Genomic DNA, 288,358 nt, shown 5'->3' with positions numbered 1-288,358 from the left:
GAATTGAACTTGTGACATCATCTTCCCTGTTCACCTGTTCTGATTAGATCTGGGTGTCGCTATATAACCTGGCTTCTCTGTTAGATGCTTGCCGGTCAACAATGTTATCAGAAGCCTCTCTGTGCTTGTTCCTGCTCCCAGACATCTACTAGATAAGTTGGACATTCGTCCATGTTTTGTTTTTGTATTTTGGTTCCAGTTCACAGCTGCAGTTTCGTTACTGTGTCTGGAAAGCTCTTGTTGATCAGGAATTGCCACTCTGGTATTATGAGTTAATGCCAGAGTCCTAAAGTAATTTCTGGATGTGTTTTGTTAGGGTTTTCTACTGACCATGAAAGTATGCTTTCTGTCTTCTGCTATCTAGAAAGCGGACCTCAAATTTGCTAAAACTATTTTCCTGCTGCGTTTGTTGTTTCATCTCATATCACCGCCAATATATGTGGGGGGCTTCTGTCTCCTTTTGGGCATTTCTCTAGAGGTGAGTCAGGTCTTATATTTCCCTCTGCTAGCATTATTTAGTTCTCCGGCCGGCGCTGGGCATATAGGGATAAAAAGTAGGACATGCTACCTGGCTACTTCTAGATGATGCGGTAGGTTTAGTTCATGGTCAGTACAGTTACATCTTCCAAGAGCTTGTTCCTATAGAGGCTTATGCTAGTTCTCTGGCCATGGAGATCATGACAGTTTGACCGGCCCACTAAAGGGTTAAAATCCTTGGCTGAGAAAGGAGAGAAATAAGAAGTCTGCTGAGAGTTTTTTTTTTTTTTTTTTCTCTGTGCTCTTAATTGGATCACTTGCCAGTCTGTCTATGCTGCAGTCTTTCTTTTTTTTCTCTCTCCTTATAATCTTTGAATGGCTTTGTGTTCACCTGTTAATAATGGATCTTCAGAGTGTAACTGCAGGTTTGAATAATCTCACCACGAAAGTACAAAATTTGCAAGATTTTATTATTCATGCTCCGGTATCTGAGCCGAGAATTCCTTTGCCGGAATTCTTCTCAGGGAATAGATCTAGCTTTCAGAATTTTAGAAATAATTGTAAGCTATTTTTGTCCCTGAAATCTCGTTCTGCTGGAGACTCTGCACAGCAGGTTGGGATTGTGATTTCCTTGCTCCGCGGCGACCCTCAAGACTGGGCTTTTGCATTGGCACCAGGGGATCCTGCGTTGCGCAATGTGGATGCGTTTTTTTTGGCCTTGGGCTTGCTGTATGAGGAACCTCATTTGGAACTTCAGGCAGAAAAAACTTTGATGTCCCTATCGCAGGGGCAAGATGAAGCTGAAATTTACTGCCAAAGATTCCGTAAATGGTCTGTGCTTACTCAGTGGAATGAGTGTGCCTTGGCGGCTACTTTCAGAGAGGGTCTCTCTGATGCCATTAAGGATGTTATGGTGGGGTTCCCTGTGCCTGCGGGTCTGAATGAGTCCATGACAATGGCCATTCAGATCGATAGGCGTCTGCGGGAGCACAAACCTGTGCACCATCTGGCGGTGTCCACTGAGAAGACGCCAGAAAGCATGCAGTGTGATAGAATTCTGTCCAGAAGCGAGCGGCAGAATTTTAGACGGAAAAATGGGTTGTGTTTCTATTGTGGGGATTCTACTCATGTTATATCAGCATGCTCTAAGCGTACTAAAAAGCTTGATAAATCCGTTCCCATTGGCACTTTACAGTCTAAATTTATTTTGTCTGTGACCCTGATTTGCTCTTTGTCATCTATTACTACTGACGCCTATATCGACTCTGGCGCCGCTTTGAGTCTTATGGATTGGTCCTTTGCCAATCGCTGTGGGTATGATTTAGAGCCTTTGGAAACTCTTATTCCTCTGAAGGGGATTGACTTCACCCCATTGGCTAATAATAAACCACAATACTGGACACAAGTGACTATGTGTATTAATCCGGATCACCAGGAGACTATTCGTTTTCTAGTGCTGTATAATCTACATGAGGATTTGGTGCTGGGATTGCCATGGCTGCAGTCTCACAACCCAGTCCTTGACTGGAGAGCTATGTCTGTGTTGAGCTGGGGATGTAAGGGGACTCATGGGGACGTACCTTTGGTGTCCATTTCATCATCTATTCCCTCTGAAATCCCTGAGTTCCTGTCTGATTATCGTGACGTCTTTGAAGAACCCAAGCTGGGTTCACTACCTCCGCACCGTGAGTGCGATTGTGCTATAGATTTAATTCCGGGTAGTAAATACCCAAAGGGTCGTTTATTTAATCTGTCTGTGCCTGAACATACTGCTATGCGAGAATATATAAAGGAGTCCTTGGAAAAGGGACATATTCGTCCATCGTCATCTCCCTTAGGAGCCGGTTTTTTCTTTGTGTCAAAAAAAGACGGCTCTTTGAGACCATGTATTGATTATCGGCTTTTGAATAAAATCACGGTTAAATATCAATACCCATTGCCGTTGCTGACTGATTTTTTTGCTCGCATAAAGGGGGCCAAGTGGTTCTCTAAGATTGATCTCCGTGGGGCGTATAATTTGGTGCGGATCAGGCAGGGGGATGAGTGGAAAACCGCATTTAATACGCCCGAGGGCCACTTTGAGTATTTGGTGATGCCTTTTGGTCTTTCTAATGCCCCTTCAGTCTTCCAGTCCTTTATGCATGATATTTTCCGCGATTTTTTGGATAAATTTATGATAGTGTATCTGGATGATATTCTGATTTTTTCGGATGACTGGGACTCTCATGTCCGGCAAGTTAAGAGGGTTTTTCAGGTTTTGCGGTCTAATTCTTTGTGTGTGAAGGGTTCTAAGTGTGTTTTTGGGGTACAGAGGATTTCCTTTTTGGGATATATTTTTTCCCCCTCTTCCATTGAAATGGATCCTGTCAAGGTTCAAGCTATTTGTGATTGGACGCAGCCCTCTTCTCTTAAAAGTCTTCAGAAATTTTTGGGCTTTGCCAACTTTTATCGTCGATTTATTTCTGGTTTTTCGGATGTCGTTAAGCCATTGACCGATTTGACTAGACAGGGTGCTGATGTTGCTAATTGGTCCCCTGATGCTGTGGAGGCCTTTCAGGAGCTTAAGCGCCGTTTTTCTTCTGCCCCTGTGTTGCGTCAGCCTGATGTGACTCTTCCTTTTCAGGTTGAGGTCGACGCTTCTGAGATCGGAGCTGGGGCAGTGTTGTCGCAGAAAAGTTCTGACTGCGCCGTGATGAGGCCTTGTGCCTTCTTTTCCCGTAAATTTTCGCCCGCTGAGCGGAATTATGATGTTGGGAATCGGGAGCTTTTGGCCATGAAGTGGGCGTTTGAGGAGTGGCGCCATTGGCTCGAGGGGGCCAGACATCAGGTGGTGGTATTGACTGACCACAAAAATTTGATTTATCTTGAGACCGCCAGGCGCCTGAATCCTAGACAGGCGCGCTGGTCATTATTTTTTTCTCGGTTTAATTTTGTGGTATCGTACCTACCAGGTTCTAAGAATGTTAAGGCGGATGCCCTTTCTAGGAGTTTTGAGCCTGATTCACCTGGCAACTCTGACCCCACAGGTATTCTTAAGGAGGGAGTTATCTTGTCAGCTGTTTCTCCAGACCTGCGGCGGGCCTTGCAGGAGTTTCAGGCGGATAGACCGGATCGTTGTCCGCCTGATAGGCTGTTTGTTCCTGATGATTGGACCAGTAAAGTCATCTCTGAGGTGCATTCTTCTGCGTTGGCAGGTCATCCTGGAATTTTTGGTACCAGGGATTTGGTGGCAAGATCCTTCTGGTGGCCTTCCCTGTCACGAGATGTGCGAGGCTTTGTGCAGTCTTGTGACGTTTGTGCTCGGGCCAAGCCTTGTTGTTCTCGGGCTAGTGGATTATTGTTGCCCTTGCCTATTCCTAAGAGGCCTTGGACACACATCTCGATGGATTTTATTTCAGATCTGCCTGTTTCTCAGAAGATGTCTGTCATCTGGGTGGTGTGTGACCGTTTTTCTAAGATGGTTCATTTGGTTCCCCTGCCCAAATTGCCTTCTTCTTCCGAGTTGGTGCCCCTGTTTTTTCAAAATGTTGTTCGTTTGCATGGTATTCCTGAGAATATCGTTTCTGACAGAGGAACCCAATTTGTGTCTAGATTTTGGCGGGCATTTTGTGCTAGGATGGGCATAGATTTGTCTTTTTCGTCTGCTTTTCACCCTCAGACTAATGGCCAGACCGAGCGGACTAATCAGACCCTGGAGACATATCTGAGGTGTTTTGCGTCTGCTGACCAGGATGATTGGGTTGCTTTTTTGCCATTGGCGGAGTTCGCCCTCAATAATCGGGCCAGCTCTGCCACCTTGGTTTCCCCGTTTTTCTGTAATTCGGGGTTCCATCCTCGATTTTCCTCCGGTCAGATGGAATCCTCGGATTGTCCTGGAGTGGATGCGGTGGTGGAGAGATTGCATCATATCTGGGGGCAGGTGATGGACAATTTAAAGTTGTCCCAGGAGAAGACTCAGCTTTTTGCCAACCGTCACCGTCGTGTTGGTCCTCGGCTTTGTGTTGGAGATTTGGTGTGGTTGTCTTCTCGTTTTGTCCCTATGAGGGTCTCATCTCCTAAGTTTAAGCCTCGGTTCATCGGTCCGTATAAAATATTGGAGATTCTTAACCCTGTTTCCTTCCGTTTGGACCTCCCTGCATCCTTTTCTATTCATAACGTTTTTCATCGGTCGTTATTGCGCAGGTATGAGGCACCGGTTGTGCCTTCCGTTGAGCCTCCTGCTCCGGTGTTGGTTGAGGGTGAGTTGGAGTACGTTGTGGAAAAAATCCTAGACTCCCGTGTTTCCAGACGGAGACTCCAGTATCTGGTCAAGTGGAAGGGATACGGCCAGGAGGATAATTCTTGGGTCACTGCATCTGATGTTCATGCCTCTGATCTGGTTCGTGCCTTTCATAGGGCCCATCCTGATCGCCCTGGTGGTTCTGGTGAGGGTTCGGTGCCCCCTCCTTGAGGGGGGGGTACTGTTGTGAATTTGGATTCTGGGCTCCCCCGGTGGCTACTGGTGGAATTGAACTTGTGACATCATCTTCCCTGTTCACCTGTTCTGATTAGATCTGGGTGTCGCTATATAACCTGGCTTCTTTGTTAGATGCTTGCCGGTCAACAATGTTATCAGAAGCCTCTCTGTGCTTGTTCCTGCTCCCAGACATCTACTAGATAAGTTGGACATTCGTCCATGTTTTGTTTTTGTATTTTGGTTCCAGTTCACAGCTGCAGTTTCGTTACTGTGTCTGGAAAGCTCTTGTTGATCAGGAATTGCCACTCTGGTATTATGAGTTAATGCCAGAGTCCTAAAGTAATTTCTGGATGTGTTTTGTTAGGGTTTTCTACTGACCATGAAAGTATGCTTTCTGTCTTCTGCTATCTAGAAAGCGGACCTCAAATTTGCTAAAACTATTTTCCTGCTGCGTTTGTTGTTTCATCTCATATCACCGCCAATATATGTGGGGGGCTTCTGTCTCCTTTTGGGCATTTCTCTAGAGGTGAGTCAGGTCTTATATTTCCCTCTGCTAGCATTATTTAGTTCTCCGGCCGGCGCTGGGCATATAGGGATAAAAAGTAGGACATGCTACCTGGCTACTTCTAGATGATGCGGTAGGTTTAGTTCATGGTCAGTACAGTTACATCTTCCAAGAGCTTGTTCCTATAGAGGCTTATGCTAGTTCTCTGGCCATGGAGATCATGACAGCTACAGCCACACAGCAAATTGTGCGCAGCCATGTCCGCTGTACTGTGACGCGGCCGGCAGCAGACACAGCCGCATAACAGCGCACACGTCTGCGCTGGGTCTGGGAGCTATGCTTGGCTGTCACCTTGACGGCTGCGCAGCTACTGCTCCCTTCATGTTCTCTATACTTCCAGGTTAGGTGTTGGGCATGTGCGATGGCGTCCTCATGCACACGCCGACATGTCCCAAATGCTAGAAGCAGAGAGGCACTGCAGGGGAGCGACTGGTGAGGTAAGTATGAAGAACTTTTTTGTTTTCTTTATAAAATAAATTTAATGGTGGGTAACTGCAAGTTATGAAGTGGGGGGTGTAAGGAGGCTGCACATGATGGAATTTGGGGGTTAAAGGAGACTGCACATGATGGAGTGACGGGGTAACTGGGGCTGCACATGATGAAGGGGGAGTGGGGCTGCACATGATAGTTTAGTGGATAAAGGAGACTTCACATGATGAAATGGGGAGAGTGGGGCTGTACATGATGGAATGGGGCAGCACATGATGATGCGGGGGTAAGGGGGATTGCGCATGATGAAGGGGGAGTGGGGCTGCACATGAAGTGGGGGTAAGGGGGACTGCACATGATGAAGTGGGGGGTAAGGGGGACTGCACATGATGAATTGGGGGTTAAAGGGGACTGCACATGATGAAGTGGGGGTAAGGTGATCTGCACATGAAGTGGGGGGTAATGGGGACTGCACATGATAAAGTGGAGTGTAAGATGGACTGCACATGAAGTGGGGGGTAAAGGTGACTGCACATGATGAAGTAGGGGGTAAGGGTGACTGCACATGATGAAGTGGGGGGTATGGGGACTGCACATGATGAAGTGGGAGAAGGGGACTGCAGGACTGCTCATGATGAAGTGTGTCTGATGTGGGACTGCTCATGATGAAATGGAAGGGGGATAGGGGGCTGCAAATGATGAAGGGGCACTGCAGATGAAGTGAGGGGGTGATAGGGGACTGCAATGAATGAAGTAAGGGGACTTCAAATTAAAGTGGGGGGACTGCAAAATTATAAATTCAGTGTGAGGGACAGGGGACAGCAATTTATTTGAAGGTGGGGAGAGCAAATGATCAATTGAAGAGGGGGTGGGGAGAGCAAATGATGATCTAGGGGAAGAACAAATAATGAATTTTAAGGGTGGGGGAGTAAATGATGTATTGAATGTGGTGTAGAGCAGTTGATAATGAATAGAGGGTGAGAGAGAAAGACATGACAATGAATTGGGGCGGGAGGGGCATGTAAATATAATGAATCGGGGTTAGGGTTAGAGTGGTAGGTACATAGTGGGGGGCCCGTTGAGGATGAAGTGACTGGTAATGAATTGGGGGAAAGAGTACAGGTGCTAATTAATTTATATATTAAATGGGGAAAGTGGCTATTTATAGTTAGTGGGTGCACAGTGGTGGATTATAATTTATATTTGGAATGGTCAGTTAATAATAATAATTATAATAATTTTATTTCTATAGTGCCAACACTTTACATTTTAGAGGGGACTTGTACAGACAATGGACATTAAGCATAGCAATAAACACATAGATCAACAGATACCAAAAGGAATGAGGGCCCTGCTCGCAAGCTTACAATCTATGAGGTTGCATAATAACCAATTATATATTGTTTGTGGGTGCACCTCTGTATTCCGATGTCTAGTGTACACCATGTTCCAAATTATTATGCAAATTGGATTTAAGTGTCATAAAGATTTAATTGTTTTGTTTTTCAAATAAACTCGTGGATGGTATTGTGTCTCAGGGCTCAATGGATCACTGAAATCAATCTTAAACACATGTGATCATTAGTTTTCCAGGTGATTCTAATTAAAGGAAAACTACTTAAAAATGATGTTCCACATTATTAAGCAGACCACAGGTTTCAAGCAAAATGGGAAATAAAAAGGATCTCTCTGCTGCTGAAAAGCATTAAATAGTGCAATGCCTTGGTCAAAGTATGAAAACATTAGATATTTCACGAAAACTTAAGAGTGATCATCATACTGTGAAGAGATTTGTGACTGAAACAGAGCACAGACAGAGTTCATGCAGATAAAGGCATAATGAGGAAGGTTTTTTGCCAGACAAATTCATTGGATAAAGAGAGCAGCTGCCAAAATACCATTACAAAGCAGCAAACAGTTATTTGAAGCTGCTGGTGCCTCTGGAGTCCCTCGAACCTCAAGGTGTAGGATTCTTCAAAGGCTTGCTGTGGTGCATAAACCTACTATTCGGCCACCCCTAAACAGTGTTCACAAGCAGAAACGGTTGCAGTGGGCCCAGACACACATGAAGACTGATTTCCAAACAGTCTTGTTTACTGATGAGTGTCGAGCAACCCTGGGTGGTCCAGATGGATGGAGTAGTGGATGGTTGGTGGATGGCCACCATGTCCCAACAAGGCTGCAACGTCAGCAAGGAGATGGATGTGTGATGTTTTGGGCTGGAATCGTGGGGAAACAGCTGAAAGGGCCCTTTAAGGTACCTGAAGGTGTGAAAATGATCTCTGCAAAGTATATAGAATTTCTGACTGACAACTTTCTTCCATAGTATAAAAAGCAGAAACGTGCCTTCAGGAGCAGAAGCATCTTCATGCATGACAATGCACCATTTCGTGCTGCAAAGAAAACCACTGGGTCATTGGCTGCTATGGGCATAAAAGGAGATAAACTCATGGTGTGGCCACCATCTTCCCCTGACCTCAACCCTATAGAGAACCTTTGGAGGATCATCAAGCAAAAGATCTATGAGGGTGGGAGGCCGTTCACATCAAAATAGCAGCTCTGGGAGGCGATTCTGACTTCATGCAAAGAAATACAAGCAGAAACTCTCCAAAAATTCACAAGTTCAATGGAGGCGAGAATTGTGAAGGTGATAACAAAGAAGGATTCCTATGGTAACATGTGACTTGGCCTGTTAGGATGTTTTGGAGTTAAATATCTTTTTTGTTCAGTGAATGTGACCTCCTAATGCTGTAAATTCCACAAATGAGCATTTTCAGTTCTTTAAAACAGATCAAATATTTAGAAATTCTACTGGGCCTAATAACATGGAACAGTGCATTGTGGGGTTTTATTCATTTTGGAGATTATACTGTTATCATTGGGAGGTTTCGCCAATAAAATTTGATGTATACTCTATCGGGTGATGACTTTTATTAGACTGACTGTCATTTGCACCGACCATTTAGGAAAATCCGAGAAAAATATAATTTGCATAATAATTTGGAACATGGTGTAGAAGAAAGGGAAAAAGTGGGGAATGTGGTCTGGAAGCCGTGCTCTAGGTAACTGTGTTATTTTATGCAGAGATGAGTCCTGGCTGGAAGAAATGATGGCAGTCTGTGCTGGATGAAAATGAAAAGCAAAGATGAAGGACTTCAGCTAGAGACATCACTAGTGAGTCAGTGTATTACCTGTACACTGACACTATACACTGTATACAATATACAAAGCTCCTGTGTATAATGTCACTGGCAGTGGTGATCACTGTATTACCTGTACACTGACACCTTATACAGATCTCCTGTGTATAATGTCACCAGTGATCACTGTAGTATCTTTACACTGACCGTAAATACAGAGTTCCTGTATACAATGGCACTTAGTGTTGTGCTTTTTTAAAATTAATGATCAGTATTGTAGTATATTAGTAGTAAAAGTTGTACGCTCCCTGACAGAAGTAATGTCGCTTATCCATGTTATGTAAATAAAAGCTTATAACCTGATGTTAAATTCATCCATTGGTTGTATAAATTATTCTTTTGAAAGCTGAAACCTTCCAAAATGTGGTTTAGGTTAAGAAAATAAATTGACATCAATGCAGAAATATTGATCAGTTAATGGACACAGAATGGTCAGATTTTAGCAAGACAAAAGTTTTGTCGCCTGGTCATGTAACGACCGTTATGCCGGTCGCTGCTCGAGAACAGAATACGGCGCTGCTATGAATGACTCAGGGCACAATATGATATTAAACCAACTTTTCTTTATAACTATTGCAAAAAATGACAGAATTTCTCTCCCAACACAATATGGGCCACAACAGCCACAACTCACAGAATACAAGTTATACAGCCTGAGAGACCCCAAGTGCCAGCTTCACAGACAGGAATCAGACTACCCCACAACTGTACCACTCCCTCCCTTATCTGTAACGGGCCTACACGGGGTTATACTGTGCCTGTGACACGTGGTCCTCTCAGGAATACAATCTTACACCCGCCTCCCCCTAATTTACAATAAATCACGGGTACCCGGTTTTTCCCAACATATATATATATATATCTCACAGTATATACTCAGTGTATACGCAGTGTACTGTCTTATTATTGAGTGCTCAGAGTGTACTCTTTCACAATATATGCTTCAGCGGTAAATAACTGAATTTGTTACAGATGTCCAGCAGCGGATTAAATAGGTATTTGAGCCACCAAATCTTCTGATGCAGATCCAGATAAAGTTCACAAATAATTCCAGGAATATCCCACAGCCAGAATCGTGAAGCGCAGGAATCCACACAGTGTCTATTAGTTGTCAGGCAATTCTTCATACAAGAGTGTCCTTAAATAGGCTGTGATTCCTATCTAGCTATCCCTAGCTAACTACACAGTCGGTGACCGGTCACACTTCTGTTTACTCACAAAAATAGCTTTCTTGAAATCACACAGTCCCAAACAGGAATGCCTCAAGATCTGGATTCCCCACTCTCCATCACCGCGCTGCTTCTTCTCAAACGCCCAGAAACTCTCTCTGAGGTAACTGTCCTGTTTCCAGAATCTTCTTGTCTTTTACTTCTGGGTGACCTCTGGTGGCTGAACCAAATTACTGCAACAACATTGTAATTATCCTGTCTATTACTCAAGGGTGACCTCTGGTGGCTGAACACAGTTACTGTATCAACACTGTTTATGATTTAAAAAAAAAACCCATCACCATTTTACACTCCACCCCACTTTCAATTTGGCGTCCCGACAAATGGCTTCTCACAACTCACACGCAACACATACTCATCAGGATTATATCGTATCGGAGGAATTCCGGCTGTGCTCCTCTCTGACCTCCGTAAGCCAGTACCTGTCGGGTTCAACGAAACATTTGTCGTATCTGGTGGAACAGTAACATCAGTGGGCATATCAGGAGTTTGCACTGTCGGACTCTGCATTTCTGAGAGGTCGCCATCACAGTCATCCCAACAGTAACACTCAACATTGCTCGGTTGCACCATCATTGGATCAGATGACTCAGGGGAACAGACAGGTGCGTCGGATATACACCGCTTTAACCAATTCCGATGCATCGTGCGACGAGGTCCGATACACCCCTCAGGGACCACAGTGTACACACTTCCTCCTGGGAACACCCTTTCCACTACTGTGTAAGGCGTATCCTCCCACCTGTCACTCAACTTCCCTTCTGGACGTGTAACCCGCACTAGCACCTTGTCACCCACCTGGAACTCATCCCCGTGCACTGGTTTTCGATCTCGGTGTGGATGATCCCGTACACGTTCTTTCACTATCTGATGGATCTCTCGCAGTTTTCTTCGGTGGTCCTGGACCCACTCACTGGCTGTACGATACTGCGGCTCATCCGGTACTGTCAGACTCAGCTCTCCAATTTCTCGTCCTGGCCGGCCGAACATCATCGCATAAGGCGTGAACCCTGTAGTGTTATGGACTCTGTTATTATAAGCCCACATAAGTTCAGGGAGAAACTCAGGCCATCGCCCCTTTTGCCTTTGTTCCAGCGTTCTCAGCATCTGGAGCAGCGTTCGGTTGAATCTCTCACAAGCTCCATTTCCCTGCGGGTGATAGGGCGTCGTCCGTGATTGCTGAATCCCATAGACCTGCAGCAACTCAGTCATGAGCTGACCCTGAAAACAGGTACCTTGGTCTGAATGCACTCTTTGGGGGCAGCCATACACCGGCATGAAATGTTTACAGATCGCCTCTGCTGCGGACTTAGCAGTTTGATCTTTAGTGGGAATGGCCACAGCAAATTTTGTGAAATGATCGGTCATGACCAGGCATGAGTGATGACCGCTGCTGGAGTACCCAATGGACAGATAATCCACCATTAATACTTCCAGCGGGGCAGACGTCACGATTGTCTGAACTGGAGCTCTCTGTTCTGGAGACTTATTCAATTCACAGGGTCGGCACTTAGCACACACCTCTCTCACGACTTCTTCCAAGCCAGGTGTGTACACAAATCGATGCAACCATCTATACGTCTTTTCAGGTCCAAAATGTGCACCCTGCGTATGAGCCTCTCGGGCAATGTCTGGAGCCATTGAGGCTGGGATCACCACCTGCCAACGGTACCCCAGCTCTGCCGCTATATAGATCCAGCGATACAGTACCCCTTCCGTTATGGCCAATCGATCCCACTGCCGTAGCAGTTTCTGCCCCTCTGCACCCAGCCGAGCTCTCACCCTTCTGTCGGGCCAGGACTTTTGACTCAGCCACTGCTTTACTCGTGACAGCTCGGAGTCTGCATCCTGTAAATCGGCCCACTCCTGACGAGTCTTTCCCAGCAAAGTGGCGACCTGTGTCGCCACCCCACTTAACCGTGCCACATCCACAAACACAGGTAATCGTCTCAGGTCAGGAATCTCGGTATCCTCAAGGTCTTCATCCACAACATGCCGGGGAGTACCACAAGTCACTCGTGACAGTGCATCGGCATTGGAGTTCTCTTTACCAGAACGGAACCGAATCCGGTAATTAAACTTGGACATCCGTGCTACCCACCTCTGCTCTAGGGCTCCGAGCCTGGCATTCTCTAGGTGTGCCAGCGGGTTATTGTCAGTCATCACAAAAATCTCAGAGCCAGCAAGGTACTCTGCAAATTTCTCAGTCATAGCCCACACCAAGGCCAACATCTCCAACTTAAATGAGCTATAATTATCTGGGTTTCGCTCGGTGTCTCGTAGAGACCGACTGGCATATGCAATAACCCGTTCACGCCCCTCCTGCTCTTGGGCTAACACAGCTCCCAGGCCATGGAGGCTCCCGTCAGTGTACAGAATGAAAGGTCGGTCAAAACGTGCATACGCCAACAAAGGTGCCTGCACAAGGGCATCCCGGATCTGATCGAATGCCTGTTGTTGTCGATCTGTCCATTGGATGGGTTGGTTCTTGGGCCCTCGCGCCGTCCCTCTCAACAGCTCATTCAGTGGCTCAGCCACTTTAGCAAAGTCTTTTACAAATCGGCGATAGTATCCGGCTAGACCGAGAAATGCCTGTACTTCTCTCCGGGTCTTGGGTCTGGGCCACCCTTGAATGGCCTCAATTTTACTCGGTGCTGGTTGCACACCCTCAGCCGACACTACATGCCCCAGGTACTCAATCTGCGTCCGGAACAGTTGACATTTTTTTGGCTTGATCTTAAGTCCATTGTCTCTCAGTCGGTGCAACACTTGTCGCAGCTTTTTCAGGTGATCATCGAATGAATTTCCGAATACGATTACATCATCCAGATAGATCAACACAGATTCAAAATTGTAGTCACCCAAGCAATACTCCATCAATCGCTGAAATGTTCCTGGGGCATTACCCAGTCCAAAGGGCATCCGATTAAACTCGAACAGACCCATCGGCAAGATGAATGCTGTCTTCTGCCGATCTCGAGCCGCCACGGGCACCTGCCAGTAGCCACTGGCTAAATCAAGCGTAGAGAAATACTTCGCCTTCCCTAGTGCGGACAAGGATTCCTCGATTCTTGGTAATGGATAAGAATCACGTACAGTATGTGCATTCAGCTTGCGGTAATCAACACAAAACCGTATGGACCCATCCTTCTTCCGTACCAACACGACTGGTGCGGCCCAAGGACTCTGACTCTGGCGGATCACCCCATTGTCTAGCATTTGCGCTATCATCCGCTTAACCTCTTGATAGAGGTTCGGCGGGATCTGACGATATCTCTCTCGAATCGGAGGGGTATCTCCTGTGGGTATTTCGTGTTCCACTGCCTTTGTGCAACCAAAGTCTTCATCATCCCTGGAGAAAGCAGCCTGATATTCCCACAGTGTATCCTCCAGCCTGCGCGCCTGCTCAAATGTTAACTGGGACTCATCCACCCCCATAATCTCCATGATCTTCCTGCCATTCCACGCAGGTGTGGGGGACTCTTCGGTTGTCATCTGCATTGACAGAGTCCAGGCAGTCCTGTGGTCTGCTCTTAGTGTAAACTGACTTTTGGGAATGACTCTCTCGCCGCACACATATACATCAGCCAGCTTGGTGCCTGCCGCCAGAGTCATCTCATGATCTTGCAGATTCAAGCACCTTATCGGTACACTTCCATATCGTACAACGGCCACTGTTCGGGCTACCATTAGACTATTAGTGTCTTCTGACCGACTGGTCGGTTCCAGAATCACCTCCACACCATTCAGTTTTCTGTGTGTCCCTACCGGCATCAATACAAGCTTCTCTTGACCCGGACCGATCACAACAGCAGACCCGCGTGGGACATACACCGCTCCCACTGCTCTTCCTTCTGCCGAACTCTTCTGAATGCCGCATGAACGGACCACCTGCTGTAGGACTCTCTGAGTGACTTTGTGGGGCGTCACCCGCTTCCAATAACGCGGACCATCACGTTCAAACAGAAGGGAATCCAGCTCTCTCAGGATGTTCATTCCCAGAACCACCGGAAGGTTTGGTCTCGCCTGCGTCGTCACGAGCACCACTCCCTTGGTCCCCAACTCCTGACCACACAGCTGTACCTTCATCCACGCAATGCCCGCCACTGGGATTTCCTCATTATTGGCAGCCTTTAGTTTTAATAAATGTCCCGACTCCGGTTTGACAGTCCCTTCGAAGTGCTCCTTAAAAAACTTCATTGGCATCGTAGTCACCTCCGACCCGGTATCCACCAGACATGCCACCTTCTTGCCTGCAAACTGCACCTCCAAAGTTGGACTGTCCTCAATCAGATCCTCAGAACAGACATTGGGCACTGATTTTCGTTCCTGCCCCGCCGTATGCCCAACTACAGCGAGGGCCTCTCTTTTACTGATGATGAAGCTTCATCTGCCAGCTTCCTCTGGCAGTCTCGCTGCAAATGACCAAATTCCCTGCATCGCCAGCATTGCACCGGTCTTCTTGCCAAACCTCTGGATGGCCAGGGTCTTATAGCAGTCGACATTTCCCTTGAGGCATAGGGTAACCGCCCATACAATGGAATAGAGGGGTTAGGCGGTGCCGGGTACATCGGAGGTGTTTCCCGAACCTGCATCTGCTGCATCTGCTCTGCCAGGCTTTCCACGGTTTTCTGTAAAGCTGCCAGCTGTGTCTGGATGGGATCTGGCCCCGGCCCTTGTGTATCAGCCACTTGCAGGTTACTCCTCTGCAGAACGGGCTTTACTTCTAAGGTCCGTGCTACTGCTTCTTCCTGAATTTCAGCATATGTAATACCAGGAATACTTCGAGCTTTCAGCAACAATTCACTCCTTAGTGTCTCACTTTGGATCCCCTCAATGAACTGATCCCGAAGAATGCTGTCAACCTCGGCCTCAGTACCCACAGTCACAGTTGACTTCCTTTTAACCTCCTGATGCAGCTCCTCCAATGCTATAGCATACTGGATCAGACTTTCTCCGTCTCTCTGGGTCCGAGCGAAAAACTGTACTCGCAGTTGCCCTGCCGCTGCCACGTGATCAAATGCATTTTTCAATATCCGAATGATGTCATCAACTGTTCTTCGCTTATCCTCGGATTTCAACAAGACAACTTTGCGGGCATCCCCCTCCAAAGCATTCAACGCGACTTCTGGCTGCAGTCGGGGGCTAACACCGAGCAAGGCAATGGCATTCTTTAACCTGCCTTCCCAATCACTGAGCAGCAGATTGTATCCATCAAATTTGGCCAGATGATTAAGCAGCGCTCCCGTGGCAGAGCAACCCACTAATCGATCTCTAACAGAAACAATGGGGAAAGGGGGGTGAATAACTACAGCAGGAGCGACAGCGCCTTCTGTTCCATCAGTAACATCCATAGCGAGCACCGTATCCTGCCGACTACGCCAAAATGTAACGACCGTTATGCCGGTCGCTGCTCGAGAACAGAATACGGCGCTGCTATGAATGACTCAGGGCACAATATGATATTAAACCAACTTTTCTTTATAACTATTGCAAAAAATGACAGAATTTCTCTCCCAACACAATATGGGCCACAACAGCCACAACTCACAGAATACAAGTTATACAGCCTGAGAGACCCCAAGTGCCAGCTTCACAGACAGGAATCAGACTACCCCACAACTGTACCACTCCCTCCCTTATCTGTAACGGGCCTACACGGGGTTATACTGTGCCTGTGACACGTGGTCCTCTCAGGAATACAATCTTACACCCGCCTCCCCCTAATTTACAATAAATCACGGGTACCCGGTTTTTCCCAACATATATATATATATATCTCACAGTATATACTCAGTGTATACGCAGTGTACTGTCTTATTATTGAGTGCTCAGAGTGTACTCTTTCACAATATATGCTTCAGCGGTAAATAACTGAATTTGTTACAGATGTCCAGCAGCGGATTAAATAGGTATTTGAGCCACCAAATCTTCTGATGCAGATCCAGATAAAGTTCACAAATAATTCCAGGAATATCCCACAGCCAGAATCGTGAAGCGCAGGAATCCACACAGTGTCTATTAGTTGTCAGGCAATTCTTCATACAAGAGTGTCCTTAAATAGGCTGTGATTCCTATCTAGCTATCCCTAGCTAACTACACAGTCGGTGACCGGTCACACTTCTCTGTTTACTCACAAAAATAGCTTTCTTGAAATCACACAGTCCCAAACAGGAATGCCTCAAGATCTGGATTCCCCACTCTCCATCACCGCGCTGCTTCTTCTCAAACGCCCAGAAACTCTCTCTGAGGTAACTGTCCTGTTTCCAGAATCTTCTTGTCTTTTACTTCTGGGTGACCTCTGGTGGCTGAACCAAATTACTGCAACAACATTGTAATTATCCTGTCTATTACTCAAGGGTGACCTCTGGTGGCTGAACACAGTTACTGTATCAACACTGTTTATGATTTAAAAAAAAAACCCATCACCATTTTACACTCATATAATGCACCCAATCCTAGTTTACATCCTTACCTGTGCTCAGTAAATGATCGGTTATTTAGTGTGTGTGTGTATAAAAAGAAACCCAGCACCCCAGACCTTCACTTGAACTGCAACTTGAGCTCTTGACAACATGCCAAAAATCCACCCTGCGATCAAAGCCTGGATTATCAAGAGGCTGAAGACCAGATCCACTGCAGAGGTGGCGGGCACCTTTAATGTCTGAAAAAGAGGTAACTGGCCGACAGCACAGCAGATGAGCGGATGCACGTCCTAGTTCCACTGGACCCCCATGGAAAATGTACATACCACATAAGAAATGAAGGACAGCATCCAATCCAGGTGAAAGTGTTCAAAAACGATTTCCTTTATTTGCCAAAATGCAACGTTTCAACCCACATGGGTCTTTATCAAGCTTGATAAAGACCCATGTGGGTTGAAACGTTGCATTTTGGCAAATAAAGGAAATCGTTTTTGAACACTTTCACCTGGATTGGATGCTGTCCTTAATTTCTTATGGGGCACCTTTAATGTGTCGCAGCATCAAGTACAAAGAATTAAAAAAAAGATTTGAAGAGACTGGAGATGTGTTGACTAGCCCTGGTCCGGCAGACCCCGCAAGACAACTGCTCAGGAGGAATGTTTGTTGGTTAGAAAATCCAAAGCAAGCCCCTCTTCCACAGCAGTAGAGCTCCAACAGGTCTGGTCGCCTCAAGTCCCTGTGTCAACTAGTAAAAGTTAAATTCACCACACGTGACATGCCGATCGTTAGCAAGGCGCGGGAGCGCCGCTTGTCATAACAGACACTGCAGGTCCACACTACTGGACAGGATCTTCCATAGGCGGACATTTAGATTACAATAGAGCTTATATTGCACCGCTGGGACTTTCCGCCTTCTCTGTATATCACTATTTTAGCTGGAACAAGCGATTACGTGACAAAGGCTCTGGTTGAGCCGAAACGTTGTATATAAAAAATCACAGATGCTGTAATATTCTGTTACGCTCCCAGTTTATGTATAATAAATTTATACCAGACTTTGCATAAGAAACCTAGAGAGAGTGCAGTGAATTTAACTTTTACTGTTATTCTGGGCCATTGGTCCGTTACACCAGCACCTCGCCATATTAAGGCTGAGTGCACACCTAAACCTTTACCTGTGTCAACTAGAACAGTTTGTAGGATTCTGTCTCAAAATGGCCTCCATGGTCGAATCAGTGCCAAGAAGCCAGCACTAAACAAAAGGCAAATAAAAAACCGTGTGGCATTTGCAAACTCCCACAGCCTGCTAAATAGATGGACCTGGAAAAGTGGCAGAAGGTGGATTTCTCTTCAGTAGAATTACACCACAGCTGCCACAAACACTGCAGGAGACTTACTGGAGCCAGTATGGATCCAAAATACACCCAGAAGACAGTTAAATTTGGTGGTTGAAAGATCATGGTCTGGGGTTACATTCAGTATGGGGGTGTGCGAAACATTTGCAAGGTGGAAGGCAATATCAATAGCCTAAAATATCAAGAAGTATTAGCTTCCTCTTATATTCCAAATCATAAAAGGGGACACATTCTGCAGCAGGATGGTGCTCCATCTCATACATCCATCTCTACAACAAAGTCCCTCCAGGCAAAAAAGACCAAGGTGCTCAAGGACTGGCCAGCCCAGTCACCAGACATGAACATCATTGAGCATGTTTGGGGAAGGATGAAAGAGGAAGCTTGGAAGACAAAGCCAAAGAATCTAGATGAGCACCACAACTTCATTCACCAATGTCATGCAACATATATTTGTATTTTAAGTTAATTATTTGTCTGTGGGCAACAAAAATTTTGTCTTGCCAAAATCTGACCATTCTGTGTCCACTAACTGATCAATATTTCTGCTTTGATAGCAATTTATTTTCTTAACCTAAATCACATTTTGGAGGGTTCCAGCTTTCAAAAGAATAACTTATACAACCAATGGATGAATTTAACATCAGGTTATAAGCTTTTATTTACATAACATGGAAAAGAGACATAACTTCTGTCAGGGAGTATATGGTGGCATCATTGGTCTTTGTATAGAATGTAGTTTCATGTAAAGGTAATGGTGATATTATAATGTTATGTATTCTCTGTGTAGTGGTGATAGTACTAGGCACTGTGTAGCTGTATTGTTGTGTGTATGTTTGTAAGTAAGCTCCGTTATGGCACCATATCTAAGCAGTAAGCTTGGTTCTGGTACTCTATCAATGTAGTAATCCAGATTATGGTACTGTATGTATGTCGTAATCTCAGTTCTGCTCCAGTTTCTATGTAGCAGACTTGGTTCCATGTAGTAGACTTATTAAGCTCGGTTCTGCTCCCTTATCTCTGTAGTAAGCTCGGTTCTGCTCCCATATCTCTGTAGTAAGCTCGGTTCTGCTCCCTTATCTCTGTAGTATGCTAGGTTCTGCTCCCATATCTCTGTAGTAAGTTTGGTTCTGCTCCCATATCTCTGTAGTAAGGTCGATTCTGTTCCCATATCTCTGCAATAAGCTCGGCTCTGCTCCCATATCTCTGTAGTAAGCTCGGTTCTGTTCCCATATCTCTGTAGTAAGCTCGTTTCTACTTCCTTATCTCTGTAGTAAGCTCGTTTCTGCTCCCATATCTCTGTAGTAAGCTCGGTTCTGTTCCCCTATCTCTGTAGCAAGCTTGGTTCTGCTCCCTTATCTCTGTAGTAAGCTCGTTTCTGCTGCCATATCTCTGTAGTAAGCCCCGTTCTGCTCCCATATCTCTGCAGTAAGCTTGGTTCTGCTCCCATATCCTTGCTGTTAGCTCGGTTCTGCTCCCATATCTCTGTAGTAAGCTCGGTTCTGCTCCCATATCTTTGCAGTAAGCTCGGTTTGGCTCCCATATCTCTGAATCTAGTAAGTTCGGTTCTGCTCCCATATCTCTATAATAGGCTCTGTTCTGCTCCCATATCTCTGTAGTAAGCTCCGTTCTGTTCCCATATCTGTGTACCAGCCTGTTTTTAAAGCCTGTTCTCTCTGCTACTTTAATGCAGTGGCCAGATATAAGCAGGGAAAAGGAGGGCCACCGCAACTCGAGGGCCACTGCCTTGTGATTGCCCCCCAGGCTGAAAATTGCCAGCCAGCCCCTGCCTCCATGGATCGCAGGACTCTGCTGTGCTGGTTGCCATGGTAAGCGTGTGTATGAGGTGTATGGAGCGGAGCCGGGCGTGTATGAGGTGTATGGAGCGGAGCCGGGCGTGTATGAGGTGTATGGAGCGGAGCCGGGCGTGTTTGAGGTGTATGGAGCAGAGCCGTGTGTGTATGAGGTGTACGGAGCGGAGCCGGGCATGTATGAGGTGTATGGAGCGGAGCCGTGTGTATATGAGGTGTATGGAGCGGACCCGTGTGTGTATGAGGTGTATGGAGCGGAGCTGGGCATATATGAGGTGTATGGAGCGGAGCCGGGCATGTATGAGGTGTATGGAATGGAGCCGGGCGTGTATGAGGTGTATGGAGCAGAGCCGTGTGTGTATGAGGTGTATGGAGCGGAGCCATGTGTATATGAGGTGTATGGAGCGGAGACGCGTGTGTATGAGGTGTACGGAGTGGAGCCAGGCGTGTATGAGGCGTATGGAGCAGAGTTGTGTGTGTATGAGGTGTACAGAGCGGAGCCTGGTGTGTATGAGGTGTACGGAGCGGAGCCGGGTATGTATGAGCTGTATGGAGCAGAGCCATGTGTGTATGAGGTGTACGGAGTGGAGCTGAATGTGTAGGAGGTGTACGGAGCGGAGCCGTGTGTATATCAAGTGTATGGAGCGGAGCCGCGCGTGTATGAGGTGTACGGAGCGGAGCCGGGTAGGTATGAGGTGTATGGAGCGGAGCCGTGTGTGTCTGAGGTGTACGGAGCAGAGCCTGGTGTGTATGAGGTGTACGGAGCGGAGCCGGGTATGTATGAGGTGTATGGAGCAGAGCCATGTGTGTATGAGGTGTACGGAGCGGAGCCGTGTATGTATGAGGTGTATGGAGCGGAGCCGTATGTGTATGAGGTGTACAGAGCGGAGCCGTGTGTGTATGAGGTGTACGGAGTGGAGCCGTGTGTATATGAGGTGTATGGAGCGGAGCCGTGTGTGTATGAAGTGTACGGAGCGGAGCCGGGTATGTATGAGGTGTATGGAGCGGAGCCGTGTGTGTATGAGGTGTACGGAGCAGAGCCTGGTGTGTATGAGGTGTATGGAGCAGAGCCATGTGTGTATGAGGTGTACGGAGCAGAGCCGCATGTGTATGAGGTGTACGGAGTGGAGCCGTGTGTGTATGAGGTGTACGGAGTGGAGCCGTGTGTGTATGAGGTGTACGGAGCGGAGCCGGGTATGTATGAGGTGTACGGAGCAGAGCCTGGTGTGTATGAGGTGTACGGAGCAGAGCCTGGTGTGTATGAGGTGTATGGAGCAGAGCCTGGTGTGTATGAGGTGTATGGAGCAGAGCCGCATGTGTATAAGGTGTACGGAGTGGAGCCGTGTGTGTATGAGGTGTACGGAGCGGAGCCGGGTGTATATGAGGTGTATGGAGCGGAGCTGTGTGTGTATGAGGTGTATGGAGCGGAGCCGCGTGTGTATGAGGTGTATGGAGCGGAGCTGAATGTGTACGAGGTGTATGGAGCGGAGCCGTGTTTGTATGAGGTGTATGGAGCGGAGCCTTGTGTGTTTGAGGTGTATGGAGCGGAGCCGTGTGTGTATGAGGTGTACGGAGCGGAGCCGCATGTGTATGAGGTGTACGGAGTGGAGCTGGGTGTGTATGAGGTGTATGGAGCGGAACCGAGTGTATATGAGGTGTATGGAGCGGAGCCGCCTGTGTATGAGGTGTATGGAGAGGAGCCTGGTGTGTATGAGGTGTATGGAGCAGAGACTGAGGTGTATGGAGCAGAGCCGCATGTGTATAAGGTGTACGGAGTGGAGCCTTGTGTGTATGAGGTGTATGGAGTGGAGCTGTGTGTGTATGAGGTGTATGGAGAGGAGCCGCGTGTGTATGATGTGTACAGAGCGGAGCCATGTGTGTATGAGGTGTACGGAGCAGAGCCGGGTGTGTATGAGGTGTATGGAGCGGAGCCGTGTGTGTATGAGGTGTACGGAGGGGAGCCAGGTGTGTATGAGGTGTACGGAGCAGAGCCGGGTGTGTACGAGGTGTACGGAGCGGAGCTGGGCGTGTATGAGGTGTATGGAGCGGAGCCGTGTGTATGAGGTGTATGGAGCGGATCCGCGTGTGCATGAGGTGTACGGAGCGGAGCCGCGTGTGTATAAGGTGTACGGAGCGGAGCTGGGTGTGTATGAGGTGTACAGAGTGGAACCGCGTGTGTATGAGGTGTACGGAGTGGAGCTGAATGTGTACGAGGTGTATGGAGCGGAGCCGTGTGTGTATGAGGTGTATGGAGCGGAGCCGCGTGTGTTTGAGGTGTACAGAGAGGAGCCGTGTGTGTATGAGGTGTACGGAGCAGAGCCGAGTGTGTATGACGTGTATGGAGAGGAGCCATGTGTGTATGAGGTGTATGGAGCGGAGCCACGTGTGTATGAGGTGTACGTGGCGGAGCCGCAGGTGTATGAGGTGTACGGAGTGGAGCCGCGTGTGTATGAGGTGTACGGAGCGGAGCCTGGTGTGTTTGAGGTGTATGGAGCGGAACCGTGTGTGTATGATGTGTACGGAGCGGAGCCGTGTGTGTATGAGGTGTACGGAGCAGAGCCGGGTGTGCATGAGGTGTATGGAGCGGAGCCGTGTGTGTATGAGGTGTACAGAGGGGAGCCAGGTGTGTATGAGGTGTATGGAGTGGAGCCGTGTGTGTATGAGGTGTACGGAGCGGAGCTGGGCGTGTATGAGGTGTATGGAGCGGAGCCGTGTGTATGAGGTGTATGGAACGGATCCGCGTGTGCATGAGGTTTACGGAGCGGAGCCGCGTGTCTATAAGGTGTACGGAGCGGAGCTGGGTGTGTATGAGGTTTACAGAGTGGAACCGCGTGTGTATGAGGTGTACGGAGCGGAGCTGAATGTGTACGAGGTGTATGGAGCGGAGCCGTGTGTGTATGAGGTGTATGGAGCGGAGCCGCGTGTGTTTGAGGTGTACAGAGCGGAGCCGTGTGTGTATGAGGTGTACGGAGCGGAGCCGAGTGTGTATGAGGTGTATGGAGCGGAGCCATGTGTGTATGAGGTGTACGGAGCGGAGCCGCAGGTGTATGAGGTGTACGGAGTGGAGCCGCGTGTATATGAGGTGTACGGAGCGGAGCCTGGTGTGTTTGAGGTGTACGGAGCGGAGCCTGGTGTGTTTGAGGTGTATGGAGCGGAGCCAGGTGTGTTTGAGGTGTACGGAGCGGAGCCTGGTGTGTTTGAGGTGTATGGAGCGGAACCGTGTGTGTATGAGGTGTACGGAGAGGAGCCGTGTGTATATGAGGTGTACGGAGTGGAGCCGTGTGTGTATGAGGTGTACAGAGCGGAGCTGGGTGTGTATGAGGTGTACGGAGTGGAGCCGCGTGTGTATGAGGTATGCGGAGCGGAGCCGGGTGTGTGTGAGGTGTATGGAGCAGAGCCGTGTGTGTATGAGGTGTGTTGTAATTTGCTTTTTGCTCCCTCTAGTGGTTACTAGTTTTTTGACTCTGGTTTTTCTGTCATTCCTTTTATCCGCACCTGGGTCGTTAGTTAGGGGTGTTGCTATATAAGCTCCCTGGACCTTCAGTTCTATGCCTGGCAACGTAGTTATCAGAGCTAGTCTGCTGTGCTCTTGTCTACTGATCCTGGTTCCAGTTATATCAGCTAAGGGCCCCTTCACACTGTGCAATCAAAGTCTGAACGAGCGTTCGATTTGTGACGTTTATCCGTCCTCGTTCCGAGGTTGCAAAGTGTGACATGGCGTTACGATCTGCGACGCAGCCCAGCATCGTACGATGTGAAAGAAAGAGCAGAACTTTCTTTCGTCGTAAATGTCTCGCTGTGGCGGTCGAAATCGTAGTATGTGACGGCGGTCATACGAGCTCGTAATGCGACTACGTGGGTTGGGCTTCCGCATACCTGTCTCCTGATTGGGCGTGACGTTTTAGCATGCCCATGCTGGTAATACGTCACGCTCGGAGTCGTAGGACTATGGCGGTGTGAAGGGTAGCGTACGATTGCGACGCGTGACGTTCACATCGCAACTACGTCAGAAAAAGCGTTAACATCGTAGAGTGTGACCGCTGGCTACGAGCTCGTACTGCGATGTCGAATATGACGCAAATGCGTCGTAATCGTAGCAGAATCGACCAGTGTGAAGGGGCCCTAAGTCTGCCTTTTGCTTTTTGCTATTTGTTTTGGTTTTGTATTTTTGTCCAGCTTGTTCCAAATCTATATCCTGACCTTTGCTGGAAGCTCTAGGGGGGCTGGTGTTCTCCCCCCGGACCGTTAGACGGTTCGGGGGTTCTTGAATTTCCAGTGTGGATTTTAATAGGGTTTTCTGTTGACCATATAAGTTACCTTTCTTTATTCTGCTATCAGTAAGCGGGCCTCTCTGTGCTAAACCTGGTTCATTTCTGTGTTTGTCATTTCCTCTTACCTCACCGTCATTATTTGTGGGGGGCTTCTATCCAGCTTTGGGGTCCCCTTCTCTGGAGGCAAGAAAGGTCTTTGTTTTCCTCTACTAGGGGTAGCTAGATTCTCCGGCTGGCGCGTGTCATCTAGAATCAACGTAGGAATGATCCCCGGCTACTTCTAGTGTTGGCGTTAGGAGTAGATATATGGTCAACCCAGTTACCACTGCCCTATGAGCTGGATTTTTGTATTCTGCAGACTTCCACGTTCCTCTGAGACCCTCGCCATTGGGGTCATAACAGTTTGCCAGGCCAGTATTAAATGTTTAATGCATTGCAGAAGAGGGATTATAAGAAAGAAGATTCTGAGTTTTTTTTTTTTTCTCCTTCCCCTTTACCTCAGAGTGGCTATGCTTGCTGCAGACATGAATGTCCAGACCTTGATTACAAGTGTGGACCAGCTGGCTACTCGTGTGCAGGGCATACAAGACTATGTTATCAGAAATCCTAGGTCAGAACCTAAAATACCGATTCCTGAACTGTTTTCCGGAGACAGGTTTAAGTTTAGGAATTTCAGGAATAATTGTAAATTGTTTTTGTCCCTGAGACCCTGTTCATCTGGAGATTCTGCTCAGCAAGTAAAAATTGTTATTTCGTTCTTACGGGGCGACCCTCAGGATTGGGCTTTTTCGCTGGCGCCAGGAGATCCGGCATTGGCTGATCTTGATGCGTTTTTTCTGGCGCTCGGTTTACTTTATGAGGAACCCAATCTTGAGATTCAGGCAGAAAAGGCCTTGCTGGCTATGTCTCAGGGGCAGGACGAGGCTGAAGTGTATTGCCAAAAATTTCGGAAATGGTCCGTGCTGACACATTGGAACGAGTGTGCACTGGCCGCTAATTTTAGAAATGGCCTTTCTGAAGCCATTAAGAATGTTATGGTGGGTTTTCCCATTCCCACAGGTCTGAATGATACTATGGCACTGGCTATTCAAATTGACCGGCGGTTGCGGGAGCGCAAAACCGCAAATTCCCTCATGGTGTTGTCTGAACAGACACCTAATTCGGTGCAATGTGATAGAAAAACCGCAAATTCCCTCATGGTGTTGTCTGAACAGACACCTGATTTAATGCAATGTGATAGAATCCTGACTAGAAATGAGCGGAAAATTCATAGACGCCGGAATGGCTTGTGCTACTACTGTGGTGATTCTACACATGTTATCTCAGCATGCTCTAAACGTATAGCTAAGGTTGTTAGTCCTGTCACCGTTGGTAATTTGCAACCTAAATTTATTCTGTCTGTAACTTTGATTTGCTCACTGTCATCTTATCCTGTCATGGCGTTTGTAGATTCAGGTGCTGCCCTGAGTCTCATGGATCTCTCATTTGCTAAGCGCTGTGGTTTTACTCTTGAACCATTAGAAAATCCTATTCCTCTTAGGGGTATTGATGCTACACCATTGGCAGCAAATAAACCGCAGTATTGGACACAGGTTACCATGTGCATGACTCCTGAACACCGCGAGGTGATACGTTTCCTGGTTTTACATAAAATGCATGATTTGGTTGTTTTAGGGCTGCCATGGTTACAGACCCATAATCCAGTCCTGGACTGGAAGGCTATGTCAGTCTCAAGTTGGGGCTGTCGTGGTATTCATGGGGATTCCCTGCCTGTGTCTATTGCTTCCTCTACGCCTTCGGAAGTTCCGGAGTATTTGTCTGATTATCAGGATGTCTTCAGTGAGTCTGAGTCCAGTGCACTGCCTCCTCATAGGGACTGTGACTGTGCTATAGATTTGATCCCAGGCAGTAAATTTCCTAAGGGAAGACTGTTTAATCTGTCGATACCTGAACATACCGCTATGCGTTCATATATCAAGGAGTCTCTGGAGAAAGGACATATTCGTCCGTCTTCTTCCCCTCTTGGTGCGGGATTCTTTTTTGTGGCAAAAAAGGACGGATCTTTGAGACCTTGTATTGATTATCGGCTTTTAAATAAGATCACTGTCAAGTTTCAGTATCCTTTACCGCTGTTGTCTGACTTGTTTGCCCGGATTAAGGGTGCCAAGTGGTTCACCAAGATAGACCTTCGTGGTGCGTACAACCTTGTGCGCATTAGGCAGGGTGATGAATGGAAAACCGCATTCAATACGCCCGAAGGTCATTTTGAGTACTTGGTGATGCCTTTTGGGCTCTCCAATGCGCCTTCAGTTTTTCAGTCCTTTATGCATGACATTTTCCGGAAGTATCTGGATAAATTTTTGATTGTTTATCTGGATGATATTTTGGTTTTTTCTGATAATTGGGATTCGCATGTGGAGCAGGTCAGGTTGGTCTTTAAAATTTTGCGTGAAAATTCTTTGTTTGTCAAGGGCTCAAAGTGTCTCTTTGGTGTACAGAAGGTTCCCTTTTTGGGGTTCATTTTTTCCCCTTCTGCTGTGGAGATGGACCCAGTCAAGGTCCGAGCTATTCTTGATTGGACTCAGCCCTCGTCAGTTAAGAGTCTTCAGAAGTTCTTGGGCTTCGCTAACTTCTACCGTCGTTTTATCGCTAATTTTTCTAGCATTGTGAAACCTTTGACGGATATGACCAAGAAGGGCTCCGATGTAGCTAACTGGGCTCCTGCTGCCGTGGAGGCTTTCCAGGAGTTGAAACGCCGGTTTACTTCGGCGCCTGTTTTCTGCCAGCCCGATGTCTCACTTCCCTTTCAGGTTGAGGTGGATGCTTCGGAGATTGGGGCAGGGGCCGTTTTGTCGCAGAGAGGCCCTGGTTGCTCTGTTATGAAACCTTGTGCCTTTTTCTCTAGGAAGTTTTCGCCTGCCGAGCGAAATTATGATGTGGGCAATCGGGAGTTGTTGGCCATGAAATGGGCATTTGAGGAGTGGCGTCATTGGCTCGAGGGTGCTAAGCATCGTGTGGTGGTCTTGACTGATCACAAAAATCTGATGTATCTCGAGTCTGCTAAACGCCTTAATCCGAGACAGGCCCGCTGGTCATTGTTTTTCTCCCGCTTTGATTTTGTTGTCTCGTATTTACCAGGTTCAAAGAATGTGAAGGCCGATGCTCTTTCTAGGAGCTTTGTGCCTGATGCTCCTGGAGTCGCTGATCCTGTTGGTATTCTTAAAGATGGAGTTATCTTGTCAGCTATTTCTCCGGATCTGCGACGTGTGTTGCAGAGATTTCAGGCTGATAGGCCTGAGTCTTGTCCACCTGACAGACTGTTTGTCCCGGATAAGTGGACCAGCAGAGTCATTTCCGAGGTTCATTCCTCGGTGTTGGCAGGTCACCCGGGAATTTTTGGCACCAGAGATCTGGTGGCCAGGTCCTTTTGGTGGCCTTCCTTGTCAAGGGATGTGCGGTCATTTGTGCAGTCCTGTGGGACTTGTGCTCGAGCTAAGCCTTGCTGTTCTCGTGCCAGCGGTTTGCTCTTGCCCTTGCCTGTCCCGAAGAGACCTTGGACACATATCTCCATGGATTTCATTTCTGATCTTCCGCTATCTCAGGGCATGTCCGTTATCTGGGTGATATGTGATCGCTTTTCCAAGATGGTCCATTTGGTTCCTTTGCCTAAGCTGCCTTCCTCTTCCGATCTGGTTCCTGTGTTTTTTCAGAACGTGGTTCGTTTGCACGGCATCCCTGAGAATATTGTGTCAGACAGAGGATCCCAGTTCGTTTCCAGGTTCTGGCGATCCTTTTGTAGTAGGATGGGCATTGATTTGTCGTTTTCGTCTGCTTTCCATCCTCAGACTAATGGACAGACGGAGCGAACTAATCAGACTTTGGAGGCTTATTTGAGGTGTTTTGTCTCTGCTGATCAGGACGATTGGGTGACATTCTTGCCGTTGGCTGAGTTTGCCCTTAATAATCGGGCTAGTTCCGCCACCTTGGTTTCGCCTTTTTTCTGCAACTCTGGTTTCCATCCTCGTTTTTCTTCGGGTCATGTGGAGCCTTCTGACTGTCCTGGGGTGGATTCTGTGGTGGATAGGTTGCAGCAGATCTGGAATCATGTGGTGGACAACTTGAAGTTGTCACAGGAGAAGGCTCAGCGCTTTGCCAACCGCCGCCGCGGTGTGGGTCCCCGACTACGCGTTGGGGATTTGGTATGGCTTTCTTCCCGCTTTGTTCCTATGAAGGTCTCCTCTCCTAAATTTAAACCTCGTTTTATTGGGCCTTACAAGATATTGGAAATCCTTAATCCTGTATCTTTTCGTCTGGATCTTCCTGTGTCGTTTGCTATTCACAATGTATTTCATAGGTCCTTGTTGCGGCGGTACATTGTGCCTGTAGTTCCTTCTGCTGAGCCTCCTGCTCCGGTGTTGGTTGAGGGCGAGTTGGAGTACGTGGTGGAGAAGATCTTGGATTCTCGCCTCTCCAGGCGGAGGCTTCAGTACCTGGTCAAGTGGAAGGGCTATGGTCAGGAGGATAATTCCTGGGTGGTCGCCTCTGATGTTCATGCGGCCGATTTAGTTCGTGCCTTTCATGCCGCTCATCCTGATCGCCCTGGTGGTCGTGGTGAGGGTTCGGTGACCCCTCACTAAGGGGGGGGTACTGTTGTAATTTGCTTTTTGCTCCCTCTAGTGGTTACTAGTTTTTTGACTCTGGTTTTTCTGTCATTCCTTTTATCCGCACCTGGGTCGTTAGTTAGGGGTGTTGCTATATAAGCTCCCTGGACCTTCAGTTCTTTGCCTGGCAACGTAGTTATCAGAGCTAGTCTGCTGTGCTCTTGTCTACTGATCCTGGTTCCAGTTATATCAGCTAAGTCTGCCTTTTGCTTTTTGCTATTTGTTTTGGTTTTGTATTTTTGTCCAGCTTGTTCCAAATCTATATCCTGACCTTTGCTGGAAGCTCTAGGGGGGCTGGTGTTCTCCCCCCGGACCGTTAGACGGTTCGGGGGTTCTTGAATTTCCAGTGTGGATTTTGATAGGGTTTTTGTTGACCATATAAGTTACCTTTCTTTATTCTGCTATTAGTAAGCGGGCCTCTCTGTGCTAAACCTGGTTCATTTCTGTGTTTGTCATTTCCTCTTACCTCACCGTCATTATTTGTGGGGGGCTTCTATCCAGCTTTGGGGTCCCCTTCTCTGGAGGCAAGAAAGGTCTTTGTTTTCCTCTACTAGGGGTAGCTAGATTCTCCGGCTGGCGCGTGTCATCTAGAATCAACGTAGGAATGATCCCCGGCTACTTCTAGTGTTGGCGTTAGGAGTAGATATATGGTCAACCCAGTTACCACTGCCCTATGAGCTGGATTTTTGTATTCTGCAGACTTCCACGTTCCTCTGAGACCCTCGCCATTGGGGTCATAACAGAGGTGTATGGAGCGGAGCCATGTGTGTATGAGGTGTAAGGAGCGGAGCCGCGTGTGTATGAGGTGTACGGAGCGGAGCCGCGTGTGTATGAGGTGTGCGGAGCAGAGCCGCGTGTGTATGAGGTGTACGGAGCGGAGCCGTGTGTGTATGAGGTGTACGGAGCGGAGCCGGGTGTGTATGAGGTGTACGGAGTGGAGCCGCATGTGTATGAGGTGTACGGAGCGGAGCCGTGTGTGTATGAGGTGTACGGAGCAGAGCCGGGTGTTTATGAGGTGTACGGTGCGGAGCCGGGTGTTTATGAGGTGTACGGAGCAGAGCCGGGTGTGTATGAGGTGTACGGAGCGGAGCCGTGTGCGTATGAGGTGTATGGAGCGGAGCTGCATGTGTATGAGGTGTGCGAGGTGTTTGGAGCAGAGCAGCGTGTGTAGGAGTAACTATGTGTGGCCATTATACAGTATGGAGCATCATGTGAGGCCATTATACAGTATGGAGCATCATGTGTGACCATTATACAGTAAGGAACATCATGTGTGGCCATTATACAGTATGGAGCATCATGTGAGGCCATTATACAGTATGGAGCATCATGTGTGACCATTATACAGTATGGAGCACTGTGTGGCCATTATACAGTATGGAGCATCATGTGTGACCATTATACAGTATGGAGCATCATGTGTGACCATTATACAGTATGGAGCACTGTGTGGCCATTATACAGTATGGAGCATCATGTGTGGCCATTATTCAGTATGGAGCACTGTGTGGCCATTATACAGTAAGGAATATCATGTGTGGCCATTATACAGTATGGAGCACTGTGTGGCCATTATACAGTATGGAGCATCATGTGTGACCATTATACAGTATGGAGCATCATGTGTGCCCATTATACAGTATAGAGCACTGTGTGGCCATTATACAGTATGGAGCATCATGTGTTGCCATTATACAGTATGGAGCATCATGTGTGGCCATTAAACAGTATGGAGCATCATGTGTGGCCATTATACAGTATGGAGCATCATGTGTGACCATTATACAGTATGGAGCATCATGTGTGACCATTATACAGTATGGAGCACTGTGTGGCCATTATACAGTATGGAGCATCATGTGTGGCCATTATTCAGTATGGAGCACTGTGTGGCCATTACAGGTCCTTCTCAAAAAATTAGCATATAGTGTTAAATTTCATTATTTACCATAATGTAATGATTACAATTAAACTTTCATATATTATAGATTCATTATCCACCAACTGAAATTTGTCAGGTCTTTTATTGTTTTAATACTGATGATTTTGGCCTACAGCTCCTGATAACCCAAAAAACCTGTCTCAATAAATTAGCATATTTCAACCGTCCAATCAAATAAAAGTGTTTCTTAATAACAAACAAAAAAACCATCAAATAATAATGTTCATTTATGCACTCAATACTTGGTCGGGAATCCTTTGGCAGAAATGACTGCTTCAATGCGGCGTGGCATGGAGGCAATCAGCCTGTGACACTGCTGAGATGTTATGGAGGCCCAGGATGCTTCAATAGCGGCCTTAAGCTCATCCAGAGTGTTGGGTCTTGCGTCTCTCAACTTTCTCTTCACAATATCCCACAGATTCTCTATGGGGTTCAGGTCAGGAGAGTTGGCAGGCCAATTGAGCACAGTAATACCATGGTCAGTAAACCATTTACCAGAGGTTTTGGCACTGTGAGCAGGTGCCAGGAAGCATGAAGTGCTCCAAAATCTCCTGATAGCTAGCTGCATTGACCCTGCCCTTGATGAAACACAGTGGACCAACACCAGCAGCTGACATGGCACCCCACACCATCACTGACTGGGTACTTGACACTGGACTTCAGGCATTTTGGCATTTCCTTCTCCCCAGTCTTCCTCCAGACTCTGGCACCTTGATTTCCGAATGACATGCAAAATTTGCTTTCATCAGAAAAAAGTACTTGGGACCACTTAGCAACAGTCCAGTGCTGCTTCTCTGTAGCCCAGGTCAGGCGCTTCTGCCGCTGTTTATGGTTCAAAAGTGGCTTTACCTGGGGAATGCGGCACCTGTAGCCCATTTCCTGCACACGCCTGTGCACGGTGGCTCTGGATGTTTCCACACCAGACTCAGTCCACTGCTTCCTCAGGTTCCCCAAGGTCTGGAATCGGTCCTTCTCCACAATCTTCCTCAGGGTCCGGTCACCTCTTCTCGTTGTACAGCGTTTTCTGCCACATTGTTTCCTTCCAACAGACTTACCATTGAGGTGCCTTGATACAGCACTCTGGGAACAGCCTATTTGTTGAGAAATTTCTTTCTGGGTCTTACCCTCTTGCTTGAGGGTGTCAATGATGGCCTTCTTGACATCTGTCAGGTCGCTAGTCTTACCCATGATGGGGGTTTTGAGTAATGAACCAGGCAGGGAGTTTTTAAAAGCCTCAGGTATCTTTAGCATGTGTTTAGAGTTAATTAGTTGATTCAGAAGATTAGGGTAATAGGTCGTTTAGAGAACCTTTTCTTGATATGCTAATTTATTGAGACAGGTTTTTTGGGTTATCAGGAGTTGTATGCCAAAATCATCAGTATTAAAACAATAAAAGACCTGACAAATTTCAGTTGGTGGATAATGAATCTATAATATATGAAAGTTTAATTGTAATCATTACATTATTGTCATGATCTCCATGGCCAGAGAACTAGCATAAGCCTCAATAGGAACAAGCTCTTGGAAGATGTAACTGTACTGACCATGAACTAAACCTACCGCATCATCTAGAAGTAGCCAGGTAGCATGTCCTACTTTTTATCCCTATATGCCCAGCGCCGGCCGGAGAACTAAATAATGCTAGCAGAGGGAAATATAAGACCTGACTCACCTCTAGAGAAATGCCCAAAAAGGAGACAGAAGCCCCCCACATATATTGGCGGTGATATGAGATGAAACAACAAACGCAGCAGGAAAATAGTTTTAGCAAATTTGAGGTCCGCTTTCTAGATAGCAGAAGACAGAAAGCATACTTTCATGGTCAGTAGAAAACCCTAACAAAACACATCCAGAAATTACTTTAGGACTCTGGCATTAACTCATAATACCAGAGTGGCAATTCCTGATCAACAAGAGCTTTCCAGACACAGTAACGAAACTGCAGCTGTGAACTGGAACCAAAATACAAAAACAAAACATGGACGAATGTCCAACTTATCTAGTAGATGTCTGGGAGCAGGAACAAGCACAGAGAGGCTTCTGATAACATTGTTGACCGGCAAGCATCTAACAGAGAAGCCAGGTTATATAGCGACACCCAGATCTAATCAGAACAGGTGAACAGGGAAGATGATGTCACAAGTTCAATTCCACCAGTAGCCACCGGGGGAGCCCAGAATCCAAATTCACAACAGTACCCCCCCCTCAAGGAGGGGGCACCGAACCCTCACCAGAACCACCAGGGCGATCAGGATGGGCCCTATGAAAGGCACGAACCAGATCAGAGGCATGAACATCAGATGCAGTGACCCAAGAATTATCCTCCTGGCCGTATCCCTTCCACTTGACCAGATACTGGAGTCTCCGTCTGGAAACACGGGAGTCTAGGATTTTTTCCACAACGTACTCCAACTCACCCTCAACCAACACCGGAGCAGGAGGCTCAACGGAAGGCACAACCGGTGCCTCATACCTGCGCAATAACGACCGATGAAAAACGTTATGAATAGAAAAGGATGCAGGGAGGTCCAAACGGAAGGAAACAGGGTTAAGAATCTCCAATATTTTATACGGACCGATGAACCGAGGCTTAAACTTAGGAGATGAGACCCTCATAGGGACAAAACGAGAAGACAACCACACCAAATCTCCAACACAAAGCCGAGGACCAACACGACGGTGACGGTTGGCAAAAAGCTGAGTCTTCTCCTGGGACAACTTTAAATTGTCCATCACCTGCCCCCAGATATGATGCAATCTCTCCACCACCGCATCCACTCCAGGACAATCCGAGGATTCCATCTGACCGGAGGAAAATCGAGGGTGGAACCCCGAATTACAGAAAAACGGGGACACCAAAGTGGCAGAGCTGGCCCGATTATTGAGGGCGAACTCCGCCAATGGCAAAAAAGCAACCCAATCATCCTGGTCAGCAGACACAAAACACCTCAGATATGTCTCCAGGGTCTGATTAGTCCGCTCGGTCTGGCCATTAGTCTGAGGGTGAAAAGCAGACGAAAAAGACAAATCTATGCCCATCCTAGCACAGAATGCCCGCCAAAATCTAGACACAAATTGGGTTCCTCTGTCAGAAACGATATTCTCAGGAATACCATGCAAACGAACAACATTTTGAAAAAACAGGGGCACCAACTCGGAAGAAGAAGGCAATTTGGGCAGGGGAACCAAATGGACCATCTTAGAAAAACGGTCACACACCACCCAGATGACAGACATCTTCTGAGAAACAGGCAGATCTGAAATAAAATCCATCGAGATGTGTGTCCAAGGCCTCTTAGGAATAGGCAAGGGCAACAATAATCCACTAGCCCGAGAACAACAAGGCTTGGCCCGAGCACAAACGTCACAAGACTGCACAAAGCCTCGCACATCTCGTGACAGGGAAGGCCACCAGAAGGATCTTGCCACCAAATCCCTGGTACCAAAAATTCCAGGATGACCTGCCAATGCAGAAGAATGTACCTCAGAGATGACTCTACTGGTCCAATCATCAGGAACAAACAACCTATCAGGCGGACAACGATCCGGTCTATCCGCCTGAAACTCCTGCAAGGCCCGCCGCAGGTCTGGAGAAACGGCTGACAAGATAACTCCCTCCTTAAGAATACCTGTGGGGTCAGAGTTGCCGGGTGAATCAGGCTCAAAACTCCTAGAAAGGGCATCCGCCTTAACATTCTTAGAACCCGGTAGGTACGATACCACAAAATTAAACCGAGAGAAAAATAATGACCAGCGCGCCTGTCTAGGATTCAGGCGCCTGGCGGTCTCAAGATAGATCAAATTTTTGTGGTCAGTCAATACCACCACCTGATGTCTGGCCCCCTCGAGCCAATGGCGCCACTCCTCAAACGCCCACTTCATGGCCAAAAGCTCCCGATTCCCAACATCATAATTCCGCTCAGCGGGCGAAAATTTACGGGAAAAGAAGGCACAAGGCCTCATCACGGCGCAGTCAGAACTTTTCTGCGACAACACTGCCCCAGCCCCGATCTCAGAAGCGTCGACCTCAACCTGAAAAGGAAGAGTCACATCAGGCTGACGCAACACAGGGGCAGAAGAAAAACGGCGCTTAAGCTCCTGAAAGGCCTCCACAGCATCAGGGGACCAATTAGCAACATCAGCACCCTGTCTAGTCAAATCGGTCAATGGCTTAACGACATCCGAAAAACCAGAAATAAATCGACGATAAAAGTTGGCAAAGCCCAAAAATTTCTGAAGACTTTTAAGAGAAGAGGGCTGCGTCCAATCACAAATAGCTTGAACCTTGACAGGATCCATCTCAATGGAAGAGGGAGAAAAAATATATCCCAAAAAGGAAATTCTCTGAACCCCAAAAACGCACTTAGAACCCTTGACACACAGAGAATTAGACCGCAAAACCTGAAAAACCCTCTTAACTTGCCGGACATGAGAGTCCCAATCATCCGAAAAAATCAGAATATCATCCAGATACACTATCATAAATTTATCCAAAAAATCGCGGAAAATATCATGCATAAAGGACTGGAAGACTGAAGGGGCATTAGAAAGACCAAAAGGCATCACCAAATACTCAAAGTGGCCCTCGGGCGTATTAAATGCGGTTTTCCACTCATCCCCCTGCCTGATCCGCACCAAATTATACGCCCCACGGAGATCAATCTTAGAGAACCACTTGGCCCCCTTTATGCGAGCAAACAAATCAGTCAGCAACGGCAATGGGTATTGATATTTAACCGTGATTTTATTCAAAAGCCGATAATCAATACATGGTCTCAAAGAGCCGTCTTTTTTTGACACAAAGAAAAAACCGGCTCCTAAGGGAGATGACGATGGACGAATATGTCCCTTTTCCAAGGACTCCTTTATATATTCTCGCATAGCAGTATGTTCAGGCACAGACAGATTAAATAAACGACCCTTTGGGTATTTACTACCCGGAATTAAATCTATAGCACAATCGCACTCACGGTGCGGAGGTAACGAACCAAGCTTGGGTTCTTCAAAGACGTCACGATAATCAGACAGGAACTCAGGGATTTCAGAGGGAATAGATGATGAAATGGACACCAAAGGTACGTCCCCATGAGCCCCCTTACATCCCCAGCTCAACACAGACATAGCTCTCCAGTCAAGGACTGGGTTGTGAGACTGCAGCCATGGCAATCCTAGCACCAAATCATCATGTAGATTATACAGCACCAGAAAGCGAATAATCTCCTGGTGATCCGGATTAATACGCATAGTTACTTGTGTCCAGTATTGTGGTTTATTATTAGCCAATGGGGTGGAGTCAATCCCCTTCAGAGGAATAGGAGTCTCCAAAGGCTCTAAATCATACCCACAGCGATTGGCAAAGGACCAATCCATAAGACTCAAAGCGGCGCCAGAGTCGACATAGGCGTCCGTGGTAATAGATGACAAAGAGCAAATCAGGGTCACAGACAAAATAAATTTAGACTGTAAAGTGCCAATGGGAACGGATTTATCAAGCTTTTTAGTACGCTTAGAGCATGCTGATATAACATGAGTAGAATCCCCACAATAGAAACACAACCCATTTTTCCGTCTAAAATTCTGCCGCTCGCTTCTGGACAGAATTCTATCACACTGCATGTTTTCTGGCGTCTTCTCAGTGGACACCGCCAGATGGTGCACTGGTTTGCGCTCCCGCAGACGCCTATCGATCTGAATGGCCATTGTCATGGACTCATTCAGACTTGCAGGCACAGGGAACCCCACCATAACATCCTTAATGGCATCAGAAAGACCCTCTCTGAAAGTAGCCGCCAAGGCACACTCATTCCACTGAGTAAGCACAGACCATTTACGGAATCTTTGGCAGTAAATTTCAGCTTCATCTTGCCCCTGCGATAGGGACATCAAAGTTTTTTCTGCCTGAAGTTCCAAATGAGGTTCCTCATAAAGCAAGCCCAAGGCCAGAAAAAACGCATCCACATTGCGCAACGCAGGATCCCCTGGTGCCAATGCAAAAGCCCAGTCTTGAGGGTCGCCGCGGAGCAAGGAAATCACAATCCCAACCTGCTGTGCAGGGTCTCCGGCAGAGCGAGATTTCAGGGACAAAAATAACTTACAATTATTTCTAAAATTCTGAAAGCTAGATCTATTCCCTGAGAAGAATTCCGGCAAAGGAATTCTCGGCTCTGATACCGGAGCATGAACAACAAAATCTTGCAAACTTTGTACTTTCGTGGCGAGATTATTCAAACCTGCAGTTACACTCTGTAGATCCATTATAGACAGGTGAACATAGAGCCATTCAAAGATTAGAAGGAGAGAGAAAAAAAAGAAAGACTGCAGCATAGACAGACTGGCAAGTGATCCAATTAAGAGCACACTAACTACTAGAGAAAAAAAAAAAAAAAAAAAAAAATTTTCAGCAGACTTCTTATTTCTCTCCTTTCTCAGCCAAGGATTTTAACCCTTTAGTGGGCCGGTCAAACTGTCATGATCTCCATGGCCAGAGAACTAGCATAAGCCTCAATAGGAACAAGCTCTTGGAAGATGTAACTGTACTGACCATGAACTAAACCTACCGCATCATCTAGAAGTAGCCAGGTAGCATGTCCTACTTTTTATCCCTATATGCCCAGCGCCGGCCGGAGAACTAAATAATGCTAGCAGAGGGAAATATAAGACCTGACTCACCTCTAGAGAAATGCCCAAAAAGGAGACAGAGGCCCCCCACATATATTGGCGGTGATATGAGATGAAACAACAAACGCAGCAGGAAAATAGTTTTAGCAAATTTGAGGTCCGCTTTCTAGATAGCAGAAGACAGAAAGCATACTTTCATGGTCAGTAGAAAACCCTAACAAAACACATCCAGAAATTACTTTAGGACTCTGGCATTAACTCATAATACCAGAGTGGCAATTCCTGATCAACAAGAGCTTTCCAGACACAGTAACGAAACTGCAGCTGTGAACTGGAACCAAAATACAAAAACAAAACATGGACGAATGTCCAACTTATCTAGTAGATGTCTGGGAGCAGGAACAAGCACAGAGAGGCTTCTGATAACATTGTTGACCGGCAAGCATCTAACAGAGAAGCCAGGTTATATAGCGACACCCAGATCTAATCAGAACAGGTGAACAGGGAAGATGATGTCACAAGTTCAATTCCACCAGTAGCCACCGGGGGAGCCCAGAATCCAAATTCACAACACATTATGGTAAATAATGAAATTTTACACTATATGCTAATTTTTTGAGAAGGACCTGTATACAGTAAGGAACATCATGTGTTGCCATTATACAGTATGGAGCACTGTGTGGCCATTATACAGTATGGAGCACTGTGTGGTCATTATACATTATGGAACATCATGTGTGGCCATTATACAGTATGGAGCACTGTGTGGCCATTATGCAGTATGGAGCATCATGTGGGGCTCATTATACTGTATGGAGCAATATATGGGGCTCATTATACTGTATAGAGCAATATATGGGGCATGTTATTCTGTATGGGGCGCTGTGCGGTACCCACAATGCTGTATGGAGCAATATATGGGGCAAATTATACTGTATGGAGCAATATATGGGGCTCATTATTCTGTAAGGAGCACTGTGGTGCCCAGAATACTGTATGGAGGACTATACTGTCTGATTTATGACCTATTGTAGAATGTACAATAGTTATCACTCATGTATGGGGGGACTGTATATGAGATGGGAGCCCTATAGTGGGGCTGTACTGTATACAGGTCCTTCTCAAAAAATTAGCATATAGTGTTAAATTTCATTATTTACCATAATGTAATGATTACAATTAAACTTTCATATATTATAGATTCATTATCCACCAACTGAAATTTGTCAGGTCTTTTATTGTTTTAATACTGATGATTTTGGCCTACAACTCCTGATAACCCAAAAAACCTGTCTCAATAAATTAGCATATCAAGAAAAGGTTCTCTAAACGACCTATTACCCTAATCTTCTGAATCAACTAATTAACTCTAAACACATGCAAAAGATACCTGAGGCTTTTAAAAACTCCCTGCCTGGTTCATTACTCAAAACCCCCATCATGGGTAAGACTAGCGACCTGACAGATGTCAAGAAGGCCATCATTGACACCCTCAAGCAAGAGGGTAAGACCCAGAAAGAAATTTCTCAACAAATAGGCTGTTCCCAGAGTGCTGTATCAAGGCACCTCAATGGTAAGTCTGTTGGAAGGAAACAATGTGGCAGAAAACGCTGTACAACGAGAAGAGGTGACCGGACCCTGAGGAAGATTGTGGAGAAGGACCGATTCCAGACCTTGGGGAACCTGAGGAAGCAGTGGACTGAGTCTGGTGTGGAAACATCCAGAGCCACCGTGCACAGGCGTGTGCAGGAAATGGGCTACAGGTGCCGCATTCCCCAGGTAAAGCCACTTTTGAACCATAAACAGCGGCAGAAGCGCCTGACCTGGGCTACAGAGAAGCAGCACTGGACTGTTGCTAAGTGGTCCCAATTACTTTTTTCTGATGAAAGCAAATTTTGCATGTCATTCGGAAATCAAGGTGCCAGAGTCTGGAGGAAGACTGGGGAGAAGGAAATGCCAAAATGCCTGAAGTCCAGTGTCAAGTACCCACAGTCAGTGATGGTGTGGGGTGCCATGTCAGCTGCTGGTGTTGGTCCACTGTGTTTCATCAAGGGCAGGGTCAATGCAGCTAGCTATCAGGAGATTTTGGAGCACTTCATGCTTCCATCGGCTGAAATGCTTTATGGAGATGAAGATTTCATTTTTCAGCACGACCTGGCACCTGCTCACAGTGCCAAAACCACTGGTAAATGGTTTACTGACCATGGTATTACTGTGCTCAATTGGCCTGCCAACTCTCCTGACCTGAACCCCATAGAGAATCTGTGGGATATTGTGAAGAGAAAGTTGAGAGACGCAAGACCCAACACTCTGGATGAGCTTAAGGCCGCTATTGAAGCATCCTGGGCCTCCATAACATCTCAGCAGTGTCACAGGCTGATTGCCTCCATGCCACGCCGCATTGAAGCAGTCATTTCTGCCAAAGGATTCCCGACCAAGTATTGAGTGCATAACTGAACATTATTATTTGATGGTTTTTTTGTTTGTTATTAAAAAACACTTTTATTTGATTGGACGGGTGAAATATGCTAATTTATTGAGACAGGTTTTTTGGGTTATCAGGAGTTGTAGGCCAAAATCATCAGTATTAAAACAATAAAAGACCTGACAAATTTCAGTTGGTGGATAATGAATCTATAATATATGAAAGTTTAATTGTAATCATTACATTATGGTAAATAATGAAATTTAACACTATATGCTAATTTTTTGAGAAGGACCTGTATGTGTTTGGAGGGGCGCAGTTTTGAAGTTCGCCTCAGGCAGCAGTGTGGATAGGTTCACCCCTGGGTGCACAAGTCCTTGGAGATCCATGACTTGTTCATTTTGATGAAAGTTGGGTGGTCTACACTTTGAGTGGACAGTCGACTGTGCTTATCCATCAGGACACCACCACCAGCGCTGAAGACACGTTCTGAGAGAACACTTGGCTGCCGGGCATGATAAAACCTCCAAGGTGTGACAGGCAACCTTAAGCCAATGTTCCAATTTGAAGACCAAAATGCAAAAGGGTCCAAACCCTCCCAATGGCATTGATATTAAAGGGAACCTGTCACCCCCAAAACTGAAGATGAGCTAAGCCCACTGGCACCAGGGGCTTATCTCCAGCATTCTGTAATGCATTCTGTAATGCTGTAGATAAGCCCCCGATGTATCCTGAAAGATGAGATGGTGGCAGCATCATGCTATGGGGGTGTTTTTCAGCTGTAGGGACAGGACGACTGGTTGTCATTGAAGGAAACATGAATGTGGCCAAGTACAGAGATATCCTGGATGAAAACCTCTTCCAGAGTGCTCCGGACCTCAGACTTAGCCGAAGGTTCACCTTCCAACAAGACAATGACCCTAAGCACACAGCTAAAATAACAAAGGAGCAGCTTCAGGACAACTCTGTGACCATTCCTGACCGGCCCAGCCAGAGCCCTGACCTAAACCTAATGGAGCATCTCTGGAGAGACCTGAAAATGGCGTCCACCAGCGTTCACCATCCAGCCTGACGGAACTGGGGAGGATCTGCAAGGAAGAATGGCCGAGGATCCCCAAATCCAGGGGGGGAAACTTGTTGTATCATTCCCAAGAAGACTCATGGCTGTACTAGCTCAAAAGGGGCTTCTACTCAATACTTTTTTTTTTTTTTAATATTTATTTTATTTTCAAACAATAACACATAACAACAAAAACATACATTATTTCCATTACAAATTATAATAATAATATATAAAAAAAAAAAAATTCCAACAGCTGTGTTAGGGCAAATAGTATTTACTCACAGTCCAGGTTTGCCAAATCTTTGCTACTTTTTTTCTCCTAATGCGAGACTGAGACATTAATTCATATTTACAGTTCACATTCAGCTTTTCGGTCAGCTCTTTTAGGGTTGGAGGAAAGGTCTCCTTCCATTTTCTAGCCAACAGTATCCGAGCCGCTATCAATATATGTGATATCAACCCTCTAATTTGTTTAGGAAATATTTCCAAACCGATGTGTAAAATCGCCATTGAGGGTGTAATATGTGCCATTACCCCCGTAATCTCCATAATCAGCTTCAACACACTGCCCCAAAAGGATAGAAGCCTCGGGCACGAGTACCAGATATGTCTCTGGTTGCCTACTAGTCCACATCCTCGCCAACACAAATGGGAGGATTGCGGATTAAATTTTGCAATTCTCTCTGGGCATAGATACCATCTCATTTGAGTTTTCTTTAATTGTTCCACGTGATTTATACACGATGACACTCTCTTAACCTCCTTTATACTATTTCCCCATAGTTTTAATTCTAATACCTCCCCTAACTCTAGTTCCCATTTTTGCATATAAGGCAGTTTAATCTCTTCCACTGGATTAATAAAAGCTCTATAAAACACTGATATTCCTTTTATAATTGGACCTGATGTTACTATGAGTTTTCCCATCTTTCCCTCTCCCGTAGTACCAGAATGTCTCGCTATTGCAATTTTATTTAGAAAATTCCTAATTTGTAAATACTGATAAAAATATTTTCTTATTCCAGTATGTTTATTGGCCAATTGATCAAAAGGGATAACTCCAGTGATTTCCATTATGTCTGCTAACGTTTGTATACCTGCCCCTCGCCAATGTTGGAGGTTTAAATAAGGAATATGGGGCTCAATTGCATATATTGATAATGTTTCACATGGAATCCCCAGCAACGAGGGCAATAACAGTCTCCATAACCTAATTGCCGCCTGCATTGTTGGCAATAAGGGGGAGGTGGGTCCAGTTTGAATTAACTCTGTCTCTAGCGCCAGACGCGTGGAGCCCCGTCTAGAATAACATTTTTCTATCTGCATCCATCTGTGGTTTCCAGTCATCTGCCACCATTCTTTTAACCCCACTAATATTGAAGCTCTATGATATGCCATTAAATCCGGGAATCCCATCCCCCCGCTTCTACTCAATACTGAGCAAAGGGGCTGAAGACTTATGACCATGGGAGATTTCAGATTTTCTTTGTTAATAAATTTGCAAAACTTTCTACATTTCTGGGGGGGTTTCAGTCAAGATGGGGTGCAGAGTGTTAGGTGCCGGAATTCTTCCTCTGCACAGGATAGATCCCAGGCCTTATCTTCGCCCGCAGTACACGCTGCTCAGCAAAGACGTCAGTCTCAGCATCTTGCTCAGACTCGGGCTGTGCGCATTGTTACTGCTGCCTCTCCAGGTTAAGCTATGGTAACTAATAATAGACAGCAGCGAGTAGTTATTCCTCTGTCTAAGTCCAGGATTCGCTTTACTGAGCATGCTCGTGAGGTGGTGACCTCTCATTGGTGGTTGGTTGTGAGCTGCTCAGGTCCTGTGCTGGCTTCGGATTGGCCCGCGAGCAAGGTCCTGTCTGATTTATAGACTGTGCCAAAGGATCTCTACGGTAGTGTGGACTTGTTTGTGTGTGCTCAGGGCAGACGTATAGCCTTTAGAATTCCGGCACGTCCAGAGAGGAGTTTGTGTGAGTGCATACGCTGTGACTTTGTCCACTACCTGTTTCCTTGCCCGTGAGACGGTTGCGTACACCTGTGATGTAACAGGGGATTTCACGTAGCGTCATTTTCACTAGCGTGGCATCTAGCTGCACCATACTGTCCAGGGACAGCTGTATTTCTGTCTCTACCCCTCTGTGAAGCTAACAGAGCTGGGTAATTACTTTCTATTCACACAGGGTGACTTTTAACCCCATGTGTTTTCAAGATTGCTTGCCGCACGCTTCTGGCTGCAATGAAACAAAGAGTGAAACATGTAAGGCTACTTTCACACTTCCATCTTTATAAAGACGTTGCAATGCGTCGTTCTGTGGAAAAAACGCATCCTGCAAAATTGCCCACAGGATGCGTTTTTTGCACATAGACTTGTATTATCGACGCATCACAACGTATGGACACACGTTCCATACGTTGTGCGACGGATGCGTAGGTAATTGGTTGGTGGACCAACTTTTTTTGTGCGACTTGTCCGCCATTTTCGACCGCGCATGCGTGGCCGAAACTCCGCCCCCTCCTCCCCGGAACTCATAAAGGGCAGTGGATGCGTTGTAAGACTGCATCCACTGCCCACGTTGTGCATAATTGTGCACAACGTCCGTCGGGCCGACGGTTTGTGACGGCCCCATACCGACGGATGTCTGAAAGTAGCCTAAAGGGGTCTGAATACTTTCCGTACCTGCTATATATATATATATATATGTATATATATATTGTAATGCTGTGGTAGCACCGTACGCAGTGAAGAGGCAGTGACCCACAAAGTTCAAACACAAAAGTCTCTTTAATGTGTTACTTCACACATATAGGTGCACAGCAGTTTATAGTACCCAACATCAAAGTTCAACACACACAGTAACATCTCGTCTCAGTGCCCGTTTCATAGCACTACACATCCTATGGCTTTTAGATTGCAGTCCCTAAACACGCCGGACCTCTCCTTGTCTAGTATCCGTGGGGTGACCGCACACCATATTACAGTCTCCAAATACAGCTTCACATGTTGCACACACTACACATGCCAGTCCTCCTCTGACTAGTTTCCGTAGGTGTCCTGCACCAGTGTATCACAGATTCTTTACTCACACAGCTGTACACAGCCCAGGATATCCTCCAGATAGCAGCTGGGCACCATATCCACCTGTTTGCAATCGTTACACATGCCAGTCCTCTTTCAGGCACAGGACATCCACCTCCGGTTCACCTCCGGGCTCAGGACTGTCCACATCCAAGACCAGTTACCATGGACAACTTGCATCGCTGTATACGCTGCGGGTGCCAGACTATTCAGCTGCCATAGCTGCTGGCTCCGCTGGCCTGTGCTGGTTCACACACACAGCCAGCTTTCTGCAGGCATTCTGTGCTGCACAACAGCACACACCAGACTGACACTGACATTGCACCTGACCCCTGACACACCCATACCCCTTACTGCAGGGTTCTTAAACAAACCTGTGGCCTTCAGCCACATGGAAAACTGTTGTGAATTCTGCTCTTGGGCTCCCTCCGGTGGTTGTAAGTAGTAGCGCTGCTGTCTCTGAATCGCAGCATTTGTCAGGTGTGTTCACTTTTTGCAATTCTGACTGGGCTATTTAGTCTGGCTTCACCCTTTAGTCAGTGCCAGTTGTCCATTGTTCCTGGAGGATTCACATATCTGCCTGGTCTCTCCTGCTTTGCAGTTAATTTCAACAAAGATAAGTTCTGGCCTTGATTTTTTGCTGTCCACATGCTGTGGCCTTATTGTTCAGTTCTTTTCCATGTTTTTGTCTTTTCCAGCTTGGTCTGTATAAGGATTTGTTTATCCAAGCTGGTATCTCTGGAGATGCAGATATACCCTCCATATCTTTAGTTAGATGTGGAGATTTTGTATTTTCTGTGGTGGATATTTTCTAGTGTTTTAATACTGACCGCATAGTACTCTGTCATATCCTTTCTATTTAGCTAGAAGTGGCCTCCTTTGCTAAATTCTGATTTCAGTCTGTGTATGTTTTTTCCCTCTCCTCTCACAGTCAATATTTGTGGGGGGCTGTCTATCCTTTGGGGATTTTCTCTGAGGCAAGATAGTTTTCCCTTTTCTATCTCTAGGGGTAATTAGTCCTCCGGCTGTGTCGAGATGTCTAGGGAGCGCTAGGTACATTCCACGGCTACTTCTAGTTGCGGTGTTAAGTTCAGGGTCTGCGGTCAGTACAGGTACCACCTTCTCCAGAGTACGTCTCATGCTGCTCTTAGGCCACCAGATCATAACAGTACAACTGGCCAACAATGAGTTAATCGCATCTCAGAAGAAGGGAAGGAAATTGCTGAGCCATTTTTTTTTCTGTAGTCTGTTGTGTTTTTTGTTTTTTTTCTTCCCTCTTTACCTCTGGGTGGCTCAGGAGTTCGGCGCTGGTATGGATGTTCAGGGATTGGCTTCTCGTGTGCATCAACTTGCTGCTAGAGTACAGGGTATTTCCGATTATATCATTCAGACTCCGGTTTTAGAGCCTAGAATTCCAACTCCTGATTTGTTTTTTGGGGACAGGTCCAAATTTCTGAGCTTTAAAAATAACTGTAAACTGTTTTTTGCTCTGAAACCCCGTTCCTCTGGTGATCCCATCCAGCAGGTTAAAATTGTTATATCTCTGCTGCATGGTGACCCCCAGGATTGGGCATTTGCCCTGGAACCTGGGAATCCGGCGTTGCTTAATGTAGACACCTTTTTTCAGGCGCTTGGGTTATTGTATGACGAACCTTATTCAGTGGATCATGCTGAGAAGACCTTGTTGGCCCTGTCTCAGGGTCAAGAAGCGGCAGAATCATATTGCCAGAAGTTTAGAAAATGGTCTGTACTGACTAAATGGAATGAAAATGCCTTGGCGGCAATCTTCAGAAAGGGTCTTTCTGAATCCGTTAAGGATGTTATGGTGGGGTTCCCCACGCCTGCTGGTCTGAGTGATTCTACGTCTCTGGCCATTCAGATTGATCGGCGCTTGCGCGAGCGCAGAGTTGTGCACACTATGGCATTGTCTTCCGAGCGGAGTCCTGAGCCTATGCAGTGTGATAGGATTGTGTCTAGAGCTGAATGACAAGGATTCAGACGTCAGAATAGGTTGTGTTTTTACTGCGGCGATTCTGCTCATGTTATTTCTGATTGCCCTAAGCGTACCAAGAGAATCGCTAGTTCTGTTACCATCAGTACTGTACAACCTAAATTTCTGTTATCTGTGACCCTGATCTGCTCATTATCGTCATTTTCTGTCATGGCATTTGTGGATTCAGGCGCCGCTCTAAACTTAATGGACTTAGAATTTGCCAGACGTTGTGGTTTCCCCTTGCAGCCATTGCAGAGTCCTATTCCTTTGAGGGGCATTGATGCTACACCATTGGCTAAAAATAAACCTCAGTTTTGGACACAGCTGACCATGTGCATGGCGCCAGCCCATCAGGAAGATTGTCGTTTTCTGGTGTTGCATAATTTGCATGATGCTATTGTGCTGGGTTTCCCATGGTTATAGGTGCATAATCCGGTATTAGATTGGAAATTATGTCTGTGACTAGTTGGGGTTGTCAGGGGGTTCATTGTTGTGAACTCTGTTTTTGGGCTCCCTCTTGTGGTTCTTTGGGTCATTCTGCAGGTCTGAGGCTGATCAGCTGTCTCGTTATCTGTTAGCTGGTTCCTATTTAGTTCACCTGGACTCTCAGTTGTTGCCTGCTGTCAATGTCTTCAGTGCTATTTTGGAGCTCTCCTGCAGTCCTTCGTTATCAGTCTCTTCAAGAAAAGCTAAGTTTTGCTTGGTTCATTTTTTGACCATCAGTGGTCATATGTTTCTTGGTTTATTTATGTTTCTTGTCCAGCTTGCTAAATATGTGATTTCCTTGCTTGCTGGTAGCTCTAGGGGGCTGAGTTTCTCCCCTCACACCGTTAGTTGGTGTGAGGGTTCTTGTATTCTCAGCGTGGATATTTTGCATAGGGTTTTTTAATGACCGCACAGTTCCCTATCTGTCTTCTGCTTTCTAGTATTAGCGGGCCTCATTTGCTGAATCTGTTTTCATTTCTACGTTTGTGTTTTCCCCTTACCTCACCGTTATTATTTGTTGGGGGCTTCCTATATCTTTGGGGTGATTTCTCTTGAGACAAGTGAGGTCTTACTTTCCCTCCAGGAGTAGATAGTTTCTCAGGCTGCGTCGAGATGTCCAGGATTTTAGGCACGTTCACCGGCTGCCTTTAGTGTGTTGGTTAGGATCAGGTTTGCGGTCAGTCCAGTTACCACCTCCCTAGAGCTCGTGTCTATCTTCATATACTTAGCTAGTCCGTTTTGTGATCCTCAGCCACTAGGATCATAACAGTACAGCAGGCCATAAAGTGTTTAGTGCATCGCAGAAGTGGGATAAGAGAAGCCCTGAGTACAATTTTTTTTTTTTTCCTCTCTATCTTTGCTGCAGTCTGTCCAGCTTCTCTCATCCCCTTAATCTCTGGGTGGTTTTGTGTTCAGCTGCAGACATGGATATTCAGAGTCTGACTTCTAGTGTGGATCATCTTGCTGCAAGGGTGCAAAGCATTCAGGATTTTGTTGTTCATAGCCCTATGTCAGAGCCAAAAATACCTATTCCTGAGTTGTTTTCTGAAGATAGATCTAGATTTCTGAATTTTAAGAATAATTGTAAATTATTTCTATCTTTGAGACCTCGTTCCTCTGGTGATTCCGCTCAGCAAGTTAAAATTGTTATCTCCTTGTTACGTGGCGACCCTCAAGATTGGGCTTTCTCTCTGGTGCCAGGAGATCCTGCATTGCTGAATGTGGATGCGTTTTTTCTGGCGCTTGGACTGCTTTATGAGGAACCTAATCTTGAGAACCAGGCAGAAAAGGCCTTGCTGGCTCTTTCTCAGGGCCAGGATGAAGCTGAGGTGTATTGTCAAAAATTTCGGAAATGGTCGGTGCTTACTCAATGGAATGAGTGTGCTCTGGCTGCAAATTTCAGAGAAGGTCTTTCTGAAGCCATTAAGAATGTTATGGTGGGGTTCCCCACGCCTGCAAGTCTGAATGACTCAATGGCTTTGGCCATTCAGATTGATCGGCGTTTGCGGGAGCACAAATCTGCGCACCATCTGGCGGTGTTTTCTGAACAGAGACCTGAGTCTATGCAATGTGACCGAGTTCTGACCAGAATTGAGCGGCAAAATCATAGACGTCAAAATGGGTTGTGCTTTTACTGTGGTGATTCAACTCATGTTATCTCAGCATGCTCTAAGCGCGTTAAAAAAATCGCTAAACCTGTCACCATTGGTACTATGCAGCCTAAATTCATTTTGTCTGTTACTTTAATTTGTTCTTTGTCGTCCTACTCGGTTATGGCTTTTGTGGATTCAGGTGCTGCCCTGAATCTGATGGATTTGTCATTTGCCTGGCGCTGTGGTTTTGTCCTGGAGCCTTTGGAGTTCCCTATTCCACTGAGGGGAATTGATGCTACACCATTGGCTGAGAATAAGCCTCAATATTGGACTCAAGTGACCATGTGCATGACTCCTGTGCATCAGGAGGTGATTCGCTTTCTTGTGCTGCATAATTTGCATGATGTTGTCGTGTTGGGTCTGCCATGGCTGCAGGCCCATAATCCAGTTCTGGATTGGAAAGCTATGTCTGTGTCAAGTTGGGGTTGCCAGGGGATTCATGGCGATGCTCCTTTGGTATCAATTGCTTCTTCCACTCCTTCTGAGGTCCCTGAGTTTTTGTCGGACTACTAGGATGTATTTGATGAGCCCAGATCCGGTGCCCTGCCTCCTCACAGGGATTGTGATTGTGCTATAAATTTGATTCCTGGTAGTAAGTTCCCTAAGGGACGACTTTTTAATTTGTCTGTACCAGAACATGCCGCAATGCGGAGCTATATAAAGGAGTCTTTGGACAAGGGACATATTCGCACGTCCTCCTCCCCTCTTGGCTCAGGATTCTTTTTTGTGGCCAAGAAGGATGGGTCTCTGAGACCTTGTATAGATTATCGTCTTCTAAATAAAATCACAGTCAAATTTCAGTATCCTTTGCCATTGTTGTCTGATCTGTTTGCTCGGATTAAGGGGTCCAGTTGGTTCACCAAGATAGATCTTGGATTCTCGTATTTCTAGATGGAGGCTTCAGTATTTGGTTAAGTGGAAGGGCTATGGTCAGGAGGATAATTCCTGGGTTGTCGCCTCTGATGTTCATGCGGCCGATTTGGTTCATGCCTTCCATGTGGCTCATCCTGATCGCCCTGGGGGTTTTGATGAGGGTTCGGTGACCCCTCCTCAAGGGGGGGGTACTGTTGTGAACTGTGTTTTTGGGCGCCCTCTTGTGGTCACAACTGGTACTGTGTGAGTGCTGTCTTTGGGCTCCCTCTGGTGGTTCTTTGGGTCATTCTGCAGGTCTGAGGCTGATCAGCTGTCTCATTATCTGTTAGCTGGTTCCTATTTAGTTCACCTGGACTCTCAGTTGTTGCCTGCTGTCAATGTTTTCAGTGCTATTTTGGAGCTCTCCTGCAGTCCTTCGTTATCAGTCTCTTCAAGAGAAGCTAAGTTTTGCTTGGTTCATTTTTTGACCATCAGTGGTCATATGTTTCTTGGTTTATTTATGTTTCTTGTCCAGCTTGCTAAATATGTGATTTCCTTGCTTGCTGGTAGCTCTAGGGGGCTGAGTTTCTCCCCTCACACCGTTAGTTGGTGTGAGGGTTCTTGTATTCTCAGCGTGGATATTTTGCATAGGGTTTTTTACTGACCGCACAGTTCCCTATCTGTCTTCTGCTTTCTAGTATTAGCGGGCCTCATTTGCTGAATCTGTTTTCATTTCTACGTTTGTGTTTTCCCCTTACCTCACCGTTATTATTTGTTGGGGGCTTCCTATATCTTTGGGGTGATTTCTCTTGAGACAAGTGAGGTCTTACTTTCCCTCCAGGAGTAGATAGTTTCTCAGGCTGCGTCGAGATGTCCAGGATTTTAGGCACGTTCACCGGCTGCCTTTAGTGTGTTGGTTAGGATCAGGTTTGCAGTCAGTCCAGTTACCACCTCCCTAGAGCTCGTGTCTATGTTCATATACTTAGCTAGTCCGTTTTGTGATCCTCAGCCACTAGGATCATAACAGTTCATGGTGACGTTCCTTTGATGTCAATTGCCTCCTCCCCCTCTTCTGAAATTCCTGAGTTTTTGTCAGATTTCCAGGATGTATTCAATGAGCCCAAGTCCATTTCCCTTCCACCGCATAGGGACTGTGATTGTGCTATTGACTTGATTCCAGGCTGTAAGTTCCCTAAGGGCCGACTTTTCAACCTGTCTGTGCCAGAACATACCGCCATGCAGAGCTATGTTAAGGAGTCCTTGGAGAAGGGGCATATTTGGCCATCTTCTTCACCATTGGGAGCAGGTTTTTTTTTTGTTGCCAAAAAAGATGGCTCCTTGAGACCCTGTATTGATTATCGCCTCTTGAATAAGATCACGGTCAAATTCCAATAACCTTTGCCTTTGCTTTCTGATCTGTTTGCTAGGATTAAGGGGGCTAGTTGGTTTACTAAGATTGACCTTCGAGGGGCATATAATCTTGTTCGTATTAAGCAGGGTGATGAATGGAAAACTGCATTTAATACGCCCGAAGGCCATTTTGAATACCTTGTGATGCCATTCGGACTCTCTAATGCTCCATCTGTGTTTCAGTCCTTCATGCATGATATATTTCGGAATTATCTTGATAAATTCATGATTGTATATTTGGATGATATTTTGATTTTTTCAGATGATTGGGAGTCTCATGTGAAACAAGTCAGGATGGTATTTCAGATCCTTCGTGATAATGCCTTGTTTGTGAAGGGGTCTAAGTGCCTCTTTGGAGTGCAGAAGATTTCTTTTTTGGGCTTCATTTTTTCTCCCTCATCTATAGAAATGGATCCTGTTAAGGTCCAAGCCATTCATGATTGGATCCAGCCCACATCCGTGAAGAGCCTTCAGAAATTTTTGGGCTTTGCTAATTTTTATCGCCGTTTCATTGCCAACTTCTCCAGTGTGGTTAAACCCCTGACCGATTTGACGAAGAAAGGCGCTGATGTGACGAATTGGTCCTCTGCGGCTGTTTCTGCCTTTCAGGAGCTTAAACGCCGATTTACTTCTGCCCCTGTGTTGCGTCAGCTGGATGTTTCTCTTCCTTTTCAGGTTGAGGTTGACGCTTCTGAGATTGGGGCAGGGGCCGTTTTGTCTCAGAGGAATTCTGATGGTTCCTTGATGAAACCGTGTGCCTTCTTTTCTCGAACGTTTTCGCCTGCGGAACGCAATTATGATGTCGGCAATCGTGAGTTGTTGGCTATGAAGTGGGCATTTGAGGAGTGGCGACATTGGCTTGAGGGGGCCAAGCACCGTATTGTGGTCTTGACCGATCATAAGAATCTGATTTATCTCGAGTTTGCCAAACGGCTGAATCCTAGACAGGACCGATGGTCCTGGTTTTTCTCCTGTTTTGATTTTGTGGTCTCGTATCTTCCGGGTTCTAAGAATGGTAAGGCTGATGCCCTCTCTAGGAGCTTTTTGCCTGATTCCCCTGGGGTCCTTGAGCCGGTCGGTATTCTGAAGGAAGGGGTGATTCTTTCTGCCATCTCTCCTGATTTATGACGGTTCTTCAGGAATTTCAGGCTGATAAACCTGACCGTTGTCCAGTGGGGAAATTGTTTGTTCCTGACAGATGGACTAGTAAAGTGATTTCGGAGGTTCATTGTTCTGTGTTAGCTGGTCAACCTGGGATTTTTGGTACCAGAGATTTGGTTGGTAGGTCCTTTTGGTGGCCTTCTTTGTCACGGGATGTGCGTTCTTTTGTGCAGTCCTGTGAGACTTGTGCGCGGGCCAAGCCTTGCTGTTCCCGCGCTAGTGGGTTGCTTTTGCCTTTGCCGGTCCCTGAGAGGCCTTGGACGCATATTTTTATGGATTTTATTTCGGATCTTCCGGTTTCCCAGAGGATGTCAGTTATCTGGGTGGTTTGTGACCGGTTTTCTAAGATGGTTCATTTGGTACCTTTGCCTAAGTTGCCTTCCTCTTCTGATTTGGTTCCGTTGTTTTTTCAGCATGTGGTTCGTTTGCATGGCATTCCGGAGAATATTGTGTCCGATAGAGGTTCCTGTTCCTATTCTGACCAGTTCAGCAAAGATAAGTCCTTGCTTTGTTCTTTTGCTTTCCACTTGTTGTGGACTTAATCGTTCAGCACATTCTATGTTTTTTCTAGTCCATCTTGTCAGTATGGATTTATTCAGTTAAGCTGGAAGCTCCGGAAAGCAGATTTACCCTCCGCACCTTTAGTCAGGTGTGGAGATTTTTGTAAACTCTGTGGTGGATTTTTCTAGTTTTTAATACTGACCGCACAGTATTCTGTCCTGTTCTATCTATCTAGCTAGATTGGCCTCCTTTGCTACATCCTAGTTTCATTCTGTGTATGTCATTTCCCTCTCCACTCACAGTCAATATTTGTGTGGGGCTGTCTGTCCTTTGGGAATTTTCTCTGAGGCAAGATAGCTTTCCTGTTTCTATCTTTAGGGGTAGTTAGTCCTCCGGCTGTGACGAGGTGTCTAGGGAGTGACAGGAACATCCCACGGCTACTTCTAGTGTTGTGTTAAGCTCAGGAACTGCGGTCAGTACAGGTACCACCTCCTCCAGAGCACGTCCCATGTTGCTCCTAAACCACCAGTTCATAACAGTACAACTGTCCAGAAATGAATTAAATGCATCTCAAAAGAAGGGAAAAAGAAAAATTCTGAGCCATTTGTTTTTTCTGCAGTCTGTTTTGTCTCTTTTTTCCTCTTAATCTCTGGGTGGTTCAGGATTTTGGCGCTGGCATGGATGTTCAGGGTTTGTTTTCTCTGTGGATCAACTTGCTGCAAGAGTACAGAGTATCCAAAATTATGTTGTCCAGACTCCGGCTTTAGAGCCTAAAATTCCTACTCCTGATTTGTTTTTTGGGGACAGATCCAAGTTTTTGAACTTTAAAAATAACTGCAAATTGTTTTTTGCTTTGAAACCCCGTTCCTCTGGTGATCCCATTCAGCAGGTTAAAATTGTCATCTCTCTGTTGCGTGGTGACCCTCAGGACTGGGCATTCTCCCTTGAATCAGGGGATCCGGCATTGCTTAATGTAGACGCATTTTTTCAAGCGCTCGGATTATTGTATGACGAACCTAATTCTGTGGATCATGCAGAAAAAACCTTGTTGGCCCTATGTCAGGGTCAGGAAGCGGCAGAATTATACTGCCAGAAATTTAGAAAATGGTCTGTGCTCACTAAATGGAATGAGGATGCTCTGGCAGCAATTTTCAGAAAGGGTCTTTCTGAAGCCCTTAAAGATGTTATGGTGGGGTTCCCCACGCCTGCTGGTTTGAGCGAATCTATGTCTCTAGCCATTCAGATTGATCGGCAGTTGAGTTGTGCACCATATGGCAGTGTCCTCTGAGCGGAGTCCTGAGCCTATGCAATGTGATAGGATTTTGACTAGAGCAGAACGGCAGGGATTCAGACGTCAGAATGGGCTGTGTTTTTACTGTGGTGATTCTGCTCATGCTATTTCTGATTGCCCTAAGCGTACTAAGAGGGTCGCTAGGTCTGTTACCATCAGTACTGTACAGCCTAAATTTCTCTTATCTGTGACCCTGATTTGCTCATTATCGTCCTTTTCTGTCATGGCATTTGTGGATTCAGGCGCTGCCCTGAACTTAATGGACTTGGAATTCGCCAGGCGCTGTGGTTTTTCCTTGCAGCCTTTGCAGAGCCCTATTCCTTTGAGGGGGATTGATGCTACACCGTTGGCCAAGAATAAACCTCAGTATTGGACTCAGCTGACCATGTGCATGGCTCCAGCACATCAGGAAGATTGCCGTTTTCTGGTGTTGCATAACTTGCATGATGTTGTTGTACTGGGTTTTCCATGGTTACAGGAACATAATCCGGTGCTGGATTGGAAATCTATGTCTGTGACTAGTTGGGGTTATCAAGGGGTACATTGTGACGTTCCTTTGATGTCAATTTCCTCTTCCCCCTCTTCTAAAGTCCCTGAGTTTTTGTCGGATTTCCAAGATGTATTTGATGAGCCCAAGTCCAGTTCCCTTCCTCCACATAGGGACTGTGATTGTGCTATTAACTTGATTCCTGGCTGTAAGTTCCCTAAGGGCCGACTTTCAATCTGTCTGTGCCAGAGCATGCCGCCATGCGGAGTTATGTCAAGGAGTCTTTGGAGAAGGGGCATATTCAGCCGTCTTCGTCACCATTGGGAGCGGGATTCTTTTTTGTTGCCAAGAAGGATGGCTCCTTGAGACCCTGTATTGATTATTGCCTTCTTAATAAGATCACGGTCAAATTCCAATACCCTTTACCTTTGCTTTCTGATTTGTTTGCTCGGATTAAGGGGGCTAGTTGGTTTACTAAGATTGACCTTCGAGGGGCATATAATCTTGTTCGTATTAAACAGGGTGACGAATGGAAAACTGCATTTAATACGCCCGAAGGCCATTTTGAATATTTTGTGATGCCTTTCGGGCTTTCTAATGCTCCTTCTGTATTTCAGTCCTTCATGCATGATATTTTCTGCAATTATCTTGATAAATTCATGATTGTGTATTTGGATGATATTTTGATTTTTTCCGATGATTGGGAGTCTCATGTGAAGCAGGTCAGGATGGTATTCCAGATCCTTCGTGATAATGCTTTATTTGTGAAGGGGTCTAAGTGCCTATTTGGAGTTCAGAAGGTCTCTTTTTTGGGTTTTATTTTTTCTCCCTCGGAATTCTGATGGTTCTTTGATGAAACCGTGTGCTTTTTTTTCCAGAAAGTTTTCGCCTGCGGAGCGCAATTATGACGTTGGCAATTGGGAGTTGTTGGCTATGAAGTGGGCATTTGAGGAGTGGCGACATTGGCTTGAGGGAGCCAAGCACCGCGTTGTGGTCTTGACCGATCATAAGAATCTGATTTACCTCGAGTCGGCCAAGCGGCTGAACCCTAGACAGGCTCGATGGTCCCTGTTTTTCTCCCGTTTTGATTTTGTGGTCTCGTATCTTCCGGGATCTAAGAATGTTAAGGCTGATGCCCTCTCTAGGAGTTTTTTGCCTGATTCTCCTGGAGTCCTTGAGCCGGTTGGCATTCTTAAAGAAGGGGTGATTCTTTCTGCCATCTCCCCTGATTTGCGGCGGGTGCTTCAGGAATTTCAGGCTGATAAACCTGACCACTGTGCAGTGGGGAAGCTGTTTGTTCCTGATAGATGGACTAGTAAGGTAATTTCTGAGGTTCATTGTTCAGTGTTGGCTGGTCAACCTGGGATTTTTGGTACCAGAGATTTGGTTGCTAGGTCCTTTTGGTGGCCTTCCTTGTCGCGGGATGTGCGTTCTTTTGTGCTTGTCGCGGGATGTGCGTTCTTTTGTGCAGTCCTGTGGGACTTGTGCGCGGGCCAAGCCTTGCTGTTCCCGCGCTATTGGGTTGCTTTTGCCTTTGCCGGTCCCTGAGAGGCCCTGGACGCATATTTCCATGGATTTTATTTCGGATCTTCCTGTTTCCCAGAAGATGTCTGTTATCTGGGTGGTTTGTGACCGGTTCTCTAAAATGGTCCATTTGGTACCTTTGCCTAAATTGCCTTCCTTCTCTGATTTGGTTCCATTGTTTTTTCAGCATGTGGTTCGTTTGCATGGCATTCCGGAGAATATTGTGTCTGACAGAGGTTCCCAGTTTGTTTCTAGGTTTTGGCGGGCCTTTTGTGCTAGGATGGGCATTGATTTGTCTTTTTCTTCGGCGTTCCATCCTCAGACAAATGGCCAAACTGATATGATAACAGCTTTATTTAATACAAGATAATAAACAGAAAAAACACAGGACAGATGACAGGGAACACACCATGGCGGTGGCACCACAGGATACAGCAGGCAAAACTAATTACAAAAGCATCACAATGAGCCTAACTAATGTGCACCCAAACCTAATAAACATACATGTGTAACAATATGTTTGGGCAAATGCCAGTAGTAAGGGACACCAATACAGAATGGCTTCAGAAAGATGCGACAGAATGACAATGAAAAGAATATTACCTGCGGGACCGTGATGCCACCCACCCCAACGCCGCGTTTCGGCCTCGTGCCTTCTTCCGGGGGTGACCCGGAAGGGGTAGGGAGGTGGCTTGTCAGTTGATGCTGAGAGCAGGTCCTGAGAAGCCTCCTGCACTGCCTGTCAGATCGCTGATCTGATACAGTGCTCTGCAAAGTGTCAGATCAGCAATCTGACTTTATACAGTGATGTCCACCCTGGGACAATGTAAAAAAAAGTAAATTTAACATGTGTAAAAAAAAAAATTTTTAAATTCCTAAATAAAGAAAAATAAATAAATATTTTTCCAAAAAATACATTTGTTTATGTTAATAAAAAAAACAGTAAAACATAGTTAGTATCGCCACATCCGTAATGAATTGACCTATAAAACTGTCCCGCTAGTTAACCCCTTCAGTGATCATCGTCAAAAAATAAATTAATAAAAAACTAGGCAAAAAACAACGCTTTATCATTCCGCTGAACAAAAAGTGGAATAACACGCGATCAAAAAGACGGATATAAATAACCATGGTACCGCTGAAAACGTCATCTTGTCGCGCAAAAAACGAGCCACAATACAGCGTCATCAGTGAAAAAATAAAAAAGTTATAGCCCTCAGAATAAAGCGATGCAAAAATAATTATTTTTTATATAAAATAGTTTTTATTGTATAAAAGCACCAAAACATAAAAAATTATATAAATGAGGTATCGCTGTAATCGTACTGACCTGAAGAATAAAAATGCTTTATCCATTTTACCACACGCAGAATGGTATAAATGCCCCCCCCCCCAAAAAAAAAGAAATTCATGAATTGCTGGCTTTGTTCATTCTGTCTCCCAAAAATCATAATAAAAAGCGATCAAAAAATGTCATGTACCCAAAATTGATACCAATAAAAACGTCAACTCGTCCCGCAAAAAACAAGACCTGACATGACTCTGTGGGCCAAAATATGGAAAAATTATAGCTCTCAAAATGTGGTGGTGCAAAAACTATTTTTTGCAATAAGAAGTGTCTTTTAGTGTGAGACAGCTGCCAAACAAAAAACCTGCTAAAAAAACCCACTATAAATAGTAAATCAAACCCCCTTTTATCACCCTCTTAGTTAAAAAATAACAAAATGAAAAAAATGTATTTATTTCCATTTTCCCATTAGGGTTATAATAATAATAATAATAATAATTTTATTTATATAGCGCCAACATATTCCGCAGCGCTTTACAACTTATAGAGGGGACTTATACAGACAATAGACATTACAGCATAACAGAAATCACAGTTCAAAACAGATACCAGTAGGAATGAGGGCCCTGCTCGCAAGCTTACAATCTATGAGGAAAAGGGGAGACACGAGAGGTGGATGGTAACAATTGCTTTAGTTATTTGGACCAGCCATAGTGTAAGGCTCGGGTGTTCATGTAAAGCTGCATGAACCAGTTAACTGCCTAAGTATGTAACAGTACAGACACAGAGGCTATTAACTGCATAAAGTGTATGAGAACATGATGGAGGAACGTGATTATGTTTTTTTTTTTTTTTTTTTATTAATAGGCCACACAGGGATAATTAGGTTAATGCGTTGAGGCGGTAGGCCAATCTGAACAAATGAGTTTTTAGTGCACGCTTAAAACTGTGGGGATTGGGGATTAATTGTATTAACCTGGGTAGTGCATTCCAAAGAATCGGCGCCGCACGTGTAAAGTCTTGGAGACGGGAGTGGGAGGTTCTGATTATTGAGGATGCTAACCTGAGGTCATTAGCAGAGCGGAGGGCACGGGTAGGTTGGTAGACTGAGACCAGAGAGGAGATGTAGGGTGGTGCTGAGCCATGGAGTGCTTTGTGGATGAGGGTAGTAGTTTTGTACTGGATTCTGGAGTGGATGGGTAGCCAGTGTAATGACTGGCACAAGGTAGAGGCATCGGTGTAACGGTTGGCGAGGAATATGATCCTGGCAGCAGCATTCAGGACAGATTGGAGCGGGGAGAGTCTGGTAAAAGGTAGGCCAATTAGTAGAGAGTTACAATAGTCCAGACGAGAATGAATAAGTGAGACAGTAAGAGTTTTTGCAGAGTCGAAAGTAAGAAAAGGGCGAATTCTGGAAATGTTTTTGAGATGCAGATAAGAAGAGCGAGCCAGTGATCGGATGTGGGGGGTGAATGAAAGCTCAGAATCAAGGATGACTCCAAGGCAGCGGGCATGTTGCTTTGGAGTAATGGTGGAACCGCACACAGAGATGGGTTAAGGCTAATGTTAGGGTTGGGGCTAAAGTTAGGGTTAGGGTTGGGGCTAAAGATAGGGTTAGGGTTGGGGCTAAAGTTAGTGTTAGGGTTGGACTAGAGATGGTGTTAGGGTATGGATTATGTTTACAGTTTGGATTAGTGTTGGATTAGGGTTAGGGCTTTGTCAGGGTTAGGGGTGTGGTTATGGTTATGGTTCAGATTAGGGTTATGGGTGTGGTGAAATATGTGTATATGTGTATATACATATATATATGTGTGTGCAGTGACCTATGTATAGGTATTGTGTGACAAGTAACATCTGTCCTGAAGGCTGCATGTCTCACCCAGGTGTTAATATGTATTTTCCTGAAACAAGCAGACTTCTGTCTCCAAATCTCACCAGGGGGTCTAGCTAGGACCAAGAAGAAAGGGTAACACTTGACACCTCCTAGCTTTTGGAAGAGAGATGTCAATTACGGCCTGATAGTATCTCTGTGAGAATGTTTACACAAAGGATCTCAAGAGAAAATAATATATTCATTGGTAGCACGGCCGTGGTCCAATCAAAAACAAGCAATTATGATATTAACCTGAGGGGCTGGTCTAGAAATTTGACCTCCAGACCAAAGCTATAAATTAGACCTGTACACCTAGAATCGTGTTCACATGTGGGCAGCCTGAGAAGCTGATGTGTTCCACCAACTCCATATTCATCCCTCCTCAGGGAGCAGAAAGCAGACTACCAGTTAGATAACTTCTGTAAGTTTCTCCTGTTATTTTATACTGTTTTGCCTAAGTTGTATGTCTTTTTATTATCATATTTTTTACCTTTTCTTACTGTAAGCACTGAACCTTTTGTATTAAAGTATAAACTTTAACAAGTTGAACCTTGAATGTTCTAACGAATCCATAGCCTAAGGTGTGTGAGCCTTATGAGTGGTAGACATTATTATTATTAATATTTCCGGGACTCATCAACCGTGTGTTCGATGAGTGGTGGCAGCGTGTATGAGCGGGTGTGTGGCCTGGGTCGGTGTGTGATTTATGCTCCCATTATAGCATAGGACAGAGGTTGAATGCTGGACTGAAAGTGGGGAGATAGATTAACCCTTGCAGGCACCACCCCAAGTCATGTGCTGAGAGGGGATACGTGATGAATTAGTGACACCACGGAGTGGGGATCCGTGACATGGGGTTAGGGGTGTGGTTAGGGTTGGGACTAGGGTTAGGGGCATGTTTGGATTAGGGGTGTGGTTAGGGTTATGGTTAGGGTTGGGATTAGGGTTATTGGTGTGTTCGGGTTAGGGTTGGAGTTAGAATTCGGGGGTTTCCACTGTTTAGGGGCTCTCCAAACACTACATGGTGTCCGATCTGAATTGCAGCCAATTCTGCCCTGAAAAAGTAAAACAGTGCTCCTTCCCTTCCAAGCTCTGCTGTGCGCCCAAACAGTAGTTTTCTCCTACATATGGCATATCAGCGTACTCAGGACAAATTGCACAACAATTTTTGGGGTCCCATTGCTCCTGTTACCCTTGGAAAAATAAAAATTGGTGACAAAAATATCATTTTTGTGAAAAAAATATGATTATTTATTTTTACGGCTCTACGTTAAAAACTTCTATGAAGCACTTGGTGGGTCAAAGTGCTCACACACATCTAGATAAGTTCCTTAGGGGGTCTAGTTTCCAAAATGGTGTCACTTGTGGGGGGTTTCCACTGTTTAGGCACACGGGGGCTCTCCAAACGCAACATGGCGTCCCAACTCAATTCCAGCCAATTTTGTATTTAAAATCAAATGGCACTCCTTCTCTTCCGAGCTCTACCATCCGCCCAAACAGTGGTTTACCCCCACATATGGGGTATCGACGTACTCAGGAGAAATTGTACAACAATTTTTGTGGTCCAATTTCTCCTGTTCCCCTTGGTAAAATAAAACAAATTGGATCTGAATAAATTTTTGTGAAAAAAAGTTTAATGTTCATTTTTTTAAACATTCCAAGAATTTCTGTGAAGCACCTGAAGGGTTAATAAACTTCTTGAATGTGGTTTTGAGCACCTTGAGGGGTGCAGTTTTTAGAATGGTGTCACACTTGGGTATTTTCCATCATATAGACCCCTCAAAATGACTTCAAATGAGATGTGGTCCCTAAAAAAATGGTGTTGTAAAAATGAGAAATTGCTGGTCAACTTTTAACCCTTATAACTCCCTAACAAAAAAAAATGTTGGTTCCACAATTGTGCTGATGTAAAGTAGACATGTGGGAAATGTTACTTATTAAGTATTTTGCGTGACATATCTCTGTGTGTTTTAAGGGCATGAAAATACAAAGTTGGAAAATTGCGAAACTTTCAAAATTTTCGCCAAATTTCCATTTTTTTCCCAAATAAACGCAAGTAATATCAAAGAAATGTTACCACTATCATGAAGTACAATATGTCACGAGAAAACAATGTCAGAATCACCCGGATCTGTTGAAGCGTTCCAGAGTTATAACCTCATAAAGGGACAGTGGTCAGAATTGTAGAAATTGGCCTGGTCATTAACGCGCAAACCACCCTTGGGGGTAAAGGGTGAAATAACCAAAATTAAAAAATCAGAAAAAAGTCTAATGAATCTAAGATATAAAGTGATAAATGCTCATAAAGTGTTCAGTGCCCTAAATAATGCAAGAATAAATATAGTAAAAGGTTGTATGGAAACAGTCATGCAAATAAGAAGGGAAGGAAGAAACTGCCATAATACACAGACCACGCTCTCCCTGTGTTTGCCCTATGCGTGTTTCGCCTGTGCTTTAACAAGGGGACATGTTAGTATCGCAGGGTAGATTGTGTGTCGCCGGGACCATGGATGTTAACTACACACGTCAAATCCCAGTAGATGGTGGAGCTTGTCCCACTGGTCGCTCCTGTGCTGAGATGATGGCACTGCTGGACATCTGCTGACATGGATGAGGAGTAACATGATGAGTCTCATCTGCTGCACTAGTTTTCCTTGGCCGAGCATGGCGTCTCCGGTTCTCATTGTTGACAATTTCTTTTTATCCTAAATACTGAGCGTTGCACACAGATATTTATTCGTCATATCATACCATCAGGGAGGCGCCACAATTCACATGACTACAGGTGCATCTCACAAAATCAGAATATCTTCAAAAAGTGAATTTATTTCAGTTCTTCAATACAAAAAGTGAATCTCATCTATTCTATAGAGTCATTACACACAGAGTGATCTATTTCACATGTTTATTTCTGTTAATGTTGATGATTATGGCTTACAGCCAATGAAAACCCACAAGTCATTATCTCAGTAAATTAGAATACTTTATAACGCCAGCTTGAAGAATGATTGTAAAATCTGAAATGTTCCCTACTGAAATGTATGATCAGTAAATGCACTTAATACTTGGTCGGGGCTCCTTGTGCATCAATTACTGCATCAATGCGGCGTGGCATGGAGGCGATCAGCCTGTGGCGCTGCTGAGGGGTTATGGAAGCCCAGGTTGCTTTGATAACAGCCTTCAGCTTGTCTGCATTGTTGGGTCTGGTGTCTCATCTTCCTCTTGACAATAAACCATAGATTCTCTATGGGGTAAAGGTCAGACGAGTTTGCTGCCAATCAAGCACAGTGATACTCATGATCATCACCGATCCTCCTATCTATCCATTAGACGACTAGGTGTTGATCTGGGGAGGCTTCAGCAAGGCTGGAATTGGGCAGGTTAATCTTTGTGAAGGACGTATGAATCAAGCCGCATACAAGGTTATCCTGGAAAAACAGTGGATTTCTTCTGCTCAGGCAATGTTCCCCAACTCTGAGGACTGGTTTTTCCAGCAGCACAATGCATCATGCCACACAGCTAGGGCAATGAAGGTGTGGATGAAGGACCACCACATCAAACCCCTGTCATGGCCGCCCAATCTCCAGACCTGACCCCCATTGGAAACCTCTGGAATGTAATGAAGAGGATGATAGATAGTCACAAGCCATCAAACACAGAAGAACGGCTGACATTGTTGTACCAGGAGCAGTGTGAGAGACTGGTGGAAAGTTGCCAAGACGCAGGAAAGCTGGGATTAACAATCATGGTTATTCCACCAAAAATTGATTTCTGATCTCTTCCTGAGATAAAACATTAGTATTGTTGTTTCTAAATGATTATGAACTTGTTTTTTTTGCTTTGTTTGAGGTCTGCAAGCAATGCTTTTTAGTTATTTTGACCATTTCTCATTTTCAGAAAATAAATACAAAATGTATTGCTCAGAATTTGGGAGACCTGTTGTCAGTAGTTTATAGAATAAAAGAACAATTTACATTTTACTCAAAAATATACCTATAAAGAGAAAAATCAGGCAAACTGAACATTTTGCAGTGGTCTCTTCATTTTTGCCAGAGCTGTATGTGTATGTGTGTACTGTGTGGGCTGCATTATACTATTTATGTGTGGGGGCTGTATTATACTGTGAGTGGGGGGATGCAATATACTCTGAGTGCAGTGCTGCATTATACTATGGGTGTGGGGGCTGCATTGTACGGTGAGTGGGGGGGCTGCATTATACTGTGTTGGTGAGCTGCACTGTACTGTGTGGGGCGCTGCACTATACTGTATGTGTGTTGGGGACTGCATTATACTCTGTATGGGGGGCTGCATTATACTGGGAGTGGGGCGCTGCATTATACTGTGTGTGGGGGGCTGTATTATACTCTGTATGGGGGGCTGCATTATACTCTGTATGGGGGGCTGCATTATACTTTGTGTGGGAGGGCTGCACTATACTGTGTGGTTGGCTGCATTATATTGTGCATGGAGGGCTGCATTATACTGTGAGTGGGGGCTGCATTATATTGTGGGTGGGCGGCTGCATTCTATGTGTGGGGGCTGCACTATACTGTGAGTGGGGGTCTGCATAATACTGTGTATGGGGGGCTGCATTATACTTTGTGGGGGACTGCACTATATTGTGTATTAAACATAATGATCCAAAGGGCAGTTATTAAACTGCATACTGAATCAAAGAAGTGTCAACTCTTTGAATAAAATGTTATAACTTTATTAATATACACAGCACATAAAATCAGACACATACTTAAAACAATCTCTCATTAACTTAAAATACATATTATGGCAGATAGGCGTAGGATAAATCTAATGGCTAACAGAAACACCTGCGGTAATATATGTATTACTATTGTTAAGTAGCCTGGTGCACACAGAGGCTAAGTCTCATACCAAAATTGGGTGTGGCACCTATAGGAAAGTGCTTAGTTCCCTTTATTTAATGATTGCAGTACTACATATAATGCGAATATTATTCTCAACAAAGTGTTACAGATACAGAGAAAAACTGTTGCGACGTAGTATATGGGCAAAAAAACTACCAATATAAAAACCCAAAATTTATAAATAAATAGGTGAAATGCCCAATATACACGTCCAAAAAGGCAAAAGCACCAAAATCAGCCTTTAGATCTCACACTAAAGTAGTTCAGTGATAATAATCAACATAAGCTGCATCAAAAACAGTGCGCAGCACACAGTGAAGCTGACCTTAATTCAATATGTTCGCCTACTCATATAATAAATCTCATACAGGCAATAGCTCACTGAACACAGGTGTGTTACACAGTTTGGATAACAGGGAACAAGACTTTAATAATACATATTACCTCAAATGTGGTGTCTCCTGCAGCCAGCCACATGTGGCACGCCAGTCTCTGCACTAACCCCTACGCACGTTTCGCAATAGCTTCTTCTAGAAGCTTCTAGATTTATCCTACGCCTATCTGCCATAATATCTATTTTAAGTTGATGAGGCATTGTTTTTATTATGTGTGTCTGATTTTATGTGTTGTGTATATTAATAAAGTTATAACATTTTATTCAAAGAGTTGACACTTCTTTGATTCAGTATGCAGTTTAATAACTGCCCTTTGGATCATTATGTTTAATATTTGAATGGAGTGTTGCCCACCTCTGAGCTTACGGCGATGGGCCTGGGTTATATGCTTACATACTATATTGTGTATGCAGGGGGCTGCATTATACTGTGTGTAGAGGGACTGCACTGTACTGGGTGTGGGGGGCTGCACTATACTCTGAGAGGGCTGCATTATACTCCAAAGAGGCTGCACTATACAGTGAGGGGGGCTGCACTATACTCTGATGGGAGCTGCAGTATACTCTGAAGGGGCTGCATTATACTGTGTGCATGTGGGGCTGCAGTAAACTCTATGAGGGGGGCTGCAGTATTCTCGATGAGGGAGGATGCAGTATACTCTATGAGGGGGGCTGCAGTATACTCTATGAGGGGTGCTGCAGTTTACTCTATGAAGGGGGCTGCAGTATACTCTGAGGGGGGCTGCATTATACTCTATCAAGGACCATGGGGAGTGCATTGTACTGTAGAGGGGACTATCTTTCCCCATCATTCTTCCTCAGCCATGTAAAGAATCTCAGGAACAAGAGTTGAACATCTTCAGTATTGTCGGTTATGCTATTGTAATGGCCTGAACTCAGCACATGTAAATGCAACTGTCATGTTTCTGTGTGATGTGGAATATGTGAGCATTTGGACCCCACTTTAAACTTTTGTCCAGGGCCCCACTTTGTCTAAAACCAGCCCTGTATATATGTCACCCATCCTGATAAATATGTCTCCCATCCTGGTAAATATGTCTCCCATTCTGGGCCCCTTTATAATATATATGTTCCCCATCCTGATATACACGTCTCCCATCCTGGGCCCCTTTCTGGTATGTGTTCCCTCGCTCTGCATGAAAATTTTTTTTTACTCTGTTTACCTCCCTTTGCTTCCTTCACAAGTGGCGTCCTCTTCATCGTCCTCTTCAGGGCCCATGCGGGAGGCGGTCCAGCAGAACCCCAGCTTCTGCTTCAGCTGGATCTGCATCCAAGCACACACATTCAGCTAAATCATATTGCAGTGCACGGACTCTCCGGCTCCCTGCACTGCAATACATGCCGCTGGCTAATCAGAGGCCGGCGGCTGACATCGGCATGCCTGCTTTGACAACACATAACGACACTGCCATGAGACACCAATGCCTGGCACACCAACGTCGTTACACCCCTGAATGGCTCATTTTTACTTAAATTGTACCAAATAGCCAATAGGTTTGAGGGGAATTTTAGAGAACTTTATAGGTAATTCACACGTCTGAGGAAATGAACCCATATTTGGATGACACTGAATGAATTCCCTGAACTCTCTTCTGAAACTCAATTGCTTCTAGTAAATGACATTTGTTTGAATGAAACCAGTGATGTCGTAATGTCATTGTCAAGCAGGAAAGCACCGGGGCGGGGCGGGACGGGACACCTATAGCGATATGTCAGAGACATATGGACAAAGTAGCTCCAATTCTATTTTTCTGAAGCACTGTAGAGGGGTTCCCTGCCCCATCCTTCTACGACGCCACCAAAGTGGTGATCCCTAAACCTGACAATCCAGCTGAGGAATGCCGCTCCTATCGCCCTATACCCAGGATTAAAAAATACTCACAAAAATTATAGCACATAGATTAAAAGCAGTAATTTCATACTTTATCAATTAAGATCAAACTGGCTTTACGCCGGCGAGATCAACCTCATCCATGATAAGAAGGGTTCAGGTTCTGACCCAAATGGGTCATAAATGTAAGGAGCCGTGGATTGTTGCATCAAAAGCCTTTGACTCCATGGAATGGGAATTTTTACATCCTGTGATTTGGAAATATTGATAAGTTCTGCAGCTGGATTAAAATACTAGAGTATATAGTAAACCTTGCGCCGATATTCTTGTGAATGGAATCTTATAAGGATATTTTATTTGGAAGACGTACCAGACAAAGATGTCCTTTATGTCCATTGTGCTTCGCCGTCTCGAAAGAGCCCATCGCTCTTAAAATTAGACAGAATATTCCAGTTGAGGGAATCACAAAAATCTCTGGAATGGATAAAGTTGGATTATATGCAGACAACTAGGTTCATTTCTTATCCACCGTAGCGTGATCCTTTGACAGACCAAATAGTCTAATCAATGATTACGTAGAATTTTCAGGGCTCACCATAAATTGGAGTAAGTCAATACACCTAGTAGATAGTATACCTGGCTCACACGCCTTCGGACTAGTTAACAAATGTAAATATTTTAGGATTATAATTAACAAAAACCCAATTGTGGATCTGAAAGTTAATGTATGCCATCTATGTACTATCCTGAAGAAGAAGTTTGAGAGCTGGTCCCAGCTTCCCCTCTCTATAGCTGGAAGAAGCAATCTTCTTAAAATGCTAATTCTCCCAAAATGTATCTATAGATTGGAACAATCCTCCATTAAAACTCACAAAATATTTTTTAAGAGACTGCACAGCTCGATGGCAGCACTTACATAGGGTCCCTTGAGACTTAACCTTAGTATTGGAACACTGCAGAGACCTAAGAACCAAGGTGACCAAGCAGTAAACCACCTATACCTAGAATGTCGGACTGGCCAGGCAGAGGAGAATTCTCCGGTGGCTTTGTCTTCTCCTATAGGGGCATCCATAGCAGCATATCTTTGCAATTTCGGCAGGTGCAATGACGTCACTCTGGGGTCATTATAATATGCTTGTGTAGGAGAAATCAATGTGGAGGTATCAAATTGTATTTGGAGGTGGGTGGCTTGGGCGGCATTATAAGCAGAGAGATGAAGATTAACATGTTGTAACTGGTGGCAAAACCGTAAGATGCAGGGCCTGACGAAAATTATCACTGGTCCAAAAAACCCTTCAAGAATAATATATTAGTTTTGTGTATACGAAAGGTGGGCCATCAAAATCAAGTCCTCTGGTGGGCTCAATGTTCCCAGTCCGATGCTGCCTACAGTGACTGAAGAACAATGAAATGACGCTCTAGAAGCTCACACCGTGGTATCGCCAGCTGCAAATAATGAGCTAATACAACTATAGATCTTTCCCCAATCTCACCTCACCCCACATACATTATATGGGTTTGGTAGATTGACTTCAGATTGGTGGCACAGGCGGTGTGGGGAACTGGGCGCCAACTTCTGGCATCTTGTATGAAATTGTACCATGGTAATAAGGTATTGGAAGGAAGTGATTGTTACTGTAGCACAGATAATTGGGGCTCTGATTCATTGTACTTGGAATTGTGGATGAGGAAATACGGCCCTACTATGACAAAATACTAAATGTCAAAAAGTCCGGCACTCTTGTAATATGCATAATAGTTTATTCACGTTTAGCAATCCCTTATTTCATGTGTAACGTTTCAGTCTTACATCTAGACCTTCATCAGACGGATTGCCATAGAGTATGGAAAAACCAAGTGAAGAGCAAGGTAATAGGACATTTCCTTGTGGAAAACGCTTTCCAGTCACTGAATCAAGGAACATTTTAGGAACATTGAAACTCTCCTCCACGGACTGGGCACCATATAATTGGTCAAAAAAAAGAATTAAAATAAAAAATAGTCCTATACTCACCTTCGATGTCTTCCCGCCTCTCCGCTGCATGCTGCCGCTTCGGTTTCTATAGCTGGTGTGCGGTGAAGGACCTGCGATGACGTCACGGTTTTGTGATTGGTCGAGACCGGTCATGTGACCGCTCACGTGACCGCGACGTCATGGAAGGTCCTGAACCACACCAGCATCTATAGGAACGGACGCCTGCAGGTGAGTATAACCATTTTTTTTATTTTTTTTATTATTTTTAAACATTCTATCTTTTACTATTGATGCTGCATAGGCTGCATCTATAGTAAAAAGTTGGTCACACTTGTCAAACAGTATGTTTGACAAGTGTGACCAACCTGTCAGTCAGTTTTCCAAGCGATGCTACAGATCGCTTGGAAAACTTTAGCATTCTGCAAGCTAATTACGCTTGCAGAATGCTAAAAAAAGTGAAAAAAACGGAAAAAAAAAACGCAAAAAAAAATGCGGATTTCTTGCAGAAAATTTCCGGTTTTCTTCAGGAAATTTCTGCAAGAAATACAGACGTGTGCACATACCCTTACTGTTGATGAAGACACAGCAAATACATAGTCTTTTCTGTAGTAACATATGAAGGCAGAACCTGGATGATAAAGAAACAAGACAAAAGAAGAATCGATGCCTTCAAAATGTGGTGCGGGATAAGAATGTTATCAATACCATAAATCACAAGAAGAGCAAACAAATCAACTTTGGAACAATTGAAACCAGACATGTCACACGAAGGAAGGAAGGAAGGATCATAAAGCTATGACTTCCCCACTGAGACGCTGAGTCACTTCTCATTGCAAGGCCAGGAGACGGGATAGTTGAGGTGTCCAAGGTCAAAAGCCAGGAGTGTACGTCATAAACAGGAGGAACTTCAAAAAGCTGACCGTCACATCCAAACATAGACTAAAAATCTCTCTCTCTGTGGAGGGGTAGTGGTCCTGCTGTGATTAAAAACACCTGTGGCTAAATGGAGGAGTGCTCAGTCAGAAGGACACAAACTTTAAAAATCTGACCGTCACATCCAAACACAGACTAAGTGTGAACAGGTGCTGAACCTAGAGTCACCAACTCGTATACAGTCAAATAAATAAGGCAGCACACCGTAGCGCCAAAACCTGCAAACATAAAAATTGAACTGCATTACTGCACTAGAAATATGAAAAAATGAGAAAATTTAGCGCAAAAATAGGCCAATCTATGTGTACCTTGTAGCCACGATAAGGCATTTCTCGTATACCAGGTCCTAACAATGCCTGTCCTCTCTGAGAATATAGTCTTCAACTGAATGGGAACCTAAAGGGAGTCCTCTCTTTGACTACAAATCTCTCTGTCTATGCACCCTATGTAGGCTGCACAAGATCGATCTTCCTACAGAGCGTTCATCCATCAAGTCGCCATGGGTCCAGACCGAGCTGAAGGCCATTAGATAATAAATAAATTAATAAATGACAAAATATTTCTTTATGAGACTGTGATCCTTGCCAGGAAGGCAATAACACTAAGATGGATAGGGGAGGGAGATCACCCACTATCAATCAATAGAAATAGTTGGTGAATGACATAACACCATATGAATATATAGTATATAAGAACAGAGGGGGTCCTCAAAAATATCATAAAATCTGGGGGGAAATGGTGCAATTCACATCTAACACACGTATCTCCCAATTCTCGGACTTCCTCACTCTTGCGCTACTTGCTCTGATGTCACCCAGGTTATGGATTAAGAAGAGTGTGCTCCTGATTAATCTGATGTATACTTTGCCCTCTTATGCAATCTCATAATTTTGATGCTTCAGACGAGTGCAATGTTTTATATGTTAATGTTTTACTGTATCTAGTGTTGAATGTATGTTGTAACATCTGCATCATTGTCCTAAAATAAACATTTACAGAAGTCTGTAACACAATCCGGCTTTATATATTTCATTGCTGTATGTCTATGACATTTATTATAAAGAATTCTTCAATAAAATGAATTAAAAAAAACCTCTATGTGAACATACCCTTAGGGATTCTGCTATAAGATCTACATAAAAAATGCTTCATGTCTGCTTCGAACAAGCTTCCCGGTCATTTAGGTCTTCCACACGTTTTCACTAGTGATGGGCGAACATGCTCGGCACCACTCGGTACTCGATCAAGCATCCTGGTGCTCCAGTCATTCAGTACTTGATCAAATATCCAGGTACTTGGTCGCCATACTCGATTCCCCGCCCTGCATGTTTTGCAGCTGATTTTCGATCACTAAACATGCGGGATTGCCTGCCAATCACGATAACGTCGTACCATGTTGGCTACTGGCATTACTGTGATTGGCTGGTCGCATAGCATCATCGGGTCTATATATGACTTGGTGACGCCAGTTTCAGTGCATTGTACCCGGAAATTGTGTAGGGAGAGTTTCTGCTGCAGAAGGGATGGTGTGTTATAGCATTCCTGTACCTGCTACATTAAACTAACAGTCCTTTTCAGGACTAATTCATATATATTCTATTCTATAATACTGCTCTTAGCTGCAATTCATGTAGGGTTAGCTGCTGGAGTAGGAATAGTGTATTAGTGGCATCTATTCAGAGATTATTGCCCTACAGTCCCTGCTGCTGCAACTTAAAACCAACAGTCCTTATCAGGGTTACATGTATTCTATTACCTAATTAAAAATAAAAAGAAGAAACCATGTACTGAATACCCTTTTTTGAGGTGGGAAGGAGTTCATGAGAATATACCAGAAAAAAAGGAACATTTTAATTGGCTTTATGTTCCGCTGCTATCATCCAGTGGAGTTGAGAAGTCTGTGCCTATCTGGGCCTTGTTCACTTTGATAAGAGTCAGCCTATCAGCATTTTCAGTTGGCCAACGGAGTCGCCAATCAGGTATTATGCCCACAGCAGCACTAAAAACCCGCTCTGACAAAACGCTAGTGGAGGGGCAGGCCAACACCTCCAAGGCGTAGAGAGCCAGTTCATGCCACATGTCCAGCTTGGATACCCAATAATTGCATGGCAAAAATGGAATCACGGAGGATGCTAGTACTGTCAGCTAGGTATTCCTTCACCATCTTCATTCATTTTTTCCCTGCTTGTCGGACTTCCCCGCAAATGACCTGGGCACTGGGAAGGTCTAATGAAACTGTCCCAGACTTTTCATGGTGTTCCCCTGCTTCTGTTGGACCTGGTGTGTGTCTCCCTCATCTCTCCTCCTCAGTTGCCCAAGGAACTATGAGCTCTGCTGCCAGCACTGTCAGATCGGAATTTTTGTAGTAATTGTTTGACTAGGGTCTTCTGGTATTGTACCATTTTACTTGCCCTCTCCACCGTAGGAAGGAGAGATGGAAAGTTCTCCTTGTAGTGTGCGTTGAGAAGGATGAACAACCAGTAATCATTGTTCACTAATATGTATACAATGTAAGGATCATGGAAAAGGGAATGTGCGACATTCCCAACATGCAAGACTTCCCTGTTCCCACCAAGAAGATGACTCTCCATCTCCTCCTCCTCCTTCCTTTCCTCCTCTTCTTCAGCTTATCCATGCTAAACAGACAAGACGCGTGGGACAGCTCCTATCATTATAGTTGGGACATCCCCGGGCACTATCAGAAGGTAACGATAGAGTCCAGTGAACCCGCTTACACTGTTTGAAGATACGGAGCAAAGGAAGCATCCATGCCTTGGATGTGAATGATTGCAAAGAAAGAAAAATTTTGCTGCATGAGAATCCCAAAACTCTTCTTTATTGGTGTGAATAGAAAACACACCAGTCGGTGAATCAAAATGCCATGGTGGTAGATAACACAACTAGTTTCAGGTAGCGAAACCCTTAATCATGTTACCAGCAATGGAATTTTAATTCACCTAGTGGGGTGTTTACTATTCACACCAATTAAGAAGAGTTTGGGGATTTTCGTGGAGCTGGATTTTTCTTTCTTTACTATCAGGAGGTGATCATGTTTGTCAGGGAACACCAGCTGGAGGGACTCAAGCCCGACTTGAGGAAAGAAACCAAAGACCATCCATAAGCTTATCATAGCCAAGGACTTAAGAAAATCTATTCCAGGGCTCCCTGCGGCCACAGCTGAGACTTTGTGGAAAAATGTGGCTTCTAGCAGGTTAGCCAACGGGCTGTTTAGGTCTGGCACCTTATGAACTGTGTTAAGGATGCTTTGTAGCTAGCCAGAACATGCCTAGTCATGAAGTGGGAGAAGATGTCCATCCAGGACTACAGCACGCTGGTCAACAGCCTGTTCAGGGACTATAACATCATGGATGAACCAGATGTCGATGAAGAAGAAAACCAATATCCTTCTTCTTCCTCTTCTTCCCTCAATATGTACAATGTGCAGTTTCTACCTCCATCTACATCTGGTTCACATCCAAAACTTTCTCTTTAATTATGAGCAGCGAGCATTTGAGTAGACACAGAAGTGGGAAGGCTTTGCTGATTATGGTGTCATCGCCACTCACCATCTTGGTAGATTCCTAATGTAGACCCTCACAGATGTCAGACATCGATGCCCACTTGTCTGTTGTTATGTGTGGAGTCTGACCGGAATACCGACGGGCATATTGTAACTGGTATACAACTACTGTCCTCCACTGTTCACAAAGCCTTGACAACATTTACAATAGTCGAGTTCCAGTTCCAGAAAGTACTGCTGCAGCACTGCCAGACCGGTGGCAGCCGTAGCCAACTTGCGGAAATCAGCACACACGCAGCGTATCTCCATCTCTGACAAATCTGGGTAGGTTTTAAGACACCACTGAACCACTAGGTTAAGCGCGTGGGCCAGGCGTGATATGTGTAGGAGGTTGCCAAGCTTCAGAGCCGCCACCAGGTTAAGGCCACTATCACACACAACCATGCCTGGTTGTAGACTCAGCAGCGAGAGCCACATATCTCTCTGCTCTGCTAAACGTTTCCACAACACTGCGGCGGTGTGCGGTTTGTCACCTATACAAATTAGTTTCAGCAAAGCCTGTTGCTGCTTTGCTGAGGCAGTGCTGCAGATCTTCCAGCTTGCGACTAATATGGACAATGTGCTCTGAGATGAGTGCAGGAAAGCCTGATAGAACTAGGACCCGCAATCCTCGGCATCGGTAGCATGTCTCAGGTCCAGGTCTCCACAAGGTTCACCCAGTGTGCCATCATGGAAATGTAGCATCCCTGGACAAAAACACTTGTCAACGTGTCGGCTGTTAAATAGACCTTCCCAGTAACTGCTTTGGTCAAGGAACTAGTGATGGTATGGGACATGTGCTGGCGTAAGGCAGGGACGGCACACCGGGAAAAAAAGTGGCGACTGGAGATCCAGTACTGGGGAACGGCTGCTGCCATTAGGTTGCAGAAAACTTTAGTGTCCACAAGCCTACATGGCAATATTTCCGGGGCAAGCAGTCTGGAAAATAATTTAGTATGACGGCTGCTTGACAACCCTCCAAAATGTGTGAGTGAAAATTGTTGAGTGAGCACCGCCTGATGGCCCCCCAAAATTCATGACTGAGGGGCGCTTGATGGCCCTCAAAAAATTTAGAGTGAAGGCCGAATGATAATCCTTTTGGTACGGTTTGGGAGAAGGACAAGAAAAATAATAAACCATGAACCTTTTTTGGGGTGGGAAGGGGTGCATGGGAATACACCAGAAAAAAAAGAAACATTTGATTTGCCTTTATGTTCCTCTTATGTCATCCGGTGGGCTGAGAAGTCTGTGCCATTGCTCTTTTTGAGAAGTTATACTGTCAGCGTTTTCGGGGTGTATTGCCGTGCCTCCTACTCATTTTTGGCAGCCCTTGCACATAGTGCATAGACTTTACCAGTGTAGGCGTCCCACTGCTTCCAAAGGGGAAGAAAATGTATTCTGGGGCCATCCTCTATGTGTACCCCTGGGTGTCTGCAGCGCCTCCTTTCAGTTTTTGATTTTCCTTGCACTTACTGCATAGGCTGCACCAGTCTAGGAGTCCCATCCTTACCAATGGGAAAACATTTCAGAAATCTCATGCACACCATTCCTTATAAAATGTTTTCTGGCTGAAATGAAAAAACTGCAACACTTTTTTAAGAAGCAGCACTTCAATTCTTTTAGCGTTTTTGCCGCATTTTTTCACCCTTGACAGCAATGAGAAAGTGCAAAACTACAGAAAAAATGCGATATGTGAGCATAGACTAAGGGCGCTGTTTTCCTGTAAAATCCATTTTAGCTTTGGTTTTGTGGGTTTTATTGTCAGTCCATAAAAGTGGAGTTATAATCTGACAACGTTGTTCCCCGCAGTGAGTCAGAGATGCGTCCGGGGGTCTTCCCCAAGCTGTTCCCATGCCATTTCAGTGATTTCCCTGCCCCCCAGACCTCCTTAGAGGGTCCGCTGGAAAAATGCTCAAGTTTTGCACTGACTTCCATTATAGTCGAGCGCTCCGACATTTTAGTGTTCGCTCATCGCTAGTTTTCACCCCGTGTTCGAAAAAAGTTTCAACTCAATCCTGCGCTGCGCTTTCTAATTTCTTTTAACATTACATATTTGACAAAAATTTACAAACGTTACTTATCACCTCTTCTAAAATGAACTTGGAATATTTGTGGAAACTTTTATATTTATGGATCTTATATACTATATATATATATATATATATATATTATAAAAATAATAAAGATATCAATATATTGTAGACAGCCTTGGATCTTCTGAAGACCCCCGCGCCCGCCATCACAAGCCTCCTGAGAACATCGGCCCCTGGCTCCTCAGAACATATGGCGATTTCTGCTATGTGTGCTACTGCTTATAGCAATGTAGGGATCAGATGATCGCAGCTTCAAGTCCCCCAAAGAGACTATTAACTACAGCGAAACAGGAAAAGAAAAAGTTTAAAAATGTGAAAAAAAAACCCCTGAAAAGTTCAAATCATCGCCCTTTTGTCCTAGTGAAATTAAAAAAAGTCAAAAACTAATAATAAATGCACATATTTGACATTGCTGTGTTCAGAATTGTCCGAGCTATCAATATATAAAGTAAATTAATCAGATTGGTAAATTAATTAATCGGTAATTTGAAAAATATTCAAAATGATAGAATGATGGTTTTTTTATCCACCGCAACATTGCAATAAAAAGAGGCGATAAAAACATTGTATCTACCCCAAAATGGTCTCAGTGACAACATCCGCTCAGGGCACAAAGAATAATCCCTCCCCGGCCCCAGATCCTCAAAAATGAAAAAACACTACGGGTCTCAGAAAATGTCCAATTTTTTTAACCATTTAAATAAAAAAAATCTCCACACGTTTGGTATCTGCGCAGTCGTGCTGAGCTGGGGAATCATATTGCTGAGAGACTTCTACCATATAGTTAACACGGTAACTAACAAACCCAAAAAACTATTGTGGAATTGCACTTTTTTTGTTTCTGCAATTTCAACACACTTGGATTTTTTTTTCCCATTTTCCTCTGCACCTCATGGTAGAATGAATGGTGTCATTCAAAAGTGCAACTCGTCCCGCAAAAAAAAATCCTGATATGCTATGAACAATCAAAAGGGGAAAAAAAAAAAAAAAAAAGAAAAGTGGCCATGGAGTGAAGGGGTTAATATATTTAACTGTGGTATATTAGTTTGCTGTTTGATGACCTTCACACTGATACATTGTAACAAGCGTAGCCGCAGAGATTCATTGTCAAATTCTCGATGCTTAAAGTCACACAACTAACAATCAAACTTTTTCCTCCTACTTGGCAACAACTGAAAGCGTTGACAGATCGTATCTAGGCAATGGGCAGCGCACGCACCTTAGGGGAATTTTAGTTTATTCACACAGGCACCAAGGAAATAGAATAAATAAACACAACCTTCCGATAAAAGAAAGCAAAAGTCAGAGGCATCAGTGTCCTCCAGGCGCCCGGCTCCCGAGGATCGCACTCCTGCACCTGCTGCCTCTTATCTCCGCTCTTACCTGTGAGTATAACAGAGAACGTATAACGAGCACTTCGTCTGCATCGCATCAATACAATAGAAGAATGAGTAACTAATCAAAATGATTTATTTCTCTGAGGAAATGAAAATTGTTTCTTGAAATTGTTGTGTGATATTTGAAACTTAAATAAATCAGTAAAGCAGGAACAAAAATCTCAGAAAATAATCATTAATAATAATAATAATAATTTTATTTCTATATCACCAATAAATTCATCAGCAATGTAAAGTAAGCGAGGACTTGTACAGACAATAGCAATACAAAGTAACACATAGTTCACCAGCCTCAGGAGGAGTGAGGGTCTTGTTGCTCACCAATTGTAATCTATAAGGAAGTAGGGGGCACAAGAAGCAGAACGTGCTGTTATGTACTGTGCAGCTAGAGGCTATGATATAAAGCTACATGACCGGTCATCAGCCAGGATCTGTCCAACTGCAGTTATCAGGTGCTAATGTGTGCATGGAACAAGAGCGACCAGAGAGTGCATTCCAGAACACTAGCGAAGCACGAGAGAAGTCTTAAAGACGGAGGTGTGAAGTTTAAGTTTTGGAGGACGCTAGTTTTACATCACTTGCAGAATGGAAAGGATTGGTAAGGTGATGGAGGTGAGGAGAAGATGGAAGGTGGTGCAGATCTGTGGAGAGCTTTGTGGGGGAGAGAGACAAGTTTGTATTGTTTTCTGTAGCAGATGGGTAACCAGTAGTGGTGCGTGACCTAGCAACCAGGCAACCCTCCACATGTACTTATGCTGGCTAACAGATGTAAATCATTCAGCTGCGGCAAGAAAAACTAAATCTCCGAGCACTAAAAAATACTCGGAGGACACCCGAGCTTGCTCGGGAAATCTCGAGTAACCAGTATATTCGCCCATCACTAGTAACCAGTGCAACTGTAAGGGAGTGATCAACAGAAGATGAACCCAGTCAACATCTCACAGCACTTGCAAGTAAATTCAGCCACCTTCTGGTTGGACTGAACAGGCAGGAACTGAAGGACAGAGAGTGTGCTTCCTCGAGGGAAAAGTTGGAAGGGGACGCTGGGTCAGGTGACAGCTGGGTCACAGTTGCTAATGGTAAAAAGCTGGGATGGTGAAGCAGGGAGACAGTTGGCACCAAAATGTTAAAGGAAGAGGATGCGTAAAAAGCAGAGTGAGCTCGTGGCCACAACTGCAGTAGAAGTACCTGATAGTGATCTGATCCGAGAGGAGGCCTGACTTTCTAGATCAAGCACTGAAGATCAAACACCAAAGGACAAGCACCACAGACCAGACTTTACAGGTCAAGCACCAAAGATCAAACACCGAAGGCCAAGCACTGGAGACCAGACTTCACAGGTCAAGCACTGAAGATCAAACCCTGAAGGTCAAGCATCAAAGACCATACTTCATAGGTCAAGTACCTAAGATTGAACACACGAAGGCCAAGCACAGCAGAGCAGACTTCATGGTCAAGCCCTGAAGATCAAACACCGATGGCCAAGCATCGCAGACCACAGGTCAAGCACCGAAGATCAAACACCGAAGGCCAAGCACTGCAGACCAGACTTTACAGATCAAACACTGAAGGCCAAGCACTACAGACCAGATGTCACAGGTCAAGCACCAAAGATCAAACACCAAAGTCCAAGCTCTGCAGACCACACTTCACAGGTCAAGCACCGAAGATCAAACATCAAAGGTCAAGCACCACAGATGAGACTTCTCAGGTCAAGCATCGAAGCTCGAAAATCAAAGGTCAAGCACCATGAACCAGATTTCACAGGTCAAGCAACAAAGATCAAACACTGAAGGATAAGCACAGCACCAGATGTCTCAGGTCAAGCATCGAAGATCAATCACTGATGGATAAGCACAGCAGACCAGACTTCTTAGGTCAAGCATCGAAGACTAGATGCTGATTACCAAATTAAGGGGAGCGCATGTCATCTTTGACAGAAGTTTCAAGTGAATCAGGCTGTTGCTTCCTGTGCAGATGTACGGTACTAATTGAGGAAAGTTGTTAACTCGAATTGGACTTGTGATTGGATTGTATCATAGCCCCGGTCGGCCCTGGATGATGATATTTGAAATCATCTATTTGTATATTGAATTGTTTCTATAAGGGGAAGTGGTGACCAGTTGGGCTGACACTGAGGATTCCCTGCCAGAGAGACTGGGATTATGCAACATTAGGTATTACCTGTTAATTAGTATCTTAAGTGGTTGAAGCCAGAAATATTGCCTGTAAACTTTGTATATTGCTGTGTATTGATCCGCATGTTGATAGTCATCTGCACTGCTTCCTGTTCATCTCTTATTTCTGCTCTTTATTTTCTTGTAAAATAAATTCCCGTCGTGAGTCATCACTGAGTCACCTTTACTGCGCTGTTAAATTCTCGGATCTTGTTTACACCATGACTGATAGAAGGTGGAGGTGCCAACCCCTAGGTGAAGCGGCTGGACCGAAATACGACCCTGGCTGCCGCATTCAGCACGGATTAGAGAGGAGATAGTTTGAGTAGAGGGAGACCCATCAGTAGAGAGTTACAATAGTCCAGACGAGAATTAATAAGAGAAACAGCTTTTGCAGGGTTAAATGTTAAAAACCGTTGAATTCTAGAGATGATTTTTAGATGCAGATAACATGAGTCATTGATCGGATATAGGGAATAAAGGAAAGTTCTGTGTCACATAACTCCCAGTCATAGCGCTGCAGTGGAGTAATGGTAGACTCACCCATGAAAATTGCAATATCGAGTATACGTAAGATAGTAGAGTGAGGAAACTCGAGAAGCAAGGCCGACATCACCACCCGGTACACCCAAGCAAGTACCAGGGCCCTGGTCAAACTGGGGGCCCACTTGCCGTTGGGAACACCAGCACGCTATGGGGCTGTGAGTGAGGGGATGCTCGGTGCCAGTGCTGGGACTGCCCCCATAACTCTCAAATACTCACCTGTCCTCATTCCTCACTGCTCTGGTCTCTTCAGAGTCTTCTGACTCTCTGTGACGTCTCAGGGCAGAGGGTGTGATGACGTCACTACAGCGCCTTCTCTGTGCCAAGCAGTCCAGAGTGCCAGGAGAGTGCAGCAGCAAGAAATGAGAGGAGATTAATATATGTAGTTTTTAATGCATGGAACAATATATGGGACGATTATATGCTGTATGGAGCAATATATGGGGCTATTATATTGTAAGGAGCATTATATTTGGTCCATTTACTGTATGGAGCAATATATGGGGTCCATAATACTATGTGTAGCAATATATGGGGCCATTAATACTGTATGGAGGACTATGTGGTGCCCATAATACTGTATGGAGGATTAAATGATGCCCATAATACTGTATGGAGAACTATATGGTGCCCATAATACTGTATGGAGTACAATGTGGTGCCCATAATACTGTATGGAGGATTATGTGGTGCCTATAATTCTGTTTGGAGGACTATGCAGTGGACATAATACTGTATGGAGGAATGTATGGTGCCCAAAATATTGTATGGAGGAATATGAGGTACCCAAAATACTGCATTAAAGACTATGTGGTGCCTATAATTCTGTATGGAGGACTATGTGGTGCCCAGAATACTGAATGGAGGAATATGCGGTGCCCATTATACTGTATGGAGGACTATATGGGGCCCATAATGCTGTATGCAGGACTATGTGATGCCTATAACACTGTATAGAGGACTATGTGGTGCCTACAATACTGTATGGAGGACTATGCGGTGCCCATAATACTAAATGGAGGACTATGTGGAGCACATAATACTGAATGGAGGACTAAGTGATGCCCATAATACTGTATGGAGAACTATGTGATGCCCATAATACTGTATGGAGGACAATGTGGTGCCCATAATACTGTATGGAGGATTATGTGGTGCCTATAATTCTGTATGGAGGACTATGCAGTGGACATAATACTGCATGGAGGAAAATATGGTGCCCAAAATATTGTATGGAGGAATATGAGGTGCCTAAAACACTGCATTAAAGACTATGTGGTGCCTATAATACTGTATAGAGCATTATGCGATGCCCATAATACTGAATGGAGGACTATGTGGTGCCTATAATACTGTATGGAGGACTATGCGGTGCCCATAATACTGTATGGAGGACAATGTGGTGCCCATAATACTGTATGGAGGACTATGCAGTGCCCATAATACTGCATGGAGGATTATGTGGTGCCTATAATTCTGTATGCAGGACTATTCAATGGCCATAATACTGTATGGAGGAATATATGGTGCCCAAAATATTGTATGGAGGAATATGAGGTGCCAAAAATACTGCATTAAAGACTATGTGGTGCCTATAATTCTGTATGGAGGACTATGTGGTGCCCAGAATACTGAATGGAGGAATATGTGGTGCCCATAATACTGTATGGAAAACTATGTGGTGCCCATAATACTGTATGGAGGATTATTTGGTGCCTATAATTCTGTATTGAGGACTATGCAGTGGACATAATTCTGTATGGAGGAATGTATGGTGCCCAAAATATTGTATGGAGGAATATGAGGTGCCTAAAACACTGCATTAAAGACTATGTGGTGCCTATAATTCTGTGTGCAGGACTATGTGATGCCCAGAATACTGAATGGAGGAATATGTGGTGCCCATAATACTGTATGGAGGACTATGTGGTGCCTATAATACTGTATAGAGGACTATGTGGTGCCCATAATACTGAATGGAGGACTATGCGGTGCCTATAATACTGTATGGAGGACTATGTGGTGCCTATAATACTGTATGGAGGACTATGCGGTGCCCATAATACAGAATGGAGGACTAAGTGATGCCCATAATACTGTATGGAAAACTATGTGGTGCCCATAATACTGTATGGAGGATTATTTGGTGCTTATAATTCTGTATGGAGGACTATGCAGTGGACATAATACTGTATGGAGGAATGTATGGTGCCCAAAATATTGTATGGAGGAATATGAGGTGCCTAAAACACTGCATTAAAGACTATGTGGTGCCTATACTTCTGTGTGCAGGACTATGTGGTGCCCATAATACTGTATGGAGGACTATGTGGTGCCTATAATACTGTATAGGGGATTATTTGGTGCCCATAATACTGAATGGAGGACTATGTGGTGCCTATAATACTGTATGGAGGACTATGCAGTGCCCATAATACAGAATGGAGGAATATGTGATGCCTATAATACTGTATGGAAGACTATGCGGTGCCTATAATATTGAATGGAGGAATATGTGGTGCCTATAGTACTGTATTGAGGAATATGCGGTGCACATAATACTGTATGGAGGACTAGGTGGTGCCCATAATACTGTATGGAGGACTATGTGGTGCCTATAATACTGTATAGAGGACTATGTGGTGCCCATAATACTGAACGGAGGACTATGCGGTGCCTATAATACTGCATGGAGGACTATGTGATGCCTATAATAATGTATGGAGGACTATGTGGTGCCCTAATACTGAATGGAGGACTATGTGGTGCACATGTGGGGTTCCCCCCATTTTTGACAACCAGCCAGGCTAAAGCAGACACCTGGAGGCTGGTATTCTCAGGCTGATAGTTGCCCCCCAGCCTAAAAATTGCAGCCTGCAGACACCCCATAAAAGGCGCATCTGTTAGGTGCACTAATTCTGAGGCTTTGCCTGGCTCTTCCCACTTGCCCTGTAGCGGTGGCAAGTGGAGTTAATATTTGTGGGGTTGATGTCAGCCTTGTATTGTCCGGTGACATCAAGCCCACGGTTAGCAATGGAGAGGCATCTATAAGACACCTATCCGTTACTAATCCTATAGCTATATTAGCCCTAAAGGAGGCCTATAACGAAAGAGGGGGCTCAATTATAAATATTCAAATAGATAACCGAAAAAAGAGATGGACCCCACAGTTGTACTTATAAAATATATGTATAACTTTAATACAAATTTTAATCATAAGAATTAGTATAATACAGATGTAAACAATATTAAAATACAAAGGTGAGCGACACCTAAGTGCGACGTCAGAGCAGGTTGGTGATATACAAAAGTCTATATAATGGAAGTGAGAAAAGGTATACAGGTAGTGACTATATGTGTGTACAGTATTACAGTATAGTTAGACAATGAATTTATCCTGTATAGTAATAGAAAGTGGAACATAAACTGCAGAGTGCTGAAATAATGCAGTGGTCCAACCAGACCTACTAAAGATAATAATAGTGATAGACAGTCCTAGAACACATTAATAAGGGGTAGTCGCCTCCAATACTGTGAGGTAGTAATATACATACAGGAAAGAATCAATATACGGCTCAGGCTAACAATATACATAACCTAGGTAAACCAAAAGTGCTAAGTGGTGCCTATAATTCTGTTTGGAGGACTATGCAGTGGACATAATACTGTATGGAGGAATGTATGGTGCCCAAAATATTGTATGGAGGAATATAAGGTACCCAAAATACTGCATTAAAGACTATGTGGTGCCTATAATTCTGTATGGAGGACTATGTAGTGCCCAGAATACTGAATGGAGGAATATGCGGTGCCCATAATACTGTATGGAGGACTATATGGTGCCCATAATGCTGTATGCAGGACTATGTGATGCCTATAATACTGTATAGAGGACTATGTGGTGCCTATAATACTAAATGGAGGACTATGTGGTGCACATAATACTGAATGGAGGACTAAGTGATGCCCATAATACTGTATGCAGAACTATGTGATGCCCATTATACTGTATGGAGGACAATGTGGTGCCCATAATACTGTATGGAGGATTATGTGGTGCCTATAATTCTGTATGGAGGACTATGCAGTGGACATAATACTGCATGGAGAAAAATATGGTGCCCAAAATATTGTATGGAGGAATATGAGGTGCCTAAAACACTGCATTAAAGACTATGTGGTGCCTATAATACTGTATAGAGCATTATGCGATGCCCATAATACTGAATGGAGGACTATGTGGTGCCTATAATACTGTATGGAGGACTATGCGGTGCCCATAATACTGTATGGAGGACAATATGGTGCCCATAATACTGTATTGAGGACTATGCAGTGCCCATAATACTGCATGGAGGATTATGTGGTGCCTATAATTCTGTATGCAGGACTATTCAATGGCCATAATACTGTATGGAGGAATATATGGTGCCCAAAATATTGTATGGAGGAATATGAGGTGCCTAAAACCCTGCATTAAAGACTATGTGGTGCCTATAATTCTGTGTGCAGGACTATGTGATGCCCAGAATACTGAATGGAGGAATATGTGGTGCCCATAATACTGTATGGAGGACTATGTGGTGCCTATAATACTGTATAGAGGACTATGTGGTGCCCATAATACTGAATGGAGGACTATGCGGTGCCTATAATACTGTATGGAGGACTATGTGGTGCCTATAATACTGTATGGAGGACTATGCGGTGCCCATAATACAGAATGGAGGACTAAGTGATGCCCATAATACTGTATGGAAAACTATGTGGTGCCCATAATACTGTATGGAGGATTATTTGGTGCCTATAATTCTGTATGGAGGACTATGCAGTGGACATAATACTGTATGGAGGAATGTATGGTGCCCATAATATTGTATGGAGGAATATGAGATGCCTAAAACACTGCATTAAAGACTATGTGGTGCCTATAATTCTGTGTGCAGGACTATGTGGTGCCCATAATACTGTATGGAGGACTATGTGGTGCCTATATCACTGTATAGGGGATTATTCGGTGCCCATAATACTGAATGGAGGACTATGTGATGCCTATAATACTGTATGGAAGACTATGCGGTGCCTATAATATTGAATGGAGGAATATGTGGTGCCTATAGTACTGTATTGAGGAATATGCGGTGCACATAATACTGTATGGAGGACTAGGTGGTGCCCATAATACTGTATGGAGGACTATGTGGTGCCTATAATACTGTATAGAGGACTATGTGGTGCCCATAATACTGAATGGAGGACTATGCAGTGCCTATAATACTGCATGGAGGACTATGTGATGCCTATAATAATGTATGGAGGACTATGTGGTGCCCTAATACTGAATGGAGGACTATGTGGTGCACATGTGGGGTTCCCCCCATTTTTGACAACCAGCCAGGCTAAAGCAGACACCTGGAGGCTGGTATTCTCAGGCTGATAGTTGCCCCCCAGCCTAAAAATTGCAGCCTGCAGACACCCCATAAAAGGCGCATCTGTTAGGTGCACTAATTCTGAGGCTTTGCCCGACTCTTCCCACTTGCCCTGTAGCGGTGGCAAGTGGAGTTAATATTTGTGGGGTTGATGTCAGCCTTGTATTGTCTAGTGACATCAAGCCCACGGTTAGCAATGGAGAGGCAGCTATAAGACACCTATCCGTTACTAATCCTATAGCTATATTAGCCCTAAAGGAGGCCTATAACGAAAGAGGGGGCTCAATTATAAATATTCAAATAGATAACCGAAAAAAGAGATGGACCCCACAGTTCTACTTTAAAAATATATGTATAACTTTAATACAAATTTTAATCATAAGAATTAGTATAATACAGATGTAAACAATATTAAAATACAAAGGTGAGCGACACGTAAGTGCCACGTCAGAGCAGGTTGGTGATATACAAAAGTCTATATAATGGAAGTGAGAAAAGGTATACAGTAGTAGTGACTATATGTGTGTATAGTATTACAGTATAGTTAGACAATGAATTTATCCTGTACAGTAATAGAAAGTGGAACATAAACTGCAGAGTGCTGAAATAATGCAGTGGTCCAACCAGACCTACTAAAGATAATAATAGTGATAGACAGTCCTAGAACACATTAATAAGGGGTAGTCGCCTCCAATACTGTGAGGTAGTAATATACATACAGGAAAGAATCAATATACGGCTCAGGCTAACAATATACATAACCTAGGTAAACCAAAAGTGCTAAGGTATAGGTAGACAAAGGAAACTAACCTGCAACAGGCGTGGGAGAGGCAGTGCAGAGCGAACCCCCATCACCTCCGTACTGTGCAGCCACGGCTCACCGCAATCAGGCAGTGGTAAAATGGATAAGCCTTGGAGATCGCAGTCATACAGCTGAGGAGTTGTGGACAGGTATCCAGGCTGAGTTTGATCAATGGCGGTCTCCGCTGAACCTGCATCCAGGGAAGACCGTGTCCAACAACGGTGCGAACCTTGTGGCGGCCCTACGGCGAGACAAGCTCACACACGTGCCTTGTATGGCAGACGTCCTCAACCGGGTGGTACAGTGTTTTCTCGGCCACTACCCTGGTCTGGGTGAGCTGCTCCAGAAAGCACTGAAAATGTGTGCTCACTTTCTGTTTTCGCACCCCTCAGGTTATCGGCTTGCATCCATACAGAGGTCTTTGTCCATGCCAGTTATCAGGTTGATATGCGATGTGCCGACACGGTGGAATTCCACTCTCCACATGTTGCAGCAACTGTGGCAGCAACAACGAGTCCTGACGCAGTATGTCATGTCGTATAGCCTGGGCCAACGCAGTATGGAGGTGGTGCATATCACATTTACAGAGTTGGCACAGAATAAGGACCTCTGCACCCTTCTGCATGGTTTTGAAATATCTACCAAGATGGTTAGCGCCGTGTATCACTGTGTATGGAGCGCCCCCAGATGCAGGGCCGTGGGGTACTCGGTACCGGGCCTCTCTGGCTCAGTTCTGGGGTTGTCACGGTGGCTAGACCCGGTCCGTGACCCTGCTAAGGGGCATCCAATGAAAGGTGTGATGATGGTGTGTGGTGCAGGTCGCGATGAATAACGAGGACACAGGGTTGCAGTCTCTTTACCTTTTTACTGAAGGTTTCGGGATCCTCAATCCAGAGCACTGCTAACGGGGCTGGCTGAGACCGGCCGGTCCGAAGGCACATCCAGAGTTCCCTTTGCAGGTGGAAATGCTCACCTTCTAGCGCCTGTGTGTTGTAGTACCTCCCTGCTTAGCACCACGGGATAGTCCTCACAACTGTTGTGTCTGTTTCTGATGTTCTCTCTCTCCGTCCCCCAGATGATATGGCTAGGACGCACCCGTATGACGGGGTAGGCCTGGAGTTATTCTGGGACCCTAGAGATGCCCCTCTCCCACAATTGCCTCTGTTGTCTTCGTTAGGTGATTTAGGTGAGACAGCCACCCCATAGTTCACTGTCCTGCCGCTGTTTGAAGTAATACGTGGAGTCTCTTACTTCCTCGGTGCTCCGGCCACCGGCTACGCGCCTCAGAAGGATGTTGCCACGGTCTTAAGGGCACGACTCCTTCTGGTTCTATCTTCTCTGCCTTTGATCTCGCTTCTTTTCACTTCTCCGCAATATACTCCGCTTTCGTGTTCTTTCTTAGGAGTCTGCCGCTGTAACACTCAAGCACGGCTCCGTAACATTCGGTCTGTCCTAGGCCGCTGTCAGGATCCCACCCCTGACAGGTCCTCTCTCAAGCTCTCCCTAGCTACTTTCTCCCTGACTTCCTGTCCAACCCCCAGTTTTACCAGAGTGTGAGGAGAGGCCTAATAGATAGAACCACCCCCCCTGGTGGCCAGAGTGTGGAGTGTAGTGTGTGTCTGTGATACCTAGTCAGGTGAACTCCTTTAGTGCAATCAGACGTAACATCGCTCCCCTTAGTAGCAGAGCGACATCACTGCAACGACCAGGACTCTGGGGCGCTGCACTTCCCCCGGTTAAATCCAGTACTCCCGGACTGGGAAAAGAAGAACAACATTACATGTTATTAGAAAACACACAAAATTTTGAAACATTATAAACAGATAAATACTATGAACAAGTAAATATATAACAGTGCTTCCCTTTATCGGAGGTGAGGACGCTTGAACGTTGCAAAAGTTTGGTCATGCACAGTTCATGACTCCCAGTTCAGTAGGTGCAACCTTAAACAGCAGGGACCCCGGGTAAACAAAGGGGTCCCCGTAAAAGTTTTGGAGCAGTTCACTGTCCATCACTCCATTGTCCATTTTTAAACCTGTAACAAAGAAGCTTACAAAAACATTTTCACCCAAATAGCAGCTATGGTTAGTATCTCCAAGTTTTGTAGCGAAGTGGAGTTTGATTCTTGGTGCTACGTGTAGACCTCCGCAGTGCATGGGTGGCTATTGACCTAACAGGGCCCGCTAGGCTGGCTACCACTGGTGTAGTGCACTGTCTCCTAGCTACACTTCTAGTGAGTCTGGGTAGCACTGGCAGGCTGGAGTTCTCAGGACTGCTGCTGCGACCGATGGGCATGGCAGATTCACCGATAGCAGAGGGAGGACTGACCGGTTCAACGGCTGGCATGGCATCCTCCAGTGGGGTCCACTGCGGTTGCGGGTCCGGATGACCTGGCTCCACATTTAGTTCTGGTGGTGTCAGTTGACGAAACGTTAGGATAGGTACCACAATGGCCTGGTTGATTTGAGTCCAAGACTGGGGAAAATCACCAAGAACAGTATGTATCATCTTCTCCTCTTCCATGGGCGGAGACGGCCCGGGGTCTGTTTCCCCATCTCTCAGCTTATCAGGGCATATCTTAAGATGGTCTCTGGATATTGCCGTTGAGGTTTCCCCTCCATCCTTGCTGATGAGACAGACCTTGGTATTGTCGAAATCAGATGGCAGGATGGTATATGGTTCCGCTTCCCATTTGTCATCAAGCTTGTGTAGTCTCCGCTTTCGCTTGAGTACCTGCTCCCCGGGTGACAAGGGAGTCGCAGGAGCATGCTGGTTGTAATCCCTTTCTTGTTTTTGTCGGGCTTGGGCGAGACTTCTTTCCACACATTCTTGTACTTTGCGGTACCTCTGCTGCCTCTCGATATCCCAGTCCGCATCTGGCGAGATATCTTCGGGGGTCAGGACTCCCATGTCCAGATCAACAGGTAACTTGCTAGACCTCCCTCGCATCAGGTATGCTGGGGTGCAGTTGGTGGAATTCACAGGAATGTGGTTGTACATATCCACCAAGTCGGGTAACTTTGTGGGCCACAAGTTCCGTTCCTCCACAGGTAAGGTCTTCAGTAAGTCGATCACCACCTGGTTCATCTTCTCACACATCCCGTTGGTTTGTGGATGATATGGCGTGGTTCTGATCTTCTTACATCCATACAGATTGCAGAACTCCTGGAACACTTCCGCTTCAAATGCTGGCCCCTGATCGGTCAGTACCTTCTCTGGGTACCCATGAGGTCGACAGAAGTACTGCTGGAAGGTTTTGGCGTCCGTTCTAGCCGTTAGATCTTTGACCGGCACGACCACCAGGAATCGGGAGTAGTGGTCCACGATGGTGAGAGCATAGGTATTGCCTGACCGACTAGGTGTTAGCTTCACGTGATCCAGCGCGACCAGCTCGAGCGGCCGTTTGGTGATGATGGGCTGCAAGGGAGCCAGCTGGCTGTCACGATCCTTCCGGCGTAGGCTGCATGGACCACACTCTCGGCACCACTTCTCGATGGCTTTCTTCATACCTACCCAGTAGAACCTCCCTCGGAGCAGCCTCTCCAGCTTCCTCCATCCGAAGTGTACAGTCCCATCGTGGTACGCTCCCAGGACCATTGGCACATCTTGTCTTGGGACCACAATCTGCCATACCAATTCGTGGGTGCGTGGGTCAACGCTCCTCCGGCACAGCTTGCCATCGTGAATAAACAGTCTGCCCCTCTCCTTCCACAACTGTAACGCCTCCGGTGGATCCTCCGGGCCGGGATGCGAACCTGCCTGCGTCAGGAGTTCTTTCACTCGATGGACCGCATGGTCGCCATCCTGGTTCTCTGCCCACCCATGGTGGGGCTGGGGATTCAACGGGGCGCCTTGTTTACTCCTGCGCCTGGCCTCTACCTGATGGGAACACTGGGTGGCCTTGGGGCGATGGAAAGTGGGCAGCTCTACCTCTTCAAATGCTTCTGCATCTTCCTCCGTATCGCGCAAATGAGGCATTCGGGACAATGCATCGGCATTTGCATTCTTGTGCCCCGCCCGGTACTTGATGGTGAAGTCGTAATTGGATAACCGGGCCATCCACCGCTGCTCCAAGGCGCCAAGTTTTGCTGTGTCCAAGTGCGTTAGCGGATTATTTTCCATGAAGACGGTGAACTTTGCTGAGGCCAGGTAATGCTTGAACCTCTCCGTCATGGCCCAAACGACAGCAAGAAACTCCAGCTTGAAGGAACTATAGTTGTCAGGGTTCCTTTCGGTGGGGCGAAGTTTCCTGCTGGCGTAAGCAATTACCCTTTCCTTGCCCTTCTGGACCTGGGACAGCACAGCTCCCAACCCCACGTTGCTGGCATCCGTAAACAATACAAACGGTTGGTCATATTCAGGGTAAGCCAGTACCTCTTCTCCCGTCAGCGCCGATTTTAAGCAGGTGAACGATCCTTCCAGCCCTTCGTTCCAATCAAATGGGGTATTCTTACCCTTGGATTTCTTGGATTGGCCCACCAACAGGTCTTGCAACGGCGCGGCCTTCTTGGTGAAGTCCTTGATGAACCTCCGGTAGTAGCCCACCAACCCGAGGAATTGCCAGACTTCATAGAGGTTACTGGGCTTCGGCCAGTCCTTAATCACCGTGACTGTTGTGAATTATGCTCTTGGGTTCCCTCCGGTGGTTGTTGGTAGTAATGCAGTTGTCCCTGGGTTGCAATCCTGGGCAGGTGTCCCTGCTGATTGCAGCTCTGACTGGGATATTTAGGTGTGCAGGATTCATTAGCCCTTGCCAGTTGTCCATTGTTCTTGGAGGTTTTGCATCTCTGTCTGGTTCCTCCAGCCCTGCTGCCAAATCAGCAAAGATAAGTGTCTGGTTTTGTTTTTGTAGCACACATGCTGTGTGCTTTACAATTCAGTACTATTCAATGTTTTTTCTTGTCCAGCTTAGACTGTGTTTGGATATTTCAGTCTAGTTGGATTCTCAGGAGATGCAGATATACATTCCATGTCTTTAGTTAGATGGTGGTATTTTTGTATTATCTGCTGTGGATATTTTTAGGGTTTTAATACTGACCGCTTAGTATTCTGTCCTATCCTTTCCTATTTAGCTAGCGTGGCCTCTTTTGCTAAATCCTGATTTCTGCCTGCGTATGTCTTTCCTTCAATACTCACAGTCAATATTTGTGCGGGCTGCCTATCCTTTGGGGTTCTGCTCTGAGGCAAGATAGAATTCCCATTTCCATCTATAGGGGTATTTAGTCCTCCGGCTGTGTCGAGGTGTCTAGGATGTGTTAGGTACACCCCACGGCTACTTCTAGTTGCGGTGACAGTTTAGGGTTTGCGGTCAGTACAGGTTCCACCTACTCCTGAGAAAGTCTCATGCGGCTCCAAGGTCACCGGATCATAACACGTGACCTTGTCGGGGTCCGGGGCCACGCCTTCGGCACTCACCACATGGTCCAGGTACTGCACTTTGGGTTTTAGTAGGTGGCATTTGGACGGTTTTACCTTTAAGCCAAAGTTGGACAGAGCTTCAAACACCTCGGCCAGGTGCTTCAAATGGTCTTCATAGGTCTTAGAGAAGACAATAACATCGTCCAGATAGAGCAGTACGGATTCAAAGTTCTTGTGTCCCAGACAGCACTCCATCATCCTCTGAAACGTCCCCGGGGCGTTACACAATCCGACAGGCATGTAGTTGAACTCCCAAAGACCCATCGGCGTCGTGAAGGCCGTCTTCTCCTTGTCCGCCTCTGCCACGGGAACCTGCCAGTACCCACTGGTGAGATCAAAGGTGGAGAAGTAATTAGCAGACTTTAAAGCAGCCAAGGACTCCTCTGTCCTGAGCAGGGGCTATGCATCCTTATGTGTAATGCGATTTAGTTGCCTATAATCCACACACATCCTCATGGTGCCATCTTTCTTCCTAACGAGGACTAGTGGAGCTGCCCAGGGGCTACAACTGTCTCTCACCACCACAGCCTCCTTCATCTCTCGTAGCATGTCCTTGGCACACTGATAATGAGCTGGGGGTACAGGACGGTATCTCTCTATGATGGGTGGGTGATCTCCCGTGGGGATATGATGCTGAATCCCTTTTACATGCCCAAAATCTAGGGGGTGTTTGCTGAATACCCGCTCATATTCATGAACCACCCTGTAAGCCCCCTGGGTTTGGTGAGATGGGGTAGAATCAGTGCCCACATGTAATTCCCGACACCAATCTTTAATTTGCCCTGCAGAGCCATTGTCCTCTGCCGGGCCGGATGGAACCAAGGGCCCACGTGCCTGTATCACGCTATTAATAAACAGTAAACAGCTTGGCAAGCGTGGCATATTTGGTTAGGTGGACTTCTTCCTCCCCACAGTTAAGAACACGCACTGGCACCCTCCCCTTACGGACATCAACCACCCCTCTGGCTGTCAGGAGGGTAGGCCTATTATCTGAATACACAGGTTCTACCAGGGCCTGATAGTCTTTACCCCTGAGGCCTATGGCTGCCCGACACCACATCAACATTTCACTCCTGGGGGGTATCGCAATGGGGTTTGAATCACTCACTGTGACCCGGCCAATCTCACCACCAGTCAACTCCACTTGCTGTCTCTGCATTAGAGCTCTGATTTCTTTCTGCAAGGCACGTTGTTCACTGTAACCCGCTGTTTCGGCGACCTGCTGCAACAAGACAATAACTTCTGCAAGACAATTTTCTATGACATTAGCACCGATGGTCATCAGGGGGTTACATTCACGTCGGTCAATATCAACAATAACAATCCCCTGGGCCTTCAATTCTACCCGCCCCACCTTAATGGTGACCACCTCTTTATACCCCACTTGAGGCAGTGGCTGACCATTACTAGCTATTATGGAAAAATCATCATCAGGGACACGGGTAATGTCGGTGTCCTCCCAATAACGTCTATAAAGGATGTAAGGCATAGTCGTCACCTGGGAACCCGTGTCCAGCAAAGCGTTCATGGGGATACCGTCAATCACGATGGGGAGAACTGAGCGCCCTCCGATGTACTTGGCTCTCCAATTCTGCGGGCCTGATCGTCCAACTCCTGGGGGTTGGCCCTTTGCCCCAGGGGTTGCTCGTTTAAAGGACAGTACCTTGCAAGATGGCCCACCTGGTGGTAGCGGCGGCAGATAGGTCATCCATCCCGTTGAAAGCGATCGTCGTCTCTGCCTCTGGTCGACGGAATCCTCCGCTGTCGCGGCCAGGGGACATCCTCCGGTCCGGAGGCTAGCTGGATCTTCTCCTTGTGGGCCTCCTGGAGGGACTGGATGGTCCAGGCTAGGGCAGCAACGCTCTTGGTCAGCTCTTGCATCTGGAGGCGTAGTCCCGCAGGGGAGTCGTCCTCCAGGATCTGGGCATCGGCCTCAGCGGAGACGGGTGCTTCCGGCGCCACCTCCTGGTGGTACGTGAGGGCTTGACGCCTGGGAAGTACAGCACGGCTGGGCTGTCGCTCTGGTAGTGCTTGGATGGTTTTATCTTTAAATTGCGCAAAAGTCAGGTTGGGATTCTGCATGGCTAGGAAGTGTAGCTGGGCCCTTTGGTGACTGCACAGGAGCCCTTCGATAAACCGCTCTTTTAGGAGTTTATCTTCATCTTGCATACCTGTTGTGAAATTGGATTTTGGGCTCCCCCGGTGGCCACTGGTGGAATTGAACTGGTGTGCATCATCCTCTCTGTTCACCTGTTTCCATCAGAATGTGGGAGTCGCTATTTAGCCTTGCTCCTCTGTCACTTCCATGCCGGTCAACATTGTAATCAGAAGCCTTTCTGTGCATGTTCCTGCTGCTAGACAACTCCCAGCTAAGTTGGACTTTTGTCCTTGTTTGTTTTTGCATTTTGTTCCAGTTCACAGCTGTAGTTTCGTTTCTGTGTCTGGAAAGCTCTTGTGATCTGAAATTGCCACTCTGATGTTATGAGTTAATACTAGAGTCTTAAAGTAATTTCAGGATGGTATTTTGGTAGGGTTTTCAGCTGACCATGAAAGTGCCCTTTCTGTCTTCCTGCTATCTAGTAAGCGGACCTCAATTTTGCTAAACCTATTTTCATACTACGTTTGTCATTTCATCTAAAATCACCGCCAATATTTGTGGGGGCCTCTGTCTGCCTTTCGGGGAAATTTCTCTAGAGGTGAGCCAGGACTACATTTTCCTCTGCCAGGATTAGTTAGTCCTCCGGCCGGCGCTGGGCGTCTAGGGATAAAACGCAGGCTACGCTACCCGGCTACTGTTAGTTGTGCGGCAGGTTTAGTTCATGGTCAGTTTAGTTTCCATCCTTCCAAGAGCTAGTTCTTATGTTTGCTGGGCTATGTTCTCTTGCCATTGAGAACCATAACAGTTTGACCGGCCACAAAGGGTTAAATTAATTGACAGAGAAAGGAGAGAAAAGAGAAGTCTGCTGAAGATTTTTTTTTTTTTTTTTTTCTCCAGTTCTGAGTGTGCTTGTAATTGAATCTCTTGCAAGTCTGCCTATATTGCAGCCTTTCTCTCTCTCTCTCCTTCTAATCCTGGAATGGCTCTGTGTTCACCTGTTTAAAATGGATATTCAGAGTTTAGCTGCAGGTTTGAATAATCTCACCACGAAAGTTCAAAATTTACAAGATTTTGTTGTTCATGTTCCTATATCTGAACCTAGAATTCCTTTGCCTGAATTTTTCTCGGGGAATAGATCTTGCTTTCAAAATTTCAAAAATAATTGCAAGTTGTTTTTGTCCCTGAAATCTCGCTCTGCTGGAGATCCTGCTCAGCAGGTCAGGATTGTGATTTCCTTGCTCCGGGGCGACCCTCAGGATTGGGCTTTTGCATTGGCTCCAGGGGATCCTGCGTTGCTCAATGTGGATGCGTTTTTTCTGGCCTTGGGGTTGCTTTATGAGGAACCTCAGTTAGAACTTCAGGCGGAAAAGGCCTTGATGTCCCTATCTCAGGGGCAAGACGAAGCTGAAATATACTGCCAGAAATTCCGTAAATGGGCTGTGCTTACTCAGTGGAATGAGTGCGCCCTGGCGGCGAATTTCAGAGAGGGTCTCTCTGATGCCATTAAGGATGTTATGGTGGGGTTCCCTGTGCCTGCGGGTCTGAATGAGTCCATGACAATGGCTATCCAGATCGATAGGCGTTTGCGGGAGCGCAAACCTGTGCACCATTTGGCGGTGTCTACTGAGAAGACGCCAGAGAATATGCAATGTGATAGAATTCTGTCCAGAAGTGAACGGCAGAATTTTAGACTAAAAAATGGGTTGTGCTTCTATTGCGGTGATTCAACTCATGTTATATCAGCATGCTCTAAGCGTACTAAGAAGCTTGATAAGTCTGTTTCAATTGGCACTTTACAGTCTAAGTTTATTCTATCTGTGACCCTGATTTGTTCTTTATCATCTATTACCGCGGATGCCTATGTCGACTCTGGCGCCGCTTTGAGTCTTATGGATTGGTCCTTTGCCAAACGCTGTGGGTATGATTTGGAGCCTTTTGAAACTCCTATACCCCTGAAGGGGATTGACTCCACCCCATTGGCTAGCAATAAACCACAATACTGGACACAAGTAACTATGCGGATTAATCCGGATCACCAGGAGATTATTCGCTTTCTTGTGCTGTATAACCTACATGATGTGTTGGTGCTTGGATTGCCATGGCTGCAATCTCATAACCCAGTCCTTGACTGGAAAGCTATGTCTGTGTTAAGCTGGGGATGTAAGGGGACGCATGGGGACGTACCTGTGGTTTCCATTTCATCATCTATTCCCTCTGAGATTCCTGAATTCTTGACTGAATATCGTGACGTTTTTGAAGAACCTAAGCTTGGTTCATTACCTCCGCACCGGGAGTGCGATTGTGCCATAGATTTGATTCCGGGTAGTAAATACCCTAAGGGTCGTTTATTTAATCTGTCTGTGCCTGAACATGCTGCTATGCGAGAATATATAAAGGAGTCCTTGGAAAAGGGACATATTCGTCCTTCGTCATCTCCCTTAGGAGCCGGTTTTTTCTTTGTGGCTAAGAAAGATGGCTCTTTGAGGCCGTGCATTGATTATCGGCTTTTGAATAAAATCACGGTTAAATATCAATATCCGTTGCCACTGCTGACTGATTTGTTTGCTCGCATAAAGGGGGCCAAGTGGTTCTCTAAGATAGATCTCCGTGGGGCGTATAATTTGGTGCAAATTAAGCAGGGGGATGAGTGGAAAACCGCATTTAATACGCCCGAGGGCCACTTTGAGTATTTGGTGATGCCTTTTGGTCTTTCAAATGCCCCTTCAGTCTTTCAGTCCTTTATGCATGACATTTTCCGTGATTATTTGGATAAATTTATGATTGTGTATCTGGATGATATTTTGATTTTTTCGGATGACTGGGACTCTCATGTCCAGCAGGTCAGGAGGGTTTTTCAGGTTTTGCGGTCTAATTCCTTGTGTGTGAAGGGTTCTAAGTGCGTTTTTGGGGTTCAAAAGATTTCCTTTTTGGGATATATTTTTTCCCCCTCTTCCATCGAGATGGATCCTGTCAAGGTTCAGGCTATTTGTGATTGGACGCAACCCTCTTCTCTTAAGAGTCTTCAGAAATTTTTGGGCTTTGCTAACTTTTATCGTCGATTTATTGCTGGTTTTTCTGATGTTGTTAAACCATTGACTGATTTGACTAAGAAGGGTGCTGATGTTGCTGATTGGTCCCCTGCTGCTGTGGAGGCCTTTCGGGAGCTTAAGCGCCGCTTTTCTTCCGCCCCTGTGTTGCGTCAGCCTGATGTTGCTCTTCCTTTTCAGGTTGAGGTCGACGCTTCTGAAATCGGAGCTGGGGCGGTTTTGTCGCAGAGAAGTTCCGATTGCTCCGTGATGAGACCTTGTGCTTTTTTCTCGCGTAAATTTTCGCCCGCCGAGCGGAATTATGATGTTGGGAATCGGGAGCTTTTGGCCATGAAGTGGGCTTTTGAGGAGTGGCGTCATTGGCTTGAGGGGGCTAGACATCAGGTGGTGGTATTGACTGACCACAAAAATCTAATTTATCTTGAGTCCGCCAGACGCCTGAATCCTAGACAGGCGCGCTGGTCGTTGTTTTTCTCTCGGTTTAATTTTGTGGTGTCCTACCTGCCGGGTTCTAAGAATGTTAAGGCGGATGCCCTTTCTAGGAGTTTTGAGCCTGACTCCCCTGGTAATTCTGAACCTACAGGTATCCTTAAGGATGGAGTGATATTGTCTGCCGTTTCTCCAGACCTGCGGCGGGCCTTGCAGGAGTTTCAGGCGGATAGACCTGATCGTTGCCCACCTGGTAGACTGTTTGTTCCTGATGATTGGACCAGTAAAGTCATTTCTGAGGTTCATTCTTCTGCGTTGGCAGGTCATCCTGGAATCTTTGGTACCAGGGATTTGGTGGCAAGGTCCTTCTGGTGGCCTTCCCTGTCTCGAGATGTGCGAGGCTTCGTGCAGTCTTGTGACGTTTGTGCTCGGGCCAAGCCTTGTTGTTCTCGGGCTAGTGGATTGTTGTTGCCCTTGCCTATCCCGAAGAGGCCCTGGACGCACATCTCGATGGATTTTATTTCGGATCTTCCTGTTTCTCAGAAGATGTCTGTCATCTGGGTGGTGTGTGATCGTTTCTCTAAGATGGTCCATTTGGTTCCCCTGCCTAAGTTGCCTTCTTCTTCCGAGTTGGTTCCTCTGTTTTTTCAAAATGTGGTCCGTTTGCATGGTATTCCGGAGAATATCGTTTCTGACAGAGGTACCCAATTCGTGTCTAGATTTTGGCGAGCATTCTGTGCTAGGATGGGCATAGATTTGTCTTTCTCGTCTGCTTTCCATCCTCAGACTAATGGCCAGACCGAGCGGACGAATCAGACCTTGGAGACATATTTGAGGTGTTTTGTGTCTGCAGATCAGGATGATTGGGTTGCTTTTTTGCCTTTGGCGGAGTTTGCCCTCAATAATCGGGCCAGCTCTGCCACCTTGGTGTCTCCCTTTTTCTGTAATTCGGGGTTTCATCCTCGATTTTCTTCTGGTCAGGTGGAATCTTCGGATTGTCCTGGAGTGGATGCTGTGGTGGAGAGGTTGCATCAGATTTGGGGGCAGGTAGTGGACAATTTGAAGTTGTCCCAGAAGACTCGGCTTTTTGCCAACCGCCGGCGTCGGGTTGGTCCTCGGCTTTGTGTTGGGGACTTGGTGTGGTTGTCTTCTCGTTTTGTCCCTATGAGGGTTTCTTCTCCCAAGTTTAAGCCTCGGTTCATCGGCCCGTACAAGATATTGGAGATTCTTAACCCTGTGTCCTTCCGTTTGGACCTCCCTGCATCTTTTTCTATTCATAATGTTTTTCATCGGTCATTATTGCGCAGGTATGAGGTACCAGTTGTGCCTTCCGTTGAGCCTCCTGCTCCGGTGTTGGTTGAGGGCGAGTTGGAGTACGTTGTGGAAAAAATCTTGGACTCCCGTGTTTCCAGACGGAAACTCCAGTATCTGGTCAAATGGAAGGGTTACGGTCAGGAGGATAATTCTTGGGTGACTGCCTCTGATGTTCATGCCTCCGATTTGGTCCGTGCCTTTCATAGGGCTCATCCTGATCGCCCTGGTGGTTCTGGTGAGGGTTCGGTGCCCCCTCCTTGAGGGGGGGGTACTGTTGTGAAATTGGATTTTGGGCTCCCCCGGTGGCCACTGGTGGAATTGAACTGGTGTGCATCATCCTCTCTGTTCACCTGTTTCCATCAGAATGTGGGAGTCGCTATTTAGCCTTGCTCCTCTGTCACTTCCATGCCGGTCAACATTGTAATCAGAAGCCTTTCTGTGCATGTTCCTGCTGCTAGACAACTCCCAGCTAAGTTGGACTTTTGTCCTTGTTTGTTTTTGCATTTTGTTCCAGTTCACAGCTGTAGTTTCGTTTCTGTGTCTGGAAAGCTCTTGTGATCTGAAATTGCCACTCTGATGTTATGAGTTAATACTAGAGTCTTAAAGTAATTTCAGGATGGTATTTTGGTAGGGTTTTCAGCTGACCATGAAAGTGCCCTTTCTGTCTTCCTGCTATCTAGTAAGCGGACCTCAATTTTGCTAAACCTATTTTCATACTACGTTTGTCATTTCATCTAAAATCACCGCCAATATTTGTGGGGGCCTCTGTCTGCCTTTCGGGGAAATTTCTCTAGAGGTGAGCCAGGACTACATTTTCCTCTGCCAGGATTAGTTAGTCCTCCGGCCGGCGCTGGGCGTCTAGGGATAAAACGCAGGCTACGCTACCCGGCTACTGTTAGTTGTGCGGCAGGTTTAGTTCATGGTCAGTTTAGTTTCCATCCTTCCAAGAGCTAGTTCTTATGTTTGCTGGGCTATGTTCTCTTGCCATTGAGAACCATAACACATACCGCTTGGATCACTCTGCTTAATGGCCCTCAGTGCCTCCTGCAGATTAAGGGCATAATCCCGTAAGCTATCCTGCGGCCTCTGCTTGCACCCATAGAATGTCAATTTAATTTCTGTAGCAGTGCGGGTGTCAAAGGTGGTCTTAAGCTTTGCAAAGATCTGTTGCGCAGTCTTCTTATCTGCGGCGGGCAAGGACTTCACTTCTCTCAAGGCCGCTCCAAATAGTTGGTTCGTTATCATTTGAACTTTCTGAGGCTCTGTCAAGGGATAAAACTCGAGCAGGCTGCAAATCCCCTCTTTAAAGTCAGTTAACGTATGGGATTCTCCAGAGTATCGCGGGAGCCAGGCGGCTCCGGGTAGGTACAGCATGGAAAAGGGCATTATGGCTGTTGTAGCTGCGGCAGTGTCCGGCTGGCCGGAGGGAGCAGCAGGCTCCGCGGCTTCTGGCAGTGGTGCAAGGGCCGCGGCTGCGTCTACTACAGGGCCTGGAGGTGCCCCCATGTCTGCCTCCGCCTCCCTGGGGTCCGACATGGCCGTTTCTTCCCCCTGCTAACCTGCCGAGGCCTGGGTTCCTCTTCCGGAGTCAGCCCCCTCCAGCGGTTTTTCGTTCCACGCTCTTTTCGACCGGCTCCGCCCACGAAACTATGGTTCCTCCCTCCGTGCTCCGCTCAGCTCGGCAATGGCGGATTTTGGGTGGCAAACAGCAATGCACAGTCTTTGCAATAAGTCACAGTTTCAAGGCACACATGACCTGATTCTTCAGGCTTAAGTAGATCCTGTTTGTGACGCCAAGTTAGAGCACCCCCAGACACAGGGCCGTGGGGTACTCGGTACCAGGCCTCTCTGGCTCAGTTCTGGGGTTGTCACGGTGGCTAGACCCGGTCCGTGACCCAGCTAAGGGGCGTCCAATGAAAGGTGTGATGATAGTGCGTGGTGCAGGTCGCGATGAATAACGAGGACACAGGGTTGCAGTCTCTATACCTTTTTACTGAAGGTTTTGGGATCCTCAATCCAGAGCACATCCAGAGTTCCCTTTGCAGGTGGAAATCAGTGCCCACCTTCTAGCGCCTGTGTGTTGTAGTACCTCCCTGCTTAGCACCACGGGATAGTCCTCACAACTGTTGTGTCTGTTTCTGATGTTCTCTCTCTCCGTCCCCCAGATGATATGGCTAGGCCTGAAGTTATTCTGGGACCCTAGAGATGCCCCTCTCCCACAATTGCCTCCGTTGCCTTCGTTAGGTGATTTAGGTGAGACAGCCACCCTATAGTTAACTGTCCTGCTGCTGTTTGAAGTAATACGTGGAGTCTCTTACTTCCTCGGTGCTCCGGCCACCGGCTACGCGCCTCAGAAGGATGTTGCCACGGTCTTAAGGGCACGACTCCTTCTGGTTCTATCTTCTCTGCCTGTGATCTCGCTTCTTTTCACTTCTCCACAATATACTCCGCTTTCGTGTCCTTTCTTAGGAGTCTGCCGCTGTAACACTCAAGCACGGCTCCGTAACGTTTGGTCTGTCCTAGGCCGCTGTCAGGATCCCACCCCTGACAGGTCCTCTCTCAAGCTCTCCCTAGCTACTTTCTCCCTGACTTCCTGTCCAACCCCCAGTTTTACCAGAGTGTGAGGAGTGGCCTAATACATAGAACCACCCCCCCCTGGTGGCCGGAGTGTGGAGTATAGTGTGTGTCTGCGATACCTGGTCAGGTGAACTCCTTTAGTGCAATCAGACGTACCATCACTCCCTTTAGTGGCAGAGCGACATCACTGCAACGACCAGGATGCTGGAGCGCTGCATGTACATACATTACTGATCCTGAGTTACCTCCTGTATTATACCCCAGAGCTGCACTCACTATTCTGCTGGTGCAGTCACTGTGTACATACATTACATTACTGATCCCGAGTTACATCCTGTATTATACTCCAGAGCTGCACTCACTATTCTGCTGGTGCAGTCACTGTGTGCTTACGTTACATTACTGATCCTGAGTTACATCCTGTATTATACTCCAGAGCTGCACTCACTATTCTGCTGGTGCAGTCACTGTGTACATACATTATATTACTGATCATGAGTTACATCCTGTATTATACTCCAGAGCTGCACTCACTATTCTGCTGGTGCAGTCACTGTGTACATACATTACATTACTGATCCTGAGTTACATCCTGTATTATACCCCAGAGCTGCACTCACTATTCTGCTGGTGCATTCACTGTGTACATACATTACATTACTGATCCTGAGTTACATCCTGTATTATACTCCAGAGCTGCACTCACTATTCTGCTGGTGCAGTCACTGTGTACATACATTACATTACTGATCCTGAGTTACATCCTGTATTATACCCCAGAGCTGCACTCACTATTCTGCTGGTGCAGTCACTGTGTACATAGATTACATTACTGACCCTGAGTTACCTCCTGTATTATACTCCAGAGCTGCACTCACTATTCTGCTGGTGCAGTCACTGTGTACATACATTACATTACTGATCCTGAGTTACCTCCTGTATTATACTCCAGAGCTGCACTCACTATTCTGCTGGTGCAGTCACTGTGTACATACATTACATTACTGATCCTGAGTTACATCCTGTATTATACTCCAGAGCTGCACTCACTATTCTGCTGGTGCAGTCACTGTGTACATACATTACATTACTGATCCTGAGTTACATCCTGTATTATAACCGAGCTGCGCTCACTATTCTGCTGGTGCAGTCACTGTGTACATACATTACATTACTGATCCTGAGTTACATCCTGTATTATACCCCAGAGCTGCGCTCACTATTCTGCTGGTGCAGTCACTGTGTACATACATTACATGTGTGTTGTGTCTGTAAGCTTGTGATCGGGGTCCTCACTCCTCTTGGTATCTTTTTTGCACAGTGGTTATTGTTACGCTGTCATGTCTATTGTCTGTACAAATCCCCTCTATAATGTAAAGCGCTGCGGAATATGTTGGTGCTATATAAATACAAATTATCATTATTATGTGACTGATACATTTGTTGCATTGTTGTGTATGTGTCATTTGTAGATATGGGGGATCTTGTATATTTGGTATTGATGATTATGGGTGTTCTGCCTTCCTCCACGTAGGATGCTGTGTGGATTCCAACATACGGCTAAACCTTCATCCACATCCCAGTAAACAGACTGTATTGAAGCTCAAGTCTTATTTATTAGGGTGATGATAACATAAACTATAACGTTGAACAACAATGGTGGATAGTATTCATAGTAGATGATCGAATAGTGAATGATGTTGATGTACAAAGTGGATGTTCAGTGAATAATCATAGTGGATGACTGGTGAAAAACTGTAAAGAATAACAGCATATCAGTATATGCACATACAGGGTGCAATCATATAAATAACTGGGACATTACAGCAAGAATTGTACAGAGTGCATTACACAGTAATTCTATCAGCACTGCCCTATTCTATACAAAGATGCATCTATCTACATGCAAGCTGCAGAGCACAATCTGCCTAACTATATCAGACTATAGGAGCTGCATAAGGCCCAGATACTAACACAAACATAAGATGCATTTAACCCTCTATAAACGTACCGAGATCCGTTAGGACAGGGGTAGGAAAGTAAGTGAGACAGGAGCACGTGTGTCTCTCATCAGACCTGAGGAGAAATGGCTACTGAAGCTCATCTTCCACAAGAAGAATGAGGGCGGAACTTACCCAGAAGGCAAAAAAAAAAAGTAGACAACTGATGACCTCCAGTGGCCATAACTTGAATAACATGACAATTAACTTTCTGCACATTAAGATGGGCAGAACACTCCCCGCTTGGCGTCAACAGATGCCACAATTAGGTTCCTTTGGGGAAAATAATAATACAAGCTCGTTAACGGGCCTGAGGAACAGTTTGTTCTCCCCAAGCTTGCACACTCTGACCTCTACTTTCCGCACTTTCCCATCTTTGCTGGGAAGGGTCTTGACGACTAGGCCGAGTGGCCACTCATTCCGATGTGACTGACTGTCTTTGACGAGTACAACATCGCCAGATTGAATATTTGGGCAGTCTTTTTGCCACTTTGTCCTGGTTTGCAGAGTGGAGATATACTGTTTCCTCCATCTATCCCAGAAGACGTTGGACACGCTTTGTACTTGCCTCCATTGTCGTCTGTAGAGGTCTTTGTCATTGAATTCTCCGAGTGGAGCTTTCGGGACACAGGTTTTCTGTGTGAGTAACATCGCCGGAGTAAGGATGGATGGATCTCCGGAATCACAAAAAAGTGCTGTCAGTGGCCTGGCATTCATGATGGCTGAGACCTCTGCCAAGAACGTGGTTAAACTCTCTTGTGTAAGTCTGGTGTTAGCTTGCAAGAAGATAGAGTCTAGTATTTTGCGTGCTATCCCTATCATCCTTTCCCACGCACCTCCCATGTGCGAAGAGTGTGGTAGATTGAAAGTCCAGGTACATCCTTGCTCGCCTAGATACCTTTCCACATTAGTGATGTCCAGATTGGAAGGGATTTGGAGTTCTCTTGCCGCTCCGATGAAATTCGTACCTCGGTCAGAACGAATATGCTTCACAGGGCCTCTGATTGCGATGAAGCGTCGAAGTGCGTTTATAAAACTTGATGTGTCCATCGATTCGATTACCTCGATATGAACAGCTCTGATGGACAGACACGTGAATAGAACTGCCCAACACTTTGCTTCTGTAAGTATTTTCCTAGTCCGTCGTGTAGCCACAGACCAAGGACCGAATACATCTAGTCCAACGTTGGTGAAGGGGGGTTCAGTACTGAGTCTGTCGGGTGAAAGATTGGCCATCTTCGGATTTTGGAATGTGCCCCGGAGTTTGCGACACGTAACACAGTCGTAGATGAGTTTGCTCACTCTTCTCTTTGCTCCAACTATCCATAGTCCAGCCACCCGTAGGTTTCCTTCAGTAAACAAATGGCCTTGGTGTCTCACTAAGACATGATGATGTTGAATTAGCAGGGTTGTTACGTGATGACGTCCAGGAATTATTACCGGGTGCTTCTCTGAAACTTCTACCTCAGCTTCTTGAAGACGGCCACCGACTCTCAGCAGCCCATCCTGATCGACAATCGTATCGAGCTTCCTCAGCCCACTGACTTCAGGAATGGGTTGTCCCTTGTTGAGGTTGTCTATTTCTCTGCCATAAGTTTCTCTTTGTACGACACAAAGTATTATAACCTTGGCTCTTTCCAGGTCGGGAGCAGTAAACGCAAGCCTGCAGTGATGCCAACCTTTACAAGGTCTCGGGCTATCAGGTAGTGTTGACTTGTAGGACTGGGTTACATGAAATAGACAAGCTATAGCTCGAACAAGTGACTTCCAGGTGGAGAACCTGCTAAACCGGTGAGATTCGAGGTGACATGTTGTGAATTAGACTTTTTTGGCTCCCTCTTGTGGTCACTAGTGATATGACTCTGGGATTTTCTTTCTTCAGTTTGGCACTCACCTGGGCCATTAGTCCAGGGGTGTCGCTATATAAACTTCCTGGATCCTTAGTCCAGTGCCTGGCATCGTTGTATTCAGATCCTTCTGTTGCTCCTGTCTACTGGTCCTGGCTCTTGCAAAATTAAGCTAAGTCCTGCTTCTTTGTTTTTTGAGTTATTTGCTTTGCTCCTATTTTTGTCCAGCTTGTACTAAATGTGATTTCTGACCTTGCTGGAAGCTCTAGGGGGCTGGTGTTCTCCCCCCGGTCGTTAGTCGGTTCGGGGGTTCTTGAATGTCCAGCGTGGATATTTTAATAGGGTTTTTGCTGACCATATAAGTCATCTTACTATATTCTGCTATTAGCTAGTGGGCCTCTCTTTGCTAAATACCTAGCTCATTCTTATGTTTGTCTTTTCCTCTTACCTCACCGTTATTATTTGTTGGGGGTTTGTATCCAACTTTTGGGGTCTTTTCTCTGGAGGCAAGAAAGGTCTTTCTTTTCCCTTCTAGGGTTAGTTAGTTCTCCGTCTAGAACCAACGTAGGCACGTTCCCCGGCTACTTCTATTTGTGGTGCTAGGATTAGATATATGGTTAGCCCAGTTACCACTGCCCTATGAGCTGGTTTTTTGTGTTTGCAGACTTGGTTTTTATTCCTGAGACCCTCTGCCATTGGGGTCATAACAGTATGCCAGGCCAACATTGAATGTTTAATGCATTGCAGAAGTGGGATTATAAGAAAGGAAATTCTGAGTTTTTTTTTTTTCCCTCTCTTCCTCCCCTTTACCTCTGAGTGGCTTGAGCTTGCTGCAGACATGGATGTCCAGACCTTGATTACAAGTGTGGACCAGCTTGCTGCTCGTGTGCAAGGCATACAAAATTTTGTTACCAGTAGTCCTATGTCTGAACCTAAAATACCTATTCCTGAACTGTTTTCTGGAGATCGATTTAAGTTTAGAAATTTCAGGAATAATTGTAAATTGTTTCTATCTCTGAGACCCCGTTCATCTGGAGACTCAGCTCAGCAAGTTAAAATTGTTATCTCTTTTTTACAGGGCGACCCTCAGGATTGGGCCTTCTCGCTAGCGCCAGGAGATCCGGCATTGGCAAATATTGATGCGTTTTTTCTGGCGCTCGGATTGCTTTACGAGGAACCCAATCTTGAGGTTCAGGCAGAAAAAGCCTTGCTAGCTATTTCTCAGGGCCAGGATGAAGCTGAAGTGTATTGCCAAAAATTTCGGAAATGGTCCGTGCTGACTCAGTGGAATGAGTGTGCTCTGGCCGCAAATTTCAGAAATGGCCTTTCTGAAGCCATTAAGAATGTGATGGTGGGTTTCTCCATTCCTACAAGTCTGAATGATTCCATGGCGCTGGCTATTCAAATTGACCGGCGTTTGCGGGACCGCAAAACCGCTAATCCTCTGGTGGTGTTGTCTAAACAAGCACCTGATTTGATGCAATGTGATAGAATTCAGACCAGAAATGAGCGGAAAAATCATAGACGTCAGAATGGGTTGTGTTTTTACTGTGGTGATTCTACACATGTTATATCAGCATGCTCTAAACGCCTAACAAGGGTTGTTAGTCCTGTCGCCATTGGTAATTTGCAACCTAAATTTATTTTGTCTGTGACTTTAATTTGCTCATTGTCCTCTTACCCTGTTATGGCGTTTGTGGATTCAGGTGCTGCCCTGAGTCTTATGGATCTGTCATTTGCCAAGCGCTGTGGTTTTGTTCTTGAGCCGTTGGTAAATCCTATCCCTCTGAGGGGTATTGATGCTACGCCATTGGCGGAAAATAAACCGCAGTTTTGGACACAGGTAACCATGTGCATGACTCCTGAACATCGGGAGGTGATTCGTTTTCTTGTTCTGCATAAAATGCATGATTTGGTCGTTTTGGGTTTGCCATGGTTACAGACTCATAATCCAGTCTTGGATTGGAAGGCAATGTCTGTGTCAAGTTGGGGCTGTCAGGGTATTCATGGTGACTCCCCACCGGTGTCTATTGCTTCCTCTACTCCTTCGGAAGTTCCGGAGTATTTGTCTGATTATCAGGACGTGTTCAGCGAGTCCAGGTCCAGTGCTCTTCCTCCTCATAGGGACTGTGACTGTGCCATAGATTTGATTCCAGGTAGCAAATTTCCCAAGGGAAGACTATTTAATCTGTCTGTACCTGAGCATACCGCAATGCGTTCGTATATCAAGGAATCTCTGGAGAAGGGGCATATTCGTCCATCCTCTTCCCCTCTTGGTGCGGGATTCTTTTTTGTGGCCAAGAAGGACGGATCTTTGAGACCTTGTATTGACTATCGGCTTTTGAATAAAATCACTGTTAAATTTCAGTATCCTTTGCCTCTGTTGTCAGACTTGTTTGCCCGAATTAAAGGTGCCAAGTGGTTCACCAAGATAGATCTTCGTGGTGCGTACAACCTTGTGCGCATTAAGCGAGGAGATGAATGGAAAACCGCGTTTAATACGCCCGAAGGTCATTTTGAGTATTTGGTGATGCCTTTTGGGCTCTCTAATGCTCCTTCAGTGTTTCAGTCCTTTATGCATGATATTTTCCGGAAGTATCTGGATAAATTTATGATCGTTTATCTGGATGATATTCTGTTTTTTTCTGATGACTGGGACTCGCATGTGTTGTGAATTTGGATTCTGGGCTCCCCCGGTGGCTACTGGTGGAATTGAACTGGTGTCTTCATCTTCTCTGTTCACCTGTTCCCATCAAGATGTGGGAGTCGCTATATAACCTTGCTGCTCTGTTAGTTGCTTGCCGGTCAACAATGTTATCAGAAGCCTCTCTGTGCTTGTTCCTGCTCCTAGACAACTACTAGATAAGTTGGACTCTTGTCCATGTTTGTTTTTGCATTTTTGTTCCAGTTCACAGCTGTAGTTTCATTACTGTGTCTGGAAAGCTCTTGTGAACAGGAATTGCCACTCTGGTGTTATGAGTTAATGCCAGAGTTTTAAAGTAATTTCTGGATGGTGTTTTGATAGGGTTTTCAGCTGACCATGAAAGTGTCCTTTCTGTCTTCTGCTATGTAGTAAGTGGACCTCAAATTTGCTAAACCTATTTTCATCCTACGTTTGTTATTTCATCTTAATTCACCGCCAATACATGTGGGGGGCCTCTGTCTCCTTTCGGGGTATTTCTCTAGAGGTGAGCTAGGACTAATATTTTCCTCTGCTAGCATTATTTAGTCCTCCGGCTGGTGCTGGGCATCTAGAATCAACGTAGGCATGCTACCCGGCCACTGCTAGTTGTGCGTTAGGTTTAGTTCATGGTCAGCTCAGTTCCCATCTTCCAAGAGCTAGTTCCTATATATGCTAATGCTATGTTCTCTTGCCATTGAGATCATGACAGTTTGACCGGCCCACTAAAGGGTTAAAATCCTTGGCTGAGAAAGGAGAGAAATAAGTAGTTTGCTGAAATTTTTTTTTTTTTTTTTTTTTTCTCTCCTTCTAATCTTTGAATGGCTCTGTGTCCACCTGTTTGTAATGGATCTTCAGAGTGTAACTGCAGGTTTGAATAATCTCGCCACGAAGGTACAGAATTTGCAAGATTTTGTTTGTCATGCACCTGTATCTGAGCCGAGAATTCCTTTGCCGGAATTTTTCTCGGGGAATAGATCTGGGTTTCAGAATTTTCGAAATAATTGCAAATTATTTTTGTCCCTGAAATCTCGCTCTGCCGGAGACCCTGCACAGCAGGTCAGGATTGTGATTTCCTTGCTCCGGGGCGACCCTCAAGACTGGGCTTTTTCATTGACACCAGGGGATCCTGCGTTGCTCAATGTGGATGCGTTTTTTCTGGCCTTGGGGTTGCTTTATGACGAACCTCATTTGGAGCTTCAGGCAGAAAAAACTTTGATGTCCCTATCTCAGGGGCAAGATGAAGCGGAAATTTACTGCCAAAGATTCCGTAAATGGTCTGTGCTTACTCAGTGGAATGAGTGCGCCCTGGCGGCGACTTTCAGAGAGGGTCTCTCTGATGCCATTAAGGATGTTATGGTGGGGTTCCCTGTGCCTGCGGGTCTGAATGAGTCCATGACAATGGCTATTCAGATCGATAGGCGTTTGCGGGAGCGCAAACCAGTGCACCATCTGGCGGTGTCCACTGAGAAGTCGCCAGAGAGTATGCAGTGTGATAGAATTCTGTCCCGAAGCGAGCGGCAGAATTTTAGACGGAAAAATGGGTTGTGTTTCTATTGTGGTGATTCCACTCATGTTATATCAGCATGCTCTAAGCGCACTAAAAAGCTTGGTAAATCTGTTTCCATTTGCACCTTACCGTCTAAGTTTATTCTATCTGTGACCCTGATTTGCTCTTTGTCATCTATTACCACGGACGCCTATGTCGACTCTGGCGCCGCTTTGAGTCTTATGGATTGGTCCTTTGCCAAACGCTGTGGGTATGATTTAGAGCCTTTGGAGACTCCTATTCCTCTGAAGGGGATTGACTCCACCCCATTGGCTAATAATAAACCACAATACTGGACACAAGTAACTATGCGTATTAATCCGGATCACCAGGAGATTATTCGCTTTCTGGTGCTGTATAATCTACATGATGATTTGGTGCTAGGATTGCCTTGGCTGCAATCTCACAACCCAGTCCTCGACTGGAGAGCTATGTCTGTGTTGAGCTGGGGATGTAAGGGGGCTCATGGGGATGTACCTGTGGTACCTGAAATTCCTGAGTTCCTGTCTGACTATCGTGACGTCTTTGAGGAATCCAAGCTTGGTTCGTTACCTCCGCACCGAGAGTGCGATTGTGCCATAGATTTAATCCCGGGTAGTAAATACCCAAAGGGTCGTTTATTTAATCTGTCTGTGCCTGAACATGCTGCTATGCGAGAATATATAAAGGAGTCCTTGGAAAAGGGACATATTCGTCCATCGTCATCTCCCTTAGGAGCCGGTTTTTTCTTTGTGTCAAAAAAAGACGGCTCTTTGAGACCATGTATTGATTATCGGCTTTTGAATAAAATCACTGTTAAATATCAATACCCATTGCCGTTGCTGACTGATTTGTTTGCTCGCATAAAGGGGGCCAAGTGGTTCTCTAAGATTGACCTTCGTGGGGCGTATAATTTGGTGCGAATCAGGCAGGGGGATGAGTGGAAAACCGCATTTAATACGCCCGAGGGCCACTTTGAGTATTTAGTGATGCCTTTTGGTCTTTCAAATGCTCCGTCAGTTTTCCAGTCCTTTATGCATGATATTTTTCGCGATTATTTGGATAAATTTATGATTGTGTATCTGGATGATATTCTGATTTTTTCGGATGACTGGGACTCTCATGTCCAGCAAGTCAGGAGGGTTTTTCAGGTTTTGCGGTCTAATTCTTTGTGTGTGAAGGGTTCTAAGTGTGTTTTTGGGGTACAGAGGATTTCCTTTTTGGGATATATTTTTTCCCCCTCTTCCATTGAAATGGATCCTGTCAAGGTTCAAGCTATTTGTGATTGGACGCAGCCCTCTTCTCTTAAGAGTCTTCAGAAATTTTTGGGCTTTGCTAACTTTTATCGTCGATTTATTGCTGGTTTTTCGGATATTGCTAAGCCATTGACCGATTTGACTAAGAAGGGTGCTGATGTTGCTGATTGGTCCCCTGATGCTGTGGAGGCCTTTCGGGAGCTTAAGCGCCGTTTTTCCGCTGCTCCTGTGTTGCTTCAGCCTGATGTTGCTCTACCTTTTCAGGTTGAGGTCGACGCTTCTGAGATCGGAGCTGGGGCAGTGTTGTCGCAGAAAAGTTCTGACTGCTCCGTGATGAAGCCTTGTGCCTTCTTTTCCCGTAAATTTTCGCCCGCTGAGCGGAATTATGATGTTGGGAATCGGGAGCTTTTGGCCATGAAGTGGGCTTTTGAGGAGTGGCGCCATTGGCTTGAGGGGGCCAGACATCAGGTGGTGGTATTGACTGACCACAAAAATTTGATTTATCTTGAGACCGCCAGGCGCCTGAATCCTAGACGGGCGCGCTGGTCATTATTTTTCTCTCGGTTTAATTTTGTGGTGTCATACCTACCGGGTTCTAAGAATGTTAAGGCGGATGCCCTTTCTAGGAGTTTTGAGCCTGACTCGCCTGGTAACTCTGAGCCCACAGGTATCCTTAAGGATGGAGTGGTATTGTCAGCCGTTTCTCCAGACCTGCGGCGGGCCTTGCAGGAGTTTCAGGCGGATAGACCTGATCGTTGCCCACCTGATAAACTGTTTGTTCCTGATGATTGGACCAGTAGAGTCATCTCTGAGGTTCATTCTTCTGCGTTGGCAGGTCATCCTGGCATTTTTGGTACCAGGGATTTGGTGGCAAGGTCCTTCTGGTGGCCTTCACTGTCACGAGATGTGCGAGGCTTTGTGCAGTCTTGTGACGTTTGTGCTCGGGCCAAGCCTTGTTGTTCTCGGGCTAGTGGATTATTGTTGCCCTTGCCTATTCCTAAGAGGCCTTGGACGCACATCTCGATGGATTTTATTTCAGATCTGCCTGTTTCTCAGAAGATGTCTGTCATCTGGGTGGTGTGTGACCGTTTCTCTAAGATGGTCCATTTGGTTCCTCTGCCCAAGTTGCCTTCTTCTTCCGAGTTGGTTCCTCTGTTTTTTCAAAATGTTGTTCGTTTGCATGGTATTCCTGAGAATATCGTTTCTGACAGAGGGACCCAATTCGTGTCTAGATTTTGGCGGGCATTCTGTGCTAGGATGGGCATAGATTTATCTTTTTCGTCCGCTTTCCATCCTCAGACGAATGGCCAGACCGAGCGGATTAATCAGACCCTGGAGACATATCTGAGGTGTTTTGTGTCTGCTGACCAGGATGATTGGGTTGCTTTTTTGCCATTGGCGGAGTTCGCTCTCAATAATCGGGCCAGCTCTGCCACTTTGGTGTCCCCGTTTTTCTGTAATTCGGGGTTTCATCCTCGATTTTCCTCTGGTCAGGTGGAATCTTCGGATTGTCCTGGAGTGGATGCTGTGGTGGAGAGATTGCATCAGATCTGGGGGCAGGTGGTGGACAATTTGAGGTTGTCCCAGGAGAAGACTCAGCTTTTTGCCAACCGCCACCGTCGTGTTGGTCCTCGGCTTTGTGTTGGGGATTTGGTGTGGTTGTCTTCTCGTTTTGTCCCTATGAGGGTCTCTTCTCCTAAGTTTAAGCCTCGGTTCATCGGTCCGTATAAGATATTGGAGATTCTTAACCCTGTTTCCTTCCGTTTGGACCTCCCTGCATCCTTTTCTATTCATAACGTTTTTCATCGGTCATTATTGCGCAGGTATGAGGTACCGGTTGTGCCTTCCGTTGAGCCTCCTGCTCCGGTGTTGGTTGAGGGTGAGTTGGAGTACGTTGTGGAGAAAATCTTGGACTCTCGTGTTTCCAGACGGAGACTCCAGTATCTGGTCAAGTGGAAGGGATACGGCCAGGAGGATAATTCTTGGGTGAATGCATCTGATGTTCATGCCTCTGATCTTGTTCGTGCCTTTCATAGGGCCCATCCTGATCGCCCTGGTGGTTCTGGTGAGGGTTCGGTGCCCCCTCCTTGAGGGGGGGGGTACTGTTGTGAATTTGGATTCTGGGCTCCCCCGGTGGCTACTGGTGGAATTGAACTGGTGTCTTCATCTTCTCTGTTCACCTGTTCCCATCAAGATGTGGGAGTCGCTATATAACCTTGCTGCTCTGTTAGTTGCTTGCCGGTCAACAATGTTATCAGAAGCCTCTCTGTGCTTGTTCCTGCTCCTAGACAACTACTAGATAAGTTGGACTCTTGTCCATGTTTGTTTTTGCATTTTTGTTCCAGTTCACAGCTGTAGTTTCGTTACTGTGTCTGGAAAGCTCTTGTGAACAGGAATTGCCACTCTGGTGTTATGAGTTAATGCCAGAGTTTTAAAGTAATTTCTGGATGGTGTTTTGATAGGGTTTTCAGCTGACCATGAAAGTGTCCTTTCTGTCTTCTGCTATGTAGTAAGTGGACCTCAAATTTGCTAAACCTATTTTCATCCTACGTTTGTTATTTCATCTTAATTCACCGCCAATACATGTGGGGGGCCTCTGTCTCCTTTCGGGGTATTTCTCTAGAGGTGAGCTAGGACTAATATTTTCCTCTGCTAGCATTATTTAGTCCTCCGGCTGGTGCTGGGCATCTAGAATCAACGTAGGCATGCTACCCGGCCACTGCTAGTTGTGCGTTAGGTTTAGTTCATGGTCAGCTCAGTTCCCATCTTCCAAGAGCTAGTTCCTATATATGCTAATGCTATGTTCTCTTGCCATTGAGATCATGACACGCATGTAGAGCAGGTCAGGATGGTGTTTCAGGTTTTGCGTGAGAACGCTTTGTTTGTTAAGGGCTCAAAGTGTCTCTTTGGAGTACAGAAGGTTCCCTTTTTGGGGTTTATTTTTTCCCCTTCTGCGGTGGAGATGGACCCAGTCAAGGTCCGAGCTATTCATGATTGGACTCAACCCACGTCAGTTAAGAGTCTTCAGAAGTTCTTGGGTTTTGCTAACTTCTACCGTCGTTTTATTGCTAATTTTTCTAGCATTGTTAAACCTTTGACGGATATGACCAAGAAAGATTCTGATGTTGCTAACTGGGCTCCTGCAGCCGTGGAGGCTTTCCAGGAGTTGAAGCGCCGGTTTACTTTGGCGCCTGTTTTGTGCCAGCCTGATGTCTCACTTCCCTTTCAGGTTGAAGTGGATGCTTCTGAGATTGGGGCAGGGGCCGTTTTGTCGCAGAGAGGCCCTGGTTGCTCTGTGATGAGACCTTGTGCCTTTTTCTCTAGGAAGTTTTCACCTGCTGAGCAGAATTATGATGTTGGCAATCGGGAGTTGTTGGCCATGAAGTGGGCATTTGAGGAGTGGCGTCATTGGCTCGAGGGTGCTAAGCATCGTGTGGTGGTCTTGACTGATCACAAAAATTTGATGTATCTCGAGTCTGCTAAACGCCTGAATCCTAGACAGGCCCGCTGGTCATTATTTTTCTCCCGTTTTGACTTTGTGGTCTCGTATTTACCAGGTTCAAAAAATGTGAAGGCTGATGCTCTTTCAAGGAGCTTTGTGCCTGACTCTCCGGGAGTCGCAGAACCAGTTGGTATTCTTAAAGAGGGAGTTATCTTGTCAGCCATTTCTCCGGATTTGCGACGTGTGTTGCAGAGATTTCAGGCTGGTAGACCTGACTCTTGTCCACCTGACAGACTGTTTGTTCCTGATAAGTGGACCAGCAGAGTCATTTCCGAGGTTCATTCCTCGGTGTTGGCAGGGCATCCGGGAATTTTTGGCACCAGAGATCTGGTGGCTAGGTCCTTTTGGTGGCCTTCCTTGTCACGGGATGTGCGTTCGTTTGTGCAGTCCTGTGGGACTTGTGCTCGAGCTAAGCCTTGCTGTTCTCGTGCCAGCGGGTTGCTCTTGCCCTTGCCTGTCCCGAAGAGGCCTTGGACGCACATTTCCATGGATTTCATTTCAGATCTCCCGGTGTCTCAGGGCATGTCTGTCATCTGGGTGGTATGTGATCGCTTTTCTAAGATGGTCCATTTGGTACCCTTGCCTAAGCTGCCTTCCTCTTCCGATCTGGTTCCTGTGTTCTTTCAGAATGTGGTTCGTTTACACGGCATTCCTGAGAATATTGTGTCTGACAGAGGATCCCAGTTTGTTTCCAGGTTCTGGCGATCTTTTTGTGCTAGGATGGGCATTGATCTGTCGTTTTCGTCTGCCTTTCATCCTCAGACTAATGGACAAACGGAGCAAACTAATCAGACACTGGAGGCTTATTTGAGGTGTTTTGTTTCTGCGGATCAGGATGATTGGGTGACCTTCTTGCCGTTGGCTGAATTTGCCCTTAATAATCGGGCTAGTTCCGCTACATTGGTTTCGCCATTTTTCTGCAACTCTGGTTTCCATCCTCGTTTTTCCTCGGGACATGTGGAGCCTTCTGACTGTCCTGGGGTAGATTCTGTGGTGGATAGGTTGCGGCAGATCTGGAATCATGTGGTGGACAACTTAAAGTTGTCACATGAGAAGGCTCAGCGTTTTGCCAACCACCGCCGCGGTGTGGGTCCCCGACTTCGTGTTGGGGATTTGGTGTGGCTGTCTTCTCGATTTGTTCCTATGAAGGTCTCCTCTCCTAAATTTAAGCCTTGCTTCATCGGTCCTTACAGGATATTGGAAATCCTTAATCCTGTGTCCTTTTGCTTGGATCTTCCGGTGTCGTTTGCCATTCACAACGTGTTCCATAGGTCTTTGTTGCGGCGGTACGTTGTACCTGTGGTTCCTTCTGTTGAGCCTCCTGCTCCGGTGTTGGTTGAGGGCGAGTTGGAGTACGTGGTGGAGAAGATCTTGGATTCTCGTCTCTCCAGGCGGAGGCTTCAGTATCTGGTCAAGTGGAAGGGCTATGGTCAGGAGGATAATTCCTGGGTGGTTGCCTCTGATGTGCATGCGGACGATTTAGTTCGTGCCTTTCACGCTGCTCATCCTGATCGCCCTGGTGGTCTTGGTGAGGGTTCGGTGACCCCTCCTTAAGGGGGGGGTACTGTTGTGAATTAGACTTTTTTGGCTCCCTCTTGTGGTCACTAGTGATATGACTCTGGGATTTTCTTTCTTCAGTTTGGCACTCACCTGGGCCATTAGTCCAGGGGTGTCGCTATATAAACTTCCTGGATCCTTAGTCCAGTGCCTGGCATCGTTGTATTCAGATCCTTCTGTTGCTCCTGTCTACTGGTCCTGGCTCTTGCAAAATTAAGCTAAGTCCTGCTTCTTTGTTTTTTGAGTTATTTGCTTTGCTCCTATTTTTGTCCAGCTTGTACTAAATGTGATTTCTGACCTTGCTGGAAGCTCTAGGGGGCTGGTGTTCTCCCCCCGGCCGTTAGTCGGTTCGGGGGTTCTTGAATATCCAGCGTGGATATTTTAATAGGGTTTTTGCTGACCATATAAGTCATCTTACTATATTCTGCTATTAGCTAGTGGGCCTCTCTTTGCTAAATACCTAGCTCATTCTTATGTTTGTCTTTTCCTCTTACCTCACCGTTATTATTTGTTGGGGGTTTGTATCCAACTTTTGGGGTCTTTTCTCTGGAGGCAAGAAAGGTCTTTCTTTTCCCTTCTAGGGTTAGTTAGTTCTCCGGCTGGCGCGAGACGTCTAGAACCAACGTAGGCACGTTCCCCGGCTACTTCTATTTGTGGTGCTAGGATTAGATATATGGTTAGCCCAGTTACCACTGCCCTATGAGCTGGTTTTTTGTGTTTGCAGACTTGGTTTTTATTCCTGAGACCCTCTGCCATTGGGGTCATAACAGTGACAGCTTGAAGTCTCTGTATGTAGAGCAGACACTTGAGGTCGGATCTCTTCATCTGTGTCTGGACCCACTAGTTCGAAAGTATCAGGCCTGCTGATGTGGGGCATCGAACGGTACAAAGAGGGAGGACCTGTGAACCATGTAGTGTCCTTCAGATAACTGGGTGCAACGGATCTAGTCGCGTGGTCCGCAGGATTGTGGTGAGTAGGTATGTAGTGCCACTGATTAGTGCCGGTGGATCTTCTTATCCGAAGTACCCAGTTGCTGACGTAGACGTAGAAGCGTCGTGTCTCATTACTGATGTACCCCAGTACCACCTTGCTATCGGTGTAGAACTCTGCATCTTTGATCTTCAGACTCATCGCATCCGAGATCAGTTCGGCCAACTCAACTGCAAGGACAGCAGCACAGAGGTCCAGTCTGGGTATCGTGTGTTCACGAAGTGGCGCCAATTTTGTCCGGCTCATAACGAACCCGATATGGCACTGTCCGCTTACGTCTATGGTTTTGAGGTACGCTACTGCTGCAATCGCTTTGACTGATGCATCACAGAAAATACAAAGTCTTTACGGTCGTTTCACACGAAGGTTGGTCAGGGCTTCAAGAGACTTCCTCCACTCTGCCCACATGTCAGCCTTTTCTGCTGGAAGTGGATCATCCCAATCAGTAGTGTCTTGGGTGAAATCCCTGAGCATCAGCTTTCCTTGGATGGTAAAGAAATGTTCCCTTGTCTCAGGTGACTTCTGAAGCTTGTGTCTTAGGGAGATGAATCTGCTGTAGACCAATTCCCTGTTGTTGGGTAGGCGTCTCCTCTGAGGTTGAAATGGTAGAGGTACGACCCAACTGTTCGACGTATCCTTGACTATTTGTTCATCCATGATGTCCAAGAACATCTTGTCTTCTATAGACATAGCTACCTTGTTGTCTTCCTTCATCCTGTGGAAGACTGTACATCCTATGTGGTCTTGTTCACCTTCACAGGCGTGGTCTTCGTTGATAGGAACTGAGAAAGGGCAAGGTAGGGGAATGCTGCTCGGTAGTTCCTTTACCAACAGACTATTGTGACACGGAAGAGAGATGGACGTCCATTTTCTAGTGTGCTGGTAAGCATACTGTTGACTGAGACTGGCTTGTGTGCTCCTCCTAGGCAGACATCTCCTACAATGACCCATCCAAGGTCTTGCCTCTGGGTGTAAGGAGCATTCCGGGAGCCGTTGATGTATTCTCTAGTCTTGTGGACTCGTAGTATATCTCTCCCCAGAAGTAAAGCTATTGGGGCTTCTGGTTCCAACTCAGGTATCAGGTGGGCTATACGCTTCAGGTGGGTGTGATATGTTGCCACCTCTGGTGAAGGTATCTCCGACCTGTTGTCAGGAATCTGGTTGCACTCCAGGATGGTCGGTAGTGACAGGCAGGTCTGGCCATCTATGGACTCCACTTTGTATCCGGTTGCTTTCCTCCTCGCCGTCTCGACGGTACCTGAACATGTCCTAAGGGAGTCGGGAGAACCGGGGCCTACAATGTTGAAGTTGTCAAAGAAGATGGACCTGGCTAAAGACCTATTACTTTGGTCATCCAGGATTGCATATATCTTGAGCGCTTTGTCTCTGTGGCCTGCTGGATAGACTCGGACAAGGCAGATTTTTGAACAGGATCTTCCTCCTGTGAGTCCCTTACAGATCTCCGTACATTGAGCGATAACCGCAGGAGTGTCTTCGTCGGTGTTCTTCTGCTTCTCATCGTGCTCCTCTGCCTGTGACAACACTCGTCGAGGTGGTCCAGGGTGCAAGGCTGAATTGTGATCCGTGCTGCTGCATTCTGCACATTTCACGCTAGCTTCACAGTTCCTGGCGAAGTGGGAGGTTGTAGCACAACATTTGAAGCAGATGTTGTTTTCCTTGAGGAAACCTTTGCGATCCTCTAAAGTCTTCTCCCTGAAGGCTCTGCACTTTAGTAGAGGATGTGGTTTCCTGTGTAGAGGACACTGCTTACTGACATCCTGAGGTTTGCTCTCCTCCGTAGGGGGCTTAGTTGTCTTGTGAGGAGGACCTTTGGAATCAATATTAGTTTTATGGACTGCCACGGGTGTCTTAGTCTACGTTCACATTTGCGGTCTGCGCCGCAGCGTCGGGCGCCGCAGCGTCGCTGCATGCGTCATGCGCCCCTATATTTAACATGGGGGCGCATGGACATGCGTCGCACTTGCGTTTTGCGCCACATGCGTCACTGCAGCGCACACGTCCGGGCGCAGAGGACGCAGCAAGTTGCATTTTTGCTGCGTCCAAAATCAATCAAAAAAAGGACGCATGCGGCGCAAAACGCAGCGTTGTGCATGCGTTTTGCTGCGTTTTTGTTTGCGTTGTGCGTTGCGGCGCCGACGCTGCGGCGCACAACACAAATGTGAACGTAGCCTTACTGAGTTTGACACCAGGGGTAGTGGAACATGACAGAGTGAAATCAAAACTAGGGGCATTTCTGATCCTTGGCTTGCTGGGTGACAAACTCAACAAATACAGTAAAAGGAGGGAATGGTACATTATGAATTTGTTTATACCGTGAACCATGTATAACCCACCTTTCTTGAAGATTGTAAGGAAGTTTTTGTACTATTGGATTGACACCCCTAGCAGTGTCTAAGAATGCCAATCCAGGCAAGTGACCTTCCTTCTGGGCGACCTGTAACTATCAATAAATCACTCAATTCTCTAAGCCTTTGATAACCTTTGGGCCCTATCTTAGGGAAATCATCAATTCTTTTGAATAAAGCATTCTCTATTACTTCTACGGACCCATAGCATTCATCAAGTCTTTCCCACACTTTACGTAGACCTATGTGTGGGTGTTCTATGTTAATGTCTCTTAGTTTTTTAGCATTCTCGATTGATTCAGTTCCAAGCCACTTTACCAGGAGATCTAACTCCTCACTACTAGAAAGGTCCAGTCCCTGAATGGCGTTCTGGAACGAAGCTCGCCATGACCTATAGTTTTCGGCTTTGTCAGTGAACTTTACAAGTCCTTTTGTTACCAGTTCTCGGCGGGCAAAGAACTTTGCCAAGTCTATGGTGGCTTGATCAGTGTTGGTACGAGCCGGTATGTTATAGTCATGTCTAGTGTGTGGTGCATCACCATACCTGTGACACGCTCTTGGCTTTGGACAGTCTGCATAGTACCTTTTTGGTGAAGAAGATGTCTCTTTAAGGTGAGGTGGGAGCTGTACCTTCTTCTCAGTGGAACGGTAGCTATGGTCCACATCTCTGTGCTGGACGTCTTCTTGTTTGTAGTAGCGAAGTTCGGGGTTGGATCGATGATAATCGGCGTAGGCTGATCGATGTAGCCTGTCGAGGGTGTTGTCCATGCTGGAGTGTCGATGGACGTACTCTGCAACGCGCTGAGCTGGATCTTGCTGCTCTAGATCTGTTCCAAGAGCGTTGCTGTGTCTCTCATAATCAGGATCCTTCATGGCTTCCAAGTACTCTGCCTTAGCTATTGCAGCTGCTGTCTCTTTGTCTGCCATAAGTCTTTCTAGAGACACTTGCAGGCGCACACCTTCTGCCTCTTGCTCTGCCCGCAAACGTGCGGTTTCGGCTTGCAGGCGTGCACTTTCTGTCTGCAGACGTGCATTTTCTGCTTCATGCTCTGCTTGTCTCAGCTTTAGATGCATTTCTTGCTCGGTGAAGGAGGACCTCGCTTTGGCTGCCTCAGCTTCAGCACGGGCGACAGCAGCCAGCTCTGCTAATGATGACCTGCTAGAGCTTGCTCGTGATCTCGTCTTGAGTGAGGATGTGCTGTTTTGAGACATTGTGCGCTTAGCTGCGCACTGCTGAGTGTTTTGGCGGGAAACTGAGTCTATGTGCAGTGGGCTTCCGCGTGGCGGGAACGATGTAGCTCTTCTTGGCGGGCTGCAGTAAGTTCTGAGGCTGTATGGCTGCTGCTGTAATACCCGAATGCGGAGCAGTGTGGGTGTTAGCGGTTCTGTACAGTCTGATCAACTACAGCCTGCGACCGGCTATCAGTTTCACTGAAGGCAGCTAATCTGTTCTTACTTTACAATCACCACCTGCGACTGGCAGTCTCGTTTTTCACTGTTCTGCCTTCCTCCACGTAGGATGCTGTGTGGATTCCAACATACGGCTAAACCTTCATCCACATCCCATTAAACAGACTGTATTGAAGCTCAAGTCTTATTTATTAGGGTGATGATAACATAAACTATAACGTTGAACAACAATGGTGGATAGTATTCATAGTAGATGATCGAATAGTGAATGATGTTGATGTACAAAGTGGATGTTCAGTGAATAATCATAGTGGATGACTGGTGAAAAACTGTAAAGAATAACAGCATATCAGTATATGCACATACAGGGTGCAATCACATAAATAACTGGGACATTACAGCAAGAATTATTGCATTACACAGTAATTCTAGCAGCACTGCCCTATTCTATACAAAGATGCATCTATCTACATGCAAGCTGCAGAGCACAATCTGCCTAACTATATCAGACTATAGGATCTGCATAAGGCTCAAATTCTACACAAACATAAGATGCATTTAACCCTTTATAAACGTACCGAGATCCGTTAGGACAGGGGTAGGAAAGTAAGTGAGACAGGAGCACGTGTGCCTCTCATCAGACCTGAGGAGAAATGGCTACTGAAGCTCATCTTCCACAAGAAGAATGAGGGCGGAACTTACCCAGAAGACATTGCTCTTCTGAGGGAAAGTTGGTAAACAACATGAAAAGTAGGCAACTGATGACCTCCAGTGGCCATAACTTGAATAACCTGATAATTAACTTTCTGCACATTAAGATGGGCAGAACAATGGGGGATGTAAATTTGTTCCTGGCGAGGAATGTTTCCATTTAATGTTTTTGGTTTTCCTTACAGACATAATGCAGAAATCCAAGTTCCTGCTTCTCATCTTCGGCACATTCTGGCTACTGATCGGCCATTACATTCCACAGGTAATCCTCATCCACCAGTGCTGTGCGGTGTGAGGTTTGTTTAGTATGTGGGAAGTCTCGTTTTGCTGTCACAAAATGTCTGTGGGTCTTCTCAATAGGGGGTCAAGCCGACCACTGCCGGAATTTCCATAGTTTACACCCAAAAGTGGCAAAATGATATCAGAAATATCAGGAATCTAAAGATGAGTGAAGGGTCAATGACAAGTGCGCCCCCTCCTGGTGATCTTACTGCAGCCCGCTGTTACCTCTAGGTGGCGGACTGTGAATCAGTGACATGTGCGAGATGGAGCCCCATAGAAAAGGTGTAAATGGGCCCCTGCCATGAGGTGGATGAAGCTCCCAGGAGAGAAGGACACGGTCTCCTTTTACCCTTCTGCACATTTTTACAGCTCTGGATCAATTCTCCATCCATTGTGTTACTGTTCAACAGCAAAGAACAGATTCTGATTATCTAGAATCAAAGAGGGTGAAGTCACGCAGAGTCGGGGACCTTCCCCCTTTATATTAGGAGGGGGGCATGTTACTATTGGTGGAGTATTTATGGGTGGAGCATCTTATTATTGGTGGAGTATTTTATGGGTGGAGCATCTTACTATTGGTGGAGTATTTTATGGGTGGAGCATCTTACCATTGGTGGAGTATTTTATGGGTGGAGCATCTTACTATTGTTGGAGTATTTTATGGGTGGAGCATCTTACTATTGGTGGAGTATTTTATGGGTGGAGCATCTTACTCTTGTTGGAGTATTTTATGGGTGGAGCATCTTATTATTGCTGGAGTATTTTATGGGTGGAGCATCTTACCATTGGTGGAGTAATTTATGGGTGGAGCATCTTACTATTGCTGGAGTATTTTATGGGTGGAGCATCTTATTATTAGTGGAGTATTTTATGGGTGGAGCATCTTATTATTGGTGGAGTATTTTATGGGTGGAGCATCTTATTATTAGTGGAGCATTTTATGGGTGGAGCATCTTATTATTGGTGGAGTATTTTATGGGTGGAGCATCTTACTATTGGTGGAGTATTTTATGGGTGGAGCATGTTACTATTGGTGGAGTATTTTATGGGTGGAGCATCTTACTATTGCTGGAGTATTTTATGGGTGGAGCATCTTATTATTAGTGGAGTATTTTATGGGTGGAGCATCTTATTATTGGTGGAGTATTTTATGGGTGGAGCATCTTATTATTAGTGGAGTATTTTATGGGTGGAGCATCTTATTATTGGTGGAGTATTTTATGGGTGGAGCATCTTACTATTGGTGGAGTATTTTATGGGTGGAGCATCTTACCATTGGTGGAGTAATTTATGGGTGGAGCATCTTACTATTGTTGGAGTATTTTATGGGTGGAGCATCTTACTATTGTTGGAGTATTTTATGGGTGGAGCATCTTACCATTGGTGGAGTAATTTATGGGTGGAGCATCTTACTATTGCTGGAGTATTTTATGGGTGGAGCATCTTATTATTAGTGGAGTATTTTATGGGTGGAGCATCTTATTATTGGTGGAGTATTTTATGGGTGGAGCATCTTATTATTAGTGGAGCATTTTATGGGTGGAGCATCTTATTATTGGTGGAGTATTTTATGGGTGGAGCATCTTACTATTGGTGGAGTATTTTATGGGTGGAGCATGTTACTATTGGTGGAGTATTTTATGGGTGGAGCATCTTACTATTGCTGGAGTATTTTATGGGTGGAGCATCTTATTATTAGTGGAGTATTTTATGGGTGGAGCATCTTATTATTGGTGGAGTATTTTATGGGTGGAGCATCTTATTATTAGTGGAGTATTTTATGGGTGGAGCATCTTATTATTGGTGGAGTATTTTATGGGTGGAGCATCTTACTATTGGTGGAGTATTTTATGGGTGGAGTATGTTACTATTGGTGGAGTATTTTATGGGTGGAGCATCTTATTATTGGTGGAGTATCTATGGGTGGAGCATCTTATTATTGGTGGAGTATTTTATGGGTGGAGCATGTTACTATTGGTGGAGTATCTATGGGTGGAGCATCTTACCATTGGTGGAGTAATTTATGGGTGGAGCATCTTATTATTGGTGGAGTATTTTATGGGTGGAGCATCTTATTATTAGTGGAGTATTTTATGGGTGGAGCATCTTATTATTGCTGGAGTATTTTATCTGTGGAACATCTTACTATTGGTGGAGTATTTTATGGGTGGAGCATCTTATTATTAGTGGAGTATTTTATGGGTGGAGCATATTATTATTGCTGGAGTATTTTATGGGTGGAGCATCTTATTATTGGTGGAGTATTTTATGGGTGGAGCATCTTATTATTGATGGAGTATTTTATGGGTGGAGCATCTTATTATTAGTGGAGTATTTTATGGGTGGAACATCTTATTATTGCTGGAGTATTTTATCTGTGGAGCATCTTACTATTGGCGCAGTATTTTATGGGTGGAGCATCTTATTATTGCTGGAGTATTTTATGGGTGGAACATCTTATTATTGCTGGAGTATTTTATCTGTGGAGCATCCTACTATTGGTGGAGTATTTTATGGGTAGAGCATCTTATTACTGTTGGAGTATTTTATCTGTAGAGCATCTTATTATTAGTGGAGTATTTTATGGGTGGAGCATCTTACTATTGGTGGAGTATTTTATGGGTGGGGCATCTTACTATTAGAGAAGTATTTTATTGGTGGAGCATCTTACTATTGGAGAAGTATTTTATGGGTGGAGCATCTTATTATTGGAGAAGTATTTTATGCGTGGAGCATCTTATTATTGGAGAAGTATTTTATGGGTGGAGCATCTTATTATTGGAGAAGTATTTTATGGGTGGGGCATCTTACTATTGGAGAAGTATTTTATGGGTGGAGCATCTTACTATTGGAGAAGTATTTTATCTGTAGAGCATCTTATTATTGTTAGAGTATTTTATGGGTGGAGCATCTTATTATTGGAGAAGTATTTTATGGGTGGAGCATCTTATTATTGGAGAAGTATTTTATCTGTAGAGCATCTTATTATTGTTAGAGTATTTTATGGGTGGATCTCCTTACTATTGATGAAGAATTTTATATGTGGAGCATCTTGTTATTGGTGGACTATTTTATGGCTGAGTCTCTTTACTATTGGTGAAGAATTTTATGGTTGGAGCATCTTATTATTGGATAAGAAGGAAGAATAAATTCAGCTTACCACGCTGTGCAATGCAAGGTCTCTGTTGAAAGTTCTCTCTGGAGGGTGCTTCTCCTGCCGGTGATTGTGGTCAAATGGAAGCAAGGAATGAAGGGATGAGTGAGCTCAGCACAGCCGTCCAGGTAATCATAAAAGAAACTTTATTCAGTTCTCAAAGCATAAAAATTGTATAAAAACAACCTGACAGGTTTCTGGCACGTCAGTGCCCTTAGTTATAGGTCTTATTATATTGGAGGAGTATTTTATGAATGAAGCATCTTACTATTGGAGCATTTTGTGGGTGGAGAATTTTACTATTGATTTAGTATTTTATGGGTGGAACATATTACTATTGGTGGAGTACTTTATGGGTGGAGAATCTTAATATTGGAGCATTTTATGAGTGTAGAATTTTACTATTAATGGAGTATTTTGTGTGTGGGGCATATTATTATTGGTGGAGTATTTTATGGGTGGAAGTTCTTATTATTGGTTAACTATCACTAGGGTTGAGTGAAACGGGTCGATCATTTTCAAAAGTCGCCGACTTTTGGCTAAGTCGGCGTCTCATGAAACCCGATCCGACCCCTGTGCTTGTCGGCCATGCGGTACGCGACTTTCGCGCCAAAGTCGCGTTTCAATGACGCGAAAAGCGCCATTTCTCAGCCAATGAAGGTGAACGCAGAGTGTGGGCAGCGTGATGACATAGATCCTGGTCCCCACCATCTTAGAGAAGGGCATTGCAGTGATTGGCTTGCTGTCTGCGGCGTCACAGGGGCTATAAAGGGGCGTTCCCGCCGACCGCCATCTTACTGCTGCTGATCTGAGCTTAGGGACAGGTTGCTGCCGCTTCGTCAGAAGCAGGGAGAGCGTTAGGCAGGGTCCACTAACCACCAAACTGCTTGTGCTGCAGCGATTTCCACTGTCCAACACCACCTTCGGTGTGCAGGGACTGTGGAAGCTATTTTTTTTTTTTTTTCCCCTCAGCGCTGTAGCTCATTGGGCTGCCCTAGAAGGCTCCGTGATAGCTGTATTGCTGTGTGTACGCCACTGTGGAAACCAACTGCTTTTTTCAAAGCACATATCCTCTTGTTCCTTCCTTTCTGCACAGCTATCTTTTTTGTTTGTCCACACTTTTTATTTAATTTGTGCATCAGTCCACTCCTATTGCTGCCTGCCATACCTGGCTTACATTACTGCAGGGAGATAGTAATTGTAGGACAGTCCCTGTTTTTTTTTTTTGTTTGTTTTTTTTGTGGGAGATTAAGATTGGCATTTCTGCTACAGTGCCATCCCTGTGTGTGCCATCTCTCACTGAGTGGGCCATAGAAAGCCTATTTATTTTTTCCGTGATTTGTGTTCTAAATTCTACCTCAACACAAAAACACTACATCAATCAGTGGGAGAAAAATATTGGCCTCAGTCAGGGCTTGTGTGCCACTGCTGTGTATGCTATCTCTCATTCAGTGGGCTATAGAAAGCCTATTTATTTTTATTTTTTTTTAATATTATTTGGTTTCTAAAGTCTCCCTGAAAAAAAAAAAAAAACCTAAAAAAACAGTGGGAGAGTAATATTGCCCTTTCAGCTTGTGTGCCAGTCTTGACTCCTGGGTGTGCCACCTCTCTCCCTCTCATTCAGTGGGCCATAGAAAGCCTATTTATTTATTTTTTTTTAATATTATTGGGTTTCTAAAGTCTCCCTTAAAAAACAAAAAATACATAAAAAAACAGTGGGAGAGTAATATTGCCCTTTCAGCTTGTGTGCCAGGCTTGACTCCTGGGTGTGCCACCTCTCTCCCTCTCATTCAGTGGGCCATAGAAAGCCTATTTATTTTTTTTTTTTAAATATTATTGGGTTTCTAAAGTCTCCCTTAAAAAACAAAAAATACATAAAAAAACAGTGGGAGAGTAATATTGCCCTTTCAGCTTGTGTGCCAGTCTTGACTCCTGGGTGTGCCACCTCTCTCTCTCATTCAGTGGGCCATAGAAAGGCTATTTTTTTTTTGGTTTTTTTAATATTATTTGGTTTCTAAAGTCTCCCTGAAAAAAAAAAAAAAAACATACAAAAAACAGTGGGAGAGTAATATTGCCCTTTCAGCTTGTGTGCCAGGCTTGACTCCTGGGTGTGCCACCTCTCTCCCTTTCATTCAGTGGGCCATAGAAAGCCTATTTATTTATTTTTTTAAATATTATTGGGTTTCTAAAGTCTCCCTTAAAAAACAAAAAATACATAAAAAAACAGTGGGAGAGTAATATTGCCCTTTCAGCTTGTGTGCCAGTCTTGACTCCTGGGTGTGCCACCTCTCTCTCTCATTCAGTGGGCCATAGAAAGCCTATTTATTTATTTTTTTAAATATTATTGGGTTTCTAAAGTCTCCCTTAAAAAACAAAAAATACATAAAAAAACAGTGGGAGAGTAATATTGCCCTTTCAGCTTGTGTGCCAGTCTTGACTCCTGGGTGTGCCACCTCTCTCTCTCATTCAGTGGGCCATAGAAAGGCTATTTTTTTTTTGGTTTTTTTAATATTATTTGGTTTCTAAAGTCTCCCTGAAAAAAAAAAAAAAAACATACAAAAAACAGTGGGAGAGTAATATTGCCCTTTCAGCTTGTGTGCCAGTCTTGACTCCTGGGTGTGCCACCTCTCTCCCTTTCATTCAGTGGGCCATAGAAAGCCTATTTATTTATTTTTTTTAATATTATTGTGTTTCTAAAGTCTCCCTTAAAAAACAAAAAATACATAAAAAAACAGTGGGAGAGTAATATTGCCCTTTCAGCTTGTGTGCCAGTCTTGACTCCTGGGTGTGCCACCTCTCTCTCTCATTCAGTGGGCCATAGAAAGGCTATTTTTTTTTTGGTTTTTTTAATATTATTTGGTTTCTAAAGTCTCCCTGAAAAAAAAAAAAAAAACATACAAAAAACAGTGGGAGAGTAATATTGCCCTTTCAGCTTGTGTGCCAGTCTTGACTCCTGGGTGTGCCACCTCTCTCTCTCATTCAGTGGGCCATAGAAAGGCTATTTTTTTTTGGTTTTTTTAATATTATTTGGTTTCTAAAGTCTCCCTGAAAAAAAAAAAAAAAACATACAAAAAACAGTGGGAGAGTAATATTGCCCTTTCAGCTTGTGTGCCAGTCTTGACTCCTGGGTGTGCCACCTCTCTCCCTTTCATTCAGTGGGCCATAGAAAGCCTATTTATTTATTTTTTTTAAATATTATTGGGTTTCTAAAGTCTCCCTTAAAAAACAAAAAATACATAAAAAAAACAGTGGGAGAGTAATATTGCCCTTTCAGCTTGTGTGCCAGTCTTGACTCCTGGGTGTGCCACCTCTCTCTCTCATTCAGTGGGCCATAGAAAGGCTATTTTTTTTTTGGTTTTTTTAATATTATTTGGTTTCTAAAGTCTCCCTGAAAAAAAAAAAAAAACCATACAAAAAACAGTGGGAGAGTAATATTGCCCTTTCAGCTTGTGTGCCAGTCTTGACTCCTGGGTGTGCCACCTCTCTCCCTTTCATTCAGTGGGCCATAGAAAGCCTATTTATTTATTTTTTTAAATATTATTGGGTTTCTAAAGTCTCCCTTAAAAAACAAAAAATACATAAAAAAACAGTGGGAGAGTAATATTGCCCTTTCAGCTTGTGTGCCAGTCTTGACTCCTGGGTGTGCCACCTCTCTCTCTCATTCAGTGGGCCATAGAAAGGCTATTTTTTTTTTGGTTTTTTTAATATTATTTGGTTTCTAAAGTCTCCCTGAAAAAAAAAAAAAACATACAAAAAACAGTGGGAGAGTAATATTGCCCTTTCAGCTTGTGTGCCAGTCTTGACTCCTGGGTGTGCCACCTCTCTCTCTCATTCAGTGGGCCATAGAAAGGCTATTTTTTTTTTGGTTTTTTTAATATTATTTGGTTTCTAAAGTCTCCCTGAAAAAAAAAAAAAAACATACAAAAAACAGTGGGAGAGTAATATTGCCCTTTCAGCTTGTGTGCCAGTCTTGACTCCTGGGTGTGCCACCTCTCTCCCTTTCATTCAGTGGGCCATAGAAAGCCTATTTATTTTTTTTTTTAAATATTATTGGGTTTCTAAAGTCTCCCTTAAAAAACAAAAAATACATAAAAAAACAGTGGGAGAGTAATATTGCCCTTTCAGCTTGTGTGCCAGTCTTGACTCCTGGGTGTGCCACCTCTCTCTCTCATTCAGTGGGCCATAGAAAGGCTATTTTTTTTTTGGTTTTTTTAATATTATTTGGTTTCTAAAGTCTCCCTGAAAAAAAAAAAAAAAACATACAAAAAACAGTGGGAGAGTAATATTGCCCTTTCAGCTTGTGTGCCAGTCTTGACTCCTGGGTGTGCCACCTCTCTCCCTTTCATTCAGTGGGCCATAGAAAGCCTATTTATTTTTTTTTTTAAATATTATTGGGTTTCTAAAGTCTCCCTTAAAAAACAAAAAATACATAAAAAAACAGTGGGAGAGTAATATTGCCCTTTCAGCTTGTGTGCCAGGCTTGACTCCTGGGTGTGCCACCTCTCTCCCTCTCATTCAGTGGGCCATAGAAAGCCTATTTATTTTTTTTTTTAAATATTATTGGGTTTCTAAAGTCTCCCTTAAAAAACAAAAAATACATAAAAAAACAGTGGGAGAGTAATATTGCCCTTTCAGCTTGTGTGCCAGTCTTGACTCCTGGGTGTGCCACCTCTCTCCCTCTCATTCAGTGGGCCATAGAAAGCCTATTTATTTATTTTTTTAAATATTATTGGGTTTCTAAAGTCTCCCTTAAAAAAAAAAAATACATAAAAAAACAGTGGGAGAGTAATATTGCCCTTTCAGCTTGTGTGCCAGTCTTGACTCCTGGGTGTGCCACCTCTCTCCCTCTCATTCAGTGGGCCATAGAAAGCCTATTTATTTATTTTTTTAAATATTATTGGGTTTCTAAAGTCTCCCTTAAAAAAAAAAAATACATAAAAAAACAGTGGGAGAGTAATATTGCCCTTTCAGCTTGTGTGCCAGTCTTGACTCCTGGGTGTGCCACCTCTCTCTCTCATTCAGTGGGCCATAGAAAGCATTTTTTTTTTTTTTTCCTTGATTTGTGTTCTAAAATCTACCTCAACACAAAAACACTACATCAATCAGTGGGAGAAAAATATTGGCCTCAGTCAGGGCTTGTGTGCCACTGCTGTGTGTGCTATCTCTCATTCAGTGGGCTATAGAAAGCCTTTTTTTTTCTTTTTTTTTTTTTTTTTTAATATTATTTGGTTTCTAAAGTCTCCCTGAAAAAAAAAAAAACACCTAAAAAAACAGTGGGAGAGTAATATTGCCCTTTCAGCTTGTGTGCCAGTCTTGACTCCTGGGTGTGCCACCTCTCTCTCTCTAATTGTGGGCCATAGAAAGCCTTTTTTTTTTTTTTTTTTTTTAATATTATTTGGTTTCTAAAGTCTCCCTGAGAAAAAAAAAAAAATAAATTAGGTGGGAGATTAATATTGACATTAGTGCTTGAGTGACAGTCCTGCGTGTGTGTCATCTCTGTGATTTTGTGCCACAGAAAACAGAGTGTGTAACATTGTGCCTGATTTTCCTTGTGGTCTCACCAACCTGTTAAGGGATATTGAAATCATACTGAAGTTATAGCTCACCGTGTAAGTTGTTTGACAGCAACAAATAAAGTTACTTTGGTTAAGATTTTAAAACAATGAGGAAGTCTGGTGCAAGAGGTCGTCGTGGGCGTTCATTGTCAGCTGGTAATGATGGTAGTGGTAGTGGAGCATCAGGTGGTCGTGGGGATAAAAATATTCCACCTAAGTCTGGAGCTGTGGAGCCAGTTTCGTCGTCAGGCTACACAAGGCCTCGAACGCTCTCTTTTCTGGGAGTAGGAAAACCGCTTTTAAAGGCGGAGCAGCAACAGCAAGTTTTGGCTTACATTGCAGACTCAGCCTCTAGCTCTTTTGCCTCCTCTTCCGAAACTGGTAAATGTAAAAGCAGCGCGTCGCTTGTGGATGTTCACGGTCAGGGACAAGTCGCTTCCTTGTCCTCCTCAGCAAAAACTACAACAAGAGAGAAGGATGCAGCAGGCGACACAACGGGTCACTCCATGGAGCTCTTTACACATACCGTCCCTGGCTTAGAAAGTGAAACATTTAACAGGCCATGCCCATTACAAGTATATTCTGACATGGAGTGCACTGATGCACAGCCACAGCCAGAGTACTATGCTGCTCCTTTGACTCAGACCACCACATTGCCCTCTCAGGGTACAGATCCACAATCAGACCCTGATGAGACTATGTTGCCCCGCCACGAACGCTATACCACCGACCGACACAGTGACACAGACGAAGTTGCACACGAGCTCGAAGAGGAGGTAATAGATGACCCAGTTATTGACCCCGATTGGCAGCCATTGGGGGAACAGGGTGCAGGCGGCAGTAGTTCGGAAGCGGAGGTGGAGGAGGGGCCGCAGCAGGCATCAACATCGCAACAGGTTCCATCTGCCGGGCCCGTATCTGGCCCAAAACGCGTGTCAAAGCCAAAACCTGTTGGAGCACAGCGTTGCCATCCGGTTAAAGCTCAGTCTGCAATCCCTGAAAAGGGATCCGAGTCTAGGAAGAGTGCAGTCTGGCATTTTTTTAAACAACATCCAACTGATCAGCGCAAAGTCATCTGTCAAAAATGTTCAACTAGCTTAAGCAGAGGTCAGAATCTGAAAAGTCTAAATACTAGTTGCATGCATAGACACTTAACCACCATGCATTTTCAAGCCTGGACTAACTACCAAACGTCCCTCAAGGTTGTAGCACCCTCGGCCAATGAAGCTAGTCAGCAACGCAACATCCCTTCCGTCACTGTAAGGCCACCATTTTCCGCACCACCGGCAGTATCTGTGCAGGTTTCTTTGCCAGCCAAAAGCAGTCAGGGTCAGGGAATCACCAGTTTTGTAGGAGGAAATATTGCATCTAGGGCACCGGCGGAAACAATACCGTCTCCAACCGTCTCTCAGTCTGCCATGTACACCGGCACACCCGAAAGTTCCACGATCTCCAGCTCTCCAGTCCAGCTCACCCTACATGAGACTCTGGTTAGAAAAAGGAAGTACTTATCCTCGCATCCGCGTACACAGGGTTTTAACGCCCACATAGCTAGACTAATCTCGTTAGAGATGATGCCCTACCGGTTAGTTGAAAGCGAAGCTTTCAAAGCCCTGATGGAGTACGCTGAACCACGATACGAGCTACCCAGTCGACACTTTTTTTCCAGAAAAGCCATCCCAGCCCTGCACCAGCATGTTAAACAGCGCATCGTCCATGCACTCAGGCAATCTGTGAGTACAAAGGTGCACCTGACTACAGATGCATGGACCAGTAGGCATGGCCAGGGACGTTATGTGTCCATCACGGCACACTGGGTGAATGTGGTGGATGCAGGGTCCACAGGCGACATCAATTTAGGGACAGTTGTGCCTAGCCCACGGTCTAGGAAACAGTTGGCTGTAGGCGTTCGCACCCCCTCCTCCTCCTCCTCCTCGTCCTCCTGCAGAAGCTACAGCTCTTCCACAGAACGCAGTCTGCCAACCACTCCATCGGCAGATGACACTGTTGCACACCAGTTGTCCCATTATGGGCCAGCTACTGCCAAGCGTCAGCAGGCTGTATTGGCTATGAAGTGCTTGGGCGACAACAGACACACCGCGGAAGTTCTGTCCGAGTTCTTGCAACAAGAAACACAGTCGTGGCTGGGCACAGTAGATCTTGAGGCAGGCAAGGTAGTGAGTGATAACGGAAGGAATTTCATGGCTGCCATCTCCCTTTCCCAACTGAAACACATTCCTTGCCTGGCTCACACCTTAAACCTGGTGGTGCAGTGCTTATTGAAAACTTATCCTGGGTTCTCCGACCTGCTCCTCAAAGTGCGTGCACTTTGCTCACATATCTGTTATGACCCCAATGGCGAGGGTCTCAGAGGAACGTGGAAGTCTGCAGAATACAAAAATCCAGCTCATAGGGCAGTGGTAACTGGGTTGACCATATATCTACTCCTAACGCCAACACTAGAAGTAGCCGGGGATCATTCCTACGTTGATTCTAGATGACACGCGCCAGCCGGAGAATCTAGCTACCCCTAGTAGAGGAAAACAAAGACCTTTCTTGCCTCCAGAGAAGGGGACCCCAAAGCTGGATAGAAGCCCCCACAAATAATGACGGTGAGGTAAGAGGAAATGACAAACACAGAAATGAACCAGGTTTAGCACAGAGAGGCCCGCTTACTGATAGCAGAATAAAGAAAGGTAACTTATATGGTCAACAAAAACCCTATCAAAATCCACACTGGAAATTCAAGAACCCCCGAACCGTCTAACGGTCCGGGGGGAGAACACCAGCCCCCTAGAGCTTCCAGCAAAGGTCAGGATGTAGATTTGGAACAAGCTGGACAAAAATACAAAACCAAAACAAATAGCAAAAAGCAAAAGGCAGACTTAGCTGATATAACTGGAACCAGGATCAGTAGACAAGAGCACAGCAGACTAGCTCTGATAACTACGTTGCCAGGCATTGAACTGAAGGTCCAGGGAGCTTATATAGCAACACCCCTAACTAACGACCCAGGTGTGGATAAAAGGAATGACAGAAAAACCAGAGTCAAAAAACTAGTAACCACTAGAGGGAGCAAAAAGCAAATCACAACAGTACCCCCCCCTTAGTGAGGGGTCACCGAACCCTCACCACGACCACCAGGGCGATCAGGATGAGCGGCATGAAAGGCACGAACCAAATCGGCCGCATGAACATCAGAGGCGACCACCCAGGAATTATCCTCCTGACCATAGCCCTTCCACTTGACCAGGTACTGAAGCCTCCGCCTGGAGAGGCGAGAATCCAAGATCTTCTCCACCACGTACTCCAACTCGCCCTCAACCAACACCGGAGCAGGAGGCTCAGCAGAAGGAACTACAGGCACAATGTACCGCCACAACAAGGACCTATGAAATACATTGTGAATAGCAAACGACACAGGAAGATCCAGACGAAAAGATACAGGATTAAGGATTTCCAATATCTTGTAAGGCCCAATAAAACGAGGTTTAAATTTGGGAGAGGAGACCTTCATGGGAACAAAGCGGGAAGAAAGCCATACCAAATCCCCAACGCGTAGTCGGGGACCCACACCGCGGCGGCGGTTGGCAAAGCGCTGAGCCTTCTCCTGTGACAACTTCAAGTTGTCCACCACATGATTCCAGATCTGCTGCAACCTATCCACCACAGAATCCACCCCAGGACAGTCAGAAGGCTCCACATGACCCGAAGAAAAGCGAGGATGGAAACCAGAGTTGCAGAAAAAAGGCGAAACCAAGGTGGCGGAACTAGCCCGATTACTAAGGGCAAACTCAGCCAACGGCAAGAATGTCACCCAATCGTCCTGATCAGCAGAGACAAAACACCTCAAATAAGCCTCCAAAGTCTGATTGGTTCGCTCCGTCTGTCCATTAGTCTGAGGATGGAAAGCAGACGAAAATGACAAATCAATGCCCATCCTACTACAAAAGGATCGCCAGAACCTGGAAACGAACTGGGATCCTCTGTCAGACACAATATTCTCAGGGATGCCGTGCAAACGAACCACGTTCTGGAAAAACACAGGAACCAGATCGGAAGAGGAAGGCAGCTTAGGCAAAGGAACCAAATGGACCATCTTGGAGAAGCGATCACATATCACCCAGATAACGGACATGCCCTGAGATAGCGGAAGATCAGAAATGAAATCCATGGAGATATGTGTCCAAGGTCTCTTCGGGACAGGCAAGGGCAAGAGCAAACCGCTGGCACGAGAACAGCAAGGCTTAGCTCGAGCACAAGTCCCACAGGACTGCACAAATGACCGCACATCCCTTGACAAGGAAGGCCACCAAAAGGACCTGGCCACCAGATCTCTGGTGCCAAAAATGCCCGGGTGACCTGCCAACACCGAGGAATGAACCTCGGAAATGACTCTGCTGGTCCACTTATCCGGGACAAACAGTCTGTCAGGTGGACAAGACTCAGGCCTATCAGCCTGAAATCTCTGCAACACACGTCGCAGATCCGGAGAAATAGCTGACAAGATAACTCCATCTTTAAGAATACCAACAGGATCAGCGACTCCAGGAGCATCAGGCACAAAGCTCCTAGAAAGAGCATCGGCCTTCACATTCTTTGAACCTGGTAAATACGAGACAACAAAATCAAAGCGGGAGAAAAACAATGACCAGCGGGCCTGTCTCGGATTAAGGCGTTTAGCAGACTCGAGATACATCAGATTTTTGTGATCAGTCAAGACCACCACACGATGCTTAGCACCCTCGAGCCAATGACGCCACTCCTCAAATGCCCATTTCATGGCCAACAACTCCCGATTGCCCACATCATAATTTCGCTCGGCAGGCGAAAACTTCCTAGAGAAAAAGGCACAAGGTTTCATAACAGAGCAACCAGGGCCTCTCTGCGACAAAACGGCCCCTGCCCCAATCTCTGAAGCATCCACCTCAACCTGAAAGGGAAGTGAGACGTCAGGCTGGCACAAAACAGGCGCCGAAGTAAACCGGCGTTTCAACTCCTGGAAAGCCTCCACGGCAGCAGGAGCCCAGTTAGCTACATCGGAGCCCTTCTTGGTCATATCCGTCAAAGGTTTCACAATGCTAGAAAAATTAGCGATAAAACGACGGTAGAAGTTAGCGAAGCCCAAGAACTTCTGAAGACTCTTAACTGACGAGGGCTGAGTCCAATCAAGAATAGCTCGGACCTTGACTGGGTCCATCTCCACAGCAGAAGGGGAAAAAATGAACCCCAAAAAGGGAACCTTCTGTACACCAAAGAGACACTTTGAGCCCTTGACAAACAAAGAATTTTCACGCAAAATTTTAAAGACCAACCTGACCTGCTCCACATGCGAATCCCAATTATCAGAAAAAACCAAAATATCATCCAGATAAACAATCAAAAATCTATCCAGATACTTCCGGAAAATGTCATGCATAAAGGACTGAAAAACTGAAGGCGCATTGGAGAGCCCAAAAGGCATCACCAAGTACTCAAAATGACCTTCAGGCGTATTGAATGCGGTTTTCCATTCATCACCTTGCTTAATGCGCACAAGGTTGTACGCACCACGAAGGTCTATCTTGGTGAACCACTTGGCACCCTTAATCCGGGCAAACAAGTCAGACAACAGCGGTAAAGGATACTGAAATTTGACAGTGATCTTATTTAAAAGCCGATAATCAATACAAGGTCTCAAAGATCCGTCCTTTTTTGCCACAAAAAAGAATCCCGCACCAAGAGGGGAAGAAGACGGACGAATATGTCCTTTCTCCAGAGACTCCTTGATATATGAACGCATAGCGGTATGTTCAGGCACCGACAGATTAAACAGTCTTCCCTTAGGAAATTTACTGCCTGGGATCAAATCTATAGCACAGTCACAGTCCCTATGAGGAGGCAGTGCACTGGACTCAGACTCACTGAAGACATCCTGATAATCAGACAAATACTCCGGAACTTCCGAAGGCGTAGAAGAAGCAATAGACACAGGCAGGGAATCCCCATGAATACCACGACAGCCCCAACTTGAGACTGACATAGCCTTCCAGTCCAGGACTGGATTATGGGTCTGTAACCATGGCAGCCCCAAAACAACCAAATCATGCATTTTATGTAAAACCAGGAAACGTATCACCTCGCGGTGTTCAGGAGTCATGCACATGGTAACCTGTGTCCAATACTGCGGTTTATTTGCTGCCAATGGTGTAGCATCAATACCCCTAAGAGGAATAGGATTTTCTAATGGTTCAAGAGTAAAACCACAGCGCTTAGCAAATGAGAGATCCATGAGACTCAGGGCAGCACCTGAATCTACAAACGCCATGACAGGATAAGATGACAGTGAGCAAATCAAAGTTACAGACAGAATAAACTTAGGATGCAAATTACCAACGGTGACAGGACTAACAACCTTAGCTATACGTTTAGAGCATGCTGAGATAACATGTGTAGAATCACCACAGTAGTAGCACAAGCCATTCCGGCGTCTATGAATTTTCCGCTCATTTCTAGTCAGGATTCTATCACATTGCATTAAATCAGGTGTCTGTTCAGACAACACCATGAGGGAATTTGCGGTTTTTCTATCACATTGCACCGAATTAGGTGTCTGTTCAGACAACACCATGAGGGAATTTGCGGTTTTGCGCTCCCGCAACCGCCGGTCAATTTGAATAGCCAGTGCCATAGTATCATTCAGACCTGTGGGAATGGGAAAACCCACCATCACATTCTTAATGGCTTCAGAAAGGCCATTTCTAAAATTAGCGGCCAGTGCACACTCGTTCCAATGTGTCAGCACGGACCATTTCCGAAATTTTTGGCAATACACCTCAGCCTCGTCCTGTCCCTGAGACATAGCCAGCAAGGCCTTTTCTGCCTGAATCTCAAGATTGGGTTCCTCATAAAGTAAACCGAGCGCCAGAAAAAACGCATCAATATCAGCCAATGCCGGATCTCCTGGCGCCAACGAAAAAGCCCAATCCTGAGGGTCGCCCCGTAAGAACGAAATCACAATTTTTACTTGCTGAGCAGAATCTCCAGATGAACAGGGTCTCAGGGACAAAAACAATTTACAATTATTCACAAAATTCCTAAACTTAAACCTGTCTCCGGAAAACAGTTCAGGAATCAGTATTTTAGGTTCTGACCTAGGATTTCTGATAACATAGTCTTGTATGCCCTGCACACGAGTAGCCAGCTGGTCCACACTTGTAATCAAGGTCTGGACATTCATGTCTGCAGCAAGCATAGCCAGAAAAAACGTACTATCCTTTAAAACGATATTTTATTACTATTAACTTATCTAAAATTCCAATAAATAAAACTCAATTGTATGCAATCAACATCAGCCAACTGGGTTGGATAAGCTAGAAAAATAGGGAGAAATTAGCAAATATGCCTGACACAGTCCCTGTAGGTGGCCCTAAAGTGTCTTAAACCTACCTACCAGCGGAGGTTGGCACCCTAGATTTCGATATGGCGCCCCCGCTCACCGTCGACTGTCCCTTCTCACCCTAGTAGGGTCCTACTTGCTACCCACACCCAGGTACCCACAGACATACACACACAAATTGACCAATAGGTCACACTAACCAAAAAACGTGAAAAAGTGAAAAAAGAAAAAAGTGAACGAAAAATTCTAAAAACACTGCAGACATTGCTGCATAATTACACTAAATAGCATGTACCCCACAGTTACCTCAAAAAAGTTTTTTGAGAAAAAAAGAAAAAAATTTTTTTGGATAGTGCAGAGTTATGGGGTACAGCGGGGCACAGTTGGAGTGTGCTTAGTTAAATATTCAGAGGTCATGAGTAGTGAAGCCTCTAATAGATGTAACAGTAGGTCACTGTCTTAGTTAGTGGTTGATGACCTGAAAATCATAGACAGACCAATAAGACTAATGTACAGAGTGGATCCCTAGGCAAGATAGCACCCCTCCGAAAAGGTTAGCAGATATATGAGTACACTCAATGGATGTAAGTATTTTGTTGGGTGATATAGATATTACACCCTAAATTGTCCAAAAAATAAAACAAAATATTCAACAAAAAAAAAAAAAAAATAGACCCAAATGAAAAAATTATCTGCCTTATAGGGTATCACATATAGTATTTCTCATTTAGTTTAAGGGCTAATGCACACCAGAAAACAGAGATGACTGAGAACCATCCCTCATTACTCGCTCTATATTAGATGATCTGATAAGCTCATATTGCTATAAGTAGCATATTTGTCTGCACTCTAGATGCCATACGAGTTCCGCATCTTATAACATAGAAAAAATCAGCAAAACATTAAACAAAATCAAAAGAAAGAAAGAAACACAACACAAATTGGTATCACATATAGTGTCTCTCAATTGCGTTAGATTAGTGCATCTATAAGCCCAAAATATCTGAGGCCAATCCCTTATAGGATATCGCATATAGTATTTCTCATTTAGTTTAAGGGCTAATGCACATCAGAGTACAGAAACAGCTTAGAACCATCTCTCATTACCCTCTCTATAATAGATAGTCTGATACACTTTTATTGCTGTCAGTAACACATTAGTCTGCACTCTAGATGCCATACGAGTTCCGCATCTTATACCATAGAAACACAAAACAAATTGGTATCACACAAAGTGTCTCTCAGTTGCGTTGGATTATATATATTGTATCAGACTATCTATTATAGAGAGAGTAATGAGAGATGGTTCTCAGCTGTTTCTGTATTCTGATGTGCATTAGCCCCTAAACCAAATGAGAAATACTATATGCGATATCCTATAAGGGATTGGCCTCAGATATTTTGGGTTTATAGATGCACTAATCCAACGCAACTGAGAGACACTTTGTGTGATACCAATTTGTTTTGAAAGAATCTTCTTTCTTATAATCCCTCTTCTGCAATGCATTAAACATTTAATACTGGCCTGGCAAACTGTTATGACCCCAATGGCGAGGGTCTCAGAGGAACGTGGAAGTCTGCAGAATACAAAAATCCAGCTCATAGGGCAGTGGTAACTGGGTTGACCATATATCTACTCCTAACGCCAACACTAGAAGTAGCCGGGGATCATTCCTACGGTGATTCTAGATGACACGCGCCAGCCGGAGAATCTAGCTACCCCTAGTAGAGGAAAACAAAGACCTTTCTTGCCTCCAGAGAAGGGGACCCCAAAGCTGGATAGATGCCCCCCACAAATAATGACGGTGAGGTAAGAGGAAATGACAAACACAGAAATGAACCAGGTTTAGCACAGAGAGGCCCGCTTACTGATAGCAGAATAAAGAAAGGTAACTTATATGGTCAACAAAAACCCTATCAAAATCCACACTGGAAATTCAAGAACCCCCGAACCGTCTAACGGTCCGGGGGGAGAACACCAGCCCCCTAGAGCTTCCAGCAAAGGTCAGGATGTAGATTTGGAACAAGCTGGACAAAAATACAAAACCAAAACAAATAGCAAAAAGCAAAAGGCAGACTTAGCTGATATTACTGGAACCAGGATCAGTAGACAAGAGCACAGCAGACTAGCTCTGATAACTACGTTGCCAGGCATTGAACTGAAGGTCTAGGGAGCTTATATAGCAACACCCCTAACTAACGACCCAGGTGCGGATAAAAGGAATGACAGAAAAACCAGAGTCAAAAAACTAGTAACCACTAGAGGGAGCAAAAAGCAAATCACAACACATATCCGACGTTCGCCTGTACACGCCAGCCGTATGCAGACCTATCAGCGGTCTTTGAACCTTCCCCAGCATCGCCTAATCATAGACATTGCAACAAGGTGGAACTCAACACTGCACATGCTTCAGAGACTGTGCGAACAGAGGCGTGCTGTTATTTATTTGTGGGAGGATACACGGGCAGGCAGTAGGATGGCAGACATGGAGTTGTCAGGTGTGCAGTGGTCTAAGATACAAGACATGTGTCAAGTCCTTCAGTGTTTTGAGGAATGCACACGGCTGGTTAGTGCAGACAACGCCGTAATAAGCATGAGCATCCCCCTAATGCGTCTGCTGATGCAAAGTTTGACGCACATAAAGGAGCAGGCGTCTGCACCAGAGGAAGAGGAAAGCCTTGATGACAGTCAGCCATTGTCTGGTCAGGGCAGTGTACAGGACGAGGTAGCGGGCGAAGAGGAGGTGGAGGACGAGGAGGATGATGGGGATGAGTATATTTTTAATGCCGAACCTTTCCCGGGGGCACAGGAAATTGGTTGCGTGTCACGGCCGGGTTCTGGTTTTTTGAGGGACACAAGTGACGTAGATTTGCCAGCAACTGCCCCTCAACCAATCACAACCGGAGATTTGACAACTGGAACTTTGGCCCACATGGCGGATTATGACTTACGTATCCTAAAAAGGGACACACGCATTACGAAAATGATGAACGATGACGATTACTGGTTGGCCTGCCTCCTTGATCCACGCTATAAAGGCAAATTGCAAAATATTATGCCACATGAGAACTTGGAACTAATATTAGCAACCAAACAATCAACTCTTGTTGACCGTTTGCTTCAGGCATTCCCAGCACACAGCGCACGTGATCGTTCTCACACGAGCTCCAGGGGGCAGCAGACTAGGAGTGTTAGGGGTGCACACATCAGAAGTGGCGTTGGACAGAGGGGTTTTCTGACCAGGTTGTGGAGTGATTTTGCTATGACCGCAGACAGGACAGGTACTGCTGCATCAATTGAAAGTGACAGGAGACAACATTTGTCCAGTATGGTTACTAACTATTTTTCATCCCTTATCGATGTTCTCCCTCAACCGTCATTCCCATTTGATTACTGGGCCTCCAAATTAGACACCTGGCCAGAATTGGCAGAATATGCATTGCAGGAGCTTGCTTGCCCGGCAGCAAGTGTCCTATCAGAAAGAGTATTCAGTGCTGCAGGTTCAATATTAACCGAAAAAAGGACTCGTCTGGCTACCCAAAATGTTGACGATCTAACATTCATTAAAATGAACCACAACTGGATTTCGAAATCTTTTGCCCCACCTTGCCCGGCCGACACCTAGCTTTCCTATGAAAAGCTCTTGCCTGTGAATTACTTTTCTAATGTCTAATTTGCTGCAGCTGATTGTCCAGCATACGACATGTTTACACCTCCCTAAATGGCCAAACTCCCCACACGGGGCCGTGGTATCGCGACTTGGCGCAAGCACCCGTGAGACTGCTGTTTGTCTGAAGAGGTGGGTGTGCTCGCTTTTGGTTGACGGCATTGCTACTGGGTCCCTCATAGTACAATGTAGTGTCTCTGGCGGTGGTGGTGCGCACCCAACGTCAGACACACCGTTGTAACATGAGGGGCCCTGGGGCAGTCCCGCCGGCCTCAAGAGAGTTCCCCCCTACCCCAGCTCAAAATGTGCTCTACCACGTCCAAAATTATGTCGCACAGCTCCACCAATCTTTAGTCTATTCGCTGACATCATTCAATGTCTGGCACTGACAATACAAATTTGTAGACATCTATGATGCAACTTAAAGTAGTCTGTGTCTGTGTCCTATATTGGCACCATTAAATAGTTACTGCCAAATTACTATGTCAGAAACTCAGTAGATGAGCCCACCCCTGTACCTAAGTATGCCACCTTTTTTTTTGTTTTGGTTGTTTTGCGAGACATTAACATCTATTTATATTTTGGGAGTACTGGGACAGACACTCCTTGCACTACTCCTCCACTCACCACCAAGCTGCCTGTGTATCCATGTAACCGCTGTAAAGCTGCCATGAGCCTATTGTTTGTTATTTTAGGCCTTTGATAGCCTGTCTGCGGTCCCTACTTTAAATACTCCTCCACTGACCACCAAGCTGCCTGCCCGTGTATCCATGTAACCGCTGTAAAACTGCCATAAGCCTATTGTTTGTTATTTTAGGCCTTTGATAGCCTGTCTGCGGTCCCTACTTTAAATACTCCTCCACTGACCACCAAGCTGCCTGCCCGTGTATCCATGTAACCGCTGTAAAACTGCCATGAGCCTATTGTTTGTTATTTTAGGCCTTTGATAGCCTGTCTGCGGTCCCTACTTTAAATACTCCTCCACTCACCACCACCAAGCTGCCTGCCCGTGTATCCATGTAACCGCTGTAAAACTGCCATGAGCCTATTGTTTGTTATTTTAGGCCTTTGATAGCCTGTCTGCGGTCCCTACTTTAAATACTCCTCCACTGACCACCAAGCTGCCTGCCCGTGTATCCATGTAACCGCTGTAAAACTGCCATGAGCCTATTGTTTGTTATTTTAGGCCTTTGAAGCCTGTCTGCGGTCCCTCCTTCCACTAGTCCTCCACTGACCAGACCACTGCTGCCCGTGTACCCCTGGAACCAATTATAAAGTGCCTACAGCCAGCCCATTTTTTTATGTTAGGCCTTTGAAGCCTGTCTGCGGTCCCTCCTTCCACTAGTCCTCCACTGGCCAGACCACTGCTGCCCGTGTACCCCTGGAACCAATTATAAAGTGCCTACAGCCAGCCCATTTTCTTATGTTAGGCCTTTGAAGCCTGTCTGCGGTCCCTACTTTAAATACTCCTCCACTGACCACCAAGCTGCCTGCCCGTGTATCCATGTAACCGCTGTAAAACTGCCATGAGCCTATTGTTTGTTATTTTAGGCCTTTGATAGCCTGTCTGCGGTCCCTACTTTAAATACTCCTCCACTCACCACCACCAAGCTGCCTGCCCGTGTATCCATGTAACCGCTGTAAAACTGCCATAAGCCTATTGTTTGTTATTTTAGGCCTTTGATAGCCTGTCTGCGGTCCCTACTTTAAATACTCCTCCACTGACCACCAAGCTGCCTGCCCGTGTATCCATGTAACCGCTGTAAAACTGCCATGAGCCTATTGTTTGTTATTTTAGGCCTTTGATAGCCTGTCTGCGGTCCCTACTTTAAATACTCCTCCACTGACCACCAAGCTGCCTGCCCGTGTATCCATGTAACCGCTGTAAAACTGCCATGAGCCTATTGTTTGTTATTTTAGGCCTTTGATAGCCTGTCTGCGGTCCCTACTTTAAATACTCCTCCACTGACCACCAAGCTGCCTGCCCGTGTATCCATGTAACCGCTGTAAAACTGCCATGAGCCTATTGTTTGTTATTTTAGGCCTTTGAAGCCTGTCTGCGGTCCCTCCTTCCACTAGTCCTCCACTGACCAGACCACTGCTGCCCGTGTACCCCTGGAACCAATTATAAAGTGCCTACAGCCAGCCCATTTTTTTATGTTAGGCCTTTGAAGCCTGTCTGCGGTCCCTCCTTCCACTAGTCCTCCACTGGCCAGACCACTGCTGCCCGTGTACCCCTGGAACCAATTATAAAGTGCCTACAGCCAGCCCATTTTCTTATGTTAGGCCTTTGAAGCCTGTCTGCGGTCCCTACTTTAAATACTCCTCCACTGACCACCAAGCTGCCTGCCCGTGTATCCATGTAACCGCTGTAAAACTGCCATGAGCCTATTGTTTGTTATTTTAGGCCTTTGAAGCCTGTCTGCGGTCCCTCCTTCCACTAGTCCTCCACTGACCAGACCACTGCTGCCCGTGTACCCCTGGAACCAATTATAAAGTGCCTACAGCCAGCCCATTTTCTTATGTTAGGCCTTTGAAGCCTGTCTGCGGTCCCTACTTTAAATACTCCTCCACTGACCACCAAGCTGCCTGCCCGTGTATCCATGTAACCGCTGTAAAACTGCCATGAGCCTATTGTTTGTTATGTTAGGCCTTTGATAGCCTGTCTGCGGTCCCTACTTTAAATACTCCTCCACTCACCACCAAGCTGCCTGCCCGTCTATCCATGTAACCGCTGTAAAACTGCAATGAGCCTATTGTTTGTTATGTTAGGCCTTTGATAGCCTGTCTGCGGCCCCTACTTGCAATACTCCTCCACTGACCACAATGCTGCCTGGAGTGCCTGCCTGTGTATCCATGTAACCGATGTAAAACTGCCATGACTGCCTACTGTTTGTTATTTTAGGCCTTTGATAGCCTGTCTGCAGCCCCTACTTGCAATACTCCTCCACTGACCACACCAATGCTGCCCGTGTACCCCTGGAACCTATTTAAAAGTTCATAGAGCCTAGTTATATATTTTATTTACTATTAATAAGGCCATGATGGACTACGCTGTACCACGCTACAAGCTAACCAGTCGACACTTCTTTTGCGAGAAAAGCCATCCCAACCCTCCACCAGCATGTAGAAGACCGCATTGTCCATGCACTCTGGCAATCTGTGAGTACAAAGGTGCACCTGACAACAGACGCATGGACCTGTAGGCATGGCCACGGAAGATTACGTGTCCATTACGGCGCAATGGGTTAATGTGGTGGATGCATGGTCCACAGGGGACAGCCTACTAAGTCTGTCTGCAGTCCCTAATTCAAATTGTCCTCCACTGTCTAAATCGGAGCTTCCACCTTCTGGCTTTCGGCCTATAGTATCAGAAATTAAACTGCATTTGGCCTTCAACTTTGGTTAGGGCCTACTAACGGCTTCTGCCCCTGCCTGGTGTTGCCCTCAACTAAATAAAGCTGAGCTTCAACCTTCCGGCTCTCATTAAGTGGTTTTAAAAAAAAAAAATGGTGGTTAGGGCCTACTAACGGCTTCTGCCCCTGCCTGGTGTTGCCCTCAACTAAATAAAGCTGAGCTTCAACCTTCTGCTCCAAATTACCATTTTGAAAAATGCAATAGGCTTTTCCGGCCTACTAAAGGTGTCTGTCTGTGTGCCCCTGCCTGGTGTTGTCCTCAACTAAATAAAGCTGAGCTTCAACCTTCCGGCTCTCATTAAGTGGTTTTAAAAAAAAAAAAAATGGTGGTTAGGGCCTACTAACGGCTTCTGCCCCTGCCTGGTGTTGCCCTCAACTAAATAAAGCTGAGCTTCAACCTTCTGCTCCAAATTACCATTTTGAAAAATGCAATAGGCTTTTCCGGCCTACTAAAGGTGTCTGTCTGTGTGCCCCTGCCTGGTGTTGTCCTCAACTAAATAAAGCTGAGCTTCAACCTTCTGCTCCAAATTACCATTTTGAAAAATGCAATAGGCTTTTCCGGCCTACTAAAGGTGTCTGTCTGTGTGCCCCTGCCTGGTGTTGTCCTCAACTAAATAAAGCTGAGCTTCAACCTTCCGGCTCTCATTAAGTGGTTTTAAAAAAAAAAATGGTGGTTAGGGCCTACTAACGGCTTCTGCCCCTCCCTGGTGTTGTCCTCAACTAAATAAAGCTGAGCTTCAACCTTCCGGCTCTCATTAAGTGGTTTTAAAAAAAAAAATGGTGGTTAGGGCCTACTAACGGCTTCTGCCCCTCCCTGGTGTTGTCCTCAACTAAATAAAGCTGAGCTTCAACCTTCTGCTCCAAATTACCATTTTAAAAAATGCAATAGGCTTTTCCGGCCTACTAAAGGTGTCTGTCTGTGTGCCCCTGCCTGGTGTTGCCCTCAACTAAATAAAGCTGAGCTTCAACCTTCTGCTCCAAATTACCATTTTAAAAAATGCAATAGGCTTTTCCGGCCTACTAAAGGTGTCTGTCTGTGTGCCCCTGCCTGGTGTTGCCCTCAACTAAATAAAGCTGAGCTTCAACCTTCTGCTCCAAATTACCATTTTGAAAAATGCAATAGGCTTTTCCGGCCTACTAAAGGTGTCTGTCTGTGTGCCCCTGCCTGGTGTTGTCCTCAACTAAATAAAGCTGAGCTTCAACCTTCCGGCTCTCATTAAGTGGTTTTAAAAAAAAAAATGGTGGTTAGGGCCTACTAACGGCTTCTGCCCCTCCCTGGTGTTGTCCTCAACTAAATAAAGCTGAGCTTCAACCTTCCGGCTCTCATTAAGTGGTTTTAAAAAAAAAAATGGTGGTTAGGGCCTACTAACGGCTTCTGCCCCTCCCTGGTGTTGTCCTCAACTAAATAAAGCTGAGCTTCAACCTTCTGCTCCAAATTACCATTTTAAAAAATGCAATAGGCTTTTCCGGCCTACTAAAGGTGTCTGTCTGTGTGCCCCTGCCTGGTGTTGCCCTCAACTAAATAAAGCTGAGCTTCAACCTTCTGCTCCAAATTACCATTTTAAAAAATGCAATAGGCTTTTCCGGCCTACTAAAGGTGTCTGTCTGTGTGCCCCTGCCTGGTGTTGCCCTCAACTAAATAAAGCTGAGCTTCAACCTTCTGCTCCAAATTACCATTTTGAAAAATGAAATAGGCTTTTCCGGCCTACTAAAGGTGTCTGTCTGTGTGCCCCTGCCTGGTGTTGTCCTCAACTAAATAAAGCTGAGCTTCAACCTTCTGCTCCAAATTACCATTTTGAAAAATGCAATAGGCTTTTCCGGCCTACTAAAGGTGTCTGTCTGTGTGCCCCTGCCTGGTGTTGTCCTCAACTAAATAAAGCTGAGCTTCAACCTTCAGGCTCTCATTAAGTGGTTTTAAAAAAAAAAATGGTGGTTAGGGCCTACTAACGGCTTCTGCCCCTCCCTGGTGTTGTCCTCAACTAAATAAAGCTGAGCTTCAACCTTCCGGCTCTCATTAAGTGGTTTTAAAAAAAAAAAATGGTGGTTAGGGCCTACTAACGGCTTCTGCCCCTCCCTGGTGTTGCCCTCAACTAAATAAAGCTGAGCTTCAACCTTCTGCTCCAAATTACCATTTTAAAAAATGCAATAGGCTTTTCCGGCCTACTAAAGGTGTCTGTCTGTGTGCCCCTGCCTGGTGTTGCCCTCAACTAAATAAAGCTGAGCTTCAACCTTCTGCTCCAAATTACCATTTTAAAAAATGCAATAGGCTTTTCCGGCCTACTAAAGGTGTCTGTCTGTGTGCCCCTGCCTGGTGTTGTCCTCAACTAAATAAAGCTGAGCTTCAACCTTCCGGCTCTCATTAAGTGGTTTTAAAAAAAAAAAATGGTGGTTAGGGCCTACTAACGGCTTCTGCCCCTGCCTGGTGTTGCCCTCAACTAAATAAAGCTGAGCTTCAACCTTCTGCTCCAAATTACCATTTTGAAAAATGCAATAGGCTTTTCCGGCCTACTAAAGGTGTCTGTCTGTGTGCCCCTGCCTGGTGTTGTCCTCAACTAAATAAAGCTGAGCTTCAACCTTCCGGCTCTCATTAAGTGGTTTTAAAAAAAAAAAATGGTGGTTAGGGCCTACTAACGGCTTCTGCCCCTGCCTGGTGTTGCCCTCAACTAAATAAAGCTGAGCTTCAACCTTCTGCTCCAAATTACCGTATTTTCCGGCGTATAAGACGACTGGGCGTATAAGACGACCCCCCAACTTTACCAGTTAAAAAATAAAATCTTCTTAAAAGTTGGGGGTCTTCTTATACACCGTATGTCGTCTTATAGGGCCGGTGAATATGTGCCTTTTGGGGGGGGGGGGAGTGATCCTGATGAGGACGAGGGGGCGTCTCACAGGAAAGTGAGTATCCCCCATTACCTTATCATAGCGCTGCAGCGTGGGTTCTCTATGCTGGGAGCGGCGGCTGCTGTGCTGTGCTGTGGCGGCTCCTCTTCTGCAGTGTGGGGCCTCTGGTGCTGTGGGGCAGTGGCGGCGGCGTATCTTCATGCAGTCGGGGCTCCTCCGGCATCTCAGCCTGGAAGCCCCGCCGGCAACTCCATCGGTACAATGCGGTCAGGTGGCCTCCGGGAAAATGGCCGCTGCTCAGATTCAGATCTCGTCCCGAGATCTCGGGAGACGAGATCTGAATCTGAGCAGCGGCCATTTTCCCGGAGGCAGCTCAATAGGTGCGATGCGGTGGCCCGGCCGCTGGGGGCTGTGCATGCTCAGATTCAGATCTCGTCCCGAAATCTCGGGACACGAGATCTGAATCTAAGCAGCGGCCATTTTCCCGGAGGCCAGCGCATTACACCGATGGAGTTGCCGGCGGGGCTTCTAGGCTTTGAGATGCCGGAGGAGCCCCGACTGCATGAAGATACGCCACCGCCCCACAGCACCAGAGGCCCCACACTGCAGAAGAGGAGCCGCCACAGCACAGCACAGCACAGCAGCCGCCGCTCCCAGCACAGAGACCCCACGCTGCAGCGCTATGATAAGGTAATGGGGGATACTCACTTTCCTGTGAGACGCCCCCTCGTCGTCATCAGGATCACTCCCCCCCCCACCCACCATATACACCCGGCGTACAAGGCGATTCCCGGCGTACAAGACGACCCCCGACTTTTAAGAAGATTTTCAGGGGTTAAAAAGTCGTCTTGTACGCCGGAAAATACGGTACCATTTTAAAAAATGCAATAGGCTTTTCCGGCCTACTAAAGGTGTCTGTCTGTGTGCCCCTGCCTGGTGTTGTCCTCAACTAAATAAAGCTGAGCTTCAACCTTCCGGCTCTCATTAAGTGGTTTTAAAAAAAAAAAATGGTGGTTAGGGCCTACTAACGGCTTCTGCCCCTCCCTGGTGTTGCCCTCAACTAAATAAAGCTGAGCTTCAACCTTCTGCTCCAAATTACCATTTTAAAAAATGCAATAGGCTTTTCCGGCCTACTAAAGGTGTCTGCCCCTCCCTGGTGTTGTCCTCAACTGAACAAAGCTGAGCTTCCACATTCTGGCTTTCGCCCTATACTATCAGATATTAAACTGCATTTGGCCTACTAGTGTGGTTAGGCCCTTGAAACAGTGTCTGCTGCTCTTGGGTTTGCTACTCCACTGAACAAAGCAATGCCGCCTGTTTAGTCCTGTTACCAATTTTGAACTGCATGTAGCCTACTTTATTCTTTGGCCCTATATCTGTTTCCTCCTCATCCTGCCCATTGCCCAGCCACTGCTAAATGAGTCTGCTGGTACATTGACCTAGACCACTACATTCCCCTTGTACTCTACACAGCCAGAATCTGTCCCTGCTGAAAGTAAGGTTCCCCTTCCCGCATGTTATACCACCTTACACAGGGACAAAGAGGAAGGTGCAGATGAAAGTGCAGGTTCCTTCATCAGGTGGGGGGGCATACTCGTTGGCGACGTCACTGGCACAGGGCCCCTCAGAGTACGCAAAAGTGTCGCTGCTGGTGGGAGGCGCCCCCGCCATGCAAACACACCGCCGTACTTTGAGGGGCCCTGTGCCAGTGGCAATGCGAACGAGTGGGCCCCCCCCTGCTTGCTCAGGATCACAGCACTTGCAACTTTTAAATACTTACCTTTCCCTGCAACACCGCCGTGACGTAGTCCGCATTTCCTGGGCCCACGAAAAACTTGAGCCAGCCCTACTCCCCCCACAACTTTCCCCCAATTCCCTATGCCCAACTATTATTATACAGTTAATTAAGATTGGCAAGCTTCAGAAACAAGAATGGATGTTTTTGGCATTAAAATGGGCACTGTAGGTGTTTTCCTGGCCTCCACTCACTGCCGACTATGCTTCCCCATTGACTTGCATTGGGTTTCGTGTTTCGGTCGATCCCCGACTTTTAGCGGTAATCGGCCGACTGCACTCGACTCGACTCTGGACAAAATCGGGTTTCCCAAAACCCTACTCGATCTTAAAAAAATGAAAGTCGCTCAACCCTAACTATCACCTCAGAGGTGGAGCATCATTTTATCGGTGGAGCATCTTATTATTGCTGGAGTATTTTATGGGTGTAACATCTGAGGCTGGGGTCACACTTGGCGTAAGACAATACGCCACGTATTATACGTCCGTAATACGGCCGTAATACGGAGAAATGTTCCCAAAATAGTGATCCGTAGTCAGGGTGTGTCAGCGTATTTTGCGCATGGCATCCTCCGTATGTAATCCGTATGGCATCCGTACTGCGAGATTTTCGCGCAGGCTTGCAAAACCGACATCTAATGGATTTATGTGCGCAAATGTTCATTAAAACATATATACAGTATATATATATACATATATGTCATTGAGACACATATATATATATTCTGTATTTAGATTTCATTCAGCGCGATATCTGTGAACAGCCGCTAATTCAATTGCCGGCTTTTCATTTCTCCTTCCCAAACCCGACAGGATATGAGACATGGTTTACATATAGTAAACCATCTCATATCCCTTTTTTTTTGCATATTCCACACTACTAATGTTAGTAGTGTGTATGTGCAAAATTTCAGCGCTGTAGCTGCTGAAATAAAGGGTTAAATGGCGGAAAAAATTGGCGTGGGCTCCCGCGCAATTTTCTCTGCCAGAATGGTAAAGCCAGTGACTGAGGGCAGATATTAATATCCAGGAGAGGGTCCATGGTTATTGGCCCCCCCGTGGCTAAAAACATCTGCCCCCAGCCACCCCAGAAAAGGCACATCTGGAAGATGCGCCTATTCTGGCACTTGGCCACTCTCTTCCCACTCCCTGTAGCGGTGGGATATGGGGTAATGAAGGGTTAATGCCACCTTGCTATTGGAAGGTGACATTAAGCCAGATTAATAATGGAGAGGCGTCAATTATGACACCTATCCATTATTAATCCAATTGTATGAAAGGGTTAAAAAACACACACACACATGATTTAAAAGTATTTTAATGAAATAAACACAGCGGTTGTTGTAATAATTTATTGCTCTCTCAATCCATCAGGAACACCCTCGCTTGGCAAAATAATAAACGCACAAGATACATACCTTCTGCTGAACCGTCACGTCCAACGAGGTAATCCATCTGAAGGGGTTAAAATATTTTACAGGCAGGAGCCCTGCTAATGCAGCTGTGCTCCGTGCCTGTAATCCCCGGCGAATGAATGAAATGTAGGTCATTGACCTACATTTCCTTCAGTCGCGGTGATGCGCCCCCTGGTGGATGTCCTCATATGACCTGGAGCGTGGGAAAAAGTTCCCAGGCTGCAGTTCATGAGAACATCCAGCAGGGGCGCATCACCACGACTCAATGTAAGTATAGATCACTGCTTTCCTTTCAGCACCCGGGGATTACAGACACGAGCGAGTGGTTTATCGCAGCTCGTGCCTGTAATATTAGAGTTAACCCCTTCAGATGGATTACCTCGTTGGACGTGATAGGACATCAGAAGGTATGTATCTTGTGCGTTTATTATTTTTCCAAGCGAGGGTGTTGCTGATGGATTGAGAGCGCAATAAATTATTAAAACAACCGCTGTGTTTATTTCATTAAAATACTTTTTAATCATGTGTGTGTGTGTGTGTGTTTTAACCCTTTCATACAATTGGATTAATAATGGATAGGTGTCATAATTGACGCCTCTCCATTATTAATCTGGCTTAATGTCACCTTACAATAGCAAGGTGACATTAACCCTTCATTACCCCATAGCCCACCGCTACACAGGAGTGGGAAGAGAGCGGCCAAGTGCCAGAATAGGCGCATCTTCCAGATGTGCCTTTTCTGTGGTGGCTGGTGGCAGATGTTTGTAGCCAGGGGGGGCCAATAACCATGGACCCTCTCTAGGCTATTAATATCTGCCGTCAGTCACTGGCTTTACCACTCTGGCGGAGAAAATTGTGCGGGAGCCCACGCCAATTTTTTCCGCCATTTAACCCTTTATTTTAGCAGCTACAGCGCTGAAATTTTGCACATACACACTACTAACATTAGTAGTGTGGAATATGCAAAAAAAAGGGGGATATGAGATGGTTTACTGTATGTAATCATGTCTCATATCCTGTCGGGTTTGTGCAGGAGAAATGAAAAGCCGGCAATTGAATTACCGACCTTTCACTAACACCGCTGCAACTTTCTCGCAAGTCACACTGCTGGTCCGTGTGGAATCCGTATTTTTCTCGCCCCCATAGACTTTTATTGGCGATTTTTTTGCGCAATACACTGACAAACGCAGCATGCTGCGATTTTGTACGGCCGTAGGAAGCCGTATAATACGGATCCATAATATACGGCTGATAGGAGCAGCCCCATTGAGAATAATTGTGCCGTATGTAATGCGAGTTTTACTGACGTAGTTTCTGCGCTCTTACGTCCGTAAAACACGCATGTGTGACCCCGGTCTTATTATTGGTGGAAAATTTCATGGGTGGAGGTTCTTATGATTGGTTAACTATCACCTCAGAGGTGGAGCATCATTTTATGGGTCGGAGCATCTTATTTTTCCTCTCTTAAATCACTTTCATCTTTGATGCTCTTTCGTCAGTAGAGGACAGCAATGTTTGATGGATTCCACTGTCTTGGACGGCTCTTGGTCTTCAGAAACAAAGTGGGCACTATGGTCCCTTTAGTATTTATCCAGCTCATCCATACATTCAGTTGTGTAGTCCTGTTGCTCCATTGAATGCTGTGGCCCCTTTACGTTGATGATCAGTAGGACCCACCACTCAATTACAGGTGATGCCATATTTCATCTTCCTAACCTCTCTGCCCCAAAAATGCAATAACGTCCAAATGGTAACAATACAAAATGTCAACTCTATACCTAAAAAATAAGCTCCATTAAAGGCAAAATAAAAGTTACAGGATTTGGGAAAAGTATTGAATTTTTTTAAACTCACGTAGGATAAAAAAAAGTAAAGATTTGATATTGGCGCAATGATACCGATCTGGAAAATCGTACTGCTAGGTAATTAGTATGCTACAATGAGTGCAGTTAAAACAAAACTCCCCAAAAAACAACTTACAATGTATAATAAATCAAATTGCATTATTCTAAAGTACAACTTGACCCACAAAAAGCAAACAAATAAAAATGAGCCTACATATTCTACATCAAAATAATAGATATGTTCTGGAATGAGGACTGCAGAGTGACACTGGATGTCAGATACAGGATATTAGGAGCCAGAAAAATGAGGGATCGTCTTTCTAGAAGGAGTTTCTGAATACAACGCGTTTCAGGTCTTAAAAGTTCCTTTTTTGATTATACAGAAATGTGGAGAATTAAGATTTTTCAGCCTTGTTATTAACCAAATAAATGGCTCAAGAAGCAAATCCAAAGACCCAATAAATCTGTTGATCTATCATTTCCACTTCCTTTACACAATTTTTTTAGCCTGTCAACTTGAAACTCCTAAAAATAATTAAAAAAATGAAGAAAGAGAAGAGGTGTCAGGTTCCATGGAGGGAGCATAGAAACTAAACCATTGAGTCCAAAAAGGAACATAACAGAAGAAAATCTATTCAATCTGTCATCTGTAACGGGCTGGGTGGTAGAACCACTGTACCAAAGCCCAAGGAAGACCTGGATGGAGTAACTAGGAGCCTCGCCCAATCTGACCACGGACATGCAGCAGCTAGCGACACAGCGGTCCTTGGAGAGACAACGGAGGTGATCCGAGTGGAATGTCCAACAGATGCAGGCATGCAGAGGAGATGACCGGAACCGCAGGTGCAGATAGGACAGTTTGATGGAGAGATGAGCTCTGGTGGGTGCAGCTGGCTTGGCTGCCATTGAGGAAAGCACTGGCGGGTGCAGCTGGTTCAGCTGTCATTAAAGAAAGAACTGGTGGGTGCAGCTGGCTCGGCTGTCAGTGAAGAAAGCACTGGCGGGTGCAGCTGGCTCAGCTGTCATTGAAGAAAGAACTGGCGGGTGCAGCTGGCTCGGCTGCCATTGAGGAAAGTACTGGCAGGTGCAGCTGGCTCGGCTGCCATTGAGGAAAGCACTGGTGGGTGCAGCTGGCTCGGCTGCCGTTGAGAAAAGCACTGGCAGGTGCAGCTGGCTTGGCTGCCATTGAGGAAAGTACTGGCGGGTGCAGCTGGCTTGGCTGCCGTTGAGAAAAGCACTGGCGGGTGCAGCTGGCTCAGCTGTCATTGAAGAAAGAACTGGCGGGTGCAGCTGGCTCGGCTGTCATTGAAGAAAGAACTGGCGGGTGCAGCTGGTTTGGCTGCCATTGAGGAAAGCACGGGAGGGTGCAGCTGGTTCAGCTGTCATTGAAGAAAGAACTGGCGGGTGCAGCTGGCTCGGCTGTCATTGAAGAAAGAACTGGCGGGTGCAGCTGGTTCGGCTGCCATTGAGGAAAGCACGGGAGGGTGCAGCTGGCTCAGCTGTCATTGAAGAAAGAACTGGCGGGTGCAGCTGGCTCAGCTGTCATTGAAGAAAGAACTGGTGGGTGCAGCTGGCTCGGCTGCCGTTGAGGTGCAGCTGGCTAGGATACAAGTACTGGGACCTGAGAACTGACAAACATGTTAGGAACAAACTCACAACATTGCACAGGCACCTCCATGTTCGAGGAGGTGCTTTAAATAGTAAGTGACCTCCAGCTATTGGCTGGGGGCACTTTAGAGGAACGCGCACGGCCCCTTTATGAAAGAGGAAGTGTGCGCGTCCAACCAACAACCGTCATAGTGTTATTAAAACCATTTGTGAATCAAGAACTGATGCATTTATGAAAGTTGACACAAGAATCATATGGGACACTAATCGCTGCACTCCCCTTCCAAGGTACCCACCATTACAGAACATGGAAGTCGTCACAAAGATGGTGAAGAGAGCTGAATCTCTCCGCATCATCACTAAAGAAAGAAATAGAACATATTTGCTCCCATCCTGTATAGTTTAAATATTACCATCTACCCGAGGTGCACAATGATCCGAAACGCACCCATCCCCACCGGTAGACTTCTCATCTCTGGTGTTTCCTCACTTTCTTGTCGTTTGTCCCATTATTTTTCTTAGAAAAAATATGTCTATGCTCTGAAATCTCACTTCAGCGCTTCAACACATAATCTGGAAAGACAGTAGATGTGACGGCACTTTATTTAAATATACCCTATGTGAAAATCTGAGGTTGTGGGTTGTAATAATCATCTAGGTGGGTTAACTATGCAACCATTTTTTATTCCTTACATCCATGGTCTTACAGCAATTACAGGTAGATGGCCACAATGCGATACCCCCAGTCCACCAGATCCCAACCCACGGCCGGTGGTTTCACTTCCCCTGTACAAAGTGATACCCACTGTCTCCCTATTTTGGTTGGCCCACAGCTTTTGTATCTCCTGCCAGTATAGTCTGTACTCACAGTCCATGATCCTCCAGACGGCGAATACCATGACCATAGCACATGTATCCAGCTCCAGACAGCAACAACCCCTCTATTTCTTTGTCAGTGTCCTAAATACCCCATTTTGATACAGGAAAGATATATATCTTGGTACCGTGTTCGCCAGTGGATAGAAAAATATTTAGAATTGAGAGTCCTCAGTGGTTGATACCTTTTAATGGCTAACTGGTAACAAATTGCAGCTTTTGAGACTATTTAGGTCTCTTCATCAGTCACAGACTAATAGAAATTCTGAAGAATCACATATTTATGCACAACACAGCACAGAAAAATGCCATAGATAAGACAGGTGACGTGAAGCAGAACTACCATTAATCCCAGAGAGACAGGAGAATCTGGGAGTATAAGCTGATGATGACCTTTGACAGTCTCAGTGCAGGAATGAATGTGTCACATGGATTTATGTATTTTTACATCAACTAAGGAATTTGCTCCTCAGACTGTGTAGGGTCATCATAACATAGAACCAGACCCCAATCAGAGAACAATAAAACATTCCTTATCTATGAACTGTTCCAATATTTATGGACACAACTGATTATTACTTATCACTCTCATATAATGGTAATTCTGCTTCACATCACTTGTCTTATCTATGGCATTTTCTGTGCTGTGTTGTGCATAAATATGTGATTCTTCAGATGTTGTATTAGTCCATGCCTGATGAAGAGACCTGTGTAATCTCTCTGCAATTTGTTACTGTCTTTTCAGTTATCCATTAAAAGGTATCAGCCACTGAGGACTCTCAATTCTAAATATTTTTCAAAATACCCCAAGCTGACCCGCCCGGAATTGAGCCCTGTCTTCGGTAAACACCTCCCTTAAAGCTAACTGGGCATTGGTAGAGGTATTTTCCTGTGGCCGAGCCAATCATTTGGGATTGCTGTGGTGACGGCCTCAATAGGCCTATTACCCCCCCCATCCACACAATGGGACCAGTGACTGGGAGAAAAATGGCTTAATTAAGGTCTCTGAGACACTGATGAGAGTAATGGAAGGATTTCTTTACGTTTACCAATCTCCTGTCTGGCCTCATGTATACATAAGCTCTAGCCTGACAGGAGTGCCTGCACATACAAACAGCAACAAACAATGAGGGCATATAGAGAGGTAATATACAAAGATCATTGCACCAAAAAATAACTAAATACTGAGAGATAAACAGTACAGGTGCAGTGTACTAGTGTCCAAGTGGACAGACCTGACCAAAGATTAAAGGCAAAATCATAGTTATAAAGTGTATAGCGTATATAGCATATCCAAGGCAAACCAGAATCTCTCAGAAGATATTTTAACAGCCAGAAAGTGCAATGTGCTACAGTGCTATGAGGGATGCCAGAGCAGTAAGCACAGAATAAAAATATATGCCATGGTTTAGGAAAGAGGGTACACTGAGGGTTAATTGTTTAGGTATAAGTCTATATACAGATATTGTAATGCAACATGTCACATAAAGTATGATGGTGCAGATAGACAAAGTCAGTGAGACCATAGTGTGAGGTATGAAGGCATCATTACCTGATAAACTGCTGAGCAGGCGCGGCACATACCCCGACGCGCGTTTTGGACTGCGTTCTTTGTCAGGGGGTATTGTCTGACTAGCACCAGGGGGTTATTTATAGTGGTTTATATACGGTAACACCGGAAAGGAAGGTATTACTTGCGCCACACAGAGGAACCGGAAGTCACCGGCCCGTGCGTCATGTGACCGATGACGCCGAAGCACAGTCATGTGATCTGGCGCATCAGCCACATAGAGACACAGGGGGCGGTTGGCAAGCGTGAGTGGACGCATGTGAACGAAACCAGTGATATCGGATGGATACAGGGAAAGGGGCCCATGAACATGTATGAGGAGAGTATGCAAGCATCGGAAGGAGTTGTATGCGTGACAAAGGGAGATTCACAGGTGTAAACCAAAAGAACGATGATAAGTAGGAAGCAAGTATGTGTGAACAGAGGGGGCTAAATATACAACATAAAAGGAATGCACAAATCATACCTTATGTTATCTAGAAACATGGAAAAGGGAGGAGACCATAATCTTTGCTAAGAGAGTCATAGAAAGCATCAAAGAACATTTGGGAGCTTGGACCCCTAATAATCAAAAAGTGTAGATAACATAGTAAATAAGTCCCAGTTTTCATTAATAGTCCAAGTATAAACAATTTTTATTTATCAGAAATTACTCAAACGGGACATATAACTATGAATGTTACAGAATAATTATAAAACAGACGGGCAATGATAAAACTGAAAGCAGAATCACTAGATGGAGTAAGGGACAGGTATGTTCTACAGGGCAGTGAATAGAATGTCAGGCTAAACCGCTGAGGGAAACAACCGATAGTGCAGCATCTATAGTATCACAAAAAGCCTTTAGTGTAAAAGTGTCATTTCTTAGTTACCGCTGAGTATAATAACATATGGACAAAGCATAGTGAATGCATGCACAAACTTATCAGGGCAAGGTAGCCACAGTGGTACACCTGCTCAGCCCAAACATTCACAAAGTCTGCTTACCCATAATCAAAGCACCTTAGTGTCGCACAGAAGCCCCGACGCGCGTTTCGCGCTTGCTTCTTTGAAGGGCAGTGTGTTCACACCCCAAAACAAGAGTCTACTGTATATGCTACTGAACACTTTCTAAATTCTGATAATACCATGCCAGAGCTACAATAATCTATTGATTTTATATTTACACATAATGCTTTTTCATTTGACTGCCGGATTTATAAGAAGACTTGGCATAGCGTCATGGGAACGACATTTGAATCAAACTTTGCTAATCTAAATGTTAGGCTTCTTAAGGAAGATTAAATCTATAAAACACATTCTTGGTCTCAAAATATATTTTTTCAGCATTGTAATATTGATGATGTAATATTTACTTGGGCAGGCAAACTGATGAGATTTTGGCTTTTATTAATAATCTTAATACCAATGATTGGGGCATTGGCTTCTCAGGGTAACTCTCAAATATCAGTATAAACTACTCAGATCTGGTCTTGTTTACTGAGGGTAAAAACCAAAACTCATTTACGAAAGAGGACAATAACAGTTATTTAGAGTTCAGGAATATTTACTCTGTAAGACGGGCAGCACTCTGCCAATAGGGGCGAGAACCCCTTAACCTGGGTTCTCTCTCAGTACCCCAAGTCCTATAAGTTGTAAGGTTCCATATTCTGGAATTATATAAGAACTCAATAAAAATTATTAATACTCCCCGATGAGTCCACCCACAGTGGTTGACAAAAAGACCAGACACAAGGAAGGGCAGGACCGCACTTGGGTACTGTCCTTGTTAGAACGGGAGACTTGCACGGGGCGTGACAGGGCTATCTTTAAGAATAAGACCCCCCCAAAATTTTAATTATGGGCTTTGATGGCTCATGTGAGACATCTTAAGGGTGTCACCATTTCATTTTATTTATGTGCACTGGTTATTTGAGCACCTTATGTATCACGTTATTGATTGTGGTTGGTATGCATTTTATTTGGTATATATTAAAAGTTATGTTTAATTGGTAATATCCATCATGCTGTTACTAGACATCAGGGTGCAATCCTCCTCCTCTTCCTTTTCCTCCTCCTCCTGCTCCTTCTCCTCCTCCTCCTTTTGGTCCTCCTCTTCCTTTTCCTATTCCTCCTGCTCCTTCGCCTCCACCTCTCCTTTACCTTCTCGTCCTTCTCCTCCTCGTCCTCTTCCTTCTTCTCCTCCTCCTCCTGCTCCTTCTCCACCTCCTCCTCCTCCACCTCTTCTTCCTCCTCCCTGTTCATTCCTTGTTTTTAAACGTTGAGCATTGTTATGCGAACATTTAGTTATTTTTTATGTTTTTTTGATCTTTTATTTAAGGAGTTTTTCTAAAAATTTGTTTTTTTGGGGCACTTTTTGCTGCATATAAACCCTGGCGCATCTCCGTTTGATATGTTTCTGTTTACTTTAAAAAAGAAAAAAGAACTTTGAGGCATGAAACGCGTTGTGTTCTAAATCTGAACATTTTCTCTTCATTTAATCTCTTTCCAATTTTGCTTTTGCTCTTTGTTTTTTCTTTTACTCCCCTTTTTCCAACTTTGTTCTTTTTCTGTCCACATATATGAATTAGAGCTTCTTTTTTCTGGGACGTGTTGTACATTTGCATGACACCATTGCAGTGAAGGTGCGAAAAAAAAAGTGCAATTCTGACATGGTTTTTTGGGAATTATTTCTAAGGCGTACAATGTGTAGTAAAATTGACCTGGTAAATGATTCTCATAATCAGCACGATTATGGCGATATCAAACCTTTCCAGTTTTTTTTTTATTATTTTAAGGTGAAAAAAACTAACTTGGAAATAAAATTTTCTGATTTTGACGTCATTTTCCGACACCTGTACTATTTAAATTTTTCAGTTGATGGAGCGGTGTGAAGACTTATTTATTGCGGAGTGAGACAACGTTTTTATTGATTGACTGTTTCGGAGTAGCTATGACATATTGATCGTTTTGTACAGTATATTTTTGCCGTGTTGCGGAGATAAACCCCCCCCCCACAATTTTAGTGGTTTCTTTTCTGTTTATGAATTTTAACAATTGGGTTAATGATTTTTATATTTTCATAGATCGGACTTTTCTGGATGCCGCGATATCAAATATGTGTTCTTTTATTATATTTCCTTTAAATGGGGAATTAGGAGGGTGATTAAAACAGTTTATTTTTGTTTTCATATATTTTTTTTTTACTTGTTTCTTACTTTTTATTGTATTAGTCCTTAGGGAACCTAAGCGATCGTCTGATCACTATATACAGCAGCACCACAGTACCGCTGCATACAGTAAAAATCACACTCTCCTCATTTTTCTGCCCACCGTTATCCAAGATCTGACGTCCCGCCTTTGTCAGTCTTCGGTCCTCATTGTAGAACATATCTGTTATCTTTCCTTGTTGGCTGAGTGTGGGAACTTGGGGGGCAAGGACCCAGACATTGGCTGCACTCGTCCCACCTAAGGTGATCACATACTGTTGTGACTACATTAGTACTACACCGAGGTCAGCCACCACCGGTGTCCTGCTCCTTCACTATGTGATTGTCACGTACTGTTAGGTAAAGCTTCTCAGGGTTTTTTTTAAGGTTAATGTCCGTCACAGATAGAATAAGGTAGTGTACTGTGATCCAGAGGGACATCTTTTAACAGAATAGGAGCTGCGTCAGCAATCCGAGCCGGGCTAATAATGTGCTTCCTCCTTGGAATCAGGTACGTCAAAGGTCGAGACATTCTTCTTCACAGTACAGAAGTGCAACTCAAAGTCTAATCGGACAAAGAAGAGAGCCCACCTTGCTTGACGAGTATTTAACCTTTGGGTGGTCTGCAGAAAACTCTAATTCTTGTGGTTGTGTATATTATTACCAGAGAGCTGGAGCCTTCCAGTAGATGTTGTCATTCTTCAAGCGTCATCTTAATGGCCAGTGCTACACAATCTCCAATAGTATAGTTTCTGTTATGATCCCAGTGGCTTAGGATCACAAATCTAACCAGCTAAGTAAGAGATAATAGGACGAGCTCTGGGGATGTGGTAACTGGACTGACCGCAAAACCTGATCCTAACACACTAAAGGTAGCCGTGGAACGTATCCTGAAATCCTAGACGTCTCTTCACGGCCTGAGAAACTGACTACCCCTAAAGAGAAAGTACAGACCTCACTTGCCTCAGAGAAATAACCCCAAAGATATAGAAGCCCCCACAAATAATAACGGTGAGTTAAGAGGAAAAGACAAACGCAGAGATGAAACAGATTAAGCAAATGAGGCCCGCTAACGCTAGATAGCAGAAAATAGCAAGGGATCTGTGCGGTCAGTAAAAAACCCTATGCAAAAATATCCACGCAGAGAATGCGAGAACCCCCACACCAACTAACGATGTGGGGGGAGCAACTCAGCACCCCAGAGCACCAGCAAGCAGGGAAATCACATATTAGCAAGCTGGACTAAACATATCATATACTAGGACACATCTTGAACACAGATGAGCAAAAATAAGCAAACAAAACTTAGCTTCTCTTGGAGAGACTGATAACGGATGTAGACAGGAGCAAACAGAATAGCACTGAATACAACGACAGCAGGCATGAACTGAGAGTCCAAGAGAGCTTAAATAGAAAACCAGACCACAGATAACGAGACAGCTGATGCCAGTCACAAACCTGCAGAAAGACAACACTCACACAGAACCACTTGTGACCACAAGAGGGAGCCCAGAAATAGAGTTCACAACAAGTTTCGCTCAGTCGGCAAAAACAGCTTAAAGAAAAAAAACACAAGCGTCAGACTTCCCCAAAGAAGTTCTTTGCAGAACTGGCACAGCACTGATAGAAAAGGCATCAACTCCAGGAGATACTGTTTGGTAGGGTCGGGATGGTGCAACACAGGAGTTCTCATGTAGGCATCTTTCATGTGATGGAAGGCTGACACAACCAACTCAGATCCAATTCTGGAATTAGCCCCCTTGTTGGTTAAGGTGGAGCTAGGTGCCATGAGGGAAAAAAGTGGAAATAAATTGTCTGTAGCAGTTGGCGAAACCCATGGACTTGTAGATGGTATGCAAGTCTTGGGGTCGAAGCCAGGAGAAAACAGCAGAAACGTTCTCAGGATCCATTTTGAGACCATGGCTGTAAACAGTGCTACCAAGGAAAGGCAGGGAGGGTTTTTCAAAGACATATTTGAACAACTTGGCAAACAATTTGTTCTCTCGTAGACGCTGCAGAACCTGATGGACGTGTCTTCTGTGGGTTTGTAGATCCGGAGATAAAATCAAGCGGTCGTTCAAATACACGACCACAGAAACATAGAGGCGGTCCCTGAAGATGTCGTTAACAAATTCCTGAAACACGGCGGGCACATTAACCAGACCAAAGGGCATGACAAGATACTCTTAGCGATCATCACGGGTATTAAAGGCCATCTTTTATTCATCGCCCTTGTGGATTCTAATTAATTTATAAGCCCCTTGCAGTTCCAATTTTGTGAAAATCTTTGCCACATGGATTCTGTCAAATAGTTCAGAGATCAAATGAAGGGGATCAATCCTAATAGCCAGGTGTATAAAAGGTATCCAGAGAAGATGGTGGATCTCTACCTGCCAATACGACTGGACAGACCTTGCCAGAAGGTTGCCACCACTGCTTCTTCTTTCCAAGCCAACAATGCAGCCAGAGTATTGAAGCATAAAGCATACTGTGCCATGGTGTCCGTGCCTTATCTCAGAGTCAAAAGGGATAAGACAACTGAGGGGGTATGGTCTGGTAGTTTGAACACCTCTTGGAACATCTCTGGGAATTTTTCTAAATCATGGATCTCAGAACCTCCACACTTCCAAATGGAATTTGACTAAGCCAGGGCTTATCTGGACAGGAGACAGATCATAAATGCAGTCTTGGTTTGGTCCTATGGAAAAATCTGAACTTGCAGAGTGAAGTGGATTTGGTACTGATTAATAAAGCCACGACTATCCTTAGGGTCTCGGTCATAGCGAGACGGGAGTGGAAGCTGGAGCTTAGCTGCTCCACCAGGCACTGGAGCCATAGGTGGATCACCAAGAGATGATGGTAATCCTGAAGAAGGATGGTCTGTCATGTCTGAAGCGGGGGCAAGGTGGAAACAAAGGTGGAGAAAACCTGCAGCTGAGTTGCCATCACATTAATTGCCTGCATTAGCTGGTCTTGACGCTCATATTGAGAACGGACCTCTTGAAACAGGAGATCTTGTTCATGAGACTTGGGTTCTCTGGATCCCAATTTTTTCAGTGGGATCCATTGCGTAAACTCACAGTGACAATGGTGTGTGGGAACCCACTGCAACACTGGCCGGGCTTTCCCTGGAGATGCATAACTAAGTGGCTACCTGGTCTTCACTAGAGCCTCTTATGCTGAGGCTAGGCTTCGCTGTTAGCGTAGCCACCAGGTGCCCCTCCAGGGCCGTCCCCAGACCTGCAGAAGCTAATTAAAGAGCAAGAGGCACAGATGCAAAGCACAGAGGAAATAAACAGAGACATGCTCAAGAAGACCAAGGTGGTGGCAGACAACTCAGGTTCCGAATATATAGCTGAGGTCAGAAGCGAAGAGTTCAGACAAAACGAGTACACAAACCGGTCAGTAAAAGGAATATACCAAAACAGGTAACTAGAAACGGTCTGGAACTAGGAACCTAAGTTCAGGCAAGGAGTGGAGGGAGGAGCTGACTAATATATCACCTGATGACAGAGGATAGGCCACTGAAAGAAAACTCTGCAAGACACAGCGGGTTAAACTCCTGCAGTCTGGCCATGCCTTCCTATAGGCCCTATAGGCAGGTGGAGACAGCAAGAAAATTCAAACCTGCTGGAAATGCTGCAAGAGGCAGCTCAGCTAAATGGCCTGATATGGGGAGGAGCAGAGTGGTGCACGCAGTGAGTAGGATGGCGGCCATTAACCATGCAAGTCACCAGTGTGACACGTTGTGCCTACATTACTACAACACAATGAGGTCAGCCATCATTACAGGTTTTCCATATCTTTATTGCGATAACCAATGAGGCGGCGCTGAGTGAGGAGTAGAGCTGGAGTGACAGAGGCTTCAGATCTATAGTAGCTCTTTAGCCTCATTTGCATATCAATTCAAACACTGATTTCTCAGTAATGGAGGAATTGACTGGACATGTGAAAGTGTTGCTGGACTTGTCTTTGAAAGGGCTACATGTGCATATAAATAGTTTGGGGGTGACATCCTCCGACAGATTCCCCCTAAGTTAGCTGTGAGCCATGTGACTGATAGTTATTTCTTCTGCTGGTAAGTGCCTCGATGTCATAAGTACAAACGTGAAAAGTCCGGCTCTTCTCCATATCCAGCTGATAACAGAACAGCAGATAAACGAATAATCAAATCATTTCCTGGATTCCATGGTCTTTGCTGATTGCAGTTACAGGATATCACAGCGCTGGATCTCTAATAAAGCGCAGTCACTACCTGCCCCGTACTTGTAAATTTCCACAGCAAATTGTTGGCCGTGGGATGTTTATATATATACAGTATATATATGTATATGTCTATGCGCTATACACCTGCGCTCTGGACACATTGTATGGATATTGTTCCACTATAGAGATGAGAGAATTTGCTGAGTTATAAATTCAACAGAATTTCGCAGGGAACATTAGTTATTCAATGCTAATTGCATATTCCTTTCAGGCTCCAGAGACAAAGTTTAATGAACAGATGTTAATTAATAATAATAGTAATAATACTCACCTGGTGGCTCACATTGCCATCGCCACCACCACTGCCCACCATCCCAGCTCTTCTTTCCGCTTTCTCTATCACACACCGGAGGTCGGGGCATCAGACGGTGGACTGCAGCGGCATCAGACGGTGGACTGCAGCGGCAGCACAGGTGAGCAGGAAGGTGACTATTCAGTTTTTTCTAACCCTTTTCCAGTTCTCAACAATTCATCAAAATAACGGTCATCACGGCCGCCAATTTGATGAATTAGCAACAAAACTTTGGATTCAATTGGATTGGATTAAAACTTTGGATTCAAGAGAATCTGAGTTTTTGTAAAAATTTGAGGCAAATTCAATTTACCTTCAATAAATTCTCTTCGCTCTACTAGACAAGCAAAGCCGTGAGGTTCTTTACAGATGCGATCAAAGCATGTGAGCCCATCTACCAACGCGAAGACGACCTCTGTGAAAGAAAAAGATGCTGCAGGAAAAGATGCCGGCTCATAGGTACAAGTGTTGTCACGTTACTGAGGCCACGCGTTTCTGTCCCGAACAGGGGCCTTTGGAGCGCCCCCAGACACAGGGCCGCAGGGCACTCGGTACCGGGCCTCTCGGTCTCAGTTCTGGGGTTGTCACGGTGGATAGACCCGGTCCGTGACCCTGCTAAGGGGCGTCCAATGAAAGTTGTAAGTGGTGGTGCGTGGTGCAAGTCGCGATGAATAACGAGGACACAGGGTTGCAGTCTCTTTACCTCTTTACTGAAGGCTTCAAGGTCCTCAATCCAGAGTACGGTTAACAGGGATGCAAGAGATCGGCCGGTCCGATGGCACCTCCAGAGTTCCCTTTGCAGGTGGAAATCTGTGCCTACCTTCTAGCGCCTGTGTTGTAGTACTTCCCTGCTGAGCACCACGGGATAGTCCTCACAACTGTTGTGTCTGTTTCTGATGTTATTTCCCACAACTTATGTCTGTTCTGATGTTCTTCTCCGTCCCCCAGATGATATGGATAGGATGCACCTGTATGACGGGAAGGCCTGGAGCTCTTCCGGGACCCTAGTGTCGCCCTTCTCCCACAGTTGCCCCCTATGTCTTCTTAGGTGATTTTGGGGAGACAGCCAACCTAAAATCAACTGTCCTGCCGTTGGTTTGAAGTAATGCTTGGAGTCTAATACTTCCTCGGCATTCTGGCCACCGGCTACGCGCCTCAATAGGATGTTGCCTCGTCTTACAGCACGACTCCTACTGGTTCTATCTCCTTTTTGCTTTGATCTCGTTTCTCACTTCTCCACAATAAACCTCGCTTCTTGTCCTTTCTTGAGATACCGCCGCGATGTAGTGCAGGCGCGGTTCCTTAACGTTCTTTCCTGTTCGCTAGGCCTCTGTCAGGATCCCACCCCTGACAGGGACCCCCCTGAATCTTCCCCTGCAACACCCCCTGCCACAGGATGTTGCCTGGTTCCAACCCAGTCAGCTTCTCACTAACTTCCTATCCAACCCCCAGTTTTACCAGATTGTGAGGAGTGGCCTAATACATAGTGCCCTTAGCTCCCCCTGGAGGCCAGACTGTGAAGTGTATTGGTGTCGTGATACCTGGTCAGGTGAACTCCTTCACTGCCATCAGACGTACCATCACTCCCCTTAGCGGCGGAGCATCAGTACTGCAATGACCAGGACTCTGGGGCGCTGCACCTTCACTGGGCCATACAGATAATGAGGTACAGGCACAAGTATACCGTATATAGGCCGCACATAAGGTAGAACGATCAGACAGGGAATGTGAAAATTCATCTAGACCAACACAGAAAGTCTACAATCATGAAAACTGATCGTACAAAGGAGAAAAAGTGTAAAGAATTATGTGTGTGGTAAAAAATGAAGCTCCCCACCATCCGCCGGCGTTATTTGTACCTTCTATTCCTCCTTGTGCATATCTTACATTGCGGGCGATCGTGGCCCATATATCCACCCCCATGTGTGATCGTTGGATCTCCGTGTCATTCAGGCACGAATGCGTTATGTGTAGGGTGATTATTGTCACATTATATCTTATATGGCTACATTGTCCCTTACAGTATCATAACCTTTCTCATCTATATATTAGCTACTTTTCATTAGATATTTTTATTACACTTGGTCATTGTGCTATTACTATAATGTGAACCTACGTCTATTATCGTGCCCCTTGCGGTCACCGTCCACCAGTATATCAGAGCACTGGTGCCAGGTCTGGTCGGAGCAGGATCGGAGCTTGTTCTCTCCACACCACTATTGTCGCCTTAGCTGCTCTCTTCCCCATTTCTCTATGACCCCTTACTAATCTTCTGAGGTATCTTTTGTATTCTCTACTTTTCCTATTATTCTCTTCTCACAGTCACTCTTTTCTTTCTCGTCTGCTCTCCCTTCCCTCCGTTTCTGTCTCTGCACCTTCTCTGTTCTCTTGTTTGTTTGCATAGCGGCTTCTCTTCTCTGACTCATGTTGGCTTTCCTGTGAGCGTCCTCATCACCATAGCCACAAACCTATGTGTAGACACGGTCTAGTTTCCTCTCCTCTAATCTGTACTCACTTATTAACAGTCTAGTTTCCCAGGGCTGCCACCAAGAAATTCAGGGCCCCTAACCGGTAACAATTTTGGGCCCCCTTGAGACTCTGCCCAGGCTCCACTTCAGCTCCACCACTTCCACCCCTTGAACTTTCCACAGTCCCACCGCCCACTCTTGGAAAAATTCCACTTCTGCACCACGTCCTCATCAATCACACATTACAACCACCAGTTCACATACATAGCCAGCAGCTGTTATTTTGGCTAAAAGATTTTTCAAGCTGCCACCACGACAACGTACTCTCTTGGCAGCACCCTACTCTACTCTTACCTATTAAACATTTCTTAAAATATCCAATACTCTTTTTAGGTATATTTTTTATTTATTTTTCTTTAAGGGAATATGTCACATACATATTTTTCAAATGACCAAAAATACCACATACAAGGAACAAATATTGTCACACAATGGCCAGACCACATATTACTACTACATAGTGACCAAATAATACCACATACAAGGGACAAATACCATCACACCATGGCCGGACTACATATTACCACCACATAGTAACCAAATAATACCATGTACAAGGGACAACTATCATCACACAACAATGGACAGACCACATATTACCACCACATAGTGACCGAATAATACCATGTACAAGGGACAAATACCATCATGTATTTATCACCATGCAGATAAGCCTCCGATGTCACCTGAACGATAAGAAAAACAAGTTAGATTAGACCGTGCCGCCCATCAGACCGCACTGGGACCGCCCCTGGGTGAGTATAATTTAACTTGTTTTTCCTTCCCCCATGACGGCACACCTGAGAGAGGGGATGCGCCCAGTCACGAAAGGAAACCCTACTGAAAATAAAAGGGCGGTACCTCTCCGTCGCTTCAGTTGGGTTTCCTGTCCTGACAGGGACCCTCGCGCTGACCACAGCGGAAGATATTTTCTACTTACCCACTACCCGTCCCGGCATGAAAGAACAGGCAGCACCTGTGCGTCGGTCCTCGGGTACTGGAAGTGCCGTCCGCGGGTCCTCTGGGGCTTTGAGTCCGAGCGGGCGTCTGTGCAGCACGGTCGGATGTTCTGGCTCCTTCCATGGCTGCTGCACCACCCTCCTCTCTCTGCCAGCGTCCAGGTGCTGCGACCGCTTCTGGGTCACCCGTCTGACATCACGCGCAAGGCACGCTGGGAATGGGCATGCCCGTGTGACGTCGGGGGCGGGCACCGGATCCAAGATGGCAGCGCCCATGAAGAGAATGCCGGCCGGTGGGAAAAGACTCTGGTGGCGTGGCTGAGGAGGATAGGGACCACGATTGGGCACCGGAGGAGGCGGGGAGTGCAGTGGATCCCCCATAAAAGGGGGATGACCACGGAAGATGCACCCATGCCCAAAAGCTTCATTATGGAAGTGGGGCAACAGGAGCAGCAGCAGCAGCCTCCGTCACAGCAGCAGCATCATCAGGAGCTCTCGCCAGATGCCTTGCCGAGCCACCAGCATACCAGGTTAAGCAGCCGCTCAAGTGGTAGGAGCAGCAGTCGTCCTGTCCAGCAAGACTCTTCGGCATCCAGAAGGGACGCTGCACGTGCATCTGTCCAGCCTCCAAATCCGGTACCCTTGACTGTCGGCGTTGGTGAGTGATCTACATGAATGTCACCCTTATGGTAACAGGGTCCATTTTTTCTGTTTGATCACTAGGGGTCGAGGAAGTCTAGCGGAAAAACAAAGAACCAAGAATGTGCCCTTTGTAAAGTCCCTCTTGCACTTCAGTGGCAGAAGGACCTCTGCGCTGACTGCATTAATAAAACTATACAGGAAGAGACCCCTAATTTCACCACTAGTCTTAAAGCCATTATACAGGTGTAGTGAGCTGGCCGGCTGTGACTGTTCTGTTATCATTGACATAGAATCTGTGACAGACACTGCCCCCGTGTGGCCAGAAGTTATACCTATGCCGAATGTGATTACAGAGAAACAAACTGTATTGGCTAAACTCCCCCCTGTTATGTCATGTGACAAGGAAGGGAAGGGGGAAGAAGAAGAGCCCGGGAAACCAGTCGGTGCAGAGAGAAGTCTGTGTGTGCTGGCGTCCTCCTGTTGATGCGATATAGAGGATTGCCTGGAAGATCTCTCTCTCTTGGAAACTGACATCCAGATTGTTCCCAGCTCCCACACTGCAGAGCACTCAGTGGTGACATCTTCACAGATCCTGGAGCCCATGAACTGTAAGCGGGTCCTCTGTTGAGAGGGCGAACATTCCACCCTTATCTGCTGAACCCCAAGGATTACAGTCTGGACCTGAGAGACAGAGTTTTGTTCACTCCCTGTTGTTTTCTCCTCGGCTGGAACGTCTCCCTGCAGTGACAGACAGGCCTGCGACGTGGGAAGATAACCTCCTGGAGCAAAGGAACTGGTAACGTGTAGATAGGGACAGTGAGGGAAAGTTTGTTATTACACGTTATTTCTGTGAATAGGCATATTTTGTACTGTCTATTATTGTGTTCCGCTGTGTTAATGAAAATGTATAAAAGTAAAGATACGTTTGTTAAAATGGAATCTGAGTGTGGAAGTTTTGCTGGGCCAGATCATGGATATGCATGGGCGGCCTTGCCCTCGGACACTTCATCTGGCGTAGTCGGCAGGATCTGTGCCCAGCAGGATTCCCACCCAGGCCCAGTATACAGTCAGAAACCACCGCCGGTGTCCATTGTAAACCAGGTCAGGAAGTTTGGCGGGCGAAACTACCCCATACCAGAGTGGGCGGAACAAGTGCGGATACTGGGAGAAATGTATAATATTGACCCTAAGACCTTGGCAGAAATGGCGGTACTGACGCTAGAGGGGGAGGCATGGACGACAGTCAGACTGGAGACGGTCAGGGGACAGCGTGTGTTGGAGGATTTGGTGTGGGTGCTGGAAAAGACCTATGGACCTACTACGTACCAGGGAACACTGCGATACCTGTTCTTTAGACGAACACAGCTTGAATGGGAAGACATTCCCCAATATGCAAATGCCCTTCAGGTACTCCTTGAACAAGTCTGTGCAAAAGGGGAACAACTGGCTACTATGGCTCCTCGTGACCTGGTACTGAGAGACCAATTCGTTATAGGGCTGAGAGACCAGTATCTTAACCATACGCTACAGGACTTGATTCGGATGACGCCGACTCTCACCTTCGCTGAAGTCAAGCAGGAAGCCATAGAACGTTCTAGGGGACCCATCATGGATGTGGGGACTCAGAGCGCTGCGTGCAGATCCATATTAAACAGTAAACAGCCCAACCGTGACACCGAAAAGAACCCCGTCAACTACAGCTCTTTCCGCCTGGAACTCCTGGCCCTGACCTGGGCTATGACAGAGAAATTTGCTGGCTACCTGACAGGGGCGGAGGTGCTGGTCGTGACAGACAACAATCCTCTTGCCCACCTAGAAAATGCCAAACTAGGGGCAATGGAACAGCGCTGGATGGCAAGGCTCTCTAGATTCCAATACAAAATTAAATACAGAGCGGGGAAGGAGAATCAGAATGCTGACAGCCTTTCCAGAGTGACCTCATCCCCGCCGGTAGGGGACCGGGATGAAGAGTTGGAGGAAGATGAACTGCCCGACTTTGCCCGGCTAGCTAAACAAATAGAAGATAGCCGCCAGTATGCTGTAGGCGGGATCGAAGCCGTAGTGGGGTCCCCCCTGTCCCAACAAGAATGGGCCAAGCTTCAAGATCGAGACCCTGAACACATCTTACTGAAACAGTACGTGAAGACACAAGAGAAACCACCCTCCGAAGTAAGAGCCCGACTATCAACCAGGGCTTCTGCCCTACTTGCCCAATGGGATTGGCTGATCGTGAAGGATGGAGTCTTGTATCGCAGGGCCCTTTTATCCCATATGCTGGAAGAATGTTTGCAGATTGTCGTCCCGGTGCAGCTAGCCCATGAGATGGTGGCTGAAGCCCACAGAAGGAACGGCCACTTCGGCATAGACAAGACCCTCCGGTGGACCCAGCAATTCATTTTTTGCCCAGGACTCCGTAAGCTGGTTGAAAACGTCTGCTTAAGATGTCGTACATGTGAACTCCACAAGTCTACTGAGCAGCGTGCACCCGTCCAGACTATTAGCACATCCAGGCCCCTCGAGTTGTTGATGGTGGACTATCTGTTGATCGGAACGGCGAATAGTGGCTACCAGTACTGTCTGGTGATGGTGGACCACTTCACGAAATTCGCCGTCGCTGTTGCTACCAAAGATCAGACTGCCGAATCAGCTGCACAGGCCATCTGTCAACACTTCGTTCGGGTCTAAGGGTGTCTGGAGCGGCTGCACTCTGATCAGGGGGCGTGTTTCGAAGGGCGAGTCATTGAAGAACTTCAGCAGATGTATGGAATCAAGAAGTCCAGGACCACCCCGTATCATCCACAAGGGAATGGCGCCTGTGAACGTTTCAACCGGACCCTCTTACAACTGATCCGAACCTTAGCAGAAGACAAAAAGCCCGACTGGCCTCGATTCCTCCCAGAACTGCTGTGGGCCTATAACAATCAAGTCCATTCTGTCACCGGATACACGCCTTACACCCTCCTTTTTGGCCGCCCAGGCAAAAGCATCCATGAGCTACACCTGTCTAACCCTGATGAAGACACCTGTGGTACCTATCCTTCCTGGCTACAAGCACACCGTCAAAGGATGGAAACTGTCTACCGGCTGGTGGAACAGCAGATCCAGGACCAGGTCCACGCTGATCCACTTCCAATACAAGAAGACCTACTGAGTGTGGGTCAACTAGTCCTAGTTCGTATAAAGAAACCGCAAGGAAAACTCCGGCCCAAGTGGGAGACCGAAGTCTATCGAATAATTGGACACCCGTACCCTGGTGGCCCCGTCTACCAAGTACAAGGCAAAGACAGCGGCAGCCTCCGCACCCTGCACCGTAACATGTTGCGCCCCTGTCGTTCTCAGCCTGACTCCCCTCCTATAATGCCTAGAGAGACGGATGTCACTAATACTGTGGGAGACACCGATACCGGGGATGTAGAGGTGGAAGACATCCCTACCCCTGCTCGCCTGACTGACGCGTCTGAACCCCTTACCTCCTCGACTGACTTACCAACTGGGGCGGAGAGTGGAGTGACTGATCGGGGAGAGAGACTAGCACCCGTTAGGCGGACAGCGCGGACCACCGCAGGAGTGCCCCCAGGACAGTCCTACAGAGACCAATATGTGTGACCCTTTTCACAGCCGGGTCCTACAACCTCCACAGCCATCGCCGCCCTGGAGTCAGTCGTTGACAGGGACTGCCAACCTTCAAGCGGGGGGGCGTGTAGTGAGCTGGCCGGCTGTGACTGTTCTGTTATCATTGACATAGAATCTGTGACAGACACTGCCCCCGTGTGGCCAGAAGTTATACCTATGCCGAATGTGATTACAGAGAAACAAACTGTATTGGCTAAACTCCCCCCTGTTATGTCATGTGACCAGGAAGGGAAGGGGGAAGAAGAAGAGCCCGGGAAACCAGTCGGTGCAGAGAGAAGTTTGTGTGTGCTGGCCTCCTCCTGTTGATGCGATATAGAAGATTGCCTGGAAGATCTCTCTCTCTTGGAAACTGACATCCAGATTGTTCCCAGCTCCCACACTGCAGAGCACTCAGTGGTGACATCTTCACAGATCCTGGAGCCCATGAACTGTAAGCAGGTCCTCTGTTGAGAGGCCGAACATTCCACCCTTATCTGCTGAACCCCAAGGATTACAGTCTGGACCTGAGAGACAGAGTTTTGTTCACTCCCTGTTGTTTTCTCCTCGGCTGGAACGTCTCCCTGCAGTGACAGACAGGCCTGCGACGTGGGAAGATAACCTCCTGGAGCCAGGACAGTAGTCCGGAACATCAGAGAGGATCGAGCGAAAATAATACTCATAGCTCCATTCTGGCCAAGGAGGCCATGGTTCTCTCTTCTAAGGCAGATGTCATTAACAGACCCATGGATTCTGCCAGAAGTTAACCCAGGGACCAGTGAGCCACTCTCAGGTGAAAAGCTTCCATCTGGCAGCCTGGAATTTGAGAGGGCGTTACTGAGTCGCCAGGGATTCTCACCAGGGTTAGTCTCCACCCTATTGAAAAGCAGAAAGCCTATAACATCTAGAATCTACGGTAGGACATGGAAGAAGTTTCTTGACTTCCTGGGTGAACCGTCGGGGGATGTTTCTGCAGACAGGGTTGCAACTTGGGTTAGCGACGAGCACCCTTAAGGTTCAGGTTTCAGCCTTGGTGGCCCTATATAACTGCAACCTAGCATGTAATAGGTGGGTTTCACGATTCATAAAATCCTGTGGTAGGACTACCCCTGACGAAGCCACCCTGTGCAGTGGCGACACGCGTTGGGTCTCTTTGTAGCCCACATTAGGACTCTGATTGCATGCTGAACTGGTTCAGGCACTTCATGCCTTTAGGTAGTATACTTTTGACTGCCTCTGCGTTACATGTTGCCTATATGGGTTTTCTTAGCCCGTACTAGGACTCTCATTGGAGGGTGAACAGGTTAGGCAGGACATGCCTTTGGATAGTATTCATTCAGACTGCCTCTGTTCTACATGAAAATTTTCTCTATATTTTGCCTATTTTTTACAGGCTACTCTCTTAGTCTTATATGTTTTAGGTAATCTGTGGGTTTTATTTCTGTGACCGCTCTGCTTGGCTCCTGCTACCGTGTAATGCATTTATCCATGTGCTTATCTGCTCTGTATTCTCAGGCATAGTAGTACGGTGTGGTCCCGTAGTTGGGACCTAGGGTGCAGGACTACATATGCCAGGGTCATTCCCACAGTCATTCCAGTGTTACATTTTCCTCATGTTATTTTTCTTTCATGTTTCCATCTGTCACTAATACTTTGTATTATTGTACTTTGTCCAGGGGAGTGCCTTGTAGTAGGGTTTATTCACATCTTAACGGGGCCAGTTTGGCTGGTGTCTATATATAGCACAAATAAAGTCATATTGTTGAGTCCTTGGTGGGTTACTGCCGTATTAGGGGCTATTGTATAATCATGTTTTTTTAAATGTTTTTAATTGTGTTTGTCACTTTAATGTGTTACTTAATAAAGCTGTGTTCATATTTTTGCCGTATCTGATGTGTCGTGATCCCCATTTATAGGACCTAGTCTGTTTTTTTTCTTGAGTATGAGGTCTAGGCCGGTCATTATCCCAAAAATCCCTCCTTGGGATCTAAATTTAGTCTTAGAAGCCTTAACCAAAGACCCTTTTGAGCCTTTGCAGGAGTTGTCACCTAAATTACTCACCCTTAAAACAGTTCTACTGGTAGCCTTAACATTGGCCCGTAGGGTAGGTGATTTACAGGCCCCGTCTATATGCCTGTCATGATCAGCTGCAGCCGCCGAGGTTGCCCAGCCCATAGACGTCCCCAAGCCGACCGACCTCAGAAGGCATGGGGCGCGCATCCCCCGGGGACGCAATACGGACCTTTTAAACCGCAGAGGGGGACCCGGGCCTGCCCGTACTAGGGGAGGGCAGAAACCAGCGTTCTGTGGCAGCTGAGCATGTGGACAAAGAAAGAGACTCGTAGGACTTGATTACACCACACAACTTCAGGTATAGAGAAAGTAAGGTTTACTGAAGTAAAGTCACACAGTTCATAAACAAAACATGACAATGTCAGGCTCCCGATTCCACACCCCCAGAAGGGTACCACCCAGTGGACCCCAAGGCACCAACGGATCACCGAGGCACACATAGGTGGGACATCAGGACCCATGCAGGACATCAGGGTACACGAGGACATCAGGGTACAGGCAAGACATACATCAGGATACAGACAGGACATCAGGACATCTGGACTCAGGAAAGACCTCAGGACATCAGGACACAGGCAGGGCATCAGGACACAGGAATAGATAGATAGACATCTGGGACACTGGCCAACCAATGTAGCTGGCGCACTACCATTTTGCAAAATACCAAAGAGGGGGTGCAGCAGAGTGGCTGAACATAATAGCTACCTCAAGAGAAAAAGAAGCCACCCATGAAATCTGCACACCACCAATAAAGGTATGAAAAAAGGAACAGCTTTATTGATAAACAATGTTAAAAACAACATAAAACCAATACAAATACAAACATCCACCCTTAGGTCTGCTCATAGTGCACAATATACAGTGCCTACAAGTAGTATTCAACCCCCTGCAGATTTAGCAGGTTTACACATTTGGAATTAACTTGGCATTGTGACATTTGGACTGTAGATCAGCCTGGAAGTGTGAAATGCACTGCAGCAAAAAAGAATGTTATTTCTTTGTTTATTTTTTTTTTAAATTGTGAAAAGTCTTTTCAGAGGGTCATTTAGTATTCAACCCCTCAACCCACCAGAATTCTGTTTGGTTCCCCTAAATTATTAAGAAGTAGTTCAGGCACAAAGAACAATGAGCTTCACATGTTTGGATTAATTATCTCTTTTTCCAGCCTTTTCTGACTATTTAAGACCCTCCCCAAACTTGTGAACAGCACTCATACATGGTCAACATGGGAAAGACAAAGGAGCATTCCAAGGCCATCAGAGACAAGATCGTGGAGGGTCACAAGGCTGGCAAGGGGTACAAAACCCTTTCCAAGGAGTTGGGCCTACCTGTCTCCACTGTTGGGAGCATCATCCGGAAGTGGAAGGCTTATGGAACTACTGTTAGCCTTCCACGGCCTGGACAGCCTTTGAAAGTTTCCTCCCGTGCCGAGGCCTGGCTTGTCCGAAGAGTCAAGGCTAACCCAAGGACAACAAGGAAGGAGCTCCGGGAAGATCTCATGGCAGTGGGGACATTGGTTTCAGTCAATACCATAAGTAAAGTACTCCACCGCAATGGTCTCCGTTCCAGACAAGCCCGAAAGGTACCTTTACTTTCAAAGCGTCATGTCAAGGCTCGTCTACAGTTTGCTCATGATCACTTGGAGGACTCTGAGACTGACTGGTTCAAGGTTCTCTGGTCTGATCAGACCAAGATCGAGATCTTTGGTGCCAACCACACACGTGACGTTTGGAGACCGGATGGCACTGCATACGACCCCAAGAATACCATCCCTACAGTCAAGCATGGTGGTGGCAGTATCATGCTGTGGGGCTGTTTCTCAGCCAAGGGGCCTGGCCATCTGGTCCGCATCCATGGGAAGATGGATAGCACGGCCTACCTGGAGATTTTGGCCAAGAACCTCCGCTCCTCCATCAAGGATCTTAAGATGGGTCGTCATTTCATCTTCCAACAAGACAACGACCCAAAGCACACAGCCAAGAAAACCAAGGCCTGGTTCAAGAGGCAAAAAATCAAGGTGTTGCAGTGGCCTAGTCAGTCTCCTGACCTTAACCCAATTGAAAACTTGTGGAAGGAGCTCAAGATTAAAGTCCACATGAGACACCCAAAGAACCTAGATAACTTGGAGAAGATCTGCATGGAGGAGTGGGCCAAGATAACTCCAGAGACCTGTGCCGGCCTGATCAGGTCTTATAAAAGACGATTATTAGCTGTAATTGCAAACAAAGGTTATTCCACAAAATATTAAACCTAGGGGTTGAATAATAATTGACCCACACTTTTATGTTTAAAATTTATAAAAATGTAACTGAGCAACAAAACTTTTTGGTTTGTAAGATTTATGCATCTGTTAATAAATCCTGCTCTTGTTTGAAGTTTGAAGGCTCTAACTTATTTGCATCTTATTAAACCTGCTAAATCTGCAGGGGGTTGAATACTACTTGTAGGCACTGTATGTATATATATATATCTATGTAATCACAAAATACCACCTGGCATGAACAAATGATACACTAATGAAAAGAATATAATGCAATAAAATGCTGGGTATAGTGAAAACACAAATGCTAGCTGTCAGGGGGGAGTATAAGACCTATGGGCCTGCTACCATGGAACAGATAGCACAATAAACCCTGTACCATAGGTTGATATTGACCTAAGTCCAATCAAAGGCCCCAGTAGCAATGTGCGATGGCCGCCGATGTAAACAGATACTCACAAATGTGACAGTACTAGAGAATCTGGCCAAGTCACAGCCCAAGCACAAGCAGAAGTTTCCCAGGAGAAGCCTACAATCAGGTAAGAGGCCTGAACAGCCGGTGGGAAGAGCAAGACCGGTGGGTGGAGGAACCCAACGCGTATCGCGGTATCAAAAGACCGCTTCGTCAGGGGAAGTAACTTACCAACAATAGCGTCGTCCTTATATATAAACCCATCCGGTAATAAGTAGGCACACATGTGTGGCAAGTAAATGGTGGATAACGAAACCAAAAGTGGAAGGCTAAAAATAAGCCAGGCCCACAAGGCAGCGCATGCGCAAGATACAAAAGATGAATGAAATGGGCAGACGTCTCTGCCCATAGTCTACCACTGCGCACGCGCTGGTCATAAGAGACAGCGGTCCGCAGAGGAGCCAAGAAAGAGACAAAGCATGTAAATGGCACGCTCCAGAAGGAGATATATTGAGCGGGTAGCCCAATAGAACGGAGCGGCCACATAAAGAAGAGGCAAAAAGAGAAGAAGGCGATGTGAAGGTAACAACCTAAACCCACAGATCACTGCTGAAAAAAAAAGAAAACATACCATTAAGCAAAACAACCTAAATCAAACCAAAATACATACCAAATAAAGAAAAACAAATAAATACATTATGGATTACATATGAATATAATAACGTATTATATGACCATATGCGTATGGCCTGATTTCCTCCCGCAGAATAGATACTAATGCCCAAAGAGTACATATATATAGGCCAACCTAATCCACAGGGAAGAGGAAGATACACGAATATCACGTATCCGGACAAGTATATCACAAACTACGAAAGAGGCCTGTATATATGGTAGAAAATATTTCCACAAATAAGGCATGATACCCAAAACAATCATACAGATACAGTAAATAGAGTACTTCCAAACAATCCACCGTAATGTCCTTGTGCGGCTCAATGTTCTCCATATAAAATACATGGCCGCAAATTTATATTCCAAACGTCCACAATAGTGTCCATATGTGGCACAGTGTCCTCATTGGTGGGTATATGGCCACGGATTTGTGTTCCAATGATTGCCCCTCCCAAATGGGTTACACGGGAGAAAATCCCCACGGAGTCCTCCATAATGTGCTTTAATGAGACACAATCCTTGATGATTTGTATCCGTCAGCAACCTTACGTCCCAGGTGTCGTCAGTCCCAAATACACAGTGAGGGCTATCCAGGCGAGATTAACCCAAGAAACCTGTGAAGAGGAGATCCTCATTAATTCCATGGGGTGCAGTAGAGCGGAGTAAATAAATCCACCGAGACTCAATCTGTAGTAGTCGTTTTTGTAAAGAGCCCCCCCTGCCAGAGCTCCTGACATGTTCCAAACCAACTATCTTAGTCTTCGCATAGCTGCCCGCATGGTGTAATAAAAAGTGTGCAGCAACTGTAGTCAGCGCCTTACCCTTACGGCTGTCAGCTGCAGCCGTATTGATAGTTGAAAAGTGACCCTGTATTCTCCGACGTAGCTCCTGTGAGGTCTGACCTACATAAATGCAAGGGCAGGGACAAATCAACGCATATATCACATAAGAGGTTTTGCAGTTAATATATGCCTTTAGCTTATGCTGTGTTTGATCCGTCGGGTTAGAAAAAATGTCAGTAGGATGCATATATGGACAAATACTACAGTCTCCACAAGGGAAAGAGCCTCGCAGACAGAATCCGCGGTTCAGTCTATACGTGGGTCTGGTGTAATGACTGTTGGTGAGTATATCTCTGAAATTAGGCACCCTTCTAGCTGTCATCAGTGGTTGGGTACTGACCACCTGAGACGTCTGTGCATCTGTTGTTAAAATCCTCCAATGTTCACTCATAATCCGCCTTACCTGGGACCATTGGGTATGGTAACCCGTAATAAACCGTGCATAGTTGTCTGGTCTTCTTTTAGTAGAAACCAGCAAAGTGTCTTGTGCTTGTGCATTGGCCCTCTGATAAGCGGAAGAAATGCATTTTCTAGGGTAATTCCTGTTTCTAAACCTCGTTGTAAGGTCCTGGGCTTCCCTCCTGAAGTCAAGATCCTGGGACACTGGCGTGGCAGCCCAGGTCATCAGTAACATCAGGACATAGAACACAGGAAGGACATCTGGGACACTGACGTGGCAGCCTAGGTCGTCGGCTGGGACACTGGCGTGGCAGCCCAGGGCATCAGTTACATCAGGATATCAGACACAGGGAGGACATCAGGGAACAGATAGGCTATCAGGACATCAGGGTCCATGAGGTCATCAGGACTCATGCAGGATATCAGGGTACAGACAGGATATCAGGACATCTGGACCCAGGGTCACCGGCAGACATCAGACAGGAGTCGTTCGGTTCCAGACATCCGACACGACCTAGAGACACCACCAGTCATCAGGCTCCAAGCTCCAGGCAGCGGTCATCAGGTTCCAGACTGCGGTCGTCAGGCTCCGGGCATCGGACCTAGGAAGGAACTCAAGCGTGATGGTGCAAGCACCACCGTACTGGACATGAGCCAGACGGAGTTAACACCGCATGGTAGTCAGAGCACAGAGTAGTAGATGCTCAGCAGAAACACCGGTTACAAGAGATTCAAAGTCACTGAGTACGAGACTCCAGACGCAGAGGGATTCCAGGGACATAATCACAACAGAGTTCAGACAGGTTCAGGTACAGGACAGGTACAGGATCAAGGATTCGGGCCTGGATATACCGCCTCCAGGACAGGCGCCAGAACAGGACAAAACAGGAATCAAGGCAAGGACTTTGGTACCAAAACATAGACAGGAGAGGTACAGGAACACAAACACGCATAGCAAAGTTCAGGAGCTTAGTGAGTAGCTCAGGCCCCGCCCATAGTTCAGGGGAACTTTATATAGGAGCTGCCCCTCAGCAATTGGCAGGGGACAGCATTTCAAGTACACACCCTAACCCTGATAAAAGCAGGGGAGGTGTGGCCGCGCACGCCCTAAGCACAAACAGAAACCATTACAGCACAATCAGTGCAGGATCTGAGGCTCAGGGCCAGGGCCGGCGTCAGCACCCGGCGCACCCGGGCAAGTGCCGGGGCCCTGGCGAGACGGGGGGCCCACTCACGCTGTCAGAGATCCATCTGGCCGTTCAATTTGTGCTGGCACAAGCATCTTCTCACTGTCAGTGCAGGGCCAGTGTTGTGAATTCCATTTCTCGGACTCCCTCCTGTGGTCATGAATGGTACTTTGGTTAGTTCTGCTCTTGGACTCCCTCTGGTGGCTTTGAGCGGAACTGCTGGTCTCTGAGGTTTGCTTTCTCAGCTGCCCTCGTTTATTGTTATGTTGGCTTCCCTATTTAACTCTACTCAGATCGTTACTTCATGCCAGCTGTCAATGTTTCAGTATTGGTTCAGATCTCTCTTGGACTTCTCTGAGGACCTGTCTACTCCAGCAGAAGCTAAGTCCCTGCTAGTTCATTTGTTGGTACTGCTGCCTGAATATATTTCTTAGTACTGCTAATTTCTAGTCCAGCTTGCTATCATGATATTTCCTTGCTAGCTGGAAGCTCTGGGGGTGCAGTGTTGCACCTCCACACCGTGAGTCGGTGTGGGGGTCTTTTTGCATACTGTGTGTGGTTTTTGTAGTTTTTTGTGCTGACCGCATAGTCTACTTTTCTATTTTCTATCCTCTGACTATTTAGTGAAGTCTGGCCTCCTTTGCTAAAACCTGTTTCATTCCTGTGTTTGTGACTTTCCTCTTAACTCACAGTCAATATATGTGGGGGGCTGCCTTTGCCTTTGGGGAATTTCTCTGAGGCTAGAGTAGGCTTCTATTTCTATCTTTAGGGGTAGTTAGCTCTTAGGCTGTGAAGAGGCGTCTAGGGAGAGTTAGGTACGCTCCACGGTTATTTCTAGTGTGTGTAATAGGAGTAGGGTTTGCGGTCAGCAGAGTTCCCACTTTCCCAGAGTTTGTTCCGATTACTAGTTTACTCATCAGGTCATTCCGGGTGCTCCTAACCACCAGATCCATAACAGGCCAGGCACATAGGGGTTAAGAAGGCAGCAAGTGTGACATTGTTTGTGGGCGGAGAGAGCACGTTCTCCTGCTCTGCTCTCCTGCCCGCCCCTCGCTGGCTGCACTCACTCACTGACTGCTGAACTTATCAGATTCAGGCAGCCGCAGAATCTGGAGGAGCTCCTAACCGCCCTGAGTGAGTGCGATGTATAGCTGTATTCTGACAGTCTGGGTGACCTGGGGCGGCCACAGCTGATATACTGTATATTATATACTTCAGCAGCCGCCAAGGCCCCCAGCACCTGTCCTGTATATGTATATACTGTATCTATACAGCCTGTATGACAGTATATATAATATATATACAGGACCAGGGCCGGACTGGGACTAAAATTCAGCCCTGGCATTTGAAGTCACACAGGCCCATTTGTCACATGGTGACTGTATAATATCTTTGTACACTTGTAGGTTACAAGAAGTGAGGGGAGTGTAACACGACTATATAACATATAATCACAGCTGTATACAGCATTACAGCTCAGTCCCCATAGAATGTAATACAGCGCAGCCCCCATAGAATGTAATGCAGCACAACCCCCATAGACTATAATACAGCACAGCCCCCATAGATCCAACTGTCATGTGAGGAGTAAGCTACAAGCCATGTATCTTGCAGCACAGCCCCCATAGAATGTAATGCTGCACAGCCCCCATAGAATGTAATGCTGCACAGGCCCCATAGAATGTAATACAGCACAGCCCCCATAGAATGTAATGCAGCCAGCACAGCCCCCATAGAATGTAATGCAGCCAGCACAGCCCCCATAGAATGTAATGCAGCCTGTTGTGAATTTGCTTTTTGCTCCCTCTAGTGGTTACTAGTTTTTTGACTCTGGTTTTTCTGTCTTTCCTTTTATCCACACCTGGGTCGTTAGTTAGGGGTGTTGCTATATAAGCTCCCTGGACCTTCAGTTCAATGCCTGGCAACGTAGTTATCAGAGCTAGTCTGCTGTGCTCTTGTCTACTGATCCTGGTTCCAGTTATATCAGCTAAGTCTGCCTTTTGCTTTTTGCTATTTGTTTTGGTTTTGTATTTTTGTCCAGCTTGTTCCATATCTATATCCTGACCTTTTCTGGAAGCTCTAGGGGGCTGGTGTTCTCCCCCCGGACCGTTAGACGGTTCGGGGGTTCTTGAATTTCCAGTGTGGATTTTGATAGGGTTTTTGTTGACCATATAAGTTACCTTTCTTTATTCTGCTATCAGTAAGCGGGCCTCTCTGTGCTAAACCTGGTTCATTTCTGTGTTTGTCATTTCCTCTTACCTCACCGTTATTATTTGTGGGGGGCTTCTATCCAGCTTTGGGGTCCCCTTCTCTGGAGGCAAGAAAGGTCTTTGTTTTCCTCTACTAGGGGTAGCTAGATTCTCCGGCTGGAGCGTGTCATCTAGAATCAACGTAGGAATGATCCCCGGCTACTTCTAGTGTTGGCGTTAGGAGTAGATATATGGTCAACCCAGTTACCACTGCCCTATGAGCTGGATTTTTGTATTCTGCAGACTTCCACGTTCCTCTGAGACCCTCGCCATTGGGGTCATAACAGTTTGCCAGGCCAGTATTAAATGTTTAATGCATTGCAGAAGAGGGATTATAAGAAAGAAGATTCTGAGTTTTTTTTTTTTTTTTCTTCTTCTTCCCCTTTACCTCAGAGTGGCTATGCTTGCTGCAGACATGAATGTCCAGACCTTGATTACAAGTGTGGACCAGCTGGCTACTCGTGTGCAGGGCATACAAGACTATGTTATCAGAAATCCTAGGTCAGAACCTAAAATACCGATTCCTGAACTGTTTTCCGGAGACAGGTTTAAGTTTAGGAATTTCATGAATAATTGTAAGTTGTTTTTGTCCCTGAGACCCTGTTCATCTGGAGACTCTGCTCAGCAAGTAAAAATTGTTATTTCGTTCTTACGGGGCGACCCTCAGGATTGGGCTTTTTCGCTGGCGCCAGGAGATCCGGCATTGGCTGATCTTGATGCGTTTTTTCTGGCGCTCGGTTTACTTTATGAGGAACCCAATCTTGAGATTCAGGCAGAAAAGGCCTTGCTGGCTATGTCTCAGGGGCAGGACGAGGCTGAAGTGTATTGCCAAAAATTTCGGAAATGGTCCGTGCTGACACATTGGAACGAGTGTGCACTGGCCGCTAACTTTAGAAATGGCCTTTCTGAAGCCATTAAGAATGTTATGGTGGGTTTTCCCATTCCCACAGGTCTGAATGATACTATGGCACTGGCTATTCAAATTGACCGGCGGTTGCGGGAGCGCAAAACCGCAAATTCCCTCATGGTGTTGTCTGAACAGACACCTGATTCGGTGCAATGTGATAGAAAAACCGCAAATTCCCTCATGGTGTTGTCTGAACAGACACCTGATTTAATGCAATGTGATAGAATCCTGACTAGAAATGAGCGGAAAATTCATAGACGCCGGAATGGCTTGTGCTACTACTGTGGTGATTCTACACATGTTATCTCAGCATGCTCTAAACGTATAGCTAAGGTTGTTAGTCCTGTCACCGTTGGTAATTTGCAACCTAAATTTATTCTGTCTGTAACTTTGATTTGCTCACTGTCATCTTATCCTGTCATGGCGTTTGTAGATTCAGGTGCTGCCCTGAGTCTCATGGATCTGTCATTTGCTAAGCACTGTGGATTTACTCTTGAACCATTAGAAAATCCTATTCCTCTTAGGGGTATTGATGCTACGCCATTGGCAGCAAATAAACCGCAGTATTGGACACAGGTTACCATGTGCATGACTCCTGAACACCGCGAGGTGATACGTTTCCTGGTTTTACATAAAATGCATGATTTGGTTGTTTTAGGGCTGCCATGGTTACAGACCCATAATCCAGTCCTGGACTGGAAGGCTATGTCAGTCTCAAGTTGGGGATTTGGTATGGCTTTCTTCCCGCTTTGTTCCTATGAAGGTCTCCTCTCCCAAATTTAAACCTCGTTTTATTGGGCCTTACAAGATATTGGAAATCCTTAATCCTGTATCTTTTCGTCTGGATCTTCCTGTGTCGTTTGCTATTCACAATGTATTTCATAGGTCCTTGTTGCGGCGGTACATTGTGCCTGTAGTTCCTTCTGCTGAGCCTCCTGCTCCGGTGTTGGTTGAGGGCGAGTTGGAGTACGTGGTGGAGAAGATCTTGGATTCTCGCCTCTCCAGGCGGAGGCTTCAGTACCTGGTCAAGTGGAAGGGCTATGGTCAGGAGGATAATTCCTGGGTGGTCGCCTCTGATGTTCATGCGGCCGATTTAGTTCGTGCCTTTCATGCCGCTCATCCTGATCGCCCTGGTGGTCGTGGTGAGGGTTCGGTGACCCCTCACTAAGGGGGGGGTACTGTTGTGAATTTGCTTTTTGCTCCCTCTAGTGGTTACTAGTTTTTTGACTCTGGTTTTTCTGTCTTTCCTTTTATCCGCACCTGGGTCGTTAGTTAGGGGTGTTGCTATATAAGCTCCCTGGACCTTCAGTTCAATGCCTGGCAACGTAGTTATCAGAGCTAGTCTGCTGTGCTCTTGTCTACTGATCCTGGTTCCAGTTATATCAGCTAAGTCTGCCTTTTGCTTTTTGCTATTTGTTTTGGTTTTGTATTTTTGTCCAGCTTGTTCCATATCTATATCCTGATCTTTTCTGGAAGCTCTAGGGGGCTGGTGTTCTCCCCCCGGACCGTTAGACGGTTCGGGGGTTCTTGAATTTCCAGTGTGGATTTTGATAGGGTTTTTGTTGACCATATAAGTTACCTTTCTTTATTCTGCTATCAGTTAGCGGGCCTCTCTGTGCTAAACCTGGTTCATTTCTGTGTTTGTCATTTCCTCTTACCTCACCGTTATTAATTGTGGGGGGCTTCTATCCAGCTTTGGGGTCCCCTTCTCTGGAGGCAAGAAAGGTCTTTGTTTTCCTCTACTAGGGGTAGCTAGATTCTCCGGCTGGAGCGTGTCATCTAGAATCAACGTAGGAATGATCCCCGGCTACTTCTAGTGTTGGCGTTAGTAGATATATGGTCAACCCAGTTACCACTGCCCTATGAGCTGGATTTTTGTATTCTGCAGACTTCCACGTTCCTCTGAGACCCTCGCCATTGGGGTCATAACAGCAGCCAGCACAGCCCCCATAGAATGTAATGCAGCCAGCACAGCCCCCATAGAATGTAATGCAGCCAGCACAGCCCCCATAGAATGTAATGCAGCCAGCACAGCCCCCATAGAATGTAATGCAGCCAGCACAGCCCCCATAGAATGTAATGCAGCCAGCACAGCCCCCATAGAATGTAATGCAGCCAGCACAGCCCCCATAGAATGTAATGCAGCCAGCACAGCCCCCATAAAATGTAATGCAGCCAGCACAGCCCCCATAGAATGTAATGCAGCCAGCACAGCCCCCATAGAATGTAATGAGGCCAGCACAGCCCCCATAGAATGTAATGAGGCCAGCACAGCCCCCATAAAATGGAATGCAGCCAGCACAGCCCCCATAGAATGGAATGCAGCCAGCACGGCCCCCATAGAATGGAATGCAGCCAGCACAGCCCCCAAAGAATGGAATGAGGCCAGCACAGCCCCCATAAAATGGAATGCAGCCAGCACAGCCCCCATAAAATGTAATGCAGCCAGCACAGCCCCCATAGAATGGAATGCAGCCAGCACAGCCCCCATAGAATGGAATGCAGCCGGCACAGCCCCCATAGAATGTAATGAGGCCAGCACAGCCCCCATAAAATGTAATGCAGCCAGCACAGCCCCCATAGAATGGAATGCAGCCAGCACAGCCCCCATAGAATGGAATGCAGCCAGCACAGCCCCCATAGAATGGAATGCAGCCAGCACAGCCCCCATAGAATGTAATGAGGCCAGCACAGCCCCCATAGAATGGAATGCAGCCAGCACAGCCCCCATAGAATGGAATACAGCCAGCACAGCCCCCATAAAATGGAATGCAGCCAGCACAGCCCCCATAGAATGGAATGCAGCCAGCACAGCCCCCATAGAATGGAATGCAGCCAGCACAGCCCCCATAGAATGGAATGCAGCCAGCACAGCCCCCATAGAATGGAATGAGGCCAGCACAGCCCCCATAGAATGGAATGCAGCCAGCACAGCCCCCATAGAATGGAATACAGCGAGCACAGCCCCCATAAAATGGAATACAGCCAGCACAGCCCCCATAGAATGGAATACAGCCAGCACAGCCCCCATAGAATGGAATGCAGCCAGCACAGCCCCCATAGAATGGAATACAGCCAGCACAGCCCCCATAGCCCCACAGCCCCCCAATCCAGTCATCACTCATTGATAAAAAAAACAAAACAAACACTCTACTCACCTCTCTCCTCGTGCCCCGCGCTGCTCCTGGCTCCGGTCTCAGCAGCCGCAGTCTGCCCGCCCGGTCACACAGCAGGTGCGCGATGATATGACGTCATCGCGCACCCGCAGTGTCAGCGGCAGGCAGAGCGGGGAATGATGGGAGAAGGGGCGTCAGCGGACGCACTCTCCTCCATCATTGCATTCAACTGTACTGGCGTCTATGACGCCGGTATAGTTGAATGCGGGGCCGGGAGTGTGCCGCGAGAGCGGGGGGAGTGTGCCGCGAGAGCGGGGGGAGTGTGCCGCGACAGCGGGGGGAGTGTGCCGACAGCGGCACACTCGAGCGGCCCACTACTGCCATCGGCCCTTCTGGCATTTGCCAGAACTGCCCGATGGCCAGTCCGGCCCTGTACAGGACAGGTGCTGGGGGCCTGGGCTGCGCGGCTGTTGAAATATATATATACACTGCACAGTACCATCACTGCCCTGTATATATACACTGCACAGTACCATCACTGCCCTGTATATATACACAGCACAGTACCACTCCTCCTGTCCTGTATGTATACACTGCACAGTACCGCTCCTCCTGTCCTGTATATATACACTGCACAGTACCATCACTCCCCTGTAATATATACACTGCACAGTACCATCACGCCCCTGTATATATACCGTGCACAGTACCATCACTCCCCTGTACTGTATATATGCACTGCACAGTACCATCACTCCCCTGTACTGTATATATGCACTGCACAGTACCACTCCTCGTGTCCTGTATATATACACACTGCAGAATTTACAATAGCTATCACTCATGTAAGAAGTGAAATCTGGCATTGTACTATAGCTATATTTCTCTGCTGTATCTGGGCATCATGAATCGTGGTATGTGTTAAAGGGGGGTCCACTGAGACTCTTTCGCCCGGGGCCCTCAAAAACCTGGAGCCAACCCTGCTCAGGGCACCTGACTTGAAAATGCATGCACTGACCCACATGGAAAGTCATGCACCAGCTGCAAATGACGTCACAACCCGCGGACAGTTTCACAGCAGCAACCAGGGACCATACATGCGGATGGTCCTACAGCAGAAAAGACCTAACCACCATGTACAGCTGCGCAGCAGAGCAGGGAACTGAGAAGGCTCCATCCAGGTAACAGCCAACAGTATCCCAGCTCAAATTAGGGGGAAAAGAGTAAAGGGTTAAAGCAAACATATGTGTTGTCATGCCAAAAACCAGATACAGACAGAACGGCATGACATTGCCCTCCTTATACTCAGGTTTTCGAAGACAGAATAATTCTAAGACCAGATTTGGCGTATCTCCCCAAGGTGGTCCTAAAATTCCATAGGAGTCAGGAGATTACTTTACCATCATTTTGTAATAATCCTAGAAATCCTGGGGAACAAAAGTTCCATATGTTAGATGTAAGAAGATCTATGTTACAATATATGTCCATGATTAGTCAGTGGAGGAAAGACCAAACCCTATTTGTAGCCTTTCAGGGTAGTAATAACGGGTACAGGGTAGCTAAAAGTACCATTGCTAGATGGATCAGGGAGGCCATTAGATTGTCCTACTCTGCGAGTGGCACTCCGGTTCCTGAAGGCATCAAGGCTCATTCCACCAGAGCCGTGGCTACCTCCTGGGCAGAAAAGGCTGAGGTATCGATTGAACAAATTTGCAAGGCCGCTACCTGGTCCTCACCCTCAACTTTTTTCAAACACTACCGGCTAGATCTTTCTTCCTCTGCTGACCTAACCTTTGGTAGAAGGGTACTGCAAGCGGTGGTCCCTCCCTAAGGTTTCATTCTACAAAAGTCTCTCAGGTGTGCCGTCATGGGGGAAGGTTACTTACCGGTAGCCGTTTTTTCCGGAACCCATGACTGCACCTGTATATTCCCCCCTTTTATCACCCCTTCGGTGTGCACTATAGTTTTGGGTGTTTTTTAGTTCATATGATGTGGTGATGGATTTGCCATGTGTACTAACCAGGGGGGCCTCTCATGCTCTGAAAACCAACTGAAGCGACGGAGAGGTACTGCCCTTTTATTTTCAGTAGGGTTTCCTGTCCTGACTGGGCGGATCCCCTCAGGTGTGCTGTCATGGGTTCCGGAAAAACCGGCTACCGGTAAGTAACCTTTTTGTTTTCTTATCTTTCAGGTTACATCGGGGCTTAACTACAGCATTACGGAATGCTGTAGATAGGCCCCTGATGGCGGTGGCCGAAGCTTATATAAGAAAAAGTAGGTGACAGATTCCCTTTAACAAAGTTTGGAATTTGTTTTCAACACTTAGATAAAAAAGAACCTATACATGTGGCATGTCAGTTTCAGCACTTAGTGAACATAGTAAAAAAGCAAAACAAAAAACAACTGTGGGATTGCACTTTTTTGCAATTTCTCCGCACTTGGACTTTCCACATGACTTGTCTCTTCATCAGTAGTGTTGAGCGATACCTTCCGATATGCAAAGGTATCGGTATCGGATTGGATCGGCCGATATCCAAAAAATATCGGATATCGCCGATACCCGATACCAATGCATATCAATGGGACACAAAATATCGGAATGTTTCCCAGGGTCTGAAGGAGAGGAAACTTTCCTTCAGGCCCTGGGATCCATATTCATGTATAAAATAAAGAATAAAAATAAAAAATATTGATATACTCACCCCTCCGACGGCCCCGGCTCTCACCGGTCCAAGCGTCTGCCTCCGTTCCTAAGAATGCAGAGTGAAGTACCTTCGATGACGTCGCGGCTTGTGATTGGTCGCGTGACCGCTCATGTGACCGCTCACGCGACCAATCACAAGCCGCGACGTCATTGAAGGTCCTTCACTCTCTGCATTCTTAGGAACGGAGGCACCGCTAAGAGCCAGGGTCCGCCGGAGTGGTGAGTATATCAATATTTTTTATTTTTATTATTTATTTTTTACATGAATATGGATCCCAGGGCCTGAAGGAGAGTTTCCTCTCCTCCAGACCCTGGGAACCATACGCACCGCACACTTCCGATTCCGATATCGCAAAAATATCGGAACTCGGTATCGGAATTCCGATACAGCAAATATCGGCCGATACCCGATACTTGCAGTATCGGAATGCTCAACACTATTCATCAGGCGTCATACATGGCTGCTCACTGGCAGCTGATTTTTTATGTAGTTTTCTTCCAATACAGGTATGGCGAGTTATAAGTTGCAGTGAGCTGTTGGTGAAATTCATTAGTCACCGTGATGGAGTTTCTTGTTTCATGCAACTCAACTGGAGGCTCGTTTCCTATTTAGGTTCATATTTCCTAGTTCAGAGGAATCATTTTTGGCTTTGAAATGACCATCGATGACTCCTGCTTGTTAACGATCTGGATAGCAGAGCAAGAAAGTAAAAAAGCCGAGTGACAAGCTATTAGCTGCTCAATCACCGAGATCCGTGCCATGAAGCTTGCAGCAAGGGAACAGTGTCTGTGCTGTTGTTAATACCGGAGAAAGTTGTTATAGGGGTTGGATGTTATACACTGCTGAGAACGGGACCGGATGTTATACACTGATGGGAAAGGGGCTGGATGTTATACACTTATGGGAACGGGGCTGGATGCTATACACTGATGGGAACAGGGCTGGATGTTATACACTGAGGGGAACAGGGCTGGATGTTATACACTGATGGGAACAGGGCTGGATGTTATACACTGAGGGGAACAGGGCTGGATGTTATACACTGATGGGAACAGGGCTGGATGTTATACACTGATGGGAACAGGGCTGGATGTTATACACTGATGGGAACAGGGCTGGATGTTATACACTACTGAGAATGGGGCTGGATGTTATACACTGATGGGAACGGGGCTGGATGTTATACACCAAGGGGAACAGGCCGGATGTTATACACTGATGGGAACAGGGCTGGATGTTATACACTGAGGGGAACAGGGCTGGATGTTATACACTGATGGGAACGGGGCTGGATGTTATACACTACTGAGAATGGGGCTGGATGTTATACACCAAGTGGAATGGGGCCGGATGTTATACACCAAGGGGAACGGGGCCGGATGTTATACACCAAGGGGAACGGGGCCGGATGTTATACACCAAGGGGAACGGGGCTGGATGTTATACACCAAGGGGAACAGGGCCGGATGTTATACACCAAGGGGAACAGGGCCGGATGTTATACACCAAGGGGAACGGGGCAGGATGTTGTACACTGCTGAGAAGGGGGCTGGATGTTATACACTGATGGGAATGGGGCCGGATGTAATACACCAAGGGGAACAGGCCGGATGTTATACACTAATGAGAACGGGGCTGGATGTTATACACTACTGAGAACGGGGCTGGATGTTACACACCAAGGGGAATGGGGCTGGATGTTATACACTGATGGGAACGGGGCCGGATGTTATACACCAAGGGGAACAGGCCAGATGTTATACACCGAGGGGAATGGGGTCAGATGTTATACACTGATGGGAACAGGCCAGATGTTATACACCGAGGGGAATGGGGTCAGATGTTATACACCGATGGGAACAGGCCAGATGTTATACACCGAGGGGAATGGGGTCAGATGTTATACACCGATGGCAACAGGGCTGGATGTTATACGCCGAGGGGAATGGGGTCAGATGTTATACACCGATGGGAACAGGCCAGATGTTATACACCGAGGGGAATGGGGTCAGATGTTATACACCGATGGGAACAGGGCTGGATGTTATACACCGAGGGGAATGGGGTCAGATGTTATACACCGATGGGAACACGGCTGGATGTTATACGCCGAGGGGAATGGGGTCAGATGTTATACACCGATGGGAACAGGGCTGGATGTTATACACCGAGGGGAATGGGGTCAGATGTTATACACCGATGGGAACAGGGCTGGATGTTATACACTGCTGAGAACGGGGCTGGATGTTATACACCAAGGGTAACGGGGCAGGATGTTGTACACTGCTGAGAAGGGGGCTGGATGTTATACACTGATGGGAATGGGGCCGGATGTTATACACCAAGGGGAACGGGGCAGGATGTTGTTTACCTATGGGAACGGGGCTGGATGTTATACACTGATGGGAATAAGGTCGGGTGTTTTAAACCGAGGAAAACGAGGTTGGATGTTATATACCAAGGGGAACGGGCCGGATGTTACACACCGAGGGGAACGGGGCCAGATGTTATAAACTGATGGGAATGGGGCCAGGTGTTATATACTGAGGGGAACAAGCCAGATGTATTACACCAGTGGGAACGGGGCTGGATGTTATACACTGATGGGAACGGGGCTGGATCTTATACACCGAGGAGAACGGGGTCAGATGTTATATACCGAGAGGAATGGGCTGGATGTTATATAGGAGAGGGGAATGGGGCAGATTTTATACACTGATGGGAATGGGGCCTGATGTTATACACCAGTGGGAACAGGGCCAGATGTTATAAACCGGTGGGAATGAGGACGGATGTTGTACATTGATGGAAATGGGGCTGGATGTTATACCACTGATGGGAACAGGGCCAGATGTTATACACCAATGGGAACAGGACCAGATGTTATACACCGGTGGGAATGAGGACGGATGTTGTACATTGATGGAAATGGGGCTGGATGTTATACACCTAGAAGAGCTGGCAAATCTCTTCCTTCATGACTTAAGGCCCCATCACACTTAGCGACGTTAAAGCGATCCCGACAACGATACGACCTGTCAGGGATCGTTGCTGCGTCGCTATGTGGTCGCTGGTGAGATGTCAAACAGTGAGATCTTCCCAACGACGCAGCAGCGATGCGGCGACCTGTAGTGACCTGTACAACGATGTCACATGGCAGCTATTATGACGATTCAGACCTCGATGAGGGATGTCCTGTGTGAACGAGGTCGTTGGTAAGGTGTCAAACACAGCGATGTGTGCTACCCAGCGGGACCTCAACGACCAAAAAAAGGTCCAGGCCATTCCGACACGACCAGCGATCTCACAGCAGGGGCCTGGTCGCTGCTACGTGTCAAAACATAGCGAGATCGCTACTGAGGTCACTGTTGCGTCACAAAACTTGTGACTCAGCAGCGATCTCGCTTAGTGAGACGGGGGCTTTATTCTCTTAGTTTATTTGCTTTACATACTTACATTGTGCAATCTTCTTTCGCAACGATTTACAGTGATTTAGTGGAACTTGAACCCAGGACCCCAGCACTGGAAGGCAACAATGCAAACCACTGAGCCACCGTACAGTGCTAACCACTGAGCCACCGTACAGTGCTAACCACTGAGCCACCGTACAGTGCTAACCACTGAGCCACCGTACAGTGCTAACCACTGAGCCACTGTACAGTGCTAACCACTGAGCCACCATGCTAGTTCCATTAGAAATTATAGCTGAGAAGTTCACATCCTGGGGCCAAAATAATATCTGCATAAAAGCTTTGATGAAGTATTTCATTCTGTTTTTACCCAGGTCTACGGTGGAACCTTTAAAATAACGTATAATCCCGACATATTTGACGATCAGTACATCGGCTGCTCTGCGAAGCTGGAGGACATCATGCCCAAGGTGCTTCAGAAGGAAAAGGCTAATAAGCAGTTTAAAGATGCCTGGATCAATGCAACCGAGCGATGGGAAGATATAAAAGACTTTCTTACCCTTCCGGAAGGGTTTGAGGATGAGCATGGGATAGCTCTTCTGACATTCACCAATAAGTATCCTGAAGGAAACCCCATATACCAGCAGCTGAATGGAAACCTCACCATAGCGGGAGCCTCCCGGAAAGATTATATGGAGAAGTTCCACTTCAAAGCCCTTCACTTCTATCTGACAAGAGCTTTACAGTTACTAAAGCCCAACTGTGAGGAAACCTACACAACCTACAGAGGAAGTCCTCACTCCCACGACCTAAAGCCGCTCCTCAAGTTTGGTAGATTCACCTCAACTTCTATGGACCGTGTGGCGGCACAAATCTTCGGCACAGAATCGCTCTTCAAGATAACGACTTGCTTTGGTGCAAAGATTGAAGACTTGTCATTTTTTCCATTAGAAGAAGAAGTTCTGATTCCTCCAACTGAAAAGTTTCTATTTGTCATAAAAGAGAATTCATGGTTTGTTCTGAAAAGTACCGGAGAGATGTGCAGCTACTTCAACTGCGCCTATCTAAAAGGTAAATGTCCATCCATCTGTTCAAGGTAAAATCCAACAAATAAAAAGGAATGAATGTTTTGAAAATAGAATTCACCAGCTTGACTAAATTGATTCAACAAAAATGAAAAATTCCCCAAGGTCCAGTTAGCCTGAAAAGATGTCTCTTTTCCTTAACTTCTTCAATGCCATGCTGTTACACACTAACGATGCAGTTTCTTCAGTGTTTTACGGCTGTCTTTCCATATCTTTATGGCTTTTCTATGACCTGTGACGTCCTCTCACTATTCAGATTCACCTCAAAATGGCTGCTGCATTTCCTGCCTCTGTTGTTAGGCAAGTTATAATAGTGGATTCTCATTGGTTGTAATGTGTGAATGTGATAGCTCAGTGATATTATGGTAAAGCCCAGGCTAAAGTGATTCCTCTTTAGCTGATACAATCTTCTGAAACGTGTAAAATGGTGGAGGACACTTTGGGTCATTTTCACGAAGCAAATCACAAGTTGTTTGAGATCCATGAGTTCATCGAATTTGCTTGAGATCAGAGTTCATAGAATTTCGAAAAATTTGACACAAACAGGATTCTCGAGTCGATTTGCTCATTTCTACCAATAAGGTCTTGAGATCTGATAAAACAATTGTTTTCTGTGTTGTGGATAGCGATACATTTATTTGATGGGAACATTCTCTTAAGTATTGGTTGCATTGGAAAAATCTTTCAGGTGAAATCATAAATGGTTGGAAAAAAGGATGAATGTCCATAAAGTGAGTGCCATGTATAAATGGGCTCTCCATCTAAGTGTTAGAAATTCGACAGTAAAAAATAGAGCACAATTCATCCAGTAAATATGATGAAAACCATGGTGGAAACCTGAGAGAACATCAAATACAATTTTTCATGTGAAAACTATCTGATAACACTCACTTGAACTTAGCAAAAGTTTGCTCAATAGGTGCAAAAAAAACTTTGATTGCTAAAATCTCCACAATGGAGGCAAAATTAAAGAAAAAAAACCTCTTTATTCTCCTCTGTAGCCACTATCACATCGTGTGGCCAGTACAACATGAAAAATGTGGTGAAAGGTCCTCTTTAAATGCACACAGACCTTCGAACAGGAAAGAAAATCCCCTTCTCCAGCACAACAGCAGTATCGGTCTGCAGCTTTGTCCTGGTATCAGTGCTGTTCTATTGTGTTATTTAGTCCAGTGATTTCTCCAGCATCGATATAATCTAATGAAAGCAACTGAACACACCAGCTCCTGTCCAACCCTGGGTTTCACCTGTAAGCTTCTTCTTAAGTTCAAACTTCAGTAACAAAGAAGGAGCCCAGCGAAACCCAAAGTTAGTCAAGAGATAGCAAGCCGCATAATTATTTGTGACGCTTGTCATTACTCATGGACAAGCTGTGAAACTTGCAAAGTCAAGTGGTCCAGAGTCAGATACCAAGACGGCTCGTTATATATAAAGGGGTAAGACAAAAGGTATAGTCAGGTCACAGTCCAGAGTCAGAATTACAAAGTCAGACTGCGTCAAGACAAAAGGGGTAATACAAAGGGGTAGTCAACAGGCAAATGCAGGTTTGGTCAACTAAAGGTCAGAATGTCAGAAGTCGGAGCACAAGGCACAGTGGAAAAGTCAACTGTTAGGGTATGTGTCCATGATCAGGAGATAGCAGCACTTTGGACGTCGCATATTTTTGCTACATACAAAACATTGCGTTCAATCACGCAGTTAAATCCACATGTGTTCATTGAACAATGCAGATTTAATTCATCCACTACATTCTATTGTGGAAATTGACCTGCTTCGGCTTATAAACTCGCACCGTGGGTGAGTTTGCACAGTGTAAAATAGAAGCACAGAGGGCATGTGATTTCTATAGATCCCATCCACTGTTCTTGTATTGTAGAATGCAGCGTTTTAGATGCAGCGCAGGTGAGCTGCATCCAAACCGCTGCTAATCCTGATCGTGGACATGTACCCTTAGCCATCTGGGACAGACAGCTTAGTTAAGTAGTTGGAACAGAGAAAACCTTAAGAAGCTCAGCACCTCCCAGTCCCAGACTGAACAACCTACACTAGACTGCATGATTGAGCTGTCAATGAAAATATCAATAGCTCAGGACTAGTGATGATGTATAAGCAGCTCTCGGTGTCTCCTATGTGATGTATATACAGCAGTCTCAGTGTCTCCTATGTAATGCAAATACAGCAGTGTCAGTGTCTACTATAAGATGTATATACAGCAGTCTCCAGACTGCAGAATTGGAAAAGCAGCTCCAAGTAGCAACATCATCCATATCACTTTATATTAAAGGTGCACCAAAGTGAAGCGGTTCCAGCTGTCATATTAGTGGGAGTTAATGAAGTGTTTGACGAAATATAGCAGGGTAATTTTCAAGTTGATAATTTTGTATGGTTCCCAAAGGATGGTATAAATGTCTAAATGGCTCTTGGCAGAAATAGAGGTTTCCACCTCTGCTCTAAGTGATGCGTTATACGTCAGTGGGATCCTCTAGGCGCTGTTCAGATCCAGTATAAAAAGGATTAGTCAGATATATTTCCTCTAAAAATTGGAGGTACGTTGTCAATGTGAACATTTATATTGGATCCAAAGCTCTAATTTTCCTTTATCTTTTCAATTTTGCTTCTGCTTTTTTTTTTTTTACAGGGGAGAAGAGAGAAGTCGCCGTGTGTCGATCAGGTGAGCGCCCAAAGGTGGATCTTGTGATGGATGCGGATATATTGTGTTTCAGTTGAATTGATTGCTATGTAGCGATTTTATCATCGACTATGGAGGGAAAAGTATTGGGGAATTTTGGCTTTCACTTCCAATCAACCACTAATTCACCTGTCTACAAGAGGATTTACAGGGCTTTACTCTACATTTTTGGCTATTCTGGGGAGTTAGTTATAGGAGTGGTAGTAGTTAATCACTGTCGTGGTATCATTTAGGCCCATAGGAGTATTAGTTAGTGCCCTATGCGGCACCGTTCCAGGATGTCTACAAGGCTTCCAATACATTATACATACAGCCATATGGCTGGATATCATCAAAACACAGACCCAACTTTCCAGGTTTTCTCCGAAATTCGTGTAACTCCATTGTTTCTACCTAAGTCTTATGTGTAACCCATTAACATTTTCTTTGACCCTGTAACAACAGTAATCTGCTGTAATCGGAATTTGGCACATTTACCCAAATTCACCCTAGAAATTCAATTCACATTGGTGGGAAAAAAATCCATTTAATATTCAGTTAGGTTTTCCAATACCCCAAAGCAAATGCCAGGAAGGGACGCAAAACCATAAAATGTGATAGTCAACTCGTCTACACTTGTATCTGCTGCCTCTGATTCCCGGTGGTCCGCCATCTGCTTCCTAAGGCACCCGCTCCGGCTCCAGTTTTCTCTTCACTCTTTGCCAATATTTCAAGCATTCCTTTGGCCTCAATGCACTTTACGATGTCATGACATACCACGCCGCACACTGTCACGTCACCCCTTGTTACGACATGCTGCATGAGGGTGACACACCTAATGATATCATGACTTGATATCTTGCATTGAGGCCTACGTGGCGCCCAAAGTGCCGGTGAAGAACGACAAGAAGACTAATGCTGGAGCAGGTACGCTAGGAGGACAGAGTGGAGGACTGACAGGTGGCTATGGTGGCATGGACAGGTGAGGGTCGAGGTTAGTATGATGTTCTTTTTTATATTTTTTGCTGCATCCTAAATGAATCTACCAAAATGGAGACCGATTGGTCATCACTCTCCAGGATACACATAAATAAAATCCCCCCTCCAAAATTTGTAACCCATAAATTATTTCCCCCTAAACAACACCAGTTCAAGATAAATCCCACAGGCAATACCAAGTGGAGGCCATGCCCAGAGTTCCCAGTATAGGTCCCCATTATAAGCATTTATAGCCCCTACTACTTGACCAACAGAAGTTTCAGTCCCCAATTTTTGCGCCCCCAGGAATTACAGAGTCTTAACCACTAGATCATCACTTAATACAGACTTATCTTCTACCAGGGGTTTCAAGCCTCTGATTCCATATTGTTAGTGATTACACAGCCCCACTTATAGACCTCCAGGAGTTACAGACCCGACCACTTGACCATGAGAATTCATAGATCTGAAAAGATCTAAACTACTAGACCAGTGGTTACAGATCTTACTATTATACCACCTGATGTTACAGACCCTAAAACTTGATTACAAGAGGTTGTGGGCTCTAATGCTGGACCACAGAACATTGCTACTGGACACTCAAGCACAAGCAAATTAAAGCCCCATAAATGGACTCTCATTGTGGGTAGACCCCAATACTGGACCACCATGCACGATACTTCTGCTGACCGCATGTTATAAATGTTGGTCCTTCAACGTTCATTAAGTCTCATTTGTGTTTTTAAGATACAAATGAATATGAGGAAGAATCTAAAGAAGAAGGTCAGACAATAAAAGCAATACCCCCGACCGAGATGGCCGAACGGATAGATGTCCTGGAGGATCAAATAAGTCGCAATCTCCATTACAGAGATTATTTCCAAGAAAATATCAATGATATCATCACTTACGTTAGTACTAAAGAAGAAGAAAACACATTTCTATATTCAGGACTGGACATCCAGATAAAAGGTGAGTGTTATCTACTCTCATGGGTTCTCTTTTTATACATTAGCATAAGGGGAAGATGCCAGAGTCAAATCATATGGGCAGAGAACCACAAATAGTATATTGACAAGATACAGAACAATGAACATGCATTATACACAGTCTCCATGGTTTCACTTGGTGGAGCCCCTGTTCTATCTTACAACAACCAGATTTTTTTCAACAAGTGTAGACCAAACCTTCTGCATCTGCAGAATTTTATCCAATAAGAGTAGACCAAACCTTCTGCATCTTCAGAATTGTATCCAATAACAGTAGACCAAACTTTCTGCATCTGCAGAATTGTATCCAATAAGAGTAGACCAAACCTTCTGCATCTGCAGAATTGTATCCAATAAGAGTAGACCAAACCTTCTGCATCTTCAGAATTGTATCCAATAACAGTAGACCAAACCTTCTGCATCTGCAGAATTGTATCCAATAAGAGTAGACCAAACCTTCTGCATCTTCAGAATTGTATCCAATAACAGTAGACCAAACATTCTGCATCTTCAGAATTGCATCCAATAAGAGTAGACCAAACCTTCTGCATCTTCAGAATTGTATCCAATAACAGTAGACCAAACTTTCTGCATCTGCAGAATTGTATCCAATAAGAGTAGACCAAACCTTCTGCATCTTCAGAATTGTATCCAATAACAGTAGACCAAACATTCTGCATCTTCAGAATTGCATCCAATAAGAGTAGACCAAACCTTCTGCATCTTCAGAATTGTATCCAATAACAGTAGACCAAACCTTCTGCATCTGCAGAATTTTATGCAATAAGAGTAGACCAAACCTTTTGCATCTTCAGAATTGTGTCCAATAACAGTAGACCAAACCTTCTGCATCTGCAGAATTTTATGCAATAAGAGTAGACCAAACCTTCTGCATCTTCAGAATTGTATCCAATAACAGTAGACCAAACCTTCTGCATCTGTAGAATTTTATCCAATAAAAGTAGACCAAACCTTCTGCATCTTCAGAATTGTATCCAATAAGAGTAGACCAAACCTTCTGCATCTTCAGAATTGTATACAATAAGAGTAGACCAAACCTTCTGCATCTGCAGAATTTTATGCAATAAGAGTAGACCAAACCTTTTGCATCTTCAGAATTGTATCCAATAAGAGTAGACCAAACCTTCTGCATCTGCAGAATTGTATCCAATAAGAGTAGACCAAACCTTCTGCATCTTCAGAATTGTATCCAATAACAGTAGACCAAACTTTCTGCATCTGCAGAATTGTATCCAATAAGAGTAGACCAAACCTTCTGCATCTTCAGAATTGTATCCAATAACAGTAGACCAAACCTTCTGCATCTGCAGAATGGTATCCAATAAGAGTAGACCAAACCTTCTGCATCTTCAGAATTGTATCCAATAACAGTAGACCAAACATTCTGCATCTTCAGAATTGCGTCCAATAAAAGTAGACCAAACCTTCTGCATCTTCAGAATTGTATCCAATAACAGTAGACCAAACCTTCTGCATCTGCAGAATTTTATGCAATAAGAGTAGACCAAACCTTTTGCATCTTCAGAATTGTATCCAATAACAGTAGACCAAACCTTCTGCATCTGCAGAATTTTATGCAATAAGAGTAGACCAAACCTTTTGCATCTTCAGAATTGCATCCAATAAGAGTAGACCAAACCTTCTGCATCTTCAGAATTGTATCCAATAACAGTAGACCAAACCTTCTGCATCTGTAGAATTTTATCCAATAAAAGTAGACCAAACCTTCTGCATCTTCAGAATTGTATCCAATAAGAGTAGACCAAACCTTCTGCATCTTCAGAATTGTATCCAATAAGAGTAGACCAAACCTTCTGCATCTGCAGAATTTTATGCAATAAGAGTAGACCAAACCTTTTGCATCTTCAGAATTGTATCCAATAACAGTAGACCAAACTTTCTGCATCTGCAGAATTTTATCCAATAAGAGTAGACCAAACCTTTTGCATCTGAAGTAGTAATTATAATTCACTGCTCTTTGCCTATCACAGACTTATGTACTCTTGATCATATCTGGGGATATTATGTGCAGTTTGTCCTTTCTCTAACCAGTGGTCTGATCCAATTATCTTATTATCATCATCATAGGGAAAGATTGGAATGAAATGTAAGAAATTTATTATAAAGTGACGGCTACATTCTTTCACAGAGAATCGTCCCATCACTCAGTAATGAGGGAATAGCACAGTGAGCATAATTAATGTAGGGTGATAACAATGCTCACCTTGCCGCACCCCTGCCTCGCTGTGACAGCCCCCAGTCCCGTCTTCTGCGCAGCTTCTTCTGCACATAATGGCATCTGTATAACAAGACGCCCCGGAGCTGAGCGAGTGTGCTGGAGAAGCACAAAAGGACACAGGGAGTGTGACAGAGGACAGGACAAGAGGCTGTCACGGCCGGACAAGCGAGCCGCAGGGTATTTTGTTTTAATCCTTTTTTGGGTCGTCTACAATTTAGCAACACGAAGGCTGGCCAGCCACAGTTCTGCCAAATTCACTGTTGTGAAAAAAAGCATGACAACAGCAGATCCAAATAATCAAAAATATTCTTATTCTTATTATAACGAGTGACATAACTAATGAACGTACATGTAAATGAACGAGCGGAACCGTAACAATCAGTCAGAACGGTCAGACTCATATAATGTAACAGCGAAAAATCTGCAAAAAAACACATACACTGCCTTGAAAAAGTATTAACACCTACTGGACTTTTCCACATTTTTCCCATTGGTCCCACAAGCTTAAATGCTTTTTATGTGGAATTTATGTAATACTGGCACAAAGTAACAAGTAATAGTGATGTGTAAAGAAAATGATACAGGGTGTCTAAATGCTGTAAATAAATAAATCTGACAATTGTGAGGTGCATCAGTATTCAGCCCCCTGAGCCAGTACTTTATAGGACCACCTTTGGCTGCTATTACTGCTGCACTCTTTTGGGGTCTGTCCCAGTTTTCTCTGCAGTCTTTTGGGGTCTGTCTCTCCCAGATGTCTCTGCAGTATTTGGGGTCTGTCTCTCCAGCTCTGCACACCTAGAGGTGAAATTTTTCCCTTCCTCTTTGCACACTCGCTCTCGCTCAGCGAGATCGGGTGGAGACATCTGGGATCAGTAATTTTCACGTCTTGTCACAGATTCTATGGGATTTGGGTCTGAACTGTGACTGCGCTGTTCAGACACAGGAATATGCTCTGATCTAATCCCTCCATTATACCTCTGTCAGGACGTTGGGGGTCTTTGTCCTGCTGGACGGAGAACCTACGCCCCAGTCTCAAGTCTTCTGCAGCATCTAACAGGTTTTCCTCTAGGATTGCTCTGTATTTAGCTCCATCCATCTTCCCATCACGTCTAACCAGCTTTCCTGTTCCTGCAGAAGAAAAGCCTCCCCACAGTGTGATGCTGCCACCACCATGTGTGATGGTGAGGATGGTGTTTTCAGGGTGATGTGAAGTGTTAGTTTTTCACCACACATAGTGTTTTACATTTAACCCATAGAGTTCTCCATTCGTCTCATCTGACCGAGCGCTTTCCTTCACATGCTTGCTATGTGAACTATATGACTTTTTATAAACTGCAAATGGGACTTCTTAAGGCTTACAAAAATGTCTTTCTTCTTGTCACACTTCTATAAAGGGCAGATTTGTGGAGTGTACAACTAATAGTTGTCCTATGAACAGATTCTCCCCCCTGAGCTGTGGATCTCTGCAGCTCCGCCAGTGACCATGGGCCTCTCTGATGCTTCTCTCATTAGTGCTCCCCTTGCTTGGGATGTCAGGTTAGGTGGACGGCCATGTTTTGGTAGTTTTGCAGTTCTGCCATACTCCTTCCATTTTTGGATGATGGATTGAACAGTGCTCTGTGAGATGTTCAAAGCTTAGGCTATTTTTCTATAACCTAACCCTGCTTCATACTTCACAACTTTATCCCTGACCTGTCTGGTGGGCTCCTTGGTTTTCATGATGCTCTTTGATCCCTAATGTTCTCACACAAACCTCCGAGGTCTTCACAGAACAGCTGTAGTTATACTAGAAGAAATCACACCCAGGTGGACACAATGTACTAATTATGTGACTTCTGGAGGTGATTGGTCACTCAGGATTTTATTTAGGGGCATCAGACTACAGGGGGCTGAATACAAATGCACGGCACTATTTTCAGATTTATATTTTTATAATAACTAGAAAACCATATACCATTTCCTTTACACTTCACAAATACTTGCTTCTCTCTGTTGGCATCACATACAGCTCTTGCAAAAAATAAGAGACTGCAAATTTATCAGTTTGTCTGATTTTCCTCTTTATATTTTTGAGTAAAATGTAAATTGTTCTTTTATTCTATAAACTACTGACAACATGTCTCCAAAGTTCCAAGCAATAAATTTTGTATTTATTTTCTGAAAATGAGAAATGGTCAAAATAACAAAAAAAATACATTGCTTGCAGACCAGGAAGAGTTCAGAAATCAATATTGTGTGGAATAACCATGATTGTTAATCCCATCTTTCATGCGTCTTGGCAGCTTTCCACCAGTCTCTCACACTGCTCCTGGGTGACCTTCTGCCGCTCCTGGTACAATAATGTCAGCCGTTCTTCTGTGTTTGATGGCTTGTCTCCATCTTCCTCCTGATTACATTCCAGAGGTTTTCAATGGGGTTCAGGTCTGGAGAATGGGCGTCCATGACAGGGATTTGATGTGCTGGTCCTTCATCCACACCTTCATTGCCCTAGCTGTGTGTCATGGCGCATTGTCCTGCTGGAATAACCAGTCCTCAGAGTTGGGGAACATTGCCTGAGCAGAAGGAACCAACTGTTTTTCCAGGATAACCTTGTATGCGGCTTGATTCATGCATCCTTCACAAAGAACAACCTGCCCAATTCCAGCCTTGCTGAAGCCTCCCCAGATCAACACCTGGTCGTCTAATGGATAGACGGAGACTTGGAGAGGCGGACAAGCCACAGTATCTTGCACCCACTGTGAAATTTGGTGGAGGATTGGTGATGATCTGGGGATGGTCCTCAAACAGCCAACCAGGGTATAATGGTTTCAGTATAGCCCACCATAAAGTTTGATGATATACACACACTCCCCGTGCAGTATGATGGTCTCTGCATAGCTGCCATATAGTATGATAATCCCCATATAACCCCCAAAGTACGATGCTCCCCACAGCCCCGTACATAGAGTATGATGATCCCTACACAGCCCCCCAGAGAAAGCTTATCACCACACCCCTCATTCAGTACAATAATCCCCACACATACAGTATGATGATCCCACACAGCCCCCATAAAGTATAATGGTCACCATAGCCTCTCAAAAAATACAAAAAAATTTATACTCACACAATCCAGAGCCCCATCCACTGCAGCCACTGTCTCCTGTTCTATCTTTGCCTTGCAGTGGATGGGGGAGGTGGGATGCAGTGAAGTCATTACGCCACCCGATATCTCCTGCATGGCACTGGCCTCCAGCAGGCTACAGGCCAGAACTAGCAGGTGTCTCTGTGCTCCACAACATCTGTTAACAGTACCAGCATTCAGTAAGTACCAGTAATACTGTTAACAGTGTCACAATCAATTCGGCCCATGGCTGGACCGGCCCATCTGGCATTTTCCAGATCTACCCGATGGCCAGTCCGGCCCTGCCTTTGTATCTTTCACAGAATACACTAACACTCTATTGGAGAGGTGACAGATCCTCCTCCCTGCTCCCTACTGATCTCTGCACCTGTCACAGAGCATGCTCACTACACTCTATTGGAGACAATCAATCAAAAATATCCACGGGTGCAGTTGCCCAGGATAATGAGTGATAAAGGCCAAAAGACATATTTATATTAAAATAATATTTTTATTAGAGACAATGTATAAAAAATATATATGTTAAACAGGGCTAAAAAAAACCTCCAAAGAGAGGGAAACGGATACAGACACAGGTAGTACATGTGAAAAAAATTATATATAAATATACTAATTGGTGGTGGCAGGGCTGTAATATAAACAGCTAGGTGCATATAGATACTGCTGGAATAAGTAACCACCGTAACGCAACAAGGCTGCAGTATATACAATATTGTGGAGTCTAGCAGTATACTAATAAATGCACAATTGCTCTAATAAACCAGTTCGTATACGACTACCATAACGATATGCAGATGGTAATTAATATCAAAAGGCACCATATGAGGTGATAATTATAAATAAGGGAAGACAACCTATAAAGGGGACAGAACCGCTATAATACAGTGAAAATAAATAATTAAATATCACCGGAATCGGTTATATACACTGGACAACGGTGTCCAATAAGTACAGTCCTCCCGAAGTGATAGGGAAATAAACCTAATGGTGCCGATGCATAAAGGTTCAATACAATAGGAGCGCTTACCACCAAGATGTGCTGTGTCTGCCGTACTTCCTCCCGCCCGACGGGCACCGTTTCGCTGATCGCTTCTTCCGTCTATTGGAGAGGTGACAAATCCTCCTCCCTCTCTCTGAATACTGACCTCTGCACCTGTCACAGAGCATGCTCACTACACTCTATAGGAGACAGGACAGATGCTCTTCCCTCCTCCCTCTCTCTGCATATTGACCTCTGCACCTGTCACAGAGCATGCTCACTACACTCTATAGGACACAGGACAGATCCTCTTCCCTCCTCCTTCTCTCTGCATGCTGAACTCTGCACCTGTCACAGAGCATGCTCACTACACTCTATAGGAGACAGGACAGATGCTCTTCCCTCCTCCCTCTCTCTGCATATTGACCTCTGCACCTGTCACAGAGCATGCTCACTACACTCTATAGGAGACAGGACAGATCCTCCTCCCTCTTTCTGCATGCTGAACTCTGCACCTGTCATAGAGCATGCTCACTACACTCTATAGGAGACAGGACAGATGCTCTTCCCTCCTCCCTCTCTCTGCATATTGACCTCTGCACCTGTCACAGAGCATGCTCACTACACTCTATAGGAGACAGGACAGATGCTCTTCCCTCCTCCCTCTTTCTGCATGCTGAACTCTGCACCTGTCATAGAGCATGCTCACTACACTCTATAGGAGACAGGACAGATCCTCCCCCCTCCTCCCTCTTTCTGCATGCTGAACTCTGCACCTGTCATAGAGCATGCTCACTACACTCTATAGGAGACAGGACAGATCCTCCTCCCTCCTCCCTCTTTCTGCATGCTGAACTCTGCACCTGTCATAGAGCATGCTCACTACACTCTATAGGAGACAGGACAGATGCTCTTCCCTCCTCCCTCTCTCTGCATCTTGACCTCTGCACCTGTCACAGAGCATGCTCACTACACTCTATAGGAGACAGGACAGATGCTCTTCCCTCCTCCCTCTCTCTGCATACTGACCTCTGCACCTGTCACAGAGCATGCTCACTACACTCTATAGGAGACAGGATAGATGCTCTTCCCTCCTCCCTCTCTCTGCATATTGACCTCTGCACCTGTCACAGAGCATGCTCACTACACTCTATAGGAGACAGGACAGATGCTCTTCCCTCCTCCCTCTCTCTGCATACTGACCTCTGCACCTGTCACAGAGCATGCTCACTACACTCTATAGGAGACAGGACAGATGCTCTTCCCTCCTCCCTCTCTCTGCATACTGACCTCTGCACCTGTCACAGAGCATGCTCACTACACTCTATAGGAGACAGGACAAATGCTCTTCCCTCCTCCCTCTCTCTGCATATTGACCTCTGCACCTGTCACAGAGCATGCTCACTACACTCTATAGGAGACAGGACAGATGCTCTTCCCTCCTCCCTCTCTCTGCATACTGACCTCTGCACCTGTCACAGAGCATGCTCACTACACTCTATAGGAGACAGGACAGATGCTCTTCCCTCCTCCCTCTCTCTGCATACTGACCTCTGCACCTGTCACAGAGCATGCTCACTACACTCTATAGGAGACAGGACAGATGCTCTTCCCTCCTCCCTCTCTCTGCATACTGACCTCTGCACCTGTCACAGAGCATGCTCACTACACTCTATAGGAGACAGGACAGATGCTCTTCCCTCCTCCCTCTTTCTGCATGCTGAACTCTGCACCTGTCACAGAGCATGCTCACTACACTCTATAGGAGAGGGGAGAGATCCTCCTCCCTCGTCCCTCTCTCTGCATCTTGACCTCTGCACCTGTCACAGAGCATGCTCACTACACTCTATAGGAGACAGGACAGATGCTCTTCCCTCCTCCCTCTCTCTGCATACTGACCTCTGCACCTGTCACAGAGCATGCTCACTACACTTTATAGGAGACAGGACAGATGCTCTTCCCTCCTCCCTCTTTCTGCATGCTGAACTCTGCACCTGTCATAGAGCATGCTCACTACACTCTATAGGAGAGGGGAGAGATCCTCCTCCCTCGTCCCTCTCTCTGCATCTTGACCTCTGCACCTGTCACAGAGCATGCTCACGACTCTTTCTCACAGACATTCCATGTACTTGTGAAGCAAATAGTCCAGAACATTATAGCATCCCGCAACATCATCTATAGATATGGGAATAAAAAAATAATAATAAAAAAAACAAGAATATGTTGTCAATATAAGATTTTCATAAAAATATAATATAGGATTTGTGCATATTATTGCTGAAGAGGGCATTAGCCTATATACAGTTGAAACCAGAAGTTTCCATCCACAATATAAAAAGACACATCTGCAGGTTTTCTCAATATCTGACATAAAATCAGAATAAACCTTTCCCATTTTAGGTCAATTAGGATTACCAGAATTATTAATATTTGCCAAATGAGAGAGAGAGAATGTTTTAAGGCATTTTTATTACTGCAAAGTCAAAAGTTTACATGCTATACAAGATTACTATGCCTTTAAACAATACTGGCCTGGCCATACGAAAATGTCATGTTTGGAAACTTCTGATAATTTTTTTGGCAACATCTGAGTTAATTAGAGGCACACCTGTCGATGTATTTTAATGCACACCTGAAACACACTGCTTCTTTGTGTAGCATCATGAAAAAGTCTCAAGAAATCAGCCAAGATATCAGGAAGAGAATTGTGGACTTGAACTTGAAGTCTAGCTCATACTTGGGTACAATTTCAAGATACCTGAAGGTGCCTCGTTCATCTGTACAAACAATTATACACAAGTACAAACAAGATGGGAATGTCCAGCTATCATAACTTTCACTGTATGTACTGTATAACGACCCCACAGGGGTTGGTCAGTGGACGGCATGACAAACACACAACGGGATGGTATAGGGGAGAGAAAGGCCCTACCGATAGGGCATGAGGGATGGTCACCACCTGAACTCAAACCTGAGTCTGTCACTGCACTCCCCTAATGCCCTAAGTGGGTCCTTCCCCCATAGTCCTCAGGAACCTCGTCCCTCGCTATCACCTCGCACTACCGTGGCTAGTGCACTGGTGGCTAGTGCACTGGCCGGCAAGGGCACTAGCCTCACCACTGCAAATGGTTCAACACAGGGGATGGTGACAAACATGAGAAAGACAAGGTGAAAACACAACACTTAGCTTCCAGACTCTGCTGCCAAGCTCCATACCGCAGATAACACAGAAACAGAACTCCAAAACTCCAGAAGTAGCTGGCACCAGAGAGCTGCAACTGCACGGTTGGTCTCAATAGAGAAACTATCACCAACAGTCAACTAATGCATCAGGTGTCCCTTTAAAGGATGGTGGAAGTAGTCATCAGCTGGTCCAGCAACTCTGCAGTTGCAGTAGATTGCCAGCCAGGTAAAACAAACATTAACCCCCGCTGGTCCTGAAAGGAAAAAAGCTACATTTAAAAAAGAGTGGAACCAGAGCTGCCAAAAATGGATCGTGACAATACCGCTCAGGAAGGAGACGGGTTCTGTGTCCCAGAGATGAACGTGCTTTGGTCCGACAAGTGCATATCAGCCCAAGGACAAAAGCAAAAGACCTTGTGAAGATGATGGCGGAAACTGGTAAGATTGTGTCAATATCCACAGTGAAACAAGAATTGTATCAACATGGACTAAAAGGCCACTCTGCTAGGAAGAATCTATTAGTGAAAAATAAAAATAAAAAAGTTCGATTAATGTTTGCAAATGCACATAGGAACAAATACATTAATTTTTGGAGACATGTCCTGTGGTCTGATTAAACTAAAACTGAACATTTTTGGCATAAAGACCATCGTTATGTTTGGAAGAAAAAGGCAGAAGCTTGGAAGCCTACGAACACCATCCCCACTGTGAAACACGGTGGTGGTAGTATCATGTTGTGCAGTTGTTTTGCTGCTGGAGTGACTGGTGCACTTCACAAAATAGATGGCATCATGAGAAAAGATTATGTGGCAATACTGAAGCAACATCTCAAGACACCAGCCAGTAAGTTAAAGTTAAAGCTTGGGCAAAAATGGGTCTTCCAAAAGAGCAATGACCCGAATATTCTGCCAAAATGGTAACAAAGTGGCTTAAGGATAACAAAGTTAATGTTTTGGAGTGACCATCACAAAGCCCTGTTCTTAATTTAAATCATGCACTGAGGTTGTTGTTCAAGATACAGCTGAGTCTCAGACGAGAAAAGAACTAATTTCCACACAGTCCGCTGTCAGTAACTATTTTACTTAGGAACGAAGATATTCCTACTTGGTTTTGATAAACGCACAAAGAAAGCACATCAAACAAACATTTTGCAAGAAGGCTACATCCACTGTGCTGGACAGCTTCGCACCCAAAAGAACTGTTTCTGCTATTTTCTCTATAGGAATTTACCTGTTGGCGTGCCTGCCTGAACTGGCCGCCGTTACCTTGTTAAACCCTGGGAGCAAACCGGTTTAATTAAGTGAGTGCAAAGCACGGGTTATCATGCAGTCTAGCATAGTGGTTCACAATCTTAAGAATATATATATATATATATATATATATATATATATATATATATATATATACAGTATATATATATATATATATACACACACATATATATATTACTATTCTTATTTCCCAACAAAAACATTCCCGTCCCTTCCGCATATAAACTCAAGAAACTAGAGGAAAAGTCTGTCCTCGACTATATGGAGAGTAGTTAAAAATTAACCTATACACATCAGAAAAGGTGCCATGGACAAAGTCTATAGGAGCTGAATCACTGCTCCACCTTATATTGTGCCACAGAGAGACTCCTTTTCCAGCAGAACAGAAAGAAAACACAAGTCCTTCCTGGAGTTCACTGTATGCTGTGAAGCACCTAAATGAAGCATAGAATCCTTAGTTACTGAACAGCACAAAAAACGTAGCGACAAATCTAGGGTTTCTGGCCGTTGATTCTGGTATGAAAATGTGGTCTGTAGAGTCAATATACCTAACTAACCAAAGGTTTTGTTCTAGCCTTGTGTCTCTTGGCGCCAAAATATATTGTGATGCATGCACGTTTACTTACTGCAGCGTCACAGTGGGCTTTTAGCGTTTCTTACCTCCCGGTCTGCTCTGAATTATACAATCATTACAAGCTGGCGGATGCAGAGTTCTTCCAGTTGGTGAGTAATACCGAGGAGGTTTGTGCTATAACGCTTCCACAGGATGTGGCACCTATCACTTCAAAGGTCCGAGGACCGTTCTGTTCTTTAACAGCTTTTCCACCAGGAATTCCCATGCATCCGGTTAGGTTCAAATATCGGTTCAGTTCAGCTTCAATCTACTGCTGCAGTTTACTCAGTCAGGTGCTGTCACAAGGGAATGTCACCGTGTCCCTCTCCAGCACAGCCTCATACACTCCTCATCCTTGCAGACTCTGCCCAATATGGCAGCGTTTCCTCTTCCTGTCTTTCACTTCTATAAAAATCCTCAATTTGACATCTTACAGACATATCACAGTCTCTTAACCATGTTCAAACAACAGCGATATCTTGTGGCCAGTTAACAACATTAAATATAAAGAAACAAATCTATTGACAACAAGTAGAAAGATTATTCAGGAGTGAGTACAATTACATTTATCTTCAATTATACAGCTCTGGTGAGCCGACACATATCTCACATCAATCCTATTGAACATTTATGGGCAAAGCAGTTTTGTCAGGAGGAGTGGGCCCAAATTCTGACCAACTATTGTGAGACACTTGTGGAAGGAGATCCCAAATGTTTCACTAAAGTCATTCAGTTTAAGGGCAGTGGTACCAAATACTAATAAAATGGATGGAAACTTTTGACTTTGCAGTAAGTAATACAAATGTCTTAAAACATTCTCTCTCTCTCTCTCTCTCTCTCTCTCATTATTCTGGCATTTAGTAAATATTAATAATTCTGGTAATCCTAATTGACCTAAAACGGGAAAGGTTTATTCTGATTTCATGTCAGATAATGAGAAAAAGATGCAGATGTGTCTTTATATGTAGCGGATGGAAACTTGTGGTTTCACCTGTAGGTGAGCAGATATCAGACCTCATTGTAGGCTCAGACGTTGCATGACTCTACCTGGATACTCACTTCTGCCTCATTGCTTCCTCCCATCAGATCTCCGCAGTTCGATTGCGACTTTGGCCGAGGCAGAAAAGAAACAAGTCCTCCTTCTTTCACATCATCAGAAACTACTGACATCATTGGAGGAAGAGCTCGGAAAACAGCAAAGTAAGAAGACGATGATATATGACCATGCTTGATGGAGATGATGGAATCAATTCAATGCCAAATTTTTAGGATTTTCCCAAATTTAGCAAATTCTAATATGCTTCACGAAAATCGCCAAAACTGTCTGCCCCCACTTTATACAACGCACGAGATTATTACAGGCAGAGAGGGCTTGCATGATCTTGATTGTGTCTCTATGGGCTTCCCCATAATGCATTGCAGCTATCACATCACATGGTATAGCATAGCCAATCAGGAGGAACAGCAACCATTTTGTGGTGAATCAGGGTAGCAAGATGACATCACAACAAGCCATAGAGATATATAAATAAAGATTATTATTATTATAAGGAGAGAAAGCCATAAAACACTGAATAAACAATACACATAGTGTGCGACAGCACAGAAGGACGACTGGTTACCATCCGTTCACCCATAGACATATTTAGGGAGATTAATTAGATATTATACAGCAGAGCTTGCACTAAAGAGCGTGAAAGGAGCTGGAGACAGTCCTAAGAGACCTCACAGGGTTATACACGTCTTTCAGGGCAATTGGAGCACTTGCAATTTGCAGTGCGTCAATTTTCCACAAATCAAATTTTGAGGAAAAAATTAGGCAAAGCTTCAAAATGTTTGTTCACCTCATCCTACAATCTACAGTGCTTTGCGAAAGTATTCGGCCCCCTGGAACTTTTCAACCTTTTCCCACATATCAGGCTTCAAGCATAAAGATAACAAATGTAAATTTTTGGTGAAGAATCAACAACAAGTAGACCACAATTGTGAAGTTGAACGAAATTTATTGGTTATATTAAATTTTTGTGGAAATTCAAAAACTGAAAAGTGGGGCGTGCAATATTATTTGGCCCCTGTAACTTAATACTTTGTTGCGCCCCTTTTGCTGCGATTACAAGTCGCTTGGGGTCTGTCTCTATCAGTTTTGTACATCGAGAGACTGAAATTCTTGCCCATTCTTCCTCGGCAAACAGCTCGAGCTCAGTGAGGTTGATGGAGATCGTTTGTGAACAGCAGTTTTCAGCTCTTTCCTCAGATTTTCGGTTGGATTGAGGTCTGGACTCTGACTTGGCCATTCTAACACCTGGATACGTTTATTTGTGAACCATTCCATTGTAGATTTTGCTTTATGTTTGGGATCATTGTCTTGTTGGAAGACAAATCTCCGTCCCAGTCTCAGGTCTTTTGCAGACTCCAACAGGTTTTCTTCAAGAATGGTCCTGTATTTGGCTCCATCCATCTTCCCATCAATTTTAACCATCTTCCCTGTCCCTGCTGAAGAAAAGCAGGCCCAAACCATGATGCTGCCACCACCATGTTTGACAGTGGGGATGGTGTGTTCAGGGTGATGAGCTGTGTTGCCTTTATGCCAAATATATCATTTGGCATTGTTGCCACCAAAAAGTTCGATTTTGGTTCCATCTGAGCAGAGCACCTTCTTCCACATGTTTGGTGTGTCTCCCAGGTGGCTTGTTGCAAACTTTAAACGACACTTTTTATGGATATCTTTGAGAAATGGCTTTCTTCTTGCCACTCTTCCATAAAGGCCAGATCTGTGCAGTGTACGACTGATTGTTGTCCTATGGACAGACTGTCCCACCTCAGCTGTAGATCTCTGCAGTTCATCCAGAGTGATCATGGGCCTCTTGGCTCCATCTCTGATCAGTCTTCTCCTGGTATGAGATGAAAGTTTTGAGGGACGGCCGGGTCTTGGTAGATTTGCAGTGGTATGATGCTCCTTCCATTTCAATATGATCGCTTGCACAGTGCTCCTTGGGATGTTTAGAGTTTTGGAAATCATTGTATCCAAATCCGGCTTTAAACTTCTCCACAACAGTATCACGGACCCGCCTGTTGTGTTCCTTGGTCTTCATGATGCTCTCGGTGCTTCACACAGAACCCTGAGACTGTCACAGAGCAGGTGCATTTATACGGAGACTTGATTACACACAGGTGGATTATATTTATCATCATAAGGCATTTAGGACAACATTGGATCATTCAGAGATCCACAATGAACTTCTGCACTGAAAGTAAAGGGGCCAAATAATATTGCACGCCCACTTTTCAGATTTTGAATTTCCACAAAAATTTAAAATAACCAATAAATTTCGTTCAACTTCACAATTGTGTTCCACTTGTTGTTGGTTCTTCACTAGGGATGAGCGAATATACTGGTTACTCGAGATTTCTCGAGCACGCTCGGGGGTCCTCCGAGTTTTTTAGTGCTCGGAGACTTCGTTTTCCGCACCTCAGCTGAATGATTTACATCTGTTAGCCAGCTTAATTACATGTGGGGATTCCCTAGCAACCAGGCAACCCCCACATGTACTTATGCTGGCTAACAGATGTAAATCATTCAGCTGCGGCAAAGAAAACTAAATCTCCGAGCACTAAAACATACTCGGAGGACCCCCGAGCGTGCTCGGGAAATCTCGAGTAACGAGTATATTCGCTCATCACTATTCTTCACCAAAAATTTACATTTGGTATCTTTATGTTTGAAGCCTGATATGTGGGAAAAGGTTGAAAAGTTCCAGGGGGCCGAATACTTTCGCAAGACACTGTATCACTATGTGGCGGGTCTGTGCAAACTCTGGTCAGAGGTGTATCTGTAATGGCAGTGGTGGAATTGCGGCGCGCCCCCACACCGCCGCAGGGCCGAGGGGTACCCGGAGCCGGGCCTCTAGTTCTCAGTCTCGGGGTTGTCACGGTGGCTAGACCCGGTCCGTGGCCCTGTCCGTCAGTGGGGGACGTCCGGTGAAATAGGTGGTAGTAATGGTAGCGATGTAGCGGTGCAGTTGTGGGGTGTAAGTCGCGGTAAATAACGAGGACACCAGGTTGCAGTCTCTTTACCTCTTTACTGGAGATCTCTGAGTCCTCAGTCCGGAATACGGTTCACCAGGCTACGCAAGTCCGGCCGGTCCAATGGCACCTCCAGAGTTCTCCTCTCAGGTGGAAATCTGTGCCTTCCTTCTAGCGCTATGTGTTGTAGTCCTTCCCTGCTGTGCTCACGGAAAGTAACCCCACAACGGTTGTGTCTGTTTCTTAAGTTCCCTCACAACTCGATTTGATGTTCCTCTGTAATCCACCCCTTCCCTGTATTCAGGTTGGAATGGCACCCGTTTGTCAGGTAGGCCTGGAGTTCTTCCGGGACCCTAGAGTCGCCCCTCTCCCGCAATTGCCCCCCAAGACTTCATAGGTGATATGTGGTAGACAGCCCGCCTGAGACCGACTGTCCTGCCGCTGTTTGGAGTATGGCTTGAAGCTGTATTCTAATCCACTCCCTCGGCGTTCCGGCCACTGGTATTGCGCCTCAGCAAGGTGCTGCCTCTTTCAGCACAACCCCTGCTGGTATTCTCCTTCTGCTTGATCTCGTTTCTCACTCAGCACAATCTGTCTCGCTTCTAGTCCTTTCTTGAGTCCCGCCGCTTCCAGGAGCCTGCGCGGACCCGTTACGTTCTTTCAATGCCAAGCCTCTGCCAGGATCCCACCCCTGGCAGAGACCCTACAGTCTCTCCCTTCACAACACCCCCTGCCACAGGGTGTTGCTCCGTTCAATCCCGTCAGCGTTCTCTCTAACTTCCTGCCTGACCCCCAGTTTACCCACTATGGTGGGGAGTGGCCTAATGAATAGCACCCTTAGCTCCCCCCGGAGGCCCTGCTGTGAAACATATTGGTGTCTGTGATACCTGATTGGAGGAACTCCTTCAGTGCCATCGAACGTACCATGGCTCCCCTTAGCGGCGAAGCCACAGCACTGCAACGACCAGGACTCTGGGGCGCTGCACTCCCCCCTGGTTAAACACAGTACTCCGGGACTGGGAAGAAAAACAACAATACAGATTAGCAAAAAGACATACAATTTTGTTGAGTGCAAAACAATAAGTATACTTGAACAGGCTTCCCTTTATGGGAGGTGAGGACACTTTTAACGTTACAAACATAGTCAACTTTATAAATTACAGGCTATACATAACTCCTGTTACCCAACCGGGTATTCTACTTAGTGCAAATTCTGGAACAATAAATTAACATTGCCTTTAAGAAACATACACTCTTAGTTCACTAAAGGCCTTCCTATAATCACATTACAGGGTAAGGTAACTTCACATTCTCCTACTTTGAACCTGCAGGACCGCCTGTCCCTATGGCACCAGACCTACTGCCTCTCCTTTCTTTTACAGGACCGCCCCGTTCAGCCAGGGCCTACTGCCTTTCGCTACTATACATAGTATAGACATAACATTCCTTTCATTTAAAGAACTCTGAGCCAGCTCTACTCGGCTCCTTTAAGGACTCACTCTCTAACCCCTACGGGTTCGCTTTCTGTCCTTAGCAACAAAGTAACTTTCTATGGGGACGCAGGGTTTACCTTCTATCCTCACCTTCATCATTACTTCTTTTACTTTCAACTATGCAGATCTCTATATCTACCCCTACGGGCTCTCTGCATCTTTTCTTTCTGCAAAACATTATTTAGATTTCACATTTCAACAAATTCAACACATATAACTTAGCATGTAAAACAGTTACATTTCTTTTCAAGGCATCATTATGGCATTACTGTTCTGCAACAGTATCTCTCTCAAGTTCAGTTTCTCACATCCCCTTTAAGAGGGGACCAAGTCTCTCTGAGGTAGCTCGTTCTCTCAGCCTACCAGTCCATGCAAAGGTTCCGGTATGGTATCTTCGCAAAGTGTCTTTAACTAGAACCGGTAGGAAAGGTATCTTCACAAAGTGTCTTTGGCTCAAACCAATAGGGCAAATATCTTCGCAAAGTGTCTTTGGCTAAAACCAGTAGGGAGCACCTTTAAGAAGGTGCAAACTATTTACAAAAGAAGTTCGAATCATGCACAGTCCATGATTTCTGCAGTTTGTATAACTTTGTGCAAAAACTTCAGAAAAAGGAAAACAACCAAAGGGGATCCCGGGTCAACAGAGGGATCCATTAACCCTGGACAGGTTTAGCAGCAACTTAAAGAACAAACAGTAACTATTTACATTTTTCATGGTATCGAGGTTTATTCTTCTTCCGGTGGCTGGGGCTCCTGAACCCCGGCCACTGTAGCACGGACACCAGCGGCAAGCTCCGCAGGGACCACCTGGTCGCCTGCTGTCTGAATTTGAAGCCTAACTCTGTCGGCAAGTTCAGGAGCTGCTACAAAGCGTACAGTAGAAACAGTAACAAGGTCTGGCAGCCCTGGATTGACCACAGTTGGGGCCACAGGTGCCATTCTCTCAGACTCGTATCGCTGAACTTTCCGGGCACGCCATCCTTGTGTGTTCCAGTGACGGGTATACGTCACCTGATCCCCCTCCCGGAGTGGTTCACCTTCTCGATCACAGCAGGGAGTCTCCACATCGTAGCCGGCAACGAAGATGCCAGTAGGTAGACCCGACTCCCAAATGGAACCCCACCCCTTCTTTGGGTGGAATGCCGCCACCGTCCCTCGCCTGACAGCATCCGTCCCATCATAGATCATTTTTTTGCCCTGCAGTTCCCGTTTTTCAACTTCAGTGCGCTGCCCCCAATGCTGGAGCACGCATTGTTTGTATTGGTCCCAGGTAAGTATCGCAATAGTGAGACCTTCCATTGGAATCCCATCCTGCTCGACCCAGGGAACATCCCATCGGAACATCACCCCTCCTGGGTCCATTTCTATGGGCTCTCCCCACCTGGTTGGCAATGGTGGTAACAACTTCCCCAACGCGCCGGGGGTGAGAACCGCCCGGTCGATTGTAAACGCGGGGTTACTGTTGTGGGGAGGATCGGTCGGGAGAGCAGAACCGTCCAGGGGAGTAGGGGCGCCGCCCATACCGGCGCCTGATGTGGTTCCACCGGCGTCGCTCTGGTCCGTTAACGAGGACGCTGGAGTCTGCTGCAGCCCGGACCGGGGCTCCTCCAATGGGATGCTCGGACTCCGCTCCGCTTGCTGTGGTTCCTCCTCCTCTAACTCCGAGGTCGGGATTGGTGGACGTAGCTTCGCTGTCGGATCCGCAGGCTCCCGGTCCATCTCCGGTGAAGAAAGGCAGGCCGGAACTGCTTCTTCCTCGCTCAGGCACTCGCCGTTCATCATCGCTGCCTGATAGTCGGTGGCAGTGCATGCACCTAGCTCCGCCATTTCTCTGAGGTCGGGCTTCTCCGTCACCAGCCTCTCGCCGTTGCATATCAAGGGGTGTTTCTCTTCTGCTTTGGGGCAGGTCATTCCTCTGCAGCCAGAAGTGCAGGGGGCGGTAGCCATTTCTCGCGCCACACTGGGAGTCTCCGCCCATAACACGCCCTCCTTCCCCTTGAGTGTAGCAATGGCGGCGCCTTTTGGCGGGAACTTTTGGCGGCTAATGGCGCAGCACAGTCTTACAATAAAGTACAGTCCAAGCACAACAAATCACAGTCTCTAGGCACACATGACCTGATTCTTCAGGCTTAAGTAGATCCTGTTCGTGACGCCAAGTCTGCGGCGCGCCCCCACACCGCCGCAGGGCCGAGGGGTACCCGGAGCCGGGCCTCTAGTTCTCAGTCTCGGGGTTGTCACGGTGGCTAGACCCGGTCCGTGGCCCTGTCCGTCAGTGGGGGACGTCCGGTGAAATAGGTGGTAGTAATGGTAGCGATGTAGCGGTGCAGTTGTGGGGTGTAAGTCACGGTAAATAACGAGGACACCAGGTTGCAGTCTCTTTACCTCTTTACTGGAGATCTCTGAGTCCTCAGTCCGGAATACGGTTCACCAGGCTACGCAAGTCCGGCCGGTCCAATGGCACCTCCAGAGTTCTCCTCTCAGGTGGAAATCTGTGCCTTCCTTCTAGCGCTATGTGTTGTAGTCCTTCCCTGCTGTGCTCACGGAAAGTAACCCCACAACGGTTGTGTCTGTTTCTTAAGTTCCCTCACAACTCGATTTGATGTTCCTCTGTAATCCACCCCTTCCCTGTATTCAGGTTGGAATGGCACCCGTTTGTCAGGTAGGCCTGGAGTTCTTCCGGGACCCTAGAGTCGCCCCTCTCCCGCAATTGCCCCCCAAGACTTCATAGGTGATATGTGGTAGACAGCCCGCCTGAGACCGACTGTCCTGCCGCTGTTTGGAGTATGGCTTGAAGCTGTATTCTAATCCACTCCCTCGGCGTTCCGGCCACCGGTATTGCGCCTCAGCAAGGTGCTGCCTCTTTCAGCACAACCCCTGCTGGTATTCTCCTTCTGCTTGATCTCGTTTCTCACTCAGCACAATCTGTCTCGCTTCTAGTCCTTTCTTGAGTCCCGCCGCTTCCAGGAGCCTGCGCGGACCCGTTACGTTCTTTCAATGCCAAGCCTCTGCCAGGATCCCACCCCTGGCAGAGACCCTACAGTCTCTCCCTTCACAACACCCCCTGCCACAGGGTGTTGCTCCGTTCAATCCCGTCAGCGTTCTCTCTAACTTCCTGCCTGACCCCCAGTTTACCCACTATGGTGGGGAGTGGCCTAATGAATAGCACCCTTAGCTCCCCCCGGAGGCCCTGCTGTGAAACATATTGGTGTCTGTGATACCTGATTGGAGGAACTCCTTCAGTGCCATCGAACGTACCATGGCTCCCCTTAGCGGCGAAGCCACAGCACTGCAACGACCAGGACTCTGGGGCGCTGCAGAATCGATGTGCCATGGTCCGAGGAGAACCTGGAGGGTGCGACTAGGTGAGCACCTGACTCTTCACTAGAGCCCCCAAAGGTGGGGTTGGCTCCCCATGGACACCAGGTGCTACACCAGAAGAGACCACAGACGAACGGATCCCCAAGGGACAAGTAACTGCAACGGCCTGGTAGGAGACTACAGCTGATACAGGCAGGCACAGCGAGAACACAGGAATCACAGATGCTGGCGGGTACAGCTGGTATACTGATTGGTACTGACAGGTGCAGGCTGGTATACAGATGGGCATGGCAGGTGCAAGCTGGTATACAGATGGGCATGGCAGGTGCAGGCTGGTATACGGATGGGCACGGCAGGTGCAGGCTGGTATACAGATGGGCACGGCAGGTGCAGGCTGGTATACAGATGGGCACGGCAGGTGCAGGCTGGTATACGGATAAGCACGGCAGGTGCAGGCTGGTATACGGATGGGCACGGCAGGTGCAGGCTGGTATACGGATGGGCACGGCAGGTGCAGGCTGGTATACGGATGGGCACGGCAGGTGCACGCTGGTATACAGATGAGCATGGCAGGTGCAGGCTGGTATACGGATAAGCATGGCAGGTGCAGGCTGGTATACGGATAAGCACGGCAGGTGCACGCTGGTATAGAGATGGGCACGGCAGGTGCAGGCTGGTATACGGATAAGCACGGCAGGTGCACGCTGGTATACAGATGGGCACGGCAGGTGCAAGCTGGTATACGGATGAGCATGGCAGGTGCAGGCTGGTATACGGATAAGCACGGCAGGTGCACGCTGGTATAGAGATGGGCACGGCAGGTGCAGGCTGGTATACAGATGGGCACAACAGGTGCATTCTGGTATACGGATGAGCACGGCAGGTGCAGGCTGGTATACGGATGAGCATAGCAGGTGCAGGCTGGTATATGGATGAGCACGGCAGGTGCAGGCTGGTATACGGATGAGCACGGCAGGGGCAGGCTGGTACACGGATGGGCACGGCAGGGGCAGGCTGGTATATGGATGGGCACGGCAGGGGCAGGCTGGTATACAGATGGGCACAGCAGGGGCAGGCAGGTATATGGATGGGCACGGCAGGTGCAGGCTGGTATACGGATGGGCACAGCAGGGACAGGCTGGTATACGGATGGGCACGGCAGGTGCAGGCAGGTATACGGATGGGCACGGCAGGGGCAGGCTGGTATATGGATGGGCACGGCAGGGGCAGGCTGGTATACGGATGGGCATGGCAGAGGCAGGCTTGTATACGGATGGGCACGGCAGGTGCAGGCTGGTATACGGATGAGCACGGCAGGTGCAGGCTGGTATACGGATGAGCACGGCAGGTGCAGGCTGGTATACAGATGGGCACGGCAGGTGCAGGCTGGTATACGGATGAGCATGGCAGGTGCAGGCAGGTATACGGATGGGCACGGCAGGTGCAGGCTGGTATACGGATGGGCACGGCAGGGGCAGGCTGGCATACGGATGGGCACGGCAGGTGCAAGCTGGTATACGGATGGGCACGGCAGGTGCAGGCTGGTATACGGATGAGCACGGCAGGTGCAGGCTGGTATACGGATGAGAACGGCAGGTGCAGGCTGGTATACAGATGGGCACGGCACGTGCAGGCTGGTATACGGATGAGCACGGCAGGTGCAGGCAGGTATATGGATGGGCACGGGAGGTGCAGGCTGGTATACGGATGGGCACAGCAGGGGCAGGCTGGTATACGGATGGGCATGGCAGGGGCAGGCTGGCATACGGATGGGCACGGCAGGGGCAGGCTGGTATACGGATGGGCATGGCAGGGGCAGGCTGGTATACGGATGGGCAAAGCAGGGGCAGGCAGGTATAAGGATGGGCACGGCAGGTGCAGGCTGGTATACGGATGGGCACGGCAGGGGCAGGCTGGTATACGGATGGGCACGGCAGGGGCAGGCTGGTATACGGATGGGCACGGCAGGGGCAGGCTGGTATACGGATGGGCACAGCAGGGGCAGGCAGGTATATGGATGGGCACGGCAGGCTGGTATATGGATGGGCACGGCAGGGGCAGGCTGGTATACGGATGGGCACGGCAGGGGCAGGCTGGTATACGGATGGGCATGGCAGGTGCAGGCTGGTATATGGATGAGCACAACAGGGGCAGGCTGGTATACGGATGGGCACGGCAGGGGCAGGCAGGTATATGGATGGGCACGGCAGGTGCAGGCTGGTATACGGATGGGCACAGCAGGGGCAGACAGATATATGGATGGGCACGGCAGGTGCAGGCTGGTATACGGATGGGCACAGCAGGGGCAGGCTGGTATACGGATGGGCATGGCAGGGGCAGGCTGGTATACAGATGGGCATGGCAGGGGCAGGCTGGTATATGGATGGGCATGGCAGGGGCAGGCTGGTATACGGATGGGCAAAGCAGGGGCAGGCTGGTATACGGATGGGCAAAGCAGGGGCAGGCAGGTTTATGGATGGGCACGGCAGGTGCAGGCTGGTATATGGATGGGCACGGCAGGGGCAGGCTGGGATACAGATGGGCAATGCAGGGGCAGGCTGGTATACGGATGGGCACAGCAGGGGCAGGCAGGTATATGGATGGGCACGGCAGGCTGGTATATGGATGGGCACGGCAGGGGCAGGCTGGTATAAGGATGGGCACGGCAGGGGCAGGCTGGTATACGGATGGGCAAAGCAGGGGCAGGCTGGTATACAGATGGGCACGGCAGAACACAAACAGTACAGAATTAAATCACTAGGTCCACCAATACATAACTACAGCACCGGAACCACCATCAGCACATGAATGCATCACCTGAACCACCAGAAGTGCAGAAATACATCACCAGAACCACCATCAGAACAGAAATACACCACCAGAATCACCGTCAGTGCAGGAATACAGCACCAGAACTACCATCAGTATAGGCATACATCACTAAAGCCATCATCAGTACAGAAATACAACATCACAACTTCCATTAATAATAATTTTATTTATATAGCGCCAACATATTCTGCAGCACTTTACAACTTATAGAGGGGACTTGTACAGACAATAGACATTACAGCATAACAGAAATCACAATTCAAAACAGATACCAGGAGGAATGAGGGCCCTGCTGCTCGCAAGCTTACAGACTATAGGAAAAGGGGAGACACGAGAGGTGGATGGTAACAATTGCTTTAGTTATTTGGACCAGCCATAGTGTAAGGCTCGGGTGTTCATGTAAAGCTGCATGAACCAGTTAATAGCCTAAGGCCGGGATCACACTACAGCGAGATACGGCCGAGTCTCGCAGGTTAAAAACAAGCTCTGGCACCGGCACTCCGGAGCGGAGCGTGCGGCTCCATATATTGCTGTGCGGCTGCACGCTTCGCTCCACAGTGCCGGTGCCACAGCTTAGTTTTAACCTGCGAGACTCGGCCGTATCTCGCTGTGTGTGATCCCGGCCTAAGTATGTAACAGTACAGACACAGAGGCTATTAACTGCATGAAGTGTATGAGAACATGATGCAAGGAACCTGATTATGGGTTTTTTTTTTTTTTATGATAGGCCACACAGGGATCGTTAGGTTAATGCGTTGAGGCGGTAGGCCAATCTGAACAAATGCGTTTTTAGGGCACGCTTAAAACTGTGGGGTTTGGGGATTATTCATATTAACCTGGGTAGTGCATTCCAAAGAATCGGTGCAGCACGTGTAAAGTCTTGGAGACGGGAGTGGGAGGTTCCGATTATTGAGGATGCTAACCTGAGGTCATTAGCGGAGCGGAGGGCACGGGTAGGGTGGTAGACTGAGACCAGAGAAGAGATGTAGGGTGGTGCTGAGCCATGGAGAGCTTTGTGGATGAGGGTAGTAGTTTTGTACTGGATTCTTGAGTGGATGGGTAGCCAGTGTAATCACTGGCACAGGGTAGAGGCATCGGTGTAACGGTTGGTGAGGAATATGATCCTGGCTGCAGCATTCAGGATAGATTGGAGCGGGGAGAGTTTGGTAAGAGGGAGGCCGGTTAGTAGAGAGTTATAATAGTCCAGACGAGAATGAATAAGTGAACCAGTAAGAGTTTTTGCAGAGTCGAAAGTAAGAAAAGGGCGAATTCTAGAAATGTTTTTGAGATGCAGATAAGAAGAGCGAGCCAATGATCGGATGTGGGGGGTGAATGAAAGCTCGGAATCAAGGATGACCCCAAGGCAGCGGGCATGTTGCTTTGGAGTAATGGTGGAACCGCACACGGAGATGGCAATGTCAGGCAAAGGTAGGTTAGTAGAGGGAGAGTACACGAGGAGTTCAGTTTTTGACAGGTTCAGTTTCAGATAGAGGGAGGACATGATGTTTGAGACAGCGGTAAGACAATCACTGGTGTTTTCTAAAAAGGTCGGCGTGATAACAGGAGAAGAGGTGTATAATTGGGTGTCGTCAGCGTAGAGATGGTACTGGAAACCAAATCTACTGATTGTTTGTCCAATAGGGGCAGTATACAAAGAGAAGAGGAGGGGGCCTAGGACTGATCCTTGAGGAACCCCAACAGTAAGGGGAAGGTGAGAGGAGGAGGATCCAGCAAAACACACATTGAAGGAGCGGTCAGAGAGATAGGAGGAGAACCAGGAGAGAGCGGTGTCCTTGAGGCCGATGGAGCGGAGCATATTGAGGAGGAGCTGATGATCCACAGTATCGAATGCTGCGGAGAGATCCAAGAGAATTAGCATGGAGTAGTGACCATTAGATTTAGCTGTTAGTAGGTCATTAGAGACTTTAGTGAGGACAGTTTCAGTAGAGTGTAAAGAGCGGAAGCCAGATTGAAGAGGGTCGAGAAGAGAGTTATCTGAGAGATAGCGGGTAAGATGGGAGTGGACCAGGCGTTCGAGAAGTTTAGAGATGAAGGGAAGATTAGAGACAGGTCTATAATTAGCGGCACAGTTTTGATCAAGGGATGGTTTTTTAAGTAATGGATGTTGTTGTGTATCCGCTTTTTGGGCTCCCCTTGTGGTTGCTGGTGGTACTGGTGACTTGTTTGCACTTTGCTTCTTCTGTTCACCTGCTTCCATCAGTGTTTGGGAGTTTCCTATTTAGCCTTGCTCTCCAGTCATTTCCTTGCCGGTCATCATTGTAACCAGAGCCTTCGGTTGCATGTTCCTGCTACTAGTCTGCTGATCAGCTAAGTGGACTTTGTCCTTTTGTTTTGTACCTTTTGTCCAGTTTGCAGTTTTTGTAATTCTCTGTAGCTGGAAGCTCTTGCGGGCTGAAATTGCCACTCCTGTGTCATGAGTTGACACAGGAGTCTTAAAGTAATTTCAGGATGGTTTTTGAAAGGGTTTTCAGTTGACCGTGAAGTCCTCTTTTGTATCCTTCTGCTATCTAGTAAGTGGACCTCTCTTTGCTAAATCTACTTTCATACTGTGTATGTCTTTTCCTCTTAATTCACCGTTATTACATGTGGGGGGCTGCTATCATCTTTTGGGGTATTTCCCTAGAGGTAATCCAGGTCTGTTTCTTCCTCTACCAGGCGTAGTTAGTCCTCCGGCTGGCGCGTGGCATATAGGAAGCCGTAGGTATGCTCCCTGGCTACTGTTAGTTGTGTGGTAGATTTAGCTCACGGTCAACTCGAGTTTCCATCACTCGAGAGCTCGTTCGTTACTTATGTGTTTTTTACGTTCCCTTGCCATTGGGAACCATGATAGTATGACCGGCCAACAAAGTGTTAATTGTTTGGGCTGAAGCAGGAGAAAAAGAAGTGTTGAAGGGAAATTTTTTTTTTTTTTTTTTTCTTTCCCTCAGAGTTTTGCTGCCTAGCCCTTAATTGCTGTCTAGCTGCTTCTTACCTCCTCTTAACCCTTGAATGGCTCTGACCTTAGCTGTTTAACATGGATGTCCAGAGTTTGGCTGCAGGTTTAAATAATCTTGCTACGAAGGTTCAAAATTTACAAGATTTTGTTATACATGCTCCTATTTCTGAACCTAAAATCCCTACACCAGAGGTGTTTTCCGGAGATAGATCTCGGTTTTTGAATTTCAAATATAATTGTAAATTATTCCTTTCTCTCAGACCTCACTCCTCAGGAGATCCTGTCCAGCAGGTTAAGATTGTAATCTCTTTGCTGCGAGGTGACCCTCAAAATTGGGCATTTTCATTGGCACCAGGGGATCCTGCGTTGCTCAATGTGGATGCGTTTTTCCTGGCTTTAGGGTTGCTTTATGAGGAACCTAATTTGGAGATTCAAGCTGAAAAAGCTTTGATAGCCCTATCTCAAGGGCAAGATGAAGCGGAGATATACTGCCAAAAATTTCGTAGGTGGTCTGTGCTTACTCAGTGGAATGAGTGCGCCTTAGCGGCAAATTTCAGAGAGGGCCTTTCTGATGCCGTTAAAGATGTTATGGTCGGGTTCCCTGCGCCTACAGGTCTGAATGAGTCCATGACAATGGCAATTCAGATTGATCGGCGTTTGCGGGAGCGCAAACCCGTGCACCATTTGGCGGTATCTTCTGAAGAGACGCCAGAGAAAATGCAATGTGACAGAGTTATGTCTAGAAGCGAGCGGCAGAATTATAGGCATAAAAATGGGTTATGCTTCTATTGTGGTGATTCTGCTCATGTTATATCGGCATGCTCTAAGCGTACTAGGAAGGTTGACAAGTCCATTTCAATTGGCACTTTACAGTCCAAATTTATTTTGTCTGTAACCTTGATTTGTTCATTATCAGTTATTACCGTGGATGCCTATGTGGACTCGGGCGCCGCTCTGAGTCTTATGGACTGGTCCTTTGCCAGGCGCTGTGGGTTTGATTTAGAGCCTCTGGAAGTTCCTATACCTCTGAAGGGTATTGATTCTACACCTTTGGCTTGTAATAAACCACAGTTCTGGACGCAAGTGACTATGCGTATGACTCCAGACCATCAGGAGGTGATTCGCTTCCTTGTGTTGTACAATTTACATGATGTTTTGGTGCTTGGATTACCATGGTTACAGTCTCATAACCCAGTCCTTGACTGGAAGGCTATGTCTGTGTTAAGCTGGGGATGTCGGGGGGCTCATGGGGACACTCCTATGGTGTCCATTTCGTCATCTATTCCATCTGAGATTCCGGCATTTTTGTCTGATTATCGTGATATTTTTGAAGAGCCTAAGATTGGTTCACTCCCTCCTCACAGGGATTGTGATTGCGCCATAGATCTGATTCCTGGCAGTAAATTTCCAAAGGGTCGTTTGTTTAACCTATCTGTACCTGAACATGCTGCTATGCGCGAGTATATTAAGGAGTCCCTGGAAAAGGGACATATTCGTCCTTCTTCATCACCTTTAGGAGCCGGTTTTTTCTTTGTCTCTAAAAAGGATGGCTCTCTGAGGCCTTGTATTGATTATCGTCTCCTGAATAAAATTACAGTCAAATATCAGTATCCGTTGCCTTTGCTGACTGATTTGTTTGCTCGCATAAGGGGGGCTAAGTGGTTCTCTAAGATTGATCTTCGTGGGGCGTATAATTTGGTGCGAATTAAGCAGGGGGATGAGTGGAAGACCGCATTTAATACGCCTGAGGGCCATTTTGAGTATTTGGTAATGCCTTTCGGCCTTTCTAATGCACCTTCTGTCTTTCAGTCCTTAATGCATGATATTTTCCGGGAATATTTGGATAAATTTATGATTGTGTACTTGGATGATATTTTGATTTTTTCTGATGACTGGGAGTCTCATGTTCAGCAGGTCAGGAGGGTTTTTCAGGTTTTGCGGGAGAATTCTTTGTGTGTAAAGGGTTCAATGTGTGTTTTTGGGGTTCAAAAAATTTCATTTTTGGGGTATATTTTTTCCCCTTCTTCTATTGAGATGGACCCTGTCAAGGTTCGGGCTATTTACGACTGGACGCAGCCTACTTCTCTGAAGAGTCTCCAGAAATTCTTGGGCTTTGCTAATTTTTATCGTCGATTAATAGCTGGTTTTTCTGGCGTTGCTAAACCTCTGACGGATTTGACTAAAAAGGGTGCTGATGTTGCCAATTGGTTCCCTGCTGCCGTGGAGGCCTTTCGGGAGCTTAAGCGCCGCTTTTTGTCTGCCCCTGTGTTGCGCCAGCCTGATGTTTCTCTTCCCTTTCAGGTTGAGGTCGATGCTTCCGAGATCGGAGCGGGGGCGGTTTTGTCGCAGAAAAGTTCCGACTGCTCAGTGATGAGACCTTGTGCGTTCTTTTCGCAAAAATTTTCGGCCGCCGAGCGAAACTATGATGTTGGTAATCGGGAGCTTTTGGCCATGAAGTGGGCATTTGAGGAGTGGCGTCATTGGCTTGAGGGTGCCAGACATCAGGTGGTAGTTTTGACTGATCACAAGAATTTAATTTATTTGGAGTCTGCCAGGCACCTGAATCCTAGACAGGCACGTTGGTCGTTGTTCTTTTCCCGGTTTAATTTTGTGGTCTCGTACTTACCGGGTTCTAGGAATGTGAAAGCAGATGCTCTTTCTAGGAGTTTTGAGCCTGACTCTCCTGGGAATTCTGAACCTGCTGGTGTCCTTAAGGATGGAGTGGTTTTGTCTGCTGTCTCTCCAGATTTGCGACGTGCTTTGCAAGAATTTCAGGCGGATAGACCTGATCGTTGTCCGTCTGGTAGACTGTTTGTTCCTGACGAGTGGACCACTAGAGTCATCTCGGAAGTTCATTCTTCTACTCTGGCAGGTCATCCGGGAATTTTTGGCACCAGAGATTTGGTGGCTAGATCCTTCTGGTGGCCTTCCCTGTCTCGAGATGTGCGTGTTTTTGTGCAGTCTTGCGATGTGTGTGCTTGGGCCAAACCTTGTTGTTCTAGGGCTAGTGGGTTGTTGTTGCCCTTGCCTATTCCGAAGAGGCCTTGGACGCACATCTCTATGGACTTTATCTCGGATCTCCCTGTTTCTCAGAAGATGTCTGTCATCTGGGTGGTGTGTGACCGTTTTTCTAAAATGGTTCATTTGGTGCCATTGCCTAAGTTGCCTTCCTCATCTGAGTTGGTCCCTCTGTTTTTTCAAAATGTGGTTCGCTTGCATGGTATTCCGGAAAACATCGTTTCTGACAGGGGTACCCAGTTCGTGTCTAGATTTTGGCGGGCAGTCTGTGCCAGGTTGGGCATTGATTTGTCCTTTTCGTCTGCATTCCATCCTCAGACCAATGGCCAGACGGAGCGAACTAATCAAACTTTGGAGACTTATTTGAGGTGTTTTGTGTCTGCGGATCAGGATGATTGGGTTGCCTTTCTGCCGTTGGCGGAGTTTGCTCTTAATAATCGGGCTAGTTCTGCCACTTTGGTTTCTCCTTTCTTTTGCAATTCAGGGTTTCATCCGCGTTTTTCATCTGGTCAGGTTGAATCTTCGGATTGTCCTGGAGTGGATGCGGTGGTGGATCGGTTGCATCGGATTTGGGGACAAGTGGTGGATAATTTGGAATTGTCCCAGGAGAGGACTCAGCAGTTTGCTAACCGTCGTCGTCGTGTTGGTCCCCACCTTCGCGTTGGGGACTTGGTGTGGTTGTCTTCCCGTTTTGTCCCTATGAGGGTTTCTTCTCCCAAATTTAAGCCTCGGTTCATCGGTCCTTATAGGATTTTCGAGATTCTTAACCCTGTTTCCTTTCGTTTGGACCTCCCGGCATCTTTCGCTATCCATAATGTGTTCCATCGGTCGTTGTTGCGGAGATATGAGGTACCGGTGGTTCCTTCTACTGAACCTCCTGCTCCTGTGCTGGTGGAGGGTGAATTGGAGTACGTCGTGGAGAAGATCTTGGACTCCCGTATTTCCAGACGGAGACTTCAATATCTGGTTAAATGGAAAGGCTATGGTCAGGAAGATAATTCTTGGGTAACTGCCTCTGATGTTCATGCCTCGGATTTGGTTCGTGCCTTTCATAGGGCTCATCCAGATCGCCCTGGCGGTTCTTGTGAGGGTTCGGTGCCCCCTCCTTAAGGGGAGGGTACTGTTGTGTATCCGCTTTTTGGGCTCCCCTGGTGGTTGCTGGTGGTACTGGTGACTTGTTTGCACTTTGCTTCTTCTGTTCACCTGCTTCCATCAGTGTTTGGGAGTTTCCTATTTAGCCTTGCTCTCCAGTCATTTCCTTGCCGGTCATCATTGTAACCAGAGCCTTCGGTTGCATGTTCCTGCTACTAGTCTGCTGATCAGCTAAGTGGACTTTGTCCTTTTGTTTTGTACCTTTTGTCCAGTTTGCAGTTTTTGTAATTCTCTGTAGCTGGAAGCTCTTGCGGGCTGAAATTGCCACTCCTGTGTCATGAGTTGACACAGGAGTCTTAAAGTAATTTCAGGATGGTTTTTGAAAGGGTTTTCAGTTGACCGTGAAGTCCTCTTTTGTATCCTTCTGCTATCTAGTAAGTGGACCTCTCTTTGCTAAATCTACTTTCATACTGTGTATGTCTTTTCCTCTTAATTCACCGTTATTACATGTGGGGGGCTGCTATCATCTTTTGGGGTATTTCCCTAGAGGTAAGCCAGGTCTGTTTCTTCCTCTACCAGGCGTAGTTAGTCCTCCGGCTGGCGCGTGGCATATAGGAAGCCGTAGGTATGCTCCCTGGCTACTGTTAGTTGTGTGGTAGATTTAGCTCACGGTCAACTCGAGTTTCCATCACCCGAGAGCTCGTTCGTTACTTATGTGTTTTTTACGTTCCCTTGCCATTGGGAACCATGACAGGATGTATGATGGCATGCTTAAATGAGGAGGGAAAAATACCGGAAGTGAGGGAAAGGTTGAATATTTTTGTTAGGTGAGAGGTGACAGCTGGGGAAAGGGACTGGAGGAGATGTGACGGAATGGGGTCACTGGTGCAAGTGGTCGGGCGAGAAGATGCAAGGAGCACGACTAATTCTTCTTCTGTAACTGGCTCAAAGTCAGAGAGTGAACTAGATGCAGTGGGGGAGGGTGGACAGTGCATGGTATGAAGAGATTGGGAGATGATTTCCTGTCGAATGTGGTAAATTTTTTCTTTGAATTGGCCAGATCGTCAGCGCGGAGATCTGTGGTTGGGGCCTGCTCTCTTGGGTTGAGTAGGGACTGGAAAGTGTCAAAGAGACATTTAGGGTTATTTGACAGTGAGGTGATCAGGGTGTTGAAATAGGTTTGTTTGGAGAGGTGAAGGGCAGAGTTGTATGTTTTTAGCATGAACTTATAATGGATGAAATCTTCGGTTAGATTAGATTTTCTCCACAGACGGTCGGCGCGCCTGGACCACCGCTGCAGGAAACGTGTTTGCAGCGTGTGCCACGGTTGTCGCCGTCTGTGCCGAGTTGTTCTATGTATAGGAGGTGCAGCTTTATCCAGGGCACTTTGCAGGGTTTCATTGTAATGCTTCACAGCAGAATCAGGACATGAGATGGAGGAGATTGGGGCCAATGAGGACTGCAAGTTCTTCATAAGTTTCTAGGTGTTAATGGCCTGTATGTTTCTATAAGTGTGGAAAGTGGGGGTGACCTGAGCGGGATGGCAGTTCTTGATAGAGAATGAAAGAAGGTTGTGGTCAGAGAGCGGGAGAGGGGAGTTTGTGAAATCGTCCTCTGAGCAAAGCCGGGAGAAGACCAAGTCAAGGGAGTTTCCATCTTCATGTGTTGGAGAGTTAGTATGCTGCGAGACTCCGAAAGAGGAGGTTAGAGATAAAAGGTGAGAAGCAGATGGGGAGTATTTAGTGTTTTTAGTATTAGTATTAGTATTAGTACATGAACAGTTTTCCAGTACAGGAATAAAGCACCAAGCTAAGTTCAGCAATCAACTAATGTCAAGTCAGCCCCATATACAACCTACAACTGCCAGTATTTCCTTAACAGTAGTGTTGAGCATTCTGATACCGCAAGTATCGGGTATCGGCCGATATTTGCGGTATCGGAATTCCGATACCGAGTTCCGATATTTTTGCGATATCGGGATCGGGATGCATATTCATGAGCAAAATAAAGAATAAAAATAAAAAATAGGGATATACTCACCCTCTGACGTGCCCTGGTTGTAACCGCTGCAACCGGCAGCCTCCGTTCCTAAGAATGAGCGAGTGAAGGACCTGCGATGACGTCGCGGTCTTGTGATTGGTCACGTGAGCGGTCACGCGACCAATCACAAGCCACCACGTCATCGAAGTTCCTTCACTCGCTCATTCTTAGGAATGGAGGCTGCCGGTTAACACCGCTAGGTCCAAGGTCCGCCGGAGGGGTGAGTATATCCATATTTTTTAGTTTTATTCTTTATTTTTTACAAGAATATGGATCCCAGGGCCTGAAGGAGAGTTTCCTCTCCTTCAGACCCTGGGAACCATCCAGGATAGCTTCCGATACTTGTGTCCCATTGACTTGTATTGGTATCGGGTATCGGTATCGGCGATATCTGATATTTTTCGGATATCGGCCGATACTATCCGATACTGATACTTTCAAGTATCGGAAGGTATCGCTCAACACAAGTCCCCACAGTACATTCCCACACACAGTATGATGTCTCCACAGTACATTCCCCCACACACAGTATGATGTCTCCATAGTACATTCCCCCACACACAGTATGATGTCTCCACAGTACATTCCCCCACACACAGTATGATGTCTCCACAGTACATTCCCCCACACACAGTATGATGTCTCCACAGTACATTCCTCACACACAATATGATGTCTCCACAGTACATTCCCCCACACACAGTATGATGTCTCCACAGTACATTCCCCCACACACAGTATGATGTCTCCACAGTACATTCCCCCACACACAGTATGATGTCTCCACAGTACATTCCTCACACACAGAATGATGTCCCCACAGTACATTCTTTACACACTGTATGATGTCCCCACAGTACATTCCTCACACACAGTATGATGTCCCCACAGTAGATTCCTCCACACACAGTATTATGTTCCCACAGTACATTCCCCCACACAGTATGATGTCCTCAAAGTACATTCCTCACATACAGTATGATGTCACCACAGTAAATTCCTCACATACAGTATGATGTTTCCACAGTACATTCCCCCTACACAGTATGATGTCCCCTACTACATTCCTCACACACAGTATAACCACACAGTACATTCCAAACACACAGTATGATGTCCACTCAGTATATTCCTCACACACAGTATGATGTCCCCACAGTACATTTTCCCCACACACAGTATGATGTCCCCACAGTACATTCTTCACACACAGTATGATGTCCCCACAGTACATTCCCCCACACAGTATGATGTCCTCAAAGTACATTCCTCACATACAGTATGATGTTCCCACAGTACATTCCAAACACACAGTATGATGTCCCCACAGTACATTCCTCACGCACAGTATGATGTCCCCCAGTACATTCCTCACACACAGTATAACCCCACAGTACATTCCAAACATATAGTATGATGTCCCCACAGTATATTCCTCACACACAGAATGATGTCACACAGTACATTCCCCACACACAGTATGATGTCTCCACAGTACATTCCTCACACATAGTATGATGTCCCCACAGTACATTCCCCCACACAGTATGATGTCCTCAAAGTACATTCCTCACATACAGTATGATGTTCCCACAGTACATTCCAAACACACAGTATGATGTCCCCACAGTATATTCCTCACACACAGTATGATGTCCCCACAATACATTCCCCCACACACAGTATGATGTCCCCACAGTACATTCCTCACACACAGTATGATGTCCCCCAGTACATCCCCCCACACACAGTATGATGTCCCCACAGTACATTCCACACACACAGTGTGATGTCCCCACAGTACATTCCACACACAGTATTATGTCCCCATAGTTCATTCCCCCACACAGTCTAATGTCCCCCAGTACATCCCACCACACACAGTATGATGTCCCCATAGTACAATTCACACGCACAGTATGATGTCCCCACAGTACATTCCTCACACACAGTGTGATGTCCCCACAGTACATTCTTCACACACAGTATGATGTCCCCACAGTACACTCTTCACATACAGTATGATGTCCCCACAGTACATTTTCCCCACACACAGTATGATGTTCCCACAGTACATTCCTCACACACAGTATGATGTCCCCACAGTACATTCCTCACGCACAGCATGATGTCCCCACAGTACATTCCTCACACACAGTATGATGTCCCCCAGTACATTCCTCACACACAGTATAACCCCACAGTACATTCCAAACATATAGTATGATGTCCCCACAGTATATTCCTCACATACAGTATGATGTTTCCACAGTGCATTCCCCCCACACAGAATGATGTCTCCACAGTACATTCCTCACACACAGTATGATGTCCCCACAGTACATTCTTCACACATAGTATGATGTTCCCACAGTACATTCCCCCACACAGTATGATGTCCTCAAAGTACATTCCTCACATACAGTATGATGTCCCCACAGTACATTCCTCACGCACAGTATGATGTCCCCCAGTACATTCCTCACATACAGTATGATGTCCCCACAGTACATTCCTCACACACAGTATGATATCCCCACAGTACATTCCCCCACACACAGTATGATGTCCCCACAGTACATTCCTCACGCACAGTATGATGTCCCCCAGTACATCCCCCCCACACACAGTATGATGTCCCCACAGTACATTCCCCCACACACAGTGTGATGTCCCCACAGTACATTCCACACACAGTATTATGTCCCCATAGTTCATTCCCCCACACAGTATGATGTCCCCACACTACATTCCACACACACAGTCTAATGTCCCTCAGTACATCCCACCACACACAGTATGATGTCCCCATAGTACAATCTACACACACAGTGTGATGTCCCCACAGTACATTCTTCACACACAGTATGATGTCCCCACAGTACATTCCACACAAACAGTATGATGTCCCCACACTACATTCAACACACACAGTATGATGTCTCCACAGTACACTCTTCACATACAGTTTGATGTCCCCACAGTACATTTTCCCCACACACAGTATGATGTCCCCACAGTACATTCCTCCACACACAGTATGATGTCCCCACAGTACATTTTCCCCACACACAGTATGATGTCCCCACAGTACATTCCTCACACACAGTATGATGTCCCCACAGTACATTCCTCACGCACAGTATGATGTCCCCCAGTACATTCCTCACATACAGTATAACCCCACAGTACATTCCAAACATATAGTATGATGTCCCCACAGTATATTCCTCACATACAGTATGATGTTTCCACAGTACATTCCCCCCACACAGAATGATGTCACCACAGTACATTCCCCACACACAGTATGATGTCTCCACAGTACATTCTTCACACACAGTATGATGTTCCCACAGTACATTCCCCCACACAGTATGATGTCCTCAAAGTACATTCCTCACATACAGTATGATGTTCCCACAGTACATTCCAAACACACAGTATGATGTCCCCACAGTACATTCCTCACACACAGTATGATGTCCCCACAGTACATTCTCCCACACACAGCATGATGTCCCCACAGTACATTCCTCACACACAGTATGATGTCCCCCAGTACATCCCCCCACAAACAGTATGATGTCCCCACAGTACATTCCACACACACAGTGTGATGTCCCCACAGTACATTCCACACACAGTATGATGTCCCCACACTACATTCCACACACACAGTCTAATGTCCCTCAGTACATCCCACCACACACAGTATGATGTCCACATAGTACAATCTACACACACAGTGTGATGTCCCCACAGTACATTCTTCACACACAGTATGATGTCCCCACAGTACGTTCCACACAAACAGTATGATGTCCCCACACTACATTCAACACACACAGTATGATGTCTCCACAGTACACTCCCCCACACACAGTATGATGTCCCCACAGTACACTCTTCACATACAGTTTGATGTCCCCACAGTACATTTTCCCCACACACAGTATGATGTCCCCACAGTACATTCCTCCACACACAGTATGATGTCCCCACAGTACATTTTCCCCACACACAGTATGATGTCCCCACAGTACATTCCTCACACACAGTATGATGTCCCCACAGTACATTCCTCACGCACAGTATGATGTCCCCCAGTACATTCCTCACATACAGTATAACCCCACAGTACATTCCAAACATATAGTATGATGTCCCCACAGTATATTCCTCACATACAGTATGATGTTTCCACAGTACATTCCCCCCACACAGAATGATGTCACCACAGTACATTCCCCACACACAGTATGATGTCTCCACAGTACATTCCTCACACACAGTATGATGTCCCCACAGTACATTCTTCACACACAGTATGATGTTCCCACAGTACATTCCCCCACACAGTATGATGTCCTCAAAGTACATTCCTCACATACAGTATGATGTTCCCACAGTACATTCCAAACACACAGTATGATGTCCCCACAGTACATTCCTCACACACAGTATGATGTCCCCACAGTACATTCTCCCACACACAGCATGATGTCCCCACAGTACATTCCTCACACACAGTATGATGTCCCCCAGTACATCCCCCCACAAACAGTATGATGTCCCCACAGTACATTCCACACACACAGTGTGATGTCCCCACAGTACATTCCACACACAGTATTATGTCCCCACACTACATTCCACACACACAGTCTAATGTCCCTCAGTACATCCCACCACACACAGTATGATGTCTGTTATGAACTGGTGGCGTAGGACCAGCATGGACGAGCTCTGGAGTAGGTGGCCTCTATACTGACCGCAGACCCTGAACTTAACACATCAACTAGAAGTAGCCGTGGGATGTTCCTGTCACTCCCTAGACACCTCGTCACGGCCGGAGAACTAATTACACCTAAAGAAAGAAACAGGAATACTATCTTACCTCAGAGAAAAGTCCCAAAGGAAAGGCAGCCCCCCACAAATATTGACTGTGAGAGGAGAGGGAAATTACAAACGCAGGCTGAAAACAGAATTTAGCAAAGGAGGCCACGCTACCTAGAAAGAAATGACAGGAAAGAGTACTGTGCGGTCAGTATAAAAAATACTACAAAATCCACCACAGAGAATACAAAAATCTCCACACCTAACTAAAGGCATGGAGGGTAACTCTGTGACTCCAGAGGTTCCAACTTGGCTGAGTAAATCTTAACACAGACAAAGCTGGACAAGAAAAAACATAGCAATTCACAGAACTATTAAGTCCACCGCATGTGGACTGCAAAAACAGAGCCAGGACTTATCTTTGATGATTTGGACAATCCAGAAGGAGAAACCAAGCAGAGATGTGGATCCCTAGAAAACAATGGACAACTGGCACTCACTAAAGGAAGGAGCCAGACTAAATAGCCCCGTCCAAAGTGGAAGCAGCTGATGACTGTTGTGAAGGACAAACAGCAGCACTACCACTTATAACCACCGGAGGGAGCCTAAGAGCGGAACCCACAACAGAATTCACAACAGTACCCCCCCCATCCTTGAGGAGGGGTCACTGAACCCTTACCAGAGCCCCCAGGCCGATCCGGACGAGCCAAATGGAAGGCACGATCGTCAGCATGAACATCGGAGGCAACAACCCAAGAATTATCCTCCTGGCCATAACCCTTCCACTTGACAAGATACTGAAGCCTCCGTCTAGAAAAACAAGAATCCAAGATCTTCTCCACAACATACTCCAACTCCCCATCAATCAACACCGGGGCAGGAGGATCAACAGAGGGAACCACGGGCACCACATATTTCCGCAACAAAGATCTATGAAAAACATTATGGATGGAAAAAGAGGCTGGAAGGGCCAAACGAAAAGAAACTGGATTGATAATCTCAGAAATCCTATAAGGACCAATAAACCGAGGCTTGAACTTCGGGGAAGAAACCTTCATAGGAACATGACGAGAAGACAACCAGACCAAATCCCCAACCCGAAGCCGGGAACCCACACGCCGACGACGGTTGGCAAAACGCTGAGCCTCCTCCTGAGACAACACCAAATTGTCCACAACATGAGCCCAAATCTGCTGCAACCTGTCAACCACAGAGTCCACCCCAGGACAATCAGAAGGCTCAACCTGCCCTGAAGAAAAACGAGGATGAAAACCAGAATTACAAAAGAATGGTGACACCAAGGTAGCAGAACTAGCCCGATTATTAAGGGCAAACTCGGCCAATGGCAAGAAAGCCACCCAATCATCCTGATCGGCAGACACAAAGCATCTCAAATAAGTTTCCAAAGTCTGGTTAGTTCGCTCGGTTTGGCCATTTGTCTGAGGATGAAATGCGGAAGAAAAAGACAAATCAATGCCCAGCTTAGCACAAAAGGACCGCCAAAACCTAGAAACAAACTGGGAACCTCTATCGAACACAATATTCTCCAGAATGCCATGCAAATGTACCACATGCTGAAAAAACAACGGAACCAACTCAGAAGAGGAAAGCAACTTAGGCAAAGGTACCAAATGAACCATCTTAGAAAACCGGTCACAGACCACCCAGATAACAGACATCCTCTGGGAAACAGGAAGATCCGAAATAAAATCCATAGAAATATGCGTCCAAGGCCTCTCAGGGACCGGCAAAGGCAAAAGCAACCCACTGGCGCGGGAGCAGCAAGGTTTGGCCCGCGCACAAGTCCCACAGGACTGCACAAAAGAACGCACATCCCGTGACAAAGAAGGCCACCAAAAGGACCTACTAACCAAATCTCTGGTACCAAAAATCCCAGGATTGCCAGCCAACACAGAACAGTGAACCTCAGAAATCACTTTACTAGTCCATCTGTCAGGAACAAACAGTTTCCCCGCTGGACAACGATCAGGTTTATCAGCCTGAAACTCCTGAAGAGCCCGTCGCAAATCAGGGGAGATGGCAGAAAGAATCACCCCCTCTTTAAGAATACCAACCAGCTCAAGAATCCCAGGGGAATTAGAGAAACTCCTAGAGAGGGCATCAGCCTTAACATTCTTAGAACCTGGAAGATACGAGACAACAAAATCAAAATGGGAGAAAAACAGGGACCATCGGGCCTGTCTAGGATTCGGCCGTTTGGCAGACTCGAGGTAAATCAGATTCTTATGATCGGTCAAGACCACAATACGGTGCTTGGCCCCCTCAAGCCAATGTCGCCACTCCTCAAATGCCCACTTCATAGCCAACAACTCACGATTGCTGACATCATAATTGCGTTCCGCAGGCGAAAACTTTCGAGAAAAGAAGGCACACGGTTTCATCAAGGAACCATCAGAATTCCTCTGAGACAAAACGGCCCCTGCCCCAATCTCAGAAGCGTCAACCTCAACCTGAAAAGGAAGAGAACATCGGGCTGACTGTTGTGAATTTGGATTCTGGGCTCCCCCGGTGGCTACTGGTGGAATTGAACTGGTGTCTTCATCTTCTCTGTTCACCTGTTCCCATCAAGATGTGGGAGTCGCTATATAACCTTGCTGCTCTGTTAGTTGCTTGCCGGTCAACAATGTTATCAGAAGCCTCTCTGTGCTTGTTCCTGCTCCTAGACAACTACTAGATAAGTTGGACTCTTGTCCATGTTTGTTTTTGCATTTTTGTTCCAGTTCACAGCTGTAGTTTCGTTACTGTGTCTGGAAAGCTCTTGTGAACAGGAATTTTCACTCTGGTGTTATGAGTTAATGCCAGAGTTTTAAAGTAATTTCTGGATGGTGTTTTGATAGGGTTTTTAGCTGACCATGAAAGTGTCCTTCCTGTCTTCTGCTATGTAGTAAGTGGACCTCAAATTTGCTAAACCTATTTTCATACTACGTTTGTTATTTCATCTTGATTCACCGCCAATACATGTGGGGGGCCTCTGTCTCCTTTCGGGGTATTTCTCTAGAGGTGAGCTAGGACTAATATTTTTCTCTGCTAGTTTTATTTAGTCCTCCGGCTGGTGCTGGGCATCTAGAATCAACGTAGGCATGCTACCCGGCCACTGCTAGTTGTGCGTTAGGTTTAGTTCATGGTCAGCTCAGTTTCCATCTTCCAAGAGCTAGTTCCTATATATGCTGATGCTATGATCTCTTGCCATTGAGATCATGACAGTTTGACCGGCCCACTAAAGGGTTAAAATCCTTGGCTGAGAAAGGAGAGAAATAAGTAGTCTGCTGAAATTTTTTTTTTTTTTTTTTTTTTTTTTCTCTCCTTTGAATGGCTCTGTGTTCACCTGTTTGCAATGGATCTTCAGAGTGTAACTGCAGGTTTGAATAATCTCGCCACAAAGGTACAAAATTTGCAAGATTTTGTTTGTCATGCACCTGTATCTGAGCCGAGAATTCCTTTGCCGGAATTTTTCTCGGGGAATAGATCTGGGTTTCAGAATTTTCGAAATAATTGCAAATTATTTTTGTCCCTGAAATCTCGCTCTGCCGGAGATCCTGCACAGCAGGTCAGGATTGTGATTTCCTTGCTCCGGGGCGACCCTCAAGACTGGGCTTTTTCATTGACACCAGGGGATCCTGCGTTGCTCAATGTGGATGCGTTTTTTCTGGCCTTGGGGTTGCTTTATGACGAACCTCATTTGGAGCTTCAGGCAGAAAAAACTTTGATGTCCCTATCTCAGGGGCAAGATGAAGCGGAAATTTACTGCCAAAGATTCCGTAAATGGTCTGTGCTTACTCAGTGGAATGAGTGCGCCCTGGCGGCGACTTTCAGAGAGGGTCTCTCTGATGCCATTAAGGATGTTATGGTGGGGTTCCCTGTGCCTGCGGGTCTGAATGAGTCCATGACAATGGCTATTCAGATCGATAGGCGTTTGCGGGAGCGCAAACCAGTGCACCATCTGGCGGTGTCCACTGAGAAATCGCCAGAGAGTATGCAGTGTGATAGAATTCTGTCCCGAAGCGAGCGGCAGAATTTTAGACGGAAAAATGGGTTGTGTTTCTATTGTGGTGATTCTACTCATGTTATATCAGCATGCTCTAAGCGCACTAAAAAGCTTGGTAAATCTGTTTCCATTTGCACCTTACCGTCTAAGTTTATTCTATCTGTGACCCTGATTTGCTCTTTGTCATCTATTACCACGGACGCCTATGTCGACTCTGGCGCCGCTTTGAGTCTTATGGATTGGTCCTTTGCCAAACGCTGTGGGTATGATTTAGAGCCTTTGGAGACTCCTATTCCTCTGAAGGGGATTGACTCCACCCCATTGGCTAATAATAAACCACAATACTGGACACAAGTAACTATGCGTATTAATCCGGATCACCAGGAGATTATTCGCTTTCTGGTGCTGTATAATCTACATGATGATTTGGTGCTAGGATTGCCTTGGCTGCAATCTCACAACCCAGTCCTCGACTGGAAAGCTATGTCTGTGTTGAGCTGGGGATGTAAGGGGGCTCATGGGGATGTACCTGTGGTTTCCATTTCATCATCTATTCCCTCTGAAATTCCTGAGTTCCTGTCTGACTATCGTGACGTCTTTGAAGAATCCAAGCTTGGTTCGTTACCTCCGCACCGAGAGTGCGATTGTGCCATAGATTTAATCCCGGGTAGTAAATACCCAAAGGGTCGTTTATTTAATCTGTCTGTGCCTGAACATGCTGCTATGCGTGAATATATAAAGGAGTCCTTGGAAAAGGGACATATTCGTCCATCGTCATCTCCCTTAGGAGCCGGTTTTTTCTTTGTGTCTAAAAAAGACGGCTCTTTGAGACCATGTATTGATTATCGGCTTTTGAATAAAATCACTGTTAAATATCAATACCCATTGCCGTTGCTGACTGATTTGTTTGCTCGCATAAAGGGGGCCAAGTGGTTCTCTAAGATTGACCTTCGTGGGGCGTATAATTTGGTGCGAATCAGGCAGGGGGATGAGTGGAAAACCGCATTTAATACGCCCGAGGGCCACTTTGAGTATTTAGTGATGCCTTTTGGTCTTTCAAATGCTCCGTCAGTTTTCCAGTCCTTTATGCATGATATTTTTCGCGATTATTTGGATAAATTTATGATTGTGTATCTGGATGATATTCTGATTTTTTCGGATGACTGGGACTCTCATGTCCAGCAAGTCAGGAGGGTTTTTCAGGTTTTGCGGTCTAATTCTTTGTGTGTGAAGGGTTCTAAGTGTGTTTTTGGGGTACAGAGGATTTCCTTTTTGGGATATATTTTTTCCCCCTCTTCCATTGAAATGGATCCTGTCAAGGTTCAAGCTATTTGTGATTGGACGCAGCCCTCTTCTCTTAAGAGTCTTCAGAAATTTTTGGGCTTTGCTAACTTTTATCGTCGATTTATTGCTGGTTTTTCGGATATTGCTAAGCCATTGACCGATTTGACTAAGAAGGGTGCTGATGTTGCTGATTGGTCCCCTGATGCTGTGGAGGCCTTTCGGGAGCTTAAGCGCCGTTTTTCCTCTGCCCCTGTGTTGCGTCAGCCTGATGTTGCTCTACCTTTTCAGGTTGAGGTCGACGCTTCTGAGATCGGAGCTGGGGCAGTGTTGTCGCAGAAAAGTTCTGACTGCTCCGTGATGAGGCCTTGTGCCTTCTTTTCCCGTAAATTTTCGCCCGCTGAGCGGAATTATGATGTTGGGAATCGGGAGCTTTTGGCCATGAAGTGGGCTTTTGAGGAGTGGCGCCATTGGCTTGAGGGGGCCAGACATCAGGTGGTGGTATTGACTGACCACAAAAATTTGGTTTATCTTGAGACCGCCAGGCGCCTGAATCCTAGACAGGCGCGCTGGTCATTATTTTTCTCTCGGTTTAATTTTGTGGTGTCATACCTACCGGGTTCTAAGAATGTTAAGGCGGATGCCCTTTCTAGGAGTTTTGAGCCTGACTCGCCTGGTAACTCTGAGCCCACAGGTATCCTTAAGGATGGAGTGGTATTGTCAGCCGTTTCTCCAGACCTGCGGCGGGCCTTGCAGGAGTTTCAGGCGGATAGACCTGATCGTTGCCCACCTGATAAACTGTTTGTTCCTGATGATTGGACCAGTAGAGTCATCTCTGAGGTTCATTCTTCTGCGTTGGCAGGTCATCCTGGCATTTTTGGTACCAGGGATTTGGTGGCAAGGTCCTTCTGGTGGCCTTCCCTGTCACGAGATGTGCGAGGCTTTGTGCAGTCTTGTGACGTTTGTGCTCGGGCCAAGCCTTGTTGTTCTCGGGCTAGTGGATTGTTGTTGCCCTTGCCTATTCCTAAGAGGCCTTGGACGCACATCTCGATGGATTTTATTTCAGATCTGCCTGTTTCTCAGAAGATGTCTGTCATCTGGGTGGTGTGTGACCGTTTCTCTAAGATGGTCCATTTGGTTCCTCTGCCCAAGTTGCCTTCTTCTTCCGAGTTGGTTCCTCTGTTTTTTCAAAATGTTGTTCGTTTGCATGGTATTCCTGAGAATATCGTTTCTGACAGAGGGACCCAATTCGTGTCTAGATTTTGGCGGGCATTCTGTGCTAGGATGGGCATAGATTTATCTTTTTCGTCCGCTTTCCATCCTCAGACGAATGGCCAGACTGAGCGGATTAATCAGACCCTGGAGACATATCTGAGGTGTTTTGTGTCTGCTGACCAGGATGATTGGGTTGCTTTTTTGCCATTGGCGGAGTTCGCTCTCAATAATCGGGCCAGCTCTGCCACTTTGGTGTCCCCGTTTTTCTGTAATTCGGGGTTTCATCCTCGATTTTCCTCTGGTCAGGTGGAATCTTCGGATTGTCCTGGAGTGGATGCTGTGGTGGAGAGATTGCATCAGATCTGGGGGCAGGTGGTGGACAATTTGAGGTTGTCCCAGGAGAAGACTCAGCTTTTTGCTAACCGCCGTCGTCGTGTTGGTCCTCGTCTTCGTGTTGGGGACTTGGTGTGGTTGTCTTCTCGTTTTGTCCCTATGAGGGTCTCTTCTCCTAAGTTTAAGCCTCGGTTCATCGGCCCGTATAAGATATTGGAGATTCTTAACCCTGTTTCCTTCCGTTTGGACCTCCCTGCATCCTTTTCTATTCATAACGTTTTTCATCGGTCATTATTGCGCAGGTATGAGGTACCGGTTGTGCCTTCCGTTGAACCTCCTGCTCCGGTGTTGGTTGAGGGTGAGTTGGAGTACGTTGTGGAGAAAATCTTAGACTCTCGTGTTTCCAGACGGAGACTCCAGTATCTGGTCAAGTGGAAGGGATACGGCCAGGAGGATAATTCTTGGGTGAATGCATCTGATGTTCATGCCTCTGATCTGGTTCGTGCCTTTCATAGGGCCCATCCTGATCGCCCTGGTGGTTCTGGTGAGGGTTCGGTGCCCCCTCCTTGAGGGGGGGGTACTGTTGTGAATTTGGATTCTGGGCTCCCCCGGTGGCTACTGGTGGAATTGAACTGGTGTCTTCATCTTCTCTGTTCACCTGTTCCCATCAAGATGTGGGAGTCGCTATATAACCTTGCTGCTCTGTTAGTTGCTTGCCGGTCAACAATGTTATCAGAAGCCTCTCTGTGCTTGTTCCTGCTCCTAGACAACTACTAGATAAGTTGGACTCTTGTCCATGTTTGTTTTTGCATTTTTGTTCCAGTTCACAGCTGTAGTTTCGTTACTGTGTCTGGAAAGCTCTTGTGAACAGGAATTTTCACTCTGGTGTTATGAGTTAATGCCAGAGTTTTAAAGTAATTTCTGGATGGTGTTTTGATAGGGTTTTTAGCTGACCATGAAAGTGTCCTTCCTGTCTTCTGCTATGTAGTAAGTGGACCTCAAATTTGCTAAACCTATTTTCATACTACGTTTGTTATTTCATCTTGATTCACCGCCAATACATGTGGGGGGCCTCTGTCTCCTTTCGGGGTATTTCTCTAGAGGTGAGCTAGGACTAATATTTTCCTCTGCTAGTTTTATTTAGTCCTCCGGCTGGTGCTGGGCATCTAGAATCAACGTAGGCATGCTACCCGGCCACTGCTAGTTGTGCGTTAGGTTTAGTTCATGGTCAGCTCAGTTTCCATCTTCCAAGAGCTAGTTCCTATATATGCTGATGCTATGATCTCTTGCCATTGAGATCATGACAGCTGACGCAACACAGGGGCAGAAGTAAATCGGCGCTTAAGCTTCTGAAAGGCAGAAACGGCCTCAGAGGACCAATTAGCTACATCAGCGCCCTTCCTCGTCAAATCGGTCAGGGGTTTAACCACACTGGAGAAGTTGGCAATGAAACGGCGATAAAAATTAGCAAAGCCCAAAAATTTCTGAAGGCTCTTCATGGATGTGGGCTGGATCCAATCATGAATGGCCTGAACCTTAGCCGGATCCATTTCTATAGATGATGGAGAAAAAATGAAGCCCAAAAAAGAAACCTTCTGTACTCCAAAGAGGCACTTAGACCCCTTCACAAACAAGGCATTGTCACGAAGGACCTGAAATACCATCCTAACTTGTTTCACATGAGACTCCCAATCATCTGAAAAATCAAAATATCATCCAAATATACAATCATGAATTTTTCAAGATAATTCCGAAAAATATCATGCATGAAGGACTGAAACACAGATGGGGCATTAGAGAGTCCGAATGGCATCACAAGATACTCAAAATGGCCCTCGGGCGTATTAAACGCAGTTTTCCATTCGTCACCCTGCTTAATACGAACCAGATTATATGCCGCTCGAAGGTCAATCTTAGTAAACCAACTAGCCCCCTTAATTCTGGCAAACAAATCAGAAAGCAAAGGAATTTGACCGTGATCTTATTCAAGAGGCGATAATCAATACAGGGTCTCAAAGAGCCATTCTTCTTGACAACAAAAAAGAAACCTGCTCCCAATGGAGAAGAAGATGGCCGAATATGCCCCTTCTCCAAAGACTCCCTTACATAGCTCCGCATGGCGGCATGTTCAGGCACAGACAGGTTGAAAAGTCGGCCCTTAGGAAACTTACAGCCTGGAATCAAATCAATAGCACAATCACAGTCCATATGCGGTGGAAGGGAACTGGACTTGGGCTCATCGAAAACATCCTGGAAATCTGACAGAAACTCAGGAATTTCAGAAGAGGGTGAGGAGGAAATTGACATCAGAGGAACGTCATCGTGAACCCCCTGACAACCCCAACTAGTCACAGACATAGATTTCCAATCCAACAACGGATTATGTACCTGTAACCATGGAAACCCCAGCACAACAGCATCATGCAAATTATGTTACACCAGGAAGCGACAATCTTCCTGATGGGCTGGCGCCATGCACTTGGTTAACTGTGTCCAAAACTGAGGTTTATTTTTAGCCAATGGTGTAGCATCAATCCCCCTCAAAGGGATAGGACTCCGCAAAGGCTGTAAGGAAAAACCACAACGTCTGGCAAATTCTAAGTCCATTAAATTTAAAGCGGCGCCTGAATCCACAAATGCCATGACAGAGAATGATAGTAATGAGCAGATCAGGGTCACAGATAACAGAAATTTAGGTTGTACAGTACTGATGGTAACAGAACTAGCGATTCTCTTGGCACGCTTAGGGCAATCAGAAATAACATGAGCAGAATCGCCGCAGTAAAAGCACAACCTATTCAGATGTCTGAATCCTTGTCGTTCAGCTCTAGACACAATCCTATCACACTGCATAGGCTCAGGACTCCGCTCGGAAGACAATGCCATAGTGTGCACAACTCTGCGCTCGCGCAAGCGCAGATCAATCTGAATGGCCAGAGACATAGAATCACTCAGACCTGCAGGCGTGGGGAACCCCACCATAACATCTTTAACGGATTCAGAAAGACCCTTTCTAAAGATTGCCGCCAAGGCATCCTCATTCCATTTAGTCAGCACAGACCATTTTCTGAATTTCTGGCAATATGACTCTGCCGCTTCTTGACCCTGACACAGGGCCAAAAGTGTTTTCTCAGCATGCTCTACAGAGTTAGGTTCATCATACAATAACCCAAGCGCCTGAAAAAAGGTGTCTACATTAAGCAAGGCCGGATTCCAAGATTCCAGGGAAAATGCCCAATCCTGCGAAAATGCCCAATCCTGAGAAATGACAATTTTTACCTGCTGGATGGGATCACCAGAGGAACGGGGCTTAAGAGCAAAAAACAGTTTACAGTTATTTTTAAAGCTCAAAAATTTGGACCTGTCCCCGAAGAACAGATCGGGGGTAGGAATTCTAGGCTCTAAAACAGGAGTCTGCACGATATAATCAGAAATACCCTGTACTCTAGCAGCAAGTTGATCCACCCGAGAAGCAAGTCCCTGAACATCCATGTCAACGCCTAACTCCTGAGGCACCCAGAAGTGAAGAGGGAAAAAAACCCACAACAGACTACAGAAAAAAAAATGGCTCAGCACTTTCTTTCCCTTCTTTTGAGATGTGGTTAACTCATTGTTGGCCAGTTGTACTGTTATGAACTGGTGGCCTAGGAGCAGCATGGACGAGCTCTGGAGTAGGTGGCCTCTATACTGACCGCAGACCCTGAACTTAACACATCAACTAGAAGTAGCCATGGGATGTTCCTGTCACTCCCTAGACACCTCGTCACGGCCGGAGGACTAATTACACCTAAAGAAAGAAACAGGAATACTATCTTGCCTCAGAGAAAATTCCCAAAGGAAAGGCAGCCCCCCACAAATATTGACTGTGAGAGGAGAGGGAAATTACAAATGCAGGCTGAAAACAGAATTTAGCAAAGGAGGCTACGCTACCTAGAAAGAAAAGACAGGACAGAGTACTGTGCGGTCAGTATAAAAAATACTACAAAATCCACCACAGAGAATACAAAAATCTCCACACCTAACTAAAGGCATGGAGGGTAACTCTGTGACTCCAGAACTTCCAACTTGGCTGAGTAAATCTTAACACAGACAAAGCTGGACAAGAAAAAACATAGCAATTCACAGAACTATTAAGTCCACCGCATGTGGACTGCAAAAACAGAGCCAGGACATATCTTTGATGATTTGGACAATCCAGAAGGAGAAACCAAGCAGAGATGTGAATCCCTAGAAAACAATGGACAACTGGCACTCACTAAAGGAAGGAGCCAGACTAAATAGCCCCGTCCAAAGTGGAAGCAGCTGATGACTGTTGTGAAGGACAAACAGCAGCACTACCACTTATAACCACCGGAGGGAGCCTAAGAGCAGAACCCACAACAGAATTCACAACAGATGTCCCCATAGTACAATCCACACACACAGTATGATGTCCCCACAGTACATTCCTCACACACAGTATGATGTCCCCACAGTATATTCCCCCCACACAGTATGATGTCCCCACACTACATTCAACACACACAGTATAATGTCCCCCAGTAAATTCCCCCCCACACAGTATGACGTCCCCACACTGTATGATGTCCCCACACTACATTGCACACACACAGTATGATGTCCCCTGTTGTGAATTTGCTTTTTGCTCCCTCTAGTGGTTACTAGTTTTTTGACTCTGGTTTTTCTGTCATTCCTTTTATCCGCACCTGGGTCGTTAGTTAGGGGTGTTGCTATATAAGCTCCCTGGACCTTCAGTTCAATGCCTGGCAACGTAGTTATCAGAGCTAGTCTGCTGTGCTCTTGTCTACTGATCCTGGTTCCAGTTATATCAGCTAAGTCTGCCTTTTGCTTTTTGCTATTTGTTTTGGTTTTGTATTTTTGTCCAGCTTGTTCCAAATCTATATCCTGACCTTTGCTGGAAGCTCTAAGGGGGCTGGTGTTCTCCCCCCGGACCGTTAGACGGTTCGGGGGTTCTTGAATTTCCAGTGTGGATTTTGATAGGGTTTTTGTTGACCATATAAGTTACCTTTCTTTATTCTGCTATCAGTAAGCGGGCCTCTCTGTGCTAAACCTGGTTCATTTCTGTGTTTGTCATTTCCTCTTACCTCACCGTCATTATTTGTGGGGGGCTTCTATCCAGCTTTGGGGTCCCCTTCTCTGGAGGCAAGAAAGGTCTATGTTTTCCTCTACTAGGGGTAGCTAGATTCTCCGGCTGGCGCGTGTCATCTAGAATCAACGTAGGAATGATCCCCGGCTACTTCTAGTGTTGGCGTTAGGAGTAGATATATGGTCAACCCAGTTACCACTGCCCTATGAGCTGGATTTTTGTATTCTGCAGACTTCCACGTTCCTCTGAGACCCTCGCCATTGGGGTCATAACAGTTTGCCAGGCCCCCTATTAAATGTTTAATGCATTGCAGAAGAGGGATTATAAGAAAGAAGATTCTGAGTTTTTTTTTATTTTCTTTTTCCCCCTTACCTCAGAGTGGCTATGCTTGCTGCAGACATGAATGTCCAGACCTTGATTACAAGTGTGGACCAGCTGGCTACTCGTGTGCAGGGCATACAAGACTATGTTATCAGAAATCCTAGGTCAGAACCTAAAATACCGATTCCTGAACTGTTTTCCGGAGACAGGTTTAAGTTTAGGAATTTCGTGAATAATTGTAAATTGTTTTTGTCCCTGAGACCCTGTTCATCTGGAGATTCTGCTCAGCAAGTAAAAATTGTTATTTCGTTCTTACGGGGCGACCCTCAGGATTGGGCTTTTTCGCTGGCGCCAGGAGATCCGGCATTGGCTGATCTTGATGCGTTTTTTCTGGCGCTCGGTTTACTTTATGAGGAACCCAATCTTGAGATTCAGGCAGAAAAGGCCTTGCTGGCTATGTCTCAGGGGCAGGACGAGGCTGAAGTGTATTGCCAAAAATTTCGGAAATGGTCCGTGCTGACACATTGGAACGAGTGTGCACTGGCCGCTAATTTTAGAAATGGCCTTTCTGAAGCCATTAAGAATGTTATGGTGGGTTTTCCCATTCCCACAGGTCTGAATGATACTATGGCACTGGCTATTCAAATTGACCGGCGGTTGCGGGAGCGCAAAACCGCAAATTCCCTCATGGTGTTGTCTGAACAGACACCTAATTCGGTGCAATGTGATAGAAAAACCGCAAATTCCCTCATGGTGTTGTCTGAACAGACACCTGATTTAATGCAATGTGATAGAATCCTGACTAGAAATGAGCGGAAAATTCATAGACGCCGGAATGGCTTGTGCTACTACTGTGGTGATTCTACACATGTTATCTCAGCATGCTCTAAACGTATAGCTAAGGTTGTTAGTCCTGTCACCGTTGGTAATTTGCAACCTAAATTTATTCTGTCTGTAACTTTGATTTGCTCACTGTCATCTTATCCTGTCATGGCGTTTGTAGATTCAGGTGCTGCCCTGAGTCTCATGGATCTCTCATTTGCTAAGCGCTGTGGTTTTACTCTTGAACCATTAGAAAATCCTATTCCTCTTAGGGGTATTGATGCTACACCATTGGCAGCAAATAAACCGCAGTATTGGACACAGGTTACCATGTGCATGACTCCTGAACACCGCGAGGTGATACGTTTCCTGGTTTTACATAAAATGCATGATTTGGTTGTTTTAGGGCTGCCATGGTTACAGACCCATAATCCAGTCCTGGACTGGAAGGCTATGTCAGTCTCAAGTTGGGGCTGTCGTGGTATTCATGGGGATTCCCTGCCTGTGTCTATTGCTTCTTCTACGCCTTCGGAAGTTCCGGAGTATTTGTCTGATTATCAGGATGTCTTCAGTGAGTCTGAGTCCAGTGCACTGCCTCCTCATAGGGACTGTGACTGTGCTATAGATTTGATCCCAGGCAGTAAATTTCCTAAGGGAAGACTGTTTAATCTGTCGGTACCTGAACATACCGCTATGCGTTCATATATCAAGGAGTCTCTGGAGAAAGGACATATTCGTCCGTCTTCTTCCCCTCTTGGTGCGGGATTCTTTTTTGTGGCAAAAAAGGACGGATCTTTGAGACCTTGTATTGATTATCGGCTTTTAAATAAGATCACTGTCAAATTTCAGTATCCTTTACCGCTGTTGTCTGACTTGTTTGCCCGGATTAAGGGTGCCAAGTGGTTCACCAAGATAGACCTTCGTGGTGCGTACAACCTTGTGCGCATTAAGCAAGGTGATGAATGGAAAACCGCATTCAATACGCCCGAAGGTCATTTTGAGTACTTGGTGATGCCTTTTGGGCTCTCCAATGCGCCTTCAGTTTTTCAGTCCTTTATGCATGACATTTTCCGGAAGTATCTGGATAAATTTTTGATTGTTTATCTGGATGATATTTTGTTTTTTTCTGATAATTGGGATTCGCATGTGGAGCAGGTCAGGTTGGTCTTTAAAATTTTGCGTGAAAATTCTTTGTTTGTCAAGGGCTCAAAGTGTCTCTTTGGTGTACAGAAGGTTCCCTTTTTAGGGTTCATTTTTTCCCCTTCTGCTGTGGAGATGGACCCAGTCAAGGTCCGAGCTATTCTTGATTGGACTCAGCCCTCGTCAGTTAAGAGTCTTCAGAAGTTCTTGGGCTTCGCTAACTTCTACCGTCGTTTTATCGCTAATTTTTCTAGCATTGTGAAACCTTTGACGGATATGACCAAGAAGGGCTCCGATGTAGCTAACTGGGCTCCTGCTGCCGTGGAGGCTTTCCAGGAGTTGAAACGCCGGTTTACTTCGGCGCCTGTTTTGTGCCAGCCTGACGTCTCACTTCCCTTTCAGGTTGAGGTGGATGCTTCGGAGATTGGGGCAGGGGCCGTTTTGTCGCAGAGAGGCCCTGGTTGCTCTGTTATGAAACCTTGTGCCTTTTTCTCTAGGAAGTTTTCGCCTGCCGAGCGAAATTATGATGTGGGCAATCGGGAGTTGCTGGCCATGAAATGGGCATTTGAGGAGTGGCGTCATTGGCTCGAGGGTGCTAAGCATCGTGTGGTGGTCTTGACTGATCACAAAAATCTGATGTATCTCGAGTCTGCTAAACGCCTTAATCCGAGACAGGCCCGCTGGTCATTGTTTTTCTCCCGCTTTGATTTTGTTGTCTCGTATTTACCAGGTTCAAAGAATGTGAAGGCCGATGCTCTTTCTAGGAGCTTTGTGCCTGATGCTCCTGGAGTCGCGGATCCTGTTGGTATTCTTAAAGATGGAGTTATCTTGTCAGCTATTTCTCCGGATCTGCGACGTGTGTTGCAGAGGTTTCAGGCTGATAGGCCTGAGTCTTGTCCACCTGACAGACTGTTTGTCCCGGATAAGTGGACCAGCAGAGTAATTTCCGAGGTTCATTCCTCGGTGTTGGCAGGTCACCCGGGAATCTTTGGCACCAGAGATCTGGTGGCCAGGTCCTTTTGGTGGCCTTCCTTGTCAAGGGATGTGCGGTCATTTGTGCAGTCCTGTGGGACTTGTGCTTGAGCTAAGCCTTGCTGTTCTCGTGCCAGCGGTTTGCTCTTGCCCTTGCCTGTCCCGAAGAGACCTTGGACACATATCTCCATGGATTTCATTTCTGATCTTCCGCTATCTCAGGGCATGTCCGTTATCTGGGTGATATGTGATCGCTTCTCCAAGATGGTCCATTTGGTTCCTTTGCCTAAGCTGCCTTCCTCTTCCGATCTGGTTCCTGTGTTTTTCCAGAACGTGGTTCGTTTGCACGGCATCCCTGAGAATATTGTGTCAGACAGAGGATCCCAGTTCGTTTCCAGGTTCTGGCGATCCTTTTGTAGTAGGATGGGCATTGATTTGTCGTTTTCGTCTGCTTTCCATCCTCAGACTAATGGACAGACGGAGCGAACCAATCAGACTTTGGAGGCTTATTTGAGGTGTTTTGTCTCTGCTGATCAGGACGATTGGGTGACATTCTTGCCGTTGGCTGAGTTTGCCCTTAATAATCGGGCTAGTTCCGCCACCTTGGTTTCGCCTTTTTTCTGCAACTCTGGTTTCCATCCTCGCTTTTCTTCGGGGCATGTGGAGCCTTCTGACTGTCCTGGGGTGGATTCTGTGGTGGATAGGTTGCAGCAGATCTGGAATCATGTGGTGGACAATTTGAAGTTGTCACAGGAGAAGGCTCAGCGCTTTGCCAACCGCCGCCGCGGTGTGGGTCCCCGACTACGCGTTGGGGATTTGGTATGGCTTTCTTCCCGCTTTGTTCCTATGAAGGTCTCCTCTCCCAAATTTAAACCTCGTTTTATTGGGCCTTACAAGATATTGGAAATCCTTAATCCTGTATCTTTTCGTCTGGATCTTCCTGTGTCGTTTGCTATTCACAATGTATTTCATAGGTCCTTGTTGCGGCGGTACATTGTGCCTGTAGTTCCTTCTGCTGAGCCTCCTGCTCCGGTGTTGGTTGAGGGCGAGTTGGAGTACGTGGTGGAGAAGATCTTGGATTCTCGCCTCTCCAGGCGGAGGCTTCAGTACCTGGTCAAGTGGAAGGGCTATGGTCAGGAGGATAATTCCTGGGTGGTCGCCTCTGATGTTCATGCGGCCGATTTAGTTCGTGCCTTTCATGCCGCTCGTCCTGATCGCCCTGGTGGTCGTGGTGAGGGTTCGGTGACCCCTCACTAAGGGGGGGGTACTGTTGTGAATTTGCTTTTTGCTCCCTCTAGTGGTTACTAGTTTTTTGACTCTGGTTTTTCTGTCATTCCTTTTATCCGCACCTGGGTCGTTAGTTAGGGGTGTTGCTATATAAGCTCCCTGGACCTTCAGTTCAATGCCTGGCAACGTAGTTATCAGAGCTAGTCTGCTGTGCTCTTGTCTACTTATCCTGGTTCCAGTTATATCAGCTAAGTCTGCCTTTTGCTTTTTGCTATTTGTTTTGGTTTTGTATTTTTGTCCAGCTTGTTCCAAATCTATATCCTGACCTTTGCTGGAAGCTCTAAGGGGGCTGGTGTTCTCCCCCCGGACCGTTAGACGGTTCGGGGGTTCTTGAATTTCCAGTGTGGATTTTGATAGGGTTTTTGTTGACCATATAAGTTACCTTTCTTTATTCTGCTATCAGTAAGCGGGCCTCTCTGTGCTAAACCTGGTTCATTTCTGTGTTTGTCATTTCCTCTTACCTCACCGTCATTATTTGTGGGGGGCTTCTATCCAGCTTTGGGGTCCCCTTCTCTGGAGGCAAGAAAGGTCTATGTTTTCCTCTACTAGGGGTAGCTAGATTCTCCGGCTGGCGCGTGTCATCTAGAATCAACGTAGGAATGATCCCCGGCTACTTCTAGTGTTGGCGTTAGGAGTAGATATATGGTCAACCCAGTTACCACTGCCCTATGAGCTGGATTTTTGTATTCTGCAGACTTCCACGTTCCTCTGAGACCCTCGCCATTGGGGTCATAACAGTCCCCACAGTATATTCCTCACATACAGTATGATGTTCCCACAGTACATTCCTCACACACAGTATGATGTCTCCACAGTACACTCCCCCACACACAGTATGATGTCTCCACAGTACACTCCCCCACTCACAGTATGATGTCTCCACAGTACATTCCTCACACACAGTATGATGTCTCCACAGTACATTCCCCCACACACAGTATGATGTCCCCACAGCACATTCTTTACACACAGTATGATGTCCCCACAGTACATTCTTCACACACAGTATATTCTTCACACACAGTATGATGTCCCCAAAGTACATTCCTCACACACATTATGATGTCCCCACAGTACATTCCTCCACACACAGTATTATGTTCCCACAGTACATTCCCCCACACAGTATGATGTCCTCAAAGTACATTCCTCACATACAGTATGATGTCAGCACAGTAAATTCCTCACATACAGTATGATGTTTCCACAATACATTCCCCCCACACAGTATGATGTCCCCCACTACATTCCTCACACACAGTATAACCACACAGTACATTCCAAACACACAGTATGATGTCCCCAAAGTATATTCCTCACATACAGTATGATGTCTCATCAGTATATTCCTCACACACAGTATGATGTCCCCACAGTACATTCCTCACACACAGTATGATGTCCCCACAGTACATTCTTCACACACAGTATGATGTTCTCACAGTACATTCCCCCACACAGTATGATGTCCTCAAAGTACATTCCCCCACACACAACATAATGTCCTCACAGCACATTCCTCACACACAGTATGATGTCCCCACAGTACATTCCTCACACACAGTATGATGTCCCCACAGTACATTCTTCACACACAGTATGATGTTCTCACAGTACATTCCCCCACACAGTATGATGTCCTCAAAGTACATTCCCTCACACACAACATAATGTCCTCACAGCACATTCCCCACACACAGTATGATGTCACCACAGTACATTCCTCACACACAGTATGATGTCCCCACAGTACATTCCTCACACACAGTATGATGTCCCCACAGTATATTCCTCACATACAGTATGATGCCCCCACAGTATATTCCCCACACAGTATGATGTCCCCACAGTATATTCCCCCACACACAGTATGATGTCTCCACAGTACACTCCCCCACACACAGTAAGATGTCTCCACAGTACATTCCCCCCACACAGTATGATGTCCCCCACTACATTCCTCACACACAGTATGACCACACAGTACATTCCAAATACAGAGTATGATGTCCCCAAAGTATATTCCTCACATACAGTATGATGTCTCATCAGTATATTCCTCACACACAGTATGATGTCCCCACAGCACATTCCTCCACACACAGTATGATGTTCCCACAGTACATTCCCCCACACAGTACGATGTCCTCAAAGTACATTCCTCACATACAGTATGATGTCCCCACAGTATATTCGTCATATACAGTATGATGTCCCCACAGTACACTCTTCACATACAATATGATGTTTCCACAGTACATTTTCCCCACACACAGTATGATGTCCCCACAGTACATTCCTCTACACACAGTATGATGTTCCCACACTACATTCCACACACACAGTCTAATGTCCCACAGTACATCCCACCACGCACAGTATGATGTCCCCATAGTACAATCCACACACACAGTATGATGTCCCCACAGTACATTCCACACAAACAGTATGATGTCCCCACACTACATTCCCCCACACACAGTATAATGTCCCCAGTACATCCCCCCCCACACAGTATGATGTCCTGACAGTAAATTCCCCACACAGTATGATGTCTCCACAGAACATTCCTTACACACAGAATGATGTCCCCACAGTACATTCCCCCACAAACAGTATGATGTCCCCACAATACATTCTTCACACACAGTATGATGTCCTAACAGTACATGGTAACACAAACCCCATCAATATCCCAATAAATACACATGACACCAAAATTTTTGTTGGAAGAAATGGCCGTGGCGTTTTATTTTGAGTTACTTAATAAAATTATATTTTAATCCAATAACCATCAATAAACCATTTGAATAAATAAGTTAATAATACTCCAATTCATCACAATCCACCCGAATTCAACGGGCGATTATCCCAAACGCCTCGCCTTGAAAAGGTGAGGCCCCCCAAAACGCCAAAGCCATTTTTCAATCATAGATTGAAAATCCAAATTCAAAATACCCAAACCCACTTCCGATAATTGAATTAGATCGCCCCTGTACATTCCTGGAATTACTTCTTCTAATTCCACATGCCTGAAAGAAAAACCATCTATTAAATACATACATTTTTCCATGCTTCTGTTAAGTCTTTTCCGGATCTTCTCAAGAAAAATCATGCTGTTGTTAAACCATATGAACCGTGGAACAATTTCTGAAAAAACTATAGAACAATTAAAAAATTCAGTTTTTAAAATAGAAATATCTCTCTTCATCGAAGCAATTAAATTAAGGGTGCTAACTTTACCCAGATCATTACCACCTAAATGCAGTATTATTAAATCAGGCGTAGGCCAGTATTTCTTCAATTAGTTCCCTCCATTGCATTCCGCGCCTACTAAACCAGAAAATTTGAATAAAAGAAGAATTAAAAGAAAGGTTTTTTGAATAGGATCTCACACTTGCCCTTTTTTCTGACCAAAAAACATAGGAATGCCCGATAATCCAGACTGATAGCAAACCTAAAAAGGAACCAAATATTAAGAAATATACAAATCAGGGCGAATATAAAGCTTAAACTTGTTAGATTCCCATCTGCCTATACTCTTTATTCTACCCTCCTGAAGACCCAAACTAGCGGCCTCAGTTGCCGCCCCGATCCGGAAAGAATGAGAAGAAATTTTTTGATCAGATAGATTTAATACTTTCAAACATTTTTTAAGGATAAAATTAAATTGGAAAGTAGTTGCAGGTTCCCCATTAGAGTGAATAAAAAATGGTCCAGCAGTTTTGGGGCGTAATAATGCCCATCTCTTAGCATTGGCAACAGGACAAATCACCCTGTCTTCTATAGAATTTAAACGTATAGATGAACCTCTACCCATCTGGTCTGTCTTTGATTTTTTTATAAATAATATAACATGTGACTTAAAAAACTTAACATCATCAAACGACAAACCAGAAGGAAGAGATTTCTTTTGCGATACTAATTCGCTCACCCGGAGGGCCGCAAAAAAGGCTACAGAGAAGGCTGTAGAGAAAAGACAAGCTTCAAACTCATTAATGCAAACCAAAGAAAGGCATGAGCAGAGATCTTTTAATAATTTAAAAGAAATAGGACGCCGATCATCCGGCTTAAAATACGCTTTTCTAAATCCCTTTAAGAACTGCCGAACCTGAAATATGTCTGACATCGGCCTCACACTTAACATTTTCAAAAAGAAAGATATTCCTGCTACATTTTTTGATAAAGCTGAAAATGATAAGCCTTTCTGTACCAAATGCTCCAAAAAACTAAGCGCTATCCCTACCGTACAATCTCTATAAGGGTGATCCTTGACTAAACAAAAATCCATCCAAAGCTTCCATGCTGCCGAGTAATCGGCCCATGTTCTATTAGCCAAGGATTTAGTAATGAAGTGAGAAATTATTCCAGAATCACATTCCATATCCAACTTGGGCAAAAAACTCTGACCTCCTCCTCTTTCAGGGAATCCTTCTTGAAAAGAAACAGCTGACGATGACAAACATATGCTGCGTTAGTACAATTCTCTTTAGAGCAAGAAATTGCTTTTAACCAAATATTAAACTCTAAGCAAAGAAAAACAACGCGTTTAAGAATCCTAGCTGCCCATTTATTCTTGGATGAAAGAGTATTCAAAGCAAAAGTTACACCCTGGTTAGTAGAAGGAATTAAAATTATCTTGTCCTTCAATAACAATCCCCATAACTGCAAACACAAATATATCGAAAATAAGTCCAAAACCGTCTGGTTATCCAACACCTTGAGCTCCCGCCAGAGAGAAGGCCACTCCTCTGATGACCAACGTGAGGATAGTGATATACCAAATCCAAATTCTCTATCTGAATAAAAATTCAAACCAATATCCTGTGCTGGAACAAAAGAATCCTGCCACATAGTCCTACCATTAAAACTAGATAAAAATCTTAGCCAGATTCTCAAATCACCTTTTAAATCCTTCCCCAGACGTATATGAGATTTAGGGGAAGAATGGCCGGCTGTGGCTTCATACAACCCCCTAGAAAACACCCTACCCATGGGGATAATTCTCAATGCGAAATTCAAAAGTCCCAATAAAGATTGCAACTCTTTTAGTGTGACCTTCTCCAAAATTAAACAGCGGGAAATTGCAGATTGTAGTTTAAACAATTTTTCAGCAGGTAAAGAACAACACATATTATGCGAATCAATCACAATACCTAAGAATTCAATTGACGTACAAGGAGGAACCGTTTTTTCAAAGGCAATTGGAACACCGAACTGGTCACATATTTCCAAGAACCTGTACAGCAAGGACTGACATTTAAGTGACTCAGCCGGGCCAATGAACAGAAAGTCATCGAGATAGTGTAACATGCCTCCTCCAGAGAAATCAAACTCAACTACCCATTGAATAAATTTAGAAAAAGACTCAAAATAAAAGCAAGACAGAGAAAAACCCCATCGGGAGACATCTATCGAAAAAGAATTTATTCTGAAACGAAAAACCTAGAGAATTGAACCCTTCCGGATTAACTGGTAAAATCCTAAATGCAGATTTAATGTCCGATTTTGCCATAAGGGCATCGCGACCAAATTTCCTTAATAAATCTATTGCCACATCAAAAGATGTGTATTGAACCGAACAATTAAAATTGCCCACTTCATCATTTAACGATTCCCCTTTCGGATAGGACAAATGATGTATGAGTCTAAAAGACCCACTGTCTTTTTTAGGAACAACACCTAACGGTGAAATCCTAAAATTTTCAAATGGGGGAGCGTTAAACGGACCAGACACTCTACCTAAATTTAATTCTGTTCCGATTTTTTCTTCTACCACCTCTGGGAATTCAAGTGCAGACGGGAGGTTAGACACCATCTTGCAGCCCGTGCCTGAAAATGGGGGTACGAAAAATCCCTTTAAAAAACCTTCAAAAAGAAGCGAGCTACTCTCCTGATCGGGGTATATTTTTAACCATGGCACCATGTTTCCCAGGTTCACCGGCGTCGTTGCTTTTAGGAAAGGTTTCTCTATTGCCAGGGTGCTGAATACCTTGCATTTGCTTTTTGTAACATTTGGCCATTGGATGACTGCCCCCACAGAAGGAGCACTCATGCCGAAACCTGCAATTCTGAGCCCATTTACATGATGACTCATTATATGCAAAGCACACACCCTTTTTTAACATGGGGCTAGGGGTCTGCCTATGGGATGGAAACCTCTGAGGCATCATTAAAGAAATCCATAATCCGACATCCTTATTACCCCAAGCTAAATTAGGGAACATTGACAGCTTTTGCCTGAAAGCCTCGTCGTAAAGGAGCCAGGCCATACCGCCAAAATTACGGTATGCCTCTAAAATACAATCTAAATGCTGAAAAAGCCCAGAGCAGAGATTGGGATATTTCTCGCCTAAGACAGCAGAATAGATGGAAAAAGCTTGTATCCAGTTATTAAAGGATTTTACTGGATTAGATTTCTTTTTCTCATCTGCTTCATCCTTTTTCTCATACCTATTCTGCTGATCCCTGACAGACGGTAATAAAGAAAATAAATCAATAAATGCTCTGCTCCAAATCTGCTCCTTTACTACAGGACTCAGATGAAAGCCCAGAGGGGACACTTCGCATGTTAATGATTCTTTCAAAAGAATCTCTGGCAGTCCTGGCTTTAAAACAATACCAGAGCTGCCAGAATTCATCTCACTAGTAGAAGATCTATGAGCAGCTGGCAAGGCATTGCTGCCCAAATAATCATCTAGGGCTTCCTTAATTAGTTCTTTCATAGTCAGAGAGTGGACAGACAGAGGGACAGATATATTCTCACCATCTCCGTGACGTCCCAGGTCCTGGGTGGCAGCGGTACTGGCACTCAAGCCTACTCCTGTAGGCGAATGCGAACGCCGATGAAGATGTCCATCTTCCTGGCTGGATGAAGGACCGCTGATCCACGATCTGGCAGCTGCGGCAGCGGCAGATGATGTACCATAACGGGCATTCTCGGCGCTGCCCAGCGATGCGGCGTCCCAGGCTCCCTGGACCGCTGCAGCGCTTGTACGGCTACAGCGGTTAGATAAATCTTCACAGCTCCCCGCTGCGGCTGGAACTAAGATAGGATCTTCTGTTCTTGACGCGCCGGCTCTGACGACAGCATCCGGCGCTGGGGCTTGTGACGTCTGCCGACCGGAGTGAAGCTCCCGCGACGCGCTCCGAGACTTCCGCCTAGTTGAACTCCGACCTCCGGCGCGTCCACTCCTAGAGCGCTCGGGGACGCGCGAAGATGGCGGCACTGGCGAGTATACCACTCTCGCCCTCCGGTTCCTCTTGGGGCTCCGACTTGCTCTCGCAGATAGGGAAACCGAGTCTAAAGGCTGGGAAGGAGGAGGCAACGGTGATGCAGGAGAAGCTGGGACCTGAGGCTCGGTGGTAGGTTTTATAGCCGGTCCCATAGATAAGCAACTCTGCAGCCACTCAGCGCCGCCCTCAGCTTCCGCCCTCCGGATCAGTTGTTGTAGTAGGGAATCCATCAGCTGTCTTCTGTCTTCATCAGGTGACTGAGAGACAGCTGATGGAACAGCTGATTAAATAGGAAAAAATCTTCCCGCACTTTTCATAACAGCCAATCGTAACCCGCAAAAAATTGCGGGAATAAAAACCAGATGAAACCAGCTGGAACCTGCTCACGCAAAGCGCAGCTTACTTCATAACTTAACCCTTTCAAACCAGGCTTTAAAACCTCCATAGAAACCTATTGGAACTTAATACCATTTCCTAAGAATAAACCAGTGTGTGGTTAGCAATATAATAAATCTATAGGGGTGGTGTTCTCATGCGACCCCCCATGTATTCCACAATGGGGGGGGCGTCCATTCCTCCACACACAGTATGATGTTCCCACAGTACATTCCACCACACAGCATGATGTCCTCAAAGTACATTTCTCACATACAGTATGATGTCCCCACAGTATATTCCTCACATACAGTATGATGTTTCCACAGTACATTCCCCCCCCACACAGAATGATGTCCTCACAGTACATTCCCCCACACACAGTATGATGTCTCCACAGTACATTCCTCACACACAGTATGATGTCCCCACAGTACATTCTTCACACACAGTATGATGTTCCCACAGTACATTCCCCCACACAGTATGATGTCCCCACAGTACATTCCTCACACACAGTATGATGTCCCCACAGTACATTCCTCACACACAGTATAATGTCCCCACCGTACATTCCCCACACACAGTGTGATGTCCCCTCAGTACATTCCCCCACACACAGTATGATGTCCCCACAGTACATTCCTCACACACAGTATGATGTCCCCACAGTACATTCCCCCACAGTATGATGTCCCCACAGTACATTCCACACACAGTATGATGTCCCCACCGTACATTCCCCACACACAGTGTGATGTCCCCTCAGTACATTCCCCCACACACAGTATGATGTCCCCACAGTACATTCTTCACACACAGTATGATGTTCCCACAGTACATTCTTTACACACTGTATGATGTCCCCACAGTACATTCCACACACAGTATGATGTCCCCACAGTACATTCCCCCACACACAGTATGATGTCCCCACAGTACATTCCTCACACACAGTATGATGTCCCCACAGTACATTCTTCACACACAGTATGATGTTCCCACAGTACATTCCCCCACACAGTATGATGTCCTCAAAGTACATTCCTCACATACAGTATGATGTTCCCACAGTACATTCCACACACACAGTATGATGTTCCCAGAGTACATTCCCCCACACAGTATGATGTCCTCAAAGTACATTCCTCACATACAGTATGATGTCCCCACAGTACACTCCTCACACACAGTATGATGTCCCCACAGTACATTCCCCACACACAGTATGATGTCCCCACAGTACATTCCCCCACACACAGTATGATGTCCCCACACTACATTCCACACACACAGTCTAATATCCCCCAGTTCATCCCCCCACACACAGTATGATGTCCCCATAGTACATTTCTCACACACAGTATGATGTTCCCACAGTACATTCCCACACACAGTATGATGTCCTCAAAGTACATTCCTCACATACAGTATGATGTTCCCACAGTACATTCCAAACACACAGTATGATGTCCCCACAGTACATTCCTCACACACAGTATGATGTCTCCACAGTACATTCCTCACACACAGTATGATGTCCCCACAGTACATTCCACACAAACAGTATGTCCCCCAGTACATTCCCCCCACACAGTATGATATCCCCACAGTACACTCCTCACATACAGTATAATGTCCCCATAGTACATTCCTCACATACAGTATGATGTCCCCACAGTAAATTCCCCTCACAGTATTGTCTCCACAGTACATTCCTCACACACAGAATGATGTCCCCACAGTGCATTCCTCCACACACAGTATGATGTCCCCACAGTATATCCCCCCCCCCCACACAGTATGATGTCCCCACAGTATATGTCCCCACACAGAGATGTCCACACAGTACTTTCCCCCACACACAGTATGATGTCTCCACAGTATATGTCCCCACACACAGATGTCCACACAGTACTTTCCCCCACACACAGTATGATGTCCCCACAGTATATGTCCCCACACACAGATGTCCACACAGTACTTTCCCCCACACACAGTATGATGTCCCCACAGTACATTCCCCCCACACAGTATGATGTCCCCACTCCCCACAGTACATTCCCCCACACACAGTATGATATCCCCACAATATATTCCTCCACACACAGTATGATGTCCCCACAGTACATTCCCCCCACACAGTATGATGTCCCCACTCCCCACAGTACATTCCCCCACACACAGTATGATGTCCCCACAGTACATTCCTCACACACAGTATGATGTTCCCACCGTACATTCCCCACACGCAGTATGATGTCCCCATAGTATATTCCCCCAAGCAGTATGATGTCCCCCCAGACACACAATATAATGCCCTCACAGTACATTACCACATAGATAGTATGATGCCTCTATGTTCCCTCCCACACACATGTATTTGTGTCTAGAAACATTTCCTGGACAGCTCATCAAATGTAGGAGTCTACGGATGGATTTTGTCTAGTTGGAAGGTTTTGCTACCACTTCTACTAATAATAATGGAGTATTGAATATAATCCTTTAATCAATATATGAGCAAAGCATAGGAATATACCCTTCAGATTATGAAAAACAGAATATCGTCAGGCACGAGGACATGAGGATGGACTAATGGCGCAAATACCAATCCACTTAACTGTAAAATTAACTTTTAGTCATGAAAATTAAAAAACATGAGACAAAAAATAAAAAATCATGGTTGCCTACAGGAGGTATACGCTAGGTAAGTTGATCAGATTAACATCATGGATGTAAAAATCTTATCCAACAATGTATTAGATAAATATAACATTCTAGCTTCCAGGATGTTGAGAACTTTTATCAAGTGTAAAACCCAAGGGAAATAGATCAATAACCAGTCAAGGTCACAATGAGGTAACTATATAATAAGTACATATTAAATACAGGACCCCCATAAACTGGTGTGGCAATAACCCTGAAGGTGCTGTGCAGGCAAGTAGAGTGAAAATGTATCTGTATGAAGGCAAGTGCATCAGATAGTGCTGTCGCTAAAGTGCCAAGCCTCCAGAGCCACCGCGCTGCAAGTAACATCAATACAATAAGGAAATAGTGCTGATGGTAATCGCAGGGTGCAATAAATAAAACAAAAGGAGCATGAGAATAAATGTTAGATTGCTTCTGATTAGCAACACATACGGGTGTATAACAGAAAGAACAGTCATGAGGCATCTCTGCAAACATGAAGCTTACCTAGTGATACCAGAGCCCTGACGCGCGTTTCACCCTACTTCCTCATGGGGGTTTTTGTATGTATTGGAAGAGTTAGTGGGCTTAAATAAATTGTGCTGACCAATAGCCACAAGGAATCTTACATCCAGGTGTATGGAATAAAGTGAAAATCTCGGAGGTCACGTGTGCGGCCCATGGTAAGCCAGTTCCAGAATAACGCAAAGGTCGTCTTCCTGTTTCCAGTCCACAGAAAGCAAGCCAGGCCCAGACCCCATGGCAATGCGATGTCACCGCACCCCACTTCATTGATGGAATCATGAAGTCCCAGCAGATGTCCTACAATATAGTGACAGAGAAGATTCCACCATCTCTCCAGTCCTCGGTAGACAAGCACATTTCTGATGAAGAACAGGTGACAGTGACTCAGTGGCCAAGTGTCTCCAGACAAGTGGACACCTATGAGGAGTACTGAGGACACAAGTTGTCACTACTCTCCATCCAGCATCCAGACTCTAGAGGAGCTCGTTCTGGAGAATGGACAGAGATGAATGTTGTAATTCCAAGCCTAGAAGACTTGGTGCCGTCCTTATAAATCGAGGTCATACAAAATACTAGATGTTGCCATTTTTTATGTGGGGTGTACTCATTTTTGCATCAACCAATTTGAACTGAAGATTTGGTAATGAAAGTTTTATTAGTAACTTTACTTTCACATTATGGGTTAAACTTCCTTTAGGAAACTCAATCTTGTCAAAATGTTGGACATTGTTCTTGTGTTCAGTAAGATATTGATTACAATCTTACTATTCAAAGGGGGTGTACTCATTTATGCTGAGCACAGAAAATCCATTCCTGTAAAGTCTGGATGTAAGTTCTGCAGTACCTTCCCTGAGGACACGTTGTATCTTGGTCGTGTTCACATTACTGGTGGGGAGGTCAGCCTCAGCTTGTGCTGGTGAGAAGACGGGCAGCGTTATGGTCCTTACTGCTCGGACTGTGGGATCGGCAGATGAATGTATACTTATAACTAATATTATTTTCTGTCTCATTGCTTCTTGTTTTCAGATCTCACCCGATCTTTGATGGATAGAGAAAGTACAACATTGATTAGTATTGTACAGAATCAGCAAATACTGTCATCATTACAGGAAGAGTGTGGACAGCTACGAGGTGAGGAGCCGCTGAGATACAACGTGATCGATTGATCAAAACGATCCCAGAAATAGGGATTAAATATCTGGTTGTGATGTCATCATGTACGATCCCAATGATTTCATGCCTGCGGCTGTATGACATTTTATTATATGGGAAACATGGTGCCTGTGTTATCTGTAGGTCTGTATAGTGGTTGGTGACTCCAGCTTAGCTGCACTGTCTGCTAGAGTCGGTAAGAGTTGGAAATCTTCCTCCCATCTCATCAGAAGCTTCAGTTTGCAGGTTTCTAGAGGTTTCCACTTTTAGAGATTCGATTCTTATGATCAGCTTCTTGCTAAATAAAAGCATTAAGTGAAGAAAAGGCCATGATACACTGGAAGAAAGTCAATATGTGAAAGAAGGTGTAATAGAAAATATATACAGACAGGCATTGCAGGTGTAGAATCACAGGATGGTAGGAAAAGCTGGACCTAACAGGCAGAGAACAGAAGACACAAATGTCAGGAGGAGCCAGGTCATTGTAAGAAGGTGGTGCTGTTATGGACAGTAAGGAACACGCTGTCACTTTAAGAGGCCGCATTCCCTTGTCTGGCGTGATGGAATGTTCTGCTTCTCCCCTGCAATAATCGTTGGAATGAACTAGTCTGGCAGAGTGCAGGTGTGGATCTGGAGCAGCGTGTGTGAGCTGAGGCTGGTGCAGAGAGGGCTTTTTGTGCTGATAGCTGAAAGAGAGAACTGTGTCCTGACATAGCTGCAAGAGAGCCACGAAGATACAGAGAAAGGAATTTACAGTTTCCAGGAGCATCCCTAGGATCCAGAAGCAAGGAGAAGACCATGTTTCACAGAGCTGACAGAAAGCCGTGCACACCACCATATTAGACTTCTGGGGGCCCCCTGGGACTGGAGCTGATTCTCCAACATCACCGTGAGTCTGTTCCTGTTTGGTGCACCTGTTAGGGCCTAGTGTAGGCTTCAGTAGTCAGTACACAGGAGCCGTGTGGCCTGCTTAGTAAAGGCCAGGGAGGTTATACGTAGAGCAGCATCATCACTTGTTTATTGTTTACATTTGCTTGTTAGACATATTTTGAGTCTGTAATAGTTGGAGCACTGTGCTATTTTACGGAAAATATAAAGTTTATTACTCTTGTAAATTGTCTTTTGCCGTTGTATACCCCTGTTTGCATCTTCCTCATCCACTTCATTCCTTGCCTTCCAATAAATCTACCCTTTGTTGTTTGCACCTCATCTTGTGTATAGTAGTCTTCCTGCACTGTGGTGGTCCTCCGGCCATCGCTTCATCATGACAGGCCGAGAACAGCAGATGCACCTCTCAGGAGGCACTAGATCGGGGCAGGAAGGGAACAAAAGACACAACTGTCAGGAGGTGCTAGGACAGGGCAGGCCAAGAACAGCAGACACTCCTGTCAGGAGGCACTAGATCGGGGCAGGCAGAGAACAAAAGACCCAACTGTCAGGAGGTGCTAGGATAGGGTAGGCCAAGAACAGCAGACACTCCTGTCAGGAGGCACTAGACCGGGGCAGGCAGAGAACAGAAGACAAACCTGGCAGTAAGTGCTGTACCTTGTCACTGACTTGAGGCAGCTAAAGTGCAAAATGAAAAGAAAGTTACAAGAGTCGGCATCAGGGGCCGTGGGACAGGGTTGCCTCTGCATGTTAAACAATGAACATGATATTAGAAGACGTTTAATATTCTAGAAACTATAGTGTAAGGCAGTGCTGTGATCAATGGCGCATGAATTACTCCAGGTGGGGCCATTTATTCATTTAATAATTATTATTATTATTATTATTATTATTTTTAACCTGCGTCTTTGGTTAACAATTTGTTGGCTACCAGATGTAATCCAAGGAAGGCGCCAACAGACACTGGTTATTTCCCCAGGAGCATCACAAATGGGAAAAAAACATAACATGGTTTACAAGAAACATTAATATCTGCATGTATCAGGTGACAAGGTGCCAAATATCATGGAATTATCTGCAGTGTGAACTGTCACATGACGTGTAGATTATTTTATGCAGCGAGTGAATGGACGTTCATACCTTTTCATTTACTTTCCTGCTACACAGAGGACATCTGGATAATTATCTGCTCCAGGGGTTCAGGATACATTTAGGATACATATAGAAATTGTAAATGAATTTGATTGGTTTATAATGAATCGCTCATCTCTACCTCTGTGCCATCGCTTGGACTGTGGGATCGGACGCTCTGTTTTTATAACTGTCTTGTCGATTCCTCTTTTCAGATCAAATGAGATCTCTGCTCCGGAGGGAAAATTCAATCTCGAACACCATTAGAAATCATCGGTATTTACTGAGCTCCTTAAAGGAAGAGCACTATAAACTACGAGGTGAGGACGTGACGGCTTTTGACCTACAGCCAGAAAGACAAAAACCATCCCAGAAATAGTGATTACACATCCGGCAGTGGCGTCATCATGTACAATAATGGTTCCATACCTGTGGCTGTGTGACCTTTTTGTGTACTGATCCTATAGCTGTACTGCGCCTATGTAATCTGTAGGTCTGGGCAGTGATCAGTGACTCCAGCTCAGCTGCAGTCAGCGATAGTCAGAGATCTGCCTCCAGGCTCCTCGTAGGCACCTGATGCTGCTCTCCTATGATTTAGATTGCAGCTCTTCTATAACAGGAACAATCAGTGACTCCAGCTCAGCTGCAGATATGTGCAATGGTCTGAAATTCACAGGTGACAGCTGGGGGCTGATATTATCAGGCTGGGAAGTTACCTGGTTATTGGACCCTTCCCAACCTAAAAATACCAGCCCACAGCCACCCCAGAATTGACGCAACACATTAGATGTGACAATTCCAGCGCTTTACTCGGCTATTCACGATTGCCCCAGTGCAGCAGCAATCAGCGTTATAATTTTTGGGGTTGATGTCAGCTGTGTAATGTCTGGTAGCATCAAGCCCAGGGGTCAGTAATGGAGAGGCGTCTGTGAATAGCAGTACAGTACAGCTTTTCACAGGCGCCGGTGAGTGAGAACAACTCTCATCAGAGCCGCTTGCTCAATGCTTCACTAAGCTAGAGCCGGCGCCTGGGAAAAGCTGTACTGTACTGCTATTCACAGACGCCGAAGACATCGAGGAATGTGGGTTATGCTGGAAACATTTTTTTAAATAAATTAGCAAACAAGGGGGTTCTTTATTCAAATAAAGTATGTTTTTCTGTGTTTTTTTTTCTCTTACTGAGTTAGTAATGGGGGTTTGTGATAAATGCCTCTCCATTACTGACCCCTGGGCTTGATGCCAGCTGACATTACACAGCTGACATTAAGCACAAAAAACATTACCCAGGTTGCCACTGCACCAGGTCAATCGGGAATATCCGGACAATTGTAATGTGACAATTCTTGGGTGGCTGCGGGCTGGTAGTTTTAGGCTGGCATGGTGCCAATGTCCATGGACCTCTTCAGTCTGATAATATCAGCCCCCAGCTGTCTGCTTTATCTTGGCTGGTTATTGACCCCATGTTATTTTTTATTATTGTTAATTTATTTCCCAGCAGTGACCTGGGAGTTAGGGATGCATCCAGATTTCTTCCCCATGATGTTCTCATTACATCTCAGAACTGTTTCCTTCCATTTTCTGCCACCCAGATATAATGTGAGGGTATGCCAGAAAAATGATTGAGTTTCCTATTGGCTTGAGTTGAGCCAGTGTGAGGGTCCGACCTTCTCGATTGAGGAACATCAGCCTTTAGATGGGGGGAGGAACCTCAATAATGAGAGTAAAACCTCTAGAAGGGGAAGGATCCCCTAGAAAGAAGAGGAGCATCTACAAAGGGAAAGATGCTCAATAAGGGAAAGGAACTTCCATAAAAAGCATAACTTGAATAAGAAGAGGAACCTCTGCAAGGGGAAGGAGCCCCTAGAAAGAGGATGAGCATTTACAAAGGAGAGGATCCTCAATAAGGGGAGGAACCTTTATAAGGGGGTGAACTTAAAAATGAAGGGAACCTCTGTAAGGGGAAGGAGCACCTAGAAAGAGGAGGGTGATTTACAAGGAAAGGATCCTCAATAAGGGGATTAGCTTACAAAAAAGGAGAGACTTCGATAAGGAGGGGAACATCTGCAAAGGGAAAGAGCACCTAGAAAGAGGAGCATTTACAAATGGGAGGATCCTCAATAAAGGGAGGAACCTCAATAATGGGGTGGATCTTCAATAAGGGGGAAGACCCTCAAAATGGGGAGTGGCCTCAATAAAGGGAGGAGCCTGGGTGATTGTATCAAATAAGGTCTTGCTTGGTCGATATAACCTTCTATCTAGTGTGATAGATGGATACATGAACCCATAATGTGGTAATATAATTTTTCAGGAAGGAATCTGGGTGTCAGTGGAATAATATGATTTTCTTCTCCTTTTTCTAGGTTTCATGGTCATGTTCAGTATTATTTTTGTAATTGTTGGTCTCGCAATAATAAGGAAATACTATCGCCAATTCTACAACCAAATACAACATTTTTGGTATTGGAGCAAAAACCAGTGATCCTAAAAGACTCTACTGAAAATGAAGACCTGAAGAATAAAATCCCCGACCAGAGGAGGAGGGGGATTCTCAGAAGTCCGATGCTGATGTGAGAAGGGGGTTGCTGAGACGCCAACCCCCTGGTGATATTCCTGATATCGATGTGATATTGGTCACCACAAGACTTATGGTAGCAGGGGCATTATTCCGGGGCACTCAGCATTTTCACAGAATTTTCAGAACATTTTTTATTTTTCAACTTATATAAATAAAGACACTTAAAAATGTCAGATGTGTTGCGTCTGCTCAGTATCCACTTCAGGAGAAACCGGGGGCTTTCTGGTGAAGGAGGAATCATAAATTCAATATATTCAACAAAAAGCAACTTCTTTTCAGCCGACCTGATGGGAGTGACAGTGAGCGGCATCGCTCGCACAAAGGTGGATCCTTCTCCCCAAATCAACTTCTTATTAAGAAGAATAAAAACACAAACTTCATACGCAGCAAACATCGATCTCCATCACATTCACGTAAGGAGCGTACGGCCGCCCCGGATCGGCCTTGCGGTTGTACTTCATTTCTCGTGCTGAGACAGACGTGCAATGCAGGAGACAGACTTTTGTGCCGTTTCGGGGATCCGTCCCCCTCGTTGATCCTTCGCAATGTTTCCTTGGTGAAGCCTAAATATCCAACATCACGTAACTCCCTAAAACTAACATAAAATTACATAAAATGTACAGATGATCACTGCAGAATAAGAAATGACTGGACATTACACATCTAGTTCTGTTTGTTTCTACATGACTCAGATACGCGGACGCAGACGATTCGTAGCAGGAACTCTAGATCTTTCTCAACAATTACCATCATCTGATTGTTATGGTTGGAAAAAAATGCGCATGTAGACATTTCCTTAAAGTGGAAATAAGGAAAGTAAAATAAGCCTACCCTTTTGTGGATCTGAGGGATCACTCAGGGAGAAGGCAGCAGGCGGGGAATAGAGAGGCAGGCAGGAGAGCTGTAAGTGTAGTGTCCACCCCCTGTGACTCATTAGCATACAATTAACATATAATTTCAACTATGAATTTCCCTAAAACAGCAAAATGGATTTCTATAATCAATGTCAGAAATTAATCAGCATTAGAGTGCCTCCACATACATGTCATCAGTTTGGGGAATACAATCCTAATGGTTCTCTTTAATCTTCTCTCTTATCACTCTCCCTATAAATTAAACACATCCTGTTTTCCTCACGCACGGATCTTCTTCACCGCTGTGCTGTCACACACTATGTGTACAGTTTCTTCTTGGCTTTCTCTTCCTATGTTTAAAGCTAATCTCTGAGCTTTGACATGATCTCACTATCCAGATTCATACCAAAATGGCTGCTGCATTTCATGCTTTTGCTTTTATACAGCCTGTGATAATCCCTTGTTTCTCATTGTTTTTCAGTTCATTTTATGGTGAAGTGAATAGTGTCAATAAAAAAAAAATTACAATTCATGTTGCAAAAAAGAAGCCTGATACGACTGTGTGGTGATGGAAAAAAAAAAGTTATGGCCCTTGGAAAAAGGGGGAAAAAAACCAAAAGTGAAAAAACATTTAAATGTCAGGAAGGGGTTAACTATATGATTTAAGAGATTGAGGGTATGGAGCCTTCACTTCCCTTCCCAGTTATAGGCAGCATAGAATAATCCGGGGCTTGTCCAGGCTCAGGCGTTATGTACCGTCAGCAGACACCTCAGTATAGCAGAGCGATCAGGATGAGTCCGGAGAGGAAGAGCCGACAGCCGGAGCCGGAGTCCAGAAATGTTCCTGAAGAAAGAACATAAAGATCAAGACCTCAGGATTGGTTTCTATTTTATACAGAGGTGCAGCTGGGAGGGCACAGGGGCTTTTGCCCCAGATGACAAATTCTGACAGTGTAAAATTTTGCCATCTAGGTCGGTGTTGTAGGTTCCTATGCAGAGCTCAGCAGTGGAGTTTCTCAGCAGCTGATGTGCTCTGCATATGCAACAACAGAGAAATCAAAGCTGATGGGAGAGAGTGCAGCAGCCAGTAACAAATTCATCTCGTCTGCTGCACTCTGCGTAGTGAACAACTGAGATGACAAAGGCTGCAGTGTGTTTTCCCACAGACCCTCACAATAAAACTCCACTAACACTATGATTAGAGATGAGCGAGCACTAAAATGATCGGGTGCTCGGACAGAGCAATTCCTAATATTCATATGCTCATTTCGAGTATCGAGAATAATGGGAGTCAGTGGGAAAGCCAAGCTTTCTTCCATCAGACCCTACAAAAGTGCAGTGAAATGTTCAAATTAGGGAGCACACTGGTTTGATCAGCCAGGTATTGCCCATCTTTAAAAACGTTTCCCTTCTTTTAAAAAATACCCAGTCATCAACCCCTGGACGCTGAGCTGGTGTCATGAAATTGGTCCTGGCCTTTGACAGTGTACCCATGCCTCTGATGTGTGTCCTCCTCACCTCTCTTCCTTGGTTGGCTAATGAGGCAGTTTCCCCCCTACTGCTAACATTGTCTGATGGGAATTTTTCCACAATGGCCTTCTTGTGTAGCACCATTTTAGAAGACCTCTCCACCTCAGGAAGGAGAGATGCCAAGTTCTCCTTGTAGCATGGGTCTAGCAGAGACTAAAGGTACCTTCACACTAAACGACATCGCTAGCGATCCGTGACGTTGCAGCATCCTCACTAGCGATATCGTTTCGTTTGACACGCAGCAGCGATCAGGATCCTGCTGTGATGTCGCTGGTCGCTGAATAAAGTCCAGAACTTTATTTGGTCGTCCGATCGCCGTGTATCGTTGTGTTTGAAAGCAAAAGCAACGATACCAGCGATGTTTTACACTGGTAACCAGGGTAAACATCGGGTTACCAAGCGCAGGGCCACGCTTAGTAACCCGATGTTTACCCTGGTTACCAGCGTAAAATGTAAAAAAAACAAACAGTACATGCTCACCTGCGCGTCCCCCAGCGTCTGCTTCCTGACACTGACTGAGCGCCGGCCCTAAACTGAAAGTGAAAGCACAGTGGTGACGTCACCGCTCTGCTGTTAGGGCCGGAGCTCAGTCAGTGTCAGGAAGCAGACGCTGGGGGATGCGCAGGTGAGCATGTACTGTTTGTTTTTTTTACTTTTACGCTGGTAACCAGGGTAAACATCGGGTTACTAAGCGCGGCTCTGCGCTTAGCAACCCGATGTTTACCCTGGTTACCCGGGGACCTCGGCATCGTTGGTCGCTGGAGAGCGGTCTGTGTGACAGCTCCCCAGCGATCAAACAGCGACGCTGCAGCGATCGGCATCGTTGTCGCTATCGCTGCAGCATCGCTTCGTGTGAAGGTACCTTAAGATAAATATAGTGTGACGGTCACAGGAAAGGCATTGGTATATAAAGTCGGCCATATGTGCCAAGCTCCCTACAGCCAACACTTCCCTGTCTCCACTATCATGACCACTTTTCGTCTCCTCCTCCTCCTTTTCCTCCTCATTCTCCTCCCCAGCCCATTCACATAGGAGAGATGGGATGAAGGTTGTGTGGGTTCTAGCCTCTGTTGTGCTAGCCAACAGCTCTTGTTTCTCATAATCATTCATATCAGTCTCCACCTACTCATTGTTAGCCAGTCCACGCTGAGCAGGTGAGATAAGGCTGGGCTGGCTACAATCTCTCTGTCTCTTCCTCCATCTCCACCTGGTCCACATGCATAGCTTCACGATTAATTATGAGCAGCGACTGTTTAAGTATGTACAGAAGCGGGATCGTTGCGCTCAGTATGGTGTCATCACCACTCACTATCTTTGTGCTGTCCTCAAAGTCTTGGAGCACTGCACAAATGTCAGACATCCATGCCCACTGTGCAGTTGTTATGTGCAGAGGCTAACCAGAACACCAATGGGTGTGTTGGAGCTGTTACTCAACCACTGGCTTATGCTGCTCATTATGTATTGCCATCATTTGCAGTGTGGAGTTCCAGGCTGTGAGCATATCACACATCAGTCGGTGAGCTGGCACTTGCATGCATTGCTGCAGCACTGCCCGAGTGGTGGCATCTGTGGATGATTTTTGGAAATGGGTACAGACGCAGTGTATGTTGACCAGGAGCTCTGGCAAATCTGGTTAGGTTTTAAGAAACCGCTGAACTACCAAGTTGAGTGCTTGAGCCAAGCATGGTACATGTATGAGCTTGCCGAGCTTTACAGCCACCACCAGATTACCACCATTATCACACATGCCCATGCCTGGTTTGAGGTTAAGCTGTAAAAGCCACAGATCTGTCTAGTCTAGCCCCCAGAGAAACAGAGAGGACCCAGATGGACAGGAAAGCAGACAAAGAGGTACGCTACTGCTGGGACATTGTATGTATGTGACGGAGGGTCATGGTGGGCTGAGGCAGCCACCATTGATAGCCACGACTACAGCCCTGGCCCCTCTCACACATCACTAAACAGCATCTCCTCCTGCTCTGTCTGTGTCTGGTGTACAGTGGGACGAGCATGGTGTCAAGGGTCTTATATAGACCTCATGACGCTATGCGGCCGGCCACAGTAATGCACAATCAAGATGGCTACAGCATTACAGTGGCTGGCAGGCAATCTCCGCATGTTTATTGGCTGTCTAAAAAGCGCCAAGCATGCGGGGCGGGGACTCAAGCTTGCAAAAAACAGTCACTGAGTTATGAGCATCCTGAGCACATTGATGCTCAAACGGGTAGTGCGCAGTGATGAGCACGCTCACTCATCAGTACTTAGAAGAGCTGTTAGTGTGATGATTCAGCTTCATCACCACCGTCAACTCTAGAAGACCCTGATTCATTACGCTGTGCACACACGGCCTGAACAAGCGCTCTTTCTCTTCAATACCAACTGTCACAGAGGTGTGCAATAGCGTCAGTGTGCCCAACCGTGCGCGCCTGTCCTTTATATTCCCTGATGATGTCAGATGGCCAGCCAATCACAGTAATGCCACAACCAAGATGGCTACGGCATTAGAGTGAAGAGCAGGCAATCCCCGCATGCTTATTGGCTGCGTAACAGGCACCAAAGATGCAGGGAGGGGATTCAAGTTTTACATCGAGCACCGGCCATTGCTCGCCGAGTAACAAGCACCGTGAATCCGGAGTGATAACTTAGCACCAAGCACGTTCCCTCATCTATAATTAGTAGCATTTTTCTAACCCCAACTATTAGGATGAGGATAAGGTTAGTATTGGGACTAGGGCTGGTGCTAGGACTAAAGATAGGCTTATACTTAAAATCTTTCTGCTGAAGGCTACATGGCTATGGCATCTTAATACATGTAATGCTCTTACACAGTTTTATGCCTATGTATATCTGCAGCAAAAACAGGTCTCTGGCAAAACACTGAAATGATGTGAACAAATAGTAAATACCTGTGTGGTCAGCCACTGTGTTAGAATGTAATGGAGCTCCTGCCTCCCGCCCCGATGCACGTGTTTCACCCTGCTTTATCAGAGGGCGTGACTAGGCAGGGGGCATAAGGGTTTAAATACCTAGCTGTCCCAATGAAAATTCTGAGAGCCGATAATGTCACTAGATGCTAGGTGTAACGGCGCATACGCTAGCTGCATATTGAAAATAAGATTCCCGAGCTCCGACCATGTGTGTTGTGATGCAATATCCCCGCCTTAATAGGAGCAGAGAGGCGTGACTGCCACATTAAGATCACCTACTTCGAAATCTCTATGCTCCACCATTCATTATACCATAATTATTGTTAAAGTGACCCAAGTGCATTTAACTCGCAGGGAAATGAATCGGCAAGTGTGGGATCTCTCTATATAGGAAGACATAGATTATAAAATCCATCACTATGTACATCATCATGACGTTATTAAGGCAGGTAGTGAGCAACACAGATTTTCCATAATTCTACTACAATATAAGATAGTATTTAAAAGTGAATAATGAATTTAAAATAATAAAGTTCGGACAAGTGTGAATTGATTTGTGTAAATATCCTATATTTGGAGAAAAATAGTCATACAAAAATAAAAGGGAATAAGATGAATGTGTGCGGTGACATGAAACTGCATTAATATAAGTGAAATAACAAACTCAGGGGAATCATATATTAAGAGGGAAGATATATATATACTGTATATCTCCACTATATTACAATATTAATTGTGAACGATGGAAAACATAATAGATATTAAAAAAATTGAAAACGGGGACAAATGCAAATTTGTGTTTGTGCGAATATGATAAGCCTCATGCTCTGGGGACAATGGTGATCAATGTTTAATAAAAAAAAATATGTATATAAGGTGTATGTAACATAAGTGAAATGTGGTGAAATCAGTGACAGTGACAAAGGTAAATAAGGATGAATAAACCTAAGTGTAATGTGACTAAGATTAATGTGAAGAGAGGAACCACAAAAATCCATGAAATATCAAATCATATTTGTAATGAGCGTATTAAAATACAAGATATCACTAAGAAATAATTCACTTCCATTAATAATAATATTCCCGCCACAAAAACCTCCCTTCCCCATTCATTTATACATAAACGGAGCAATCCGTGTCTATTGAGATAACCAACCCCACTCGTTAGAGAACCTTGTCCCTGGGTCGTGTCCTGCACAAGAAAACATGATCAAAAACTAACTCCTAATTTAAATAAACCAAAGAAACTGTTAAGAAGTTGTCCTATTATCCTCTATCTCTTCAGTAAAGGTCAGAGATATTTAGAGTTGGTTTCCTCTGGTATCACAATCTTCGAAGAAGACCAAGAAGTACAGTGTTTTGTGGACTGTGAACAGTTCTGTGATCTCTAAGGGTATGTGCACACGTCCGGATTTCTTGCAGAAATTTCCTGAAGAAAACCGGAAATTTTCTGCAAGAAATCCACATTTTTTTGCGTTTTTTTTCCGTTTTTTTAGCATTTTGCAAGCGTAATTAGCTTGCAGAATGCTAAAGTTTTCCAAGCGATCTGTAGCATCGCTTGGAAAACTGACTGACAGGTTGGTCACAGTTGTCAAACATAGCGTTTGACAACTGTGACCAACTTTTTGCTATAGATGCGGCTTATGCAGCATCTATAGTAAAAGATAGAATGTTTAAAAATAATAAAAAAAATAAAAAATGGTTATACTCACCTGCAGACCTCACCGGCGTCCGTTCCTATAGATGCCGGTGTGGTTCAGGACCTGTGATGACGTCGCGGCTTGTGATTGGTCGCGTGAGTCACATGAGCGGTCACGCGACCAATCACAAGACAGTGACGTCATCACAGGTCCTGAACCACACCATCTATAGGAACCGAAGAGAGAGCATGCACCGGAGAGGCGGGAACACTTCGGGGGCCATCAGAGGGTGAGTATATCACTATTTTTTATTTTATTTTTTTTTTTTTTTACCAATTATATGGTGCCCAGTCCGTGGAGGAGAGTCTCCTCTCCTCCACCCTGGGTACCAACCGCACATAATCTGCTTACTTCCCGCATGGTGTGCACAGCCCCGTGCGGGAAGTAAGCAGATCAATGCATTCCTAGGTGTGCGGAATCCCCGCAATTCCGCATTTTAATGAACATGTTGCTTTTTTTTCCGCTATGCGATTTTTTCGCGGAAAAAATCGCAACATTTGCACAAAGAATGCAGAATACACTGTAAATAATAGGAGGCATATGTAAGCATTTTTTTCGCGTTTTTATCACGTTTTTATAGCGAAAAAAAACGAAAAAAACGCGAAAAATCCTGAACGTGTGCACATGGCCTAAAACTGAACAAAAGCTTTTAAGAATGTTGTAGGCTTCCATTTGTGAGATAATACAGTGTTACATGGTCTACAAACATTTCTGTGATCTCTAAAACTGCCAAAAATCTTTTAAAAATGTTGTAGGGTTCCACTTCTCGGCCATTCAGCATTACGTGGTCTGTGAACATTTTTGTGATCTCTAAAACAGAGAAAAGCTTTTACAAATGTTGTAGGGTTCCATTTCTCATCTGTACAGTGTTCCGTGGTCTGTGATCATTTCTGTGATCTAAAAAAACAGGATAAAAGCTTTTAATAATTTTGTATGGTTCCATTTCTCACTAATACAATGTTTTGAGCTCTGTGAATATTTATGTGATCTCTAAAACTGAGCAAAAGCTTTTACAAATTCTATAGGGTCCCATTTCCCAGGCATACGGTGTTACTTTTTCTGTAAACATATCTGTGATCTATAAAACTAAGGAAAAATTTTAAAATTTTTATAGGGTTTAATTTCTCAAATATACAGTGTTTATGTTGGCTGTGAACATTTCTGTGATCTCTAAAACTGGGCAAAAGCTTTTAAAAATTCTATAGGATCCAATTTCTCAGGTATACAGTGTTATGTGGTATTTGAACATTTCTATGATCTCTAAAACTGAAGAAAAGCTTTTAAACATTATGTGGAGTTATGTTCCTCAGCTGCACAGTGCTATGTGGTCTGTGAACATTTCTGTGATGTCTAAATCTACTAAAAAACCTTTTAAAAAGGTTGTAGGCTTCCATTTCACAGGCACAAAGGTCACATGGTCTGAAAACATTTATGTGATGTTAAAAACTGAGCAAAAGCTTTTAAAAATTGTGTAGGGCTCTTTTTCTCAAGCATACAGTGTTATGTTGGCCGAGAACATTTCTGTGAACTTTAAAACTAAATAAAAGCTTTTAAAAATTTTATAGGGTCCATTTCTCAGACAACAAGTGTTACATGGTCTGTGAACCAGATCTGTGATCTCTAAAACTGACAAAAATGTTTTTTAAAAATTGTAGGCTTCTATTTCTACAGGTTACCTGAAAAGCCAACAAAAATTAAACTACCCAGAAAAAAACTCGTAAAACATAAATCATCTTGATTAAGTAAGGTATAAAAAACATACAATTAACAACCAAGTTTAACCCCTTCATGCCGCGGCCCTTTTTCGTTTTTGTGTTTTCGTTTTTCGCTCCCCTCTTTCCCAGAGCCATAACCTTTTTTATTTTCCGTCATTATGGCCGTATGAGGGCTTATTTTTTGCGGGACGAGTTGTACTTTTGAACGACATCATTGGTTTTACCATGTCTGGTACTAGAAAACGGGAAAAAAATTCCAAGTGCGGTGAAATTGCAAAAAAAGTGCAATCCCACACTGTTTTTTTGTTTGGCTTTTTTGCTAGGTTCACTAAATGCTAAAACTAACCTGCCATTATGATTATCTAGGTGATTACGAGTTCATAGACACCAAACATGACAAGGTTATTTTTTATCCAAGTGGTGAAAAAAAATTCCAAACTTTTGCTTAAAAAAAAAAAGTGACATTTTGCCAAACCAGTAGCGTCTTCAATTTTCGTGATCTGGGGTTGGGTGAGGGCTTATTTTTTGCGTGCCGAGCTGATGTTTTTGTTGATACCATTTCGGCGCAGATGCGTTCTTTTGATCGCCCGTTATTGCATTTTAACGCAATGTCGCGGCGACCAAAAAAAGTAATTCTGGCGTTTCCGATTTTTTTCTCACTACGCTGTTTAGTGATCAGGTTAATGCTTTTTTTTAATTGATAGATCGGGCGATTCTGAATGCGGCGATACCAAATATGTGTAGGTTTGGTTTTTTTTTTTATTGTTTTATTTAGGATGGGGCGAAAGGGGGGTGATTTAAACTTTTATATTTTTAATATTTTTTTCACATTTTTAAAAACTTTTTTTTTTTCACTTTTGCCATGGTTCAATAGCCTCCAAGGGAGGCTAGAAGCAGGCACAGCCCGATCGGCTCTGCTACATAACAGCGATCATCAGATCGCTGCTATGCAGCAGAAATGCAGGTGTGCTGTGAGCGCCGACCACAGGGGGGCGCTCACAGCCACCGGCAATCAGTAACCATAGAGGTCTCAAGGACCTCTATGGTTACCTTCCTGATGCATCGCCGACCCCCGATCATGTGACGGGGGTCGGCGATGACGTCATTTCGGCCGGATGCGGTAGTTAAATGCCGCTGTCTGCATTTGACAGCAGCATTTAACAGGTTAATAGCGGCGGGTGAATAGCGATTTCACCCGCCGCTATTGCGCGCACATGTCAGCTGTACAAAACAGCTGACATGTCGCGACTTTGATGTGCGCTCACCGCCGGAGGCCGCATCAAAGCAGGGGACCCGACATGCGCAGTACATGTACGGCGCATGTCGCGAAAGGGTTAAAGGGGATTATTTCTACAGAGACAGGAGTGGTAATCAGTCGTATAACATATTTATCGGACTATAAGACGAACCGGACAATAAGACGCACCCCAAATTTTCAGAAGAAAAATAGGGAAAAAAATTAATGTGCCAAATGGGGGTCCACCTTACAGTCTGAATACAGCTTACCGGGGGGGATCAGCAGCACTGGTGGAGCGTGGTCACAGTAAGTGTAGCGCCCCCACTGCCGCAGGGCCGAGGGGTACCCGGTACCGGGCCTCTGAGTCTCTGTTCTGGGGTTGTCACGGTGGCTAGACCCGGTCCGTGACCCTGCTGAGGGGCGTACAATGATAGGTGTGCGGGATGGTGGTGATGTTGTAGTGGTGCGGTGCAGGTTGCAGTAAATAACGAGGACACCAGGTTGCAGTCTCTTTACCTCTTTACTGAAGGCTTCAGGATCCTCAGTCCAGAATACGGTTAACCGGGCTGCGCAAGTCCGGCCGGTCCGATGGCACCTCCAGAGCTCCCCTTGCAGGTGGAAATCTGTGCCTACCTTCTAGCGCTTGTGTGTTGTGGTCCTCCCCTGCTGTGCTTACGGGATAGTCCTCACAACTGTTGTGTCTGTTTCTCGTGTTCCCTCACAACTCGATTCTGATGTTCTTCCATGTCCCCCAGATCTTATGGTTAGGACGCACCCGTATGGCGGGGAGGCTCGGAGCTCTTCCGGGACTCTAGCGTCGCCCCACTCCTGTTGTTACCCCCCTTGTGTCTTCCTAGGTCAATTGGGTGAGACAGCCCGCCTATAACTGGCTGTCCTGCCGTAGGTTTGAAGTTTGGCCTGGAGCTCTATACTTCCTCGGCGTTCCGGCCACCGGTTATGCGCCTCAGTAGGATGTTGCCTCGTCTTACAGCACGACTCCTACTGGTGTTACTCCTTGTTGCGTTGATCTCGTTTCTCACTCAGCACAATATACCTCGCTTCTTATCCCTTCTTCGGGTACCGCCGCTATATCGTGCAGGCGCGGTCCCATAACGTTCTCTCTGGTTGCTAGGCCTCTGTCAGGATCCCACCCCTGACAGGGACCCCTGTTGTGAATTTGGATTCTGGGCTCCCCCGGTGGCTACTGGTGGAATTGAACTTGTGACATCATCTTCCCTGTTCACCTGTTCTGATTAGATCTGGGTGTCGCTATATAACCTGGCTTCTCTGTTAGATGCTTGCCGGTCAACAATGTTATCAGAAGCCTCTCTGTGCTTGTTCCTGCTCCCAGACATCTACTAGATAAGTTGGACATTCGTCCATGTTTTGTTTTTGTATTTTGGTTCCAGTTCACAGCTGCAGTTTCGTTACTGTGTCTGGAAAGCTCTTGTTGATCAGGAATTGCCACTCTGGTATTATGAGTTAATGCCAGAGTCCTAAAGTAATTTCTGGATGTGTTTTGTTAGGGTTTTCTACTGACCATGAAAGTATGCTTTCTGTCTTCTGCTATCTAGAAAGCGGACCTCAAATTTGCTAAAACTATTTTCCTGCTGCGTTTGTTGTTTCATCTCATATCACCGCCAATATATGTGGGGGGCTTCTGTCTCCTTTTTTTTGGGCATTTCTCTAGAGGTGAGTCAGGTCTTATATTTCCCTCTGCTAGCATTATTTAGTTCTCCGGCCGGCGCTGGGCATATAGGGATAAAAAGTAGGACATGCTACCTGGCTACTTCTAGATGATGCGGTAGGTTTAGTTCATGGTCAGTATAGTTACATCTTCCAAGAGCTTGTTCCTATAGAGGCTTATGCTAGTTCTCTGGCCATGGAGATCATGACAGTTTGACCGGCCCACTAAAGGGTTAAAATCCTTGGCTGAGAAAGGAGAGAAATAAGAAGTCTGCTGAGAGTTTTTTTTTTTTTTTTTTTTTCTGTGCTCTTAATTGGATCACTTGCCAGTCTGTCTATGCTGCAGTCTTTCTTTTTTTTCTCTCTCCTTATAATCTTTGAATGGCTTTGTGTTCACCTGTTAATAATGGATCTTCAGAGTGTAACTGCAGGTTTGAATAATCTCACCACGAAAGTACAAAATTTGCAAGATTTTATTATTCATGCTCCGGTATCTGAGCCGAGAATTCCTTTGCCGGAATTCTTCTCAGGGAATAGATCTAGCTTTCAGAATTTTAGAAATAATTGTAAGCTATTTTTGTCCCTGAAATCTCGTTCTGCTGGAGACCCGGCACAGCAGGTTGGGATTGTGATTTCCTTGCTCCGCGGCGACCCTCAAGACTGGGCTTTTGCATTGGCACCAGGGGATCCTGCGTTGCGCAATGTGGATGCGTTTTTTTTGGCCTTGGGCTTGCTGTATGAGGAACCTCATTTGGAACTTCAGGCAGAAAAAACTTTGATGTCCCTATCGCAGGGGCAAGATGAAGCTGAAATTTACTGCCAAAGATTCCGTAAATGGTCTGTGCTTACTCAGTGGAATGAGTGCGCCTTGGCGGCTACTTTCAGAGAGGGTCTCTCTGATGCCATTAAGGATGTTATGGTGGGGTTCCCTGTGCCTGCGGGTCTGAATGAGTCCATGACAATGGCCATTCAGATCGATAGGCGTCTGCGGGAGCGCAAACCAGTGCACCATCTGGCGGTGTCCACTGAGAAGACGCCAGAAAGCATGCAGTGTGATAGAATTCTGTCCAGAAGCGAGCGGCAGAATTTTAGACGGAAAAATGGGTTGTGTTTCTATTGTGGGGATTCTACTCATGTTATATCAGCATGCTCTAAACGTACTAAAAAGCTTGATAAATCTGTTTCCATTGGCACTTTACAGTCTAAATTTATTTTGTCTGTGACCCTGATTTGCTCTTTGTCATCTATTACTACTGACGCCTATATCGACTCTGGCGCCGCTTTGAGTCTTATGGATTGGTCCTTTGCCAATCGTTGTGGGTATGATTTAGAGCCTTTGGAAACTCTTATTCCTCTGAAGGGGATTGACTCCACCCCATTGGCTAATAATAAACCGCAATACTGGACACAAGTGACTATGTGTATTAATCCGGATCACCAGGAGACTATTCGTTTTCTGGTGCTGTATAATCTACATGATGATTTGGTGCTAGGATTGCCATGGCTGCAGTCTCACAACCCAGTCCTTGACTGGAGAGCTATGTCTGTGTTGAGCTGGGGATGTAAGGGGGCTCATGGGGACGTACCTTTGGTGTCCATTTCATCATCTATCCCCTCTGAAATCCCTGAGTTCCTGTCTGACTATCGTGACGTCTTTGAAGAACCCAAGATTGGTTCACTACCTCCGCACCGTGAGTGCGATTGTGCTATAGATTTAATTCCGGGTAGTAAATACCCAAAGGGTCGTTTATTTAATCTGTCTGTGCCTGAACATACTGCTATGCGAGAATATATAAAGGAGTCCTTGGAAAAGGGACATATTCGTCCATCGTCATCTCCCTTAGGAGCCGGTTTTTTCTTTGTGTCAAAAAAAGACGGCTCTTTGAGACCATGTATTGATTATCGGCTTTTGAATAAAATCACGGTTAAATATCAATACCCATTGCCGTTGCTGACTGATTTGTTTGCTCGCATAAAGGGGGCCAAGTGGTTCTCTAAGATTGATCTCCGTGGGGCGTATAATTTGGTGCGGATCAGGCAGGGGGATGAGTGGAAAACCGCATTTAATACGCCCGAGGGCCACTTTGAGTATTTGGTGATGCCTTTTGGTCTTTCTAATGCCCCTTCAGTCTTCCAGTCCTTTATGCATGATATTTTCCGCGATTTTTTGGATAAATTTATGATAGTGTATCTGGATGATATTCTGATTTTTTCGGATGACTGGGACTCTCATGTCCGGCAAGTTAAGAGGGTTTTTCAGGTTTTGCGGTCTAATTCTCTGTGTGTCAAGGGTTCTAAGTGCGTTTTTGGGGTTCAGAGAATTTCCTTTTTGGGATATATTTTTTCTACCTCTTCCATTGAGATGGATCCTGTCAAGGTTCAAGCTATTTGTGATTGGACGCAGCCCTCTTCTCTTAAAAGTCTTCAGAAATTTTTGGGCTTTGCCAACTTTTATCGTCGATTTATTTCTGGTTTTTCGGATGTCGTTAAGCCATTGACCGATTTGACTAGACAGGGTGCTGATGTTGCTAATTGGTCCCCTGATGCTGTGGAGGCCTTTCAGGAGCTTAAGCGCTGTTTTTCTTCTGCCCCTGTGTTGCGTCAGCCTGATGTGACTCTTCCTTTTCAGGTTGAGGTCGACGCTTCTGAGATCGGAGCTGGGGCAGTGTTGTCGCAGAAAAGTTCTGACTGCGCCGTGATGAGGCCTTGTGCCTTCTTTTCCCGTAAATTTTCGCCCGCTGAGCGGAATTATGATGTTGGGAATCGGGAGCTTTTGGCCATGAAGTGGGCGTTTGAGGAGTGGCGCCATTGGCTCGAGGGGGCCAGACATCAGGTGGTGGTATTGACTGACCACAAAAATTTGATTTATCTTGAGACCGCCAGGCGCCTGAATCCTAGACAGGCGCGCTGGTCATTATTTTTTTCTCGGTTTAATTTTGTGGTATCGTACCTACCAGGTTCTAAGAATGTTAAGGCGGATGCCCTTTCTAGGAGTTTTGAGCCTGATTCACCTGGCAACTCTGACCCCACAGGTATTCTTAAGGAGGGAGTTATCTTGTCAGCCGTTTCTCCAGACCTGCGGCGGGCCTTGCAGGAGTTTCAGGCGGATAGACCGGATCGTTGTCCGCCTGATAGGCTGTTTGTTCCTGATGATTGGACCAGTAAAGTCATCTCTGAGGTGCATTCTTCTGCGTTGGCAGGTCATCCTGGAATTTTTGGTACCAGGGATTTGGTGGCAAGATCCTTCTGGTGGCCTTCCCTGTCACGAGATGTGCGAGGCTTTGTGCAGTCTTGTGACGTTTGTGCTCGGGCCAAGCCTTGTTGTTCTCGGGCTAGTGGATTATTGTTGCCCTTGCCTATTCCTAAGAGGCCTTGGACACACATCTCGATGGATTTTATTTCAGATCTGCCTGTTTCTCAGAAGATGTCTGTCATCTGGGTGGTGTGTGACCGTTTTTCTAAGATGGTTCATTTGGTTCCCCTGCCCAAATTGCCTTCTTCTTCCGAGTTGGTGCCCCTGTTTTTTCAAAATGTTGTTCGTTTGCATGGTATTCCTGAGAATATCGTTTCTGACAGAGGAACCCAATTTGTGTCTAGATTTTGGCGGGCATTTTGTGCTAGGATGGGCATAGATTTGTCTTTTTCGTCTGCTTTTCACCCTCAGACTAATGGCCAGACCGAGCGGACTAATCAGACCCTGGAGACATATCTGAGGTGTTTTGTGTCTGCTGACCAGGATGATTGGGTTGCTTTTTTGCCATTGGCGGAGTTCGCCCTCAATAATCGGGCCAGCTCTGCCACCTTGGTTTCCCCGTTTTTCTGTAATTCGGGGTTCCATCCTCGATTTTCCTCCGGTCAGATGGAATCCTCGGATTGTCCTGGAGTGGATGCGGTGGTGGAGAGATTGCATCATATCTGGGGTCAGGTGATGGACAATTTAAAGTTGTCCCAGGAGAAGACTCAGCTTTTTGCCAACCGTCACCGTCGTGTTGGTCCTCGGCTTTGTGTTGGAGATTTGGTGTGGTTGTCTTCTCGTTTTGTCCCTATGAGGGTCTCATCTCCTAAGTTTAAGCCTCGGTTCATCGGTCCGTATAAAATATTGGAGATTCTTAACCCTGTTTCCTTCCGTTTGGACCTCCCTGCATCCTTTTCTATTCATAACGTTTTTCATCGGTCGTTATTGCGCAGGTATGAGGCACCGGTTGTGCCTTCCGTTGAGCCTCCTGCTCCGGTGTTGGTTGAGGGTGAGTTGGAGTACGTTGTGGAAAAAATCCTAGACTCCCGTGTTTCCAGACGGAGACTCCAGTATCTGGTCAAGTGGAAGGGATATGGCCAGGAGGATAATTCTTGGGTCACTGCATCTGATGTTCATGCCTCTGATCTGGTTCGTGCCTTTCATAGGGCCCATCCTGATCGCCCTGGTGGTTCTGGTGAGGGTTCGGTGCCCCCTCCTTGAGGGGGGGGTACTGTTGTGAATTTGGATTCTGGGCTCCCCCGGTGGCTACTGGTGGAATTGAACTTGTGACATCATCTTCCCTGTTCACCTGTTCTGATTAGATCTGGGTGTCGCTATATAACCTGGCTTCTCTGTTAGATGCTTGCCGGTCAACAATGTTATCAGAAGCCTCTCTGTGCTTGTTCCTGCTCCCAGACATCTACTAGATAAGTTGGACATTCGTCCATGTTTTGTTTTTGTATTTTGGTTCCAGTTCACAGCTGCAGTTTCGTTACTGTGTCTGGAAAGCTCTTGTTGATCAGGAATTGCCACTCTGGTATTATGAGTTAATGCCAGAGTCCTAAAGTAATTTCTGGATGTGTTTTGTTAGGGTTTTCTACTGACCATGAAAGTATGCTTTCTGTCTTCTGCTATCTAGAAAGCGGACCTCAAATTTGCTAAAACTATTTTCCTGCTGCGTTTGTTGTTTCATCTCATATCACCGCCAATATATGTGGGGGGCTTCTGTCTCCTTTTTTTTGGGCATTTCTCTAGAGGTGAGTCAGGTCTTATATTTCCCTCTGCTAGCATTATTTAGTTCTCCGGCCGGCGCTGGGCATATAGGGATAAAAAGTAGGACATGCTACCTGGCTACTTCTAGATGATGCGGTAGGTTTAGTTCATGGTCAGTACAGTTACATCTTCCAAGAGCTTGTTCCTATAGAGGCTTATGCTAGTTCTCTGGCCATGGAGATCATGACAGACCCCTCTGCGTCTCTCCCCGCAACACCCTCTGCCTCAGGGTGTTGCCTGTTCGATTCCCAGTCAGCTTCTCTCTAACTTCCTATCTAACCCCCAGTTTTACCAGATTGTGAGGAGTGGCCTAATACATAGCACCCTTAGCTCCCCCTGGAGGCCAGACTGTGAAGTGTATTGGTGTCTGTGATACCTGGTCAGGTGAACTCCTTCAGTGCCATCAGACGTACCATAGCCCCCCTTAGTGGCGGAGCTACAGTACTGCAACGACCAGGACTCTGGGGTGCTGCATAAGTGTTCGGTGGTCAGGTGATATGACTCCCATCCCAGGCTGGTGCAGCAGGTTCAGCATTGCTCTGTGGGGTGGGGGCTCTGCCGGCATTTTGTGAAAGCTCAGAGCCCCCACACATCCATTACTGTAGCCTCCAGGAAAATGGCCACTGTGAGCGGCGCATGCTCAGATTGAGATCTCAGCAAGAAGATCCCGTCCTGGAGGCTACCGCATTACAGTAATGGATGTGTGGGGGCTGCGGTGTAACAGGCCAGATTAAGCCCCCACCCAGAATATAGCTGGGGTTAAAGAGGCCTAGGCCAGATTATACCCCTCTGGGCCAGAATATACCCCAGCTGCTGTAGATCAGATTGTTCATGCTTTGAGAACCATTGAGTGATACACTTAATAATGGGGCCCCAGTCAGTGCACAGTCCTGTTAATCTGGCCTGTTACACTGAGCTTTCACAAAATGCTGGCGCAGCCCCCCGCACCACAGAGCACCGCCGAACCTGCCGCACCAGCCTGGGAAGGGAGTGTGATCACCACCGTGCAGTGTCGGACCACCGCAGAATAGTCCCACTCCTGCTGCCGCCAAACTACTTGGAAGTATATTCTTACTATAAGATGCACCCCCATTTTCCCCCAAAAATTTTGAGGAAATAAGTGTGTCTTATAGAATGAAAAATACGGTATACATTAAAAATAATTGCATGAGTTTACAGCGAAAAATATTAGATAGCAGATAGCCGAGGCAGGAAGATCCAACAATCTATGTCATAATATAGGAAATCAGGCACGCGACAGATGCTGGGGCGCCATCCACTGGCTATATGCAGAAGTGCAATCATAAGGTAAGGTGTATCCCATGTAAAGGTCCCTATATAACAATGACGTCAGTGCACCTCACATACCGGGTCATAAGTATTTATTTGCTAAACGATTATAGACAGTCTGTTTGATATCAATCTAGGAAAATGGTAAATACTGCGCACTGGTCAATGAATAACCCACATAATGAGAAGACAAAAAAGGGGTATAAATGATAGACACATAGACATCAATCAGTGCACCACACTCATGGGGGGAGAGCAGAACATATACAGAGCTAACAAGAGCTACGTGCAATACTCCACGAGGGGCTGCAGCTAACTTGGTTCAAAGGAACAAAGATCCGCATAAGAAAATGGGGATTACAATATCCTAGAACAACGAGCCGGAGTACAGACTGGAATGTTCACCACTCTTCCCTCTTACACGCGTTTCGCCATGTCGGCTTCCTCAGAGAGGGTTACTGGTCTTTGAGCATTTCTGTGATCCCGTAGAATGTAACCACAAGGACCGGGTCCTCTCCCCTCTGTACCGGTCTGTTGTTGTAAATGTATTTTCTGTTAACGATATCTACAACCCTGTATGTAACCTCTTCTCATGTACAGACCATGCAATTAATGGTGCTATATAAATAATAATAATAATCTCTAATACTGACAAAAAGCATTGACAAATGTTGCAGGGTTTTCTTTTTTCAGGCATGCAGTGCTATGTGGGCTGTGAACATTTCTATGATCTCTAAAACTGAGCAAAAGCTTTTTACAATTCTCCAGTGTTCCACTTCTCAGGCGTCCAGTGCTTCGTGTTACTACGGAAATAAGGACATAGAGACACATTCTTCATAAAGAATTATCTGTAAATTAATGTGGGTCACCCGTCACATCATTATGTCAGTAATTGCAGTAAGAATCATGCATATATGATATTATAGTTGATAACAATGGTTGTATTAACCCCTTAGTGACAGAGCTAATTTTGACCGTAATGTCCATGTCAAATGTTTGAATTCTGACCACTGTCACTTTATGAGGTTATATCTCTGCAACACTTCAATGGATCCCGGTGATTCTGAGATTATTTTTTCACGACTTAATTTACTTCATTACAGTTTTAAAATTTATTCGATTTGACTTGCGTTTATTTGTGAACATATTGGAAATTTGGCAAAAAATTTAAATATTTCGCAATTTTCAAGCTTTTAATTCTTATGCCCTTAAATCAGAGAGTTATGTGACACAAAATAGTTAGTAAATAACATCTCCCACTTGTCTACTTTGCATCAGCACAATTTTGGAAGCATAATTTTTTTTTCTTAGGAAGTTATAAGGGTTAAAATTTGACCAGTGATTTCTCATTTTTGCAACAAAATTTGCCAAACCATTTTTTTAGGGACCACCTCACATTTGAAGTCAGTTTGGGGGGTCTATATAACAGAAAATACCCAAGAGTGACACCATTCTAACAACTGCACCCCTCAAGGTGCTCAAAACCACATTCAAGAAGTTTATTAACCCTTCAGGTGCTTCACAGGAGCTAAAGCAATGTGGAAAGAAAAATTGAACATTTTACTTTTTTTCACGTTATTTTCACAAGGGTAACAAGAGAAAATGGTCTAAAAAATGTGTTGTGCGATTTCTCCTGAGTACGCCGATACCCCATATGTGGAGGAAAACTACAGTTTGGGCGCACGGCAGAGCTCGGAAGGAAGGAGCGACTTTTTAGAACACGGACTTTATTGGAATGGTCTGCGGTCATAATGTTGTGTTTGGAGAGACCTTGATGTGCCTAAACAGTGAATACCCCCCACAACCGACCCCATTTTGGAAACTACACCCCTCAAGGATGTTATCCAGGGGTACAGTGAGTATTTTAAACCCACAGGTACTACAGAGAATTGGATAACATTAGGTCATCATTTTGAAAATTTTCATTTTTTTTTATGAAAATGTTGTTTTAGTCCCAAACTTGTAAATTTCACAATGTGTAATAGGAGAAAATGGACCTCATAATTGGCAGGGCTAGGAAAGGAAAGAGAGCTATTTCCCTGGGATAGATTGTGAATGCCATGTCAAATTTGAAGAGCCCCTGACAGGTGAAAACAGCATTTACCCCCCACAAGTGACCCGATTTTGGAAACTAGACCCCTCAAGGAATTCATCTAGGGGTGTAGTGATTATTTTGGACCCATAGATGCTTCACACAATTTTAGAACATTGAGACATGGAAATATGAGTTTTTGCTGCAAACTTGTCAAGTACATAAGGGTTAATAGGTGAAACTGGACCCCACAATTTCTTGCACAATTTCTCCGGAATGCGGTGCTGCCCCATGTGTCCTCAGAAACTACTGTTAGGCCACACGTCAGGGCTGAGGAGGAAGGCGCGCTGGTTGGCTTTCGGAGCTCAGATTTTGCTGGAATAGTTTGTTGGCGACATTTGCGGAGCTATCCTTCCAGCCTTGTGCTCCAATCATGTCTCAGTGATGACTATGACATCGTATCTCTTCTCCTGTGTTACCGGCTCCAATTCTCCTTGTCTGTTCCCCATGTTCTGTGCATTTGTATAGACACATTTTAGTTTGTGATTGTTTCTCTTGCTCCTCTATTTTCATTCCGTTTTCTGTATATATATATATATATATATATATATATATATATATATATATATATATACATATACACGGTAGATGTATTTACTGCCATCTTTTATTTCCATATTATTTATGTTCTATGTGTGTTTATACCTTTCCATCATATATTTACAACCAATGTGGTGGTTTTATATTGTGCCCTGGGTCTGTTTTTTGCATTTTCACATTCCCATATTTTTTTTTAAATGGTTCTGACACAGACAAAACATGAAAAAAATGTTCCCATAGTTCAGGTTAACCACTGGGTAAAGTATTTGACCAGTTCAGAGTTAATGACATACTTTCGTTCTGACACGCAGGGATCCAGTGTAAAATATCTCCCTGGTGCCAAGAATAACTCTAAGGAATGTCCGAGACCGCGAGGATGGTCAAGAACAAAAAAAACAGATTCATAGACTAAGATACCAATTGGCAAAGACACTTCCTTAGTGATACCTTCTCGACTCCCCGAGTCATTTTAGCATGGGTAAACCAAGCTCTTTAGCCAACTTGGCATCAAACAAATTTGCATACATACAGTCACAATCAAGAAAGACTTTACGTTGCACAGAGTTTTCTAGATAAGACAAATGTACAGAGAGAAATAGTAGAGCGTAATCATAGGGAAACACCCGTTGGCCCAGGAGGATATGATGGGCCGACCAAGACTCGGGGGTCCTGGGCAGGAACGTATCTGATCACCAGAGTACTACCATAGAAGAAAAGATCCATCTCACGTTGCCTGACCCTCAGCTGTCGGTGAGACTGAGATACCCCAATCTATGTGGATACCACAATTCTCAGCCATAGGTCCCGAGCCAGTCTGAGGATCCAGTCTGAGCACCTGCTGTCACCTAACTAGATGAATAGTCAAAGTCATGGCTGAGTCAAGGAAGCTGTGCTAATCAGTTCTTCATTTTCTCACATCATCGGATATGAAAGTGATGGCAGAGGGCCTGGTCATTCCATTGAGAATTTATGAGAATATTGCCCCTGGCAATGGATCGTTAATTTATTTTCAGTGAACACTAGCAGGTCAGACTCATCAAAGAAGAGCCCCAGGCCCTCAAAGGAAGAGTCAATTGTGGAGAGTTGGAGAACATCAGTAGGTAAGAAAAAGACTCAAGTGTTAACCCTTGAAGAAGCCTGTATAATGGTGAAACATGCCAGGGATATCTCTAGAAAAAGCCCACCCTTACCAGTACAGAGTTAGTATACCAATGCTACATGATGGAGGGGACACAGAGGCAAAGCACTGATGGCGTCAGCGGCCGGGAACATACTAACAAAAAGGTGTAAAACAACATATAAAGCTCTTTATAATCCAGAAACTCAGGGTCATAACCAGTGAAACAAGGAGGTGAAAACAGTAACTAAAACATGTGTCAATAACGTGATGACATGGGACGACGAGGCAATAATGTGAGAAACAAATGAAAAGAAAGGACTAACCAGCGAGAACTAAGGAGACCGGAGGTTTTATTACTTCCTGTGTCACATTTTGCAGGGTCTGTACACGGTGGTGGAGCGTCTATCCTGCCATCGTTCCACCGTGTGATAT

At 45.7% G+C, this 288,358-nt stretch overlaps 1 protein-coding gene across 1 annotated transcript; it reads left to right on the top strand.

The window, feature by feature from the left end:
* The first annotated feature begins 75,342 nt into the window (after nt 1–75,342).
* On the top strand, nt 75,343–266,416 carry LOC143817475 (uncharacterized). Its single transcript, XM_077298915.1, has 9 exons — nt 75,343–75,598; nt 119,478–119,554; nt 190,787–191,483; nt 194,136–194,168; nt 195,891–196,115; nt 208,649–208,762; nt 261,508–261,612; nt 263,868–263,972; nt 266,013–266,416. Exons 2-9 carry the CDS (start codon nt 119,483–119,485, stop codon nt 266,129–266,131), a joined length of 1,470 nt encoding a protein of 489 aa, XP_077155030.1. The 5' UTR covers nt 75,343–75,598; nt 119,478–119,482; the 3' UTR covers nt 266,132–266,416.
* The last annotated feature ends 21,942 nt before the right edge of the window (nt 266,417–288,358 follow it).

The sequence above is a fragment of the Ranitomeya variabilis genome, chromosome 3 (assembly GCF_051348905.1).
Source record: "Ranitomeya variabilis isolate aRanVar5 chromosome 3, aRanVar5.hap1, whole genome shotgun sequence".
NCBI classification, from domain to species: Eukaryota; Metazoa; Chordata; class Amphibia; order Anura; family Dendrobatidae; genus Ranitomeya; species Ranitomeya variabilis.
The sequence above is the reverse complement of the archived record's forward strand: the minus strand, read 5'-3'. Positions and strand labels throughout refer to the sequence as shown.

Bases quoted from the DNA above. Each gene is read 5' to 3' on its own strand.
- LOC143817475 (XM_077298915.1), top strand. From the start codon at position 119,483: ATGCAGAAATCCAAGTTCCTGCTTCTCATCTTCGGCACATTCTGGCTA. The intron at 261,613-263,867 runs GTGAGGAGCCGC...TCCTCTTTTCAG, and splicing joins AGAGTGTGGACAGCTACGAG to ATCAAATGAGATCTCTGCTC. The intron at 263,973-266,012 runs GTGAGGACGTGA...TCCTTTTTCTAG, and splicing joins AGAGCACTATAAACTACGAG to GTTTCATGGTCATGTTCAGT.